This window comes from Lethenteron reissneri, chromosome 34, assembly GCF_015708825.2.
Source record: "Lethenteron reissneri isolate LAM-NWPU_2019-01 chromosome 34, ASM1570882v1, whole genome shotgun sequence".
In the NCBI taxonomy this organism is placed as follows: domain Eukaryota; kingdom Metazoa; phylum Chordata; class Hyperoartia; order Petromyzontiformes; family Petromyzontidae; genus Lethenteron; species Lethenteron reissneri.
Window position 1 is genome coordinate 10,125,289 of NC_083812.1, and position 288,358 is coordinate 10,413,646.

The 288,358-nt window shown below is 40.9% G+C and overlaps 1 protein-coding gene across 2 annotated transcripts; it reads right to left on the bottom strand.

Annotated features, from left to right (window-relative positions):
- Positions 1–20,819: 20,819 nt before the first annotated feature.
- On the bottom strand, positions 20,820–166,182 carry LOC133350657 (netrin receptor UNC5C-like). Of its 2 annotated transcripts, none has more exons than XM_061565257.1 (16): positions 165,404–166,182; positions 103,997–104,227; positions 98,954–99,097; positions 95,019–95,122; positions 91,531–91,711; positions 81,492–81,659; positions 76,204–76,368; positions 69,373–69,567; positions 67,643–68,206; positions 66,458–66,545; positions 64,472–64,640; positions 62,935–63,171; positions 59,068–59,217; positions 56,950–57,114; positions 47,568–47,746; positions 20,820–24,138 (listed from the first exon to the last, which is right to left on the bottom strand). In XM_061565257.1, the coding sequence occupies exons 1-16, from the start codon at positions 165,528–165,530 to the stop codon at positions 23,979–23,981; spliced, it is 3,027 nt and encodes a 1,008-aa protein (XP_061421241.1). In that variant the 5' UTR covers positions 165,531–166,182; the 3' UTR covers positions 20,820–23,978. The 2 variants fall into 2 exon arrangements, with proteins under 2 accessions (XP_061421241.1, XP_061421242.1); XM_061565258.1 differs by lacking the exon at positions 165,404–166,182 and adding an exon at positions 140,746–140,863.
- Positions 166,183–288,358: the final 122,176 nt, after the last annotated feature.

The following is a 288,358-nucleotide window of genomic DNA, read 5'->3' on the forward strand; positions in this document are numbered from 1 at the left end:
TTGTTCGTTGTTAAAATTTGACAAAGTGTATTTATGAAATGTGCCTCTTTGTAAGGTACAGCATACAGTATTGGAGCTGTGATTATTATATTCATGACGACGATGATGTTTATTTGATTGCATGTACAAAAAAGTTGAAGCCATATTTTAGAAACTCACAGTTGCAGAGTTATTTTGCCTTTTGAAATAAAATATACTTTTTTTAAATGTATGCACACATGTATTATATTATTACTATTGCATGATTGCACGAAGTTTTACTTATATGTATTGTTTTACTGAATTGTATATTAAACATTTTAAATGCTGTTTTAATGCTAAGTAAAAGTTTAAGTCATGTAAGGTTGGGTGGCAGGCTGGTGCAGTGGGAATACTTGTGGCTCACAACAAGGACCTGGGTTCGATTTGCAACTCGGTTTGTTTGTTCTCGCCCTGCTCTGCATGGGTTTCCTCTGGGTCCTCTGGTTTCCTGCCTAACAAAAAAACATACAATTTATTGGTCAAACATTCGAATGCTGAACATCTACCGACAAGACTGAGTTGGGATTACACGTAGCAGCAACATCGCCCTCTACAGGGAAATATTGGCAGGTTCCTCCTTGAAAAGTCGATCACAAGCGTAACAATAATAAAAGCATCTGCATATTCAATGTGACGGTATTGATTTATATTCGAACCCAGAGCCACTGGTAAAAAAAAAAAAATCCACATTCCCATGTCCAGCCAGTCTCTCCATAGGATGTGTTGACTCCCACAAAGTAGTGCCTATTTTATTGACCCTAGAGGGGTGATAGGAAAAGCGAATTCTTCACCAGCTATTTCTGTTACTCAATTGTAAATGAGGTACATAACCAGGGCGCCAAATATATTTTAAAAATATACATTTAATGTCACCCTTTGTCGATGGAAATGAGAAGCTACGACTAAACTGTGGGTGGTACCGGGGACAGGTTGTTACGCCAGCTGGCGGACGTGAGCACAAGAGATTTGTCGCTGTGTTTGCAGAGGTAGCTTTTTCCAAAAATGAATTATCCTCACAAGAACACCCATTTCCCAAGGCTCCCACTGCTGAGCACTTCAGTTGCTCACAGTGTATCCCCACAGTAAGCATTTGAACTCATTACGATGATGATGTGTGCTGATTCAAATAGCACGCATGATCATTCCAATTTATTTCTTGATGAAACCAAAAAATACCTTATATTCAATATTCCTTCAATAAATAGAATTTCTAAATTAATAAGCCAATTTTATTTCCGTACAGTATTGCGAAATTTTGCCTATGCTACCAATGGTGTATCGGATACAGTTGCACACTTGGCTTGTGGTACAGAGCTGACCGCTTCGATCTCCCGGTGCGGCAATCGAATCAATGAACTCTTGAATTTTTGAATCCTCCTCCCGCACTCTCCAGCAGCAGCAGGGCGGGCTGGTGTCCGCTGGGGCGCACACCGCCCGGGTCGTGACGGTAGTTGAGAGAGGCACGCGGGGGGGTGGAGGGGCGGGGGTGTAGCGAGGGGGGGGGGGTGTAGCGGGAGGGAGGGGGGCGTAGCGGGGGGGGGTGATTCGTCATATATTTGGAGTCGGAATCACTTTGCAATCGACTCAACCCATTCAGAGGACCTCTTCTAAATTGATTTCCGCGTCGAAATTAGGTTTTAATTAGGGGCATCAGCCCATGCCACCACTGTAGCAATGTTTGGTGGGCAGTTTGGCATAAATTGAGTGGGAGGGTTGGTTCAAAACGGGTATTGCAATCAATTCAAACCCACCCCAGCAGAGCTGTTACTTTGGAAGTAATCTGGGAAACTTGCAGTGATTATACAGTATACTAGCTGTACTACCCGGCTTCGCCCGGGACTTGTATCCACCACGGCCGGCCGCCTTTGTCTCCCCAGTGGCGATGTTAATACGCTACAGCAGTTACTCGTTTGAGGCAGAGTCGACCTAGGGGAGGTTCAAATAATCGTCACCGGTGGTGGCCGTGAGCGGGAATGGAACTGGGTTCGCCAGGTTGGTAGCGCAGCGTAGCGTTAAGCACTACACCCACCGCTCCTCACACACCACACACGCACAGACACACACACAGACACACACACAGACACACGCAGACACACACAGACAGAGACACACACACAGACAGCACGCTAACCACTACACTACCGCTCCCCACACACCACACACACACGCACACACACAGACACACACACAGACACACACACAGACACAGACACACAGACACACACACAGACACAGGCAGCACGCTAAGCACTACACTACCGTTTCCCCTACACAACACACGCGCGCGCGTCCATAGGTACACATACACGCGCTTGCTGCAGACACACACGACTTTCAGGGTGCGTACGGCAGTAAACGACTGAAATAATAAAGCGGCAATGCTGCGCAAGGGACGCCTTAGACCTGCAACACATTTGTGTAATGCGAGCGTAAAGACACAAACTCATACAAACACATACACAATATACACACACACATACATGCAGACAAACAGACAGACACATAACACACATACATACACACACATACATACACAGAAACACATACACACACATACATAGACACACACATACATACACCCAAGCACATGCACACACGTACATACACACATACATACAGACACGCAGACATACACATAAAGACATACAAAAAAACCCACATACATACACACACACATACATACACACAAACACATGCACACACATACATACACACATGCATACAGACACACAGACATACACATAAACACATACACACATACACATGACCCGGCTTCGCCCGGGACTTGGATCCACCACGCCCGGCCGCCTTTGTCTCCCCAGTGCCGATGTTAATACGCAACACCAGTTACTCGTTTGAGGCTGAGTGGACCTAGGGGAGGTTCAAATAATCGTCACTGGTGGTGGCCGTGAGCGGGAATCGAACTCGGTTCGCCGGGTTGGTAGCGCAGCGTAGCGTTAAGCACTACACCCACCGCTCCTCACACACCACACACGCACAGACACACACACAGACACACACACAGACACACGCAGACACACACAGACAGACACAGACAGACACACACACACACAGACACACAGACAGCACGCTAAGCACTACACTACCGCTCCCCACACACCACACACGCACATACACAGACACACACACAGACACAGACAGCACGCTAAGCACTACACTACCGTTCCCCCTACACAACACACGCGCGCGCGTCCATAGGTACACATACACGCGCTTGCTGCAGACACACACGACTTTCAGGGTGCGTAAGGCAGTAAACGACTGAAATAATAAAGCGGCAATGCTGTGCGAGGAACGCCTTAGACCAGCAACACATTTGTGTAATGCGAGCGTAAACACACAAACACATACAAACACATACACACACATACATACACACACATACACACAAACACATACACACACATACACACACATACAAACACACAGACATACACATACACACAAACACACACATACATGCACACAAACACATACACAATACACACACACATACATGCAGACACACAGACACGTAACACACATACATACACACACATACATACACAGAAACACATACACACACATACATAGACACACACATACATACACACAAACACATGCACACACGTACATACACACATACATAGAGACACGCAGACATACACATAAAGACATAAAAAAAAACCCACATACATACACACACACATACACACAAACACATACATACACATACATACACACATACATAGAGACACACAGACATACACATAAACACAAACACACATACACATGACCCGGCTTCGCCCGGGACTTGGATCCACGATGCCCCGCCGCCTTTGTCTCCCCAGTGACGATGTTCACACACGACAGCAGTTACGCTTTTGAGGCTGAGTGGACCTAGGGGAGGGCCAGGTCCGTTTCAAATAATCGTCAGCGGTGGTGGGCGTGAGTTGGAATCGAACTGGGGTCGCTCAAGCAGCTTAATGACTGTTTGTACAAAGAACATATAAAGAATCGATTATAATAACCAGGCAAGAGTCCACATTATAGACTGCCAGTACACGCACTCAGCTTCATAAGCAGGCTAGAGTGTACATGATAGAGTGGCAGTACGCTCACCGAGCTTAATAAGCAGGCTACAGTGTACATGATAGACTGGCAGTACGCTCACCCAGCTTAATGAGTATTTGTACAGTGAACATTAAAGTAATCGATTGTTGGCGCGTTGGGTTTAAAAGTAATATGAATAGCACACATTGTGGTGGGGGTGTAGTGAAGAGTAGGAAAAACTTTGATGAATTTACCTCAGAGTGGCGTGGTGGGTGTCGAGGCCTAGTAGCGTGCAAAGCCTGCGGCCTCGCCTAAAATTGTCGGCTTGGAAAAGGCAGGGTACGGGTGGCGTTCCTTCCCCCCCCCCCCTAGCGCTCCAACAATACTGTGTAATGGCTATTATTTAATTAAATACGGAGCTTATGAAAGTGGCGAAGGCGTGGCTAGCCGTTGGCAGGGGCAACCGCCGTCCAATGAAACTGCAGCCCTTGGCGAAGGCGTGGCTAGCCGTTGCCAGGTCCAATGAAAGCGGCGAAGGCGTGGCTAGCCGTTGCCAGGGGCAACCGCCGTCCAATGAAAGTGCGTATGGGCCAAAGTCCACACACACACACACAGACAGACAGACATGAACGATTTTATATATATAGATTATTCAAATCTGTGGTGGACCCCACCTCCAGAAGGCAGGCCTGCTAGGCGGCAGGGATTTCTCAGCCACACGTTCTACTTGTGTTAGAGATATTATTTGCCAGTACCTGTAGCTTCGTTTGAGAGGTGCTTTTTATATTATTCAGAGTAAACCGATCAAAGTGCCATTTAGCCAGTTACCCAGTTAGTTTGCAAGAGATATCTGTGGTCCATCAGCTCTGAATAAAGAACATTATCAAAGTGTTTTGTTCCCCTTTTGACGTCCTCTGGTCTCAACACTGTTTGAGACTAGGCTCTAAAGTAAGCTGACTGGTGTGGACCAATCAGTTTCAAAGACAATGCAAAGACTGTCAGAGCATGTTTTTTTGTTTGCATGTTCACCACATGTATATGTGGTAAATGCAGACATGATTCCTTGCAAAGGTTTCAGTTTGGTGTTTTAACACCGTAACACCTGTTTTATTGCCATAAAGGGGGAAACACTATTATCATCATCAAAGTGATCCATACAAAGGAACAGACAACAACAGAACGTGTCAGAGGCGCAGGAAAAAAAATAATCCTTAAAGAAAAACCACAACAAAAACTTAACAACATAAACAGGCATACTGCACCAAAAATAGGCATATTAGATCAAACACAAGGATGAGGCAATGAATGGTTGGAGAGAAGATGTGCGAAGTGAACATGAGCGAATGAATATACAGTAACAACATACCATCATAGGGAATACGTGAAAAGTAACAGCAAACGGGTGAAGTATAGGTACAGCCCAACTGTGCATTCTGAGCTCGGAGTGATTTAAAACAGTGGAGGGAGGGGAGCCGAGCCTCAGCTGAGGGGAAATGGCAATCCAGTAATGTTAAGCTGCAGCGTGGAAGACCGTATCGAAAAACCTCGTTTCAACAGCTGGTATTTTTTTTTTGTAAAAACAAGGGAAGCACTTCTGAGGTTGTGGTTGGGAGGTCCTTTAGATATTTGGCAGATGTGTTTAAAATACATTTCTATTGAAAGTTTTCGTGACTGTAGGGATTCATGTTCTTGGTTCTTTCGGTAAAGTCACGTAAAAGGGTAATAATAAAATAATAAAAATTAAACATATAATGAAATTTTCTCGACGTTTCGGCCACAACGCAAGCAGCCATCCTCAGGTGTTTAAAATAACTTTTAGAACGAAGACAGCCCAGTGCTGGTCTCGTCAGATGCCAAGGGGGGACAAGTTTAAGGCGATGTCGATGTTGCTATATTGTATTTTAATACGGGGTGTCTTAGGCAAAGCGGAGGACTTAGTGACATGACATGATAATAAGTTACGCAGTGGATTAGGAGGCTAGGTGGAAGATGATGTCGCAATAGTCAAAGATGAGGAGGATGGTGGCTTGGACAATATCAAGATGAAGTCGAAGTGGAATACTGCGTTTATTTCTGGAGAGAAATCCATATTGGACATATGATCAATAGTAGGCTTTGAGTCCAAGATAACATCTAGATACTTAAATACATCAACTTGTTCAATGGATGTGAGTCCAGGGACACAATGCGCAGGGAAGACAAACGATTTGGAGGAGTCGGAGAACAACATTGCTTTGATCTTTTTCGCATTCAGCATTAACTTGAAGGCATTAAGCTGGAGTTGTAAATGATCACGTACATGTAGAACAGGACAGGGCCAAACACGGAGCCTTACGGAACCCCCGTAGTAATGGAGGTCTTTTCAGGAGACATTATGAATGGAAACCAGTTGGAACTAGTCAGACAAGTAGTTGTAGATCCAGTTGATTGCACACTTTAATTATTATTTTTATAGACATTTAAACCTTTTTTCAAAAATAAATGTTCTATCTACGTGGCTTTACCGAAAGACCCAAAGAGTATTTTAACCTTTGTAGAATAATTCATGGTCGACAGCATAAAATACTTTGGACAGATCAAGGCACGTGATGGCGCAATGGCGACGAGATTAAAAACTGGTGATTATGAAGTCCATATTAACGAGTAAAAAACAACAGGGTGCTGCGCTGCATTTGTCTCAAAATTCAGAGTGCGTGGGATGGAATAGGCCAGGGGCAGTTTCTTCATTAGGGCGATTGGGCGACGCACCACCAATGTCATTCAACCACAGAGTTTCGCGAGCCGTTACTGTGCCTCTGGATATAGTCCAATCAGCGTCATGTCACGTTCTGTGGAGTACCGCCTCTTTTTGGGCGATTTCACTCCGGCTGAGAATCACCCAGAGTGTTCCCATAGACTTACATTCAAAGATTGTTTTTTTCGAACGGCGGCGCTGCAATGCATTCTCTATGGCTTCCGGGAGGGCTCGCACTAACGTGCTTACGTCATCATACGTAAGCACGTTTCATCCAACAATATTATTTGTCGCCACCTAGTGGAATATTTAATTAAAGAAACTGAGTGGATTGTAATAATAGTGAGTATAGAAACAAACAAGATGTATTGTAAGAGTCACTTTATTTTTCATTAATATTAAAGAAGTGAAGTTGCCTTTACATGCTTAAGCTGTTAATTTATCCATTGCATGGGTGGACCTTATCAATCATCCAGACATTTGCCCCCCCCAGAGAGATTTTGCAGGAGCCGCCACTGGAAAAGTCCATTGTTCTTAATTAAGTGGGTGATTGGAAATTTTAAAATCATTTCAAATATCTTCATGAGAGGAGAGAGGATTTAGATGGGGCTGTAGTTATTTGGTTTATCCACAGGACAAACGGATGCCTCAGGAATTAAAACGTTAAATATACAGGCGAGGGGTTTTACAGAGTAGCCAAGTTATTGTCGTCTCCAACAGGAAGTTACCGAATACATACTTTTGTAGGAGAAGACATACGACTGAAAGTGCATCCGTTTGCGCCACGTTACCCAATGCCATGCTTCATGCATCCACCAGTTTGTCACTAGCAAGATGGACAAGAATCAGTGTCATTACACATGCAGATTGAGTAAGCGGCTGTTATGAACGGCAAACTTACTCATCATGTATTGTTGCTTTACGTCACTGTCTCAATCTAAACACGATGATTTCCTGTTCATTTATATATATTTTACCATCAGGGATTGAATGTTCTTTCATCTATATGCTCAAAGTACATTTGAGATGAGAAAACGTCGACGATCCAAACCCAAACAGCTTTCAAGCTTGCTAAATTTTAATTGGTAGAGGGCAAATTTTTAAATATTTTTTTGTATTTCAAACGTAAAAGAAGTCATGAAACTTTGCCTCCAGAAATAATAACCCCAACACGAGAGACTACGGGTATCATGCAAGACATTTGGTAATAGCATGAGGTCCATTTTACACATTCCTGCGGAGGGAGCTGGTAGTAACGTTGGGTTGCTCGGTCAATGGCCAGGGTCAATGGTGGTGTGGTGTATGCCGCAAATATGCCCGACTGTGAGGGCGGGCACAAGCCGGTGTGAGTAGGTTACACGTTCCTTCGGAGTGGGCAGGTAGGAACTTGGTTGGACAACGCGGCGTTCAGGTGGGGGGCAGTTGGATGAGTGGGCGTGTTTACCCTTCCCCCCCACCCTCCCCGACATCGTCAACCAATCGCGGCGTAGCTCGGTGTTCGGTGGGGAGGTGCATGGGTGGGCGGAATTCCGGATATGCACGACAGACAGACAAATAATCCCTGGTGGGCAGTGTGGAACCTGTTGTTCCTACCTGTATAACACTCTAGGTAACTAAAACTCACACACACATACACTCACTCTCACACTCTCAGACTCACACACACACACTCACCTTCACACTGTCAGACACACACACACTCACTCTCATACTCTCAGACTCACACTCTCAGACTCACACACACAGTCACTCTCAGACTCACACACACACTCACTCTCAGACTTACACACATAGACACTCACTCTCACACTCTCAGACTCACACACTCATTCTCACACTCAGACTCACACACACTCACTCTCACACTCTCAGACTCACACACACTCACACACGCTGAGTTTTATAAGGGCACCACGGGGTGACCAGCCACTCCTCACCCAGCCCCACCCCTTCCACCCCCACCCAGCCCCACCCTCCCCACCCAGCCCCTCCCCACCCTCCCCACCTAGCCCCTCCCCACCCTCCCCTCCTCACGCAGCCCCACCCTCCCCACCACTGGCCCCTACCCTCCCAACCAAGCCCCCCCCTCCCCACCTTCCCCTCTCCACCCACCCAGCCCCACCCACCCCTCCCATATTTGGAATGCACGACGGACAGAATAATCCCCCGTGGGCTGATGTAACCAGGAGGTTACTACCAGTATCAAATTATATTACACGTTTTAACTTTATTTCAACAAATGCCAAAATGCAATACATTTATAAGATGTATTGTTGTGTACACTGTTTCGTATAAGGGGCCGTCCATAAATGACGTCACGCGATTTTAGATGATTTTGACCCAACCCCCCATCATCACACGGCGTCACAAAAAGTCAGACCCCCCCCCCCTCAAATATGACGTCACAAAGCTCTGCCTCCCCCCCCCAAAATAAAACATGCTTCAAATCGCTTTAAACTATTGTCATTGTAGTGCGTATTTAATGTGGCGCTGCACTCTTATGTTGCAGGAGACAACATTTATTAAAAAGTCTATTTAATTAAGTAGAACGTGTTGTCTATATTTATTTAAAGTCGCGCATTTTGATGTGACGTCACATTTCTCAACCCCCTCCTCCCTCGTCACACATCGTCACAAATGTCTGACCCCCCCCCCCCCCCAGGTGCGTGACGTCATTTATGGACGGCCCCTAATGCAAGTACAGGTGCATTCTTTGTAGCCAAGTCGTTGCAACGAAACAGAAAGAGGAGAGCGAGGGAAAGCAACAAGCAGTGGGAGATATGATGAGGGAGAGGCAATGAAGATTGAGTCAGGAAACAGAGAAGTGGCAATAAGGAGAGAGAGAGAGAGGGTGCGGAATAGAAACAGGGGAAGAAAGTGGGTGATATGCAGTGAAGGAAGAAGGGGAATTTGGAGGGAGGCAAAGATAAAAGAGAGGACAACACATTTAAAACAGACAGAAACGGAGACAAAACGAGAAATTGAGATATATTGGAATATACAGCACAGAAATTTAAGAGAAACGTGGAGAGAGACAGGGCTCTATGTAAGATTACAAGTTTTGCTGGCTGGCTTGATGGCTGTGGAGGGACGGATGGATGAACGATCATATCCTAAGGACGTTCAGGTTGCTAGTATTTTCAATATGTTTATCACGTGGTAAGTCTATTATCTTTATTATGTTAAATACTATTTACACTAATATAAAAATGTACTGGGCAGATTGAATTTATTATGTTTCATGAAACAATTAACATCCAATGAAAATGACAGTCCACTTATACGCAATGCATTCCAAATTTCAAATCTGCATTAGTATCTACCACCCCTTGACATACCTTCACCAGCAGGGATTTCGTAGACCTCCTTCTCTTCGATCTCTGCAAGGTCACGCGCACAGCATCCTGGCTCTCCTCTGGGCCCCCAACCCATAGCGCAAAGACAAAAATAGACCCATTCAAGCACAGATGATCCAAGCGGCATACCGTGATTTCATGACCTGAGCCGATGTCAAGGTCTGCCGTGGATCGAAGCGGTGTTGTCTGAATTGCATTCTCGATCAAGCTGAGTCACATTGCGAGTTGAACACAAGCATTTGATATTGAAGATGTCAATGAATTTCATCAGAATATCTGGCACTGTGCATGTCTCAGTTCCACGAAGGCGATAAGATTACACTGCTGTGTATAACATTTAATACCCAAAGAGTGGCACTTTGGCCACAGACGATCAGACGAGGGAATAGCGGTACTTATAAATAACATTTTGGCCGTCTTTGAAATTGAACATACTTGTAGCTTGCATTGTGTTACGCAAATATTCGTACGTAAAATGTCATACTAATTTTAATGGTATTAATATTGGCCTTAATGGTCTTGTGAATTATATTATTATATACACATTGGTGAAACTAATGTCATTAAATAAACCTTTCTTATCATAATATTATATTGCATTAACCTCTGCCTTCAGCAATATGTTAAATGCTTGGGAACAAACTGGAACATATAATCTTTGTTTATTAGCAACACAAAGAAAAGAAATTCATATTGAAGACATGAATAACTTTGATAGTATATTTAATTTCACGTGATTATATATTTTTTTATGTCTACAAGCCACACATAATTACGTGCTAAATGTGTACACTCTGTTCAATTATTGCACGAAAAATCCTAAGTTTAAATCCAACATTTCAAGATTAATGGGCATGGCTGTGATCACAATCCAAAGAAGATGACACTGCTAACATGTTCATAATCAACGTTTTTGGGTTTAGATCGCGTTTATTTATAAATGTGTCGTAACCCTCCACCACCCGACACGGCCAATCAGTAAAAAAGTGTCACGTTGACAAAGACAAATAGTTCACTGCTTTAGCCCACCGGTGTGTTGAAGCCACAACATTTACAATTTGAGTACGACGTTTCGCTGGTAATTGCAACCAGCATCATCGGGCAATTCGCCAGAATGGTGAGGTTCTCCTGTGTCTCCCGTTCTTATATAGAGCAGCAGCAGGGCGACGTCATCATTAACTCATTAACTCATCAGGTGCCAAGATTCAAGGGGGGAGTGATTGTAATTATATACTAGATTAGTAATCAGGCTATTGTTACGATGCGAGTTGTAGATTAGTAATCATTTGGAATGTGTTTTATTGTGATTATGCTACCTTAGTAATCAGTTAGTGGTTGTTTCCCTTATAAGTAATTGTAATGTATCTTATTTAATTATACGCTTCCAGGCCGCACTAAGCCTGTAGCTGTCTGAGCGATTAAAGTTATTTCTGTTTCTCTCAATTTCAATCGATTCTCTAATTGTCTTTGTCAACGTGACACTTTTTTACTGATTGGCCGTGTCGGGTGGTGGAGGGTTACGACACATTTATAAATAAACGCGATCTAAACCCAAAAACGTTGATTTTGAATAACATTGGTCGCGAAAGCCTACGTGTTAAACTGACTGCTAACATGAGCAAAATTGAAAGCTGCATTTAATATTCACCAATTGTCTGATACCACTGTTTAATCCACACAGTAAAATGTCTAAAGAGACACCAAACCTCAATGATTAAACCACTTTACCTAGTATCAGTGTTTGAGCAAACAGTTTTTTTTTACAGCATGTACTTAAAAATTTGCGTAGCCAATGCAGCATTGTTAATGAAATGTGCTTGAAAATATATGTCATGAATAATTAAGTTTGAGTCTGAGAAGCTGTGAAGCTAAAGATGTTCCTAAACTACCAAAATTACTCCATGGAAAGTACAAAACCAGCTTCCGCTGACTTTACTTGCAGATGAAGCAAAAGCAAAAAAATGCATACACTTTTATAAATAACCAAACCTCACCCTTAAGTGATATAGTGAAAGTTATTCGTTGTAATTGATCCCACTGGGTGCCATTTAGCTTATGGAATGTTATGATTGTAGTGCACACACTGGCGCATGCCACATGGCACTAAGTCAAACGAGGAAGTGCTACTGAATACGAAATTATGTTTCCGACATTGTTTTCAGATTGAACAAAAATACACACTTTGCATACAAAGCAACAGTGGAAAAGAAAATATAACGGCACAACATAATTCGTGGCAAGTGCTTAATCATATTGCTGGGTAGCACCAACCATGTAAGAATGTATTGACTTCGAAATGCGATATTAAATTGTGTGCTCGCACTTTCCGAGTTGAACATCCAATAATATACAATATATTTATACATGCACATCGAATCATTGTTTTAGTAGGGTGGGTAGGGTATTTAGGGGAAAAAAACAGAAAATCATTCTTTGAATTAGAGTGTTTTTTTCAGATTTACATCTATATTACAAACTGGATACAAATGTATGAGAATTTTGCCAAGCCAGCACGTGAATCCTTCAACCAGCCCATCCTTTGCATATGGGCTGCAATGAAGATTACATACACCCACACAAAGCTGCACACAACACATATATACACACACACGTGGGTGCACACACCCACACATGCGAAGGCAAATCCCCCATTTAGATTTATGGAAAATGCACTATTAGGATCGTCTTATTGAACCTGGCATTTGCTGTACATACCACAATGGATGCAAATTTGAGGGTGAGTCAAGTTGCAGTAAAGTCCAATTACCAGGCCAATATATTAAAATATATTTTGATTCATAATAGATTTTTTGGGTTGAGACACCACTCAACATAGCCAAATAAATTAAAAACATCAATTGTTACAATCGTTTAGTGCACCAATTATGATTGTTTCAGCTCACAGGCAATTTTAAGAATACGTTTCACAAGCAGATTCAGAAATAACTCGATGTCTCACTCGTAACTATGTCAAGCGTCTTCAGGAAAGTCAAGGAAGCCAGAATGTTTGGCGATGTAGGGTGGTGGGGAGTCGATGAATAATATTGGCTCGGTATTAAGTAAAATCGGAATTGTGTGTTTATATTGAGATACATAACTGAAGGTGTTTCAATGTATTACCTATTGACAATCTCTTTCAAAAAAATAAAAAAACAGACTAATTGGTAATTTTTAATGTTGGTTAACTTTTGTCAAATAAACAAAAATAAATATCTCAATAAAAGGATACGGCCATAGTGTAATGCTCAGCCCACGAAACTTGAAATTCAGAGATTGGAACTCCTGGGCATTTGAAACAATGGGGCATGGTTATTAAATCCCCCCACCTCTGTCCACCCAGTAGTATAAATGAAGGAACTGCAGTCGATCGGCTGGTTTGTGGTGAGGTAAATAGTGAGTACTTCCTCGCCTTCAAAGTTGTCTTCACCAGTGTGAAAGAGTAAGTCAAAATACCCTCTGGGGACAGTTGTATGAGCATGCTATTTCAGGGTTGCACCTTTACCTTGTCTACTTCAGTAAAAAGGCTGCTCTTCCGTTAACCACCTCTCCATTAAATATCATTGTGCTGCACAATACACCCGAAGTCACAAAATACAGATTCATAATTCATTCAGAAAACATAATTATGTCAGGCACCATTTGAAATAAAGGGCAATTTATGAATGTGAGGAATTATCTCTAGTTCAAATGTGAATATCTGATTCTCAATTGAAAGACACGTTTCGGTTTAACAAGGACATTGGATGATGTGGAGTGAAGAGCCTGAATGGAACACTTTGACAATACTTAATACATTTTGTAGTAAGTTGTGGGTTAAAGCAGTGGACAGTTAAAACAAAAACATGAACGGAAAACTCAGAATGCTTACAAATATTTATAAACAGCTGATTATAACTTTATCGAAACAAAACATTTCGTGATAAAAACGCACAACAATGGCCATTCTAGCCAAAGGAATACGATTTTAAGAAAATCATATTGCAACAGATGAAAAAAAAATATTCTAAATACTGTAAATTCAAAATCACTTTCATTCCTAAATTAGTTTTAATGTAATGTAATACGTGCTTACATGCGATTACATATTTTAATTAACAACAAAGATTACTCTTCACATATGATAATGGCGCGTCTTGCGTAGACATGTAATATTCATGTGGTGAAAATTTTATAAATGATGGATTCCGTTTGCCAGTGCACTGTTTTCATGCCACAGTGAACAGGAAAATGGAGGCAGCGCCAGTCACGTTGCCTTATGATTCTACGCGAAAGTCAGTGGGCCTGTATTTATCCCCCTACTCAACTCATTTAACCTAGAATAAATGTGAAAGATGTTTGCCAAATGTGTAGCGTTGAGCTACATTTCAACTGGTCCTGACTAGCCTGGTGATCTATAGTTTAAAAAATCCTTATACATCAGTCGACTGAACAAACAGGCTGTAAATATACAGCTTGTTTTACACGGTGACGATCACAATTAATGATTTAGTTTGTTTCATAAGGAGTTTATTTTGTTTGTAAGTAGGTTATAAATTCTAGATTTGAAGCTTTCGTGACTGCAAGGATTCATATTCTTAGGTTTTTTTTTTCGGTAAAGTCACGTAGGTAAATAAATAGGTTATAAATTTTCCCCATTATTTTTTTTATAACGATATTGGTATAGTTGCTTTTTTTTTATTACATGCCAGATACAGTTAAATGCATTTTGTAATTCTACAATAAGGTTAGGATTCACCCAATCTTGAGACTTTGCCCCCTGGGAAGGTGCACCTCAGTGGACAGGGCCATGGTGCGTTCTTGTAAGCACTTACGTGTTTCTCCAAGTTTTGAGAAATTGTAATACATTTGGTGGGATTTCAATAAGGGTAATTAAGGCATGTCCCTAGAAGGGGTGATCACCGATGGCCGAGGCTAATTCCAAAGTGGAAGCGACGGGGTGAGTATGCTCAAAAAGATGTCAACTGCAAAGGTGGACCTATTAAATCAGTGCATGCATGGGGACGTCATTTCCTTGGCTAAAAAAGGCTTTTATATTTTGTACTGTTTTTATTACCGAGTTTTTATCAATTTTGGCCAACTTTCAGTTGACTTAATAACAGTAAGACTATCACGAGAAGGCATGACGGCTAAATGGGTGAAGACTGGAGAGACTAAGATAGTAGCCCAGATGGTGACCACTGCTGTGAAGAGTAACGAGTTCGTGGGCAGGTGCTAGACGGAATTGAGGTAACACAGGAACCTGAGGGATGACGAGGACTTGGCAAGACGTTTGTCCAAGAGAGAATAATGGCTGATGGATACTACTGCATAGATTTGCTGTATTTTTGGTTGCATCGTGTGCCGTTCGGGACAATGTCCAATATTTTGTTTCCCGTGCTGGGAGCTTAATCAGGAAATTTATTCAGTTCTTGAACAGCCTCCCAAGCATTACAATTTGAAAACATAGCCAATGGCAGATGATGAAAAGTATTTGTTATACAAGGTAAAATGATGGACCATTTCGACTTAATTTCAGCTTGTTTCAAGTATGCTACTGAATAACCAAATGTAGTGGTCAGGATTCATCCACAAAATGCACGACAAAAAATATTTATCATTACATGCAGCCCTAGGTGGGTTTTGGGTGAATAACAAAATACAAACAACATGCATTTTATTACATACTGAATATATGTTAAGTTTCAGAGCGTGGGCTGGGTTATTTCAGGGTACGAGCCCATTGAGACACACCGGTGGTGTGGAATTGACACGGTCACTGTTTGAAAACGGAATCATTCAAAATGAAGCATTCCAATTAAAACATAAAGCATAGTTTAGAATAGTACAGCACGATGCTATACTTATTATCACGTTTCCCACTTAGAAAATCACTGTCAAAACATGCATTCATATTTAATTACTTCCAGACCTGTCATGGTTTCGTCTATCGCCATGATGGGAAATGGGTTTACTTCTGAAAATCTACTTCAATTTCCTTCTTTATACATCTTGTGTTCGCAGTGAGCTAATAAAAATGGCACAATTGAAATGAAAACTTATTACACGTATTAGTAAAAAAAGATATTTAAATGCTGATTTAAAAAATAATGTGTGGCAGTAATTTAGCATTTCTGAAATGTGGTGGTAAGCAAAATTCAAATTATAAATTATGATCTTTCATTATTTTTGTAGGCTGGCTAGTAATAGCAGATGCATGATTGTCACACAACGTACACTGCACGTGTTGCTTACTGAAAATGTTATTTTAATTAATTTATATAAAACGTACTTTTTTAATATGATGAAAACACATTATCCTTCGCTGGGAACATATATGTATATCTCGCAGTTAAGCCCAGATGACAGTGGCTGGTGAAGGTTGAAAAATGTCTGTAACTAATGTTAAAATCCATTAAGAAACATATTAAATGTCCCATAAACACAATTAGAGTATCTGCCTGGGAAAACAAATTGGTGACGTAGATGTCATCACTTTAAATAATTAAATAACCGCCATAGCAAATATCGAAACAAAAAAATTTGTGAAGAAAATATGTGATATGTTATGAAGAGATATGATGAGGGACCATGATGATGGACAAAAGATGCAATGTACAGAACTGTGTAACAAGACATAGAAACAACTGGAAAATAAATGAAGAGAACAGGACGATATTGAAATATAAAAACGTAAAATTACAGCATGAAAGTAGAACAAAAGGAGGTTGATGGTCAGTTGTTCACAAAATGGTAGCCTTTCGGGAAAAACTTGGAACCATCACGCAAGAAACTGAACAATTACAATAGTAGAGGAGATGTAAAATTTCGATTTAAAGCTTTCGTGACTGCAGGGATTCATCTTCTTGGTTCTTTCGGTAAAGTCACGTAGAAGGGAAATAATAAAATAATAAAAATAAAACATAATAAAATACAATTCTCACGACGTTTCGGCCACAACGCAAGCAGCCGTCCTCAGGTGAAGAACAGGTCTGTCGGAAAGACGCTGTCATAGTTTAGAATAGTACAGCACGATGCTATACTTATTATCACGTTTCCAACGTATAAAACAGACAGACCTGTGTACAGAAGACTATAGCAAAACATATCCCAGAAAATCTAACGAGTTTTCAGAATAAAATGGAAAAGGACACCTTCGAAGAACACTGTCTTTAGTAGGATAAGAAATAAAAAAGTTTATACATCACATTTTTTTCCAAATGTAGAAATCAGTCAAAACATGAATTTATGTTAGTACTTACATAGCCTATCATAACAAATTTGATCATCATGGGAAATGTATTTATGTTAGGAACTGTGGACATAAACAAGTGGAACTAGATTTTAGCTGACTGTCTGAGTTGCATTATTATGTCTTTGTATTGACGGGCTGGATGTCCTTCTCGCTCAGTTTACCGATGCTGTGACATACTAGGCAAGTCACCGATGCTGCGACATACTAAGCTCGTGCATTGACATGCTAATCTCTCAATACAATAGCCACTTCCACAGCCTCAGGGAGACCATCTCTAGCCCAGCCCTCTTACCCTGAGGCTGCCCCCATCTCAGGCCTATATAAGACCTTGTTTCAGTAGCTTTCTCTCTTTCACCTGAAGACGGTCGCTTGTGTTGCGATCGAAACGTCGTGATCTATTAATTTTCTATCTACGCGACTTTACCGAAAGAACCAAAGGGTATGGATTAATGCAGTCACGAAAGCTTCAAATCAAGAATGGGACCAGTTGTTGGAACAACATTAGAAAACATTCACCAAAAGGTTTTTTTTTTATATCATTTTCGCAGTTGCCGAATGAAGGCCTCTTCAAGCTGTCGCCATATTTCAGTCTTTCGTCAAAAGTCAATCCATCCAGCACCTGCACTGCAAACTAATTTGATTGCTTCTCCGTTTCCCTTTCTCTGTTCTTCCTTTGGCTTCCATTCTGTCGTTAGTCTCGACAACTTAATTATAACGGATTACATTGAATTTAAATGGGCCCAAGCCTTAGCCCACCTAATTTTATTAACTTGTCTGTTCTCAAACCTACGAGAATGACCCCCATGGACATGCAATGCGATTATATTATTTCGAAAGAACTACAATGATTTTTGGATGAGGCATTAAACCAGCAGTGGATAGAGCATGGATGATGATGATCACACATGTTACTCAAAAAGCATTATTTAATGCAATGAGGCAATTAGTAAATCCTACTAGCTTATAAATGTCAATTCTATTTTAATTGAATATTCATTTTACAAACCTCATGAAAAAGTGATGCCATGTTTTAGTGATGCCATTATTACTGTATGCAAAAATGTGATGAACTTGGAATCACGTGAAAGGCAATATCTACCAGCATTTTATAGACTAAATAACATTGGCTTTATTTAGCCAATAATCAGCGACAAGGTGGTTTTCTAAGACACAAATTTAGGCCATTTACCAGAATAACAGGTTGTGCTAATATTTCACAGTCTGTTTAGCTACAGGAAGCATTTATTTGTGATGCCGAAAACGGTATTGTCACAAAAACATTGCAGAAAGCATTTACAACTACTTAAAACCCTATGAGAAAGAAAAAACTATTTAAAAACAAGTACTGTAGTCTGTAGGACGTTTTAAAAGTCTATTTTGTAAATATTGATTACACTTATGCAAATTTCTTCCTGAAGGTCATCCGGACAAAATATACAGAATTCTTGTGCAAGAAAATATATTTTTTACCCCGAAATATGCATTAATTTAACCAACAACAAAACACGTAATCAAACTTAATCAATGACTAAAATCTTGGAGTCAAGACTATGATATACATTATATAATCTAATCTGGAAGCAGTGTGCCATAGGAGCAGATGGCAGCAGCAGCAGCAGCACCGGTGGGTGATCGAGTCCAACTTGTACTGCTGCCTGCTATCAACCGCGTCGGGAAACCACACGACAATTGGACAGAGATTTGGAGGACCAGTTGATTTTTTTAGGCTTGGGGAATCGCATGTATAACCCTTTAACTTTGACGGAAGGTCCAATTAGCTGCCTGCCCTTTGGGATGGTTGGCAACATTCGGTCAATACATGCACAAAACCCAAGAATGCAAACCCAAGATGTGTGGACTGCAAATAACAATGCATTGCAAACACCTATGTATTACCAATTGAGCTTGTTTTTTTTTCACTGCCCTTAATACTTTTTCAGAAATTTCTTCCAGCAACATATTAAGTACTTTTAATGGAAACAGTGGGAATGAAGGATAGTAATGCGTCCCACAGGGAATAAATGCGCTGTTACAAAAATGTGCTGTTATGAAAATGTACCATGCTGAAATAATACTACATTATGGCAATAATTTAGTCTTTAAAGGTCTCGTGCAAGTTGCAAAAGCTTATCTATAAAAGGCAAAGTTGATGAGTAATGACTTAATGATGGTGCAGAGAATAACTCATTTTCTGGGAAATATAATGGCCATTACAGAAATATGGATGGTACGGTTTTTAGTGGCTCTATTATTTAGTTCACATGAAAGAGATTCCAATATCTTCGAAAAAATGTTTAAAATTGTTTGCACGATAAAAAAAGAATTCGACAGCCACAGCAACCACAAATCCAGAGATTAAACAATTATTTTATCAAAACAGGATCAGAAGTTTATTTATGTGTATATATAATAGTGCTGGATAATTCCTGCATTAATCATAATGCGTCTATGGCTATGACCCACCTTAAAGTCGTTTCATTTAAATGGGAATCTCATTATTAAAACCATTGACCCCCCCAAAAAGATATACATGCAAAATGTTTAGACGATTTTCACTCGTTATGTACCTTAATTTTTGTTTCAGTATGCATTAATTAAAAGCTGCTGTTCAGCTTTATAAATCACGTGAGCTATGTGGCAAGCACTCTTAGAGATCAAGTCGATGTTTAACATACCCACCTGCCATTCATGTAATATGGCCAGGAATCAGACTTAGGTCACGAAGATTTTAGTGCAGTGTGCAAATTACTACATCATCACACCACAATACTGATTTGCAAAGACAAAGTGTGCAGTTGTTTTCTCACAGGCTATATTAAAGTGTAGAATGAGAAGGTGTTACCAACAGTCTTTTCTAGTCTTTGGTTCTTTCGGTAAAGTCACGTAGATAAAAAATAATGAAGTGAATAATAAAAAAAATACGACGTTTCGATCGCAACACAAGCGGTCGTCATCAGGAAAGGCAAACTGTTTATAAAGATTTGAAATGGGCGTAACCCAAGTGTCAACAGCATGGTAGGGGCAGCTAATGTTAAAGTAAGTGATGGTAGTCGCGGGCGACGATGGCGCTGGTGGTGGCTTTCCACCAATCAAAGGGCTGCCAGGTAATAATTGCACCTCGCTTTACACAATCACACTGTTGACGGTGGAGGTTGCTACTGGAGGTGATGGTAGTCGTGGGTAATGATGGTGGTGGGCTTCCACCAATAAAGGGCGATCTAAAATGGAAAAAAAAAATAACTTTTTTCTATATACGTGACTTTACCGCATGAAACAAAGAATATGAATTCCTGCAGTCACGAAAGTTTTAAGTCTAAGTATTTTCTGCCATTACTCATCTAACTTTTGGCATACTTACATGAAAATGAAAAATGACATACATTTTATATAATTTAAGTAAATATTAATAGCATAAGATCAAAAACAGAATCTTAAAGCAGACAGTTTATTTAGGAAAAACAAAATGCTGTTCAAATCACAAGGTACAATTATGACTGAAAATCAATAGATTAGCTCTGCAAATTTAATTTGATGTTGTTTTTGTTCTCTATAAAATATGCTATAGTCCATTTTTTTATCATATGTAAATATTTGAAATTGTAAATTATATGTATATATTTTAGCATTTTTTTACAATCAATTTTACACTTGTAGTTTTTATGCAAAGTCAATGAAGAAACATTGGTGTATTCTCAATAATGTACCAACATACACTATGGTTGAATCATTGTAATTTTTAACATCATCATATCAAAATGTCTAAAAGTAATTCCAAAAACAAGGGCAAATAATATATATTTTTAATACCATTAAGATTAAAGTAACAACTAGGCTAACAAGACAATGTTCAAGGCCAGTTCAAACAACCTAATTCTAAAACACCAACAAACAAATTATAACATCAATAACATCAAAACAAGACCTTATCGTATCTACAATGCCCTATGTCACCCATATTTAACCTAAATAAATGTAACAAAATCGTTAACTTTAAAAGCATGTTTAATAATTAAATGTAACATCATTTATATTGTAAAAATCACTCGTTTTTGTTGGTACATTCTTTACAGGCTATATATAATTTTCATGGGAGTGCAACGCTGGCAAGAGCCAGATATATGAGATGGAAACAAATTAACTATCTTAAATCACAATTGTGAGCAATTGTTAATGTAAAATAAAGCACAATATTTCATGGTGCTTGGTTGTAACGAGTTAAAACTCGTGAATTTAACGGACATCTCAACATACCTTTACATGATATCGAGGGTGAAAAGACCCACATGTACTGAAATAAACATTGTGGTATAAATATAAATAGATGGGTTAGAGCTAACCTATTGTGGTGGCATATTATTTTCAATCAAGAGTCATCATTTGTTCTGTCTCTGCATAATTGACATACAGACTTGCTCTGTTCAATTATTGTTAAACATTCTGCGACTACATGAGGCACGTAAGAAGAATATTCAGCATTCAAATCACTGGGTCATCCCCTTCACACGTTTGTTGTCAGACTGCTCTGTTAATTTATTCCACTACTCCGTCACTCTATTAGAAATTGAGCTACTGAATAAAAGTCTGTCGTGCTCAAGCTTTAGTACCATTTAGGTTTTCCTATTCACTGCTCAAAGCCAAGCCATTGATTTTGCCAAGAAAAATAGGCGAAAAAACAGGTAGGAAAGCACATGTTTTATCTCCACCAAAGAGAGCGAGCAGAGAAAGCGATAGCAAGTCCATGTAGCCAGCAAGCGTGAAGGCCAGCACAGAAGGTGTGCAAGCAGAATACATTACCATATTTTTCAATTAAGACGACTTCTTAACCGTGCATCAATTCAATGCAAACACTTATTTGAAACTTGACAGTAATTAAAACCACAGGCTTAATTTTTTTCTGAATAAAACATTGGCAGTTTTCCCCCTACAAGATTAAGTCATACTTATGTCATGGAACCATATGTGAATGCACAAACGATAGTTTAATTATTAGTCTGCAGAAGGTAATTCATAGCAACATCAAGTTCCCACAGGCAAATAATTAACATGAGCTTCGACACTGCCATATACAATAGGTGACACCACACACAGGACATATATTACTGCACCGTACCGCAGCTTGATTTAGTGGTCTTCTGATACACAGCGTTACAATTGTTGAATAAAAACAGCAATAATTTAACATTTTATAGTTTACAAAGCTATACTCTTTATCTCACCAGTCCAGACATACACATGGTTGTTTCAATGGTGCATTCAGTGGACCAAAAACACATGTCCTTTGTTTAAGTTGGCTATGAGTAACCTGCAGCATGTGCACAGAAACTGCAGTTCGATTTTGAGAATACATTGGTGTGAACGGCAAGAGGAGGCTTGGGTCCTCTGTGTTACCCTTGCACAAAATGTAAATGCTCCATAGGAATTGCCCAAGAGCTGCAATAGAAAAGAGAGTTTTATTTTGTTCTGAGGTTACACTAAACCAAGGCGTCCCCTTGTTGCAGGCTGGATGGACACACAATGTTTTCCTTGCAAAAGTCACAGGGACTTGTCCCCATGACACCTTAGCATCACTCTCAATGCAGTAAAGACACTGTTCACTTGAAAGGCAGTCACCTCTAAGTTACTAAAGGCAAGACACCAAGAGGAGGCCTATGAACGTGAGAGCGGCAACAAGGGATACGTTTATTCAACCCAATTTGCCATTCTCACATTCAAGATGTAGATGTATTCGATTTCAAAGCTCTAAACCAAACGGAGAGAGGATCGACTTAGCTCTAAGTAAATTTTACACGTCAAATTTGGCAATGTCTCCTACCCTGTAAAAAAAACCTCTTGCCCCACTTTCATAATCTCTCTTTCAAATGTTCCTATTGGCATTGCCTTCATGCCCCCTCCCATTAAATGGATATCCTCACTTCACCAACTCCGAGTCTCCTACTCCTTTTCCACTCTCCCCTGATTGATTTTGGCCATTGTTAGTGCTCTTCACACAAGTGATAAAAAAACAAGGCTCTCAGGAAACCCTAACTGCCCTGAGTAAAAAAAAAATGGGACTTTGTGTCTTACATCTCTGGTACCTGAACGAAAAAACAGGATTCGTGATTTCAAAATGAGGGCATCCCCTGCTGAAACCCAAAAGATGTAGCAAGACAACTTAGAGTATTTGATAGTTCCAGGCACTGGTGCAGACAATTTAAAAGATCAACAAAATGCCCCAATTAAATAAAGACCCACATTTCAGGTCTTTAAAATGCCAATGTCTAAAAAATATTGGATTTCATGATCAAAACGAATTTTTTCATATGGGTATGAAATGCAAAACATATTCTAATAATATTTAGTGGAATTCAAATGCAAAAACACGAACACAAAAAGCACCAGGATTTTCTGATGTTTTTTGTGAATTATGTTAACAGCTTAAGAGCAACACCATCTTATTTGCCTTTAAAAGGATTTGAGCAGGGCACTGTCGAGCACCAATGCAATGGGACCACATGAGCAGATTCTCAAATCTTTTGAGGAACGAATACTGCTGCTGACGATGGACTTCCTAACTCCAATGGATGGGACGAAACAGATTTTGCGCTCAGGCGTGGGCCAGGGCAGGGTGTGGGGCCTCCCGGCGGCCCATCTCCTCCAGCACGCTGGCCAGCGAGTCCAGATCCCCATCCTCCTCGTGCTGGGCCTCCCACAGGTCCAGCACCACACCCGTGGGGCTCCCTCTCGTCTCGAAATACTCCAGGCACCTGCTCCACATGCACAGTGAACGCGCGTTTAGAACTACAACTCACATCCGCAATGGGAGGTGCAGTGCCAGAAGAACAGAGCACTTTTTGAGATACCTACTTTTGTTTTCACTTTTTTTCACAACGTGACAAAAAAGCATGCCAAATTTGCTCTCATCCACCTTTTAATTCCATCATTTTGACTTCGGTTCACCTTTAATAGTTGTCCTAGGTACACACATTCGGTTGTGTTTTTCAGCTGTTCTTCCAGCAAATAAAATAATTGAAAGTTACCATCCATGGGACTTTCAGGCACACTGCCATAGCATGCTCTAGTTAGGTCACAGGGCTCGCTGGAGTTTTTTTCACGACGAGAATTCCACAACGTGGGACACCAGTGGCCGCGTCTACGTCACTACACACAGCGCAAGGTGCAAGCCACTCCACACGAGTCTGTGGCCACCTGTGTATGGAGGGCAATTTTAAGTTGCATTAGTTGCTGTAGGACGAAGGGCCAGCATTTGAGGCGAATGAGCCAATTTGTTTAGTTGTACAAATACATTTTTTTTCGATTTAAAGCTTTCGTGACTGCAGGGATTCATCTTCTTGGTTTTTTCGGTAAAGTCACGTATAAGGGAAGTAATAAAATAATAAAAATAAAATGAAAAAATAAAATCGTGAGAATTATATTATTTTATTATGTTTTTATTATTTTATTACTTCCCTTCTACATGACTTTACCGAAAAAACCAAGAAGATGTACAAATACATTTCAACTACCCACATTCCGTGGATAGATATTGTACAACCCCCCACCCTCCCACCTAATATATGCACTCATTGCTAAGAGAATGCAATAGGGATATGATAGAAGTGCTACATCTGAAACATTACACATTTCCTTCGATTAGGTCACACAGAGAATTAACAGAAGCTTTGTCTGTGATCTTTATATCCCCCCAAGCACGGAAACACTTAACAATGTCTGCAAATATTGCAATCCGCTGAGAGTTAAACGAGCCAGAATTTCAACTCATATCAGTGAGAATTACTTTCGGAAACCGTTGTTTAATATTTATATCTGAAACTTTATTGTAAACATCCATACTTGCAGCAATGCGGACTGTATCAACAATGTAATATTTTTTGTTAATCGAATACTCGTTAAAAAAAATTTATATGAAACCATATTCTTCATTTTTTACAGGTGATTTCGTGCCAATATTTCACATGTTCACTGCATTTCTGTCTATCTCTAAAATGGTTATGAAACGAGCCTGGATTCACCCACTTGGTGAAACAGTCTAAACGTTACTGACGAATCACGAGTGGCCTCCACATAGGAATAATTGGGCCAGCTAGGGCAGACACCACTACAAACCATTCCTTAGTAACAGCTTCAAACGTGCAGCCACTCACCCGTGTGTCCTCTTGCCGATGTCTTCTGATACTGACTTCCAATTGACCTATCCCCAAACCTCCTCCTACTTGCATCACTGGGTCTAAAAAGGAAATAGTTCAAAACTGGCCAAGACTGATTTTCTCAATGTACTTAATTATCCAACATTTCCCCAGCAGCTATTCACTTGGGAATTGCATGCATACAGTCTTGCACTCATTGACAGGAATAATTCATCTTAAGATGATGCACCATAAAAGCACACAATTTCATTCTGTACCACTGGGTGTTTTCTGCAGGATAGTATATGCAAATAGGTCATACTGTATTGTCAGGCAAGGCTGCTCCCAAGAGATTTCTAAATTGGCAGGCTGATCCGACGAAATGTATACAAACGAACGAGAACTTTCACAGTCCAATATATTTTCAAAGCGATATGAAGTTTTTGGACGATTGCTATTTTAAGAATCCACGGCTGGTATATTGTTTTAATGAATGCATACAAAACTGACAATGGAATGCTACAGGCGTCACAAGTTGTCAGGATGTTTTGTTTCAATATTGTTTTCTCACTGTCCTTCCACTGGTCTGCACCACAATTAGTCAATCACAACATGTCTCCCAATACATCTTGTCGCTGATATTTTGAATTAATATGACAAATTATTAATCTCACAAGCAGGACACTCGGCAAATATTTTAAAACCAAGGATTAATGATGAAGACATTCAATAAAGATGATACATTTAAAGCTTGAAAGATTACACGATTGGAGATGGATGTTGATGTCTAGGTACTGACCCATCTCCTTCGAGATCCTTGGTTTGATCCAGGATCAAAGAGGGTAGATCAGTAGCCTCGTGATCAATGTGCTCAACGCTGAAACACTCTGAACAAGATTGGCAGCTCAAGTCATTCAGTGACGCCATAGAGCTTTACTAAAGAGTAGCATCTGCAAAGTGGTCATTCAACGCTCATGTAAGATATTTGTTCCATTGCCATATTTCAAATTAAAACATGCAAATATATTTCAAGGAGCTAAAGGGCAGGAACTATTTTAAGATGTTTATGCCTTCCTCACTAAACAGTTACTTACTCAGCAATATGGAAAAATATATATCAATTTACAATGATTTAGTGTCCAGAAGATATGATAAGGTACCTGATCAAGGACAAGAGCATCACTTCACACTTGCATGAACAAGACAAAAACGTTGACATTATTTGACAGTTATAACATTGATAGAGATGATAGAGATAAAGAAAACATGTATTTCAAAAATGTATGAATCACGCTGTTGGTAATGAGATAACAACATTTATGGAAAAGGAAAACAGAGCTACGTCTAAAATAACAAGCATACATTAAAAGTCAAAGCATGAGGTCTCAATAAATGAAAGCAGGAAATGAAAGAAAATACTACCTTAAATCATGAACGTAAAACAGGATAAAGTAACAAAATCAAATATAGATCGACCCAGACTTAAGCTGATCACTCAAGTGTCCTGGACTCCTAAATGGCAACGAGGAAAACACAACATCCAGCTGCATTCAGAGAAGATGAGATTCGTCCCAGACTTCATTTTTCAGCCCTGACAGTTGAAAAAAGCTCTTGTTCTCTTCCCAACAAATTGAAGGAAAATGCAATCGAGACCAAACTGCTTTACTCTGCGAAGTCCACACTCCGTCTTTAACGAACGAAAGTTGGCCTCTCTATCACCAGTAATGTACTTATGTTATTATGACATAAGATGTAAAGAATAAACTGAAATTACTGAAACCACCCGTAGAAAATATGTGTTTCATGTAAATGTACGGCTGTGTTTACCGTTATCTTACTATAAACAGCAGCCAATGCAAGGCACGTTATAAACCCTTAATTTAATTAAACATAACCATCTTTCAATGTATGCTGTGTCCTATAGAATGGTTGTACAACAAAAGCTGCATAATACATTTGTAAAACGTGAATCTGTGGGAAAAAGCTTCCAGGCCAACAGAAAAATATCGAAGCCTGTTCACATTCCATCCAGAATGACCATGAGAAGGTTATTTTATGGTTGACCCTCATACTTTCGAAGACAATTTATTTTTCTATGATAATGAATGTAGGTTAGCCAACTTCAAAGATTGGAAACAAGCCATTGTGACCCATTGCTTATAAATGTTGTTAATCAGTGGATCAATACATCTTCTCAATTAACTAGTTTTTTTTCCATTATAGGATAATTTTCGTATAGTTTTAGATACTTCTTGCTAATTACACTGTGTAACAAAACACTTTATTCTTCCTGGGTAGTGTTATTTCCTAATTGCTTATGCCTCAAAAGTACAGAAAATGGCTATTATTCCCAATAAACTTTACTTTTGTGATCAGGACAGTGATATTTTTTAATTGACCTATTTTCCAAAAAATCCCAGATAGATTCAGTGCTGAGTAAACTTGGAGTAACTTCTAGAGCATTCTAGAACTTTCCAGTAATATAAACAGTTCAATTTAGTTCCAGCTGCCGAAGTGGATACATATCTGCATTTTTATGAGATGGCATTAAGAGGCTGCAAGCATCCGGCAGACACATTTTGCTATGTCTGTGGCCAATTTATCAAGACAAGAGCGAAAACGTCCTCTTTGGAAGCATCTGCTAAGATGTGTGAGGCCTACAATGCATATTTCGGCATGCCTGTCAGGGATCAAGACACTTTTTTTTAATTGTAAACGTTTTTAATTAAAAAATGTTTTACAATTTTCAATGTGATTGAAAATAAATATCATGTATGAAAAATGTTGCGAGAATCTCTTACACATTAGTAATGGGTGAAATAAATTTATTTTTGTAGGATGGTACAGAGGGGAAAAGAGAGCCATGAAGTTCACTATCCCAAGAGTTTGGCGGGAACCCACTGACCACTCAAGCAACTGCTACTTCTGCATGTTGGACCCTTACAAACGTCGGACTGGCAAGAATGCACCTGCTATCACGTATCCGGACCTTCCTTTATCCATCGCCCCGGTGCCACACTGCCATGAACTCACCACCATACCCACTCCTCCGGATTGAGAGCGGCAAGTCAGATAGCGAAGAAGACGTAGATGCAGATGTCAATTTCAGAAGTGGAGCTGAGGAGAGAAACCCATACTACCCCACCCAAAAAGACCTCAACGACTTGATCAGAGATCTTGGTCTCACACCAAGTCCAATGCCGAGCTTTTGACGTCTAGGCTCAAGCAGTGGAACTTTTTGCAGATCAGAGGAAGCGTCACCAACCTTTTTGCAGCTTCTTCACCCGTCAAGATGGGCTCTGCTTTTGCCACAATGAGACCAGTCTGTTCGAGGCAATCGGAATCGCCTGTAACCAGAATAAGTGGCGCCTCTTCATTGACAGCTCATCCAGGAGCCTCAAAGCCATGCTGCTCCATAATGGTAACAAGTAACCGTCTCTTCCCCTGGCTCACTCAATGCACCTCAAAGAGGATTACAACGTCTTCAAGACCTTGCTGGATGCCTTGAAGTATGATGAGTACGGCTGAGAGGTCATCAGAGACTTCAAATTGGTGGCATTCCTGATGGGTCTCCAAGGCGGTTTTACCAAGTTTCCTTGCTATCTTTGTCTTTGGGACAGCAGGGACACCAAGGCGCGCTACCACAGGTGGGACTGGCCACAGTGGACTAAGTTCTATGTGGTGAGGAACAACGTCAAGTGGGAGCCACTAGTGGACCCCCAGAAGGTGCCGATGCCACAACTACACATCAAATTGGGCCTTATAAAACAATTTGTCAGAGCTGTAGCTAAGAAGTCGGTAGCCTTCAAGTACCTTCAAGACTTCTTTCCTAAGCTGTCTGAGGCAAAGGTCAAAGCCGGTGTCTTCGTCGCACCACAGATAAAGAAGATCCTGGAGAGCAATGAATTCCCCAAGAAGCTCACTATTAAGGAGAAAGCGGCTTGGAACAAATTTGTCGCAGTGGTTCGTGGCTTCCTGGGCAATCACAAGGTCGAAAACTACGTGGAGTTGGTTGAGAATCTGGTGAAGAACTACGGCACAATGGGCAGCAGGATGTCCCTCAAAGTCCATATTCTTGATGCTCATCTTGATAAATTTAAGGAGAACATGGGAGCATACTTGGAGGAGCAAGGCGAGCGCTTCCACCAGGATATACTGGACTTTGAACGCCGCTACCAAGGACAATATGACAAGAACATGATGGGATACTACATTTGGGGGCTGATTCATGAAAGTGATTTACAGTATAATCGTAAATCTCGAAAAATTACTCACTTCTCTATCTTTTGTAGTAATTGTTGTATTACTTTAGTATAAATACTTCTTTACAGTTTTTATATTGATGACTTTATGTGAACGAAAATACACAAATTCGCCCGTTTTCTCATTGAAAAGAGTTTAATTTTTCATTATTGAATTGTTTGTGCGAGGTCACACAATATTGTTATTTAAAATGCGTATGTTTGTACTTGATAGCAGAGTGTAAACAAAGCAACTCTAAACAGGGAAGGGAAGAGTCAGACCTGAGATCGAAAAAGGGGAAAAGGTAAACGGATAAGACAATGGTCCAGCTCTTCTTAAAAGTGAAGTGGCCATAGCAATCAAAAGGTATGAAGACCAGGAACGGAGAAGAAATTAATGGAATGGCTTCAGAATTTATAAAAGTCTTAGGTGAAAAAGGGATACGTGATTTGACTACACTTTGCAAATCGATGTGTGGTAGAGGAGAATTACCGACAGAGTTTCTGAACTGAAAAGTTATACCAATGTCAACGAAACCAAACACAACTGACTTTTCACACTTCACAGCAATTAGTTTGTTGCCATGCATGGTGAAAGTTATGCAATAAATAATCCGATCCGGGATGAAAAGCAAAGCAGATGCCTACATTGCAAAGGACAAATTTGGGTTTTGGGAAAAGATGTAAAACAACATTTTTAATTCAAATAAATAATAAAAAGACCAAAGAAATAAGTATATCAAAAAAGGAGGAAGATGAATGCATATTACGTCTGTAAGCAGCAAGCTAGAAGATGTAAAAGAGTATCACTACTTGGGTAGCCTTATCATATCGAGTTCGAGATCAATCAGAACCAGGAGGCCTTCAGAGAGAAGAAGCTTCTAAACAAAACATGCTGATGGTAAATTGAAAATAATTATACAGAGCTACGTCTGGAGTGTGGCAAGATGTGTGCCATGCAAAGGAAGACATTAAAAATCTAGATTTGGAAATAATTATGAAAATAAGCTCTCTCTCAAATTTCACACTTAACTTCTAATTTAGCAATCTTTGGAAGAACGTAATCAACCAAGATATGCGTTAATTGTGTGTTGACCGACTCTCTGTGTTGCATTGCATTAAATTTCCAAATGTTACTAAGTTTGTTTAATTAAGCTGATTTTCTCTCTCTCTGTGTGTCTCTGTGTTGTCTCTCTAGTAATTCCGACAGTCGCGAAAGCTCCAAATCTCTCATTGACATGCTAATTTATCTACCCCCCCCCCCTCTCTCTCTGCCCCCCTCTCTTTCTAGTTAAGGCCTCGACACAGAGGCGTTGTTTCTCTGTGTGCCTATGTGTGTCTCTCTCTCTGTGTGTCTTTGTGTTGTATCTCTCTGCTTATGTGTCTGTCTATGTGTCTCCGTGTCTGTGTTTTGTCTCTCTCTCAAATTTAGCACTTTTTGGAAGAACGTAATCAACCAGGTAGGGTGTTGACTGTCCTGTTAGCCAACTCTCTGTGTTATATTGCATTATATTTCTAAGTTTACTAGGTTTGTTTTCTCATTCATTCATACCTGATGATGATTGCTTGTGTTGCAATCGAAACGTCGTATTCTATTATTTAACTTATTTCTTTCTACCTGACTTTCCCGAAAGAACCAAGAAGTAAGATGTTATAAAGTTACTCTTAGTCTGTTGGGATTATTTTAAGGACAGCACTGTATAATTATGCATTGCTGCATTTTCACAATTGCGAACAGTTATGTTTCGGCACGAGCGATATGGTATAGACGTGTTTTCCACAATGCTAGGTGCAATAGTCATACTGGGATGAAAAATGGATCAGGACCACTGTCCAACCAAGATCTATAATCTGGGATTGAAGTGGCAATATGGTTGTGGGGTGCACACAAATGCCTTGGGCTATTCCAGTATTGACACCCGGATTAAGCAGTGGTATATGTAGGTAGTATGTGCATGGGGGGGGGGGGAGTTCGAGAATATGTAGCACGTTGGTCTTAACTTTTCAGTGTATAAATCGGCTACTTGCCAGCGAGGGCTACAGAAAGGAATTTTGACTGGGTAGTATTCCGATGTAGCAAATCTGGTTTAACGGTTAAGATTGGTGTGAAAGCCAGAATATAAAAGGTCACGCTACACTTTGCTCTTTTTATATTCTTTGGGTCTTTCTGTAAAGTCACGTAGATCGGTTCAAAGAAAAGTAACAAAAAACTGCGGCGTTTCGATCGCAACACAAGCGGTCGTCTTTAGGAAAAGGAGACGACCGCTTGTGTTGCGATCGAAACGTCGTAGTTTTTGTTATTTTTCTTTGAACCTATCTACGTGACTTTACCGAAAAACCCAAAGAATATGAATTCCTGCAGTCACGAAAGCTTTGTCACTATGCTCTTTGGCAATGGTTCGAGGGCTTTAGCCTATTGTGCAATTTATTTGTTTATTTTGAAATCTGTTGGTAGCTTTGCTTACCCTATTTCTCTGCTTGTTATAGTTTTGACTCTCAAGGGAGTAAGGGCAATTGTAGGAATATGAAATACTTGAGAGGGCACAGGAAATATCAGATAGGTTATGGGAATGCACACCTCTGTGGGCCATCCACTTCTAAAACAACACAATTTAATGATATAATTTGACATTTTAAGGAGTTATTGTATGCAATCCATACTGACTTCTGTTTCTGAAGCACAGTCAAATACAGATGCATTCATTGTTCAAGAAGTTTACCTAAGCCACACTAAAGACACGACTTAGCTAGTCTCCAATCAGAATAAACAACACAGTATAGGGGGCTTAGTTCACTGCTCGTTAAAGGTTGCTGGATTGAAAATGTGTGTTAAAAATATCAATTGCACCTTTTCAATCACATGGAAATATATTTCCTGAAACATATACTCTACGTAACATTATAATAATTTTGTTACATTTGGTACCCGAGGCATTCTTATAGCACGAGGCTATCATGAACGTGTTGTGTTTCACAGACACGGTTTGTGGCAGCTTCACAGTAGGGGGCAATGTTACTGTATTTAATCCCAATTGAGTGAATTTGTGGGTAACTTTTAGAATTTGGAAAATGTGAACCATGACGCTAGCACACAACGGCCCTACTTATTTAAAATTATGTTACAAGATCGGTAATGTGCACTGTGAAGCAGATGGTGCGTGTTTCATGATGAATACACCCACTGAGTCATAACCAGGATGGCCTTCTGGATTCAAAGCACGAACCTCTGCAACAAGCGAAGAAATGGGCTACTGCTGGGCTATGTCACCGCAAAATGTTGTCATTGATACCATTCCACTTTCCCAACACGATCATTTTTATTTATAATATTAGAGCCAACCCTGCCTAGGCTGAAAAATACATATTTTATTTTTGGAGCAGACTAGAATATAGTGCTATCACTAGATATTTAGAGTATATAGCGTCCACTACAGCACAGCTCTCCTAGAGCTTCTCATATGGTTGGTTGAGATAGCCTTCTATGATTTTGTATTCTAATACAAAAAAATACATTGTGCCTACATGAATATGTGTGTGTTTAAGCACATCAAACCAGTCGTGCATATATCATGTACTACTGCAGTGAATTCATAAATTCAAATTACCCTTGTAAACATCAAATGAATAACTTGACATTCTGCAACAATGTTAAAAGTATAAATACAAATAAAATACAAAAGCTGAGAACCTTATTAGCATAGTTTTTGATCATCATCTACCTCCATGATTGCCATATCATTTCATACTCAATATAATGCAAATGATTATCATTATCTATGGCAATTCCACTTGCATAGATACATCCCAGGCTTCCAAAATTCTATCTCTAGGCCACAGTTTGAATTCTGCATTGCACACATGCATAGCATCATTCTTCACCACCGTTATGTCCCTCTGATGTCACAGAACAAACATCAGCGCCATAGGGAATTCTCAGGAATAGCGAAGAAACCATAGCAATCTGGTTCACATAAATGAAATTACTTCTAATTTTCCAGACAGCATGGTTTCCCTTTGGGAATATTTCCTCTGTCAGGAACATGAATCCAGCACGATTGCCAAACACCTCGACATAACCAGACTCCATGAGTCCACATACAATTGTATTCTCTGGCACATTTTTTGTTTGGAAAAAAACATTTTTTTGGAAAAAATGTTAATGGAATCAACAACAGTGGCTATCTGAAACGAGTTTCAAAGTTTTAATGTGTACACTAACAAACCAAAAGAGTACTTTCAATGACTCACCTGTTTAACTTGCAGCCCTATCAACATATTCAATTATATTCAAATGTCCTATATTTAATCAAGTGATAGCTTCATAGTTTGCAATGCAGGTGGCCTTGAACAAAGCAATGTACTTGAAAGTTAAATTGGCTTACATATTGGTGAATATTATTCATTTGATGAAATTCAGTTATAGATCATTTCCTTATTTATAATTTAGGCAGTAACACTGTTATGATACAAATAAAAGATCCTGAATTTGTGAATTATGCCCCAAGGTCTTTAGCATGTTCTTTACCGGTTTACGCACACTGGTAATTTCCTGAAGATATTACTAAGTGGCTGCTAGAACCAGACTGCCTCAGTAGTGAGTGTGCTAGGCACTAAGCTGTCCAGCCACTTAATCTTAATTGCTATTGGGTCATTAGTACAAGTATGGAAAATTGCCTCTGGTGTATTTTTCCACTACTTAACTTTTGAGAGCATTTACCACGTTCAATCAATATTGATCCGCATTGAAATGCATTAGAAAAATAATAAAACAAGTAATGAAATGTCACTAAACCTCACCTTAGAATATACAAATGTGTTTGAATCAAATAAAAAATGCATTAAAGGCCAACGTGGAAACGCTTGGCCATTCTCTTGTAATATAATTGGTTGTGTACTAAATCAAGCCCGCATTTAGTGGTGTTACAGTTTGCGCACTTCACTTCAAGCTCAGTGACCTGAATTTGATTTACTGACTTAAAGGCTAACATCAGTGATAAGTGGTATCAGAATCCGTCCTGGGCCTCCCCTAGATTGCCTCAGTGCAGTGTGTACACAGCAGTGGGAGACAATAGGACCTGGGCATAGTGGTAGCTATACCAGTACCTCTTAAAAGGCGCTCACTAACAGCACTTGCGTCAATAATCTGCATTTTAAATGGTGAATATTTGTTTTAGTATGGGTAGTTGTGCGTATGCATTTCCGTGTGTATGAAAATAATGCTACTTAGAACCTGTCTTGGACAAACAATAAATTCAATGCTAAATTGGTGAGCCATTACCTGCAGCAACTAAAATGGGCTGACTGTTGAAGAACAATTACATTTTCATGATCAATTTTGAATTATGCGTGTTGGAATAGCTGACAGAACCCTTACTAAACCACTGCATACAGCTTGAAAGGCAATCAAAGCCAAACAACTCAACTGACAAAACAGAATGCAGCACTTCGCCATAACCTCCTGGAAGCGGATCTGCGATAAGATACACTGCATTTTCCAGTTCCCTCCATTGTCCTTGCGTTTGTGAAGACGAAGTAGTTCTGTGATGTTCCCAATTGACTGGGAGAACCAGAGCAGGCCATTACATTTTTGGACCCAAAGCAAAAACACGTGGGGGCTGGGGAGCCGGCAAATGGAGTTTCCCCCCCCCCTTCCCCGAGTCTACTAACACCCACCGCTTTCTTCCCCATCAGCAGAGGAAGCAGCCACCACTCATTACCCGAGCCACCTGCACACCTGCCAGCGTGGTACAATACGGCGGTGATAAAACAGATAATCGTGGGAAGTCGAACTCAGCGGTAAGCGGTACAAAGGGCTATCAGCAGGACACGTTTTTACCTCTTTTGTGCGCACGTCCGACAACAAGCGGTGTTTTAGACGGACGTGGCCTCCGCCTGGGCACTTTACCGACCTATTTTCACATTGCGCTGCAGCAGCAGCAGCTGCAACATGAAACAACAAAGAAAATGACAGCAGAGACCTGTACATTATTGTTTGCCGTGTATGTGGCTTTGCTCCTTGGTGGAAGAGATCTATTGAAGAATTACTTCAAACGATTAGCCAAATACAGTAATTGAAACAAATGTCTACACACCCTGGGGCTTTTCCTGCCAAGTAAAAGGAGGGGAATATGAAAACACCTTTTGTTGGCTTCTTCATAGCCTTGCGCAAAAAAACGTGAAGTTTAGATTGATTGTGCAAGAATGTATTATTCTGCAATGTTAAAGAAACTACAAAGTAACATTCCAGAAAAGTATCTTCACGTTTCACATTTTAACACCCATTGCTCTGTCAAGGAATGCACAAATACAAACATGCTCTTTTCCAGACAGTTTCACTATAGCATCGGCACAACAGTCTATTTAGCTCTTCCCAAAGCCAACGTCCCACAGAGACGCTTTCCGTTCTAATCCTAAAGAAACACCATTACCAGAGCTTAAGGTCCATTTATTGCAAATACACAGGCTTGCATTCTGTGTATCTCACACGTACATTGGTTGTATAGAATCCAAAGTTCATTCTGTTTTGGTAGCTATTGATGGATTTGAAAAAAAAATATCCTTAAAATGATATTTGTTTGGTGCGTTAATGTAAACGGGTTTCTAATTATTTATTGATGCAACTGTATCCCTCGTACACTGGACCCAGTTTTTTTTTTGTTATAACGTAGACAGCTGCTAGCAATTAATAACAGTCACTGATAGTGTTGCAGCAACATGGCTGTCCGTAGCATGTTCCCCGTACTTTGAAGTGCAATCCATGTCGGTATGAACATGGGGACTGCTGCTACCGTGACATGTTTTAACAACAGACAACGGTGTAGCAACATTGCGTTGTACAAAAGCCTTCAGCTTCATTTCACACCACTGGCTCCAAAGAACTGCACGTGTGGCCATTTTGCAGTTTGGGGCCACCAAAAAAAAACAACTGAGAACATTTGGGCCAACATTATCAATGTGGCAAATATTGATGACTGATAGATACTCTGCTCGTGAGTCCGAATAAGTCCGAAACTAGTCTACATCCGTTGTGTTTGTGTGTCACTGCGATGGCCACATTTTCTAGAGTTTGTTTAGTTTGTTTGGTCGAAAGCGACAAAATTGCCACACGTGCAGTAAGGCTGTGAGCTTCTATGAGTGCAATGCACATCTTAGTGTCTCGTTAAATCTTTTTGTTTTCCAGCCTGCATTAATTTTTTTCTGTTGCGATGAGTTTTCTCGTCATTTATTGACTGAATTTGTGGTTTAATGCCGAAACCATTAGCAAGTTTACCCAGATGTATAAAATGGGTATACCACAGTTAGTCGATCCTCCAATTTGCACGGTTGGCTATGTACGATACGAAAGAAGTTAAACATACACATGTACAAGACATCTGGCCAGCTCCCTCGAGTCGTGGCTCTCCCACAAGCAATTGGTTTGTACCTTCAGCTTTCAGTTTTTACTGTATAATCAACCCCCGCGTAGTAAGGCCACCCATTCATCATGTAACGCCAGTAAAGTATACCTTGGTGTGGTAATTATTCCCTAATCTCCAAATTGCTATGGAATACAATGTTGCTATTCGGATTCCTTAATTAAACACAGCCAGAGGAGCGACCGACTCCAGTGAATTCACAATTACCTGCCTATTCCTCAACTAAATAGACTGGTCACACGGCCTTGAGATTCCACTCACCCCTCTGATGTAATTTCCACTTTTAATGTGTTCACTCATGATGTCTTAATCCTCCAATCTCAATCTACAATCATTGTCTTCTAAATTGGAGGTCGCTGCTTCTCCAGTGCTGCTTCTGGCATGCATTTTTTCCACACACCCACCTCTGTATCTTTTGTTCTTCATACTTGGTTTGTCGAGTTTCAAATGTATCGCTCGCCAAGTGTGCATATGCCCAATTTTGGTCGATGTCTGTGTATATCTTAAAATGTCTTTCCTCGTCTCCCTCAAATATTTCCCTGTTATGAATGTGCAATATCCAGATTCCAGAACCATCATGCCAACTAGATGCTAGTTTGTCCGAGTGCAAATCGTGGGTAACAATTTTATGGAAATAAAGAAAGAACTAGACAAATTCCCTATTTCTACATTTTGACACACTATACAATTTAATTGTGATGTATTGTTAAGGAATGCTCTATGTGTATACATTTCCAGCCTAAAGTCATGCCAACCATCTGGTCTTCTACGACAGTATCTTATATGAAAATTATGTAACTTATTTGCTACTATGGTACAGAAATGTATCTGCCAACTCGACTGGTTCCCAGTCAATTTGTTACCAAATACACGAGTATACAGGAAAAAAAACACTTTGGCGGTTGTGTATGGACAGTGTAGATAAGCACTATATTTGCAAATGCATAAAATATATAGTAATTGGCTAAACCGTATGTTGGACTAGAAAATGTGTGTTTGCAGAGTGCATGACTCCGTATGGTTAACTATGTTCTCACTGTAGCTGCTGTGACATAATCAATAGGTATAATGAAATATGAAGACAACGCCACTCCATGTTTAGCTAATATTGTGCAAAAGGGCACGCTATTTAAAAAAGCCCAGCTACACGACTTGCACATGTTTCAAAAGCGTATCCCGCTACGACATGTGATGTGTCATGGCCATATTAGCTACCTGCAGTCAGATAAATTATCCCAATTACTGGAGAGAGGTGAACTTCAAACCAGTTTAATATTCCATTCCCGAGAATTCCAGTCTTTCCGTGAACAAAGCTGACAAATAAAATGGTTTAATTTAGAAGCGCTGCAACGATGTCTCCAGAGGATACCCGGATGCTGTGATGAAATAAAATTATTGCGAGTGTCCACTTGATTTTCCTGACAGCACCATGTTATACTGTACATGTACTGCCGAAAGGTAAGAAATGTATACTGTTAAAGGGGTGACTTTATGAAGGGTGACTTTATGAAGGAAGACTGTGTTCATGATGTCTCCCTGCTTAAATCGGCACGACAGCATTCATTCAATTGAAAGCCTTCATCCGTGATTACAAAATTGCCAAAATAATATTTGAAATTGTAACACACACAGTATTCATTAATTCTGGAAGAGATGAGACTCAGATACGCAGAAAGGCACCAACAATTCCCCAATATCTCTGTCCATTATATATTCAGGTGTTAAAATAAAAGACAAAAGAGCAAGGGGGAAGCACTCTATCCCATGCAGATGGAACAGGTGGAGTCCACATATTTGCTGCACTGCCTTCTCCTGGCGAGCCAGAGTAAAGCACCTCGATGCACATGGGAAGGGAGTTACACAACCTTTTACAATCCACCAACCCTCGCCTCCTTAGAGCCGGATTGCTGGTGCACGCCACCCGGCTAAAAAGTGTTCGTTGCCTTCAAAATATCTGTTCAAATGCTAAACTAAAACAAATAGAAACTGTTGCAGTAACAAGAATATAGATGCTAGGAAAATTATTACCGATGAGTATAGAACATGGATGAAAATGTCATGTCTCTTAGGTAAAGTTAAATTTTTAAATAAATTATGAAGTCCTCCAGTGCTTCTATCGTTGTTGTCTTCTATAATTTACAGATTATCTTTTCACACAAGATTGTGTTGATTAACTTTGCGCACTATGTATTTATCTCAAATCCACCCACTGAATTCAATTATATGTCTCCAGTTAAAGTAAGAATAAAAACAGCACAAACATGTTCCTTAACACCAAAATAACAATAAAAATCGTAACGCACATCATTGCGATGTTGTTGATTTTATTAAATGTGTAGTGGGTTCAACTGAGTCGCAGACGTAGACTTTGGAGGCAGCGCATTTATTTAGTTCCAACACACGGGGTAACTTCCCCTTAACAGAATAACAACCTCGGGTGGTGACGACCCGGCTAACTACACTAGTTACTACACTAGTTACCACGTAACTGTTACTACGGACCCGGGACCAACAGCATCTGCCCGGATCCACGTGCTGGAAGACTTGTAGAACGAAGATCGTAGACGAAGGGTTCTATTCCCAGGATGAACAACCCCGGTCCCTTCTTCTTGGTTCTTTCGGTAAAGTCACGTAGAAGGGAAATAATAAAATAATAAAAATAAAACATAATAAAATAATTCTCACGACGTTTCGGAGGCAACACAAGCTTCCGTCTTGATACAGCTATCGTGCTGTGACGGTTCCACCTGAAGACGGAAGCTTGTGTTGCCTCCGAAACGTCGTGATAATTATTTTATTATGTTTTATTTTTATTATTTTATTATTTCCCTTCTACGTGACTTTACCGAAAGAACCAAGAAGATGAATCCCTGCAGTCACGAAAGCTTTAATCGAAATTTAACCCCGGTCCCTCTTGGGACTCGGCTTCTATTCTCTGCGGCGTGGCTGGCTCCGCCCTTGGCCACGTCCACCTTCCAGAACCATCGGGAAGGACCTCGGTCCCTATCATGTGACCCCCCCCAGCCCTAGCCCCCTCTTGGGGCCCCCTCTGTCATCTTAGCCAGTCATGGCCTCACACGACCTTCCCCTTTGGTCGGCACCCACACACTGTGTCCTGGAGGGCCGACACTGCACTTACAGCATGGTGCCATCCAGCGATGTCACTACAAATGCGTACATCTGGTTAAAATATTACATTACTTTCGTACAAGATGTTCTGATTTGAAGTTACACTGAGTAGCATGTATGCTAATTTCAAACTTAACAATGCAATTCAAACTCATCTTCTGAATTCACCAAAATATGTAATTATATTTGAAGTCACCATGCAATGATATATTCTTACAAGAACGATTTTGAGGAAAAGACTCGTGGGATAAATGTTACTGTGCATTTTCTCCCAATTTATTTGTGCCCATTGTCATTGTTGTCCTGTTCTTTGTGTTTTGACTTGACTTCTCAACTTGCTTGTGCATAATTGTATTTACCACTGAGATGTTTTGCTTGGAGTACTTTTCTCCGATCGAAATGTTGCAGTATTTTTTATTTTGAAGTAATTTGTTTGTGGCTTGATGCCTCGGTCTTCATGGTGCGTAGTGGTTTGCGGTGTTGTTTGCATGAATAATGCTATATCAGAGTATACCATTATTATAGCTCATTTAGTAGCTCTATTATATTCCTGTATTGATTTGTTTGACTATTTTTAGTATTGCAGCTTCTGATGTGTTCATGTATAATGCATTTTCTCTTTACTCACATCATTGGATAAAAGTGCCAGCATCTACAAATGCAGTTTTTGAATTTGTATACTGAATCCATTTTCAGACTTTTGCATTGTACAAAAACAAGATTATGATGGTGATGCTATTTGTAGAACAATGTTGTGATGGACATTCTGCCATGAAAATGAAAGCGAAAAGGCAACATTGATGAAGCTAATGTTAAGGTCCAATCTATCTACATGTGATTAGAGCAATTTGAATTGAGATGGCTCTGAAGTTAAATGATGGTTGTGGTCAATACAATGCAGAATTCCCATTACTTGTCAAGGGTACACTTGTTTGAGCAGGGAAATAGATGGACTTTAATCTATGCATATTATTAACATGCATACTTTTAGGATGTATTTTATCAAACGAATATTTTGAAGTGCAAAATTATAACTTTGGTTTGCAATCAGAATATTGCTCCAATCACACAAACAAGAGGGGTGGAGTGGTGGCCCAGTGGTTATCGCATTGTGCTATGAACCATTCAGCCTGAATTTGATTCTGGGCTAGAGGTATTCGTGGCAATTGATAGCTGAACAACACGTGGTCCCCCAAATTCACCCACCTGTAGTGAACAAACAACCCCCATGGACAGGATTTAATTCCTTGCCATGCCATCAGTTGCATTGACACATGTCGGATTATTACGAAATAGAATTAAAAGGAATTATGTTTTCTAAATAAACTATATTGCAAAGGTTTGTTTCATACCTGCAAACTGTATTTTTGTGAAAAAGCTGGGTAATGTAATGCAATGCAAATGAGTCATTAACTGATGTGACTTAATAAAGGTAATGCGGTCTGGGATACAAATAATTCTGAATATTCTAATGAAAAATAAAATCATAACTTCGGCAACCAATATTTATAGTGCCCTGTGGAATCAAAAGACACACAAAAAGCAAATATGATGATTGGGTACCTTTTCAGAACTTCTAAGTACACGTACCCCCACTGTCTAACCCCAAATAAAGCACTTACAGAGTTTTGGGCAACTCTTTAATCAATAAGGAAGATTTTCAATAGGGTAATTCCATAAGAGTAACGCAATTTTAACTACAGTTACATTTATATTAAATCATCTTTACGAGAGTTATCATGAACCTGCGTCACAGACAGACAGCACTAAAACATGGACGCTTTTAACTTTAGTTGGAAAGCCTAACAAATATATGAATCCATGCTTTTCAAAATGTAATTTTAAAACAAAGTATTGTACGTGAAATAAAATGTTCTTAAACACACGAACACACGCAGTGAATAATTGATCACCCATAGTTAATTCGACAAAATCTGGCTGGAGCACACTGGCACGAGCATGACAGTGCGGACTATGTTCTGAACAGGTAATGGGCGCTAGCTGTGACCTCGCATTCTGCATGGGTAAACAACATAATGATAGGCCACCGCACAGGCTCCCCGTGCCAAGGGGAAAATCTGCTTTATTTTGCCGCTAATGGTCTGGAAAGTACAAGCAGAGAGGGACGGTGTTCTTTTCTAGCACAGTTGGAGACAAAGCAAGGTTGGTTAGAACATGGAAGTGGTTTTTCGATAAGATAATTGTTCCCATCACAACCATCTGCTTTCTGGAATCTAGAGTTATTTACAACTGCCCTGGAATTATTTCAGGAAAACACAATTACTCTACTGGGAAAGTAAACAAGCCAGTAGGGTCCCACTGATAAACAGACGTCTAACCAAGGCTCCCAATTATGTTTGAGTGGCTCACACACTAATATCGTATTCAATTTGTTTTCATAAATTGCTTGCCTAAACGTAGAATTACGTCTCGACACATATATATACTTTATTGTCATTTGACTTGCATAGACACATATGGATACATAGTGTTGCCTGAGGCATAAATTGCATTTTCTTTCAATGTATATATGCACACCTTTGTGTAAATTTACTGCATAACCTCGTCACATTTATCTTAGAATGAGGTTTTAAAAGGTTTCTTGGTTTAAATCCCCAACCTGCTCAGTAAATATTGAGGATGCTCAGCGAGCATGCTATCAGTTCTAAAGTAGGAGGTAAAGAATCATTGAAATTATGCAACATTATTGCTACTATCGTGACCCAAAGTATTGAGCTATCTGCAACTGAAGATTACGAATATTGGGTCAGCACTCATCTCCATTAGCAGTCCTGAACAATCCACATTTGCATAGTGGGTACCAGTCTCTCTCTAGCATGACTATTGTTGACTTTTCACAAAGTGGTACGAGTTGTATCCACCCCAGAGGAAATGTTAGGCTAACCATAACACAGTAATGGATTGTTTTGTTTATTTATAACTAACGCTTGTGTATGTTCTGCATCATGAATGTATGCCTCCCCACACCTTTTGAATTAATGCCTCCCCACACCTTTTGGACACTGGGATTGTTTGACCATAATTCACAGTGCTGGTTCTTCAGAATACATTTAGCAAAATTAACACACCTGGCACAGTATTAACAACACCACCGTCGTCGAAAGTTTATAGGTATATATCCAAAAATAAATGTATGCATCCTACGCTGATCACAAGATCATCACTTGTGTATACATTTTCCACAAATTATACATACATAGAATAAACAATAAGATACAAAGAAATTGCATAATGGTTGGATAAAAGTGTGATGCTAATGCAATTACTATATGCGATGGCAAAAATACATTGTAAATCTTCAAGCGTGCCTTAAATTTGACATGCTACTTGTGGAACTCATTTTTCATGACAATACGTCAAGTATCATTCTCAAACACCGGATATTAAAGTATCCTATGCAAGGGCATTGCATGAAGAAACGCCCAAAGTTATGCAATAAGGAGAGAAGGTGAACTATGATCAGTTAATGTCCTATGTGTGGTGTGATATTGATTGCTGGAGTAAAAGTATCAATATTTATTAGATACCACACCCCTTTATGGAAATGCTTGCAATTCTCAGTATCTCGATATCAAGGGAATCCGACATGTTTTATCCAGATATTGTCTCATATTCTGACTCCACCCCACTGTTCACACATTGGCTGGATGTTGTGGCACATTAACATATTTTAATTATCACAAGGGCTGTTATGGTTAAACTTAATTGTTTGAATCTCATAAGTACCTCCTATTAGCACAGTTGGCTACGTACGGTGCGAACGAAGTTCAACATACATACAAGTCGGCGTGCATGTTTTGGTATTATGAATTGCCCGGGCTACAGATGTATGCTTGAAATTCAACAGCAGCCTTGTTATTATAGAAAGGGTAGAGAATACAGGTCACCTTTTGATTCCTGGTGAAAAGCATTACATCTGCATAATTATATCAACGACAGACTAACACCAATACATGGGGATAAGCATTATGATGTTATTGATGGGGTTAATTGCGAAATGATAAAAAAAAATCCCAGAACAGTCCATTTTGATGTGTAAATACTCAGTGGATAAATAATATTTATGAATAATGTTATATTGAAAACATCCATTCTCACTAAATAAGTCACTAATGATCAGTTAGATATATTTAATTGGAGCAATTCACAACGACATGAAAGATTAAAATGAAAGCCAATATTAATCCCCTCGTGTGTAGACTTTCAGGAAGATTAGATCTGTTAAAAATAAAACAAATTCGTTCCTTATTTTCAAACATAACACTGTTTACATTCAACATCCATTCTATAGGGGCCTTTCTACCCAAGGGTCACCCCATTGCAAACATCCGTAAGCTGCTACTATCACGTGATTATCATGGTTGCATAGTATAATGCTCATCTCTCACCAATGCACACAGAGCAATTCTATATTTTCCCGATAATTTCTGCAGGGAATTGTCAAAGTAAACAACCTGCTGCGTGGTATACATTCAGGCCCCTGACCGTTATGCACAAGAGGCTAATGTGTACCACTGCCAAATTATAAATACCAGATCTTAAAATGAACCATAAACAGACCATAACACTGTCAACAAATGTCCCCATATAATCAGTGCCCCTCGTTGCTCTTAAAAGTTAGATGGTTATTCTGCAAGGGCTCCTGCCTGATTAAATAAAGGACTTTGAATGGATGTTATCATAGTCTAAATATATTCATAAATATATCAGAAAGCACAGTATATTGTATGGGTATAGGCAATGCAGAGATTTGTTTTACACTGGACGTTGATCATAAACATCCTATATATTGAGGTTAAGTGGTAAACACGCTTTCACTATTTCACAAAAGAAACCATTGACAGTCGTACTGTTCATATATTACCCTTAACGTACCTTGTACATTCAAATATATATTGAACCTGCTCACACTGCACCCTCAGGAGCTCGTGCAAACGCTAGGCATTTCACATGAAAAACAGACTTCTTAGAATATTCCATTTTCCCTGGTGACCCATAGCCTGAAAATGTGCTGCGTGCGTAGAGTGAAGCTATGACATGTGCAAATATATCTGCCGGCACTGTGCATGTGTTGATAGAGCATCTCGGATGTTTTCTTTAAAGGGTGCTTTGAGTGCACCGACAATCCTTCATTCGCCAAACAATTGCACCGGGAGCTTTGTGCATGCAGGTGGTTGTCAGGCGTTCAAAAAAGCACGCACTTTGTCAACATGTGGACACCTACACATGCTGAGCTTACCAGCTCTGCTTCGTCAATGTGTAAAGCACGTTTGTAGCAAGTGGCTACGCACGTGTGTATGTTGAACTTCTTTCGCGCCGTGCATAGCCGACCGTGCTAAGTGGAGGTGTAGTAGGAAGTGGCAATCTTTTCAATAGTACTGGATATGTTTGACTGTTTCACCACGGGCACTCACTGTAAGCTCTCTTGTCATATATGCCTGCCAACAACGTGCCAGTGTGTGTATGTGGGTTAGATCCCCATAGTAATTGGTATTGGGGAGGCTTTAATAAGTGAAAATAAACACCTATCAGCACTGCACAACCACCCAAAATATGTACGTACGACTATTTATGAGAGAAAAAAAAATCACAACGTGTTAATTTGGCTGCGTACATTCCCAAAGATGATTAATTCAATGGGGATTTGCAACTGATTATTCATAAATCGTACAAAGTGCATCTACAGATTAAAAAAAAATTACAATGTAAGACTTGAAACTACAGTGGTACGATGGGGCAGACATGGTAATTTATGGGCTAAGCCAGCACCATTGAAATCCCAGGTTCAGATCCCAACCAGGTAGAAGAGATAAAGAGATAAAAACACGTTTTCAAGTGCAGCGAGTTGATGATTATGACGTAAACTTTGATTTTTTTCTATTACATTGCCTAGGTTACTTTACTTCGTTAATATTCTAAATTAAATGTCTTGAATTTTACATATTCCTAAGTGTTGGGACTTCATATACATTTATTTTAAATTCACTGAGCAGAGCCACAACATTTAACATTGTAACATTGTAAATGTTGTGGCTTAGCTCAGTGCATTTTAAATAAAATGTGTATGAATGCCCAACACTTTTAACATTGTAAATGTTGTGGCTTTGGTCTAACACACCAGTGTGCTGTACTAGTAACGAATTGCCATATTCTGCTTACGTGACAAACCAGTACTAAATTGGCTGTGTCGAGTGGTGGCAGGGTTTAACAACGCATTTTTATATTTACGCGATCTAACCCCTAAAAATCTGTATTATGGATGATATTGGTCGCGAAAGCCTACGTATTAAACTGTATAAATACAGGTTAATCAATTCATTGATATTCACAGCCCTTTGACCACTGCTTACACAATCATAATTTAAACATTCTTGTCAAGTCTGCGTCTTAGATTTGCATCGAATGGTTTTGACACCAAAACCCACTTACATAGAAGAGAAACTGCGACATTGAGATTGCATGCAGAGAACAGTAAACCACAAATGAAAAAGGAGTCAGGCAAGGAAATTAACTTGCTCACCAAAGGTAATATACAATGATGTTATGAGATAGTCGACAAATTAGATTGGAGAAATAAAATGTTTAAACATAAAGGGACAAATCTTGATTTGAAGTTTTCGTGACTGCAGGAAAAGTCACGTAAGTAGAAAAAGAAATAATAAATCACGACGTTTCGATCGCAACACAAGCGAGCGTCATCAGGTATAAAGATACAGCAGTAGAAATGCTGAACAATGAAGGGCTGTATCTTTCTACCTGACGACGATTGCTTGTGTTGCGATCGAAACGTCGTGATTTATTATTTATTTTTCTACCTACGTGACTTTACCGAAAAAAAACAAAGAGTATAAAGGGACAAAGTTTTCGCCATCTCAGATTTGCCGACGAGAAAGTGTATTTCACAAGCAAAGAAAATGTATTACAACAAACGGTTGAAGAAGTTCGCAAATAAGGCTGCAAAGTTGAACTCGCAATAAATATGAGCAAAACTAATGTAATGTTCAACATGTTTCCTAAACACCATATTAACAAGCAACAGTTAAAGGGACATAACTCATGAGCACAAAAGGGATGCAAGCATTAAAAAAACTATCTCCTGTCATGCCAGTTGTCAGGATGAAAGACAAACAACTGATATCATTATCTAAACCTTCGGCAGACATCTGAGCCTGTTAAATCTTGCTATGACTGCAAGTCACCTTGGAAACTATCTGAGATTAGCAGTGGTGGGGGGGGCACTGACCTCTGGACCCCCAGCCTGTGCGCCAGGAGCCTCCAGTCGTTGCCACGGGGGTTGGGGGAGTCCAGGCTGCTGCACAGCTTCTGGCGGATGGAGTAGGGCAGCTTGAAAGCCTGGGGACCCACGAGGGCCGAGCCGGCAGAGATGATCTCGGGAGATGATCGGTCTCCATCTAAGGGTTCCTGTAAGTAGAAATGTTTATCAATTGGTTTACATTCATAATAGTATAACAATTTGTTTTTTGGTATAATGCCCTTTAAGCCTGGGTATTTCAGGGCACTTTATACGTGATAACATTTACATTTAAGTAAAATAAAGCAACAAATAAAATACAGTATGACACCATTTGTTTAATTCGACATGATTAAAAAAAAAAGCATTTTAACTTTTATAATAAAATGGTGAATTATTTGATGGACAGAATGTAAAAGTCTAGTGTCTTTTAAACTCCCCCTCATGGTCTTTTCTCAATGGAATATCTTCAATTGCACCTTTCTACACCATCTTCTAACCTGCAGACTTCAACGGCTCAAACTCCAAAACCCATTAAACATATTTTTCACTGCTGGTTTCCTTGATGCACTCAGCCCCTCTGTTTTACACATAGCATTGAGATGAAGTCGTATTTAGACATTCTGTAAATTCAAACTGTAATTGCACTGCAGAAAGCTGAAGATGAGAAGGCTTGATATACGTGTCCGTTTTCCCACCTTGGTCCATTCCCTTGGAATTTTAAGAATAATAATTTTTTAACAATTCTAAGAAATTTGAGCAATTTTCAGTCCGATACTTGATATATATACAATGTAATTAAAAAACAATGCAATTAGCATTAATCTTTGTCTGGACGTGTTTTCCATTTGAAAGCCACTCGTCATTTTCGCACCTCTCTGATGAAAACTATTTTTTGCTACAGGCTATCTTCCAATTTCCCCAGATTTATTTAGTCACTATCACCTATTACATGATCTCACATTTACATGTCTATCAAGACCAATTACCATACAAATGCCAAAACAGCAAACAAATACATTTGAGCATGCACGTTTAAGTAACAAAAATACAACGTAAGGCAATCCCCAAAGCCCAAAACAAATTAGTCATGTAACTACTGTATACAATAATGCATGGTGCCAAAAACCTTCAAAACAACAATTTTAATTTATAAAGTGCATAACTGCAATTTCACATCAAGAGGCTTTACATATTTTTAAACAATTTTGGTTACAACAATACGCCTATTAAGTGCTGTGTCCATAACCTGTGATTGCACTCCCCACAATGCTGATTTTTTTAGGCAGCCATCAGCATTTTCCATAACATAAGGAAGGTGATTCCATGATCAGTCGCACAAGAAGTCCTCTTTACAATATAACATCCTACCCTGTGGGCATAAACACCGGGCACCACTACTGATTCCCTGTGCCCATTGCAGATGCAAACATGGACTCAATGAGGTGACCAGATCACTCGAAGTAAGCGGATCCTCGAGACTAAAAGCCACCAAATATCAGTGAAAGAAAATCTCACAATACTGAAAGAGGGGATGAACTACATGGAGATGCATTGTCTTGAGCGGTAAATGATTACGCAATTGACAAAACCCATGACTTTAAATGCCATGGAACTCACAGATTTCGCAGGGCATCTACCTCAACAAGAGGGTGATCTTGATAAAACCAGGACAACGTCAGAATTTCACCTGGGCTGATCGGATGAGCTGAGTGTACTGCAGGGGGCATCATGGCCCAGTGGGGCACGAAGGCAGTTCTGATTGCTCACACTCTCATGCCTCCTCTAAGTAGACCATCAGTGAGATATACACCTCGTGAAGATGGTCACCACTGTGCCGCTGGCACAAATAATAAAAAAAACTTTCAATAGATATCCATAGAAGACCTTCAGTGTGGAGTCTGTGATTAATCTGATATGCTAGGCCCCAGCTGTGAAAGCACTCGGGGCATCTGGTGTGGAACGTCACGTGAGCTTTAATCTGGTATGCGAGAAGTGGTACGTGTCTATGTACCCAGGGCAAATGGGTTGTTAAAATAGCACTTGAGGTATGGCTGGGCACAGTGTCACGTTCATGACATGATGGAACATGCCAATGGCTGTCGATAATAAATGCACAGTCACAAAATATATTGTCAGCTTAAAAATGTAAACGATCAAATATAGAGTACACTGCATGAGACATTTAAAAAAATGGATATCAAGGTCAAAGCCAAGACACCACCTTGGCCAATAATAATGATGCCACCATAATTAGGCTACTATTTGTATGCAAATGTAGAGTGCTGTATATTGTATACTGCATTTGGATGTCAATTAAAAGTGAAAATTAACATGCTCATTTATCCGTGAGATGTTTTGTTGAGAAATGGTGACCTTGCCTTAAAAATATGAAATCACACACGCAAATCTTAACAGAGCTTTACTGTGCTCTGTGATAAATGCCAGTTGTTAATTTTGCATGGAAGTCTATGTATGTATGTATGTTAAACTTATTTCGCACCGTACACAGCCAACCATGCTAATCGGAGGTGCGGGGGAATGGCAACAAACTAAACACAAAAAAACATGGAAATCCATGCAAAATGAAACTGATATTACTATGACTTACATTTCTGATATCAAGACATCAACAGCTTTGGCAACATGAAAATAGCACAAGAGTGGATTAATTGCACAAGAGGCTTGTATTACACAGACAATTAACAAATATATATATACACAGGATAAAAAAGGAATTAAACATTTAACATTAATTAGTTAATAAAGCTAATCACATCAATTGTAAATGTCATTACAGAAAGTAAAATCCGTAGCTTTCTCCCTGTGAGTATTGTTTGTAAACAAAGAAAGGTAAACACTTGAAGACTGATTCTAAAGTGACTGAAAGAACAACAGCTGTTCTTTGTATGGCATAAGCCAAGGTAAACCTCATGACCTACGTGCCAACAGCAGCCAATCGATATTGCAAAACCTTTCAAGCACTCAAGTGTCACAAGCTGCCCAGCCTGAACACCGCCACTTGCAATTACTAGCCACAAGGCTCAAAAGTAAGTTCGGTTAACTCCACACTTTTTAGAATGCCCAAAAAAGCTGCTTTTCAGTGAGACTTGGAAGATAATAAAGTTGATAAAGGAGCAAAGCTAACTGACCAGGCTGCCTTAAACTGCAATTTTATTCACCAAGTGTCATGCCTTTTGACTAAGGCTTGGAGAGGGCAGCACATGTATGCCCCACATCTGCTCCTAAAGAAAAAGTACATTCTACAAACCTGAGCAGCATTGTTCCATTCCCTGTAACGCTGGAAGCCTTTGTGGTTATATAGATTGAGGTAGATATTAAACACCAAAGTGAACTATCTCAAGTAAGAAAACATAAAGGACCTTGACAGTCAATTTCCTTTGCATCGTGCTGGAAAAGGTCCTAAAGGAATTTGAAACTCAAGGCCACTGTGTCCCCTTTAACCATTGATTTATCCAAATCTTTTGACCACATCGACCATTTCCTTTCTACAAAACAAAATCCCACAAGAGCGTACAATATTAAGGTCCTTGATAGCACAAGTGAATAGCTTCCTTCTAGAATAAAGGAACATATCAACACCATGCCCAAGCGTAGCATTGACACGAACTCACTCACACAAGCACACAGAAACCCAAACTATTGTTATGTTCTGAATATGAAACATGAGGCTTTGGAATAATGATCATTGTGACGAAAAGTTCAGTTGATGCATTATTTGCTATCAATCAATACTGTAAATTATAATATAAGGCTGCTAAAGAAAGAATGCATGACAGCAAATGTTAAAGCTTGTGAACCACATAGTGCCATTTTAACGACAGTCAATTGTTTAAGTTGGTCTAAGACGACAACACTTGATTGGTCCTATAGATATTTATGGGCTGTCACGGAGTTTATAGACGAATTCATGTGAATATCTAAGCCCATATCTGAAGTAATCTAGACAATACATGCCCAGTGCCATATTTCACAATATTAGACCATTGTATTGCTGTGGAATAATCCAAATGATATGTTTGAAAAAAATAACAATACTTGTCAATATAGAATGTTATTATGATTCATTATTGATATATCTCGATAACAATTACTGCTTCCCATAAAAAAAACTGTGTACATATACATTTACTCATGCATTTAAACAAAGAACATGCATTCATATGAGAATATAAGGCTGCGCTGAAAACAAATGGTCAAAACTATTGTAGTAAATATAATGAAGTTCTTCTATGCTGGGTAAATTCCCTTAGGCCACAATCCAGTTTGTATTACTGCCTCAGGTAACTGTAATGGTGATGTCTATTAAAAATGTATGTCCCACACATGTATATATCAGTATTTCATGAGTGATAAATATTTTTACAAAAATCAATTAAAGTGAAAATGAACCGTATAGAGTTGCCAGTCTAAATTGAAATAATTACTCCTGTTTGAACTACTGCCTATTCTGGTGAAATACCTAGGGCATTGGCTATAGTAACGATATAATAGTGCTTAATTTTCTGATATTTGGTATATACTGCATGTACATATATTCTCATATGGGATGGAAAGGAATTGATTATCCAATCAAAGACACATTTTCATGTGGCAATCATCCAGTGTCTTTCTGCCACTATCAATCATCAGCTCATCTGCACATTATTGTGACTTGTTTTCTTCAATTACTTGTAGATATCAATAACCAATAATACAACAAAATACATATGTAATTTATATTATATAGTACCTCCGATTAGTGCAGTTGGCTAACGTACGGTGTGAAAGAAGTTGAACATATCTGTATGTAAAATTTGTGAATATGTGTCTGTTCGAAATGTTGAGCATACTTCCCGACATGTAACAAACTTGAAATTTGACATGTGGGTAGCTTCCAGACTGTACACAATGCAAAACGTATAAAAATATACTTTTGTATTTTTTTTTGGGGGGGGGGGGCGCAATGGATATATTTTGCACGGTAAGTGAGCGGTGACGTCGCATCTGTGATTGTCACCCGCATGCGGCAGCGTTACGCAGTGTGCCTGCTGACGTCCCCCCCCACCCTCTGTGTAGACCGTGTCTCCCGCACAAATGCGCGGCGTGGCTGTTTGGATTTTCTAAGTCAACGCGACTATGTTAAGCTCGCTCTTAAATATAACGCAGAAAATACATCTGTTTGTGTAAAGCAGCAAAAACTCTCGAACGCTGAGCTCTGACGTCATGCAATTTGCACAGCTGATGTCTGGCATTTCTAAAGGAACGCGACTATTTTCAGCTCGCCACGTTATTCCCTTCCCAAGTTGCCTGCGTAAGGTTAAATTTCCTTGAGTGAAAAACATCCGATTTAGTTAAATGTATTTGTTTCGGTTTTTTTCTTTCTTGCAAGCATCAATTTTTTTCAGGGTTTTCCACTCAAATATAAGGGAATATGAAATTAATCCAAGGCAAGAATCCAAGTCCCGGGCGAAGCCCGGTAGTAAAGCTAGTACATTATAATTGGGTATTGGCCTGTGTAGCGGTGCCACAGTGATTAGCCACAGTGATGAGCCACTGCGCTACAAACTGGCAACCTCAGCGCACTTCCTAGACATGGGCAAGATAATTAGCGAATACTTTCAGAACCTGTCCCGGACCTCCCTGAATTTAGTTCGCCAAAAAATTAACATCTAGCGTGGTGTGTGAACAACATTATTTGGGAGACAATAGCGACCAGGCGTGGAGCAGGTTGAACAATCCCCTCGTGAATTGTGAAATAATTAATCAGTGCTTGCTATCAGCACTTGCAACACGCTAATATTGATCTGTGATGGATCCTTGTATGTGCATTTTCTATACGGTATACATTCATATGAATGTACAGTCCTGTGTGGCTTGCAGCAGGACTGGGGTGGGGATTGGGGGGCAAAGCGGTTCAGATATCATTCGCCACTCATGTGAGATATTGCAGTGCGCAGCGAAATGTGTCAGGGCTAAATATGTCAGACATTTTTGCACCAGGCACACCACATCCAGTATGCCTCTCGCTATGGCCGTGGATATTAGTCATGTCCAACTCCAGTCTTATCGTGGCCATAAAAAAATATTCAGTGAGAGATTAAGCCCTGCAGTGCAATTTGAAATGGAAAATGACATACATTTGGAAACTCATGTGATGAAACGTTAAATTGTCTCATCATAACTTGCCATGGTGCCTTAGACATCCAGCTGCTTACAATTGCAATTACAATTTGTTTTATATATAGTGTGAAAAAATACCAAGTGTCTATACTTTACAGAATAATATCAGGGCAATACAAACAAATTGTGCAATTAGGAATAAAAAAAAGTGTAACACGAAATACACAATTACATCGCACGTAATATTTAAAGACTATTACAGAATATTACGGAATTAAAGAAGAATATTACGGAATAAAAGAATCTTTTTTTCTATCTACGTGGCTTTACCAAAAGACTCAATAAATATTTAAATAATATAAGTTTAAACAATGTGGGAGAGTTTGAAGTATTTCCAGCACGTGGAATGTCATTTCAGACTGTAGCTGCACAGGAGGAAAAGGGGAGACCATCCCATTGTGCAGGGGTTGTAGTTGGGAGATGATGAGGGAAGAAAGTAGGAAAGATTCCATGAATCATTTTGGATCTGAAATTTAGCAAAAGATGCACACGTGAATGAAGAGCTGGTGCAGAGTTCCAGGATCGGGGGAATATAGTTCTAGTTTAGGGAGGCTAATAGTGCATCATATCATATAAAGGTGTTGCACACTGCCATAATACACATGAATGTGCAGTTGTGGCATTCTGACTACCATGCACTCCTTGGCATTCCTCAGTATTAATGTGTGTAAATGTTTTAAGAGATAATCATGCAATCAAACTATTACAGCTATTTCAAGGATCTTGTTCACTTCATCATCAGCCATGATCAATCCACAGCTGGATGGAGTCCTTCCACGACCCATTGCCATCTTGCACGGTCGTGCAATGTAGAAACTTTTTCACCGACGTGACATTATTACACTTGTGGCAAATTTATAATTGTGACATGTTCAATTGAAAATGTCATACTATACTTTTCACATTTGACATTTGTGCATACCGTAGTTGACACTGTATTTACATGTATGGGTTATTCTGTGGAATTAGTTTTCATGTTAAACATTTGAACATGTGTTCTGTTTTACGCACCCTGCATTTTGATCATAGCCATAATATAGGTTTTTGGGTTAGATCGCAAATATATAAATGCGTCGTTAAATCCGCCACCACCTGACACAGCCAATTAGAAAGGTGTGTCATGTAAACAGAACATGCCAATTCATCACGAGCACAGCACACCAGTGCTTTGGAGCGTCAACCCACAACATATACAATTCGAGCACGATATTTCGCCAGTAATTACAAATAGCATCATCAGGCAACAGCCAGAGTTGTGACATCCTCCTGGTTCGCCCTGAAATAGAGGGATAAATGTGATGTAGTCACTTGTGAGCCAATCAATATTGTTCATAGGTTTCCCTTGCAAAATAGACATTGTCTAAACGATTTCTTACCCAATTAAAAATACGCAGCTAGATGTTACTATTGCTCTTTAATCACTGCCACATCAGACACCGTAAAAAACAGAAAGCAAAGCTAACTTTGGACCACACAGTGCAATTTGTCCCGCTGAATGCATATGTAGTGACATCGCGGGATGTCACTGGGTAATGCTGGCCCTAGAGAGGCACGGCGTGCAGTGTATTGACATCGCAGACACCTCTAGGATGTGGGTGTAGTACCGGCCCTGGAGGAGCTCGGTCAGCGCTGAGTGATAGCGCTGGATGGCATCACGCTTGACGTGCAGTGCCAGCCCAACAGGATAGTGTGTGGAAGTACCGGCCATAGGAACGGGGTTACTATAGGACATGGCACTTCGGTTGACCCGAAAAGACACGTGACCGGTTAAGTCTACAAAGGGCCCCAGGTAGGGGCTAGGGGTGGTCACGTGGTCTGGATAAAGATCCTGCTAGAGGGTTCTGGAAGGTGGTCGTGGCCAGGGGTGGAGCTGGCCACGCCGCAGAGAATATAAGCCGGGTCCCCCAGAGGGACCGGCGCGGTTGTTCATCCTGAAGAAACTTCCGTCTACGTTCTACGTCCTACAGAGTCTCCAACACGTGGGCCATGACCCAAGCTGGGGTCCGGTCCGTTCTAGATAGTTATGGTGTAATTAGCGTAGTTAGCCTGGTGGTCACCACCATAGGTTGTTATTCTGTTAAGGGGTAGTTACCCCGTGTGTTGGTGTTAATAAATGTGTTGCCTCCAAGAAGTACGTCTGCGTCTCAGTTGAACCCACTACACATATATATAGGAAGCGAAGCCATGATATATAATGTAGAGGGCTCAGAATCATGAGCAGAGAACCGGTAAAGCTGCATGTTCCAATCTTAGGCCAGGAAGCGCGGCAATTGAGATGAAGACTTTGACAAAAAACAAGCGTTCGGTGTGCGAGCCATAACCTGGCTATCAAAGTGTGAAAATCTCGACTGATGAGCAAAGTGCCACCCCATGACTTTATCCCCACTTACTTCCAGAGGCACGAGACACCATGGAAACCAGACACCAACACTCACTTTGGACCGCACAGTGCAATTTGTCACGCCATGAACAATGCATTTTGCTCAAACTCGACGGCGCACATACGTACGAACAACGCGGTGGCGATTTTCGCACTTGAATAAATATAGGCCAATCGATCATGCTGCCAGGCCGAACACGTCTCAAAGAAATTCTGAATTTCAGTTAATAATGGATACGTTCATCACGTGCAATTATTATAATCACATTCTTTATTCCTTATATATAATGATGAAAATGTATGCAGCCCCTGAGTTACTGTCTCGCAACACTGCTGGTCGAAGGGGATCCACGATCCCGTAGAGAGAGCTCTGGAGAGCTCTAGAGAGCCCATCTACTGGGTGTTTTAGCCTCCTCTTTCACACTCACCAGACGTCTTTAAAGAGGTGGGAGTCCCAACACTTTACCCCACCATGTGTGGCCTGCAAATCGACCAACTGTGCTTTACGCATTTAATTAATTGCACAGAAATATACTGAAAGTATGGACAGAATTTTAACCCACGACCTTACGATTGTGAGTCAAGCACCCTAACAACAATGCCAGCTGGCCGAGTTTGAGACAGAGGGATACATAGAGAAAGACTTGACACGAAGAGACAGAGAAAGAGAGTTTGAGCGAGAGAGACAGAGGGACAGACACAAGGTGCTAACGAGTCCACTCATGGTATTCCATGAGAGTTTAAGTGCCTTGCTCAGGTGCGATGTGTGGAGAAGGCGAGGTCCCTGGAGATGCAGAGGGGGTGACTTACGTTGAGCAGGGTGGTGCGCAGCTGCAGCACCTGGCCCTCGCCCTCCAGCTGCTGCACACAGAGCTTGCAGGAGAACTCGGTGCTGCTCGGGCCGGCCCTCTCCAGGGTGAAGGTGCAGTGCAGCAGCCGCTGGCAGCCCGGCCACACGTGCCAGAAGGGGATCTCCTGCACGGCGGCACACCACAGACAGGGTTGCGATTTCCGCACCAATTTCCGCAAACATGCTGTTTTCGACCGCATTTCGCGGTAGTTTCTGTGACCCTCTTCCGCACAAATTTCCGCAATTTGCGGTGATTCCTGTGAAGACTTCCGCAAATCGTGACTTCGATTCCCGCCTTTCTCGGTGCCGTACTCGCGCGGTTGGCGCACATATCTTGCGTATGCCCATTTGGCTCTGCTGACTTCTGGAAAAAACGATATGTATATATGAACTATGGATTCCTGCATTCAGACAGCGTTGTTGGTGCGCACGAACTGTGAAAAAATCAATGAGAGCCGCGAGCTCTTGTGCGTCGAAGTACTTGTCGATGCCGTCGATGAAGCACACTTGCCACAAGTACACGACGCCACCGTTGACATGTTTGTCGCCGATAGGAATCCCTACGGTTGCATTTTTCCGGATCGACGCAACCCCCGGCGCTGTGCTCAGGCCCTTTTGCCCAGCCCCATGATGTCTCCTAGCGTCTGCCATTCGGAGCCCTCGCAGTACTCGTAGCGACAAAGGAAAAACAAAAAACTGTAGCATTTTCTTTATTCATATTCTGTCGATATGCAAAACTATTCATCGTCGCTCAGATTGCAGCGCGTTGGGAAATCCACTGGTAATGTTGGCCAAGCGCTCAGATACCCACGCTGTTTTCGATACGCTCAGATACACACGCGTTTCCGCTCAGGTAATATCCTCGTCCAGCGTACGCTCATTTGCCTCTATCGTAGCTACTTTATACCTCCTGCGAATATATACACTTTACTGCTAACGATTAAAACTTTGGCGCACAGGTCGGTCGGCTGTGAGAGGGCTTTCTCTCTGCAAAACAACATCAAGCCCGAGGAGTGGTTGCTCCTCTCGTGCAAGCAGTTGAACGCGCTTATAGTTTGCGCCCGCGACAAGCCAAAACTCAGCATCTTTCACGCCGAAGACGACATGAAGCGCTGGAAGAATGCGAAGAAGTGAAAGTACATGTGCGCGTAATCACGGCTCCACATTGAATAAAGTATGTGGTTCTGGTGCGGAAATGCGGAAATCATATATTCATTCCAATCAGTAACTCAAAGCCCTACGTGATGCTGGGCCTTGCATGTATCCTTTCCAATAGAACGCATTAACGTGTTGTTAAAAGCGCACGGTCATAGGAGTAGTCTTTCCACCGTTTGCGGTTGACTTTAGCAAAAATGCGGGAAAATTTGAACCCTCCTTCCGCATTTTCCATGCGGAAATCGCAACCCTGACCACAGATTCGGCATCGGCAAATCTGTTCACTTGTGTTGCTATAGACTTGAGACTAACGGATGGTTTGACAACAGCACACATTAGTTTCTTTGTGGTGGAATCTTCGATTTGTAAACATTGTGGAGGTATAAAATATTGTATATACCGGTTTCAAGTCCAATGCTGAATGCATTTCATACAAATTTACAATATGTTTTAAGATGAATGTTTATTTTCAGGGTAGAACAATATATTCTTTCTTAAGCAATTTAATACTTGAGAAAACTACTAAAATAACTCGGCTCATCATTAAAATTCCGGGGGTCTATAAAATAGATAACACTTTTTGAGGAGTCTGTAACACTCCGTAGGAACATAGAATGTTCACCACTGGCTCAGGGTTGCCAACAAAAATGAGTAGAGCCTGACGTCACGTTTTGATTACGACCACAACTTCACAACTTAGGTTGCCACCTCAGGGGTACAACAAAGTGAACATATCATGGAAAAAATATCTCACAAATCCTTCAGTGGTGTATTTAATACGCAACTGACAAAGTGCAGGGACTTTAAACGTTTCGAGCAGACTTACATATCTCTCAAGACAACTACCTCAAAAAGAGGACATCCTGGGAAAGCCAGGACAGGTGTCAACCTTAACCAAAACTGGCACTAATCCTCTTGTGTACCTGCAACTTGCTGTGTGCATTGTTCGTCCAAAGAGTGTCTGGGACGGCATGCATTGAAAGCTGAAGGTGGCCCGAGTTGGCTTTGAAGTGCAGTGTTGATGGCTCTCCAACCATGTGGCCTCCCAGTCGCTTCTCCAGCTCTACCACTTCCTGAAAGGAAAGATAAGGGTCCCAATCCATCAGGGTGACACGTGTCAATACTTGTGGCAACATATTAAGTGGGATTTATGGAAGTGGAGTCAACATCCCAGGCTGCCTAGAACAGCAATACTGGGTAAGCCACGTCAGCAATATCGCACATATTGACTTGTTTTTTTCCCAAAATAGAGCAAGTTGTTAAGAAAGAAGTAACCCCACACTTTTGTAGAAACCCATGCAGTGATGAGTACATGGCTACAATTCGCCTGCAAAAAATTAGGAATTGAGGTCATCACACAGAGGACATGAACAGCAATATCAGCAACTATTGTCTATCCACTGGTTCTGTAATGCCACAATACATCTCATTCCTTCTGATCTCGTCACTCCATCTCTGCACTTTTTCTGTTAATGTGGGTGTTTATTATCACTTACAGATTTGATCCACGCGTCTTTGCACAAATTTGATCTTTTTCTGCATTTTAATATATATGCATACACACGCAGAATGAATAGATAGTACAACATTTTCAGTACTAACAAGCGGCAGCACCTGTGTAAGGCTTAGTTCATAGCAATATTTTGTAATGTAGGGAAGGCGCCTTAAAAGTGCCCATGGAAGAAACTCAACAGATGAACAGAAAAGGCCAGAAATATGTGCTGATTACAGCCATTTGCTATCCGGTGCTCTAATCACTGTCACTTTTTATATATGTGCACGTTTTTTGTAGACAGCTTCTGAATATAGCTTTGTGGTTAAAAATAAGTAAATAAAAGCAATACAAAGTTACAAACTGTCTTAACTTTTTATTCTGCCAAAGGGTCATTAAAATAATTTGTGATTCCATCCAGCTTTATATATATTTTTTGTACTTTGGCGGTGCTGTGAGACCATAACCGGACAGTTTGCACACTTGTCAGCACAACAACAAGCCCGAAGACTCATCGACCAGGAGAACAGTATGTGACCAGCAATACGTCATCATATCTGGCCATTCTCACTTCGCTGAAAGAAACAAACATGTATCGTGTGCCAACATGCGTGTGTGTGTGTGCAGTCTACATTTTTATAATGAGGTGTAAAAAGCTCACAGGATCCGTTGACAGAAGCACATCAGCAAATTAAATTTCATTGACACTCATGATGTAGGTAATTTGCCAAAATTGCTCGTGATGTATTGCTTTCTATACGTTTTCACTAATCCACATTTAAACGATCGATGTTTTTTCTCAAGTGTTGCATTCCTGTCACTTTCACATCAGGATACATCATTAACACACATCTCATACCCTAGCAAGTGTACAAAATAGGATACTGCAATCATGTAAAATATGTAAGACATGACTGAAATTATTTTACTTTTGGCCACAGCGCCATCAACTCATTAACTATTATTGCAAACAATGCAATTTGATAGTTCATTTCCATGGGATATTCATTAGTTAGTGCTGGTGGTCTTTCAGTGATACAGACAGTGAGTATTGATGGGGGTTAAAACTTGGGCTTTAAACAAAAAGCACCTCAAAGCCCAATACACAAATTTATTTTCCAAGATCATAGTGATATGTTATAAGCACAATGCCACATCTTACCACACATTACACATAAGACAACATTTATTTTCGATATATAATGGTAGTTGCATATATGTGTTTAAATAAACAATTGCAAGTAATATTCACACAATCTATATTCAATCCTTGACAGTATAGTTTTGTTTTAGATATCAACAGACTTATATATAAAAAAACACGTGTCAAAGTAACTCAAGAATTATAGTGTGGGTTTATGTGTCCAATCTAGTTGCATTAAGTGTGACTTTACACCCAGCGAAAATGAGGTCGCTGTGGTTGAGTTAACCAAATTGATTTATTTATGTATTACAATATCTTATTACAGAATTGCTTACTTAAGGTCCAGTCAGTTTGATTACAAGCGTTGCGTTTACGCAAACATGGCAGGTGTGCAGTAGCATTACGTAATAAGGGTCAAGTCTTCTCCATGGCAAGATTTTCAGAAACAACGCTCATGAGGGCGGTCACTGTAGCAGCACTCCAGCCTCGTTTATACACAATTTTAGCCTTCACATTGCACAGAGCATAATCATTTATTGCACCTGGACAAAGCAACATTGTGCTCGAGGTAATATCATTTATTCAAAGTCAATTATTGCATTTTCTTGCTTTTTTTCCATTGAAATGGTGACACTTTCATCGAATAAACCTTCCAAAATAACTTTCTTCTTTTGGCCAATCGTCAAGTAAAAATAAATAAATGCCAAAGTAATATCAAGACCTGTCTTCTTTCATCATTTATTTCAAGGAACAACTGTGTAGTTATGAACTGTCAGGCAACACAGAACACAGTGTGTACTTTGTGTCACATAAGCCTATTGGGTATAGGTGTCTAGGTGGCCCAGAAGGCTGAAACATATGTCAGGGAATAATCCAGCACCAAATGAGATCTGCCGTTTGAACCTCAGCCACCCAACCCAAAGTAACACAGTCAGCTCATGCGTGGATAGCTTGAAATCCATCATAAATCATGGTAATTGCACTTAAGTTCAGACCAATTAGCACATCAATTAGCATATATTTGTGTGGTACAGGACGGAGCGTCTGTAGCGCGTTCTTGCGGTCTGAGATTATTTTTAACATCATACTCGAAGCAAATTTTTTTTGGGAGGATTCCTATGAAGTTTCTTCCAGGATTACATTTTGTATAACAATTTAATGGTTTGCTTAATTTGAAGTGAACTAAAAAAAGGTTAAAATAAGAATAGGCCTTACCCTTTCTTGGTAAAGATGATTCTTTTTTATTACTCTGATTGCACAGAAAGGGTGAAGCCTATTCTTTTTATTTCATCATTTTGATACTGGAAAAAAAAGGTCCCGTAACTAATCAGATGATCGTGAATTGAAATTCAAATTGTCAGTTGACCCCGTTTGTCGACTTTCCAAGCTTGATAAAAAGAGTACCACATTGTCGATAGTCAACAGTTGGAGAGATCAACTGACACCATCACAATGTGCAATCTTCCGAACTGGCTGAGGGCCACCAATAGATATGAGCAGTACCTCACGCTTGTTTGAACAGCGAGCAGTTCGACACTTAAATTTTGCCTATCTATATAAGTGGTGAGAAATCTCTCTGTCCCTTCAATGGGTAAAGATACAGCCCTGGAATGTCTTGCTCATGCCAATGCTGACAGAATAGCCTCCACTAGAGGGACCTCCAGAGGAAACATTTCTATGGTATTTTAGCCTCCTCTTCCACGCTGGTCAGGTATTTTAGAAGAGGTGGAAGTACATACAATTTAGCCCACCATATACAATCTGCTGATTGACCAATTGTGGTGTTCACATTTAGACCGCGTGTGGAAAGACGAGGGAAGGTTTTGAGAAAATTGCCCGTGAAAGAACTGACGACCTTCGGAATGCACGTCTAGTGCTGCTAACACTTACCCTATGGTCGCATCCTCACCCCTTGAATATGACAGAAAAGGAGATGCATTATTCTGGCCAATTCCGTGTATCTGCTCAGACGATTTGAGTTGGGTTCTATGAGCACTTTTAAGCTATCTTTCCCCAGCTTATAAAGTCTTTGGATGAACTAAGCCTTATACAGGTGCTATCATGAATACGCCACTATTTAGCGATAAAATGTCATCGTATTTCTATTTGTATTGCACTTGGGAGCGTGATCCTCGGGAGGGAGCCAGCTCTCACCGTGAGGGACTCGGTGTCGTCGTTGAGGCAGTAGAGGCGCAGGCTGTACTCCAGGGAGGGGCACACGCTGGGCGCGAACGCCGCCAGCCTCAGCCGCTTGACGGCCGCCGGGCCGAGCGCCTCCCCCAGCACGGCGTACGTGCCCGGTGTCTCTGTGAGCACGTGGCACACCCGCTCCTCCAGCTGCCAGTGGCAGCACGGCGGCCGTGCAGGCTCCTCGCCCAGCCTCAGCACCTCCTGCAATGCCCATGCACGTGGCTGGGTGAGTGGGTGGATGGATGAAGGTTGGTAGGGTGGGTAGCGTGGGTGGATGAAGGTGAGTGGGTGGATGGATGAAGGTTGGTAGGGTGGGTAGCGTGGGTGGATGAAGGTGAGTGGGTGGATGAAGGCGAGTGGGTGGATGAAGGTGAGTGTGTGGGTAGGTCTGGGAGATGGGTTGGGTGAATGAGAGAGTAAGCGGATGGGTGGGTGAATGAATAAAGGAGTGAGTGGGTTAGTGATTGAGTGGGTGAGTGAGAAAAATAATAAGGTGAATTAATGAGGGTGTGGGTGAGTGAGTGAGTGGGTGCATGAGTAAGGGTGTGAATGAGTTTGTGAATAAGTGAGCAAATGCGCATCAGATTTAGTGAGAGGGAAAGGATTCTGGTAGTAGAACTCCAGTCCAGCACAAGGTTTTCCAACATTCAATTTGTTTTAAATGGTGTTAAATACTTCCATTTTATAAATTCCTGGGTTACTATTGTTTAAGGTTTTTAGGAGTCTGGGGCAGTGCTCAACTCAGCTGCCAGCCTTGAGCCAGTAATGCAATTTACACATACTCATTATGAGGATGGATTTATTATAGAACTGTCCAAACATGCATCGCACGACCTTCCTGAAAAATAATAATTAACCTTAGTGAGACTTAACTCGAATTAATAATGAAGTAATTCATACAGAGCGCTAAGTCTAGTCGCTGGAGCTCATGAGAGAATTGATGGGCTCTTCAGGCTACCATATGCCACCGGATCCATCAGTCACTGTCCCTGATACAATTTTCCACTGGCACATCTGAACCGAGTCCACACACGGTATGGAAGGTTTCCATTGGCTGTTTTTCGTGCTGAATAAAAACCAAATAACAATAATACTCTGGCTCGAGGCCAACCAAGGACAGCGGCGAGGCTGATTCATTGCTTGTAAAGTCATTCTGTACACTATCAGGACACAATGTCACCACATCATCTATAGGCGTCTTGACTCGTTTGTTGCATGCGACCTCATTGGCATGGCTTGGCTGCTGCAGTTCGAGAACAGCATGGCGCCCCCTGAGTTGCACCAGGCTAGCTCGGGACAGCCCCAGCATGCTTCGTTTGTGCAGTAATAAAGAGGTATTTCTTTAGAACTGCTTTTTGTGTTTAGTTTGTTGTCCTTTCCCCGCACCTCCGATTTGCTAAGTACGGTGCGAAAGAAGTTCAACAAACATACATACGTATGAGACCCACGCATATCGAGGAAATGAGGAGGCTTGAGGACCTTGGAGTGCAAGAGCCCTCACCTCCCAGTGCCCAGAGCTGAGCTGTCGCTTGAGGCTGAGGGCCCAGTCCTCCGGGCTGAGCTCGGCGCAGTGGCGGAGGGAGAGGATGACGGGGGAGAGGAGGGGGATGCTGGGGGGCCCGCATGACACCACGGGGCTCAGCAGGGTCTGGCTACCCTCCAGCACTGGCCTGAAAACACCGTTGACAATGCTAGAACATTTTTTGTCACGAAAATGTTTTATATATGTAAAAAAAGTTTTTGAGAAAAGTAGAAACATTAATGGTGACACATGTTAAATACATCAGCGGCACTTTAGTGCAAAGGCATCAACAATTATAGAAGCAAGTAGTATGATGCTGTTTCCTGCATTTCTTTGCTCAAATTAATAGGAGAGGGTGCTTCCTGATTTCAATTAATCTGAGACCACTAATTCACATGAATATGATTTGTGTTGTATCGGGATTTGTATCTGATGTAAACAGTGGAGGAAATTGCCTTATAGGACTGAGAGGAACAGTTTTCTGCTGGTTATAAAAAACAGATAACAGATATTTACAACAAGGTTTGAACGTCTGGGCATATCCACGAAGCTTGATGCGGGGTTCAGGTAAATAATGTTAATTTTAAAGACATTTATTTATTACTATTGACAGTCAAAGTGTTGGCTTTCTCATGAATTTTGGGGCTGTGCACATCTCCATTGACAGTCCTCAGCCAGTGGTGGAAATTCCACATTGCCCGGGAGATTGCCAGTCTCTCCAAAAACACAATTCCTGTTGACGTTCCACAGCAAAGTACCTATTTTATCGACCTTGAAGGAATGGATGGCTGAAATGCACCTCTTATTGCATTTTGAAATTGCAATTTGACGACTGAGTCAAACACTCTACACACGTGCCACATGGCTGCCTAATTTATCGAACAGAAGGAAGCTAATATTAATCGTTGAAAATAATGTGGTAATTTGTTTTATAAAAAAAGATTGTATTATACAATTCACAGCCAACTACCAACTCTGCGTTTGCTAAAACAACCGGTCATTGAACATTTTATGTTGGCCTTAAGGTAGGAAAACAGTCATTTATATTTACATATTAATCAAGAGCAGTACACTGCAATTTGCAATGTAATTTTAAGCATTATTTACGTAATAGGAATTTCATATCAGCAAAAAATTATCAGCAAAATTCAGGCCACAAACGAAATTTGTGAGGAGCATTTAGAAACAAGACAATCCAATTCATTTCGCACAAAATCAAAACACTTTCAATGCAGCATCTGCTCATTTAGGCAGAGCTTAGAGAATGTTTTTTTTTATTATGCATGCATCATTAAGTTGCATTGTGGCCCTCTGTGTAAAAATCACCTACCATGCAGGTTTTTGTATGCAGGCGTCAGTTTACATACGGTGGCAACAACTCGCTCAAGGCATTGTGATCATATTTTTTGGGATGAGCAGAGGAAGAACAAACATGCTGGACAAATAGGCTGCAGAGGTCAGTAATCAAAGGCTTACTTGTCAATCACGTATGCTTAGGAATGCAAGCCCTCTGGTTAACCCTTTCATGTCAAACTACCTGTGTACTTACTGAGATGAAAACATAAATGACAATTACATAATCTTTCACTGTGTTTCCAATTCATCTTGTTTTTAGTTCTCAAAGAACATCCCTCCATGCAAATTAAAGGCTGTTTTGTTAAATGTGCATATATACGTTGCAGTATAACAATCGTCCACCATTAAACAGAAAGATAGCACAATGATGCCTGCCCCAGAATTTGTGTCCGTATGTAACACACAAAAACACTGCAGTACACATAAAATTTCGAATGAAACAAAGTACTGTGTAAATATTTGTCGTGAGCTAATGCACAAAATGCGAGGCATTTGCAGCGATTAATGTTCAAATTGCTTCCTTGTGCACAAAACAGCTGGCATAAAACACGGAATGAGGACGACTGTAAAGACACAAGAGGTGTGCGACACAAATGGGTTAAGCCTCACCCGCTGTCTTCTCCCCTGTGGACCGTGAGGTACATCTGGTAGAAATGACCATGGGGTATTGCCCCTGGTGGCACCAGTAAGCCCACTCCTTTCAATGCGGCCCGGCAGAGATGGAGGGAAAATGAGACAAGATCTCATAAACATACACCTCGGCAAGCGGCCTTCACTTAATATCTGCAGGCTGAAAACCCCACGCAGTCAGACTCTGGTCTTCCCCTTTGCTGACTACACAATGGTTCCCTTTGCAAAGTCAACACAATATTATTCCACCATCCATATTAGAGGTTTTTTTTGGGTTAGATCGTGTAAATATATAAATGTGTCGTTAAAACCCGACACCACCCGACACAGCCAACTAGTAAGGGTTGTTACGTAAACAGAACGTGGCCAATTCGTCACTAGTACAGCACAATAATGTGTTGGAGAGCCAAGCCACAACATTTACAATCTGAGTACGACGTTTTGCCAGTAATTTCAACTAGCTTCATCAACTAGATTCATCAGGCTGTCGTCTGTTCTGTTTACGTGACAACCCTTACGAGTTGGCTGTGTCGGGTGGTGGCGGGTTTTAACAACACATTTATATATTTACGCGATCTAACCCAAAAAAAAGCTCTATTATGGATGATATTGGTCGGGAAAGCCTACGTATTATTCGACCAATTTCCAGAATATGTGCATTGTATATATTAAAACAACTGTTATTTAACAGCGATGATTTTTCAAAACATGAACCTAAAGTATAGTAATCTATGCAAGCCTTTACATTAATGTTCAAGATTTCTTTTTTGTTATGCTTGGTAAGACAACATTAAATGTGTTGTCCAGAAATAGTCTTGCACGTTTCACCAAATGTTTATTTATAAACAAGGGTCATTCAAAGTTAAGTCTTGTTTCATCACTAGCACGCCATCAACATTACTTTAACTTAAACGAATTACAGTGTCCTTAGTCAAACGAAGCACTTTTACAATTTGTGTGGCAATGATCTAAGCCAGTATTATGCATCATCACAGAATGTTCAACCTTTTCAATGTGCAACTTGTCATGCATTCAGGTTTGAATGGCAGCACTCCCAATGATACATTATACGGAGTACCAAATAAATTAATGTGGCTACAGCAATAATTAATAATTCATAGGCAATCATAAATGCGTAACATCTGTTGGCGAGTTTACAGTTACCTGAGCTCGGAATAAGAAGCCGCCCTCCCAGACATCCAAACGTGGCATAGACACTCGTTCCCTTGTCTTGGGACAGAGGAGCACAATTCTGAGACCTCCTTCTCTCCGACACACAGGAGTCAGATGTGTCCGTTTCCAATTCTAGTTTGATGTTATTCTCTGTGGACAGTCTCGTCGTTTGGTTAGCTGCACCTGCTTCAATACCCAACCTCTTGTACGACAGCACAGATCTGTAGTCTCCTGTCGCACTGTCTAAGTTTACATCCATGTCTGACTTCCTTGGTGACAACATGCTCCCATAAAATCCGATCAGGCTCGCCGAGTCTCCGTCGAGGGCCAAACTTCTCGATGACAACCTGGCCCCGTTTTCTCTGGACACGTCAGCAGATGACACAGTGGGAGAGCTGCAGACCTTGATCTTTAAACCAGGCAGCGGCTCCAGCAGCTGGAAATGCGTCATGGATATCTTCTGCGTCATGTCACATTGTGGGTAAACTGGCCCATTGAATGAGCTGCTTCTAGCTGTCAGATCAGAATGCATAGCCATCCTCTGCATTGTGTTATCTGCAGGCAAGATCACACGGTGAGAGTTTGGCTTGTAAATAAAAATCATAGAAAAATGTGGGGGCATTATGAGTTAAAGAAAATATTAGCAACACTGTCAGCCAATGAGATTTTTAGACCGATGCTATGAAGCAGCATTTGATTATGCAAGCAAACTGTGGATCGTTGTTGACCTATGTCTCATCAACAGTCATGCTTGTTAAAAAAATTATGCTGAATTACCCGATTTGCTAACAAGCCTGACTCTGATAATCAGATCCACAAAGTCACAACCGGCCCATATTGTGCGTCCTGAATTACAAATTCTGCTTGATAATATTGGTCATAAAACAAAAGAGAATATCAACTTGTGATAATAGGGTTTTCCCCTTTTTTTCTAGCAACAAAACAGGTGTTAAGATGTTAAAACACCAAACTAAAACCGTTTACAAGGAATCATGTCAGCATTAACCACAATGCTTGTGGTCAGAATGCAAACAAAAGACATACTCTGATAATATATGCATTGTCCTTGAAACTGATTGGTCCACACCAGAAACAGCTTTCTTCTGACCCTCGTCTCAAACGGTGTTAGACCAGAGGTTTAACGCCATTTGAGATATCTTAACACCTGTTTTGTTGCCAGAAAAAGGAGGAAAACCCTATTATCATATTTGGTACTGGCAAAAGGAGGTCCCATGATGTAAATATTAACTTAGTGATGTATCTAGTACAGTCTATTCCTTTTGTATCATGTCTGCACGGAAATGTGCATCCAAAGTATGTAAGCATATATTATTTATTTGCTCATGGTAAATAAACTGTAAACATATATAACGAATTGTTAAGGTACAAAGGAATAATTGCATTTGAATACAGTAAAGGGTTAAAAGAAGCACAATATATAAATTACTTGCCAGCTAATAGTTTTCAATGAATATAACGATTATAATAATTAGAAAAAGTATTCCATTTATCATGTCTATGAAATATATTTACTTTCAATTACACTTCACCAACTGTTTGAAACATTGGAATAGTTACTTGACCGCACATAATTAACTATTAAAATTCAAATGCTCCTTTACAATGCCGAAATAAATGGTCTTCACAATCAACTAACTGTTCACATTTGGCTCACTATATATGTACAATTACTGCAGTGCACTTCATTGCAAAGTACTCACCGTGTCGCACGGCCTTTTGACCAGCAGGCGCAAAGCCCCCGTACAAATCCGAGTTGGAGTTGATGATATCGGCCTCGTAGTTTTGTCGCCGTCGACGATAAAGCGCGACTGAGGCAGCCAGAACAATGCCCACTGATACGACCAGGGCGACAGCCACACCACCATACAGGGCCAGCTCATCTCCAGTCTCTGACGCTGTATCACAACAAAGGCAAATGAAACCCGCTCCATTCTTATAACGAAAGCAACAAGATCGGGCTGTTTCACCACCTGCTCATTTGAAAAGTCGCTGTCCGAGAGAAGAAAATTGCCCGAGCTTATCGCGTAAAGGTGTAACTTAGCAAATGGGCTTGCTCGTCCACGCTTGCCAGACATCTCCCAGCACTCTGGAGACTTTGATGGAAAATTTTAACTGGTTTTAAATTATTTTTAGCAAACGGTTAATCGGAACCAAACCATTCAAAACAACCATAATACAGGTTTTATGTGTTAGATCGCGTAAATAAATGAATGTGTCGTTAAACCTGCCACTACCCGACACAGCCAATTAGTAAGGTTTGTCACGTAAACAGAACATGCCAATTTGTTACTAGTACAGCACACCGGTGTGGTGAGCAAAGCCACAACATTTACAATCTGAGTACGACGTTTTGCCAGTAATTACTACTAGCTTAATCAGGCGACAGCCAGATTTAAAACAACGTTGAAGTATAACTGGTTCAATTGGTTTTCGCTAAACCCAAACACAGCCGAAAAACCAATCGGTTCGACTCTCTGTCAGCACTGCACGCTCATTTCATACAAACATTCAACCACCCCAATGAAGCCCTTTCCAGAGATACCACAATGCAGTCAGATACAGGGCTGGGAATTGAAACTTGGGTCACTGCCATTGTATACCCCACCACCACAGACATATGCACACACACAGACATACTTGCTCATTAGACAGTACTTCTTATACCCTCAGCGGCAAAGAACAACAAACAGAATTCCCCAAATTGTCCTTTAGCACTGCATTGTACGACTGTTGACGTTTGTTTACAGTGTTTGTTCTTCTTTTCCTTTCTACTGTGTTGATATACAACACACTGCAGGAAGCCTTTAATTCCTTGTTTGTGCAAAGTGACCTGTAAGGGGACAGCTATTTACCAATTACGCTGCTTTATGTTCAGGAATGCTGCTGAGATGATCCCAGTTAGAGTGTGATTGCAGATTAAAGCCAGAGCAATCTGCAGCAGGCAACTTAATCAAGGGTAAGAGAATGCTGCCTTCCTCAATGCCACTGCCATTAATAATTGATTCGACATCACTGATATAAATTCACTCAAGTCAACAAGGCATTATTATTGCAATCTAAAACTAACACAATTTATAACAGTAGTAATGTTTATTTACAATTATCATTAACGGGAAAGTTATTAACACTGAACAACTATATTTCAATCAGAGTCTGTTATTTAACCAGGTGAAATGTACTGAAATTACTTTTAAGAATAATTGCTTCCATAACCGTGGTTCTGTAAATCCATGGAGGATTTCTCTTAAATGATGCTCAATTTTTTTAATTCAAGTCACAACCATTAACATAACAATATTGTAAAATGTACACAATTAAACATGGCGATTATCATGCTGAGACTGCAAAAGTACGACAATCAGCTGCTATTAAATTAATTTTCACTAATTAGGCACCGTGCCAAGAATCAATGTGTTTATTGTTAAATGTAGGCAAATCTCATCAATCAATGTTTCAATAATTGTTCTTCGTTGACTTGAATAGAATACATGTTAAACAACTTGTGCTCATTTTGATTTAAAGCTTTCGTGACTGCAGGGATTCATCTTCTTGGTTCTTTTGGTAAAGTCACGTAGAAGGGAAGTAATAAAATAATAAAAATAAAACATAATAAAATTATTCTCACGACGTTTCGGCCACAACGCAAGCAGCCGTCCTCAGGTGAAAACCAGGTCTGTCGAGGCGACAGAGTCTGAATGAAACAGCACACGAGCTTGGAGCATATATATAAGCTGGGCGCCTTGACAAAGGAATTTGCATATCAAGAGGAATTTAGCATATTTATGGGAAATGCAGGAATGTGATTAGTACTACATATGCATGTGCATTATGCAGGATTAACAGTATCAAAGGGAGCTGCAGTTGCTGCTGCTGCTGCAGTTGCTGCTGCAGTTGCAGCCGCTGCCGCATTTGCTGCTGCTGCTGCAGTTGCTGCTGCTGCTGCAGTTGCTGCCTTATCCATTTTAATATAACACTATGTATTATTCTACCCACCCTAATGTGTATCACACTGCTATATATTTACTATATATTTACTATACAATTACGACACCATACATTACTCTGCACACTGCACCATGTCGTGAGAATAATTTTATTATGTTTTTATTATTTTATTACTTCCCTTCTACGTGACTTTACCGAAAGAACCAAGAAGAACTGGTGCTCAGTTTATATATATATGTAGTGACATCAGGGATGTCACTGTATGGTGCCGGCCCGGAAGGGCCGTGCCGTTCGATGTTCCTACATCGTGAACAGCACCGTGTGGGTGATTGTGTGTAATACCTGCCCTAGCAGGGCTTGGTGAGCACTGGGATAGTGCGGGCACCACGCACAGCGTGTGGTGGGGGCTCCCACGCGGGGAAGTGGGTGAGTGTCAGCTCAGGGGCAGGGTTGCCCCGGGCCATGGCACTCTGGTTAACCCAGTAGACACGTGATCCGGAGTGTCCACACAGGGGGCCCCAGGTGGGGGGGGCTAGTAGGTGATCACGTGTCCGGGGAGAGCTCTGGAGAAGGATCGAGAGGGAATGAGAATGCTCGAGAAGGTGGGCGGGGCCGAGGGCAGAGCGGCCGGGACCGTAGGGGGATATAAGACGGGTCCCAGAGAGGGCCCGGGGACTCTTTGTTCTACAAGCTGGAAGCTCAACACCGACAAGCGGGAAGTTCTACGTCTCAAGCCGGAAGCTCTTCGTCTTACGAGGCAACCACGTGGTCAGAGACCCGAGTGAGGATCCGACCCTTCGTCGCAGTAACCCCTCTGTATAGCGTAGTTATTTGGGTGGTCACCACCCTAGGCTGTATCGGGTGAAGGGGCCGTTACCCCTTTGTGTTACGGTGTTACAAATAAATGTGTTGTCTCTAAAAGGAACAACGTCTGCGACTCAGTTGGACTCACTACATTTTTATTAAGAAACTATATTTTATCAGATATTTAGTTAACATCCTTGCATATGCTTAATGGCGTCCCAACAAAGTAATGTACAGGTGTGCACGGTGTATCGGAAGAGCAATTTAAATGCAAGCAAATATTTCATGCCACATTCTGTATTTTTCGATGCACATTTAAATGAATAAAATGTGTTTAACGTGTGAGTAAAACACACACACGCAAATAATGAAATAACTGCTGACAACATTCTGAGTGCAGTCGCGCGCTAGTGTAACACAGCGCTTTGGAATCAAGGTGCGTGGATCAAGCAGATACAGTATCGTATGACAAAACTCGCATCTCAAATGGATTATTGGCACCTGCGTGCACATTTAAGTGTTATCCCTGTGAATTGTACTGGAGTGTAATGGTTAACACACTGGATGTTGCAATACAGAGGTTGCTGTTTCTTTCTCCCAGTGCAGCAGCTGAAACGATGGTGCAAGGCCGCCTCTGTCCACCCAGCAGTATAAACGGGTACACAACATTTGGTCGATTGGGATATCGTTCATGGTGCGGTAAAGTTTTGGAATTACAATTTTCTTCAAATACATTCGGCCAGCGTAGAAGAGTAGGAAAAATAGCCTATAAAGCGCCTCTCACAGAGCTCCCTTGAAAGTAGTCGCCCTTCTACCAGCAGTGGAAAGAGCAAGCCATTGGATGGCTGCAGCTTTAGCCTTTAGCACTTTGAATGAATGTGTTTTCTCAAAGCATCCTGTTTTTTCGCATTTGCCACAATGCTCGGTAAGTAATTTTACAAATCCTGAACATGACCCTCTTCACTTGATGGTTTTCTGAATAATCATGATTGTTGCTAAATGTAACAAGAGAATGTGCACTGCCATCTTGATCAGCTCAACACGAACACTATTTAAATATATTCAAAGCCGACAAACATATGCAATACACAAAGAAGACGTCCATCCTTTAAGTGTGCATACATTTGAAATACATTCATGAATGAACACCCTGCAATTATGTTGATTATTTATTAGTTCTAATCAACACTGCACAAAACCCACACCACTTGATAAATAAATTAGTGATGCCTTGTTAACTTTAGCTTGACAACACCTTTAAGCTTAAAGTAGCAGATAATTGCTGTCTGTTTTTTTTATAGTAACATTGCATGAATAAGGGAATTAAAAAATAGATTTTTACATTAACGCTTTTCAAGGTGTGATTATATTAGTTTGCGTAAATTGCCGCATTAAACCTTCAGTAAAGTTGCTTGAAAATAATTTCAAACAAGCCACACTTTTATTGTTAAGAGAGACGTACACAACAGTTGACACTACCCAGTATCAACAGAACTAAATTGATGACTCTTTGAAATGTGTTTTGTTTGATTCCACCTTGCTGGGCCATCAATAATAGGCTTGTGGGCTGGCTGGCAGATGACAGAATCCCCAAGACCACATGTCAGCATGCATTACTGTTAGACAGCTCATTAAAAGCTACTACAACACCACAGGAGGGGTGTCTCCAGTAGGACTGACAAAAATCTGAATTATTGCATCTGCCGGGACCTGTTTGTGCATTCAATACCCATGACAATTGTGAAGGGAGGTGTTATTTAAAGCTAGAAGTTGCTAAGGCAAATATGTATGAGATATGGTGCAGGTCAATTGCCGAACAAAGAGAAATCCATCGAATACTGCCGGCAAAGAAGACAATTTATTTTTTGAGAACGCACTGCTCATGCATGTGTGCAACCGCATGTGTACATGCATGCGCTTCATATAGAAACCTAATCAACTATTTTTTAGAATTCATGAATAAGATTAAGGTCTTGAAAAACAAGTGAAAATAAAATCAACAGCAATATGGTCTTAAACTGTCAGTGAAACTAGTATAACTGTCCTCTCTCACCGCTGTAAGAAAAGGTAATTTGCAAAACACGTGAATTTGCTGAACATATAGTCGTCATACGTGGATAACAACGATAGCAGTGAGGTGTTTTAATTTCGTGAGATAGCTGCATAGCCCAACATTTAGCACATTCGTTTAAAGAGCCAATTGCTCAGTGTCTGAAAGGTGATTTTCACTAGTGCCCCAAACATACACTCAGATGTACGATCTGTTGTGTATTAGATAGTTAAGGTTCTGTGATATCATTCTAAAAGTAAGCGTTGTGTACCAGCATCACAGTATACGTTTGAAAGTTTGAAAATTACTGACTCGAACGGTTTGCCTTTTAGTTCTGCCCGAAGTTTCAAACCCTGTGTGTCGAGATATCAACCATTACCTCAATGACTTATTTGCGACATCGGTGCGACCGCTATTCATGCGTGCCTCATGGGCATTTGTTGAGCAGCGATTGACCATCCCTGGCGTATGATTGAGAACGGCCTTGTTCCGCCTCATTGGCACGCTAACAATTGAGCCACTGAGAAGATCACCGTCTGCCCACTTTGAACGCTGGCCGGAAGTCCGATGCATGAGATGCCGTACCCGGGAAACCTTGCTGCTCTCTCGCAGGGCTCGCTGCCTTCTCTATCTGCAGCACGTTGCTCTGCTCATGTTGGCCTAGCTCTGGTTTGATCATCTTACCCCATTGTGAACCCCTCTGCCTGTCACTCTTCTCTTCTTTCTTCCCTCCTCTCTGTCCTTTTTCTATTTACTGCTTTTCATCACATTTATGGGCGTTTCTTGAGGTGTCTTTAGGTCCATTTATCCGTACATTTATACCGTGTACGGCAACCCTTTGTGTAGTCAGTCTGTTTTTCAGCGTTTGCTTTTGCCGAAAATAAATATATAAATGCATTTTTAAAAAAGTGCTATGCATATCTAGGTTTATTTTGAAATGTAGATAACTGACATTGTTTTATTGAAATAGCAATCATGTACATATGCGTAAAAGGCAAACCAGTCGATACGAGCAAGAGGGAGATCAAGATACATCACGTGCGAACGCATCACTGTGTTTCTACTGAGGCAGTGTTGTATGGCATAGGAATGAGAGAGAATAAATGCATCAGAATGATGCCCAAAGAGAAGAGAGTGGCAGACAATATGCGTTTGGGCAGCAAACCCTTATCAGTGATGATACAAACTTGTCCTGACTCTTACAGAGTGGTTAGTGATGACTCTCCCACGCTTGCCATCGAATAATAATATAAATGTTGGAGACTCGGGGAGACACTTGACCAGTTAATGATAACCTGGGACAAAAGCCCTGGACAATGTGTGACTGGCAAAGAATGAGGACACTAGGGCACCTGGCCAGTTAATCAGATATTAGTATTAGACTCAGAAAAAAAAAACTATGGATCCTTGCAGTCACGAAAATTTCAAATCTAGAAAGACTCAGACATGTTTGGTCAGTGAGTCATCTTCGGGTACAAAGCCACAGGCAATAATTGACTGGCAAGAAATGTGGACCAGGGGATTAAAAGGGGGGAGCCAGAGAAGAGAAGAGAGTTCTGGAGGGGGGGTGATGAAACCCTGGTGTTGTTACCTGCCGTATGACGGAGACGTTACCGGTGTGGGTCATCAAATAAAGAGACCTTTACTGAACATGGTGTCAGCTGAATCCTTTCACATATACAGTATACACTGTGCATTTTATTTTGGAACCATGCACTGGTGAAGTACTCACTCTGTATGCAGAGAGCGTCGGAGCAGTTCTGGGACTGCAGTGGAGAGCCGTGGCAATCCTTGCCTCCGTTGACGGGGGCCGGATTGGAGCACTCCCGGCTCCTCCAGTGGGTGCAGTCGGGACCACAGGTCGACCACTTGCTCCACTCCACCCAGCCGCCATCCACTGCCACGGCACGCAGCACAGCAGACGGGACGACGACACGGCACGCGGAACACAGCACAGAATGGCGTTATGACTTGTGCAAATGGGTGCATAGAGGAACATTCATTTTCTATACAGCACGGGGTCACTGCGCCAACATTGATAACATGGAATGAGCGGCGAGAAACCAGCTTCAGCACAGCACATGGTGACTGTGTCACCAATCGCACGGGAATATAAAACCCAGCTCCAACCCAGGAAGTCACTATACTATGATCCACAACACGGCATACTACCCACAGAAAGCCGTGCCTCAGCAAAGTACACGATCACTGCGCAAACATTCAAGACACCACATCAACAAAGCAAAACACAACTACTCTTCACTCACATGCATTGCCCTAGTCACAACATGTGGCATACGATATATATAATTTTAACTTAACATTCTCTCTGGGAAATTACATTTGAAGAGCAAAAAATTCTAACTGTATGTTGAGTTGGTAATCCATTCGATAGCATCAATAAATTGCTCAATGTTTAGCATCTATAATGCTATGTACGCATATAATGGGCAATGGACAGATTGCGCTTCACACAATCAGAATACAGAGACTTTCATTCTCCCAGTGTGAATAAAATGGTCTAACATGATCAAGTGAAGCCCGTTGTTGTCTATGCAGGCTTGAGCCTGGTAATGCATGTAAAGGCATTCTAATCCTCCATGACATTTAATTCTTTCATCTGCAGAATATCTCCAATATCCCCCACATCCACTATTTCCTTAACCCAGCTACCACTGAGACCAGCATCCCATGCCTTCATCATTTCTCCACTCGACTATTTCCCTCTACTTTTTGCCCCCCCCCCCCACCGCACAAATCTCTCGTCTCTAAAACTTCAGGCGATGCACAAAATGCTGCTGCCAGACTTCTCGTTCACACCCATGAACAAGACCACATCACCCCAATACTTAACTCCTTCCATTGGCGCCCAATACAATTCTGGATACATTTAAAGATCATTCTCGCCATCTTCAAGATCCTCCATGCCTCTGCCTACCTCTCATCCCACAATACTCCCCCCACACTCTCCTTATTCTGCCGACCAAGCCGTTCTGTTCAAGCTCCCAGCCAACCTCTACTCAGTGGGAAGAGGGGAGTTGCTGTTTCTCCTATGCTTCCCTTGGCGGTCTGGAACTTCCATTCCCCCAGCCATCCATGCTGTGGAGTCTGTGGCCATCGCTCGCATACAGTCAGTCTTCATGTAGTTCTCTGTCTACGACTTCCTCTCTCTATAAAATAAATATTCCCACTGTTTCCATACAGCTTCTTGAGGTGTATTCACATGTGTATGCTATATTAATTTAAATTGTATTTTATTATTTAGTTCATCTTCTAGTTAGCATTTTAGGTGTAATATCCTGCTTACACTCAATGAGAGATACTTATTCATGAAAGGATGCTCATAATAACGGCTAGTACTTGTTACTCAAATGTTTATTTCGCGATCCTGTGATGAAAGGAAAGTAATCAAATGCGTTAACGAGTATAAAGAAATTATCAGCGGCTGTCTCTCCGAGCCAACATTAACATGCATCCAAATTGTGCTGGCAGCACTGCAGTTGATTAAATCATTTTCCCAAAGGAAAATTCATATTAAAAAATCGCAATGAGTAAGCAGATAAATAAATAATTTACAATATAAAACTAATCAACAAACAATGATGTATAGCTTGTAATATATCAGTATTGATATTATGTAAATGTTACCATGAAAATGACCTAAATTTCGCTGTCACTTTGAAGTTTGAAAGGAGAGTTGTGTTAAAGCAATTATGCTACTTTTAATAGCATTAACCTTCCTACATTTTTATTTAATTTGGAAATTTGTTAAAAATCTAACTGTAATTGAAGGCAAAGCGTTCAACTATCGCAAGCAAACATGTATCCCTGCTCAAACGACCACTGTGTGGTCGGCTCATCTGTTGGCGACCTTGAATGAGTGGTGTCACATGGGTGACACCTCCATTTTATGAGTGCGGGCTACCTGACTTCACGGGGTGGTAGTGTCGGGGTACAGAGGGAAAAGGGTGAAAGGGGGAGTTATGGGAATGGGAGGGTAATGGAGGGGGGGAGAGGACATTTGGACTGAATAGTACATTGCGATAGATTGACACAGTCATAGGCTGAGAGAAATAGGAAGGTTTTTAGCCTGGACTTTAAAGCAGGCTAGAGATAGCTATGTAGATGGTGAGAACGTAGAGGATTCCATAGAGTAGGATTAACAGCACCAGAGAAGCTGACTTGGTGTTTTTATAGTAGGCCTTGATTGTTGGAATAGAGGACATGTAGAGTTGAGTAGAATGATGTGCGAGGGGAGAGACATGCAGGGATAAGTCCATGAACGTGTCGCTTATGTGGAATTAGTTTGAGGGCCAGTGAATTCATGTGAGGGCGAGGATGACGAGGTTTAGTTTACAAGTGGGGTTGAGGAAGCTTGTGAGATATTTTCCAATAATCTGATGTTTGGGGTTGAGGGATTTATCTAGTTGCAATACTCAAGACAAAAGAAGATGATGCTATGGATGAATATATTAGCCACGAAGTCAAACATGCAAATTATGTGTATGGGATAGAGGAATTAATGTTGATTGGAGGGGCAAACAGATATCGGCAATCCAGCAGAACATCTAAAGCCACATGATCGGATACCGGAAGCGAAAACCTTGCTCACAATGTGAGATGTGGCAGAGGCAAGAAAGCAATGGCATAGTGTGGTACTATTAGTGGCACAGGCAATGATGACTTTTAGACCTTGACCAAAGTGCCATTGGAAAATGGGTCGTTTAACAGTGACGCAGAATTTGTGTTCTATGATTTTGTTGAGAAACTATGTTAGCTGATGTGCATTTGTTAAAAAGCACTCCCAATAATTATTTATGAGACAAAAAAAACAAATAAGACAACACCGACAGGAGTGTGCACTCTGCACACAACACATGAGTACAGAACATACAGAGATATGATCGTCCCCAAATGATAGGAGAGATGTGTGCTATCTTTTCAACCCCGCATTTGATTTGCTTGGTCAGCGACTTTAATGAATTGTTCAACACGATGTGGCAGGCTCACATGATTAATTCGACCTGATGTTTTTGCTCCATCAACATTTTTTTTATTATAGTTAGTAAAAATATTAATTAAATCGAGGTTGGTACAGAAAAAATTAGTTCGTCAATGAATCAACCAAGAGCAGCAGGATGAGAATTATATCCAAATTTTTCACCAACTGCAATTTGTTCTGCTTCAACATCAATAATTTTAGTCTTGTCAAAATCATAATTTGACACAGGGCAATACAATACAACATAACATCACAAACTATTTAATGCAATATGACTTAATTAGCCACAATACTCTCTTCAATTTTTACACAATGTTTCTTCAAAATAGACGTGCGTTTAAACTCAATTAAAGCACAGCAAAGGCCTCTTGACCACTGCTCGCTATATTTATCTCATTCTTTACAACCCCATGGGGGATGGTTGAGATCTTATAGCACACAGTTTTGCATTCCTGCTGACAATGCCACTGTGGCTATGACATGTTAATCATATCGTGAGATCATCTGCGGGCCTTTTACCCTGGGTTCATTTAAACGTGGCTCGTGCTGAAATTTACATTGTGTGCCATAAATATAGCATTATGTATAAATTGATGCATTCGAAAAGAGATGATGAGGGCTGGTGCAAAACGGATATATAATGCACAATTGTTTGCAGTTCATGTGTGTTCATTTCTCAGGGGGTTTCATCTGCAGAAGCCATTGGCAATTCACTGCCGGTTGATTGCCTCATCTCGCTGACGCGAATGTGCACGCTCATCTGCAGCTGAAATATGATGTCAATCTTGCGTAGCCCTAATGTCATTGTGCCACTGTTCCCTTTGGTCATTCCCTCGTGTACTTTGCTCATCACAACTGCCGTACATTTACTTGTTCAGTTCATTTGTTGATGTCCCTTGATGTGCCCAAGGGCGAGATGCTGAAGATGTGCGATTATTAATAGTATTGGTTCAATTATTTATATTAAAATATTAATATTGTTATCATAATTAACACATGAGCTAGTCAGGATGGCTTGGGACGTTCCTTCTGCTACTCTTAAGATCTTTGACAAGTGGCTTAAGTTGGGCTGTTGGTACCCCCGGCACTTTGCACCAAATTGTAAGACTCCTTAAAACATTGTCAGGTGTGAGTTACATAAGTTTCAGCAACGCTTAGTTCCTAAATGCACTGGGTTGTAGAGATATTGAATTTTTTTGTATCTTAACATAAATGTTATTAAAATCAACGTATTCATTCACGTGCTTGACGAGTATCATGCTGATCACTTCGATTGGGCCACCAGAATGTGCTGCTGATGCACATTAGAATCTCCCCTTTTCGCTATTTTATAAAGTGGGAATTTTTCAATAGCGATTTTGTACAAACTACATTGGCTATTGATGTTAATTTGACATTTTACAACGAGAGTTAAACACCTTTAATTTAATATTGTATTTGGAATGTGTGAACGCATACGATTGAGATAGACATTTTCCTGTGAAATAAACCAAAAAATGTAATAATTGTGTTGAAAATACCACCCAGATTAAGCAATGTTACATATGGGCATATGCAGATATTTGTTCATCTGCCTATATAATACGTTCATAAAATGTGATACTGTATGTGTGAAAAGTTGTAACATTTGAAAAAACCACAACATGAATTCATATTTTAAAAAGTATCAGAGAGAGTATTTAACATCCACCATAACAGTCCAACATTCCTTCATGGTTGACAAAATGAGCACAGCTTCGTCATAACTCAACAGTGGTTGTAATATGGATGTAAAGTCCCTGTCAAACGAATGTGAAATATTCACCAATGAAGCTGAGCAGCGCCCTTCACTCGTTTTGACAGGGAGACACTTTGACTTTAGATTTTTGACTATATAGCAAATAGCACATTCTAGCAATTCACCACAAAATATATTTGCATATACGGCCATCAAACAATTAGTTAAATGGGGAGCACGATGTCCCACCAGCCGACTAAACTGTTTTACTTAATCATCATAGCAACTGCCCATATTTTACCAGGACACGCTGATGTGCAGGGCGTGTTCTCTGATGACTGCCCATCACAGAAGGGCCCTCCGTTGAGAGGGGCCGGGTTGGTGCAGGTTCGGATTCTCTTCTGGATGCCGCGGCCACACTTGCTGTTACAGGGCGCCCACTCATTCCACAGGGACCACCCCCCTTCCACTGGCGAGGAAAGTCAAACATGCAGGTTCAATTAACACCATCGACAACTGATGACATTCTAAACGTGCTACGCTTACCGATTGTGTTGAAGGTGTGTTTACAACAACCCTAACTTTTTTCTGTATTTTATTCTTATACTTGTTTAACCAGGACAACCTGACTGAGTCTCAAGACTTTTTTTCAAGAGAGTCCTGCCAAATGTGTTATTGTTGCAGTATGGGACGATATTATTAGGTGTAATCCCAATTGAGCAATTTACACGTAATTTTTCAGTGTTGGGACGTTTTCCGCGTATTGGTTGGCTAGGTATGGTGCAAGAGGAAGTTCTAAATACATACATATACCATTTTACATGTTTTTTAGGAAGGAAACCAGAAAACTTGGAGAAAACCATTCAGAAAAGGTGGAGAACATACAACATATACTTCACATAGATAACTGTCATTTATCTTCACAATTTTTCAGGCTCATTTGTAAAAATTGTTTAATCATTTTCTTTTGTTCGTTTCCATCGGTTATCTTTACTATGTCAGCAGAAAATTTGAAATAATTTATATTTTCTTCATTAACCATGAAATAAATGCTGCATGCTTCAAAGTGGACGTTAAAAATCCCGTCACGTTATTTGAAAATTAGTAGGCCACGAAGAGGGTATCTTCTTTCCAAACTATTATATCTTTCCAATTATATTGTGTTGCTTAGTTTAATGAGCAGGTTGGGGTGCTTTTGAAAAATCAGATTTTATAAGGAAGAGCATTATTCAATCAGTGCATATTCCATGCTACGACATATGAATCATAAACTTGGACAATGACAAATAAAATGGAACAGATTAAAGGTTTTACAAAGAAGCATGTTTATCATCTTCACCAACCAGTACTAGCCAGTTGTATGAAGATTGGTCAAATAACCTCCATGGTGTGTAGAGGCCCTTCTCTGGCCGTGGATTGGCATTGGGCTTCACGTCGGGGAAATTCTGGCTACGGCAAGGAGAGTATAGATGTGTCGTTAAACCTGCCACCACCCGACACAGCCAAAGAGTAAGGTTTGTGAAGTAAACAGAACGTTTACGTGACAAACCTGGCTGTGTCGGGTGGTGGCGAGTTTAATGACACATTTATATATTTACGCAATCTAACACAAAAAAACCTGTATTATGAATATTGGTCACGAAAGCTTACGTGTTAAACTGAGCAAGGAGTGTGTTGGCACGTTGGTGAGCACACTGCGTTTCAACCCAGTGACCTGAGTTCAATTCCCAACCATGGCCAACATCAGTGGGCAGTGATATGTCAACTCGTTCTGGGTACTCCCCATCACCGACCCATGCTAACTAGCGTGGCAACATATGATCATAAAGCCATCGTAACTGACATGGAATAGGGAGGATTTCATCCCGCAGTGCATTTAAAAGAGGCTGTAAATTATTCGTATTATTTGCTGTAGATAGTAAACGTAGCAATGGTGATGTCAACCTATCCCATCAGTATAGAGGGGAATATAGCACCATAACTCAACACAGGCACCCGGTGCAATGAACTGAACATAAACATACGGCATATGCCGACCTTCATTAAGGGCGATAAAAATATAACCTTCGTTTAACAGAAGTTGCCCACGTGTGTGGAATTTTGTGGCATGGATCAATTTTATTGGCGGCTCTGTTTTAAAAAAGAGCCTGCTTTTGCAGGTTGTGTTGTTTTTATTTTCAGGATATAGAGCTACATGGATGGTGGATATGGTAGGTTAAATGGGAGGAGCTTCCTACGTGTGGATGTGATTCATTAAACTTTGTTATAGCCTATACATACCAGGGTCATGCCCAAAACCAGAATATTGAATTATGCAGAATTACAAATGTAAGACGATATTCTTTCTTTCTGATAGCTTGCCAGTGCAACTCATATCTATATTGAGCTGTAAAGGAGTCCAAATGAAAATGCCTAATGGCAATTATAGGTAAATAAAATGGAGTGTTGGTGTAATGCTTAATTATGTAAATGTTTACATGTTCAATGAACTTCATTACATTGACAAAATGTGAATTAAATCAAATAATACCACAAATGAATCAAAATAAGTTGTTAAAAAAGTTATAACAATTTCCGGACGAATCCATACACAGATATTAATTTACTATTTTATTGATATCCATGTAGTCGAACCCTGGTTCAATTTAGGAGCATACAGCTTTGTGAGGCTGGTGTGAATGTAATAGTTACACCTTCTGCCTCGTTGTGACATGCTATATGACTAGCTGTCAAACAAACAGAAAATTAACTCTTTCAAATGTTCACTGTCCTCAAATTAAAGCCTCTTTTTTTGCACAGGATCCACTGAGAAATGTGAACATTGCCTCGATTACCAATGGAAATGCGCAAGTTTTTCTTTCAATGCCATAAAAATATGTTTTTTCATGGGTCATTTTAATGTTATCATTGCAAATTTCAGACAATTCCATTCATCTTCACGCCATTCTCATCTGACAGATACAATCTAAAGTGTGGCACGAATATAAATAACTGCATACACCATTTAGAGCCCTTGTGTACTCACTGTTTCGAGTTTATATGAAAACGACTGATCATAATTGTTGTAGGATGACCTGCGGAAGAGTCCTCATCTACATCGTACGAACGCCACTTGCCATAGTGTCACAGCACACTTCATTATCCAACATCTACCTCCATTACCATTTTTTAAATCGCATTTGATTCACAATGTGACACGTGATGCAATGCATTTGCTGAAGCATTGCAGCATCTCACTCGATGGCAAAAGTCTATTCCTCCTTTGCAATCTGACCCATTTTATCTCTCTTGGAACGCATGTTAAATGGAGATTAAGTAAAACATAAGTAAGAAACCAACCAGAAAATCTACATGTCTGCAAATGGATGCCGCATGGTGTATACCAATTAAACTCATGATCTTAATCAAACACAAATCCCAAGCCTTGTACCAAGGCCCAGTTACATTAACAGAACGCTTAATGTTTCCAGAAAAAAAACTTTGCAGAATGCCTCCATTATCAGTTACACATAACTTTAGAGAACAAGACATTGGTAAAGAATGGTGGAAGGCATTTGAAAGCACCTGTCATGAAATAACCACATTGCCATATGCCTGCTGTAAAATATTGCTGACACGTTTCTTTTCCCAGTTATTTATGATCTTCAGGCTTCGTTGGTGACTGCAGAAAATCTCTGAAAAAGTGAGGAAAGGCCTATCCATCATTCATTAAATAAAGTCCTTGCGAGAGGGGACCAATTGTTCTGAATCCGTGGCTTTAAACTGAGTTCCATGAGCCTAGCATCCTCGATGAAAAGCCACTCATGTGGTTGAAAAGAAGTTACATTTTGAGCAAAGGCACACGACCAGGTTGTTTTGCCAATTATGTTTCAGGATGTAATCGCACGTCTGTCTTGGTGCAATGTAAAATTGATACTGCCACCTCACACGGCTTTAATAAAATACAGATATAACTTGACTTGGCAGATTGGAGAAATATATATAATTTGTATTTCTCTCTTACACCATATAACACATGGTTTCGTTCGTAACATATGATATACTTTGTTAATAATAATGATGCCTGACTATAATAACATTACTATTTTGTTAAAAGGAGCTATGGAAAGTATAACGCTGCTAAGGCACACTAGATTAGATATGTCAAATGCTAAAGAAATAATATGATGGGACTCAGGCCTTTGGTTTGCATAGGAGAGAGGCATAATACTTGTGTTCAAATTTGGATTTTGTCACATTGGTTTATAAAAGAAACAAGCATCCTTAGTGTTTGATGCCTGCATAAACGTTATATTTCAATTCACTTCAACTTCATTTTATGAAGCAGCTTATCATAGGAATTGCCACCTAAAATTACTTTATAAGGTTTTAATAATCCAAGGGTAAGGTTGCAGTACAAAAAAACAATCTATAAACGCACCTACAAGTATCTATAAACGAGTGTAATTTACGGAAGAAAAATGATCAACTCGACAATACAGGTTACAAAATAAACTAGAGCGGAACAGAGATCGTGGATCTGTAATAAATATGACATGGGTAGTCATGCTACAAAAGGAAGGCTAGAGCGAACAGAGGCATCTCAAATTTATACTTCAAAAACATAGAAGTGCCCTCTCTAACAGTTACTGGTAGCAAGTCTCAGAGAAGGGGTGCATTATACCTGAAAGATATTTAAGCATAAGACGAACAAGCAAACCAGAATCAGAGAATATCAGGTGCTGCATTGGAGCATACGGAGTTAGTAGATCGCTGTGGTATGCAGGACCAATGCTGTTAAGGGAAGCAGATTTTGTATGCTACTCTTGACTGGATAGGCAGCCAATGGAGACTAGTTGGGTGTGGTGTGATGCGATCACAGTGCTTACTTCTCATAAGGTTCCTGGCCGCTTTGCTTGGTATCAGCTAACACGCAGAGCTTCACGTGTGAGTGCCTTGAAATGGTTCAAAAGTCTCAAAGGAGTTGAATAAGCCCTCTGATATGGGCCGTATCCCTTAAAGCCAACCAGCCATCTCCAGGAACAGGTATTTCTTATAAATCTCACACATCATAGTAATCCAAAGGCAAATACTCAATACTACATTCCTATGTAAATGGGTAAATCGGCAAAATATTCCGCCTTATGTGAGGGGTTGGTCTCTTCATAAGTAACCAATGTTGACTTGCCCCAACGTGATACTACTTCATGAACCCCAGAAGGATAATGGGTTCAGTCATCCCCTGAATTTTTTTTAAACTTACAAACGTCTTATTCGGAGTAATTTGCTCCACCAACAGTGCCCATACCTGTCAACCGATATGGTTTACCCGTATTTTTGTGAAGGGAAATTGAGTTTTCAGGTCCGTACGGCATACAGCCGTTTCAATAGGGTAAACATAATGTGTTTTGTCTATTTGTTTATGTTTTTCCCTTGTGATGGGACTTTGTAGAATGAACGTTGATATTTATAAGGGCACGGGGTGACCAATACGGTCTCAATTGGTCTGTAATAAGGTAGGCAATTTCGATTTAAAGCTTTCGTGACTGCAGGGATTCATCTTCTTGGTTCTTTCAGTAAAGTCACGTAGAAGGGAAGTAATAAAATAATAAAAATAAAACATAATAAAATAATTCTCACGACGTTTCGGCCACAACGCAAGCAGCCATCCTCAAGTGAAAACCAGGTCTGTCGAGGCGACAGCATCTGAATGAAACAGCACACGAGCTTGGAGCATATATATAAGCTGGGTTGGAAGGGGGGGAAAGAGCGCATTGACAACATAAATTTGCATATCAAGAGGAATTTAGCATATTTATGGGAAATGCAGGTATGTGATTAGTACTACGTATGTCCGTGCATTATGCAGGATTAGCAGCATCAAAGGGAGGGGATATGGGAAATGCAGGTATGTGAATAGTACTACTTATGCCCGTGCATTATGCAGGAATCGCAGCATCAAAGGGAGGGGATAGGGGTAGCATTAATAAAGGGAAGGAGTGTTAATAGTATGTAGCTGCAATAACTAAAACCACCACGCTCTTTCCCCCCCTTCCAACCCAGCTTATATATATGCTCCAAGCTCGTGTGCTGTTTCATCTTGATGCAATGGATTGCCATTTATGGAATGGTGGTGACAATATTTGCGCTGCAACCGCACCTTCAGATGGAACCCATCCATATTTTACCAGGATGGAGTAGGTTGTTTCATTTATATCAGCGCTGCCTTGCATATTATCATCTCGCATCTCGCTGTCTCGCATGCCTGCCACTTTGCATCATGCCAATGGCATGTTCACTGGTGTATAAAGTCGCTATTCGATGCTGCTTAAAAAGCATAACACTTCAAGCGACGCAACTCTAGTTTTACCCAAAACATCTTGGGAAGAATCTCAGCATTAGGTGATTGCATGAAACCTTCCTTCCATTTCTGATCAGAGTGTCGGTTGCTCAACGTGACCCATACAGACTGAACGTTAAAGCCTCCACCAACCTTAGTGCGAGTCTCCACAGGGAGCTGATGCAATGCATTAACGCTGTTGCTGTACAGCAGCATTAGCACTATTTATCCGTTTCGCTGCTAAACAGCCTCAGCATATTTGAGTAGCTCCTCTAACCCACACATACACCTTCCAGATTATCACTAAATGCAAATGTAATCCTCTCATTGGAAAATAAGTAAACACTGTAATTGTGAAAATACAAGTTAAACGGTCTGACCTGACAAATATTGCAATTATGATCATTTCAATTATAGTCGTGTGATTCGTCTAAATTATTCATACAACCAAATAGAAAGCTGTTATTAGAGGAAGTAAGGATGTTATTTTCTTAACACGTTTATTTCACCATCGCAATTACAATTACATCTGCGTATTTGCATGTTTGCATAGATCTAAGCATATGGTGACATATATTTACTCTTGATTATCAATGTTATCTGCAAGATTAAATAATAAAGAGGACAAATTATTATACATTATTGTGCATGGCGATGTGGAAGCAAGAAATTCTTGAGACATTCTAACCTCTGTTTCCTTGATCAAGTTTCACATATATATAGCAGGGCTTAATATTTATCACGTATACATTGCACAGGGTTGATAAATAATCAGCCTAGGGAAGCATTTTAAACAATGAGTTATCCAGACACATTGCAAAAAACTCTGCTATCTCATGCCAAACACCTGTAAAAAAATGCACAAACAATGCACTATTTCACAAGATAGGAGTCTACACATTATACCCAAGCCACGATGCAAATTGAAGTCCCAAGATAACTTGCTTCACGAGTTTTTCCCTACACTGGCATTAGTCATACTCCCACGGAGACGGGTGATGAGAAGTCAAGGAAAGATTGAGCGATGGAACAGGATACAATGCAGGCAATGGAGATAGATGGTGCATTCTGCAGCCATCACGTTCAAATTGGTGGAAAGACATCTACACAGCAAAATCTCTAAAATCAGAAGTTGGTGCTTCAGAATAGGAGTTGAATACTTAATGTAGAAATAGTACCAGAGGGGGGTTATAGCTGTCGAGTTAAAAAAAACGTGAGTAAACTTAATCGTTTTAATCGTTCGTAACGTATCACAAATAATCGGAAAATAATGTGTAAAACAGCCAGCATTATGAGCAACATAGAATAGCACCAAGTATCATAATTAACCCGTTCAGCCACTGTTTGTGGCTGAATTGTCGCTGAACAGGTTAATAGTATAGCCACCACTGCCCGGCTATGGCCTATTCTTGTTAATCATATTTGAGGATAGTCGATGCCTACTGTGAAGCTAACAGCGCGTAGCATTATTATGATTATTATATACTGCAGTATGTATGTATGTTGAACTTCTTTAGCACAATACGGAGGAGCATGATATTAATTCGGGACCATCACTGGATTCAAACAGTGAACCTTTGCAATAAGCGTCGAACACGACAGCTGGGTCGTGTCATTGCAAGGGTGAGAGTTCGAGCAGGATGCAAGGGAAACAAAAGCAGATCATATTGATATGCATTTTGTTTGGCATTTGACATTTAATTAGTTTGTTTAACACTGCCTTTGTCCGTGCTCTGAGTTGTAGGGCTGCTTCAGCCCTACAACTCACAGTGCCGCTAGGCCTTGTGTATCAAAGTAAACAAATTAATGTGGTGTATCTCTGCTCAAACAAACAATAGTGTGCATCCATCTTTGTTAGTGGCCATGAGTGGTAGAAATTCTACATTTACATGGCAGGATTTAATCTCTCGGCATCACGGATTAAATTAAAATCCACTGCTTGGTGAAGGCCATTGTGTAGGTCATGCGGATTATTGGCAATACTGCACGACGTTGGTCAATCTAGGTTCATGAAGTGGGAGACTCAGACCCGTTAACATATCACCTGCCATAGCGCCGCTACTCAAACATTCCTGTGATTGGCAAAATGTAAATACGATTACACATGCATGAGTGGGTGTATTTCCCACGTGAAATTGTATGTATCCATTCAAAAATAAATAATCACTTAAAGCTTTATTTCTGTTGTAATTCTTCATTCTGAATGCACATTGTAAAATATATTAAAAACTAGTTTTGCACTTGTAAGAAATTACAAATAATCTCACTCAACAACTTAGCTTACCAGAGCCCCGAGTTCAGCATTTCCCAAGCTGTTTTAAAAGGAATAAACCGCCAGAATCTTACTGTGTTTATCTTAATTAAATGTTTAGGTGAGTGTAATGCGAGGCCTCTGTTTGTGATTCCTGCCAGGACCCCTTCCTTAACCCCATTTAGGGTGCTCTGCTCGGGACTGCACTCTCATCGGTTGTGCAGATGACTGAGTTATCCACTCTCTGCCTATCTGCTGAATAAGCCTTCAGGGTTGGGCAAAGCTAAATTAAATTCAAAACCAAATTTATGCAATGGATTTTTATATATATATATATAGAGTTACAAGTGATGAGAATCCAGTTTTATCTCAGGTGGAGGCTCGTGAATCAAACCTCGGGATCTCGGCAGTGCTGGCTCACTGCCCTGAAAGATATTAGTCCCCCGAGCCACCTGACTGCTTTGTTTCATGCGATTTTATATCCGACATCGCCAAACAGAAATCCACATGTAAAGCAACAGATAGGCAATGCGGTACACAGTTGTAATCAAATGAGTACCGGCATGTTCACGAGGCACCTACGTTCAGGGTTAATAGGCAGTCAGTAGATGACAGCACAGAGGGTAGGCTGCTTGCTTGTCTGTTTCGATAACTTTAAAAGCGTCAGTGCTACTCTCTTAGGTGTTGTTTGTGGGTAGCATGATTTCCTTCGCGAAGGAATAGCGGTAACATCTGAAAGCAGGACTATCATAAGTCTGGAGGCTCTGCACTAATGATCGTGATGTCCCTTGACCATGAAGGCTCATCTTGTTTTCAAGCCTCTCGATCAGAAAGGCCTTACGTGGGATTAGTTGGCCAATTGTTTAAGGATAATGTTTTCAGAAAACCAGAGTAAACGGAGAAGATCTACAAATACAAGCAGATAACATGACTTATGAACCTACTTGCTCTCCTGCCACATAATAGCACTGCAGATCAGGAGTCTCGTGCCTTATTTCCATGACAGTTTAAATATAGACCTGAGTCATGCTGGGCTGTTCATGGAATGTGTGGTTCCATGGGTTCAGCCTCTTCCTTCAGTCATACATGCCTCCTCCTCCTTCCCCTACACGGCTGGAGGGTAGCAATTGTAGCTTTTTTCAAACAGGATATGACACATGGTACGGTTTGTATTCACTATCTAAAACAGGGCCATATTCTTAGTTAAAAAAAAATGGTGCTCATATTAACCTATGTGAGAGACGCAATTTACAGCGTGTGTCTCTTCCACAATGACCCCATGACATCAGAACCGCTTCCAAAGGCTGCCCAGATAAAAGCGGGTGGTCCCCTTGGCAGAGTAAATTAAATGGCAGAGCACATGGCCCCCGTTAGATCTCACTTGGCTGGGTGAGGCCCGCCTTGGGAATTCAGGCTTGGCCCAGCTGGCCCAGTTTGTGAACCAGACCGGACCTACTATTAAATGGTCATAGATACACCGAGTGCTACGGTCGGCAACCAAAATAACAAGAACAGCCTTTTTTTTTCAAATTCGGTAAAAAAAAAAACACCTCAACATTTCAAGAGCCGCACAATGCATGTGAATACAAGGCAGTGGTGGTCCTTAGTGAACAACATCACAAAGCAGTCCCTTAAACAGCCACATGTGGCTCCGGAGCCCCAGGTTGCTGACCCCGTGACCTAGCGTGACCTTTCTAGAAAAAAAAAAAGAGAGGTTCTTAAATGTCGCGTTAGCGAGGCACGTGCTATGCGTGCGGCACCACCACTTACCGTACACGGTGACAGTAGCGGTGGAGCTCCGGCGCTTGGCCACGAGGTTCTTGGCCACGCACGTGTAGTTGGCGCTGTCTGACAGCCGCGCCTGCTTAATGATCAGATTGTGGTCCGCCGTGATGTGGAAGTTCGAGTCCTCCTCCGGGTCGATGAGCATCTCATTCTTAAGCCATTCAACCTGTGCATAGATCATACAACTCCTTACAGCATCGCATTTCTAAAGTAATTTGGGATCGGTTACGTTTTTCCCTCTGGAAATGTATCATTTCATGTTAAATGGAAACTGCATTCGAAATGCACTTTTCCTTGTCTTAAGATGATCCACTAGAAATAAATTAGGTTTACAAGACTGATAATGGAATACAATGAAGTCATAGTCCATTGTACAAAACAAATAACATTAACAACCTCTTTAGCCACTGCAAGCTGATACGGATCTTTGTGTGTGGCCATTATGACTAATATACGGGGAATGAGGACGCGGTTAGGATATCCGTCATTGGGTTGGAACCTGAGCCCAATGATGTTCATTTTCCTTTATTCTGCAAGAAAAGTAACTCCCCTGCTGAAAATGTTGATTATCTTTGAACAATTCAAAGTGTTATATTTGATCGTCTTTTGAAAAACTGCATGTCGCTGCTGTGGGATTTGAGGTATAATGCACTCGTTGCCTGCAAACCAATTTTTTTTTATTGCGAATCCACAGTAAATGTCCTTTCCACACCTACGCAAAGGGTAGGCAATTCGATCTGCTGCCCATTATTTAACCAGGTGACAGCCCATTTAGATTCATTATCATTTTTGCTAAGCAGACCCAATAAACCAGAAAGCTATCATATTTTTTGTATAATTTAGTTATAATATATATGGATTTGGAACATACTACTGTCAAGAAAAGGCCCACTCTTTCGAGTTTTGCCACAGGGCCTTAAATGCACACTTTACAAAAGGCAGTACTGTACAATCAGGTTAGTCTTTGGAGTAATGATCAGACAGAGCAGGAATTGAATGAAAAACTGTGAGCTCACTCATTGGCAGACATGCTAACCAAAGGGATACCCGGTCATCCAAATCTAATCTAACTATTTGAAATGCCTGATCCATGTACAGAGCTTAGGAAAGCCATATGCGGATAAGGACAAGGATTTAACTGTTTATTTAATGTAGAAAGATTTTGCATAAACTGGCTTTGGCGTGTCCGCTCCACAGCAATCCTTTTATTTATGAAATAATATTTATTACTGTGACCAAATTAATAACTGGAGATATCGCCAGAAAACCTTGGTCTCCAGTACGCTTTCAATTTGACAAAGACAGGGCAATATTACAGAACTCTATGTAGAAAATGAACCCACAATACGAAGATGGTATATCCACCATTTCCCTACAGACATCAAATAAAATTAATTCCACGAATCACTAATTGACTTAAATATGTGAATTTTAGACATATATATGGGAACATAAAACTAATTAGGTTGCAGTGAGGAATAAACAAACAAGGCATTTAAAATATTTGGGCCATATACTGTACAGTATTTATTGTTTTATTTTTAGGGTCAATTTAAATATCCTGTGAAGTGAAAGAATATCTATTTAAAAATCCTAAAAATGTTTTTTTTAATTATGTGCACAAGAGAGAGTCTAGAATTTGTGATAATGTAATCTTGGGAAAAAACATCTCCTACACGTAATAATATTGACACAAACACTCCGTATGTGAATAAACAAAATTCACTACATAGTAAATGCATGAAAGATTAGCTTAAATTGCCTTTAAAATAAGCCCAATGTTAGGTTTCTGTGATAGTTTTATATTATCTGATTCTCAAATAACCTTAATGGGAGTCGAGATTTGTTGAAAAGCAAGTAGAAATGTTTAGCCAACAAGTACTATTATATGTGGGTCACCTATGCCAATGCGTACCACTGTCAGTAGAGGTGTTAAAAGTCAAGGCTTCGTGTCAAAGACAGTGTGCTTCGTTGGCATTTTCAAAGCGGCGCTATGTATTGCAAATAACAAATGCCTTCATCTTCCGAATATGGCCTATGTAGTGTTTTCTCATCAATTTTTAATCAAGAGCCCCCCCCCCTCTATCTATAGTCGTGCAACTCAAGTGTGAAGTACGGCTGCATGATTTACAACGTGCATAGAGCTTTTAATGTGCATTATCTGTGAGAATATGGGGATGGCGATAATTTATTTTAAAGAGTGAATTTACGAGTGAGCAAAGCATGCTGTTTATCATAATTGGATGCAGCATAAAAAAAACGTTACGACTGTAGAAATATTTGGATGGTCATTTTAGTAATAATGTTTACTTATTATTGTTAATTTAGCAAATATGTTCGGTTGCTAAAAGAGATGCTGTAAAATATAAAGCATCCCATGACAAAGCCACACGCACAAGGGCTGAAATGGTAACAACTATAATGTATTGAACTAAACGTCGACATGTAAATGCAATATATGTTGAAAAATATAGCAATATTAATTTACATTTAGGTTTGTTGGAAAATTCCATACCATTTGCATAGTAATATCAAATATGCAATCATTTCCATCCAAAATTAATTAAAATTTCCATGCATCACGTACAATCATGCACTACCGTACTGGCTTGTATTTTAAGGACATTTTTGATGGCATGCACCACCAAAAACTCAATTAATAATTTACAAACAAATATGAACCAATACACGCATTAGCACAAACTATAAACACATATCTGCAGACACACAGACACAGAGAGAAATTATAAAGTACAATTCCACTATAAAACACACAATTCTACAGGGCAAATCACATTTTGCGAGTTGTGTGGAATTTCTTGCAGGCCTTGGAAATGACTGTCTGTTCCGTGTGTGCACAGTGCTTGAAATAGAGGATGCTATAAGTCAGAGTTACCTTCTAATTTCCCACTACAGTCACGGTAACCTGGCGGTCAATGAGTCCCCCTTCTCCACAGATCGCTCTCAGGAAAGCCATATGCTGACGTGAATTAGCAGAACGAATGTGACAGGAATATGAAACCGAGATGCATTTCCTGCTAATGCTAATTCAGTCCAATTTAATCTGGCACTTCAGATAAGTGAAACTAATTACTTGTAGACAGTGCAATGATTTTTTTTTCCTCTGCCATGACCCTGCAATGTGTCAGATTGGAAAAAAAAGTATTGTTTTAAATCTTTAACTGTATTTAAGCACATTGCACATTCACACAGAGTAGCGGAGAGCTTGTCATGTTTGCACAGTTATTAAATTTGAAGATGGCTCGTTCGCATGCATAAGGCAGAGGATATTGCACGTTAACGGTTGTTCGTAATTATTTTACACTAAGCAATAGGCCATATTACAGTAAGCGCTGTGCTTACAGAATCTTTACAATCACCACCAAACCTACGGGAATCTGCCAGCACAATTATGCTGCAATCTGCTCATGGGTGGGTGCAATGCTTAACCCCGAAAGCAAGTGTGTCGTCACCTCGGCAGGAGGGACCGCATCAGGAGGACGACAATGCAGTTGAATCTTTTGCCCTTGGGGCTCTTCCTTCCCCTGCGGCTCCATCTCAAAGTTCTTGTGCAGATCTACGTCGCACAGCAATGCACAACATTGAAAACAAGTGTTGACGCTCTATTTCAGTTGCGCTTTAGCGCTATTCGCCTCCAGTTATCTGAATGTGGAGAAGTAACGAAATTTAAGATTATGTGGCTGTGTGTCTGATTTGTTTTCTTCTTCTTCATATAAATGGTTCACGTAGTGAGACCTAGTGGAAGATTATATTTGTCTAACAATAATGTTGCTATGGAATATTTGAGTTCACTAAAAATGTTTGATTCATATTGGAAAAATTCGGATAATTAATTATACATTACATTTGCATGACAAGCAATGAGGTTACAGAGGCCCTAGAATAGTAATGTGCATTTCCATAACTAGCTCAGTACCAACACCACATTGTGGTGCTGCTCTTTTGAGCATGAACACACTTAACACCTTTTTACTTAGTTGCCTTTAATAAAAAAAAAACATTAACACAACAACTTAGGTGATTTAGAACACTACCAGTTGAATCAACGAATGCGGTCGTCAACTATTTTATATGTAAATGAATCTACTGAATAAAATAAATACAAAAAAATCTGTGCAATGGATGTTAAACAGATATTCTTGAGGGTATTTAGTCGGCATTTGATGTCGTTTTTCTGGGATGTCGTAAGTTTACCTTACATTTGTCCTCGAATGTATGTTGAATTTTATTCAAAGATACATAAGAAACATACGTTTATATATGGTAATTTGGAGAGCATCAGTGATTGTACAATGCAACTATATTTATAAACACTGAGGAATTTAATTCAGTTATTGTTGTAAGGTATGTGTGTGTAAGTTTTCTATAACATTTAGACTGAGCTGTTTGGCTATATTTGCTTTTGGGGATAAAGTAAACAAATAATAATTGTGGGATCTGTTTACAAATGCAAAATTCTTGCAAACATTTTCATATCCTAAATGTATATACATTGTAGATCCTTATTTTTAAACAATGAAACATATATAATTGCTTAGTTAGGTTTGCAACTAACTGTTGTTATTGAGGATGTTCTCGACATCTGTAATAATCAATGGATTCAAATTCACACACTTTTGACTCAATTAGCTGTTCTTGATGAATTAATAAATATAAAAATGTATGGAGCTTAACAAGCGTTTCCCTTGACCACACTGGTCAAAGTTAGAACAATATCCTGGTCAGCAGGCCATCACAAGGCACCATTTGTTGCAAAGAGGGAGAAGACTAAGACTTGACGGGTCCAGTCTTCTCATATCGGGGTGGTGACACGGCCGAGAGGCCGTGGGTTTTCCGTTTGTTGCATATGTTCACGGTTCAAACCTCACGGCTGCCCTGGTTAGTACTGCGTGTGGTTTTAACCGTCCAAATTTTCACCATCTGTTTCAAATATCCGTGACATTATTCTAAAAAGAGTAGGCCATGTGTGCCGGCATCATGATTCAAATTTGGAAACATTTATTGGAAATGAATCGAATGGGAAAATACATCACATCATCGCTCCATACTGGAAATCCTAGCAGGACCCTCCTGAAAAAGGCATGAGACTAAGTAAGGCCTGTATGGACACATAAATAATGATTATTACATATTGTTATGCCAGTCTTAAACTGAAAAGAGATATTCGTTTGATTTGGTATGTAAATATTTCTAGCACAGGTAAATCTTTTGCACATATTTAGGCCAGAATGGTGTGGTCCGCACTACTATGTGTTGATTTTTGTTTACCGGATGCTGATCTTGACATATTGCACTGGGTATTAATTGAAGATTGAGTCAACCTAGGGATAGTGTTGTGCAGAATCAGATACCAATTACCACTGGTGTGTGTGGCCAGGGATCATTGGACAGTGTGCTAACCACCACAGCACCATTATTCACATCAATACAGAGTAAAGGTACACATTTATCAATTTGGGAATGTCAATAAAGATTATGTGTAATTTGAATTAGACTGCTCTTCTTTGCATATGAGACTCTGGCAATGTTTTATCAGATGTGGCTGCTGTGGCTGCACCACAATGGCACGTCCCACCTTGGGCCACTGCAAGGCAGCCCTTTCTATGCCTGAGGTCATCTAGGTGTTAACACCCGTCAGTTAGAGGGCCTGCGTCGTGTTTGCAAAGTATTCCCATTTCTAGCAGTTAAATCACAGCCGTTTGGTGCATTGTTTGGGAAGTGAGGCACGTGTTATAAAATATAGAGTGGTACCCCCCACGATATGCTGTTTGGATATAAAAAATGCATGACAAAGCATGCGGATAATATTAAGCACGTTTAAGCCGACGTGGTCACACACAGAGATGCCGCATTTTACGTGACAAAAAATGCATTTAAAACAACTAAATTGCTTGGTAGTTAGAAATTACAATAATCTATTATATAAGTGATTTTACAAGTCAGTATATTAATTCTAAAACCAAATTATTCCACGAAAGAGTACTGCATATTCATGGTACATTTGCATTTCTCTGCAGAATCTATGAATGCATAATTGGCAAATATTTTCCATGTGCTTTATTATGATTAGTTTTAAGAACTCAACCAAGTTATGTTTATTTTGCACTGGAACAATTAAAATCAGATGCAAACTGTAGGTGTGATGATATATTCGCATTCAAGTGCAGTTTCTTAAAAGTAACATTTTAAAGAAAATGAAATATACATGCAATCAATAATACAGAAGGTATGACATTTTAAATGTCAAATAACCTACTTGAAATGAAGCATGCTATGTATTCACTATGTGCATATGACGTGCTTGTATTACATTCCTAAATATTCATTTATGTTGTGTATAGTATATTTGCATGTATTCAAAGTAAACACCTGCAATTTATAAAACACAATTACTGACAAAAATATGAATAGCCAATTATCATATTTAAATGATAATGAATTCTTGTTGACACTAATGAAATGAATCCAAGCCTTTAAAGGTAATATACCCTATGGAGAAATTTCTTGCGTAATTGTGAATATGCATTCCTTGATGAAAATGACCCATTTCAAATAAAGCACAATTTTCTTTAATGGTTATTTTTGCTTAATTGGTTTAATTCAGTATAGTTAGGATGTTTATCATATATATATTAAATTGTGCACATTTCATGAATGCTCTTTAAACACCCTTAATTTAAATATGGATAGTGTTCATCTGAAATTAATGTATTAAACTGCATTCTAATATGGGTTTTATGCCCCAATATACTGTATTTGGTTAGCTCATGAGGTCAATGCCATTCATAGCACGAAGCCAGAAATGTGTTGAAAGGTTCAATTCCCAGACGTTATCAGTGGCAAAACTATTTTAAAGGGCAGTTATGCCAATCTCCCGCATATTTTGATATTTGTTTGTGCTCTTAATAATAATTTTTACAGCTTGGCTGCAGCTAAAACAAAGTCAAGGTGCTTCCCTGCTCAAATGAACATTGGATTATGCTCATCTCCATTGGTGGCCCGAAGCCAGGGGTACAGCAATTCACATTCATAAGGCATGGCAGGCGGTTTATTCATAAGATCACCATGTGAAACTTCCCACAAAACGGTGCTTAATTTATAGACCTGGAGCATTGTTGGGCCGTGTCAACCCCCTGACTGGGATGTGAAGTCTTGCTTCAGGGTTAGGAGCCAGATTCTATACAGTGAGGCAAACAAGTATGTTGTTTGAAGTAAAATAGACAAACATAACATCACTTTGGAGTGTTCCTCTGTGTGACCGTTGATCAATAAGGATTTTCAGAGGGGGAAATACTGAATGTACTTGTGGATTCTGATGCCATAACTGAGAAAAAACGTAGAAATAAATGTAAACACGAGAATGGGCAAAAGAGGGGTTTTCACGAACATGCTATGCGGACGTAAGCCTTGCGGCTCTTGCTAGTGCCGGCAGCGCTCCAGGCGACGCACTGACACCAATAAGGCTCCGGCCCGTAGTACACCTCCACCTGCTGCCGGGACACGTCCGTCTGAACCTCCCGCACCGATCGTCCTGCGCACACACACACACATGCACACATATCTTACATGCTTCACCTGCCAATACAGTTTGCACAGATTATGCAATCTTCTGCTGCTGTTACGTAACTTCTTGGACCAGGGGGACCCTGCCATTGCTGTGTCGCACTCTCCCAGTAACTTGCTGGGGCTGTATCGTGGTGCTGCGAGTTGGTGTTTTGTGCAGATGGGTGATGATGATCGGTTGGTGGAGATGGGTGGTATCAGCACAGTGGAAAGCGGTAGCAGAGCGGATAGCTCACTGCGCTACCAACCTGACCACCCGAGTTCGATTTCCGCTCATGGACAACACCAGTGACGATTATTTGAACCGGTCCTGGGCCTCCCCTACGTCGACTCAGCCTCAATTGAGTACCGAGTGCGATGTGTAAAAAATTAACCCGTAAAAACAAAGTTTTTCACTATAAATCCTTTACATGCGTGGCGGCTAGAGTCCTCTCGTCCTCTGGCTTGAGATGGCTGCCACCTATGGGTCAGATGATTGCCTGCCACCATTAAGCAATTGGTAATTAAATATAATGTATTTTTTTCCTAAAAAGTGTTGTCACGCACAACGAGTCTGTGTGCAAAATGTCAGCTCGATTGGATCACGGGAAGTGGGTTAAAAAACTATCGAAAGATTTGCACGGTCATAAGCGCGCAAGCAAGCAAGTGAACTTAATATAAAGGATTAAAAAACATTTCCACGAGGTAGGCAAAGGCAGCCTGAGGTGGTGCTGGCCACGCACCCCCCTCATGTGCTGTACTGGCCTTCATAGGTGCTGCTCTATAACAGCACTTACCTCCAACAGTCTTCTTCTTGGTTCTTTCGGTAAAGTCACGTAGAAGGGAAGTAATAAAATAATAAAAATAAAACATTATAAAATAATTAAAATAAAATAATTCTCACGACGTTTCGGCTACAACGCAAGCAGCCGTCTTCACCTTCTACGTGACTTTACCGAAAGAACCAAGAAGATGAATCCCTGCAGTCACGAAAGCTTTAAATCAAAACCCCAACAGTCTGTTAGGCTATACTGGGGAATCTTTGTCTTTGGAGGAGTGGGGGGGGGGGGGGTGATATCTCCTAGCTTATAAGTACTAATTACATTTCTATACAATGCAAATGTAATCCATTAGCTAAGTTCCCAAGTGCTGGACAATGGAAGGTTCATAGTTTGAGCATATGGATCACCACTTTGAATAATAATAATTATTTCCATAATATAATCTTTATGTTTCTTGCCATGGCAATTGTTAAAAATGGTCAATGATTCATCAGTTGAAACTGGTGTACCACTGTCAGTTCAGTTGCTTCATTTTTATTTGAGTAGGAAAATATATTGAGATGTCAGAATGGCTCAGGAGAATAATGATATACTCGTGTAACAGTGTTTATCCTTACATTGTAAGGATTTTGAGCTTAAAGTCTGGAATGAAGTGAGGCTCTCGTGGTTAGTGAGTTTTATGGTCCAAGTACAGCCATCGGTGATAAAAAAAAAGTCCATAATTTGATTTTCTATTTAATTTGGTGAAGCTCAGTTCCGAAGGATGTGTCTGCGCAATTGAAAGAGTGCAGTGCAGTGGTTGTGGTGAAGAACATTAGTCAAAGGCCACTAATGTCAGTTCTGGGGTCAATCTCCCAAAAACGTGTGGCTTCGCTCTCTGTAGAGGAGGTCGGAAAGGATTAATGAAACACCCTTCCTTCTTTGCCTAACTCCAGGAAGCACGGTTGGGTATAATTCGTAAAATATGCAAGAATAATAATACAAAAAAATGGAATACAGTTAAGGCACGGTCATTCAAACTAATTGGGATGGGACTCTCATGCTCGCAATACGCCCCCAAAATTATGGTGATGCAATATTTGAATAAATATAAGGAACCTGTGGTATTGGAGTAGAATGCCCACAACATGCATATGTATTTTGGAGCACTTGGAACCTAAAGGTCTAAAGTGACTTAAAGCCCATTGCATAGCCAACACCTGCCACTTGAGATCTGAATTAGCAGCGCTGTCATTTCTTAATTGAGTATTTCACAAACATGATACCTTGTTGTGCTAATTGACAGTGGAAGTGCCTCTGTGTTCGGGTTTCCATTTCAAATTCGACTTGAGCACTAGGACATTAACTAGCTGGTGGTAAATTAAGTGTGAGTACAGACTGCGTATTTACATGCAAATAAACATTGCTTATTGTTCAAATCATAAACACTCTTATCTACCCTGGTCGTGCTGTTGGTAAAGAACTCAGCTCACAATTGGAAGGTCATAAGTTCAAATCCAATGCAGGGGCTGGCTCGGCCCATCCGTTGGGGGTGAATTAAACGGGGTATTCCTTTGTTGAAAGCTACGAATGAGCACCCTGTGCAGAGTGTCTAGGTCCACAATGGAAACAAATTTTTACCAGATTGCTTGTTTGAGCATCGACAATTTGACTTTTGAAATACTGATAAAAAGGATTTTTCGGTCTGTGTGTTAGCACCATATCCATTCTGCATAATTGCACATACAATTGTTAACGTTTAGTGTCCTAAATGCTTGGATAGTTAAATGGTTTTCATCTGATGGAATAAGTCAGGGCCTAACTTCAGCAGAGCAGTTGACAACGACCATGGCATTAAACACACCTGGTGCATTATATAAAGGAAAATATTGTGGATACTCACGCTCACAGCTTTGATTTATCAGAATGGGAAAGAAAAGGGAATTGTAATGTACATCCTGCCAAAAATGTACGTGCAAGTGCTAATTATTTACTACGTAAATTATATGTCAGGGGCAATGACCTGAAAGTATTTACAGCCGAGCATTTACACCATAAAATACAACTGAGAAGCCTTTAGAACATAAAGTGTTGATTACTTCACGCAATATCACATTACAATACTCCATGTCACACACTTATTTTTTGCATTATCATTACAGGTGATATGGTGAGCTCAAACATGCAATTATGAGTACGATGTGTGCCCAGCAAATATAAGATCAATCCTTGTGTATGGTCCATGAGATTCTGATTGCTCCAGTGTAGTGAGATGGCTCAGAAAGTTTAAGAGGAGACATAAATTGATCGATGATGACGCCATGGTTTGGGTAAACCTCCGAGGCAGTGAATTTGAAACAACTGCTCAGATCGATGGGATTGTTTTGAAAGATCAGTGAATCAAGTTAGCAGAGATGTACATGAAGGTTGTAATTTCGTATGGAAGTGTTTTGATGAAATATAAGGTCCTTCCCAAATATTTGCATAATGGATGTTCAAAGTATCATCTGTCATTGTCACTATTATCAGCTGCCAGGAAAGAAATATACCACAAAGATAAAATATTAACTATCATTATGCACATGCAAATGATTGATTGTACAATTTGTAAAAGATGTGTGGCACACATATCAACATTTCTCAATGTTTAAATATGCAAAGACTATTGGTGATCTCTGTTAGAAGCTCTGAATCATTGTTGAAAATTCTCGATTCCTATCGTGGATCCAATCTCTCCCGAGTCTGATCATACTAAAATGCAAACTATACACAAATACAATATAGCAATTCATTTAAAACCTCTGTCATCCAGTTATAAAACATTTGATAACCCTGATAGAATATGCAATTCCATGAAGTGCTTAGATTCAATTCATTCAACCTATGTTACATATTCACTACACCAATATATTATTAATAAGCACATTATTTAATCAATGACTTAAAGAATTCGTCCGGAAGCCAGAATTTTACATCGCTTCCAATTACCATTTGCTGCGGAATATTTTAGACTGCATTACACATTCTGATGTAGAGAGATGATAATTTGAAGGATTAACTATTTCATATGTACCCCGAAACGAATACTTTCATTTACATGCACTTGCACCGCAAATGACGAAAAAAAGTAAAAGTGTCTCTCAGTTAATATGCGGTGGTACTCAGCTCTGTTGACGACCTTTAGTCAGCGGTGAGAATCTCACATTCCTATGAAAGAGGCTCCCCACAACACAACCTCTCCTGGCTTCTCAGTGAGTGTTACTAATGTCATCAAATCCAGAAAGAAGATGCGCTGAGTTGACTCCCATCCAAAATTTGAAATTGCAATCTTCTGATTGTGAGTTAAGTGCTTTGCAAACACGCATATGGCCAACAATGCCTCTCTTCATAATACAGGTTTTTTTGGGTTAGATCACGTAAATATATAAATGTGTCGTTAAAACCCGCCACCACCCGACACAGCCAACTAGTAAGGTTTGTCACGTAAACAGAACGTGCCAATTCGTCACTGGTACAGCACACCGGTGTGTTGGAGAGCCAAGCCACAACATTTACAATCTGAGTACGACGTTTCGCCAGTAATTACAAATAGCTTCATCAGGCGACAGCCAGATTTGTGGAGAAGTCCTCCTGTTTCTTTCCTTATATAGAGGCGTAGATGTCGTGACTACGCTTCTGCGCTCTTGCACAAAGTGGGGGGGGGGGGGGGGGGGGGGGGGCGCAGAACTGTGGTCACCACATATCCGCCTATTATGGATGATATTGGCCGTGAAAGCCTACGTGTTAAAATGCCTCTCTCGTACAAAAATACCCATTTGAGCCACAACCACATCTGACATTGCTCAGGTGATGTCTGCAGCTTGTTTTCTCTACTTCCCCTCAATTTACACTGGAGCACTGAACATTTTGATTCTACCAAAAAAAGATATGAACTTTTGATTTGTGCCATTCTCCCCACATTCATGAGTCAGTTAAATTGATTCAGAAACGGCCCCAAAGCAATCTATACCAGCACACGCATGTGGTCAAATCAACTTCTACATTTCACCTCGGCTATCTTTACAAGAAAGATATCGTTCAGCTTCATAAAGTGACTGAGAAGAGATAGTCCACAAATGGAGTCCTACCTGTCCCTTGATCCGTGCGCTGTTGAACGTGATGTGCCTGCTGGGACACCCACTCAGCGTTGCACTTGAAGTAGATCTGGGTGGCGGGCGAGGCGGCACAGCTCATGGTGACCGGCTTGTTGCGCACGATGTAGGCGTCCTCCAACTCCTGGAGGAAGTGGGGCAGGGGCTCCGCCAGAGCCGAGGGCCGAGAGGCATCCGATGCCGGACCAGTCCCTCCTGCAGCACCCTCTGGACACAGACGTGCAGACAAGACAACCCACCATGGAAAATGTTCAGACTGTTGGAGCGAGTGCCGTGAACATGTGAATATGACGGCCGACATAGCACACGACAAGGTTGTTTGGCAAGCACTATTCTAGGCCACCTTTGTCTCCCAAGTGCGATGTTTACACACACACACGCACACACATGCACACACACCAGGTACTTAATTGAGGCTGAAACAAGCTTGGAAAGGCCCAGACTGGTTCCAATATATTCGCAACTATTATTGGCCGTGACCTGGAATCGAACATGGGTCACCAGGTTCGTAGCACAGTGTGCAAACCACATAATTACTGCTCCCCATATACGCAGCCAGATACACACACATGAGAGTGTAAACACACACGTGTGCTATGTACGTTGAACTTTTTTCGCACCGTACGTCGTCAACCGTGCTAATTGGAGGTACGGGGGGGGGGGATGGACAACAAAGTAACCTCAAAAACAATTCTAAAGAAACGAGTTTTCAATCTAGATTATTTAAAAGTGCATAGCTCCGGTGGCTTGCAAATATCGGAAGGAAGAGCGTTCCAGACGCCCTCAGAAGTGCATCTGAAAGTGTGCAATGCAGTGACCATCTTCGTTCGATGGCCAGCCAAAAGCTGCTGCGTGATGCTTTTATGCTCGTTGCCAATCCCCAACAAAACTTCCCCCATAGCAACAACGGCTGTTAGTAAGAACTTTACGGCTAGAATAGCACATCAGGAGGTGGTGTAGGTGGTTAAGCACAATTTTACACCTTTGCAATATAGTACATCACGCAATTTACTAGACATGTAACCATTAAACTATTCAGCAATTAAAATCTATTCTTATGCATGTGTTGCGTGCATTTTTATCGCGTGTATAAGAAGTGAATATTATTAATTATGTAAATGTTATGTCAATCTTAGTATAATACTATTGGACAAAAAGGAGATAACACAAACAAGCAGAACATATGAACATGACGATACCAACCAGACAGTACAAGCCACACAAACAATATATAAGTTTGAATTGTGATCACACATCATGATAATTCCCAAAATTGCATTGGAATAGAGCTGTGTAATACATCTATCAGGTACTCGTTGAAAGTGGAGTTAACCTACGCGAGAGACAATAAAAAGTGTCGAGTTTTTGATTTGCAGGTGCTCTGGTTTGGTGCAGCTGATGGTAAGGGCACTCCTTTTATTGGCAAATGCCATGTTCAGCAGAATAATAAACATCTCAGAATGAGCAGCAATTGCCAGGACATAACCATACATATTATAGTTGACCCGAGTTCGATTCTCGCTCAGGGCCAACATCAGTGACGATTATCTGAAACGATTCTGGGCATCCCCTAGGTTGACTCAGCCTCAAATGAGTACCTGGTGCGATGTGTAAACATCACCACTAGGAAGACAAAGGCTACCGGGCGAGGTAGTTGGCCACTCAACCCCTCTTAGGTGCTCACTAACAGCACTTGCCCCAACAGTCTGTTAAGGCTATACAGGGGATCTTTGTCTTTCTATATGCCTCTCCATATAAACAGGAAACCTTAATGCCAACAATGATGGAAAGGTTCCTTGGTAGCTCAGGGGGCTAATGACTATGTCAAAGTACTGATCCAACACAACTGATCTTCAATGTCTCAATCCCAGTCTCCCCACTGTGATTAAAACAGTTGTTCAAGTGAAACAAATTGAATGATCTTAGCCCAGTCACCAATGTAACAATGAATAAACTAAAATGCAATTATATGAGCTATTCACTTAATTCAGCCCGAGCCAACTTTGAAGACTGTGTTTGAAATGAATTTGTATAATTATGATATCACTATGTAACTCAATTTTTGTTCCTGGGTAGTAAGTGTTATGTCGTAATTGGTTATGCCTAAAAAGTATCGAAAATGGCTATTATTACACACAAACTTTGCTTTTGTGACGAGGACAGTGATATTCTCAAATTTACCTATTTTAAATGAGAAAACGGGCGAATTTGTGTCTTTTTCGTTCACATAAAGTCCAAAAAAAACATGAATCAAAATGAACATGTATTTATACTAAAGTAATACTAAAATGAATACAAAAGATTTAGAAGTGAGTAGTTTATCGAGATTTACGAGTATACTGTAAATCACTTTCACGAATCAGCCCCCAAATGTAGTCTCCCATCATGTTATCATTATATTGTCATTGGTAGCGGCATTTAAAGTCCAGTATATCCTAGTGGAAGCGCTCGCCTTGCTCCTCCAAGTACGCTCCCATGTTCTCCTTGAATTTATCAAGATGAGCATCAAGGATATGGACTTTCAGGGACATCCTACAGCCCATTGTGCCGTAGTTCTTCACCAGAGTCCCAACCAGCTCCACATAGTTTTCGACCTTGTGATTGCCCAGGAAGCCATGAACCACTGCGACAAAGCTGTTCCAAGACGCTTTCTCCTTACTAGTGAGCTTCTTGGGGAATTCATTGCACTCCAGGATCTTCTTTATCTGTGGTCCGACGAAGACACCGGCTTTGACCTTTGCCTCAGACCGCTTAGGGAAGAAGTCTTGAAGGTACTTGAAGGCTGCCGACTCCTTATCTACAGCTCTGACAAATTGTTTCATAAGGCCCAATTTGATGTGCAATGGTGGCATCGGCACCTTCCGGAGGTCTACCAGTGTCTCCCACTTGACGTTGTTCCTCCTCACAGAGAACTTGGTCTGCTGTGGCCAGTCCCGCCTGTGGTAGTGCGCCTTGGTGTCTAAATCTTTTGTAGTCATTTTTTGTATTACTTTAGTATAATTACATGTTCATTTTGATTCATATGTTGTTGTTTTCTGACTTTGTGAACTAAAAGACACAAATTCGCCCGTTTTCTCATTGAAAATTGGTAAACTTTCTAAATATCACTGTCCTGGTCACAAAAGCAAAGTTTGTGGGGAATAATAGCCATTTTCTGTACTTTTGAGGCATAAGCAATTAGGAAATAATACTTGCTACCCAGGAACAATTTTACTTTGTTACACAGTGTATTCAATTGGTGAACTGTTCTATACACAGCACGAAGGACACCAATGTAGCAAAATCTATTGTTGTATTGTACTGCAATACATCCACATCTATGATCCCTGCTTTCCCCAACCTGCACTAATCAGCGTGGTGAAATATGGCGACACAGTCCCAAAAAACCTGCAAGGTTTAGGATGGCTCTCATCGAGCAGCAGACTATTTTCTTAATACGTTTAGCCGAATTTGTCAAATAAATTGCTGGATCAACCAACATTTTTTTCGAAGGAGCATCTTACTGTAATCTGTCACCACACCGAAATGTAATTTTAAGTGCGCTGGAATGATATTTGTCAGTTACCAAAACAGATCTATACTCGTTTCATGATGACAGGGAAGTAGCAACAAACTGTAGCAGTTGTCGAGATGGTTATTCTTGATCTTGCCGGTTATAATTAAATAAATAAATATAACACATCCATTAATATCATTTTGTATTTTTCGAGCCCAATAACAATGCTTGTGAAAGCACCGTAAATGTATGCTGCAGGAATGCACATCGTACGTGAATTCAAAATGTGAAATGCCGCTGCTGAAGAACAAAGCACGTGACAGGATGGTCTCGTATTCTTGCACATTGTGCACCACTTCTGTAATTTCTTACTCTCCACAGATATACCATTGATTATGCATTATATACATTGTATGATGTTATGCTCGTTGGCTCACAATTAATTTGAACAACGTGCTTACACAATTTAAATTCAAATTCTGTCAAAAAGTGCAAAGACGACATCTGAACTGAAGCCCTATTTGTTTGCAGGAGAGCCATTGTGTACTGATGTTACAGACAAAATTGTCGATACTTTTTTTTCCATCTATGCCAAAGAAGGTGGGGTTTAGCTGACTACAAAATAATCTGTATTGTACGTAATGATGCAACCATGAATACAAATGTTTCATAACAAAATATATAATTTGTCTGAAGCAGGATTGTGAAAAGCATATAAAGCACTAAGGAGATTGGTCACATTGTAATATGCATATTGCAATTAGGAAGGAGCAAACTAAAAACAATTGATGTGGAATATAATTTAACTATTTTATGTACAAAAGTCAGCATCAGAGACACATAGCTGCGAGCTAAATTGACATACACATAACAAGCTTGCAAGTGGATCAAATAGATTCAGCAAAAGATAAAAAAAATTCTTAATTGTTTCATTCCAAATGTTTTTAGTTGTCAGTAAAAACAACGGAAAGTTTGAACCTATACAGCCCATGGCTCAAGCCTCGCACTTATCAGAAAGATTGGAGCACAAATCCTGTAAATGAGTCAAATGCAGGAACAGCACAAAGTGACAAGAACATGAATAATATTATTTGGAACTGTGAAGCACGGCGCTCTGAAGAATGTTAGCTCTCTGTTTTTTTATTACATTTAAATTTATATTAAATTTTAGCCTTCTTCTTGCAGATTACCAACACTCACGTTTATTCGGTTGACTCATCAAAAAATCAAACTGTCTCCTCCGATCAAATAACAATGGGTGGTACTTATGGGATATTATTATTTGGTTCTTTCGGTTAAGTCACGTCTAAAGATAAAATAATAAATTAAATTAAATAATAGCATACGACGTTTCGATTGCAACACAAGCAATCATCATCAGGTATAATGAAATGTCATTATTTAATTTAATTTATTATTTTATCTTTAGACGTGACTTAACCGAAAGAACCAAATAATAATTCCTGCAGTCACGAAAGTTTCTAAAATTAAGACTTATGGGATATGTTTTGGATTCTGAGCCGGCATAAAAAAATGGAACATTCCCATTGCAAGAACCGATTTATCCAAAGAACAACCAACTGTGATTTATACATCTATGAGAGATATATATAAAAGTATAAAGGTGCAAATCCACAATTTCACATGCCAATATAGGCAAAGGGCATTCACTCGAGGAAGTTTTCTCGAGACCCTCTTAATGGGTATTTTGGTTAACTCTTTCACTTTGGCCAGTTGCCTTGTAAGAGGTGGGAATACTCATACTTTACCCCATCACATGCATGCAACTTGCCCATGGAATAACCATGGTGTACCCATGTACGCTTCCATTGTTTCAACTGCTGCGCCGGGAGAACGAACCTGTGACCTCTGGATTGCAAATCCAGTGTGCTAGAAATTACACCACGGCTGCATCATTATACATGTAAAATGACATCTCACTCCATATTTACCCCAATTATGAGTAACGCTAGATTCTTATCTTTTCTGTTAATTCAATTGCAATGCTCCGAACATATTATTTATATAATATTATTTATCCAAAATGGTCCATCATGACGCAATAGCATATACATAAAACACATGACTTATACTGCCAACACCCTAGGATACTTATTGACATATACCTAGCAAAATATTTGTTCCCTTTGGAGACTTTGTAAACATACAGGCTAACCTCATCTCGGATCAGCAGTGGGACTCTGATTTACTCATCTGGGGTTCGTCTGAAACAAATGCCTAAAAAAAAAACGCAACGACCCTCTGTTGCCCCAACAAAGGGCAAAGGGAATGCATTAGGCGATCTCTTGTCACTCAAGACAAGCTCCACAACACTCTTGGGCAGCTGTCAAAGAATAAAAACAGCCGACCCAGATGAATGCCCTGTCGAGTTTGCTTTAAAGGTTTCACGTCTCTTGGCATATGACAACTTCGCAATTACAGGACTGCACCATTTCTATAACTACAACCCTAAATTTAAGCACACATTTTAAGAATACTGCCACTCTGTTGACTAATTATTGCAAGCCGCTTACAAAAAAATCCCTCCAAAAAACACCTTCTCACCCTGAACACCTTCTTGTGTAGATTAAGTAACTGTGTGACACTAAGCACGCATACATACACACACCAACATCTATTGTGTACAAAAGTCACTGATGGCTTACACATCGAGTTATCTTCATGAAAGGACAAATCAATATGTTTCTGCAAATGGAATGGTAACTGCAAATGGCAGCAGACAAGGCAAGGTGAGTAACAGTGCACTTATAAGGGAACATCTCTTTAAATTGCTTAAATTGCCCATTATCTAACTAGCAAGACCGATTACCTCCATATATAAAAGGGGCCAGACCTCCTGACTGCATACACATTGCTGAGACATGACTATGTCGTACTGACGCTCTTTCCAATATCAGGGATGCCAATAATTGATTGAAATTTTGATTAAATGTATTTCAACTTTACAAAGCCTTAACCCCTGCAGTCAAACCACTTGTACTATGAACTCAAGACCAGAGGGGGCCAATGTGTAGCAGAAATTTGTTTACTGAAAAAGAGGAAAAGGAAATGACAAAGCCACACCTGACTGACAATACATTTATGGCGTGTCACAGTGCTGGCACGTCAGTGGGAGAGGCGAATGGCTATCGAAGTAACTATCAGTCTCGTGATATGTCTATGATGTCGGTCACGATGTCATTAATAATGCATTAGGTTTAAGGCAAGGCAGATGTCATGTAACCCTGTGACGTTATAGAAAAAAAATTTCAATAGAGATATAATCGTGGATTTTGACAAGGGTGTGACATTAGCAAACTAAGCTCGTGATACATATACATTTAAGTCACTATACATAGGACATTCTTAGTGAATTCATGCAGTGGTCTTCAGCTGGCAAGGGAAGAACAACAAATGTGTCAATGAGTTTAATATTGGAATGTGTATTCTCAGCGAGAGACAAACATCGTCGTCATTACGATGTAAACTATATTCACGACGCGAATTCCCAATGCAGTTTCCAAGTGCTGCAAATCAACATTCGTAACTGAAGGACCACAATGCATTAAAAACATTGACAACAACCACAAAAGGTAATTGTATATAGCAATTGCTTACACAAACCAGCAGCAGCAACCCCACTCGGAATTCCATTTCAACAGATTTGATAATGCCATGAAAGCTGCACTATTTAGTTCAAGTATTCTACTCGAAAAAGTCTATGAAGAGATTAAATATCTCTAGCAAGTATTGTGCCATAAAGTAAAATGTCGGCCAGCCGATTAGAACCTATAATGGTATCACACCTGTGAATACAAAGCATACAGTAACAATATGAAGCAGCTGAACTCGCATTGATGATAGGATGCCAGTATCATCCCCCAGAAATAATCTCTTTGCAACTTCTCTATTTTCAATGCTGTTTGTGGGTGCATATTTTACCAATACACATCGTGAGGAATGATAGACATGAATAGCATCATCCTATTGAGGCAGAATTAAATCCCGTGCATTGCTCGCTTCCAGCATGTAATTTGAGTGTTAAGGGTGTTTGTTCCCTTTGTTTGTTAAGCCCGTGCAATTAAGAAAACATAAAAAATATCAACAAAAATAGGATGCATCATGAACCCTCAAATTTATTTTAAAAGTCCAACAAAGGTCAAGTGCAATTGCGCACAGAATGGCAATTACGAACACAATGTCCTCCAGGGAAATTCTGGCCTCAGTAATGAATGTGCCGAGGAGTCATTTTTGCTGCAATTCCAATGGAAGTGCCCTGACGAGTCACATTAACGCAGTGGGGCACCTTCAGAGGCATGTGTTAATGGAAATAAGTAGCTTTCACAATGTCATATTCTCCTAACAAAGCTCACAAACAGAAATAAAGAATCACATTTTACATACATCTGTAGGTGCATCTGTACAGTTAAGTTCGTGTCAGAATGGATGTGAACATTAAAACGTGCTTAATTGTTGTGAAAATATCCTTCTTTAAAGTAAATCAGTGTTTTGTAATGGACACCTTTCAGTGATATTATCATCATCATCCATATGACTGTATTATTTGTAAAGAAAGAAAACGAAATCATTAATCATTTCTGTTCGGGGGCCAATCACACGCAGAGTTTGTAAATCTTTGTACATTGGCGAGATAAAAAAAAATGCAAACTGCTATTTTGCAGTGCTCCCACGTCAAACAAGAAGGTTGTTGCTTGGGCTGCCTTTGAATTGCTATGACTAGCTTTCACAATATGCCTTTCAGGCAATACAGTTTTACAGTGAAAATTAATACTTTATGATTGGCTCAGACTAGCTTTCTAGAGCAGCTTCATGTATCTACAATATATATGTACACACACCCAGGGCTGCAAACAATATATGATTTTAATTTTTATCAAGGTCACATATTTTCCCCAGAATGGACAAGAAGACTGAACTATAGCCTTCAGTCACCAGGCGCTCTGGTTTCATCAACATGGTGTCAGCAGGGTGGGCGGAGGAGTAGGGGTGCTAAGATGCACTGGATATGGACAGAATGACTTCCTGATTCGACCACTGCTCTATACAACACACGCAGACTAAATAAATGACGAGGAAAGGAGTGAACTCCCTACTTTAAAAAAGGGCAACCTTTTCTACCATCAAGGGAGAATGTGAAGTAATTACAGAAGAGTGTGGTTCGTTAGTCTCTCTGAGAATCAGTTGTATGGTTCAAGTGGATATCAGACAGCGTTGGCCATCGTATACTTAGGCTCGCGTAACGCAGTTAAGATGATTCAAATATATGCTCCAACAAACCTTGAAGACAGCAGCTAACAGAGGTGGGACAAAGTCATTGTTATGCAAGTCCAAGTCGAGTCTGAAGTCATCAAATTCATGACTCGAGTCTGACTCGAGTCCAAGTCACATGACTCGAGTCCACACCTCAGAGGTGGGACAAAGTCATTGTTATGCAAGTCCAAGTCGAGTCTGAAGTCATCAAATTCATGACTCGAGTCTGACTCGAGTCCAAGTCACATGACTCGAGTCCACAAAGTTAGCTGCCAGCTAACTTATAAATTAGGGCAACACACATGACAACACTCATGCAAAGGTAGGATAGAGGAACAAGGACATGAATAGTATTCTAAAGTTTGGCATCTCAGTGAAGAGTGAGAGAGACGAGATAGTCAATGAATGTGTGTAGCCAAAAGGGACATGAAGATAAAAAGTGGATATAGGGAATGGACAACTGTATCCAAATGTAGAAATTACAACTCAAACTGTCTTACTGGAAACAACTCGTGAGAAGGAGCTGCAAGGTTTATTGCATCGCAAGATTGGGAGAGATGGAGAAAGCTTGGAGAGGCCTTCACCCAGCAGTAGATCGATCATGGCTGAAAATTATGACGTTTGGAAACCAACTAATCTTGTATTTTCTTTATTATTCAAGAAAATAAACATCAGAGGTACGTCTATGACTTCCTTTCAACCTAGAGAGACAATACATGTTCACTGAGTCCTCAAGGAAAACCTACACATACAAAAAACTAAAACTCGAAAAGAGCATGAAAGAACATTGTATTGGATTAAGGAATTCCATTTGCAGTATTTAAAAACCAACAGTTGAATTGTTAATACGAATACTATTCTCATCCAAGTCAAATATAACTCGATATGTTTATTTTCTAAATTTAAAAAAGGCATTGCTGTAAATTTGTACTAAAACTGAAGCTGTATTGATGCTGTAACATTGCTGCTAATTGGTATGGCTGCGGCGTTAACTTTCCCTTTTGCATAAATTTTAAATGTCTTTTGTTTTGAAAATAAAATGTTCTAATTTTGCATTGTTGTCGAGAATATAAATCACAAATTAGGTAAGCAAATAATACGGCTGAAGGAGTGGTATTTTTGTATTATTAATAATATTTTTAGAATATCAATTGTGGCTGGCCAATGTATGGGCACGATCACCCATCTGACTCCAGCATGCAGAGTCTTTGGTAATACGTGGAAGGAATACATTTATCCTTCTATACTAAACATGAAACATCATGAACGGGAATCACATAAACACTGCATGTTGGTGTACACATGTACGTTGGTTGATCACACTGAGATAAAACCATTATGTGTGCCATACAGGGGAACTAAGAGTTTGATGTAGGAAGCAGTATTTGCAAGTAAGTGTCTGACATATCTGTGCAAGTGTTACTTCTCCATACGTGTGTTTTATCTTCTTGGTTCTTTCGGTAAAGTCACGTAGAAGGGTTTTCACCTGAGGACGGCTGCTTGCGTTGTGGCCGAAACGTCGTGAGAATTATTTTATTGTGTTTTATTTGTATTATTTTATTACTTCCCTTCTACGTGACTTTACCGAAAGAACCAAGAAGATGAAACCCTGCAGTCACGAAAGCTTTAAATCGAAACGTGTGTTTTACTCCTATTGTAACTTGCATTGCCAGGTGCCTGGTAGCAAGCATGTCTTAGCGATGCTACGAAACAAAAAAAGACATTGCATCTGTTCAGACTCAGTAAAACAAAAACAAATAAATAATTTCCTACTGCGTTTTGTCGCCCACTCCATGGGAGGTCGATCTTTTTTCTGTAGCGGCTCCTAGGGGTCTGGAATTCCCTGCCTCGTGACCTTCGCAATTGTAGTTTCTTGACTGGGATTTCAGTCTGGTCTGGAGACTCGCACGTCTTTCCCGTGCATTCAATTGATTCGACACTGCTTACACTGCTGTCCCCTCATTTCATTTGTCCAATTAGGCTGTTGAATTTACTATTACTGTATGTTAGTCTTTAGCAAGGTTTGGTGAAGCGTCTTGTATTGGGGAAGCTCTTCCTAAGGTATATTACAAGTTGAAACTGTGTTGTGTGTTCTATAGATTGCAAGACACACTTTTATTTTCAATGACATTTTATTTAAGAGTTTGCACTGATTCTTATAATTCTACGTGTGGCCTTCTGCCGAACGCACCTCCGCAAGCGAATGGAGAGAAAAGATTTTACAATTTAAAAAAACACATTCTTTTGTTTTTATTTCTTTAGACAGTATGTGGAGACACCGAGCAGTAGTTATGCCTTTTCCAATACTGTCACAGTTTTTAGACTCAAGACTAGTGTTGTGCACTATTTGTCAGACAGTTAAATGTTAGCACTTATTTTGTACTGGGTACAGTAATTCTCATAGCCTCTGCAATGTTAATTTACATTTACCGTGTCATATTCGCAAGCATAAATGCTGTGTTTCCAACATGGCCCAGTGGTTTATGACGCATCCGGAGAATACGATTTACAAAAATGGTGCAGAGCCCCACAGAACTCAACACCAATGCAAAAAAAAATTAAAATATTCTCATGTCAGCAGATCTCCTTAAATATCCATAAATAAAAGCAACTATTGTGCAAATATTTAGCATGTGTACATTACTTGCCTTTTTAGAGCATACACATCTTTAGAAATGTTTTATGAATGTGATGAATGAGAGGAAACAGCACTTGGAGGCTCTATTTTTGCAGGAGCCACGAGCCACAGAACGTAAATTACCTGTCACAGGAGCTGCATGCGGCTACTATTTTCCCAGGGTAAGACATCATTGGGCATTGTCGGACTCGCACAAACAGGGTGCTAAAGGCCACCTTCTATTACTGCTGGTCAAGACGGAACACCACATATTAGCTTCTAGAACATCAAGGTTATAGTGACCTGTTACTTTTGCTTTGGGCAATTCCACAATAATGGCATTACAAGCACAATCCAGGTGTAGAAAATGGCATTTATGTATCATCCCAACCAGCTGTGGATGCAAATTTTGACTCAATAAAATACCAAATTTGAGTGATGTTAACACATTTTCTATTAGGTTTTATGTTCGGTGATGTCATTCTTTTTGTATGGAATTGAACGCATCCTGCTTATACGATGAAATAAATATACATTCCTCCTCTGCACAAATGGTAAAACTGAATCCTGGACCACAATCATAGTTAAGATAAATTTTGAACAGAAGTAGATCACAACATGCAGTTAAAAACCGTGATCGTGTTATCAACTATAGTCATATTTTAAGCACTATCCATACACTATTTATTTATCCTGTTCTGTTGGAGAAGCTTTTTATTTGTATTTATATTGGTTTGGATTCTGCATCAAGTTTGTGAGCATTTGTTAGTTCGTTTAGGTGCCCATTTCAAGGTACAACTACAGTTATTGGTTGGGTACATTTGATACTCAGCTGGCATGGAGGAGGTTGTGGGTTTGATCTCAAACCTGACGCCTGTATATTTGTAGTTTGCATATTCTCCCCCTGGTCGCGTGGATTTTTTTCCGGGTTCTCCAATTTTTTCCCTCCACATTTAGAAACATGCGATTCGAGTATTTGGCGACAATACATTTCCACATGATAAAGCCATTTCGTTGAGCTATCATTTGTGGCCAGGTCGCTCTGAAAATAAGTTATATAGATCAGTGGGCGTTTCCTCTCCACTCTCCCCTGTGAACTCCTACAGCCAAACTCCTTCCCCCCCCTCCCCTCCCGTGCCTATATAAAGCCACAACAGCAGATAATTTTTCTCACCTGAAGACGGACGCTTGTGTTGCGACTGAAACGTCGTGTTTTCTTTTATAATTGTTTCTATCTACGTGACTTTCCCGAAAGAACCAGAGAGTATAAAAAACATAGTTCATCGTTTTAGTTGATATATTTGTGCTTTCGCAAAAATAAAGTAAACTTGACTAGACTAAATAATTCATTTGTTGTTTATTGTTTTATTGTTTTTAGTGTTTTTCACCCCAATTTATATCAATTGTGCTATTAGCATCATGTTATGAGATGACCAATCTAGGTAGACATTTGACAGAGAAATGCGTGCCACGTTTCAGAGAATAATTCGTGGAAATAAATGTGTAACATAATTGTGAAACATTCCTCAAGTGGCATTTAAATTGTGTTCACATTATTTCTCACAAGCTCAGCTATGGCATTGTCGAATAATGGTCACACATTTTTACTCTTATAATGGGAAATTAGACAGATCAAGTGAAAATGTAATGATATTTTTTCGTGTGTACGTGGCCACTTGTGACTAGGCGAAAACCATCAACTTGCCGAACATGAAACAAAGTTTTAATTGTCGAGGTGAATGACCAGATTCAACTGTACCAACTCGGCGCTTGGACCTCTGAGCTCAGCCACCTTTAAACATTACCATTAGAATGTTCATTTTTGCATCATTTTATTTACAAACTTTACAAAAAAAACATGCAGAGAACATACGTTTATATATATTCTATTCTCTTCTTTGAAAGTATTAATAAGGTACTCATAATATTTTGCCCTACAACTTTAAGCCAAACTCAACCAAAATTGTTGATTGTATGCGGGGCCTGCTGAAAATCACAATGCACAAATACTTTTCTGAGATGTTCTCAGAAGTGGAGAGTTACAGAAGGTTAAATGAGAATTGATCTGTCACCGAAGTATATGCTTGCAGATATAAAAAGGTCATGCCTTGTGTTACCTTTTTCACAAGATCATGCATTGTATGTGCTCTTGAAGACACACACATTTTGAATGACATTAGGTCGAGGATAATGAAGAGACTGACAATAACGTGTGTTTTGTATTGGCTACAATGCATCCATTCGCGTTTTTTATAGACAAGAGATGAGATCCCGTGGAATCTTCCTATATAATTAATGTTTATCTCATTCTTGCTTAAGCCTTAAATAAAACATTGTCGTTCAAGGGAGATTCTAGGAAGGAAAATCAATGCTTTAAAAGGTCACCTGGGATAGGCTCCAGCAAGTGCACAGCAAAACTCCAATAATGGAAGTGCAATTTTCTGGTAAACAAACAGGACATGGATCACAAAATGCTGCCCCAGCTAAAAAAATACACTTACCTTGCCAGGCTACAATCAAGTGCACGATAACATGCTATCCACAAATACTTTCCCAGAGCAAATCCAGAGTAACTAATATACGTGACTTTGCCATATACACCGTGACCCCGGGGATGTCTGGCCACAAACATGTCCTAATGGCAGCATCTCCCAAGGTGCATAACGCATTGCACCACAGAGCTACACTTATGCCCAGAGTGAGAAAAATAAATGCACTGGTCACCATGAATACTCCAAGTTTGTAAACCACAAACAGGTTTAGCTCTACTAATAAGGTTTTTCCCATTTTTTCTGGCAACAAAATTGACACCTTTTGCAAGGAATCATGCTTACATTAAACACAATACTTGCAGTCAAATGCAAACAAAAAACAGTACTCTGATAATTTATGCATTGTCTTTGAAACTGATTGGTCCACACCAGAGACAGCTTTCTTTAGAGCCTAGTCTCATATGGTGTTCGAGCAGATGATGCCAAAAGGCGCACAGTTCAAAGACAACGCACTACCAGAGTAATGAGAGCCCGGGGTGAGCAGCTACATCATGGGACCTCCTTTGCCAGTACCAAAATATACTACTTGTTGCCAGAAAAAAGGGGAAAAAAAACTATTAGTATATTTTGGTACTGGCAAAGGAGGTCCCATGAGGTTTAGCTCTACTTTACTTAACCTAGTAATCATGTTTATATGCAAACACACGATGTGGTCTTCTCTTTCACCTTTGGAATGATGCAAATGGCTCTCACGTTTAAGCGCATTTATTTCACCGTCTAAAATGGTTTTATTCAGAAGAGACTGGCAGCACTTTTTAAGTGAGATTTATTTCACTGAGCAGAAATATCCGGTTGGTTGTTCCTAAATGCAGAGAACAGTGTGTACTGATACATCTCAACATCCAGCTCTGACTGATATAACATACGCTAGCACTGGAAACGTGCGATGTTAAGCCATTTGGTATTTTATGACACCTATCAGGCTGGGCGGCGATGTGGTTAGAGTGCTTAATTTGCAATCGGAAAGCTGTGAGCTCAAAACCTGGTTGGGGATGAACTCGTCTGAGTATTGATCTTCAGTCAATAACGTAGTGCCACTTTGAATAAAATTAAGCGTTTGCACTATTGAGACTGGCTCCTACCATCACAGCTTGTGGAATTTCCACCACTGCTTCAGTATCACCAGCTGAGATAAGCAATCTTCCATGCTCATTTCTCCATCTTAAGATACAATTGCATTTAGATCCAATTTATATTGTACTATTGTTTGGTGTAGAATTAACGGCATGAAGGGGATTGAAAACGATTATGAATTATAAATCAACGTAAATGGGATTTAGGGGTGATAGATGAGAGGAAATGGGATGACTAAATATGGAATTGGACGAATGATTGGACAAACGAAGGGAAGATTTTACTGTCTCTTCATGCAGATTCAAAATGTATGTGTTGGAAATGTTAGTAATAGTTAAATGCGTGGTATGAGTATATCCATCCATATTCTATATGTGCACACCTTTCAAAAACTTAAATTATCTTAAATAAACTATCCATTTGCATAATGGCTTGTAAAGTCTAGTGTCTGTGCAAGACACCACTGAAGGTACAGAAGACAAGTTTAAGTGTATTTATTTAACCTTGTGAGAACTCAAAAGATCAGGATAAGTCTAATTTTCAAGAAAATACGAACCGGAAATACAATGTCACGTTCCTTCAAAATGTACAGTGTTATATATATATATACATACATGTTCTCAACAGTGTTAAAAGCGAGGCACAATGCGAAACATTTGGATTTAATTGTAGAATTAGCACCAATGGTAGAGCCCACATTGGATTGTGTTACAACCTGGTAACCTTCATGGGTCTATGATACACAACCACTCGACTGCACCATCTTCAGCTTTGAATACGAATGAGTACCTCGGTTATATATCCATCAAAAATCCCTGAAAGCTGACCTTGGCCGAATTAAAAAAAGAGCAAACCCAAACATTTGTTTTGTTTTTGCACAGGCAGTGGTGACTAGGCTTAGTCTGCCCAGTCTGGTACACTTGAGAGCCTTACTTAATGGGTGCCAAATAATTTCAGCCCGAATTCTTAGCTGTGCATGACCAGACCTCTGGGCACAGCACTAACCCATATATCCACCTGCTTATGAAAGGATTCCCTTTTATTTAGTTGTAAACATATTTGCAAATGTACTTGTAATGGGTTTATAGTATGAAGAATAAAGAATGTTCATACTCAAAATGAAGAGTTTGGTTGCAATCTTATCTACTGCAGCCCCTATGTCAACAGTGAACTTTCATATTATGATGTCAGCAAGCCATTCTATCCATAACTAAACCATTGTCAACTACCCACAAAGCAGCATAATTTTACCAACCCCAAAGGGATGATGGCCCGAGTGGGATGTTGGGAGTCATGTATTTTGCCGCAGTGCCACCCAGTCTGATATAATAATTACTGCTATACAGTCATACTCATCATCATGGTTTGTTTCTGCATATGGATATGTATAGCTGTGATATTTTGTGCTTTGCATTGTATATGTTGTTGCAGCTATAAATAGTGCACAAGGCAATCATTCCCTGGCAGAGCCACCTTCTGAAAGAGTCATGAGGTTAAACTTCACTGAAGTAGTGACATCATCTAAGTGCACAATAAAAAAACATCTTCATGCTTAGCCAGTTAAAGGGGAAGGTGAGGAACACTTCCCTTAGAGCATTGCTCCAAAGCTGTTGGAGGTGTGAGGCAAAAAAACACACACAGCAAGTACCGGGACCATCAGCATACAGCTGGTATATTTTGGTACAAGTTGCTATTTAGTCTAAAAATAATTGTGCTTTGTGCTGTGTACACCTTTTTATCGAATAATTTAAAAGATCTATAAAAAAAACAGTGGCAAAGCATCTGGCTTTGAACCACAAGAGCCTATTACACCGTATGAAAGTGCTGAGTTAGAGCCACTGCAGCCCTGGGTTCAAGTCTTGCAATGGGAGATGGAATTATGAGAGCGCATGGTGGAGTGAGATGGATTACCTCTACAGAGGACCATAGGGAGTGGTGGCAAAATGGAAGGCCCTTCATCCACCAAAGGATTGAACATGTCTCTTGATTATTTATGCATATACACACATAAAAACAATGCACACCAGTACATGCCTATATTTTAATTCAGTACATTTCACCAAAGCAATGCAATGTAACTTCCCAAAAAATCCTATTTTCGAGCAGACATATACTAAATTGAAACATAAGACAGCCACTTTATTGATTGACCATTCCTTTTAAATTTCATGAAAGATCTCCGTTCTCTATGAAATATGCTCCAAATGAAAGAGAGTAATAAATGGCAATGAGAAGAAAGGCGAAGCCACATGAACATTAAGCATCCAACAAGCCTTCACCACTCTGCTATTGAAAGGTCTCTTATTTCATGGACTAAGAACAATTTTCTTTCGCAATTCATCCGGGAAAATATACAGTGCTGCAAACACTTGCCTGATATTTTATATTGCTCTCCGAGGGGGGTTCTTTTGGGTCACTTTTTAAAAATGTTTCGTACATGTACGATTTGCAGCAACAACAAAAAAAAATTCTGAACATACTGCAACCTTTTGACTTTTAAGGACTAATCTGAGCCCTTCTATGTACTATCATATAATGCAACGAAACGCTAATGAACATAGATTTCAAGAGGAATAAGAACTAATACATACTGCGCATTATAACATCATCTACACAACTGATTGTGATATTTTATTACATGAAATACATAATAAATTTTTAAATAAAAAAGCTCCTCTCCAAATTTGCGATGAACAGCGCTAATCTCCATTGATGCCTTCAATAAGTGGTGGAAATTTCACTAAAATCCCCTGTTGATTTCCCATGCTCATTTTATCAACCCGAGGGAGCTGCACTGACCCCCAATGGATTTGTACTCAAGCCTATATATTTTTCAGTGAAGCTCCCTGCAGCAGCACCACCCAGACACACGTATTAATAAATGCAAGCGCGCAGAAATTAGTATATGCAACGCAACGCATGTGCACTCTGATTTCAATAACGAGGAACACAACTGCAATGAAAGGAATTCGCGCAGCCAGCTCTGTCAGCATGAGGCGCTATGGGAGCTCACACGTTGATATTTCACTGAAGGTGGGGGATGTGAGACATTTTTTCAGTGATACTGGAAAAATGTGACAAAGGCACAGCAGTGTTCCTCTCGCCGTGTGTGATGCATTGGTCAGGCTGCGGCAGTTTAAACGGCATGTGGTCACGATGGGGTGAACCTCGTGGGGACTGTCATTGCAGCATCAGGCACAGAGGTTAATAAAGAGACTGTTCTCCAGGAGAGAGGCCGAAAAGGAAGAAGATCCGCCTGGGTGTGGAGCCACAGGGAAGACAGTCACTTGGACACAGCATTCTGGACAGGAGGCAGAGGTCGCAAACGGGTTTTGATTCCTTACCCGTACCCGGCCGCACCAGGGTCGCAATCGGGTACCCGTACCCTACCCGATACCCGGCTACCCATACCCACCTGTGTATCGGGTAGGGTACGGGTACGGGTACCCGATTGCGACCTCTGGGATGAAGCCATGTTGCAGGCGCGGGTGGGTTGATTCTAGGAACTTGAATTGTGAGAAGAGACAAGACGTTGGGAAATGAGTGACAAACGGTTACTCACCAGTGACTCACGGCCTACCCGTACCCGTACCCGGCCGCACCAGGGTCGCAAATGGGTACCCGTACCCGGCCGGGTACGGGTAGCCGGGTATCGGGTAGGGTACGGGTTTCGGGTATCCGGTTGCGACCTCTGACAGGAAGGCAATTTACTCCAGTGGCCAAGACAAGCAGCCCATATTCTGGACATCACCTGCTTCTGCATCTGTAAAGAGTTGGGGATAAAGCTGTGTCCTGCATATGGTACTTACGCAACTGTCATTCTTCTATCGCGAGTACCATAGTTACTATTTTCATGGAATCCATTAATCGATTCCTCCATGAGAGTCGAGGACTCAGTCTCTACCAGACTAACTGCTTCGTCTCATCCACACGACCACAAAGCAGGTAACATCACTTACCCGTTCTGCTCTTCCCCCTCACTGCTTGACTTTGGAATTTGCTTCCCGTCATCTATTTTCCAAAGCTCTTATAACCTTAATCTAGATTTGAAGTTTTCGTGACTGCAGGGATCCATATTCTTTGGTTCTTTCGGTAAAGTCATTTAGGTATAAAATAAAATAAATAAAATCACGACGTTCCGGGCGCAACACATGCGTCCGTCATCAGGTGGGACAACCACAGCAAGAAACAATTGCTGAAGTGGGCAAAAGGGGCTGCTGCAACAAGAGGCCTTGGGCCTGTACTCAGAAACCATGATATCAAGGGCTGTCTCTTTAAACACATTTTGTCTCATCATTCATGCTGGTCAGTATAATTGAAAAAAAACGATGCGTAAACATTACTGCAACAGACATGAACTGTGGGAGAGTAACGCCGTGCTTTCTCAACCTTTTTCGTTCCATGGACACTTTCGAGCTTGTTCGAACATCGCGGCACGCAGAACCAAAAACTCACTGTGGACCTGACTGGGTTGGGTGGGTGGGAATACATTGTAGCCGAGAGAGAATTCACAATCCCTTGTTTAAACTAATCTTTTTGAGAACAGGGAAATCAAGTGGGACCAATATCCGTGTCAAGAATGTGCCAAACTTGCTGAGTGTGTTTGTGTCTGTGTCTCTGTGTGTGTGTCTTTTCGTGTCTCCGTGTCTCCAATTAGGAAAAAAAATTCCTGTGAATTTAAATAAATGAAAATCAAACATATCTTGCCATTAAATACAACTATTTTCATCTAGAATACGGTGGCTAGACAGCACCAGAACATGTCTTCACACAGCATTATACAATTGAGAAATGTTTTCCTGTTATTGAAATTGTTAATCATTCAGTGGTTCAGCAGGGTTAAAACACTGCGCAATCTCTTCCAAAAACCCTGGGACACATCAACCCTGAGGACAACGACCCCCTCTCCTTGCTCTTTAAATGTTTTCGTGTGCACTAAGTTTAACAGCTGTAGCTCTGTCACAGATTATTTTGAAGAAAAAAAAACACCTCTCAAACAGTGGTGTTTGCGCTTAATTCGAAAACAACTCAGCCCTCGGCAAGGTTCAGATGGACAACACCAATTTCTGGCAGGTCTGATATAGGAAACTCTAGACAGCCGGGTTAAGGAAATGGCTCATCAATATTGTTGACAGAGAGGTTTGGAATGTCCCTATTAAGCTTGACCGAGGTTAAAGATTTTGTGGCTGCAGTCGAGCAGGAGTTCAGGAAATGAAATTCAGTTCCACTCCTTCACCTTTTATTCTCGTTGATTGGCACAAATTGGGAATCCAAGCTTCAAAATAAAAAATAATAAATAAATAAACGTTGCTGCAACACCTTGCTTCACCGCGTTGTGGATCCATCTTTAGCCAACGCCATCTCACACAAGACGATTCTCACACCACTGCGTGACGTATACAATGAACTGTGCAGAAGATATTATATTAATGGGATTTGCTCTGTATTTTTTCAACCAAGTTGTTGCCTCATTATGTTGAATCTCCAAGCTCAAGGGACAGTCCTCGGAGAATATGTCCAAAAAATTAGGCCCTTTTTTCACTCATGTTTATGCATGCACGTGTATGTTAAATGAAGAGATTTCAGATGTCAAATGTGATGCTAACATTTTCTGACTGTTCCATAAATTGTTTGATTGCTTACACTTACAATAAATATGACAAAGGGGGCTTTGAGTATTGTTATCTCATTCAATGAAGGTCTCTCCCTAACCACAGACAGAATAATGGTCTAATGGATGACAGGCTTATGGGAATTCTCAATATGAGTTACTAATTAGCTTTAAGACTGAAATGAAAACACAGTAAAACCAAAAGCAAACACATATTCTAATGAACAACTCCACAGACACCAAATAAATTAATAGCCATGGGTAAACAAAGCAATAATCATAAAATTCTAAGATATTTGCAAATTTTAAGGAATTATAAACTTCCACTATGCAAATATGGATTTCAAGGTCTCCGTTGCAAATGAGATAACACCTCTCAACGGCTTTTGCATGCATAAATTAAGTGTAATTAATGTATAATCTATTCCTCTTTGCATACTTCTCTGATGCGTTTTCGGGTTGTACCAAATACGGGGAGGATTCTTCAGTAACCAAATTGGCTCCGGCATGTGAAAGAAAAAACGTCGGACATCGTGCCAAACCACATGCGGTACGACCTGAACACACATCGCAGGGCTTTGTGCGGCATGGCTCTGCAAAGGCCAGACAAGTGGCATTGCTCTTAGCAGTTAAGTCGGAGATTCTGAAAAATAATGCTACACACATTGACGAACCACATGTATGCAGAAGTGAATGCGGTGTCATGAATGAAATGTCTGAAAGAAAAAAAGTTCATTCGTATTTTGAAAGACAACGTTGTTTTACATGCTGACTAGGATTGCAACATTAATAGTCAATGTTGTTACCGACTAGAACCCGAGGAGATAAATACAGGACCGTGCATGTGTGAGTTTAATGTCTATCGGTGATTTGCAGGATGGTTAAGACAGCGTGCACATATACATATATATTGCACATTGAGGCTGATAACAGAGTACCCTATTAATGATTTCGCTGTGTTTGAGTAATAAGTAAATTTTATGAGAAACTGGATGGATTAGTTTGAGGTGTATGTTTGTATGCATACAGTATATACATGTGAAAATGTCAAACAAGTGTGCATGTGTGTATGTGCATACTTGCGTGTGTGTTTTTTGTTATAATTATATGGCCTTAACGTGCACATGGAACAGGCACCGTGGTGACATCACCGCCACTTCGTGGCGAATGGCGGTTGTTGTTGTTGTATATGTTACATTCCATATGTGTCTGCAGCATATAGAATATTGAAATTAGGTGGAAGTTGACCTGGGTTCAATACCGGGTCATTGTACCCGCGTGACGAATGATATAATGCTGCAACCAGGGCTTCCCATAAATAGAATCCAGGACAAATGAAATCCCCGCTGCTGCGTGGTCAACGGGGACAACTGAGAAGACAAAGGGCAGCTGGGTGTGCGTAATGGTGACCCCAACTACCACATTATCCGCTTTATTGCCCTTGAAAGGCGCTCACATCAGGCAGTTTCCGCCGGCGAATTTCCACGCCAAAAATGGGACCTGCGTGTTTTGTTCTGAGCGCGACGTACAACTGCACACATTAACAGACACGCGTGTGTGTGTGTGTAGCTTTAAACATGTACGGGTACACGTGGGCTTACCTGTATTCACCGGCTCACAAACCGTGAATGTGCATGCGCTTGGGCACGTGTTTTATGGCCACGCGCACAATGGGGTTAATGGGCGGTGCATTGCAACCCACATTTTTCTTCCCCAATGCAGCTCCAGGTGGGGCGAATGAATCCTGTGGAGGTCTTCATCGGAACAGAGGCCAATTCATTTGTCAGGAATTTGCACTGGAGAATCTGCAATGAATCCTAGAACACTGGGATGCAAGCACTACAGCATGAGAGATAGCATCAAGCGGCTGCACTGTGCAACCTAACAAGGCCTTTCCTCGAATGATGGTGCCACTTGGCATGCTTAAATGCACATTATTAGTCTTCCCTATTTCAGAAGGCACACTTTGATAATTTCCCACAGATAATACCGTTTGGGAGAGGAAACTGCACTGTCGACCCTATGCTAAATGGACCAGTGACCATTATCCTCTACAACAACCCTTTGTGGTCTACACTGCACAAGAAAGCCCACTGTATTATTTCATACAGGGGATAACCATATAATACATGTCCTTTCATATCTATATACTGTGTAATGTCCCAGTATTTGTTGATATAGACATAAATCTATGTACTGTGTCAAAGAGCACAATATCTAGTTTAAAATAATGGAATAAAAATGCAATATAAGCTCTCTATTCACGGCACACTATATTCTGGTTTGCGCAATTTTTACAATCTTATGAAGTTGATTTTATTTTACCAAAACAAATCTCAAACGACCAGGTGAGCCTTATTTACAAGAGTGACCTGGAGCATTAGTCTGCCAGGAGGAGGCAATTATTGCTGTGTACAATTCCAATTGAGTAAATTGTGGGGGTATAATTTTAATTTTGACAAATTATAACCCTGATGATAGGGGATATTTGCAGGGAATATTTCACGTCTACTGCGAAGCACACGGCACGTATTTTCATGGTTTAATACACGGGCAGTAATAACCGGGGCAGCCGTTGGATTCTGACCTTCAAACTCTGCAACAAGATGCAAATGCTCTACGGCTAGGCCACGTCACTGCCTCATATGTGGCAGCATTGGCACACGTGAGGCGGTATGTGGGTTGGCATAGTCGTGAACTGAAAATGTGAGAATTATAGTCACACACATAAAACAATGATTAACTACAGCACGTACATAAATCCTCTAACTACAGCACATACATAAAATACATCTAGAGACAAGTGAATGTTAAGAGCAGTGCCTACTGGGGCGTAATGTCTGTGGCTCTGGCCACGCCTAAGCGGTTCCTCTAAATTCATTTTGATAGTTTTGCCCCATTTTTAGACTTAAGTCAATTTTGATATTTTATGACATTTCCCACGGACAGGGTTACCTGACCCCAACCAAAATGTAATCACTCGCTGCAATAGCCATGGCCAGCAGGCACCATAGTTTCATTGTAATAACTCAAGCCACTCCTGAGTTATCGTGCAGATGAGCAAACAATAAAATGTAAAAAATAATAAAGTGGTCGAGAGAAAATTATATTTACTACGGACAAGAAATTTGATAAAAAGGAGATACATTATTTGAATGGATGAAACCTAAGCGACTTCGTGTTGGCTGTGGCGAACAAACACAGGCCACAAAGACCTCATCACCATTGTCACCGGCATTGAATAATTACTTAAATAATATACAATAGGTTAATGTGTCAGGAAATGGTCATTCCTCCTGTAGATAGAAAGACAGATAAATATATAGAATGGGGAAACGGAAATAAATTATTGTATCACTCATAAAACATAGTGTAGTGGTAATGTCGGTCTGCAGGGATGGAACTTTGCTATTGAAGTCACGTCATTGAGAATTAGCATTAACTTACGCACAAAGGACATTTTCACCTTCTCTGTGAAATATTACAGCTTGCACGTCAAAAGGTTAACACAGGGATGGCCATGATGGCTTTTTTCATGTTGTAATTTCCAAGCACAATAGATGAAGTAAATGTATGGCATATATTAAAAAAAAAACCTCTTTAGAGTTTAAATTTATCCAAAAATGTGTACTGTGTCCACGATAATTTCATAAAAGCAGACACAAACACGCACCTAAGTTTACACATATAAATGAGCACAATTACACGTACTATTTAGCAGCTTTCATCGTTCAAACGTGCTGGAGTGACAGAGGGAAGATCAAAAGACAGAATTGCACTTAGCTGTTAAAAAAAGCAATTGTGGGGCAGGGCGGTGAGGCATGTCACTCATCAACGTGGCCTTGAACTCGTGGTGTAAAGTCCAACAATCGCTAGTCACTGTTCACAAAGTTGCACAATTAAACAGAGGTTTTCATCTTCTTGGTTCTTTCGGTAAAGTCACGTAGAAGGGAAGTAATAAAATAATAAAAATAAAACATAATAAAACAATTCTCACGACGTTTCGGCCACAACGCAAGCAGCCGTCCTCAGGTGAAAACCAGGTCCGTCGAGGCGACAGAGTCTGAATGAAACAGCACACGAGCTTGGAGCATATATATAAGCTGGGCTGTCTACGGCATATCGGGCTGTGTTCGAGCCCCCCTACAAAACGTGCAAACACATTTCAAGTTTAATTCGGAGTAAAATGTTGCATCAAAACTTAATTCCCCATCATATTGTCCTGAATAAAAGGGATGCAAAATGCAATAATAAATTCGGGTAACATTCACAACAAAACGCTATTTAAGAATGTTCAATGTTTAAGCAATGTGTGAGAATGCAAGATATCTTACTTTGGCAGCTTGCGGTATGTGGAATGAAGTGCTGCCTGCTTTACACCTGGGGAGCCCCACGACGTGATTTGTTCTTGACTTCATTTTTGACATCTTACTCCATCTAGGCAGGCCCGGGCCTCAAACCATGTGAACTAAATGGATCCCATGAGATATACCCAGAGGGGAGCTGAATTTTATCTCTAGGGCTAGAAGCACATAGCCAGCCAGAGAAGCAAATGGTATGACCTTGTGCCAAGTAACACAGTTGCCTAGCCTGTAGAATCTTTGCGCGTAATGAGATTCATGACCACGCGTATAGAGAGCTACTGCATATCTTCAGAAACACCAGTTGTGCTGGGTGATGATGGTGGTGCTGATGGTGATATGTAGGTAACTGTGATAGATGTGATGAATGTTGTATATTTGATGATGATGATTTTGATGATAATGGCGTCTTTGATGATAAAGATTATATCGATTCTAAATGACACCAATAAATAATACCAATGACATAATGTTTCAATAAACTTGAAATGATAAAAATGAAGGTAAAATACGTTGGCAATTTTCTGAATACAACCTTATTTTGGTGAAAATGCATTGGTTTGGTGATACCACGTTGGCAGTATCGCCAAGCACAAATAACAACAACAACCTCAAAACGTTCTACAATAACACTACCTCAAAGGGAAAATAAAAAAATTATGTTTCAGGTAATGGCTCTTCTTCATAGCACATAAATAGAGAGGCAGAGATGAGGAGTGGATACACGTTGGAGACTTTCCTTTACACAATGGGGTATCCTTAATAGAGGTTTTTGGTGTTAACTCTCATAAATCGCGTAAATATAATGGGGTATGATGAGAAATATATGTTTAAATGTTTTGTGATGGACAATTTTAAATTGGCATATACGTATGTCAGTTACCGCACCTATGACCAGTATTAAGTAACAAACCGTTGAACAATGAGACATGTTTAATTAAATAGACTAACTTGTATTTAAAGAAAAAATAACTGTGCTGGTACATTGCATTGTGGATAGAGCTGCTGTATGGAGGACCAGTGAAACCACAGTTAGGATGATCTGCTTTGTGATGGATTCCTGGGACCATTGCTCATTTCAATATGGTTAGATAGAGCAGCTCTCAAAAAACGAAAGGATCAAAGGTATCAAAGGGACCTGTTTTAAATGTTTTAAATTCCTGAACATTTTAAGCAAGGTGGAGGAAGCAAATGTTCGTTTTATATGAGCGTCTTTTCAGTCCTTGCTGTCCAATTTTGCAGAGGAATTAAATGTGCAATCGAATGTGCTTTCCAATATGTGGCACACAGTTGTACAATTACGTTTTAAGTGACGATGAGGTGTAAACAAATTGAAAATAATGGATATTTCACATTTGCAAATATGCATTAATAAAAAGCTGCATAAAACAGATTTGATGCGCGGTAATGCATTATGTAATTGATGTACACGTACTGTAAAATGGATTACAAATCCAGCATGAATAGAACATTGACTTAAAGCTTTCGTGACTGCAAGAATTCATATACTTTGGGTCTTTCGGTAAAGTCACGTAAGATAGGTTCAAAGAAAATGACAAAAAACTACGACGTTTTGATCGCAACAAAGGCGGTCGTCATCATTTTTTTTCCTGATGACGACCGATTGTGTTGCGATCGAAACGTCGTAGTTTTTTGTTATTTTCTTTGAACCTATCTACGTGACTTAACTGAAAGACCCAAAGAATATTAATAGAACACACACATTTATTAAGGTACAAGAAATATAACTGGATCACTTTAGAAAAACTGTCATGAAAAAAGATATTTCTAAATTTTATAGTATCACACGGAAGATGTGAGGGGTGTCTTCAAAGTGAGCTGAGAACAATTTATGTGACATGAATATAACTGCACACAAAACACAAAAAACGGACACAAAAATTTGCTTTAACAGTAATAGAACAGGATACAGCCATCCGTGCCATCCATTAAAAAATTCAATATCTAAGGACCCACAATTTTGAAAGGATCTCAGGTGTTACAATTCATGTTAAGTTTACATTCTTTGTCCCTAAAATAAGCAGAAATCTAAATCATCTAGACAAAACTTGCAGTCTATATAAAGAAAAAATACTCATAAAAAGGTTGTATAAATAGTTTTTAAATCAAAGCAGAAGCAGATACACTGGAACCTCCAGTGGCCTCTTATAAAATGAACATAAATTTTGCATTATAATATTGGAACAACATTTTACTTTATTACTGTGCTATTTTCAGATGACCTTTGAGATAATACATTTATTTAGATTCCATACATATTTAATCGAGTAGTAATTTCTAAGACATTTATATTTCTAGTATTAATATGAAATATCGAATTCTTCCCATATGTTTGATATCAGTTCAAACAACATTACAATTCAACACAAAAACAATAGTGAATTAGTTGCCATTGCATAATTACATTTAAATATATCAATCCTTCATTCTTTGCACAGCTGAGAAACCAGCCCAACATTATTTACAGATAATGTGGAATCACAAATAACAATCATACATCATGCCTACCTCTGCCCCATTGCTGTTGTGAGCCCATAAAGGCCTCTGACCAGCAAGAAAAATATTCTTGAAACTGACATACATATATTATTTATGAGTGCAAAAGAACATTATATATACACTGAGGTTTTATACGTATTATTCTGAGAGTAATATGTGTCTTTCAGATTTAAGCTTACATTTGAAGGCAAATCAACTTCAAAAACAAATCAAGGAACCATTATTAAACCATTGCACCGAACGATATCATTGTGATAATATCCAATACGACTTATTTCCAGAAAAAAAACTGTTAATCTCATCACCAAAGTGAAATATTAATCATTCTGCTCTTTACGGTTCCTTCCATTACACCATCTACCACCATGAGCAAACTGTTGCCTCAGCAATCTTCTCCCAACTAAAATCAACCAATCTAACCTTCAGAATCTACATGGGCAGATTCTCGTGGGTGCTGCTGAGAAGCACCCACATTGCGTTTGGTTACAGACAGTCAAACTAAGCATAGTATTGTACAGTCAAACTTTTCAGCAACCACCACAGAGGAATGTGTATAAACGCTGTACTCCTCTTTGGGCCACGTTTGAAACAAAAATTGTAGTCGTGGCATCTCAGGGCCCCAACATCAGGGCTTGGGTCCACTGAGCCATCTACCTGACACATGAAATATATGTTTTAAGTGAGTACACACTGCCTTGGTGCTGCCATAAGCAAACTCATTATAATGCAGCTCCGCGCTTTGAAGAACAAACACAAAGGCCACTGAACAATTGTATGATTTTGACAACATGCCTGCTGAAGGCATTTCATTTTTCACCATATGTTAACTGCTGTAAATGGATTAATAAAAGGTTTAATTATACATCTTGCATGAAAAGACAAAATGCAAATAGGTCTGCAGTGTACAAGGATACATGATACGATTTTGTAAGTCCCTTTTACAGAATCATAAATGTAACATGGCAGGGTGTCCCTGGGATTCCACATGCAGGCTTGGCAGGGCTTTTGCGCAAAGGGTTAATCACTCGGGACATGTTTAACCACGTGCTGGAGCAGGATTGGAGATGACAGCAAAGATTTATAGTCGATGAGAGCAACTTAAAACTGGGCTGCAGATACAAAGAGTGATTCAAAGAGGTCTTTCAATTTAACACACATTACGGCCTTCATGGAATAAAAAATGTGGCCTTTTTTGAGATCCAAGTTGACCAATTGTATTTCACATACCCTGGTTTCTGCATCTTTAAATGCGCAATCTTTCCCTGCTTAAAGGCAAGATATTTTCACCACCATAATCCCTTTGACTCCCAACCGTCATATAAAGCATTATGCTAAAATCTCACAAATAGTCAGTTTTATTACTGAATGGTCATCCTTTTCTTGCCACTAAAAATCTAAGGAATGGAGTTAAAATCCACATTAATTAAGAAGTCACAAATTAAAACTATCGCTGTGCACATGTTGTGCTGTCAAGTTCATATAAAACTAACATAGAATGCACACTATGAGGGCTCACTAAGGGTATCTTTAAGGCTACACATTCATTTTCTGTGGTTCTTTCGGTAAAGTCAAGTGGATTTAAAAAAATTTACCCGTAAAAACAAAGTTTTTCACTATAAATCCTTTATATGCGTGGCATCGGTTTTATTTTATTATTCATTTCTGTTATTCTTGAGTAAGAGTTTCATTTTTATCACATTGGTATTTTAAATAAAATATGAATTTTTTTTTTCCCTAAACAGTGTAAAATTTTGGAGAAAAAAAATTTCACGAAAATTAATTGTCACGCACAACGAGTCTGTGTGCAAAATGTCAGCTCGATTGGATCACGGGAAGTGGGTTAAAAAACGACCGAAATATTTGCACGGTCGTAAGCAAGCAAGCAAGCGCGCAAGCACGCAAGCAAGCAAGCAAGTGAACTAAATATAAAGGATTTAAAAAGTTATTAAAAATATAACGACGTTTCGATCGCAACACAAGCGTTGCTGATGACAACCGTTTGTGTTGCGATCGAAACGTCGTCATATTTTTATTCACGTTACTTTATTATTAATATTATTTATAACTATGTGACTTTACTGAAAGAACCATATAATATGAATTCCTGCAGTCACGAAAATTTAAGTCAAAATTTACACATTCATTTTCAATCTATATAACATTAACGTTTGTACAAGTAAAAATGTAACATCCATGCTATGTTCAAAAATACAAAAGTAAATTAACAATAGGTTTAAATAAGGATTTATATTGCAAATTACAGTAAAAATAAGTATAAAATGCTTTAGATATTTATAATTGTAATGCCTATTTAGACACTTAAATGTTTTTTTTAAGTGCAATGAACTACGTTATCATTAGTGTATATCAAATTATGAAAGTAATAATCAGATGCATTCCAACTAACCCTTAATTTCTATAATCATAAATAGCCCACGTCCTCAACTATATTCACTGCTTGAAGCAGGCAGTCACAATACAAATGTCCCTTTCTTAGATCAACAACATCCTTTACCCTAACTATATTATTTCCTCTAAATAACTGCTTGCACAGAAAAAACAGACTCAGCACAGGCTAAATTGAATCTCATTGCAATGTATGTGAGAAAAGAGTAAAATGCCAAAACAAATATTAAAAATATCAAAGACCAAAAATCACACTTCACTATGCCAACTAAAAATATATAATAAAGCAATATAAATAATCGGTATGTATAAATAAGGCATTGCCACTGAATTTTAATATTGTCTACACGTGGAAGTGAGCTCTTCCAGTTTGATGAAAACATCATGTTGTGGAAACCAGCCACACAATTGCATGAATCTGTGGTGGACAACAACTCACATCTTTTTAAGTGTTGTAACGTCCTTATTTTACAAATGTGTTCACTTGAGTTTGATAATGCATGCACGTTATAAGTAATACAACTTTTTTTGTTTACGGAATTAATGCATATTGTTCAGCAGAGATGACACGTTGAAGTCATTGGTCATTTCAAATGTGTGCACAATTGCATGGCTACCCATTCATTTGTATTCATTCATAAGTGCATGTTAGGTATGCAAGCCAGGTGTGCGGACAATGTGTGCTAAAATTAATCTGGGCACATCCACAATGCCGTGATGGCTTAATGCTCAACTCTAAGTAACTATAACACTATGTAACACAATTTTTGTTCCTGGGTAGTCAGTGTTATTTTGGAATTGCTTATGCCTAAAAAGTATAGAAAATTTATATTATTCCCCACAAACTTTGCTTTTGTGACCAGGATAGTGATATTTTTAAATTTACCTCTTTTCAATGAGAAAACAGGCGAATTTGTGTTTTTTTGTTCACATAAAGTTAGAAAAAAACAGCATATGAATCAAATTAAAATTTGTTTATACTAAAGTGATACAAAAATTACTACAAAAGATTTAGAAGTAATTTTTGTTTCGAGATTTACGATTATACAGTAAATCACTTTCACGAATCAGCTCCCAAATGTAGTATCCCATTATGTTCTCGTTATACTGTCCTTGGTAGCCGCGTTCAAAGTCCAGTATATCCTGGTGAAAGCGCTCACCTTGCTCCTCCGAGTATGCTCCCATGTTCTCCTTGAATTTATCAAGATGAGCATCAAGGGTATGGACTTTCAGAGACATCCTACAGCCCATTGTGCTGTGGTTCTTCACCAGAGTCTCAACCAGCTCCACATAGTTTTCGACCTTGTGATTGCCCAAGAAGCCATGAACCACTGCGACAAAGCTGTTCCGAGCAGCTTTCAGTGGGCTTCTTGGGGAATTCATTGCACTCCAGGATCTTCTTTATTTGTGGTCCGACGCTGTGGCCAGTCCCACCTGTTGTAGTGCACCTTGGTGTCCCTGGTTTCCCAAAGGCAAAGATAGCAGGGAAACTTGGTAAAACTGCCTTGGAGACCCATCAGGAATGCCACCATTTTGAAGTCTGCGATGACCTCCCAGCCATACTCATCATACTTCAAGGCGTCCAGCAAGGTCTTGATGCTGTTGTGATCCTCTTTGAGGTGCACTGAGTGAGCGAAGGGAAGAAACGGGTACTTGTTACCATTATGGAGCAGCACGGCTTTGAGGCTCCTGGATGAGCTGTCAATGAAGAGGCGCCACTCATTCTGGTTACAGGCAATTCCGATTTCCTCGAACAGACTGGTCGCATAGTGGCAGAAGCAGCGTCCATATTGATGGGTGAAGAAGCTGCAATAATGTTGGTGACGCTATCTCTGATCTGCAACTTGCACACTTTTATCCAACAAGTTCCACTGCTTGAGCCTAGACATCAAAAGCTCGGCATTAGACTTGGTGAGACCAAGATCTCTGATCAAGTCATTGAGGTCTTTTTGATTGGGGTAGTATGGGTTTCTCTCATCAGCTCTACCTCTGAAATTGTCATCTGGATCTACGTCGTCCTCGCTCTCTGACTTGCTGCTCTCTTCTAAAGACGGCTGCTCACTCTCCAGAGGAGTGGGTACGGGGAGCTCATGGCAGTGTGGTACCGGGCCGATAAATGAAGGAAGGTCCGGATACGTGATAGTAGGTGCATTCTTGCCAGTCCGACGTGTGGAAGGGTCCACCATGCAGAAGTAGCAGTTGCTTGAGTGGTCAGTGGGTTCCCGCCAAAGTCTTGGGATAGCGAACGTCATGGCTCTCTGTTCCCCTCTGTACCATCCTACAAAAAACAAATTATTTCACCCATGCCTAATATGTAAGAGATTCTCGCAACATTTTTCATATATGATATATTTTTTCATTAACATTGAAAATTGTAAAACATTAAAAAAATTAAAAACTTTTACAATTTTCAAAATATTAACAAATCTTATAACATAATATTCCGAGTAACAATTGTTCATCTTACCTTCCAGAGTTTTTTTGCATTGCTCGCAGATGAAATGAGGTGCCCATGGTTTGTCTTGATCCCCGACAGGCATGCCGACATATTCCTTGTAGGCTTCACACATCTTAGCAGATGCTTCCACAGAGTACCTTTTTGCTCTTGTTTTGATAAATTGGCCACAGACATAGCAAAATGCATCTGCCGGATGCTTGCAGCCTCTCGATGCCATCTCAGAAAAATGCAGATGTGTATCCACTTAGGCAGCTGGAACTAAACTGAACTGGTGGGCTTAACGCCCCTATATTTTTACTACTATTTATATTACTGGAAAGTTCTAGAATCTTCTGGAAGTTACTCCAAGTTAACTCAGCACTGACTCTATCTAGAATGTTCTGGAAAATAGGTAAATTTAAAAATATCACTGTCCTGATCACAAAAGCAAAATTTGTGGGGAATAATAGTCATTTTCTGGACTTTTGAGGCATACGCAATTAGGAAATAACACTTACTACCAAGGAAAAAAAAATTTGTTACACAGTGTAATCATTGAATTGTGCTATTTCTAAAGGGCTCATATATATTACATTACCCAAGGACGTAATTATATTTAAAGGCACCAAGGATGACAGTTTTTCAAAATTATCACAAATGTCTGCCTCTTGCATTGTTCATAATTAACCACAGTTCAAATGCAGCAATGGCCAATGTGTTTATTTGTTGATATGTTCGTTCTCTTTGTCAGCTTGCTTTCTAAATTATAAAATAAAATAAAATTCCGTGCAATTAATTGCAATGCTGCGTGCATAATTACAGCTTTGCACGCCACTTTCAAAGGTGCGCTGCGCAATTATTTACAATTAGTTCCAAGCGCTGCATGGCAACCTCCACATGCCCGCTCGTGACCGGACATCGGGCAAGGTAAGACACGCAAGTTCCCATGTGTACCATTTACGTCAATGGCCGAGCAAGTTGCAGGCAGCATGTGTGCACAGACCACCGCATGTACAAAAAGCAGCCTGTCATCTATTTTTGTTAATGGTGCCCTTAGGTAAGACACAGCATTGTGGACCCTTAACCTTCACACAAGATTAACACAGCTTATGGGACATATTGATTTCAGTATCAAGCTGCTAATGGGTATATTCCTGGACAAGTGAATGCGATTTTCAACCCATACTTAGTTGGCCCTGGTTCTCGATTTGTTTAGGCTTTACTGCTGCTCAATGTTGATAATTGATCACTTTCAAATATGGCAATTTGCTGCATTTCCAGTAGGTGATAGACCTTGGCACATTTTAATGCTTTGAGTCTCCAAGGAAAAATAATCTGCAGAGTAAAAATTGTAAACCACAATAAAAGTAATATCTTACGTGTGCATCCATACTATGATGGGCATGCACACTGATGCTAAACCATTTTATATGATTGACATCTTTAAAATATATAGTAGTGGAATGTATTAAGTAGATACAATGTAACGTGAACCTAGTTTTATTACAATGTAAACGAATTTAAAACGATTCTGATATTCAGGAATGGAAATAACCACCGAATATAGAGTATATAAACAAATAGTAAATATTTACACCTTTTAATGTCCTAATGTTTCCATTCTCACAATTTTGCCAATAATATTGGCTATAGGTTAAAACATGAATAAACTCAATTATCTTAAAGTGGCACGAATTCACAGTGCTGAGTATGTATTCAAATAAAGGTAAAGCCAAATTTAGGTAATTTCTGCCGAGCCAATAAACCAGATATAAAGGCAGCAGCTCTATTGGACCAGTCAGTCAATGTTGCCCCTATAAAGATAATCCCAGACACTCAGCTAAACCACTACACATTTACAATATTTCAATTTGTTTTACTTTGCCTCGTGTGAAAAATGGGTTTGCTCTGGCCTTTTTTCAGCCAATGCCTCTCGCTTCTGGAATGATTTGGCCTCCCAACTGCATCTACATTTAATCCGGACCATAACTAACTTTGAAGAAGAATTGTTTAATAATTGACATAAAGCTTTGTAAATGTTTTGGTCGATTATTTAGTTTGTTTCCCAACTGCTTGAGCCATTTTTTACACGTCATAATATTGTGCACATTTCGAAATTATCTCAACCTGCCTAATTTAGTCACTTTCATTTCTAAATGTGTAGTCTTATTAACATAGTCCTACATACATTTATTTTAAAATTTTGTCCACATTTCTTACATTTTAATTATTTAAAAAAATATTGTGTTTTAAAATGTGTTCTTCATGTAACACAGGTCACCCTTGCAAAACAGGGGTTGATGTTTCATGTGTCTTAATGGGTTTATATCACCTGCTGGTTAATGAAAGGATACAAAGCAATGTTGTTGTCCACTAACCAAAATGATGTGGTCGAGGTTATTAATGTGGGAATACACAAGAGACGATGCAGAGTATGTCCACGCACTGTTGAGCCGACATATCAGAGGCTTTGGCTCATTATTCTGTCATGCCCATTTAGCTCACTAACAAGCAATCTGCATGGGCCAGTGAGGTTGAATAAGTCAACGTATCATCTGACAAAGCACCCGTGCTCCACGTTAAAGAATACTTGACTACTATCATGCAAAGGGAATTGATTCTGATTTCTGTCTAAACACGTTGCTGTGGACAATGCTCTTTCATTAGCTTTAATAAACAGTTAGTGAATCCTCCTAAGCACCACATATGTGAAAAAATAATCGTGATATTCAGTGAGCCTTCTTGAAAGTAACATTCTTAGAATATTTAAATATACGAACGTGTACGTGACAGCAATCTATTCACTGATAAATATCAATGACAAGAAACTTAACAATTTCAGAGTTTTCTCCAGTAGCATTTTAAAATAAACATGTTTACAGCATCTACCACTGGATGCAGGCCTCTCCACACATTGCTGGTCATGTTTTTTTATACCATACTTCACTATGATAATCGGATTCGGTTGAAGGAGGCGGGGGGGGGGGGGCCCAGGACCTGCTCAGATATATATCTAACCACTGATATTAGCCATGGTCAGGAGTAAAACTCAGGTTGCCAGGTTCAGAGTGCAGTGCACAAACCCATTGTGCCACTATTCCTTATCGAGAATACTCAAGTCAGATTAAGGTAAAGCGCACAAATTATTTAGTGACAGTGGCTCATGTTAAAATATACATTTGATGCAGCTAAGTCTTATGGTTTTGTGCATGGGCTTCTCAAGTGACAGTATAGTGTTTGGTAGTTCAAATCTGTCCTCTGCTGACTAATGCTTTGGCTAATAATTATCAATTATCTAAAACAAACATTAACAATACGAAGAGATAATTCACCAGCGTACATCAGTGTGTAGATGTGAAGACCAAACTTTGAAATTGTAATATTAATTAGGATTACTGAAATTATTAAGTATTAATTCACATCGTTCTTCCCTTGAAAACTTGCCAGTGTTAGAATACAGGTGCTGTGAAATACAATACTAATTGGCATATAGATGTTTTGTGAATGTATAAAGGTTCTCATCTATTATTTTTTATATACCCAGTCCATTCATTTTCAGCAGTCTGATTAAGAACACATGTAACTTTTTTTTAATACAAGCACATTTTTAACTTTGGCTGTCTATACAAGTAGGTGCACAATTACAAAAACAGCTTTCCACAACTAATCACAGGCTTTGGTTATCTGGCAAATTTGAACCATGGAATGCAGCCCAACTTCAGAAGAATGTAGAACTTTATAATACACTGCAGTGTCTTATTAAATGTTTTTTAAAATATATATAAGAATCTTGACAGAAATGTAGTGACATACGACGTCACTACTGTGTCGGAACTGTACGAGCAAAGGGACATATGACATCACTACTGTGTTGGCTCGGTATGGGTGCTGTAGGCGGGTCTCATGGAGGTCATGTCAGGCCGTGACACTCTGCATGAACCCAACAGGACACGTGACCGGACAAAGGGGGGCTAGGGGTCCCAGGGGTGAGCTTGGGGGTCACGTGGTTGGGAGCCCGGACCTTCCCGAAGGATGGCAGTTATAAGCGGGGTGTGAACAGAGAGCTGGGCTGTTCAACCCTGGGGTGAAGTCGCCATCAACGGTCCTCGAGTCTCCGATTGTCGTTCGTGACCAGGCAGCCCGTCACCTGCCTTGGTCACACTGTGTAGTATTCCCCAAGTGTAAGTGAAGTTAGGAATGGTGGTCACCACCTTATGTATATTGTTCACGTTGGTTGTTACGTGTTAATAAATAGTTTTGCCTCCAAGCTGAGTGTGCACCTCAATTGAATCCACTACATTTGGTGTCAGAAGTTGCGGAAATGAATTGCTAGGTGTTATCCTAGTGTAGTAAAATGCGCACACGAAGTGAACAACTCACCTGGACACCTTCGTACGATGGGGACAGTCGGACAATCATCCTCCAGACAGCCCCGGGGATTGCAGCCCCGGTGAGAGAGAGATATGGCGCTGCAGGTGGGGTGGCGGGACGGACATCACGCTGCTGCTTTGCCGCCGTCGGAGAGAGAGTGCCGTAGCCACGGGCGCCCCGGACGGGAAAACTCGTATGTGCAGCCCACGCGCGCGGCCGCCATTTTGGCAGCCGGTCGGAACATGGTTCCCACCAAAACGCCATTCCCGTCAATATCAACGCCTGCAGAGGGGGATTTTCGGCCGTCTTGGTGGCGCCCCCATCTTCTGCTCGAGTGCGGGAGGCCGGATTGGCTCGCAAGAGAATGCCGCGTTCGCCATCCAAGATTCTTCAGGTCTTCTCAAGCCTCCACCCTGCCGTCCTCCGCTCTTCACAGCTTTTTAGGCGAGTCGTGACATGACACACACCCGGCCCTTGTAGTCACTTCATCCATCTTGCGTGCGCCGGGTTGGGGTTGCGTGTTTTTTTTATACTCGCCCGGTTGCGGAGCGTGATAATTGCTTTCTGTGAGTGGCGGAAGGACGCAGCATCCGTACAGGTGTCCACGTTGTAACGTGGTTTTTTGTTGTTGTTGTTGTTACGGCGTCGTCTATCTATGAGGGGACTGCTTAATGAATTTTTCTTGTCATGTTCGAGTGCCCTGAGCCCCGTTAATATCCCGTGTTTTGTCGTGAAAGTGGTCCGCGTTGTGACATCGTTTTTTGTTGTTGTTACGGAGTCGAGGTTGTTGACGATGTACGGACTGCATGGTGCTTTGCTCGACATTGTTGACGATGTGTAGACTGTATGGAGCATTGCTAGAGATTTCTGACGATGTACGGACTGTATGGTGTTTTGCTCGAGATGGTTGACGATGTGCGGACTGCATATACTGTATTGCTCGATGTTGTCGATTATTGGGGGCATTATGTATGGTGCTTTGCTCTTGAGTTCGGGTGCCCTGAGCCCCGTGGAAATCCCGTGGTTGATGTTGAGGGGGATTTTGGAATGACAGGTTCGGTGTGTTTCGAACTCACTGGTTGTATCCTGTCTATTGTTGCACAAAAAATAGTTTTTCTTGTGCGAGAATGTCCCTTATGTTCTAAATAGATCGAGGGTGCGTTGGGCTTTTAATTGCTGCCAAATAGCGTCACTCTCTCCGCTAGATTGCTACAACTGAATGCTGCAATGCGAGCCGGGGGAGAGAGACGGTTTAAAATTCCCCACCATACGGCCGACACGTGCAACTGGTTGTGGCGCCATGTCGGAAAGGCAGTGGGGTGGTAACGCTAGTTGCTGAGGTGCCGGGGTGGAAGTGTACAGCTCACACAAGGGTGGCATCGATTATTGAATATAACCCCCCCGATACGGCCGACGCGTGCGATTTTATGATTAAGACGCTGCGTTGGAAAGGCGGGGGGTGCTAACGGGTTACATGAGATGTCCGTAGTGGTCCTCAAGGGAGGGCTGCTGAGGTTGTGAGCATGGGAAACCGCATAGATGCGGTTCGCATGGGCGGCCGCTATTTTGTGCGAGCGCGGGAAACCGCGGAGATGTGTTTCGCACGTGCAGCTGCCATTTTTGTGCAAGAGCAAGCCGAATTTCACACCAAACTCTTTGCTTCACCTAAAATGCAGATACTGGGGCGACCTTGAAGTGCGACTTCCTTGCCCCAGTACATGGGTCGACCCTGAAGCATGACTTCTCGACCCGGGATGTCAGAAGACGTCCAAAATGTAAATTGGTGTGTAAGTGGGTGGGCGCTCGACAGTTCAGTCTTCGCCCTATCACCACCTGGTAGATGGGATGGTAGCAGGGGGGCGTGAGACCCTGCAATCTATGTTGTGTCGATGGATGTGTGCAGATTCGGTTCGATCGCCGGTGTTGGTTGTGCATCCAACATGTCGGAATCCGTTTATTTTTTTCTCCCGCCAGGCGGAATCCCTTCATCTCCACTACCCAGGGGCCGGGTGGCTGTCATGTCCGACGAGCTGAGGCCCGTGTTCACGGAGTTGTGCCTCAGGAGGTTTTGGGTTTTTCTCGTCACAGGATCCCAGCACCTGACACCCTTGGAGTCACCGGTTGTGCCGACTGGATGTGAACTGGGGGGGGGGGGGGGGGGGGAGTGGAGCACCCGCCAACCACTCCTGCTCCTGTTGTTCGACTCCTGGGGATGGGCCACGCCCTTTGGGCCTTTTTCAAGTTTCCCCCAGGACCTCCAGGGAGAGCGTGCTCACCTCCCCGGGGGACCCGGCCACGCGAACTCATTCAAAGACTGGCCGCTTTACATGACTCTCACACACCTGTTGATTGCCTACACCGTCATTCAAAGTCACACTCACATGGCTGTGCATGCGAGATTCTCACACGAATAGGCTGTGCTGGGGGGTAAGTGGGCTAGCCAGTTTCATGTACATTTCTTGCTGTTAATTCCCCTTTTTCCATGCGTTCTCCCCTCCTTTCCCCACTCTCGGAATGTGTATATATTTTATATGCTGCATTTATTATTGGTCGCTGGTTATATTTTGATGTTGCTTGTTGGGAGGCACACCTTTCAATTTTTCCCCAGTTGCATTACAGCCGGGATAGCTGTGTGTTATAGGGGGGGGGGGGGGGGGTGATGTAGTGACATACGACGTCACTACTGTGTCAGGACTGTACGAGCGTAGGGACATATGACGTCACTACTGTGTTGGCTCAGTGTGGGTGCTTTAGGCGGGTGTCACGGAGGTCATGTCAGGCCGTGACACGCTGCGTGAACCCAACAGGACACGTGACCAGACAAAGGGGGGCTAGGGGCCCCAGCGGGGAGCTTGGGGGTCACGTGGTTGGGGGCCCGGACCTTTTAAGGGGGGCGTGGCCTCGGGGGGAGCCGGCCACGCCACGGCAGTTATAAGCGGGGTGTGAACAGAGAGCTGGGCTGTTCAACCCTGGGATGAAGACGCCATCAACGGTCCTCGAGTCTCCGATCGTCATTCGTGACACAGGCAGCCCGTCACCTGCCTTGGTCACACTGTGTAGTATTCCCCGAGTTTTAGTGAAGTTAGGAACGGTGGTCACCACCTTATGCATATTGTTCACGTTGGTTGTTACGTGTTAACAAATAATGTTGCCTCCAAGCTGAGTGTGTGCCTCAATTGAACCCAATACATATATATAGTGTATAGATATTATGGTTTGACATTTATGATTTAAATATGATTCTAAACCAATCTGGATTTTCTTGAATTAAATCACTCGGATGCAAAATCCATCTCAATCATTTCATCAGGTTGGAATTTTAATAATTGTGCAAAAATATAATCTTTAACACTGGATGCTAGTTAACTTCGCAGCTTGGGTATCAATTTAGGGGCTATTTTTACAGTTTTAATAACTTTCATTTTATAATTCACGCTTATTAACATTAATGAGATATACCTGGTTGATTGTGATTTGTTGATATGTTACTATATTATCATGCACATATTGTATACAATGTATTGAATGTTTTTTTGCACAAGGATGCTGTGGTTGGATGGTTACAAAAAATAAGCCAACATTTTCCATGAACAGTATAAAACAGCAATTATCTGCAAAGAAAATCTATTAATTGAGCAAACACCAACTAAAAAAAGAAATAATTGTATTGTCAAGTGATGATAAAAAATAGCAGTTGCTCCCATCTACAATTATAATTATCGAGCATTAATATCTTCTACCTTGTTATATGTTGCACGTTCAAATTTAAGACACGAGGCACTCTACACCAATGGCAACCCATTTCTTTCGAAATACCTGAAAAATGAAACAATGTGTTTTACACTAATTAGGCCTGTAACAGGCCTCCACTATAGCCATGTTGCTGGTGTGCTGATCAGGTTACTCAAGAACCCCCCCACACCCCGCCGCCACCTACTGGCCATTATCGACATTGTCCGCCCAAGTATATGCATGTACTATTGAAACTGATAGCAAACATACCCTTAAAAACACACACACACACATTACTCTATTGCTGCAAAAAGAAATAATTGGGAGCGGGGGGGGTGTCAATTTCTATTGCGCCACATACATACTGTAATAAAGCAAAATTGGAAAAGAGGAATACGCTATAAAATGAATACATAATAGAATTGTATTTTTGTTCTAGCTTTTAAAAATATTAATACACACTGGTTCAAGTTCTAAAGAGCAATTGAGGAAATTCAATGGGTAATTGTGCATTTCATAATTTCACTGTAGACTTTTTAATCAGCTATCTCTTGCAGATAAAACGGAAGGCATATCATTAGAAAGTCTTATTATTTTCCAGTTGCCAAACACATTGCACGGAGGTTGCATTATGACAATCCGATACTCCCTTCAAGAAAGTACACTTGTTTAGAGCAACCCGTATTCTTCATATAATTTAGTAGTTTAATTTTAGGTTATTCAATTTCACACAAAAAAACTCGAAATGCCAAAAGACCTAAATTAATTTGTAATCAACAAATGTGCTTGGACCAGATACCTATTGGTGTGGCTGATCCATAGCTTGCAGCAAAGCCTTTTGAAATTGAAACCATCATTTCTTGTATCGTTTTTATTAAAATCTGACTTTGATCTTGCATTATAACACTCACCACTGCTGATAACAGCATTGCATTTAAGGATTTTTTTTTTTACTGTAACTACCTTGGATTACATTGAAAGAACCGAAATCAACATTCATAAACACTTTTTCTAGCCTTAACTTCTGTAAAAACATTATCATGAGAGAAACATAAAAGAGCTGCAACAATTCACCATTTAATTAACATTATTATTTGAATCACAAACTTTCAATGCAATTTATAAATTAGGGTTCTCTTCCACACAAATAAATGCTGACAGGATATAATTTGCTCAGGCAGCATATGGAGACCAGATCCATGGTTAACACCTACAGCAATTTCATACTTGAGCTTCTCAGTCTGACAACTCAATGACGATGTTACAGCGGACTCAAAAGGTATATTTTCTATTCTCACATTCTACGGCAAACCAAGTTAACCTTGGGATTCATTTCCCAAATAAGCTAAAGATGTATGCATACATTATCTAACATTAATCTATGAAAATATCTGAAGCCCAATATTTTGGTAACATAAGCATCCCAATGACTCTGGATTACTGGTTTACTGGCTTGACTTTGGCCTCAATGCCAAAATGTTGTACAGTAGCATTGTGTCATGGCTAGATTTGGAAAATAACATGCAATTACTAAATTATCTCCTCTTGAATGCCTCCCAGGACTAAGAACTCTCATGTCCAAATTGCACGAGAAATTACCAATTACGACGATGTTCATTGGTTCAGGCCATTGTCAAAACGTTTACCCTTGGCCTACTATATTAAGTGGTTTTCCTACATGGTTCCTTCCATCCGAACATGTAATCTTCACCACTGGCTCAGCACTGCCGATTGGTTTGGACAATGCTTGTTTCAGTATGGAGAGACTTTGACTTGACTTGTTCTTAACATATTTTGGATGGTTTAATCTGCCATAGCCGAACAATATCAGCTCATGTCTCTGCAACCTTTCATTCCCATGCTTCTTTTTATGCCTCCATTTCAGATAATGTTTCGACATTGCTTGCATGAATCCAGAAAAATAATAGCCAATAGCTTACTCATATGCACTATTTCAAACGAATCTACTTGCAATGACTCGTCTCTCCAATTCTCTATTTGTTAACACTTTTTATATCATATAGATATAAAATGACAAGCCGGTGATGTAGATGTTAATGCGTAATTTATTACTGTGGTCGTTAGTGTCCATTTGGGCCTTAGATAAGGCATATGCGTCAACTCAAAACAGGGTGCTATTATGTGGTTGGAATTGAGACATTTAAAATGTATTGCCAAGATGTCTGACGAGATGAAAAACCTCTCTTTCATTGCGATGGTGGTAATGCTATACTTTCTCAATCGCCGATCGAGTCCATTGCGGGCAGGTATTAAGTCTACAGCAGCTTATATTTTATCCATCCAACTCAACCAATTTGTAAACAAACAATGTCTTACAGGATCATAATGTACACGTTTTAAGCATTTCCTTAATTAAAACGATACATTAATAATGTTATAGAGTGTATCAGACGGGGTGGTCAGGTGCCCTTGTGATGACATTCTTTGACAAAGCCAGAGACTTAAAAAAATCCTCTAGCCATTTGACAAATTCAGCAGATACTGTTGAAGGTATGCTGCCTGATGTAATTGTTTAAAATTATGTTACATCTCAATTTTCAAGATTAGATATTTTTCCACTGCCATAGCCCACATCTGAATTCAAACATGACCTACATGATAAAATTGTAAAAGTTAATACAATAGCTTTTCCGGTGTAATTATAAATCATCCAAGTCTTCCTTGTAAATATATCATGGATTTCCGTGGATTCTCAACTGGTTGAATAAAGGATATAAAATGGGCATATTTCATCTTAATTTCCATTATTACACACCATATATAAATAATGGTATTTCAATCTAACGCTGAAACGTGTTTAATCAACTTTCATGGCTAATTTAGAAGTTCAACTTAGCAAGGTAATTATATTACCATCTTTAAAACTGGAGGAAGGTCACAACACCCAAGAATTGGACTGCAGTTATTTTTGTTGTCCCAAACGATAAACTTACCAGCAATTGGCAAAGGCCATGGGTGGAAGGTTAAAGTGTGCCACTTCAGCCTCACGCTGCTGTACACTCTTAGTAGCACAGGCTCATGCATGTCTCCTTCATTGCATCCTTACGCCTCTGGGTATCAACCTTACCACTGCTATTGATTTAAGTGTGTCTAACTTTATACGTGGGTTTGCTGCCATGGTGTAATGGTTAGCGCACTTGGTCAGTTCGCATCTCCCGTCACGGCAGTGAAACTATGGGCATAGTTATTCAATACCTCCACACCACTTCTGTCAACAAAGCTCTATAAAAGAAAAAGGTACACCACAATTTGTTAATTGGCAGGTGGTATGTGGTTGGGTGATCTGTGGATACTGCCACCTCTTTCCTCCAAGATGGAGGTCAATGTGGAAGTCAAGACAAAATACTCTCTCGAGGGTCACACAGGAGCTTGCTGTAAGCGGAGGCCTTTCCACCAGCGGTAGTGTGAAAACACAATTTAAGGATTGCACCTAGACTTTTTACTATTCGACATGTATCATGGGCATATAATTTACATATTGTCATCTCGGAGTCGCCCAGATAGATATGGATGATCGATCGAGCCATCACTACGAGTAGCGTAGCCTGGAACAGAAGGCACTGGAGAGCTGAGTCTTCAAACGGTGACTTCCCATTACATGGGCACTACCTTCAACTAACAAAACAATACGCTTCAACACCTTAGTTCTTACCTCGTTAAACAAATAAACCTGACTTGACGTTTTATAAGCCCTTAAGGGCAATTATGTTACATGACAAATCAAAATAATTAATTCACACAAATCCTGAATAAATGTATTAACCAATCCAAATGCTTATCATCACTCCTGTGTTCCCCCTGACCCTCGAGCTAAGTCTTGCTTAGCTCGAGGCTGCCACCAGAGAAACAAATCCCGAGCACTGTCAGTATTCCTGTTATGTAGGCCTCCAAGCACGAAGTCGTTCTGGATACTCAAATTTGTTCTCTGATTCCCGCCACTCGTTCTCACCCACCTGATTGGTTGCCCTGCAATCGTGGTCGCCACAGCAGACTTGCCCCGATTGGCCAACATTCCGATCCTACTTTCCAAAAATCTATACTCAATTCAGTTGTACACCGCGGCTGCGTGTGCCTCAACCCCTCGCCTCTCACCCTTCACCTGCACTACTGCTCGCAATGCAGCTTTCTCTGCTCCGCCGCAGTCCATCTTACCAGAGACTGGTCAGGGGGAATCGTGGCCCACTACATCACTGTTACATTCCTATCCCAGGACCCACATTTAAGTGACAAAAAATGAGTGGGCTACGGGACCCCATGCCACCTCTCCCTGGATCCCAGAGGCGACGTGAAAGGCAGCCGAACATTTCACCTGTACCTCTTTTTGTTTGGCTTGGCTTGTGTGGGTCATGGCCTGCAACACAACCTCCATTAACCGCATGGTTGTCAGCCCCATCCCACTGTGACTCTCTTACCACCAGCCAAGTGACCATTGCTCGTCCACACGTCACCCCATGTCACGTTTCACACATGCATGTCAGACGGAGTAGCAGCCATCCCCCTTGGTGTGGCATTGAGATGCCACGGACACGGTGGCCCCAAGCACATTGGCCCAAAACAAATCACGGCCATGGCAATTCATGGTGCACCCGACCGAACAACTCAAATCAAAACAATTCACCACAAAAAAAAAACCACAGCAAGATTTTGAGCACGCAATTTTCAAAACAATGCTCTTACTCAAGGGTATAAACCTCCCATATCTTACACCAAGCACCGGCATCCCAAACGCTACGACCCATGATGGAGAGGAGTGCACCCCTACATGTGCCATAGTGTCCTATGCAATATTCTGTGGGTCCGAAAGGTGTTAGTCAGACACAATGGTATTGGGCATCACATCATTGTGTGCAGAGTCCTCCTATATTCTTGTGGTGTAGTGATGTGATGAAAGGAGTCGGTGAGTGTGGTGTAACCATGCATGCGACTCGTCCTTCGTGGTAGTCTTTTGACTTCCCTCTTTTTACTGCTTGCTGTGTTCCACCTCCACACAGTCCACTGCTTAGAAACGTATCTTTGCCTCAGCAAGAGCAACTCCCAAGGTCACCGTCTCATCATTACTTTGAAGCTCCTCCACATCACGTACCCCTCCACCAAGGTAACAATTTCCATTTTGCTCACCTCAGCACTTCTGTGCTGGGTGTGAAATTCTGCTCCACTCTCTTCGGTACGCAGATAATCGTCGTCGTTGTCATCATCATTGTTGTCATGGGCAGTGCCCACTACACAACCCTGCTAGAGAGACGTTGAAGATCGTCGACCTTGCTTGGCGTTCCCTTTCCTGGTAGAACTCGTGCCTTGGCCAGAGTCGCTCTACTCGCTTACGCCGCCCGGCAGCCGATATTCTCATAGTGGTAACGCGCGTGGGTGATGAGCCATGTCCCGCAGCGTCGACAACGTTGGAGGCTGTGGGACGTGGAGCCTCATTATCAACTCGGTGGAGGAGCAGCCCGGTTCGCTGTGCATGTGTCCGCCAGCCTCGCTTGAATGTCGAGGCACTTGCGAAAAAGCTTTCGGACAGGGAGTTCACACGACATGCACGTGGCTCGGCCTGCTGCTGCTGCCGCCTTGGCCCCACCGCTACACCTCCCGTTGGCCACACGATCTTGATGTTGTCTTCAGCCGCGTGGTTGGTAGTTTGTGACAGTTGCCAACAAATGTAGTGTCGGGCCACCAAGACGTACCTCAATCGAGCCGTTACCACGAGAAACATAGCCAGGAATGGAAGATACTGGTGAACTGGGAGTCTTCAAGCAACAGAAGTTATTTATTCGGTAACTCTAACCTGCTAATAAACTTGACTTGCCTTACATAACAGAATAAATCTAAAGAAAACCTAAATAAATGTATTAAACAAACCTAATGCCTATCTCTAGCTAAGCCTAGATAGGTCTTGCTCCAGTCACATCTTCAGACTGGGGGAGCTCGTCAGACTTGCCCCGAATGGCCGTATGTCCGATCACACCCTCCCAAAATCTATACTCAATCTCAGTCGCACGCCACGACCTCCCGTTGCCTCTCACCCTTCACCGGCATGGCCACTCGCGGTGCACCCCTCTCACAGAGCATTGTTACAGGGAAATCATGCCCCCCCCCCTCCGCCTGCACGTGAAGTGCGAAGAATCGCATTTCACACACACGACACGATGCATGTGTAGTGACTGACTCAGAGACACTAAGAGTAGGAGGCTCTCTGTTTATTAAACGGCCTTAACAGTTCACACTGAGTAACTACGGTTCCCAGTCAGGACAGCTGGTAGACTGCCTGACTGGCGACGCCGAGACGGTGAAGACTCCAGCAGCATGAAGGGATCCCACTCCCGGGGCCCCTCTTATACTGTCAGTGTGCCATGGCTCCGCTCCCGGCCATGCCCCCTTCTGGAACCCACTGGCAGGTTCTCGATGTGCCCTTTCTGTAACCTTTCCCCTACATCCCTCTCCGGTTTATCATGTGACCTGCTGTCAGTCAGGGCTGCTGTAGCTGCAGATCCCCTTCACTGCCAGCAGCCAGCGCTACGCTGAGAAGTGACCGATTCTATGTCACTACACATGTATCGTGAGTGGAAGAATAACTTTTGTATTCAATGTATGGATGCTTTGGAGGAGTTTGCGGAGGGGGGGGCACGGGGGGGGGGGCAATGTCCCACCCAAACTGGACACCCTTATACAAACATTCATTAGTTTACAATTAAGATAAAAACAATTTATTGTATGCACCCGCTACTCCTAATGTGAGGGACAAAGCGAACCACTGCCCCCCCCCCCCCCCCCCCAAATATAGAAGTCAAACTCCGCCTATGCATGGATGGATTCATAATTATATCGTACCTTATGCATATGTGAAAATGTATGATTGTAAGATACACAATATGTAGACACAGAGAAAGATAAAACCCAGACGTTATTTTAATGTGGGAATGGAGTATCACACAGTACTGATACTGCATGCCCGCACTATATATTTAAATTCATTGCATTGTTGGTAAAGCTTGGATGGGATGTTTCGAAACATCCGGGATATAACCCCGACCTAGCCCCTGTGGAGTTCTTTTTGGAAAGCAATTCAAGTGACAAGGCTATGAAAGCTGAGGTGTAGTCATGGCTTAAGGACCTATCAAAATTATTTTATGCTGCTGGCATTCTAAAGAATCGTGGGCTATTGGGAAAAATGTATTTAAGTCGAGAGTGACTATACGGAGAAACAGTCTGTCAAGTGGATGCTAACAAATGTATTAAAATAACGTTGGCCGCTTTATTTATTATGCCATTATACGCCATCGTATATGTTGACTCCTTGTTTACAGGCAGCCAACAAAGACAAAGAATTCCCATTTAACCTAAGAGCCATATAGACTCTGGTGTGGTTAGCTTCATGCCCCAGCCACCTTTGTCTCCACAACGTTGATGTTTTCACACTGCACCAGGTAATCATTGAAGGTTGAGTACATCGAGGGGAGGCCCTCCACTGTCATTATTCATGGTCACGAATGGAACCAATGTTTTTTTATGGAATTGCAGTGCAATACGTAAACCATTTGCCCACTGCTCCCCACTCACTCACATTCACATAAACACGTTTCTGCTTTTAGAACCTTTAAATGTTTCACATTTTGATTTAATATCCTCATGGATGTCTGTACAGATTTTTATTTTGACTCTTGTTTTGCATATGTTTTATATGGCTATTACATTGTTATATGTCTAAATATCTTCAACCAACTACCACATGAAATCGTTTACCAAAACGTGCACTATGCTCTGCTTTAAAACTGTTAAAGTTTCATGATTTTGCTTTAGGCTATGACAAACAAACTGTAAAGGCAAGCAAACATAACAACATAATAGGGCGTTGCTGTTACCCAAAAGGTGTGCAATAACAAGAGGTTGTAAGAAATACCTTCAGTAAATACATAAATAGTCGGTGGACATCAAAAACATAGAGAGCAGTTGTCATATGTAAAAATGTATCTACTGGTGGATGAAGGTCTTCACATGCCATGCCAGCCATGGCAGTTGTGGACTCATACCATGCTAGCCAATACGGGTTGTGAGGGGGTGGGGGAGCAGGACCAGTTCACTTTGTACTCGCCACTGATGTTAGCTGTGGCCACGAACCGACTTGGGTCACCAAGTTCATAGCCCAGTGTCAAAACTTCTACCCCACTGCTCCATGCCCTAGCACAATGAGTTGCCACTGATTCACAGATTGTTGAAGGGATTTCCATCCACATTTTTTTGACAGCATGGGAGGGGTCAAAAATAATGATGGAGTGGCAGCCAAGAAATGGGACGCGTCCACCGAGTTGGTGAAGCGATGAAATCAGCTCGTGTTCAGGTGCTATGTGGATTGTTACATCGCAGCCACCTTCATAGATGAATGACAGTGTGGAGAGGTCTTCATCTAACAGTGCATTGACCATGGCTGATGATGAATAATATCTACCTACAGTCGTTATTTATTTCAGTCCTGCAAATAAACACGCATAATAGGAGAAATTTGTCATTACTTATAGGTGACTTCCTGGGTGAGAAATGGCCATGGATACCAGTAGCAATCTATCCTAATGGCAACAGAAGTTTCCGTGGACAGATTCAAGCCATGGTAAACATGAGTCACCAGAAGAAATACAGACAAGAGCTTCAACGTACTCTGGATGATAGTGGAAAGTGATGTTAGCAATGTTAGCAATCATCTACGATCATGTCAGCATGACTAAGAACCGGGGTGGTGGAGCTAACACCACACCCATCCACTTATGTATAAACCCAAGTGCAGGTTTTACATTTTTAATTTAATTTAAGGCTGAGTCAACCCAGGTGAGGCCGAGGCCAGGTACTAAGACAGTATGCTAACCATTATGTTACCCTTCCGCACATTTAGCACATAAAAAGACAAAGATCCCCTCTATAGTCTTAACAGACTGTTGAGATAAGTGCTGTAAGCAAGCAGCACCTCTGTGGCCAGCACCACGCCCGACCACTTTTGTCTCACTAGTGCCAATATTTACTGCACATCACACCAGGTACTCATTTGAGTCGACCTCGGGGAGGCCCAGGACACATTCAGATAATCGTCACGAACGGTGTTGGTCGTGAATGGGAATCAAACCCGGGTCGTCGGGTAGGTAGTGCAGCGCACTAACCTCTCCACTACCGCTCGTGTGCAAATACACGTACACGAGCACACACAGGGGCACACGTACACACTGTATTAATAGAGTAAATAGCAGCGGCTATACCAATGCTATGCACATAAAAAATGTATGCCGCTTTGCTTAGAATTTTCCAATTTGACCAGTAATGCTAAATTGTAATGCAATGGCCAAATTCTGTTAAGTAATGCAATTTGAATAAATAAAGTGCAACGTAATTTAAATAATATATTACTTGACTTACACATTATATACTGTATATAAAAATGTGCAAATCACATAATTGCTAATATGGTTTCAGAGGATTTTATTTTACACCACAGAATCAGAACCTGAATTGTAATAGAAATCATCACCTGCTGAATGTAGCAGTCTAAATGTCGTCACATAAACTCACACGCTATGCTCACAGAGCTCCTGTTCTTTCTCTGTCTATTCTACAATGATTTACTTTTCATTTAATCTTGCTTTAATCCACCTGTATGAAGGACAGAAATTTCAGAGGGCCAATATATGGAAATTTAATGAATTGTGGGATTTGCAGCAAACACCACGCTTCTCCACGGGAGATGCATTGGGGAAAGTCCATCTTTAATGCACGCACACATACAACTCTGTCTCTTACCCACCCAAAGCGTTTAATCAGGATCAAAATCTCTCTAAAGCAGTCTCCCCTCAATATCAAGAAAAACACATTCACATGATTCTGACTCATTTTCTGTTAATGCCCCAGACGCCTGAAATCCATCCCTTCAAAAACGTCCTCGGTTACTCGATCCTCAAATCACAATTCGATGCTCAGCTGTCGATTCTTTACGATAATTTCACTTGCAAATGCTTTTTGCATCGTATATCCGTGTCTGTTTACATGTTAGTACAGTGATCACCTTACATTTGTTTGATATTTACGTAACTTAATTAATTTGTCAATGTAGTGCGATATCAGTGCCAGATTATCCTCGTAGCAAAAGTAGCATATGCTACTGGCCACGCACTTTCAAGGGCCACGCGCTAAATGCTTTCAAGCTATCAATTCCGGTTCAGTAATTCTGCACTTGCTCTATTACTATAGTACTATACTGCCTTCAACTTTTATGAACGACTGTGTGTTTAAGGTCAACGATTATCTGGCTGTATAGTAAATGAAAAAATACAATTACTTTACTATGCAAGTAAAACATGTACGTGCAGTATTTTCGATTTCTCACGTGACTCGATTGTTTCCGTTTTGATTTGTTTGCTTTATTGCTGTTTGTTTTGCCTTTGCCATTTTGGTGACTCGGGTCACTGTTACCAATGAGGCTGTCCCAGTCTCTTGAATTCTCAACTGGATGAACAAATAAACTTTGAAACTTTACCCTTGATAATTATTCACAATGGCATTTTATAAGTCCATTTCTGGCAAGAACAGTTGTGTAATAGCTTTCCTCATTTCCTTTACATTCCCTTGCAAAGTGGGTAATATCCGATACGTGAACTAGACTGCAGAAACATATCCCGGCAATATTTTGCATGCTTCGGTTAACATCAATAAATTAAGAGATGTGGATAATTGAAGTGTCCATGGGCTACAAATAATGGAATTTATTGCATTAGATGAATCAGCCAATGCACTAATAAATTAGCTGTTCCTAAAAAAATACAGGAATTCCAGGTTTCTATTGCAGGATATTACAATCAGTGTAACCTGGCTACAATCGGTAAGCAAAACATCTGGAGATTTTTCGTTCGTTGCCTTGTATTGCTTTGACAGCAGATGAACAAAGAGTGCTACAGCAGAGGACAGTTTTTTTTTGGAAATCCATGACTGCAATTGACTTTATCTTCCATTCTACCTGATATAAAAATATGAATTCTGTACCAGTTGTAAGCATAGCACCCTGTGGAAAGTCAACCTGACAAAGACAAATCAGTGGAAGATCATGTAGCCATATTGATTTTCTACACCTGCACGCTAAGGTTTTAACCTTATCGTCCAGGTGTATTAGAGGCAGCTCTAATAGGTGTGAGATTGGGGTTGGCCTATTGTGCAACGTCTATCAAGATCAAATGGTATATTGCAATGTAGTGCAATGTAGGGTTGTGCAGATGTGGTATCGCTGTGAAGGAAATTAAATTCCTGGAAGCAAAAAGTAGCAGCCCTCTGTAGCAATGGCGGAAGGGTCAGCCCCCCTCTTGAAATCTTACAGGCAAGTCTAAAAATCCATAATACAGGGTTTTTTGGGTTAGATCGCCACTAATCTGGCTGTCGCCTGATGAAGCTAGTTGTAATTACTGGCGCAACGTCATACTCAGATTGTAAATATTGTGGCTTTTTCTCTCCAACACACTGGAGTGCTGTACTCATAACAAATTGGCATGTTCTGTTTACGTGACGAACCTTACTAATTGGATGTGTCAGGTAGTGGCGGGTTTAACGACACAGTTATACATATTTATGCAATCTAACCCTAAAAACCTCTATTAAGGATGATATTGGTCGTGAAAGCCTAAGCGTTAAAGTCCAAAAATGTTGATGCAGTATTTACAAACCAGCAGCAGTTTTTCCTCATGTACATGGAGGATGACAGCAATAGCAAATCAAACCTCTCCTCATTTGGCGAGTGTTTAACATTTGCACCTATGATTGTACCCAGTCCTTCTACAAGGCAATCACTGTTGCCTTCCAGTAAAGTGGCACTAAGACCCCTTGCCAAGATGTAAATTTGCAACCGTCTGATTGTGAATTTCACAATCACCCACATAAGACGACCTCTAGCACCCCGGCTGGATACATGTGCACGTATATACAGTATGATCGAATGCACACAAAATTTAATCCACAGGTAGAATGAAATGCATCATTTTAAAATGTAGCTTCAATGAATATACCATCCCCTATTCTGGTGTTGTGCGATATTCTACTTCATGCCTCAGGTGACAATCCTATGCTGGATGCCTCGGTTACAATCCAGAGTTTCCTCTTGCGTTCCATTACCAGCAGGTGGTTGAAACAATGGCTTAATTTCTCCATTTACTTGCCACTACTCCCCAGGGGTACAGGTGCAGTGCTGTATGCCACTTGGTGAGTGACTCGTGGCTAGATGAAGTGTGGTACATGTCAGAACAAATAAAATCAAAATATAATCTCAAACAAATGTTGGGTAGTGATAACGTCCATTGGTTGTCCTGAAGAGTGGTACAAGCTCCACTTTTCTGCAGTGGGTGCAACTCTCTTCGTAGAACAATTATGGTTGATTTCCTGCAATGTAGTACTTCTTTAATTTGCTCCTGGGGGATTATAGGCTGAGTCAACCGTCAAGCGGTATTCAAACTCATGATCTTCAGATTTCTAATTGTGAGTTAATAATTCTTGCCACTCAGTGAGATTTAAATCTTAGTATAGTCGCAGCTAAAATCTAACTCTTATCGATCCACATTCATGACCTGAATCCTTCTGCATCCAAGCTTTGGAACCCAATGCTAAAGAAAATGGTCTGCCGTTTTGAGGGCTTTACATGCAAGTGTAATTCTGATAATAAACTACGTTTTGCCTAGATATGAATTTTACGGTCCGCATCCAGTGGTGGATTCAACGGGGGCCATTGGGGGCACCTCCCTCCCCACTTTCAGACCCCAAAATTGTCAATGTATTGATATTTTATTATTTTTGCTGATCAATATATTTATTGATAAAACCTATACTTTTCTATTAAGTGAATAATTAATCATGTTAATAAAATCATATTACCAGAGATATATTTTTTAAATGTATTCCTTACGGCACGAAACATCAATTTGGGTACCCCCGCCTCCTCCACTGTCCCCCCCCCAGAAAGTTGCTAGATCCGCCTCTCTCCACATCATCGATGCAGTAGTCTTAAGCTATCGACACTCTCTACCATCTACATCAGCGTACTCAGCATTACATTCTAAGCAATGCTGGAACTGGAGGATTTTGAGTCTGCTATCCTAAGTTATGCTAAGTGACTGTGTGTTTTGAATGTGGATGAGGAATCGCTGCTCAGCCAAGCAGTGGATGAAATGTCTTGGGGAAAAGCCTAAAAGGAATTGTGCTGTTGCTGTGCCAATCTGCGTGTCGGGCCGTGCGGTGTGAGCTGGTCCCGCGAGTCATTACCCACCTTGTGTCATCCTCACCTGCAACGGAGCCACTAAGGATCAGAGTGGGCACCATGTTATCCTGTTCTGTAAGCTTGCAAAATGTGTGTGTGTGTGCTCTTGCGTGCTGCCCTGACAGCTCAGCAGTGCGTTTTGCTATGCGGAATTGCTGTGGCTATGCAGCGTGGCATCCAAAACCCTCGTCTCTTTTTCGTAAACTCTATGACTTCGTTGAGGCTTCGTGCCAGTTATTTTGCAAACCAGGTTTCTCTCTAGTGCAGCTGATAATCAACATTTTTTTATGATTTTCACTGACATACAACTACAGAAAAAAATTCAATTTTTCTCATTCTACTCAATATTCAGCATTAGACCCACCGAGTTGTTTTCCCTGGAAATATAGAATTTTCAACATGGGCTCAGGCTTGTAAATGATGAATAGCACTACCGCTGTGGTCATTTGATGAGATAACACTTAATTTTGAAGCTGTCCCTTATCTGTTGTTGCGCCTACCATCTGAAAAGACATTCCATTTCCTGTGTAAATACTGTATTGTATATCTAGATGAAAACTTTTTTTCAACTTACAGGCCAACTTCAATATACGTGGATTCATCAGCCAAAATTATTGACTCATGTAGAGTAGTTTACTAGACATTACATAAGTGTATTATTTTTTTTAAAACAAATCTATATATAACAAGAAATATTATCTCGAAAATGTTACGATTTTCCTCGGACCAAATTGTCAGATTCTATTGTAAATACGGAATTTTGAATTTTGTTTACGAGTTGAACTATTTATAAAATACAGGGTTATCCATTTTCGATAGACTGTTAAAAATAGCGAAGAAATTGAGAGAAAAACATGTTTATTTCAAAGCCTTCGTGTCTCCTCCCAATCTCGATACACGTTCAATATCCTTTTTTGGCTCGCCATAAAACAAAGATGGTCACTGCATCTACGGCCCTCCAGAACATTCTTTCCTTCCGATATTAGGACGCCCACTCGAGCTATGCCCTTTTACATCTAGATTGAAAACTCGTTTCTTTAGAACTGCTTTTTGTGTTTGGTTTGTTATATGCATATATACATGATACTCTCCTCTGTAAAATACAGAGCCATCGCTTTCGCAATATTCAATCACCTGTCCCTAATAAAGAGTGACATTACAAATCAGTGGGGTATCTATATTTGGATCTCCCTCTGCTACGAACAGAAATAAATGACAGAAATTGCAAGCAATGTTGTTACCTCAGCTCTTTTCTCTGGATTATTACTCGCAAAGAATATGATGCAATTAGACAATTTGTCAGTTATTACCCCACTGAATATCACTCTGTTTGTGCTCAGCGGTGTATAAACAAACACGGCGCACTGTATGCACAAATGTTTGTTTTGCGGCTCGCGATGTGCAAGGGGACATTGTCTGCTGGGAGAGACAGTGTCCAGTTGGTGCATGGAGAAGTGGTGGGGCATTAACAGCCACACACAGCCTTGGCTACACATCGACAACAACACCAACGCATGGCCGCCGCTAAACTGCTGCACACTGTAGCTGCAAGCATCGCACGCAAAGTATGTATACTTTATAGATATAAACGCAAAGCCCACCTTTTCCCCACCGGTTGCTTATACTTAATACGTGATGCATATCAATGTACATTTCAAATGTTCATTCGACATATATTAAAATGCTTCAAAATAAGAAATTCACTCAATTTATATATCCTCTGATGTGACCCCTCAATCCTACTTACAAACGCACCTGACCCTTGGTGAACAGTGTTTGGAAGGTATTCAGTCAGTCATGCACTTATAGGCAATATTAACTAAAAATTATAATTGTGCATTGCATATTTGCTCATGGAAAATCGTACAAAGCTTTCCAATAAATACATTCATAAATAACTAAATAAACCAATGTTGACTTACAGGCGAGCTTAAATTAAACAAATCACTTATTCCATTCCAGTTTATTTTAAAAAATGCCTCTGGTTGTGCTCATCACACATATAATGAAATGTACATAAACTAAAGCATCCGTTTCATGCAAATTTCTCAATGATAAATATATATTCTTGTGGTAATTTTACCGTCAAAAGTCAACCACTCGGACCATTGTGTTAAAATTTCAACTGATCTGTATGTGAGATAAAAGGCAAGCTCACATCGCCATTTACCTTAAAGCTTAAAGTACACTCTCAGAATGAACACTGTACTCAAACTTGCAAGTGTCGTCACGCAATAGTTTGCATTGCAAGATAATCTCAATAAATCAGCAAAATAACAGTGCTGGCAGGCATCTGACCAAGTAAATGTCTGCCCCAGCAGACATCTCGCCTTTGCTAAGGTGAAGTGAAAGTCACGTGGCACCATCAAAAGCTGAAAGGTGCCCCAGTCGTGGCTATATTTGTTTAATTTAAGCCAAGGCTAAAATTACCATTTCTTTATTTATTTTGCTGTATATAATTGGTATGTGTTCTGTGAGGCAACGTCATGCCCAGTTTGACTAAAGCCGAAAGTGAACCAGCAGATTGTTGTTTTATACCCAGCGCTGGTTGAAGCCAAAGGTAGAATTGTTTCATGCTCAAACAAGCGATGGGTCATCTTAATCGTTGACCTAGCTGTGAAAATTTAGCATTTTCGTGGCAGGAACCGTTTATTTCCCACAAAGTGGAACTTCGTTTATTACCCAGAGGGAAGGCAAAATGAGTTAGTGATCATAGAAGAATGAAATTCAACTCACATACATCTGATTGTGAGTTGAGTAGTCTACCCACAGCTTCGAAGCACCCAGATTGACAAAGGTTGCCTGGGTATAGTATTGACAGATGGCTTTTATATGTGTGTTGATGCAGAACATTTTATTTCTTGTCTTTGTACGTCCCTAAGTGAATACACAATGCTGTATTTTCATTTGAAGAGAGAACAGGTGGCTTAGCTTACTGGGGCTCTCCACTCACTGCTTTGTGTTTTTGGCACGGAAATAAAATCCTTCATTGAAAGCACTTGCTGTACACACAAGATGGAACACAGGCATAAGCCCATACAAGGCACATATATTAACATATAATAGGGCCAAAGGGTGCCTACAGGAGGTGATGCAGCAAACAGGTCCCTCGATAGATGTTTGAATGCCTGTGTAGATTTTTAGTGTTTCCACCAAATTATATTTAAGGGTTTTTTTCCCAAAAGTGAAGAAATTTTTGTTCAGTAAAAAATATATAAAAAATACTTTGCTAACATATCCTGGCATGACCCACCTTAAGCAAGGTTCTGAGACTCATTGGTAGTTCCATGGGTAAACAAAATCTACACAGTAATGCATAGCCAACCACACACTACTACACACCGAGCTCTGGAAATGATTACATGAACATGCGAGCATTGAAATGCCGTACATGGTGATCATGCTTCCAAGTGGGTTTAATGCCACACATCTACGTGCAATTACACGCTCTCTCAACAGCAGTGAGAATGTGCAATATATACTAGTGAGAGCTTTATAATGACTTTTTCCCTCCTCTGCTTCCCTCAGGCATAGAAACTGGGGGTCAATGCCCCCTTTCTCCAATGCCCTTCAGCCACTACACCTATGCTCTCTGCCTTAAGCGGTTATACAGCGGTAATCATTATTTTATGTTCAGGTTTAATTCTCACAGAACCCACATTGCGTGCAGCATGAACGTGCATCAGTCGCCAGAATGATCTCCTGAGTAAACTGATATATGATGTATAATGATATACAAGAGCACTAAACTGGCGGCATAAAATTAATAATGGGTGCTACAAAACGTGTGTAATAGGCAGCAATTATGCGTGTTAATGGCTAATTGCGGCATTGTTACATTGTTACATGTTCATACCTATTGTGTGTGTGTATATGCACACACAAGCACGCCTATATTGTGGCAAGTTTACCTGCAAATCAGGCGGCATATAAATGTTTGGTGAACAGTTCTTGCTTGTATGAAACGCTATTGTGAGGAATCAAATTACACCATATATTGTAAAGTGGACATTTTAATGACTCTAAGATTACCTTTGTGGGCGTCGGTCATAGACTATAGGAGACACATGTTCCACTAGAAAACAGAAACTTTGAGTTAAGTGTAGATAGCTGTATATATGTTTGTGTAGTTACAACTCCTTAAAGGTACGATTGCCTGGATAAGAATCGTGATACGAAATTCCCCTTCAGCCAAACTGCTACACGGCAATGACTGACAGATGATGAATGTACGTGTCATGGTGGCACCGTAATGAGTTTAAATTCTGGTCGGTGTTGACTCGGCCCATTATTGTCCCTCTGTTGTCAGTCACGTGAGCAGCACCACATGAGGTTGGACCATGCAATGTCTATCACACAGACTGACTGGTCCCAGTTTAACACGTAGGCTTTCGCGACCAATGTTATTCATAATCAACGTTTTTGGGTTTAGATCGCGTTATTTATAAATGTGTCGTAACCCTCCACCACCCGACACGGCCAACGTGACACTTTTTTACTGATTGGCCGTGTCGGGTGGTGGAGGGTTACGAAACATTTATAAATAACGCGATCTAAACCCAAAAACGTTGATTATGAATGGATAGGACCAGCAACGGAGATGAGCACTTTTCACTGCTTAATTGAGCAGGGCAGCACTTTGACTTGATACTGGTTATAATGTCACGATAAGCAGAACTTCTTCTCAAGATTTGCCTATTTTATCTCTTTAATCGACAATGTTGGCGAGATGTTACCACTTCGCCTGGTATACATGAGGTCGTGAGATCTATCCCAACCCTGAGGCTTGTATATTTGGAGTTTGTATGTTCTCCCCATGGTCGCGTGGATTTTTCTCTGGGTCCTCCGGTTTTTATCTCCACACTTAGAAGCATGCGTTTAGAGTTTGTGGCTGCTATAAATTTCTACATGATAAGCCACTTCGGTAAGCTATCATTTGTAGCCAGGTCGCTTCTGCAAAAAATGTATATAGCTCAGTGGACCTTACCTGGTCAAATAAAAACTAGTTAATAGTCTATTACCAATAAAAAAAATCAACACAAATATGAATAACACTGCCTTAAAATGAAAAGTAAATAATAGGCAAAGTTTCAGACAATTGCCCTTCTCTAGAATACACGTACAGAGAGGCCAGAGAGATCAAATAGATGAGTAGTAGACTGCACTTTACAACATGGGGCTTGATGAGAATTAAATGTTAAAGATGTGTTTAGTTGTTTTGTTATTTTTGCACCATTGCAAATGCAGTATCCCCAAATAATTTGTGTAATTATTACTCGGATGCTATAATTTAGTATGAACAGTCTTTTTATGAACGATTATTCGTAGCAGTTAAACAGCTGCACGTACAATATTTACAGTATTTTGGATAACACATAGTTCAACTATATCTATAATATACAGCCCGGATTCAACATTCTGCAAACAACTTCATTATCATTTTAATTAAGGGATTAAATTGACAGCCAAGCAATGCTGAAAAGCACTTCCAGGCATTCAAACAGCTCAGGGGCAAAGCTTCAAGTATGGCAGGGCACAGTTGTTCGCGCAGATTTACAGCTCTAATTAGCAAGGAGAAGAAAAATACAACAGTCCCCATACGCAGTCTGTTATTTATTGTTAAACTGACACATGCATCAGATGAAGTTATTCTTGCAGTCATTAAAGGACATTTTTTAACTTGACCTGGCTTAGTTGCTCGGCTGAAAATAGCCAGATGATGGTCGTTTGGTATTTGCGCTTTGTCTGAATCTAATTCATGAATGCCTCTCAGAAGTCTGCATTTTAGCACGTTGTTACCAGAGTTTAAAGTCAATTGTATTGGTAGTATATGCAAGTGCTCAACACATTCACACACTGTAGAGGTATAAAACATAATTAGTAAATTAATATTTTGTTTTGTATTTGTTTTACATAAAGTATCCCTATGCTATTTTGGGTGTTGGCTGGTGCTCATCTCTGTTGTCAGAAAGAACCCAGTGGTGGAAAGTACATTGAGCAACGGCAGGTTTTTTATGAAAAAGGAAAAACACACGGACTTCCAACCATGCAATGATCATGAGCTGGCACTCATTGCACCAGTTGCATGGTAAAGACGATTCGAGTTTATTGACACGGACTAGACATTCAACCCACGGGTCGGGTGACTCTCTGCATGTCAGAGTACATTGCACACCTAAATGTTATATAGCATTCCACATATATGCACATATACTATTTATTGTAAAACTATGTACAACGTATAATGTACAAATGAAAACGTGCATTATGAAACATTTGTATTGGCCAATGCTCATTTTTTTTAAACTGTGCAGCACCCAACCGTGACCATGAAATATGCCAGTTTTGGACGGCATTATTCAACACACACTTGTATTACTTTCGAGATGTTAATTGCGTCAAAACACACGGTACAGGGTTGAAACAACAAGAGATGTGGGATTTCCCTTCTGAGGTCTGGGGCAATCGATCACAAGCACTCGAAAAAACAAAGCAGAGAAAGGGAAAAAAACAAGCACAAGTGAAGACCAGCCTCGAGGAAGACTTTAAACTGGCACAGAGCAACGAAAGGCTATGTTCTGCTGCCACATAATTCTTACTAACACAATGTCAGTGATTTCACGAGACCAAAGAATGCACATCAAACTCCTGAGATTTGTAATTATTGTTCCTCCTGAGATTTGAAATAACGGAATCTGTTAGTTGTCTAAATTCAAGGTAGAATGGTGAGTGTGGAAATATAGGCAGTGACAAGGTAGGAAACAATACTAATTCTAAACTGTGACTATGGTATTACTGTAGCTTAAACCTACACAGCAACTTTTAGAATTGCAATGCAAGCGTGAAATAAAATGGCATCACAACACACATCACGCATGTGTGTGCATACATTGAGCCTTAGAGACTTTGAGGGACACATGGTGTGCCGACCAGACTGCTCACACATGTGTAGCGCTGGCTTATAATAGGTGCTCACTAACCTAACACTGCTTGCACTTACATTTGCACGAGAAGACAAAGGTCCCCCGTATAGCCTTCAACAGACTGTTGGGGCAAGTGCGGTCAGCAAGAACCTATGAAGACTGGCACGGCACACGAGGAGGTGGGTGGCCAACACTATGCCCGACCGCCTTTGTCTCGCCAGTGCTGATTTTTATCACACGGTACCAAGTACTTCGCGCGTGCTTGTTATACCTTTGACATAAACATTAACTTTGAAAATGTCGTTCAACACGTGTAATTAAATGGCAATGAGATGAAATAACAGATGCCCTTTATTTATCCCAGCAAGGCTAATTAGTGAGCATGCACGCGTATTCATTCATTAGCACTCGCATGCACGTAATGACACCATCAACCTACACTCAAACTTTTTTAGAATTAGAATTGTGCAAAAGATGTAATTTAATCTTTCACTCTCAAACTCACAAGGCGCGCGCACCAACACTTAGCATTCACCAGAACTACAACTTTTTAAATCACAATGAGAAGCCACACGTGCACGTGAACACACACACACACATGTTCATGGAGTAACCTCACTCACACTTGCACGAACGTGACACCCTAACTTTCCGAACATCACGCAATGACCGCAACGGGCGCATTCATTCATTTGCACATTCATCTGTGCAAAGCAGTGCGCGTGTTTACCTGCAGCTTGGGCGATGTGGCTGACACACAGTGAGCACACCACCAGTACCAGCAGCAGCAGCCGCACGGAGCAATGCAGACACCTGCCCGCAACACCGCCACAGCATCGAGTCCGAAGGTGAGCCATCACTACAGCGGCGCTCAGAGCAGCCACATTCCTCTTCCCTCTGAGCTCTCCTCCTCAATGTCCCCTTTCTATTTATCTGCGTTTCTGTTCCCTGCGTAGCTTAGGCTCCGTGCGGCGTGGTTGGACACCAACCTCGCAACAGCGTGCGACCGCAACTGGCAGTCTCAACGCTGAACGTACGCTCGGATGCATCTAACATTTGTTATAACGATTTTATTGATGCAGACGGCAATAATGACTGTGGTCAATTAACGTATTGACGATGATGATGGTGGTGGGTTGGTGGTCGTTGAATGATATTTGCCTCGAATGATAATGATACTTTCAGGTTTTGAGGTTTTAAAGAAGCCACGCCCGTTAAAACAAATGCCTATTTATTTTTCAAGCCCACGCCATCTGATGCTGCTTGCTGCTGTTGCCACCATCAGTTGGCACTAAGCAAGCACCAGCTGCCTGTATGCCCTCCGTGCCTGCCTCTCTCGTCTGTGCTACTTTCCGGCCACTGTCAACACAGGGGTCAAGGAAAGAGCGGACCCGACGCCCGGCACGCACGCCGCCCGGCACGCGTGCCGAGAGTGAGGAGCGCAGCGAGAGCGAAGTATAAACGATGATGCCAGAGAGCGAGAGAGGGTGGCGCGTGTGTGCGTGCGCTCGTTCGCGCGCGTGTGTGCGTTCGCGTGCGCGCTCGGCTCCATGCACTGCTCCAGTGGAAAAGCACAAAACCAGGAGGGCTGCACTCCTGCGGAGCCGGATTGCTATCATTGCTGTGCAGCTGTGAGCATTAATTTACAACACTGTATGTATCGGAAGAGGAGGGGGAAAAAAACTGAGGAAGACGGCGTGATGAGAGGGAGGGCATTCTTTGTCAATGCATTTATTTCCCTTGCCATTTAATTATAGTGATAGTTTTACTGCAATAAGGGAGTTATTATTATTTTCGGCGTAGTTATTTATTTCCATGTTTGCACGCTTGTTTAATTGCTGTTCTCTTTAATCATTGCATTTCGGTGCCGTTCTCAGGCTCGTGCTACCATCTGCAGGGCATTTCTTTCCCGCAGCCCGGCTCCGAGTTGCGTTCAATGAACAGCATCAAATATAGAGCGGCATCAAATCCAAAAGCTGAATCGGCTTAATCCATTTTTTTTTGTTTGAACGGCCATTTGTGAGCCAGAATTAAAGAGGTTAATTACATGTGAATAGCAGGCTTATTGGACTGGACTCACAAAAAAATCAATATCCAGCCCTCAACTATATAATTTGTAGTAAAATGATACCTTAAATCTTGACTATTTCAGCAATATAAAGACAAGTTACCCATGGAAAGCTACTCCTGTTACAACTACATAATGCATATTTAATGTGTTTCCATTAACTGGCTTACCTCTTCATCATTTACGCCTTCTGATTTCCGTAGATTGATTTTGACATTTCCATGATACAATTTTGCAATGCCAAAGTATAAAAAAAATTTTTATGTGAACGAGCTCAATGAAAAGGTGACCAAGTACACACATTCCCAGGGCAACATGTGCATTGCGGAGCTTTGGGACACGCAGTCTGTTCATAAGCAACACTTAACAGTGCTAAAAGGGTGAGTAGCATAAGGGCACAAGGCAAAAGTCAACCATTAATACACACTTTAACATGGATATATTGATTTTACTTCATATTAATTTACCAATGTCATCATATGCTATGTACGTTAGCCTGAAATGCAATTATCTTCTCGTTACATAATTGCTTCATTGATCCCAGGAATAAACGTTGCTACCAAATTATATTCCTCTTCCACCCTTTACCCTTTTGCAGGGTGGAGGCGTGAATTACGCCAGACACTGATTGACGACTCAAAATGAAAAAGGGACCTTTTGAGCTGTCTGCAGTAATATGTTATTCAATTCTGGCAATGCTAAGCAGCTCAGCCTCTCTGAACTTTTTTTTCTCCTCAAACAGCATTCTGATCAATGGAGTCGGTACAATCACCTGTGAACTTGACGAAACAAAACAAATGATGGACATCCCAAAGATCTGATAAATTATTTTCCCTTTTCAAAGGAAAACCATTCAATCAGAACAACTATTCTTTTAATACGTACCTCAGGATTGTAGTTAAAAATAATTGTCAATGTGCTTCACTTAAATCACAAACATATTGATGAAAAAAACATAAAAACCTTATAAATACACAATACGTTTCTCTACATACACCTTCCAAATAAATGCTGAATATGTATATATTAATAAATTAGTGGGTTTTTTTGGGGATAGACATGAAGGTCTCTATTGCAAAATACTGCTCAGACTAATGTGGGAAAGTCTTCATCTCCATTGATGTGATGATCCTGAGCCAGTGGTGAAACTCCACATTCCTACGCTGTGGGCCATTCTCTCTCCATTACGCAACCACGTTGGCTTTCCCCACAGTGGTAATTATTTCATTGAGCCCAAAACACGATGGGAATATGTAAATATAATCATATTGTTATCAATAATTTATAGATGTCCATGTACAGCCGCTTTGTAAATCCACTGCTGGACGAAGAGCTCCTGATGCCGTGGGGGTTAATAGACAATACTTCATCATGCCGGGTCCAATTTGGGTCGGTGAAGATGTGGAGCATAGATGCTGTAGCATATATAATATAGAACAATTGATTTTGCTGTACTGCCCTCTATTGACAATGTAATCAAGGCGTTTGGGTTATTTAAAAACAACTTCGAAACAGAAACCATTAACAATTCCTATCAAATATGTATCAGTTTGGAAAGCTTTGAAGATATTTATGATATATAGGGCAAAAGATCTGCATGCTGTAAGAAGGTATAATGAATGAATGTAACATAGAGCAATGGAATAATGCATTCTCATACATATTCAGGAGGTAATGTAATCAGATGTGATGTCAAGGAGCAGTGGAGAAAATGCACATCATGTTGTTGATTATAAATGAGTGTGCAAGGTGTTATCTCCGCATCCTCCATTGACACACGTGACGGCGGTCGTAATGTCCACGGGTGACAGACGCAAGCCGAGCAAGAGTGCAACCTGTGCGAGTGGCAGGGCAACGGGGCAACCTCTCCCACCCCGTGCGCCAGGGCTCGGCCACGCGAGTTGTTCACACGCCACCCGAGCACTGATCGTCCGCGCTGGGCAGCTTAGGACAGTGGCACTGGAGCCCAAAGATAAGAGGATTTTCGGAAAGGGGAGAGTCCGATGGAGAATCACACAGAGATCCACGAGCAATCTCTGCAGGGCGGCAAGGCGGAACGGACAGCGATGACAGGCGGCATCAGTGCTGCCGTGCCCAGTGTCTGCCAGGCCCATCGCCTGCACGGGCAGTTCGTTGGGCGCATGATCGGTTAGTTGCTGGAGCATGTAGGTAATGTCCAATGGGGAGCATTGGGGAGTAGTGCCAGGGGAGCAATGAGGGGAACGATGAGGGGACCGTCTGGGCTGAGAGAAAAGTACCCTATAATCACTTCATCCATACAGCTCTACAGATGAGGAACGTCCGTGTGTATGTGTGTGCATAAAATGGGGCATATAGAATGAAAGACTGCACGAGACAACTTTGTAGTATGGGATGTTAAATAGTTTATGCCTTCTGCAGTGTTGTGTCAAATTCTTCAAATGTAATTTTCCACTGGATTTCTCAGTGTTGTTATAAACTTTATTATTTCACGAAAAATAAGTTTTCAGTATCATTCAAATTTTGGGATGTAATATGCATTGAGTTGTCTGAAAGCAACTATTATCTTGGTAACTTAAATCATTCGAGTTGGGCTTCACTTACATCAAGATTGTGTCATGTCAGTTTAAACACAATTTCTAAATCTCTGTTGTGTTTTGCTATTTGACCATGTGTGAGCTATATGCTTAACGATGGATTGCATTTAAATAATTTGAAGTGTACAACCATTTTTTTAAAGGGCAATTTTGACAATAATCTTCCAGGATATAGCGTCTGTGTGGAGGCTAATATTGATGAGTGAAATGGCAAGGTATCATAGGGTACGTTAAAATTATACAAAATTACCATGAGTATCACATTTAATTAAAATCACCTTTGTGCACCATTTGAATCTGGTTCAATGCGAGAAAGCTGCACAATTGAAAACGTGGGCAGTATTCTCAAGTACATTGAATACTAAAGTAAATAGTCAATCGGACACAACAGAAACGTATTAACAGACATATATCTAACCAAAGGATGAGAGAAGAGCCAAGATCCGGTCGACCTATCTGGCTGATTCGTCTCATCCATACTAGGCTCAACCACCACACTTCACCTTGCAATGGTTTACTTTTCTTACACTCTTTGAATAACCTTGCTCAATTCAATAAATGTGTTGACTATTATCTTTAACAGCTTTAATTGTGCCGGTTGTTGCTGGTCGCTAAACATGTGTCTGCCTTTTGGGCCTGTGCTAAAGCTACTGTGTTAAAAAGAGGCAATGTTTGTTGAGCAGCAAAAGATAACTATATTCTTGCTATGGTGCACTAACTGATCTAATGTTGATAGAAAAGGCATTGTTAATTTCAACAGAGTGATGAGCCAGGAGCATGCATTATAGAAACTGAGTTTACAATCACAAACTTCGAAGACACTAAAATAGACTTCAAAGTGCATAAGTTTATCTCAAAGTGCCCTTCATATGGCTAAGCAGTGCTGTTCTGCCCCACGGCAGATATGGGGGTGTGCTTACGCAGGAACTTCCTGATATGATGGTGTTGAGTTTGGTCACGTGACCAGGAAGTTATGAGTCAAGGGTCTCTAAGTCACGAGGCCAGGCAGGGGTGTCAGCCATTACATACAGTACAAAATGGAGGCACAATTAGAATCTCAGTGAAGACGGGTGCATCTGTTCATTGTGGGACTTTAAGAAGCATTAACTGTACGTTCGTTTATGTTCTTACTAGCTGTACTACCCGGCTTCGACCGGGACTTGTATTCACCAGGCCCGGCCGCCTTTGTCTCCCCAGTGGCGATGTCCACACACCACACCAGTTACTCGTTTGAGGCTGAGGCGACCTCGGGGAGGCCCAGGACCGGTTAAAATAATTGTCACCGGTGGTGGCCGTGAGCGGGAATCGAACTCGGGTTGCCGGGTTCGTAGCGCAGCGCGCTAACCGCTACACTACAACGCGTTACGCTTCCACGTGCGCGGGTCACGTGACATATTTGACGTCACAGCTCATTTGCTGTGCAATTTTTTTAGCATTATTGAGCCCCCCCCCCCCCCCCCCAATAAAAAAAAACCCAAAAGTGTACTCTTATAATTTTTGCCTGGTGTACAGTCTGGAAAGTACCCACATGGCAAATTTCCAGTTTGTTGCATGTCGGGAAGTACGCTAAACATTTTGAACAGACACATACTCACAACTTTGTCCTTGTATATAGATGGAGATGATACTGGGAATGCTGTTATGTTAGGATTAGCCGTTATAATGCTGTAAATCCCTTTATAATGCAGTTAAATTGTGATGATGAATATGAGGCCTAGTTACCAACGAAGCCTACCACTTGCATTATTGTGAATGTTATTTGTAGTTGGATAAGTCGAGCCAGACTTGTGCTCATGTAATTTTCATGCGATCTTGAGAGCAAGGATGAAGAAGTGTCTCATCCACAGTTCAGTGTTATGTGCAGCGCTGTACATTGGGGCTACATTATGGTGATTACACAAAGTGACTTTATCTAACACAGTAACCTATGCTCTTGTAGTATAACTATGCAGTGCCAATGTGGGTGCCTGGTCCATCCAGGACATATTGTTGAGATTCATGTTATCTAAGACAATGTTATAATGCTGCAGTGTTCATTCGTTGTATTGATATTGCAAGTATTAACAGATGCTGTATTTTGTGCTGTGTTTTTTCCATCAGTTTTACCTCGTTTCATTAATTAAATATGTTGGCGTTGGATATTCACCCTGGCTCTAAAAGTTTATTGAATGCGAGGTTAACTACTCAAATAGTGGTGCAATACAGCGCACAACGAGGCCGATAATATAATCTGTTCAATGTGAAATGAACAATGCTGGTGATAGTAATTGATATGTCGTTGGATTATAATAAAGAACCAACGAGATCACTTTACTTACCCACAAGCAATGTGACAAACAATATATCCAACGCAATGAATTGCATAAATGAATAGATAAATTAATTCACAAATGCAACTTAGAGCTATAAACTTTATGTTTTGGGAATTGCTGAGCAAAGCAATATGAGTTAAACACTGCAGCCAGTATAAAGAAATACCGATCCATAATTGTCAGCTAAATTCAATTGTGAGACATTGACTGCACGAGACCTGCATATGGATTTCTGAGAGTGGCTTCAATGCGAGAATTACCTAACGGCGAGTGGTGCGTCGGGGGGCAGTGCTCATAAAAAACCCAACTTGAGGTGAATGAGTGCACAGCAGTAATGCAGCTGCCAAGTGGCCCTTCCAGACTTGCCTCCTCCCACAAGCTTACAACATCCTTTGCATGGCCCCTAAATGTCCACGGGTGATTGAGCAGAAACCATCGAACTTACCACAGGGAGGGTCATTTAACAGCCATCAGACCATAATCAATTAGCTGTTTCTCCCTGGGCCTGAATTAAACTCAGGGCTCAGAGGTGCTGACACATGCATTATGCTTATGCAGGGGTTTATAGGGATTGTTCCCAATAAGAAACCCAGCCAGAAGTCAAATTGGGCTTAAGGCAGACCTGTGTTTTATATTTATTTCAGAGAAAAACATGCCAACAGAGGGAACAAATCCAAAAATAACTTCTCTCGGTTGCCAATAAAATAAATTGGCATTGAAAATGCGTAGCTTTTTTTTTACTTGCAAAAGAGATTAACTGTGCTTACGTATAAATAAATACATAAGGCAGCATTTTGCGTTTCTGCCGTCGACATGAATTCCCTCCACCCCTTTTGATCCTTTGCTGCCTCCTCATTGGGCCAGGTCTCTGCCTCCTTGTATTCGCATCTGCTCCCAGTTCTTCCTCTCTTCCGTCTTCCATATGATAGCTTCCATCGCATACATTTTCGTGGAAACATCTTTGTGACATCCATTCTTATTCATTGTCCGAGCCATGATAGTGCAGCTATTTAAACTGTTGTAACGTTCTTGGAAGGAGACGGAGTCTTCTTAGAGGCAACACGTTTTATTCACCAACAGTTATACTAATCCCTTATCACAAAGGGGTAATGGCCCCTTTCACCCACAACCTGGGGAGGTACAGCCTCCGGGCTATCTTACCCACTCTTTATTTTAATTGAGCCCTCCGGCTATCTAACCCTATGGGAGGCTGACCCACCGCTGGCACCGGTGGGTCCCCGACCACTGGCCCGTCCGGACCTGGTCCTTACAAGGGTATCAGACCGAGGGGACCACAGGGTCCTAGCCCCACGACCACTGGCACCGCACTGAGCCCCGGCCCTTAGAAGGACATCGGCGGCTTGGGGTCCAGGGTCTTATTGATCTCTAGGCGGCTTCTGGCTTCGGCTTGAGACGGACTAACTCGCGCTCTCAGGGAGCCGCCTTATATACTCTTTCTCCCTGAGGGGCGGGGCTCTGGGGGATCGTAGCTCCTGCCAGCCCCCTCCCCTCAGAGGGGTTCCAACCGCTGTTGGCCCGACCGGTTCGGACCGGTTCCTACCCCTCCCCCTGATTGTGGCGCGTGCGTCAAACCTGACCACCACACTGTTATCGTGTATTATGATCATGCTTACACAACCTATTCGCATGCCAAATTATTCGCAGGATAGCCTGGTAACTGGAATGCTATATGCTGAACCAGTTGTCACCAGTTTGTTCATTCAAGTTAAATCATCATAAATTAAACCTGTGGGATGTTACCAAAATAATAGGCGTGTGCTGCTGTAAAGTGAACATTGAGAAAAGTGGAATGTGTGACGGTAATCATTAAAGCAAGATGTGCATATGTTATCGTATAAATACAAAATCGGAACACGATATGCCACTAAGTTGCAAACATTATTTATTGTGTAGACATATTTAGCTCATTGGCCTTCATCAGATTTTACCACAAGTCAAACTGTCTCCTTGCTCAACTTTGCAATTGGCATCTTTGTCGCAAAATGTTAAAACATAAATGCACTCTTCATAACATGATTTAGATGTAAATAAATATTTCATGCTATTTTAGAATTCATTTCATTACAAATGCAATATTTGCATCTTTGCTGGAATGTAATTCATGCATGTATCTTTCATGTAATGTAAGGTATACACTTTCACGACCAATGTTATATTACAGGATGACCAAATATTACGAACATCTTTCACATATTTACGTGATCCTGCATTCATATTGCTTGAAATTACAATTTCTATTTTCTGAGACTTACGCCAATGATATACTTCACTTGGGTATGGTACAACACTATTTGTCTGCTGTGCATTATAATTGGATTCCATGTGGATAGGAGAGGACTATGGTTAAGGATTATGGTCAATATTTGTCAAAATTAATGGCATATTTTGTGGAAAAAGACAACTGATCTACAGTTTCTAAACTTATGAAATGCTGATTATTTATAACATCCACATCCTATGTAGTAATATAATTTCTATTATTCTAAAGTAGTTTTAGTTCCTGTTTACAAATAAAAAATATATGTTTAACACATAAGGCAAAATAGGTACGAAACCAAAACATAGATCAGGTTTCTTGCAAAATGTATTCAATTCCCATTTATAACATGGCAAGTTTGAACTAGAATGAATGTTTGCTTTATCTTAAAGTCATGTAAAATGTTGCAAAATAGGCTACCAAAATGATCAAATATACATAAAATCAATATACACCTGATTATAATTAACATGTAGATTATAAACACAGGCACTTTAACTACTCAATTTCCTCCAATGTATTATTACAATGATCAGCTCCTTTGTTAATCCACTGCAAGATGTTGTGTCAGCCAAAGCGGTTCTTTAACCATACCTCACCATGCTGGTCAGTGTGAGCTTTGGAACAGGAGCCCAACATCGTGTAAGATATCACTTGCCACTGGCGATAGCTATTGCCGAGAATTGAACTCAGGTCTCCGTGTTCATTGCGCGAACCATTGGTACTTACTACTTGACCATAATCATCTATGCAAAGGTTCATTTAAAATAGCATGTGTGCAGTGTATATGTTAAATGTAATTATATAGGTCAAGTTAAGATTTCAACATGGTAATTGTATTATGTATTCACACGTAATAAATTATTGGTTATTGCAGTCATACTTTTGTTAATATTAGTCACTTTTACACTAAGGTCACAAATCATTTAACGGATTTTATATTCATTTGTTATGGTACAACAATACCACTGATGCCGGTTTTATTTTTTACCAAAGTACATTTTATTTTCTATCCAGCACGCTGAATTCTGTTCAGGCTGCTGTAATACCACCGGGCTTGTGTCCTGTTAATTACTTCCCCCCCCCCCCCCATTACATTACAGTGCCTTAGTTGGGCTCACTGAGCCTTAGGCATTTTTCGAGAATACTAATAATCATACAAGGCTCCCCAACAGCCCCACGGTAAAACATACAAACGTTCATATAATTTGTCTTATATATACATTAGTCAGGTGGTGTATAAAAATGCACAATTTTTTTAATGCTGTTCCATCCCTCTTGCAACAATTACATTTCACTGGCACAGTCATGCAAAAATTTGAACAAATAGAACCGTATTTGGAGTAAAAGTAACAGTTTAGTTCACATACCAATTGCTATGCAATCTTACATTCAATACTCATGCGTTGGTTCATGTTTTCATTACTAAAATGTAATATTAATATTAATTACTTACCAACACCCCTTTTGATACACCCATACATGCACACATACACGATGTCATATGGAATTGTATATTCTGAAATTACAAATGTTTACCTGCTGTCGTAATGAAGCTGCGGTGACATTAAATTAATAATGTGAACACAAGTCAGTGTCTCTCTATGCACAGACTATGGCGGGGTGGTTGCTTATTTTTGTGGACAGCCATGAGACACAGATGACCAATCTCTCTTGGACAACCACTTATTAAATACAGTGTAGTAAAATCGTAATTAAATCTTTATCCAGCAAAGCCTTATTGAGTCGTCAAGATGATTATTTTTTAATCGGAAGGTTCTACTGGAGATGTAAGGTCAATTCCCTCTTGCACACACAAATATTGTGTGTGCACGCATGATTTGCGGGGAGCGGTAGTGTAGTGGTTAGCATGTTGCGCTATGAACCTGGCAACCCCAGTTCGATTCTTGCTCATGGCTACACAAGTGACGATTATTGGAACCGGTCATGGGCCTCCCCTAGGTTGGCTCAGCCTTAATTGAGTACCTGGTGTGGTGTAAAAACATCACCACTGGGGAGACAAACACAGCGAGGAATGGTGTTGGTCACCCAGCTCCTTGTATGCCGTGCTGACCTTCATAGGTGCTCACTAACAGCACTTGCCTCAACAATATGCTAAGGCTATATGGGAGGTCTTTGTCTTTACCTTTTGTACGCATGATTCACAGGAACCGGAGTGCCTGGAGAAAACCCACACACACGAGAGACGAGCAGTAAGATTCAATGCAGTTGGTTCAGAAACTGTCAGGCCGTAGTGCCCTCTACAAGTGCCACCTTGATGCCCAGCAGGTGGCTGTCTCACACCCACTCAGACCAGCAATTGAGCATTCACATCCACGTGTAAATTTCTATCCTGACATTTTAGCCGCTGACATAATGACATGCATTTTGTAACCTGGTCACTTCTCATTATTCATTCTTTGTGACACCCTAAACAGCCAAACTAAAATCCCTCAAAATTCGAACTATATTCTTGGTTCTTTCGGTAAAGTCACGTAGAAGGGAAACAATAAAATGAAAAAAATATTATTTAAAAATGAGAAAAATATTATTTTATTATTTCCCTTCTACGCGACTTTACCGAAAGAACCACTAATATGAATCCCTGCAGTCACGAAAGCTTTAAATCTAAATTCGAACTATAGTCACCTCAATTCAAAGGTAATTCCTGAGTATCTCTTTTCAAACTTACGTGGAGTGGTGCTCTATGAGTAGCCATATGCTCATGGTGTATATTTATGAAATTTATCGAAAGGGATCTGTCTATCCAGAGGGCAATCACCTTTCAGGTAAAAATCAAAGCACATTCTTTTGAATGGTATATTTAGATGTGAGCACTCTGAACAGCTGCATTGGAGAAACGAAACGTCATGTTTCTGATCGTGTCCGCGAGCACAAGTCAGATCTGAAACACGGCAGAACTGATTCATCGGCCGTTGCCGATCATTGCTACAACTCGGTGGGCTCTCATGAAATTGTCTTTTCCGAGACCAAGGTTCTCTGCAAACCTCCTGGCTACCATCAAAGGTTTGTACACGTAGCCATACAAATATACAAACACAGACATAATTTCAACCGTGATGATGGTTACAAGCTGAGTAATCATTGGAAAGATGTGATTAACCATGCAAAAAAGATTTAACTACACTTATTTGGCCAATCTTATTTGACAGACAACTATTACAGGTTATTGATAGACAGCCAGGCTCGTTTTACCATGTTTAGTCACAAACCGTACCTCTCCATAACAAAGGCTCACCCTCTTAAGCCTCACCTTACCATATGAATAAAAAGTGTGCCGTACTTGGCCCTTCCCCTCTCTCCAACCATTATATATACGGAGTGGTAGCTCTTGCAATCTCTCATTTACTTGATACAGCTGTCGTGGCTGTGACGGTTCCACCTGAAGACGGAAGCTTGTGTTGCCTCCGAACTGTCGTGATTTTTATTTTATTTTACTTTTATTAATTTTAATGTTTTACCTACGTGACTTTACCGAAAAAACCTAAGAATATGAATCCTTGCAGTCACGAAAGCTTCAAATCTATAACTTAAAAAAACACTATCAACGACATGTATGTGGAGCAATTTCAAAGTACATGAAACAAACTATGACAGAGAGTACACATCCCTTAGCCTGCTCTGCTGCCCTGTCTGTCGTAAGGGATTTGTCACAATTAGTACATTTTAATTGGGGAGAGTGAAGCATGCGAGCACTCGTGAAACCACAGCCTCACAATATTTTAAGCAAAATCCCTGAAGCGCAACTGTTGAGCCACTGCCGTGCGACCGCCTGCAATATGCAGATGCTTTGCTACCTGTGGCGATCCCACATGGAGCGAGCTGGCTGATGCTACATTAAAAACGCCGGTCTGTGCCCTGGGACGAATCACTGCCAGACGAGCACACTCATTCACTGCACTGTCCCTGCGTGCATGCAGCACACGCAATCATAAATCGGTTCGCCGCTTTCAGTTGTAGGTTCACCACTTTTAGATTTAAAGGGGGCACAAAATCATGCTAAAATTCCATTACAATATTTCCAATGCCTGGTGGTCATCCACCAATGTCAAGAGTACATTTCAATATCGCCTTCAACCAAATAATTCCAAAGTAAACACAATGGTGCTGTTTATATTTCTGTTCTATGCTTCAAATTGTTTTTGTTACGAGCCCAATGGAAACTGATGAGCCACTTAAAATATGTTCATCATTGCTTCAGCAGAACACACCAGTTTCCACTTTTGTATGCGAATATTTATTGCACTAGATTTGCTAAATTTCAATTGCAGACCTGGTATTGAACCGAGCGTTAATAGTACATACAAGTGGTACTCAAAGTATAACAATTTGGACAGTTAAAATGTCAAACCACTCGCATATAGAAGGGATCGAATATGAATATATTGTACTAACTTCACTGATGTTAGGGGTTACCACAGCGTATTCGGAGGAAGGCCTTGTGTGACCATGTGCACATTTAATATCACATTCTGAAACGTTTCAACATTTTTGTAAAAAATAAAGGCCATATATTTGCTTCTGTGATGCAAAAATAACGAGTTAGCATTGGTTATGAAAATCACTGGAAATAATTGATGTAATTAACAGGTGCAAAATATATGTGGGTCAAAACATTGTTTCATTTTGGAAAGAAATTATATTTCTTGGCATCTCAAGTGAAACATTATTTTAACACATAGGCTTTCGCAACCAATATCATCCATAATAATAATAAGTAAGGTTTGTCACGTAAACAGAACATGCCAATTCGTGACTAGTGTAATGAGCGACTTCCGCGATACGTCGTGTAGAGGGTACTTCTTTATTACTCACATTGGGAACAACACAGGCCAACACTTGTTCTTCCTCACACTGAGTATAACTCGAAATATTAACATCTCAACTGGCTACAAACACAGCTGATCACTCAGCATGGTCTCATCGCCCTCATTCGGCCACACCACTGGCTGGCAGCGTGACGATGACTGCGATAGAAACCACGCAGTAGATCTACCACGTGGCCAGATGACGGAGAGAGAAGTCGGCGAGCAGAGACACAGCCAGGAGCCAGGACCCCACACACGTGCCCCGGGTCCGCTCCCCCTTATATCCCCCCAGGCGTGGCTAGGCCCCGCCTCTGGCCCCGCCTCTGGCCACGCCCTCTCGTGGAATCTTCGAGCAGATTCCTGGAGTATCTCGGCTAACCCCACCTGTTACCTTTGCCCCAGATACACCTCCTTCTTTGATTGGTACTTAACCGTGCCCGTACCCGTGATTCCCTTTCTTGTCAGCAAGTGTCACCCTGTCATTACATTACCCCTCCCCCTCATTAAAAAAGATAGCCATCCCGGCTAATACCAACAAAATTCCAGGTAAGGAACACCCCTGTAGAATATGAAAGTAAAGCAATAAAAGAGACAACCAAGCAATGACTCCGGTTTCTCTTACGTAAGGCAGAACAATCTGCAGGAATAATCAAGAAGCACTTAATAAGGCAAGGGATAATGAGAAAATGGTGAGAGGGAACAAAATGGAGGGAAGAGAAAAAATTACAACTCAAGCAACCAACCACACCCCCCCCCCCCTCCCTTATACAACACACAGGGACATTTATATTAACGGAATCTTAAGCATTCAGACCAAGTTCGCGATGCTGGTCCGTCGATGGGGATGGTCTTCATCTCCTGCACAGAAGGTGGGCACACCGCTGGAACCCCCAGAGAAGTAAGTGGTAACATCGGCTTCATAGGTGCTGCAGGCTCGGCGGCAGCAGGCAACTCCTCACGTTCGGGGAGGCTTTGAAGTCCAACCACTGTCAATGGCTCGGACGCTGTGGGCGGCATGACACAATCCTTCTGATGTATGACCTCAGCCCGCACTACCCCCAGCTTGTCAGACACAACAGACACCGGCCATCTAATTTTTGGAGATGAAGAGTCAGACCGAGGAAGAACAAACGGTTTCAACCGAGACAGATGGATAAACCAACGTTGACGGCCCACCCTTAGACCAAGTGGTACACATACCCGGCCAATAATAATCACACTGCAGCATAAGCAAAATCTTTCAGACCCCGAGATGCAACAATTTATCCTCGTTCACCACTTGAATCAATTTACCTCGAAGACGAGTGGGGACGACAACACGACAACACTATATCATATCTTCTCTCAACATCAACAGGTCATCTTGAAGGACCATTCACGGCCTGTCAGCAGGCGCAGGAGCTTTCTTTTTCCGCGTGACACCGCAAGGCCGTCAGGGAATTGTCATCCAATTGTTCTCGAACCCATTCAGAGCGCGTAAGGTGCAAAACGTTATCCACAGGTGCAACCACCTTGGCGGGCTCAGCGCCCTCGAACGCTGCCATGACAGTAGCTGAACTCGCCGTCGGAGGTTTACAACGGCCCGCACCACACGAACATGCACAACTAGACAATTGAGGTCACTGGGACAAGGCATCAGTATTGCAATACCAAACCCCTTTTCGATATATCATACGGAACGAGTATTCCTGCAGAATTTCAAGCCAATGTGAAAGTTGTCCAGAAGGTTGATCAACCTTCAAGGAGTACTGAAGGGTCGTGTGATCCGTGCGAACAATTAATTCTCTGCCATAGAGGTAAGGCTTGTACTGTTGTACGAAATAAACCATGGCCAACAGTTCTCTACAAGTAACACAATAATGACATTCTGCATGGAACAAGACGCGGCTACAATACGCGACTACTTTTTCCACTCCGTTCTTAACTTTGGACAGGATGGCGCCTATGCCCTTATTGTTAGCGTCTGTGTCAAGAATAAATGGCAGGGAGAAATCAGGGTACTCGAGTGTGGGTGGATCGGACAACCGCTCACGAAGGGCTAAAAAGCAGGCTCTTCTGCCTCTCCGCCACTGGAACCTCTGATTTTTTTTTCCATCAAGACGTGCAAGGGCTTAGCAATCATGGCAAATTGCGGCACCAACCTGCAGTAGTATGACGCAAACCCGACGAAGCTGCACACATCTCCCTTGGACTTGGGGGTCGGCCAATCACGCACACAAGCCGTTTTCTCAGGATCCGTGGCTATGCCGATCGCGCACAATGTGGCCCAAATAGCGCACAGAATTCTGCAGCAAATGACATTTCACTGGTTTAAAATTCAAATTGGCTGATCGCATTCGAACAAAAACAGATCGCAGCCGCTGGAAATGTTCGTCAAAAGTGCGGCTGAACACAATGATATCATCCAAATAAATGAGACACGAGTCCCACTGCAGGCCAGTCAAAACGATTTCCATAAGCCGTTGAAAGGTGGCCGGAGCCGAATTCAAGCCCATCGGAAGACAATTAAATTGGAAGAGTCTCTGAGGTGTGCAGAACAAGGTTTTCGGCTTCGACGACAAGCGGAAGCTGCCAAAACCCCGATGAAAAGTCGAGCATAGAAAAAAAACACGCGCCGGACAAACCATCCAGAAAGCCATCCATGCGCGGGAGCGGGTATGCGTCAGCTACAGAAACCTTATTCAACTTACGGAAGTCAAAGCAAAACCTAAGACTTCCGTCATTTTTCTTAAAAAGCACGACGGGCGCTCCCCATGGTCTGATAGATGGAAAAATAATATCGGCGGCCGACATCTCATTGACCGTCTATTGCACACGTTCCTTTTCTAGTGGACTCAATTTATACGCGTTCTGACGAATAGGGCCGGCCTCCCCCATGTCGATACGATGTTGAAGTAAGGAGTTACGGACAATATCAAATTCACTTCAGCTAAATACGTCAGAGAATTCACACAGCAGCTTTCGCAATTCCCCTTGTTGCACTGAAGACAACTGTGAATTTTGCTGACATAGCGCTTCTGTCCACATCCCGTTCACAAATCCAGTCTGTTCCACTGCACCAATCACACCACCAGTCAAATCAGCATTATTCTCACAAAATGTAGTCGTGGCGTGAGCCAATACTGCACCCGCCTGGACCGAAACCATTCCCAGACCTACATTAAGCATGTGTTAGAACGGCTCTTGGTTGAGGCAAAGGACCATCTGTGCACCTACTAGCATCAATCCACGGGTTGCCGTATTCGACAGAGTCAGAAGGACGCGCGCCTTCGGATCAACCTTTCCCAACTGCTTGCAATAGGGTAATGGAACAAGCATCTAAGAGCCCTGTAGAAGCTCTACCGAGTCCCTAGCAAGGGCTTGGACCGTGATACACGCTGCCATACTCATATGCGGAGACGCCAAAACAAATTTGCGACCCGATGGCATTTCCACACAACCCTTATCGACCAAGATCTTAACAGGCATTTTTCTTAGAAAATCGGTACCCAAAAGGCAAGGCACCGCCAGCGTCCTCAAAATTATCACGGGCCCAACCACAGCGACCTCGCCAATTTCGATGCGGGCCTCTACTTGCCCAATGATACCCATGCTCCCACCGTTTGCCATGACACAAGAATTTACAACAGGTTGCGCTCGTCATTCAGACATCAGCAACAATTGAAAAATGACATCGAAAATAATGGTGGCTGAGGCTCCCGTGTCCACCAAGACACGAACCTTAATTTCCTGAATAGAGCCAGATACCGTCGAGGAACCTGCAGCTGCCGCGATCACTCGACGCACCAATTTCCTCCACTGCGTCCCTGAGCTAGGCCACCCATGCGTAACTAAATTTCACTGCTCGGTGTCAATGTGTGTTTCATGCTGGGTGGAGATGACCCTCGAACCCTTAGATGTCTGAGATTGCAATATGGGCCGGGTGTCTGATGTGTCTCGACTCGCCTGTTGGGGTTGAGATGTAGCCGTTGGTGGAGCTGTGGGCAATGGAGTCGTGGTCGCGGTCCGAGGACGGTTTTGACATCTTCGTGCGAAGTGCCCCAGCTGGCCGCAGCGGAAGTAGGTAAGCAAGGGCCTCCGCCGCATCCAATATTCTTTCTCATGCAGTCTCCAGCTCCTCCGACTCCACACCGGGAGCGCAGCAACGATGTCCTCCTCCGAAGTCACATCCTCAGCCGGCTGAAACCACGACGTTCCTTGGCGACCACCCCTTCGGCTCCTTGTCTCGGGTGGGGTCCCCTGTCCACGTTGCCATTTGAGCTCATCGATGCAAGTTCTCTTGAGCCTGAAGACACCTGGCAGCCCATTGGGACGCCTGTTCATCCTCGTCACACACAGGTAAGACAACTCTCATCTTTCGTGCCAGTCCCAACATCCTTTCCATGACGAGCAAGTCAAGGGCTTTCGGATCCACCCTGAGGTAAGTTGCTCCCGCCAGCGCCAACAGCGCGCTGCGGTATGTGAGAGGCGTCTCAGCTTCCCCTCATCTACTGTACGCCGAAGAAACTTCCTGCGTGTATCGGAAGGCAGCTCGTACATTCCGCCATCTCAGCATAAGCACCTTGAAGTGTAGCCTTCTTTGTAGTGGAAATAGCCCTGAAAACAGCAAGAGCGTCATCGTCCAAAACTGTCGGCAGAGCCATCAGTGCCTCATCTTCTGTCCAATGTAATGATCTGAAAGCCGCTTCAAATCGCCAAGTGAAGGCGCTCCAGTCGCCTTCTGCCGCGTTGAATTATTTAACCCGAGGTAATCTTTGACGACGTTCGGTTCCTCTTTCCTTGTTTCTAGCGGCGGATGCCGCATCTTGCGTATGACGCTTGTTTTGTAAAACGGTGGATACCATCCGCACCTCCCCCATGCTGCCTGTAATGGCGGCCTCTGGCTGTGCATCCTCCCAGCCAAGTGTAATGGCGTACGTCGCCCTTGCGGACGTTCCCGCCAGAACGTCAACTCCCGGCTCTTGGTCGCTCCTTCCCGGCGATGTCAGTGCAGCGCGACCCGCTATCGTAGTCTGTCACGAGCATCACCAACTATACGACAACTGCCCGCAACAGGTCCAGCTGTACTGACACCTATCCGCCAGCTGTCTTCGGGCTGCTGGTGTGGAGTAGCTGCTCCCGGTTCCACCGTCTCTGGTGCAGCAAACTCACTCACCGGGGCTTCAATAACTGGGGGGCTGGTAGGAGGTTTTGGGCCGCATTTTCATCATCATTGGAAGACGCTACAGATGGATTCCGTTTTTTCTGATGCTTAGACATACATCCTTCTTCACTGCCTAGCACTAAATTATGTTTTTAACCACTTCTGACTGCAATGTAATGAGCGTCTTCCACGAAACTTCATGTAGTGGGTGCTTCTTCTTTATCACACTAGGCACAACACAGGCCAACACTTGTTCTTCCTCAAACTGAGTATAACTCTAGGTATTAACATATCTACTGGCTTCACACACAGCCGATCACTCAGCATGGTCCCATCATCCTCACTCGGCCACACCACTGGCTGGCGGCATGACTGATGACGGTGATGGAAACCACGCAAGAGATCTTCCACGTGGCCGGACGATGGAGAGAAATGTCGGCAAGCAGCTACACAGCCAGTACCCAGGACCCCACACACGAGCCCCAAGCCCCGGGTTCGCTCCCCCTTATATCCCCCCAGGCATGGCTAGACCCCGCCTCCGGCCATGCCCTCTCGTGGAACCTTCGAGCAGGTTCCTGGAGTATCTCGGCTAACCCGACCTGTTACCTTTGCCCCAGATACACCTCCCTCTCTGATTAGTTGGTACTTTACCGTACCGGTACCCGTGAGTCCCTTTCCGGCCAGCAGGTGTCACCCTGTCATTACACTAGTACGGCACACCAGTGTGTTGGAGAGTAAAGCCACAACATTTACAATCTACGTACGTTTCGCCAGTAATTACAACTAGCTTCATCAGAAAAAATCCAGATATGTGGAGAAATCCTCTTGTTTCATTCCTTATTAGAGGGATGTCATCACATCTACCCCCTCTATGTAATCCCCATTCCTGCATCGACCAAGCTAACCTCTATTGAAACTCAAAGTCAAAATGTTCCAAAAAAAAGTTAATGTACCTGCAACTTTGTCACTACAATTTATTCAGTATGACCAATGGGTTTTTATTACAGTCTGATTAACGTGACGTTTAGAGTTGACAGCCACGCAGTGATCTCGTAATAGCCTCTGCAGGGAAAAATACTTTTCATAAAGTGGAATACCACTGCTATTGAGCGTTTCGTCAGGTTTTTCTCTGAAATGCTTCAATATATTTTACAAATGACTGAGTGGGCGGATGTTCGATGATGGCAGTGTAATAACTGCATCTGAAACTTGATCGGTCCAACTTGGCTGCCCATTTTAATCGATGATGTTACACACCACATCACAGCTATTGCTATTATAACATAAATATTTATACGTGTCTGCCTGCTTTCAGTGACTGTGGATGCAGTGCTAGTTCATCATCCTGGAGATTTTGAGCCATTGGTGAAAAATTCTACATTTTTATGACGAGGGCCAGTCTCTCCATGACAGCCACGTTTGGCTTCCCACAAAACGATGCGAATACATCAGCCCTGGAAAAAGTGAAATGCCGATTCGACCATCCACCGTGATTTTTACTGGTGTTTAACTGGTGACTTTATGATTGTAAGACAAGGACTGTCACCACAATGTCACTGGGCCAGATTAGGTAGAATATAGACATTTCTTACATTGGGAGATTTTTGGAGGATTATTTACCCTTTATTTAATTACGTTTATCTATGTTTTTGATATGATTCCAGTGTTTATGCATTCATACTAGAAAAAAAAATTCAGGTCACAGAACATAAAAATCAAGTTGCAATTGTTACCAATTTGTTCATCCGTTGAAATATGCTGATGGTATTTAGTTGCCTGTAAAATTTAATTTTATTTTTGCCACCAAACACAAAACAACTAGCTGAATCTTTTGCCAAAAAAACACAACACATTTAAGTCATGTCAAAAACATTGTACCCTTAATTTTAATAATTTCATTCAAATATAGACTGCAGAAGTTTTATCTGCTCTTAAATTGCTTGGCAGGTTTGGCTCATGGGCTTCTCCATATAAATTAACTATCCTTTTGCCCGTCCAAGGACGGGTCAGTTGCAGTAAATCTGAAACTTGCAAGTGAAATGCAGACCACGACGTGATATTTATTGCATCCATTCGTGTGGAATTTGTAAGGCAGCGATGACACAGACTTATTTCATTTAAAGGACATCATCCCTTGTTCATCATGACGTCCTTTTTACTTAAATGTCTCAGAAGCGTTACGGAGATCGCATGACGTGAGGGTTCTGCCCAGTGGCGGCTCCTACAAAATCTCTCAGGGGGGGCAAATGTCTGGATGATTGATAAGGATAAGGTCCACCCATGCAATGGATAAATTAACAGCTTAAGCATGTAAAGGCAACTTCACTTCTTAATATTAATGAAAAATAAAGTGACTCTTACAATACATCTTGTTTGTTTATATACTCACTATTAAAACAAACCACTCAAGTTTATTTTATTAAAGATTCCACTAGGTGGCCACAAATTATATTGTTGGATGAAACGTGCTTACGTATGATGACGTAAGCACGTATGATGACGTAAGCACGTATGATGACGTAGGCACGCTAGGGCGAGCCCTCCCGGAAGCCATAGAGAATGCATTGCAGTGCCCCCATTCGAAAAAAAAACATCTTTGAATGTAAGTCTATGGGGCCACTCGGGGCGATTCTCAGCCGGAGTGAAATCGCCCAAAAAGAGACGGTACTCCACAGAACGTGACATGATGCTGATTGGACTATATCCAGAGGCTGCAGTGACGGCTAGCGTGACTCTGTGGTTGAATGACATTGGTGGTGCGTCGCCCAATCGCCCTAATGAAGAAACCGCCCCTGGTTCTCCACATGAGGAGGCGCCTCGCCCCCCCATGTGGAGTGACGTCACCCGCTAATTATTATTAATGGAGAGGGGGTGTCCATGTGGAGGATGTAACCTGTTCATGATTATTAATGAGTGGGGCTGGTCGACGTGGAGTGACGTCACAAGCGTTACACACTGACATTATTGGGTAAAAATAGTGGTAAATGGGGGAATTGGCGTTACAAAAGCAGCAATAGTCGCTCCAACTTCCTCAGGCATTAGTAATTAAATGCAGCGATACATTAACATTTATGAGGGGAGGGGCCACATGTGGAGTGACGTGATGCACGTTGCATTAGGTGACGTGTAGATTACTTTATAATAGTGGCAAAGTGCAAGAAATTGTGCCTAAACAAATTTAAGTTTCCGCTCCACCTTTCTGCTTGTGGAATGACGTCATCCGTTAACGATTACTGAGGGGGGGGGGGGGGTATTCAATATGGAGTGACGTCAGCCGTTCATGATTATTAATGAGGAGGGGTGGGGGTGTCCATTTTGAGGACAGCACCTGCTAATGAATATTAATTAGGGGGGCTGGTCAATGTGAAGTGACGTCACGAGCATTAAAGACAGACATTCCTGGGTGATTATAGTAGGTATGCCACAACTTACATATGAACAGGATCCTCTTGAGAAAGAGCATTGAGACTCAGTGAGGCTTTTCCTGGGTAAACTAGTATAATGGTAATACTAAATAAAGAGCTATTCCAAGGCAAAATATTGCACTCAAACCATGATACACCACATAGAATAGACAACAGGAGATGTTTTGATCTCTTTGAAGCACTTTAATTGGCCATGCTGCTGAAGCTGCTTTCTACATTTCTGTCTCCCCTATTTTGAAATATAGCACGTAAAAGTTTTGGTGTACAAATGTCTACATGCGGGAAACTTGGAACATATTTAATGAATCTCTGTGAATCAGTGAATCTCTCTGAAATACTAACTTCCTATGAAACAGTAATCCGTCAAGGCAAATACATATTCTTCCATCTTACATCCCACACTGAGATCCTTCTCATCGGCCATGATCAATCCACTGCTACATGATGTCATCCCAAAGGCATTGGCATCTCTCATCATGCTGCGATGTAACTATCCATCTGGTCCCTGCACATAAGCTCACGGTGGGTATCCTCTGCGATGTGCACCATTTTTTAGCGACTACTCCATCATTATCCTCGACCACCAGCCCTCATCATTAACCCTTCTGGCCGTGACGTGTTCTGCCCAAGCCAGTGGTTGTCCATCCCAGAAGCACCACGTGCCACTGCACTCGCACTTGGCTATCCTACGGCCGAATACGCATGTCCCAAACGGGGGACATTTGCTTCCGCAAAGAAGCTGGACCCATTGCTGAACGAATAAATTAGCAAACATCTAAAACCAACAAATGTGATCAGCCTGTACATGCTCAATGGAATTGCTCCACAAGACATCATAAGAGTGGTAGCTAGCAAAATGGAATTATCACGACAGGTGGAGTAGACTAGACATCACGGAAAAGCTTTCTAGTCGCAACGTAACTGCTTAAACAAAATCACCAACGGCTACACCACGGCTCAACACAATAACAAAGGAAGACAAAATGGAAATCGACATTGCCAACACTTCACCGCTGGTGCAGAGAAAGAGCGGTCGAACCTGGATATGTTTAAATTGCCGGCAAATGGGATTGGGCAGCTCAAAAGTTAACATGCGCAAGTTGGGCTTCTCTAACGACACTGGTGCACGTGATGCGAACGGTGAGATGCGCACCAAGGAGCGTCCCTTGGTGTGTTGGCTCCTGGAGGAGCCGAGCACTGTAGAGGATCTCGCCAGGGCTTCAGAGTGGCCACATCATCATCACGAGCCCGATATTGGGTAAATATGTCACTGGTGGCAAGACACGAGGAGAATAACAGTGCTTGTTTCGTGAAAAAAAGTTCTGACAATTGCAACGTGGAATTTCCTCTACTAGCTGAGCACCACCCATTGATCAATGGAGTAGGGAGACACTTTGTCTATTAAACAATAAATTCCAATCTTGAATAGTACATAATATATTACGGTAATACAACATTTTTCTCAAAGCTTAAATTAATCAGGATTCAATTAATATCTAGGACAATAAGACAAAATGCAATCATTGCCCTATGCAATAAACAAATAGGAAACAAATAGGAAACATTGGAAAGTGAAACTGAAACCTTTTACAAGGAATCATTTCTGATTAACCACAATGATTGTGGTCAGAATGCAAACAAAAAACACTGATAATATATGCATTGTCCTTGAAACTGATTGGTCCACACCAGAGACAGGTTCATTTTGAGCCTCGTCTCAAACGATGTTAGACCAGAGGACGCTAAAAGGCGTATAGCCCTTGTAAAAGGTGTTTTGACATCTTAACGCCTGTTTTGTTGCCAGAAAAAAGGGGGAACCCCTATTGTCATATTTTGGTACTGGCAAAGGAGGTCCCATGATTAAATTTAAATTGTTATAAAAAGACAACACCAATATACTCTTGCAAAGGAAATACTTTAAAATGTATCATTTAAGATAATCTGATTGGAAATGTGGGTATAGGAAAAAATACATGAAAGCTTAAACCTGCTTATATAGACACTGAAAGATGTCTACTTGTAAAACACCAATGGAAAAACCTCACTTAAAATAAAGCAATCACGAATAAAAATGCAACATTTCCATTACTTATTTTTGTTACAGAATTACACCCAAAAATAGATTTTTTTTATATTTTATGCTATTGCTGCAACAACATTTTAAAATAGTTATCAAGAATAGGCAATCAATAGAGGCTGAAATAGGAAAAGAGAAGAGTGTATTTCGGCGCACAGGACAGATGAATGTCTATTGGACACCTGCCAAACTTGTAGCTTGTATTTTGCCGGCTGCTAAGATATATTTTTTTGCTAAAATTGTCTCTGTTGTTTGGTATGAACAGAAACTCTCTCCCCTCGGCGGCATAATGGCAAACGCTTTACATTTTTTACTGCATTTATTTTTGCTTGAAATTGGAACCTTTTTGATTGAAAGCTTTTTTTACACGTGATATTGTAAGAGAAATGGCACGTTTATTCACGTTCACTAATAAAACAGTATCGAGAAGTCACCATCATCTCATGACATGAGTACATGTATAATAAACTTGACAAAACACTGCATTCAGTCAGGTACAACTGTTTAACATGTAGGCTTTCGCGACCAATATAATCCATAAGAGGTTTTTTTTTGGGTTAGATCGCATAAATATATAAATGTGTCGTTAAAACCCGCCACCACCCGACACAGCCAACTAGTAAGTGTTGTCACGAAAACAGAAAATGCAAATTCGTCAGTAGTACAGCACACCGGTGTCACAACATTTACGAGCATTGAAACTGCGCAAGTAATTAAAACGATCAAAATACCGTACATTGCGGGAGTAACTGATAAACTAGCCAGATGTTTGGAAAAACAAAACATCCGAGTCAGATTTGGGATGTACGTAAAATACAGAAATTAATATCTGGTGCAAAAGATGTATTACCGAAGCTATCAACAGAAGGTGTGTACAGGATTAACTGCACGTGTGGCAAAATGTTATTTTGGGCAAACAGGAACATCAGAGAAATATTAAATACTCCCAAATACAACTGTCAACAGTAGCAGAACACGCGTGCCAACAAAGGATACTCAATGGATTTTGATATTGTTGAAGTTGTGTGCAAAACTAGCTACTACTGGCCAAGACTAATTCGAGAAACTGTCGAAATTGAAAGAAATACAAATAATTTTAACCATTCAGAAAGCTACCGCTTTAGTGCTGCGTGGAAGGGAATCATCAAATAATACATTGTTTAAATGCATGCCTATGAAGGACACCATACTTCAATAGGGATTACCATTGGTACGGCTATTTTACTTAATAGCGTTGACTCATTAATCCCCCCCCCCCACACACTTTGCGCAAGAGTGCAGAAGTGTGATCACCACATCAACGCATCTATATAAGGAACGAAACAGGTGGACTTCTCCACAAATCTGGCTGTCGTCTGATGAAGCTAGTTGTAATTACTGGCATAACGTCATACTCACATTGTAAATGTTGTGGCTTGGCTCTCCAACACACACTAGTGCTGTACTAGTGACGAATTGGCATGTTCTGTTTACGTGACAACTCTTGCTATTTGGCTGTGTCGGGTGGTGGCGGGTTTTAACAACACATTTATATATTTATGCAATCTAACCCAAAACAACCTCTATTAAAGGTGCAATTGTGTTTAGAGCACTAGAATCAAAATATCGCGAGAATGCGAGTTCAGGGTTAATGGTACATGCAAATGGCCATAAACCCTCCGGCTTTTCTAAAATTAGCACATCCATGTTGAAAGTCAACAGTGTAAGATTTCGATTTAAAGCTGTCGTGACTGCAGGGATTCATCTTCTTGGTTCTTTCGGTAAAGTCACGTAGAAGGGAAATAATAAAATAATATTTTATTTTATGATGTTTTATTTTTATTATTTTATTACTTCCCTTCTACGTGACTTTACCGAAAGAACCAAGAAGTCAACAGTGTCTTGAAAATAAACTGCTCTCTACCATATGAATGTGGAATTACACCTATTGGGCAAGGTCATCAATTGGTATGAGCATTAACCCAATGCTCATTTGAACACACATGTGGCACATTAGGAATTTCCCACTCTTTTAATTGTTTCCTTGTGAAGCAATGGAGAAAAGTGTGTGTTTTTTTAAGGTCCGTATGTGCTGTGCAGTACATCAATGTACGTGAACACCAGCATGCGATACTGAGTCGGGCCTGTAAGTGGCTGTTAGGGTTATTGAGTAACCTGACCTGTACACCAGTAACGTGATTAATGGCGACTCGGTTGTAAACTGCTGTGTAATACACGTGCTGTTGCATATTACAGTTAAAGGACCCAAATGTTGTTTTTGATAGTTATAGAAATGTTCTAGTCTTTAAGCTTGGCTTTGAATTGGTAGTTTGTGATATATTCAATAGGAGGGGGTTTAGCACTTTACACTGTAAAGGATACCGTACTATAGTGAATTCTGGTAATTCTAGACCATCCCTAATACTGTTTATTCTATAACCATTCCCATGCACCCAGAGTATGACTACTTGTAATGCTATTAAGAATAGAACATATACATTAGTAAGTTGTAGCATGGTGACAAGTACAGTACGTATACAGTACAGATAATGGGTGTAAGATATAAATCTTAAGTGGATAGTATAGATAGACATACAGCTTAGGATTAAAGTAATATTTGAATAGTGAAGTGTAAAGGTTATTCTTAAAGAGAAAGATGGTTAAAGCAAACTGTTATTGAGTAACCTGAACAGGACACCAGTCACGTGGTTAATGGGGACTTGGTTGAGGATTGCTATGTGTGACACACGTAACTGTTGCATTTTACAGATTGCCACAAATGTGTTTGCCCTCGATTTGGAGCACCTGCCCACGTACTTCATTTAAAGAGTGCAACACACATGTTCCCTTTTTGATAAAAAAGTAGTATTAAGTTCAGCTTAAATATATGTGGTAATATGAAGTAAAACATGTCATGAGATAAATTATCCTTTCATAACCGTTTCTGAGCAGCAACCTCGTGTGTTAGAGAGCAGCCTGCAAAATGATATATCAACGACGTGATTCTTTCATGTCATTTATAAATAGTAAAGTTCACGTCCTTTGTAGAATTCTGCTTTTTCAAGACGCTATCTCATGAAATCTATTTTAAATATATATAAATACATCTTTCCTGTGGTCCTGATAAATAGGAGCCTTGCATGTCTTCTTATAGATCAGAATGTATTTTTACATCAAACGTCTGCGATCAATGATGGTAAATAAAGCAAGCACACACTATTTTGGTCGTCATACTACTGTATTTCACTGCATTTGGCAACAAACAACCATTTTGTCTCGGTGGATAATATAATCTAAGTCTCATGAAAATGACAAAAACACTGAGGGAAATGCTAAATATACATCTATAAATATGTTGTCATATGATGTGTTTCTTCTTCTGTAAATATACAGAATACCACAGAAGAGCTATCTTGGAACATATATCCACACATTACGTTAGTAAGTGAACTCAGACATTTCATCACGCTTGAAGCATGCCAGCAGATGTTAGGTCATGTGGATGAAACGGGTACTTCAAGGCGAGCGGAGTTTGGTGGCTCTGTAAATTAGATAGCTGATGCCTGTGTCAGAGGACTGATCCAACACCATCGTCATCCTGGGTTCAAATCCTAATTAGTGTCAGTTACCAGAGATGAAACTGTGTTTGTAAGTGTTGTGTGTTTGATGGTCTTAACCCAGTCACAGTGGTTCAACACATAGAGTCAACATATCAAAAACAGCATAAAAGCAAGCATTAGGGCCACACTCAACTTTTCTAGGGGTTGTGACTTAAGTGAATGAAATGGAGAAGCCGTTCGTAGCAGGAGATTTTTTTTATTCTTAAAAAGATTAGCTCTTTTTACTTCCCAAAAAGTGGTATTATAACAGTTTTATTTTTGCTTAAAAACGTGGCACCTTTTTGACACAAATCTGCGACACAAAACGCCATTTTGAAATGTTAATTTTACACTTAAGTTCTTAAAGATACATTCTGAGCAGATATTGGGGGTAGAAAAGACACATTAGACGATTGGAACAGCACAATCTACATGTTTGCAAGAATGACATTTGTAGATTATCGTTTCTAGTCCCGTTTGAGTAATTCCACAATACTATCTGTTTGAGTAGGGCATTTCAGTGTATGTATATGGTGAAATTGTAATGTTAAAGGTGACAAATTCAAAATCAGAAATGTAATAATAGACTCATAATAGACTTCTGCAGTAGAATCAATACATGCCTTAGGACCCATATAGCTTTCCTCATCAGTCACAGTATAAATAAAAACTGGTATTCTTGATAATCTGCTTCATTAACACTCGAATTACTGTGTTGCATTAACCAGGTAGATTATGAATTCTGCACTGGCACTGGATCAGCAGAGTCTTTTTATGCAACGAGGCTCCGTGTGGGATTAAGAAGTACTTTACGGCACGGGCAACCAATCTCGATCAATGGGTTCTCTCTGACATGGGAATGTATGTGCTATAAATAATTACTACACACATAATGGATGCGAATGCCTGCGTTGTGTTTCTGAAACTCAGTGCCTTAAGATTTAAATCAGGAATTCAATTCCAACATTGTAAATTAAACACCGATAATATGAAAAACACTTGGCAATTTGATGGCCAATAACAAGTAATTAGGACAATTGGGACCACCACAACAAAATTACTCCTTTTGGCCTCTGGTTACTATAACTAATATTCAAGCGCAGAGCAATAGTTCACTATATATCGATTAGCATTTAATAATTTTTATTCATTTTAATTCAAACAAATGTACATTTCTACACAAGTACACAAGATGGAAATTGGTTGTAATTAGTTGTGCAATACAATATAAACTTAGTTTTATATCTATACTAGCAGGTGTACCCGTTCTTGGCACGAAATGAATAAATTTCGATTTAAAGCTTTCGTGACTGCAGGGATTCATCTTCTTGGTTCTTTCGGTAAAGTCACGTAGAAGGGAAGTAATAAAATAATAAAAAAATAAAACATAATAAAACAATTCTCACGACGTTTCGGCCACAACGCAAGCAGCCGTCCTCAGGTGAAAACCAGGTCTGTCGAGGCGACAGCGTCAGAATGAAACAGCACACGTGCTGGGGTCACAAAAAAAAAACATCTCCAAAATGCTGATAAAACACAAGATCCAGGTCCGATTCAACACAGTACATAAAATCCGTGATCTGGTCCCGTCTGTAAAGATGTGGCTCCAGACATACAGTACCCTGGCGTCTACAAACTAAGTTACCTCTGTGGTAGCAGTTACATTGGAGAAACCAAACGACATGTCTCGGACCGCATCCGTGAACATAAAGCAGACTTAACACACGGTAGGACAAACACCTCAGCCGTGGCAGATCACTGTTACAATTCAGTGGGCTCACATGATATTGACTTCTCCAAGACAGAGGTTCTCTGCAAGCCATCTGGCTACCATGAGAGATTCGTTCATGAGGCGATCCACATATACAAACACAGAGACAATTTCAACCGAGAAGATGGATTCTGGCTTAGCAATCATTGGAAGGACGTAATAAACCATTTCGGATCTTAACTGATTGTGTTCACGTTTACGGTGACTTTCAGACCGCGTTCCACTCACTGGCATTGTATTCCTTGCAGGGAATGGATTCTTTGCTCCGCTGCAAGTTTCCTTTCACTACTCACCCATTGACATATTTCGTTGCTTCCTCTTAGTATCTTTCACACGACGGTCAATGGTACAGTGTATAATAACAAATAGTATAACATTTATATGCTTAATACAATGTACAAAGTAATATATAGTATCGTAATTGCATAATCAATATACAGCAGTGTGATATACATTAGGGTGGGTAGAATAATACATAGTGTAATATTACAATGTATAAGGTTTAGGGTGGTTTATAGCAATACAGTATACAATTTAATGTTGGGTTTGTCTTTGGCAGTATATAGTACGGTGTAGACTCGTGTGATGTAAGAGAATAAAGTTTAGATAGAAGCATATTATATATTTTTTTACGACGTAGAATTGTAATGTATTACTTATTGTTAGTAACTCAGCTTATTGTAGAGTATATTTAGTATAGATGATACTATGTAGTTTATACTTTAGTTGTTTACGTGGTGGTTTTAGTTACTGCAGCTACATACTATTAACACTCCTTCCCTTTATTAATGCTACCCCTATCCCCTCTCTTTGATGCTGCTAATCCTGCATAATGCACGGGCATAAATAGTCCTATTCACATACCTGCATTTCCCATATCCCTTTCCTTTGATGCTGCTAATCCTGCATAATGCACGGGCATGAGTAGTACTAATCACATACCTGCATTTCTCATAAATATGCTAAATGCCTCTTGATATGCATATTCTTTTGTCAAGGCGCTCTTTTCCTCCCTTCCAACCCAGCTTATATATATGCTCCAAGCACGTGTGCTGTTTTATTCAGACGCTGTCGCCTCGACAGACCTGGTTTTCACTTGAGGACGGCTGCTTGCGTTGTGGCCGAAACGTCGTGAGAATTGTATAATTATGTTTAATTTTTTTATTATTTTATTACTTCCCTTCTACATGACTTTACCGAAAGAACCAAGAAGACGAAATGAATAGTTTAGTCCTAGTATATTAAATCCATCATTCCCCCCCCCCCCCCCCCCAAGCTGGGCATTTGTGCGGGATATACGGCCTACGCGGAGGGTTGGGGGTGATGCGTGACGTCAGCAGGCACACTGCGTAACGCTGCCGCATGCAGGTGATATGACAGATATGACGTCACCGCTCACTTGCCATGCAATATATTATATCCATTATTGCGCCCCCCCCCCAAATGCAAAAGTATTTTTTTTAATACTTTTTGCATTGTGTACAGTCTGGAAACTACCCACATGTCAAATTTAAAGTTTGTTGCTTGTTGGGATGTTGGGAAGTATGCGAAACATTCGAACAGACACGCATATTCACAAATTTCCCTTTTATTTTTATATCTATACTAGCTTTACTACCCAGCTTCACCCGGCACTTGGATTCACCAATGATCGGGCGCAGTGTGCCTGTCTCGTGACCACTTTAGAAAATTTGTCACAATCACTGATACATATCCTGAATGGCTAGCCAGCACTGGACAACCCATAGCTGAGATGAGGTCAGGGCAGGTAGTGAATCATATTGGCCAACATAACATGTTTGTGTGCAGTTGATGATGCTGCTGCTAAGGCGGTATCTGTCTTTGCTGATGATGACGTATATATAAATTGCTTATTATGCCACGCAGATAAAGGTCCGCAATGCACGCAATTTAAGGGGCTCTTAAATCTTCACTGCTCCTTGGCTCCCTGTACAAGCGGCGAATACAAAGTCACCAGGTATTCGTCGCGAGACCCGCAACTCTCCTGGATCTAAAGTGTGGACTCTTTCCCAAAGCTTCCCATTCGTGAAGAACTTAACAATGCCCCCCTACCAACCACCTGCGATCTCACAAATAATTGTTTTGGTCACGCACAAACTTTTTGCGAGGCCAATTTCAGCGGCGATGCGGCATGGCGACCCCAACCATTCTCTGCCCTCCGTCCCCCCCCCCCCCCGGAAATCAATCAGCATCCACAACAAACACCTGATATGCGATCCCACGAAAAGACAATCTGGAGTCAGCCTCCCACGACTGAAGCAATGGAACATACTAAAGCGTATCTGTACAGGCCACGGGAGATGTGGACACCTCACGCACAGATGAAAAAGCAAAGGTCATCCTGCCTACAAATGTGCTCACTCAATTGAGATAATGTAACACGTAACAATGCAGTGCCCCTGAACACAAGTTGGAAGGTGGCTCGCCAGTACTGGGTTACCTAGCTTTACGCGGGTTTCGTTTTGCGCGATTTCGCATATATGCGGCTAACCTATTTCTACCAAAAATCTGCTGTGTGCGGTATGAATTCACTAAAAATGCAGCTGTGTGGTCAGACGTGGGACGATATTTTGTGTGTACCGTATGCGCGACTCGGCAGGCAGCTGTTTAGTGTGGTTTCGCTTTGTGTGCCCATTTTTTGGACTCTATCTACGACCGCATAAAGCAAGGGAGTCCTGTACTCCATAAGGCTCCGGGTGATGTAGTTCAGTGGTTAACTAACCTCAAATTTTCAAATTGAAAATCTAATCGTTGCTCTATATCAGCTATACGAAGAATACAAAATCGACGTTATCATGAGTTTGGCCATCCAGGCTACTACTGCTATGATTGCTTATGATGCAGCTTACATATGATGATGAAGATGACGAACGTGATGATAATGATGACGGAAATATTTTATTCCTGTTTTGCAAAAGGCTCAGCCTTACTCTGATACATTTTCCTCTTGCCATGAGCAAGATCGTCAGCATACTAATTCTCTTGGGCAACCAGGGTAAAACTTTGCAGGTGCACTGCCATGAAGGAGTGTCAAAAAATGGTACATTGCCAGGACAAAGGGATGCCTTTGCCAACTCGGCGTGCTGCACTGTGGATGGCATGCTCCGGACATACAGCTAGGGCACTTATGCCCGAACCCGCAATGCGAAAGGGGTACTGTGCGTGGGCCCAGGAGCTCGCAGACTGTAGCAAACAAGAACAACATCGCCTTCACAATGTGACCTTTGAGGATGGTGCAGGGCATGTAAACATTGTCACTATTGACAAATACATGCACGCACATGGCGCCAATATATAAAAAAAAATCGTCTTCAGGTTAAATATCCCACATGTGGTTTTACACATAGCAGCACACTTGAAAAGACAACATTTCCGCAGCAGGTCTCCAAGGTGAACAGCCTCTGGCATGTTGGAGCAATGTAGGTAAGGGAAGTCGGCAAGCCGGATCCGTAACTTCGGGACAAGGATTGGCTCTAAGGGCTGGGTCGGTCGGGCTAGGGCGCGAAGCGGGGTCTGGGCGCGTGCTGCGGCTAGGCGAGGCTCCCGCCGTCGTCTCGGGCGGCTGGGGGACGAGTTTGGACGTGTGCTGGGCCCTTCCTGCGGAGCGCCTCAGCTGCGGCGGTTCGTTGGCTGCGGCCGTACGGCCCCGGTGCCCCTCCCCGGGGTGCCAGGACCCCGCGCGGTGTCGGGCTGGCGCAACGCCTCGGCCGGCGTCTGTATGCTATTATTTCATTTATTATTTTAACTTTATACGTGACTTTACCGAAAGAACCAAAGAATAATTCCTGCAGTCACGAAAGCTCCAAAATTAAAAAAGACAACATTTACTACTAAGTGACGGTGACATCAACATGGCACTCATGCCAGGCTATGTGCACTTTCAGGCCACATGAATTGCTCAAGGCTCACTGGCAGCAGGTCATGGGACAGGCTTACGTAGTATGGGTAAACTGATTGAGGTGATGGGCACATGCACCACCTGCATTCCTCAATCTGCCACCTTTCTGCATTTTAGCTGCCTGGCGCTCTGCTCATTTTTGAGTGTTGTTCCTCTGACCTTTTTTGCTGGAGGGAGGCTGCCTCCAACTGCTCAGTGGTCTATTTTGTGAGCCACCTGTAACAGATCAGCATGCATAATCTCTAGCCAGAGCTGTACATGTTTAGGCCCCCATAGCCATATAAACCAGCTGTTTTGATATGAGGTGGCTGGGCACGCAGGCTACGTGGCCCAGCCAATGCATACTCGCCTGCTGATAGAGCTCACTGATGGGACTCTGTCCAGATCCTTCATATATCTGTGAGCTCTTCATACAATGTAATCTGAATAAAGGATGGGTCATAGGCATACATTCAATGTTTGGCCACTAAATACATCCAGGAGATGTTCTTGCTTAGACCCAGCATGCATCCACGATGATGTGTGAATGTGCCAATGATTGAACAGCATGTTGGTAATTACAAGCACAAAAATCTAGTAGCCTCCTCCTGTGATGATTAAGCTAATCTGGCCCATGCCTTGGAATACTTCTTTCCTAAGTGCTAATGTAATGACCCACTAGGGAATTAAAGTCACCTAAGATTATGATTCTGTCCCAAAGGGACATTTTAGTCAACACTTGCACAAGGAGGTCCTCGAAGGCTTATAAGCCTTACCTACATCGCTGCAGATGTTCATCTTTGTTGGTGGCAAAAATAACCACAATTTCAATTCTTTCCTCCTGTTGATTGGGTAAATAGTCCATGTAATGTAATGTTATCTTGCCAAAAGTAGAGGAATACCCACCCTTTGTGATGATGGAAACCAGAATTAGTCCACCAGATCTCTTGTATTTCACATGGGTCCAGTCAGTACCAGTCCAACTTTTGAAAGGGAAATGGTATTCCACGTGGCCAGCTGTGGCACAAGCCTTTTGTTTCTGAAAACTCCCTAGTGAGGATTTTCAATCCCCTGGCTCTGCCAAAGGGAGTTGGTCAGGGGTTATAAATGTCACGTAACCTCTTGGAGCCTCTGGCACATGCTTATTTTCATTTTATTTGTATTGTTTTCTTATAATGGGATTTAAGGTCGAGATGTTACCATCCAATTGCTTTGGCCAGAGCTCCCACTTGCCACTGTGGTGGTTGTAAGCACACCATGGGGGCAATCAGCTGATTGATGTCAGCCTTTTCCCCAATGGCATTGCTTACAACAAACAGTCTGTAACCGTGTGGCACCATAAGGAGATGGATTGTTTTTACTAAGGACATATACAAACGAAGAAATGCTTAGCCTGATATGCCAAAGGGGGAAATTATGTTCATGATCATCTATTAAGGTCAGAAAAGTATAACAATGGGTGGTTTGTTGAGCAGCATGACTAGCCACATCTGTTTCTCTGGTTTGGATTTTGACACTCATACCTCATACTTATTTAAGGCTGAGTTAATCTAGCAGAGGCTTGAGACATTCATATACCAGTAAGCTCATATATATATACATACAGATGCAGGTTATTTTCCCCTGGCTGACTTTACTTTGAAATGTTTCTTTGTCACTCTACAGAAAATGAACATTGCATATGAACTTGAAAATATGACGGATATTCAATTCTATTCAGCTTCAGTGGGCTGCTGTTTCAAATAAACGCAAAGTAACTTGTGGAATACAAAATCAGACGGTGCAACATACATAAAACATATATCAATACTGAGAAAGTGATGAATATATAATATGCATATAAGCATATAGGTAGGACTGAATGCATGCCATAAACAGCGAACTGGCACATACATATCACATGCATAAACTATTTTTCCCATTCACAAACACCCACTCTCATATGACATCAAGTCAAAAGCCAAAAAGTGATCACGCTCAAATATCATTTTTGTAACGTCCTTGAGGTGACTCGTGGAAATTCCACATTTATATGGTAGGGACAAGTTTAAAGAGAGAACAACTACTGTTCATCTCCTTTGGAAGGATGATTGGTCAAGTGAATTCCTGAATGGCATTTTAAATAAGAATTGAGAAGTGCATGTTGGGAATTATACTGAGAGATAGGAAAATAAACACATGGATCACAAAACAAAAGCAAATTGCAGACATATTGACTGTTAAGGAATGTAATTGGCCTTTTAGGCAGGCTCAGATTCTGACAAACAGACAAGAACGGTGATGGAATGGCAGCCTAAGGAGAGAACAAACCAAAGAGTACAACAACTGTGGAGATGGAGTGAAAAGATCTGCACATGTGCACGAGTGAGATAGATTTTGGCACTGCCTTTCGGAAATCTTAATCTAACAGCAGCTAAATCATGGCTCTTGATTATCAAAGATTATTGCAGAGTAACATAAAAGTTGCATCTAATTACTAAAACCGTCTTAATATAATTGTTATGACATGTTGCGAATAATCATCAACAGCTCTGTAACAAGATGTCCCAGACACAGTGTTACACATTTGTATGTGTTCATCAGGAATATGGATAAATTGGGCCCCGAAGCCCTTGCCAAGTGCCATAAAAAAAGACTCAGAGGATTTCATTGTTTGCAATGCAGGCATTTCACAGGAATGTGTGGTTATTAACATCTTAAGAACACCCTGTACCTTTCCATTCTTTTGAACAATTTTTGCTCCACTATTGATGTTGCATCGAGTGAGGTTCTTTGAGAATAAATCATCTAAATGCCACACAAGGATATGACCCAGAGAGAAGCAATCTTTTGTATGCCCTTATAATCTTATTTGACTTTGTTTCGGTTATTTTTCTTTCTTGTTCCTTGAAATATCAAAAACTGAACCTTTTCACTGTTGGAATTTTGTTGTAAATGTGGAGATTGCTATGCAATACATAGCTAGAATGCAGCAGCTGTTAAAACACACCTTGAATATGTGCCAGTATATATGTTGCATGCGAACATGTTCGTGCTTATGGCAGTGTACAGTCAAACGCCTCTTATCCGCCACACATTTACCCTCTTTTCCTATAATCCATGCCCCCAAAACGACCTGCAGAATATTGTATTATCCGTACATACCTATTATCCACACCTATCTGTGCATAAGAGAAGTAGCTCGAATATGACAGCAAATTCTTCTGATTAACCATGCTTAGCCACAGATGATTCACTCTGAGCACTCCTAAAAGACTAAATTAATCATGTTATATGTGGCTTTACATGGAAAAAGCAATAACCTACAAATGGCTGCAAATTCAACCGAATATCCACGTTAATCTGCTTATCCGTGGATAGCAACGCAGACAACGGGATTCATTTCTGTGAATGAACACAGATTATAGCATTTACCTAGCACAAATGGAAGAATAACAGCTTAAGGTTTTACATATTGATCAATTAATATATAAATATCACTACATATATAATTATTGAAGGAAGCTAGTGGTTATTACAATTAAAACGTATTATTCAAAATGAACATGATTTTATTCATTTGTAAAACCACTGTCGTATGCACGTATGTTGAAATTCCACTCTGTCATCACACTGTCAAGAGAGTGCGTGAAACGTGGGTTTGTCATTGATGTCTTTGATCCAGAGCCTCTCGTTCTCATCCCACAGATCTCACCTCTGCAGGACCTCACACCTCCGTGTGTGCAACATCCCCCCCACATCCGCCATCTCCTAACTGCAGGCTTCTGTCGAGACTCTCATTGGATCGTTCATCCGAACCAGGCAATTGCAAAGCTTCCCTCTGTGGCCTCCCCTAACCCCTCATCTTCAAACTCCAAATGATTCAAATTGCCACTTGCCTGACTTCTCAAGCTCACTCGTAAATGCGACCATATCACCCCAATACTTTAATCCCTCTACTGGCTCACAATCCAGTCCCAAATCAATTTCGAGATGGAACTCACTATTATCAAGATCCTCCATGGACTCGCCCCTGCCCGTCTTCCCTGCTAACCTCACTCTACTCCTTGTCCACCTACTTGCCACTCCGGAAACCAAGGCTCTCCGTAGAAAGTCCCGGTCAACCTTTGCTCAGTGAAGGCCGCACAGTCTCCTCTGCTACTTACTTTGTCTGGAACTCCCAGTCATCCATTGATGTTGACTCCCTGCAACTATTCATGTTCAAGCTCCAGCCTTCCTTTTTTCCTCTGTCTATGAATTACTTCTAGATTTGAAGCTTTCGTGACTGCAATGATTCATATTCTTTGGTTTTATCGGTAAAGTCACGTAGGTAAAAACATTAAAAAGTAAAATAAAATAAAAATCACGACGTTTCGGAGGCAACACAAGCTTCCGTCTTCAGGTGGTACCGTCACAGCCACGACAGCTGTATCAAGTAAATGAGAGATTGTAGGAGCTACCACTCCGTTTATATAATGGTTGGAGAAGGTGGTGGGGCAAGGGCCGCATACTTTTTTTTATTAATATGGTAAGGTGAGGCTTAAGACTAATCTTTCCAACTGAGTAATCATTGGAAAGATGTGATTAACCATGCAAAAAAGATTTAACTACACTTATTTGCCAATCTTATTTGACAGACAACCATCACAGTTTTACCATGTTTAGTGGTGGTCTCCCTGTTACAGGTTGAGTCACAAACCGCGCCTCTCCATAACAAAGGCTCAGCCTTTGTAACAAAGGCTCAGCCTTTGTTATGCAGTCTATTCTTAGTCTTAAGCCTCACCTTACCATATTAATAAAAAATATGCGGCCCTTGCCCCACCACCTTCTCCAACCGTTATATAAACGGAGTGGTAGTAGCTCCTACAATCTCTCATTCACATGATACAGCTGTCGTGGCTGTGACGGTACCACCTGAAGACGGAAGCTTGTGTTGCCTCCGAAACGTCGTGATTTTTATTTTATTTTACTTTTTAATGTTTTTACCTACGTGACTTTACCGATAAAACCTAAGACTATGAATTACTGTTTCTATAAAATAAACATTTCCACTGTGCTGTACAGCAGTCAGACTATATGAATCTGAATTGTATTGCTTTGTATGGTGAACATGATAAAGACTCATCTGATAAGAATACAGTTCAGATTTTTTTTAAGTGCACGGAAATATATGAAAGGTCTTGTACCCACTGTTTGATGAGTGGCCAAGCCAGAGTCTCTTTAAAGCTTCGTTAAACAATTATTCAGATCTACTCTCACTTGTTTTTCACAACAGTTTAAAGAGTCCACAAACGTCTCTCTTAAAAACAAATCTAAAAGCATTATATGTTCTCACCAGAGCTACAAGCCACACGTATATATACAACTATATTTACTTTTGTGTTGTTTTGGCTTAACTATTCCCAGCTGTATGCCTTAAAACATACAGATATATACACACAAATAAATTGATTGATATTGATTCAAACATGCACGTAAGAAAACACGTTTTGAAGGATGCATGTGGAGACGTACGTAGTGAAATGAACGTAAATAATGCTCATGCTGCTGTTTATTATTCCTCACTTTCTTTTCTTCAAGCATATGGCAATTATGATTATACCTCACTCAGTTGAGAATATAAATAGTTAAGTACACTTCACTTTTTCCCCCCGTGCAGTTACTCTACTGCAATAACTGCATAATTGATTCGGCCACCGGTAATATGCCCAGAAATACATTCCATAAAATGTCTCTTGTGTTCAGCCATGCAGCAGTGACAGTGAGACTTATTACGGGAGCTGGCTTTAACGCTACTGGCAGCACGGCTGGATGGTGCTTCTGCTCCTGCCCTGTGTGAGGAACAGTTGCCTAGCAACGGCAACATGCAGAAAATCAGCCCACAGGAGGCTGCCTGGCATGTCAGCGTTTAACCCTCCCCCTCCATGTGCCGTGAACAAGCATCGGTACAATAAAGAGGGCAATTCCACACTTTCATATATATTTGAATTGTTTTTTTTTTCAAAAGTTATCAGCTTATCTGCACTGCAGGCTGGCAACCCTATTTGTTTTTTTTTTTCATTCATGGCATGATGGCATAATGTCTGGAAGAGTGAAATACTTTTTTTTTTGTCAGGAATCGCCAGGATGTGAATGTTCTAAAAGTGACTAATCAAGCCGTTGGTGAAAGGGTTTATTTAACTAATCAGCCAAAACCTGCCACCTGGGTTTGGTAAGAGCCGTTAAACTGATGGCATTTGGAACGGCTGCATACTGCGTGGGCTTTTATGTGCTTTGCAGTAAAGCAAGGATGAAAAATTTACGTGACTCATTTGCATCATAAGTTAAGCTGATTGCTTCATGATGAATATGGAACAGAAAATTAATCAAGGGTTTTTAAGTCTCTTCTTTTCCCTCCCATTTAAAACCGTTTAGTGTGCCGGTCCCATTCTATATGAAAGTTATCCTTGAAAATTAAAATACCATATTCTTTGGGTCTTTCGGTAAAGTCACATAGATAGGTTGAAGGAAAAAAATTACGACGTTTCGATCACAACACAAGCGATCGTCATCTCCTCCTGATCGCTTGTGTTGGGATCGAAACGTCGTAGTTTTTTGTTATTTTATTTCAACCTATCTACGTGACTTTACCAAAAGACCCAAAGCATATGAATTCCTGCAGTCACGAAAGCTTTAAGTCAAGAATTAAAATACCATTCAATTGAGATTACAATTTCAGTCACAAAGAAGAATAAAATGATCCAGCTGTGCTTGATCCAAAAACAGAGCATCCCTGTGCCACCCTACCCTCATCTTCATGTCGCTTGTCAATGCATATTATAATCGATTCATTATTTAATTTCGAGAGTCAGATCGCATGCATAAAACGTGCGTCGTGATGCTGGTTGTAACTATGAGCCTCGGCAAGATTTACTTATGAACTGACCTCATCGCTCCATCCTCTCGGATGCATTCCATTTCTTGGCCGCCAATCTGTTATTGCTCTTGACCGCCATCCATCATCCATCCCTTCTGGTTATGTATCCTGCCCAAGCCCACTTGCATTTCCCTTAAATGAGCATGTGCATGGTTCAATGCGAAAACATCATTCTCAGGAGTAAAAACGTGGCCGTTGTGGTGCTGACAACATGACCACCTCCTGTGCGATTTTAGTCTGAGCAGGTGCACGTCCGCGGCGTGTGTGCTCTTATGGTGTGCAAGACTAAGACAAGTATTGCTGTCTCAGATCATGTCTTTATCAGTATACTTGTGGGAAAATATATTTGTATCCAAGAAAGATGTAATCTCGGACTATAGTACAACATCTAATGTATCTCTCATTCACCAGTAGATTCATTGTCTCATTCAAAGTATCTTAGATTATCGAATAACTAAAAAAAAATCACATTGATTTAACATCTACACTGTACTAAAACCTACGTGAACAAACCCTGCCGTTTCAAAGCACGCCCTTCTCATCGTGTTGCCAAATCACAATCGCAACTATTAAAGTTTGTGTTCTCTCATAATATGGGTAATTACATCTGAACAATAACTAACCACCCTTTGGCACCACGTGGCTTTATCATACCAACTAGGGACGACAACCTATTTCAAAAACTAAGCCGTAAACAAATAACATGCAAAAGCAATGCGAAATTCTCCATTTTACACCATGAAGGACTGAATTACTGGACAAACATAATAATTCCCCCACCCCCTGTAATTTATTTAATCATTTAACGTACGTGTGCTTGGGCTTACCCCTGTCATGGGCTTCAGAGATGGGGTATTAAAGTGTCAACTGACATTTAATCCCATCTTTTCGCTCTCCTCACTCGTCTTGATAAGTCACGCCGTGTCTTTTCTTCCGAATGTTATTAAAATGTGAGCAATTTGTTATTGGCAAGCTGCGAGGACTATTTTGGAGCTGTCGTGAAGCCTGACCGTTGCCTTGTTGCCTGCTTTCTTTTAAATTCTGCAATCAGAAAGAATCCCTTGATCCCCAATAAATGTGTGGGAACTTCTATTCAAAATCCAGCACTCAGTGGCATGCACAAATGGGGGGTAGTATTAAACAAGGTGTGAGGCATGGGGCAATGCGTCAATGTTAGACAATCATTTATTAGGTACACATTTTGCCTCATTTCTGAGAAGTCCAAAATAAATGTAACTGCAGGTCACTGTTATTAACGTATACTGTATTCTTACCTCGTTAGAGATATATATTTCAACAGGTTACAATTCCTTTGTCAAGGCGCTCTTCCTCCCCTAACCCAGCTTAAATATACGCTGCCAAGCTTGGTGGTGTTCATTCAGACGCTGTCTTACCGACAGACCTGTTCTTCACCTGAGGACGGCTGCTTGCGTTGTGGTCGAAACGTCGTGAGAATTGTATTATTTGATTTTGTTTTATTTTATTATTTTATTATCTCCCTTCTACGTGACTTTACCGAAAGAACCAAGAAGAGGTTACAGTCCATTGAGACAACTTCCCGATTTAACATGGGCACTGGGATAATGGAAGTAAAATACATTTCAGATGCCAAAAAAAATTAGACTGAAAAATATACGCAAAAAATACAAGGCCTGTATTGTATATTTTTAAAAAATGCGAGTCAATAAATATTTTATAATGCAATAAAACTAAAATAATTGGTGGTAATACCTATGAAGTTGAATGAAAATTCTAAATAAAGTTTCAGAGAATTCAGTTGTGTAAAAGTTGAGGCTAAAAAGCCCATACATTTGCAGCAGTTAGAAAACAACTTTTAACGTACATTGTAAAACTTAAAATGATTCGGAAACATATATATATAAACTATTGTAACGTATTTCCAACAGTGTAAAAACATCTGAAACTAAATAAAATTGCCATCATTGCCATCGCCACATGAAATAAATAAAAAATATATATACATTGCACTGTAACATTAAGTCAGTCGATTGTCAGGTTGCAGGTGGTAGTGTAAAGTGTGAGTACTCTCACCCCTCTCCCAAGAAATCTGGCCATTGTGGTAAAGTAGGCCAAATACTGGACCAAGTGGAGAGGCTCTTTAGGGCTCCCTCTAGTGGAGGTCCTCAAAACGAGAAGTGCATTCGCAAATAATTTTAGGACGGCTATAGTATTACCTAACATTAAAGAAATGGCCACTCTTTAGGGTGCTTAGATTGTATTGCACTTGTTTTATTGGTCCTGAGCACACGATGGCTTTCGTGATTACATTTTAGTTAATTCCAGACCACTTCAGAGCATTGAATCGATCGAAATCTGCTTTAAAATCCACACACTTCTGCATAACTGAAAACAAACCCTTGGTAGACATTTCTTGAACGAGTAGGTGCATTAAAAAGACATCCAACATAGTTGTGTTCTATATCATTCTGCAAAGTGCTGTGAGACTCCACTGTCTATCAGGAGATCCAACATTAAAATACATTAGACTTCCTTCTAAACTTAATTGCCAATACCACGACAATTGCTTCGAAACAATATTCTTCGTAAAGAGGTGGAGGGATGGGGGAAAAAAGCATATTGACACCGTTAGGGCCAACAAACACTTTCAGGAGAATTCAACAAACGGAAAATGTTATATTAAGTGCAATTGGCCAAAAGCATGCCAATGTCTCCATTAGCAATGCTAACCAATGTCACCAAGGTTATGTTACCGTTGTTTTGTCAACATACGAACCTATCACACTGTTCATTGGTTGCATTTGTATCTTTGTCTGCTTGAAAACCAGCCAACACATATCGGGGGTCAATGATTCGATCACAGAAGCATCCTCCAGTGAAGCATCGGCATTCACGCAGGGATAAATGATCTGCCCCGCAGGGAAACCTCTCACACCATGCGTCTCATCCTCTGAGTACCAAGCAACATCAATTGGCAAGGAAGAGAGCCACTTTCCAAGGATAACATAAATGCTCCTTGGTTTGATGAAATTTTCACTTTAAATCAGTGGTTCTCAACCTTTTTGGTCTGGCAGGCCCCCTAATCAAGACCACTGGTCCCTGTGCACGCAGCCACCCCCACCCTCCCCCACATACCCAAAAAACACAAGGAAGACTACCAAGGCCAGATCACATGTCCATGCATCGAGTCATCGTGGTGTCGTGTATGACTGAGGTGCGTTTTATCGCTCCAACGTGGTGCCGACACATTTGTTTCCTGCACAATTAACCATTTAAGATTTGCCGATTACATCGTCATTACAATTTTCAATGGGAATAAATTACAGGAAATGTAGGAAGAATTTAACAAAGATCATTGCAAAGTTAAGTTCGGGATACATTTTAGCAAAACAAAGGACATGCACAAGACTTTTGCGAAACAGACAGAACTGGAACACACGGAACAATATATATCCCTAGAATATATATTTTTAAGCAGACTGGGATCTAAATGATGAACTAGAGAGGTGGACGAGTTCAGACTGGAGTGTTTGGAAAGCTTGACTTGATAATGAAAAGCAATAGCAATGTTTCTAAAGTGAAAATGTTTAATGTGTGTGTACTATATGCTTAGACATTTGTATCAGAAAAATGGACATTGACTTCTCGGACCTTGGCCAGATAGCCATTCCGATCGTGGTCATTCAGTTGTAATAATCGCATCAATGAAACCCACGACATGCTGCTCCCTTGACCTCTCCCTCAGGTGGAATCTGGCAATGCGTGACTGGGAGAGATGGCGACAGTTTGGGTAGGCCATCGTCAAGTCGTCGAATCATCATGTCTGATTATAATTTTTTTAAAAAAACAGGCTTTTTGCTTAATTTCTTTAACTTTCTATTACACAAAAAGTAATAGTTTCCAAATATGTATTGAAGAAAAAAAGAAATATTAAAACGCAGAATTTAACCTTTATTTACATTTTACACTAACATATAAAATCAGTTGCAAGTAGTGATAATTGAAATTTAAAGTATAACCAGTTTGAGCACAGGGTATTAGTGCAATGCATGACCTAGAATGGACTGCATACAAAACACATGTTTAATATTAATTAAAAACATCATAATCAGATTAGCTGCTACCTTCAAGTGCCCAACCTAGGGTTTCTCAACAGCAACCTATGGCCCTTCAAGGGGATTCAAGCATCCTTAGGGGGGTTGGTAAATACCAAAGGGGGTCACCAATTCCCTGGGGATTCGCTATTGTAAGAGGATAGGCTTCATGTCTGCCTTTCTCTCCAGCACCCCCACCTCACTGATCTGGATTCAACAGTGATACTGTAATACATGTGTACTGTTAACTCCACGTTTATAACCACGCAATACAGTTCGGTATGAACATGGCTTGCAATGTGTGAAGGCAAAGGAAGGGATATAACAATTATTCATAAAAAAAATCTTGGTAAGAAAAAATATCTTCTAATGTGTATAAATTATTGTTTTTTCATGTTTACTGGTACATTAAATTTCATTTGATAGAGCATATGTTACGTGTCTATACCCTGAGATCGGTGGAGCAGTGGTGCAAGTATGTATGTATGATTAACTTCTTTCCCACCGTATGTAGCCAAACATACTAATCGGAGGTGCAGTGGTTTGCACACAGCACTATGATCTCTGTGACATAAGTTAAATTCCTTGCTTGGGCTAACATCAATGGCAAGTGATATCCGAACTGGTCAAGGCCACCCCATACGCCCACTTCTCCAACCCACACTGACCAACGTGGTAAAGTATGGTCAAAAAATCCCCATGATCAACATGGCATAGCAAGACCTTCATCGAGCAGTGGTTTGACAAAGGACTAAAATATATACAAATAAATGGAACATTGTCGAATGTAGTTATATTAACATAAAGCACTGCATTGATTGTTATAACCATTGAGGCTAAAAGAAGCATAGATGGTACAAGACAGCATGAGTGCAAAGCCTTTGCCAATCATTATCATGGCTAAATACTGCACTAAATGCGATAATGTAAACACATTTATTGAAGGTCACTGCTTGCCTCCCAACCTAGGTTTTCTCCAATTCTGCAATGCTACACTAAACCCGAAGCAACCATTGGTATCGTGTGCACATCCAGTCTGCATTCCAAATCTTAACTCGATTGCTTGCAGTGTTCTCGAGATACTGTGTTGACAGACAGACACATACACGAACAGATAAAGGTAATAACTCTGGTTTCCACAGAGGATCCAGGAAATGAAAATGTGAAAGCATGCCTCAGCACTTGTTTTTTTCCTGTAACATCTTGTAATATAAAGATAGGGTACCTTGAGCTTGACTTTGCTATTAACTGATCACAAACAGACTCGGAGTTAATACATGTATCGTAAAATAACAATTATTCCCATTGTTTTGTCAACGATATAATAACGGACAACAGTTGCAAAGATTACATGAATGGTCTGATGCATCACTGCTCCTTTAGCAATGCCAGTTATTTGTACAAGCAATAAACCTGTTCAAAAATAAACCATACATTATTGGACTCGGACCCATTTATCATCTGTTTGGACACTGAAGGGAACACCTGTGTGGCACTCACTGCCTGCAGTGCGAGGCAAGATTGCATGAAGTGCCTCCCTTAGACAATCGTACTTTCTTTGCCGGAGCAATTTGTTAGTGTACAGAATCATTGCTATGCACGTAGTCACTGACCGTGCTTTTTTTTACGTCTCTTACGGAATCTATACGTAAACATACCATCTCCGACATTGCCGTCAGAGTCAGAGGTTGAGATGCAGTCATTGAGTTATGAGTGGCATGGTCCCCCCCTCCCCCAGAAGAATATATTTTTTGTTACTATAAACAGTTAATGTAAACACCACGAATTTCTGCAATCGAGATGTGAAACCATCACATACACAATTAGAATCACATTGATTCTTACACACACACAATTTAATTAATAAATTTGAATTTTAGGAAGCGATATTAAATCTATATATAGATGCATCGGTCCACGCCCCTCTCGTAGTAGTAGAATAACTTTACTTAAGAACAGGTTAGTACCCACTGATATCAACGTCTCATTTTCAAGTGAAATCTGATGAAATAATATGGCTCAGAGGTCAGAGCACTGAGCTGGCACCACTAAGATTCTGCTACTGCTTGTGATTAAACTGGGTTTTACAGCGCAGCGAGTGTGTGGTCTGGTCACCACTGACTGTAAACAAAAACCTCATCGCATTAAATCACGTTCTGCACTTAGTTTGGCTAAATTCCAGCTTTGTGAATGAGAAAATCGGTTGAAAATCACATGACGAACATCACTCGAATGTAGGGCAGCGAGTGGGAAAGCGTTGCCCTCTAGAGTTTGGACCAAATCACGTGATGATATCCCAGAGGTAGTGCTGTGAAATCCGCTTCTGTGGTCCGTTCTCTATAGCACGAGGGCTGCAGAGCTGTGTGAGATAATGAGACACGATGCCCGATATCACCATTGTGTGTTGAACATTGGGAGGGATTTAGGAAATAAATAAATGAATATATTCAGGAACTGGAAAAAAACTTAGAAGAAATACAATAAAATATAATAATATTTGATTGTATTAACAAAGCCACTAAAGAATAGGTTGACATTTTACAACGAAGTTCAGAAAGGATTGAAAAGTTTGAGTGTTGAAAGCACAATTACAAGATAAACATTCATCATTTTCAAACAACACATAAGGAATCCAATAGTTTGCTCTTAACTAATAGGGCCTCAATAGCATTTAACAATTTAAGTTGAATGCAAATACAATTATTGCAATACCATTCCATGTTTTTGAGGTACTGTAGATTAAATAGGATTTACTGAAATAAGTACTGACTTTGGAACATTGCTAGAAAATCTATAAATGCATTTGAAATGTTGAGGGTGCGTCTGTAGGGCAAACATATTTGCTTGTTTTGGTGGAACAACATTAACAAAACCGGTAAAAACACATCGTGACCTATACTTTATTATTTTTCTTGTTCGTACAAGATGGAATTTGGTTGTGTTATAGAGAACACATACGTGGACATAATCACGCTTATCAATAATAAAGCTGAGGGGCACATGAAAGTCTTGGTCTGGGCTGTTTAAAGTTGTGGTTTGTACTAATTTGTACACCCCCTGTTCTATTCATTCACTGCAGAACTAAGTCTTGTGTCTCTTCAGTAGACATGTTTCACAACCAATCCGCAATGAAAATGGTTCATCATGGGTATATCACTCTTTATATGTGGTGTACACCTTTATATGGTGGTGTACACCTTTAATTCGAAATTTTGGAGGCAGAGTTGGTAGATTACAAATACGGTATGCCCTTGTCTTTGCGAGATTCACAGCCTGCAGTACTAACCGGTGGCTGTTAGATAGAGGTACATTAAGTCATACTTAATTTGTACAGATTTTGAGCGATATTCCCTTGTGTGCATGGGTTTTCTCTGGGTACTCAAGTTTCCTCCCACATGCAAAATACCTATAATGGAATTGGCCTCGCATCGCAACGTTGGACCCTCATGCATTCACACTCAGCGAGGCTTCCTTGGATACATTAAGGATTACTATTCTACCATAAGATGACCACCATGGAAATGTAAAACCAGGGCTGCCAATAAAAGAGAGCACTGCTCAATGGCTCATAGAGCAAGGGTAAAGCCAAATTTAAGCAGAGCTTGGTTATTTTGCATCCAAATATAAATGAAACGTTTTTTAGTCAATCGACCGATTGGATTTCAAGACCAATATTGTCCAGCGGCATTTATTTAAGCGAGCATACTCTCTGCACTGTTTTAATCCTTATGGGTCTCATCAGCATAATCAGGCTTGTTAAACGATTGCTGCTGGGTTATGAGATGCTATTAGCAAGAACACTCCCCACGTAAACTATGGAGCGCTGTTCACCGTAAACATTAATTTGAGTTTGTATACAAAGAGCTAGCAGACGCTTTGATATATTTTTTTACTCTTGATACTATAACAGTGTCAGCACTTTGGTCTTCCAGCAAATGCCTGCGCATTTCAGTGGAAGACACTTGTTCCACAAGCACAGCACACAGCATCTAACATATTCTCTGTACTCCAATCGAGCAAGGCTGTCTGGTTTGGCAAATCTTCCATCACAAAAGATCAGACTGAGAGGCTTAAACCTATGTAGGGGGATGCCGTGGTAGAAATGACCTGCACAATCGTGCAGCAACCGCATGTAATGCATGCATTCCCTTGGATTACACATCCTTGACAAGCAATGCAGCCCTTTTATATGTGGGACTGACCCCACACCAACTGGCTGCACTGCTGTCCGCCCACCAATACCCTCTCACGCATTGCCCAACGCCTGCTCAAGAATACATGGAGCAATTGATAATCCACAATATAATAATTCCACCACTAATATAATGAATAACGGTCCCAGAACCCCTACAAACATAGCAGCAATTTGCATCTCATGCGTAAATAATTCTATAGCTTTTCACAAATGCAAACCAATTATGCACAATGTGCAATATTACATATTTTCTAAACGTAAACATGCATTGGCAATGTGTCACAACAAGATGTAATGCAAGAGACAAGTGCAAAAAATGTGTGTGCTTTACTTTTTTGTTTAACAAGATACATATTGTGCCGTACTATCTCATTTTTAAGTCATCCTCGGTAGGATTATGCTGGTTGAATTCATTTTGTATGCGTGTGTGGGCGTGCATACGTACATCTGTATGAGAGAGGGTGCGTTTCAATTGAATTGATAAAACAAATGGGCCTAATGTTATGGTAAACGCTCCGCTGTAAGGAACGGCATTGTCTTCACATTAACTCTGCTATTGGCATGACTTGAAGTGCTGATGATTTATTATTATTTAATGTGTGGTTGTGATAAAAATGCAAACTTAAGTAACTCACAAGTAGGGGATGCAACCTGTCACGATGATATCGGGGGTTACTTAAATATGAACACGTGGTCTTTGAGCGGATAATTCAGTCATACAACAATGGTGCACCAGATTGTTGGCATGGCATTTTTTGGCACGAGATGGTGACTATTTTCATGGGCAAAGACTCTGGTCTGGTGTGGTTTCTGTGATGGTTTGCATTGTGCCTTTGTTAAATTACAATATTATTGTTAGATTGTTTTGCTCCTGAACAATGAATGTTGCTGGCACTATTATTGCCAAATTTTAATTTAGCAGTTGCCAATCAACACCTGTCACTACCATTATTGAGATTCTGAGCAAATGACTTAAACTGGTGGCCAAACTGTCATAATTTTTACGTCTAAAACTGTAAATGCTGCAGGCATACAAACAAAATCACGTCAATTGTTATAAGTCAATAATCCACGTGCATCTTCATACTAAATCACTGTGTGCTATTTGTCTACTTTGGCATCCTCGAGGCACTAGTAGAAAGTGTGCATTCCTATGTCAGTGACTGTATGTCATTAGGACAGCTGTTTATTTCCCACAAAGTGGAACTTATATTATCAACAATAGATTAATGATGAGTTGGGAACTCATCCCACACTGGTTCAGGCCCAGCAACAGCTGTGATGGTTGTCCCATTACTATTTTAAGTAGGGAGATACTATTATTTTAATTTTGAAACATCGATTGCAGGAAGTATCTCTCCAGTGACTAACATGGTTTACACATTTTAAACACTGTGACATTTAGAATTATAATATTACTCATTGGATAATTTTCTGGATATTGACCAACACTGATTAAGCAATTAACAATATCTGTACTTCATTTACAGCAGAGAGATATAATTAAATAGTTAATGTTAACATGACGTATGAAATGTGTAGGTGCTGGATGTATTCGTGTGGAGGTGCTTTGTTTCGAGGGAGCATTTCAGTCCAGCGTATTACCTACCCATTCATCACCAAGACATCAGCCATACTGAGCCATTCAAGTTTTAATAAGCCTAACTCTAACTGACAATTATAATCCACCTTGATGTATTCCTGCATGTGGCTATGATACAGAAGAAAAAAGCCTCGTCACTTTGTGCCACAAAAGCACCATTATAGCAGTGGACAGAAGTTTTAATTTCATTGCACATCAAAGTTTATGTTACATTGCGATAGCTTTTATTTACTTAATTTATTCCACAATATTTGCTATCAATTTCAGGACAGGTTTAGGACCCGATTCACGTAGAATTTTATCGCATGCAAATATAGTCGATGGGAGAAATTCCACAAAAGCGATTGCGCAAAATCATTTCGTAGTTTTGGGCCCAATTCTCTGTACAAAATAGGTGGAGCGCAATTCTGCACAAAATCTTCAATCAGTATCTGGGAGAGTGTTAAGTGGAATCTGAGTCCCGATGATGTCATCATGCTTGATTCAGCACGAGGTCAAAGATGGAGATATATATACATGCATGCATATACATATATAAAACATTGAAGATATCTGTCCAAGGGACACAACTGTAAAACATAGCATAATATGTTTACTCTGGTCATTATTGAAGGTACAATTGTATCAACGGATAAATAAAACATTTACCCGTAAAAACAAAGTTTTTCACTATAAATCCTTTATATGCGTGGCGGCTAGAGTCCTCTCGTCCTCTGGCTTGAGATGGCTGCCACCTATGGGTCAGATTATTGCCTGCCACCATTAAGCAATTGGTAATTAAATATAATTAATTTTTTCCTAAAAAGTGTCAAATTTTGGAATAAAAATTTCACGAAACGAATTGGCATGTTCTGTTTACTTGACTGACCTAACTAATTGGCTGTGGCGGATGGTAGCGGGTTCAACGACGCATTTATATTTACGCGATCTAACCCAAAAAACCTTTGTTATGGATAATATTAGTCGCGAAAGCCTCCTCCGTGTTCAACTAAATTCAATTTCCCAAAAGCACGCTGATCTACTCTTGTCCCCTTTTTAAATCCTTTATATTAGGTTCACTTGCTTGCTTGCTTGCACGCTTAAGACCGTGCAAATCTTTCGGTCGTTTTTTAACTCACTTCCCGTGATCCAATCGAGCTGACATTTTCCACACAGACTCGTTGTGCGTGACAATTAATGTTCGTGAAATTTTTTTTTCCAAAATTTTACACTTTTTAGGACAAAAATATTATATTTAATTACCAATTGCTTAATGGTGCAATGCAATCATCTGACCCATAGTTAGCAGCCATCTCAAGCCAGAGGACGAGAGGACTCTAGCCGCCATGCATATAAAGGATTTATAGTGAAAAACTTTGTTTTTACGGGTTATACTTATTACTGACTCACCTCCGACTGGAAATTGTGCCGGGAGAGTCATGGGAAATCGCAGCGCAATTGCAGCTTATCGCAGCATGTCAAATGTGTTTGATATTCCCAACAAGCTGTGAGCCGAGTCGTGAACTGCAGTCAATCCGGTTGTAGTACAGCAGCGTTATACGTTGCGTGGAATGCGATGTCACTGTACCACAGGGTTCCCATGTTTTCAGTTTAACTGAGTACTTTTCAGTATTTTCTGATAACACATCTACATGTAGGTATGTTCTGCATCATAATAATGGGGCATGGAGCAGTGAAGCAGCGCTTTTCATTGTGCACTATGAAACCAATGATCTAAGTTCAATTTCCATTGATGCACTGGATAACAGAGATTTATTTCCAACTTAAAATTCTGAATTTGTTATTCCGTAAAATGAAGTGACCCAAAGATCAGCGTGATATAACAATATTTAGCAAAATGGACAATACGATTATCTTCTACTAAAGTCATAAATTGTACATAAGTGGTGAAAATGGAGCTGCTGACATTTTAATGCAAAATCTGATGAAAATGATACTCTTACACGTTATAAATCTGTGCCGAAATTGGTACCAAAAAACAAAAACGTGATACATTTATAACAACACTTTTGTGATTTAACATAGTTACGGGTAATGGGGGAAGCATTTCACATACAGTGTGACAATATCAAATGCCTTGGTAGTTTGTTTTAATAATACATGTTGTTTATACCAACAAAACTACTTCATAATGTTTACATGTTGACTACGAGTCATGGTCCGAGACACATAGCAATGGAATTAATTAAAGGAAACACAGTAAAAAAAACTGACTGTATAGACCTCCTTTATCAAAACAGACAGTATTGAGGTTTGATTTGCCGTATAATTAAAGTGTATGTTAAGATACATTTTTTTCAAATGGGATGTATTACAGAACTCTAAAGCATAGCCGAGTGCGTATCTCGCGCATGCAGTGCACAGCTCGGGAAGAGTTGGTGCCTCAACACTTAAATGACGACTAGCGAGTGTTCGTCTTCATTTGTAGGCAACAGCCTCTCCATAGCACGATCATACCTCTTTTCTACTGTACAACCGAGCCACGCCGGGGCTGTGCTGTGCCAGCATGATTCGGCTCAGGAAGAGGCCGGGTTGTTTCATTTTCCCACTGCATAAGCCGAGGCGTGCCTCTGATGTCAAATGAGAATGAACGGGTCGAGACGCGTGCAGGTGATGCGGTGGATGCTGCGTTTGAGTTATGTACTGACTGACGTTACTAAAACTCAACAAAACTATTTTTTTTACCAGGTAAGGCACACTGAGCTATATAGCTCTTTTTAAGAAGCAACCTGGCTACAATGATATCTCGACGAAGTGGCTTATCGTGTGGAAATTTTATAGCAGCCAAATGCTCTAAACCCATGTTTCTAAATGTAGAGGGTAAAGCCGGAGGACCCGGAGAAAAATCCACGTGACCACAGGAAGAACATGCAAACTCCAAATATACAGGTGTCAGGGTCTGGATCGAACCTATGACTTCCTCCATACCAGGTTAGAAGTCAACATCTCGCCACCGTGTCGTTCATCCCTCATTCGTCCCGCAGGGTCGGGATGGAACCCATGACCTCCTACACACCAGGTGAGGTAGTTAACATCTCACCACCATGGCGCTCATGCCTCACTAGATTTGCTTGTCCCCGAGCCAGATTCAGATGTCTAGTTGTGACCATCTATCATAGTATGGTCCCAGCTTTAGTATTGAAAATAGCCAGTGGAAACCACCCATACCGTGAGGGCCCCATGCTGGCTTCGCTCAGATGGGCTAGTGGAAAAGTGATATCGCTTCTAGATTTAAAGCTTTCGTGACTGCAAGGATTCATATTCTTAGGGTTTTTTTCGGTAAAGTCACTTTACCGAAGAAAAAACCTAAGAATATAGTGATATCGCTGTTAACTTCCAATCTTACTTGAGCCTGAACAACACATTTTGAGAAGATTATAGCAGTAAAATTTTTAAACTGCGATTCAATAATCCATAAATGTCCATGATTAATGATTATTGGCGGTCCATGACTACTCCCGTGATGCGCGATACACCGTGGTGGATTTTTAAAACACTTCGAAGACCGCAAAGCACGATCCATAGCGGTGGGTGGGGTGAACGGAGAGCAGTAGAGCAGAGCTGCTGGGAAACGCAGATGATTTTTTCGTAACAATTAATTTTTTTTGGTTTGACATCTGCACAGACGTGCATTGCTAACATCATTTGTTTAGTATAAAATAAGGTTTGAATGTTTTAGATTCGGATATCAAATCTCAAGATGGGAATAAATACTGTAACATCGACCCACATGGCAGATTTGGATCTTATAACGAAAAATCATAAATTTGGAATCTGTTAATTTATTGTGGATTAATTAGCCACTGGTCACATTCCACGCCTCCCTTATAATCCACATTTTATTTTTGTCGATAAATGGAATGGTATGGCTCTTTCCTCCCGTAATCCGCGGCACTCCGTGCCAGCGCAACGGTTTTCAGATTATTTGGTTCAACCTCGGTGGTGCGCTGTGCATGACAGGATCCACATGATGGTCCCACCATATCAATGCAGATTAATGGATTTTTTTTTGTGGCACTAAACGCACATTAAGAGGAAAACCAGACCAGGTATTGAAGTTACAGTTTCATTATTTGTGATCCCTGCTGCTGAACCAATTGAGCTACAGCATATCCCAGCCAATAGAAATTGAAACCAAGTTTAGGTATTTTCTGGCTCCAATGAGGAAAGGAATAATACCCACCTCCATTGATGGTCCTCATACCAATGATGGAACCTACACATTCCTATGGTTGAGGGCAGCCTCCCTATAGATTGTCAGCTTCCCACAAGGTGGTTCTCACTTCATCGGCCCCATGCAAACCATGCAAATTGTATGCCGAGTCAATTCCAACCAGGTTTTAAATTCACACTTTTTTTTATATCACGTACTGTCACGAATACATGACAAGTAAGCTCTGAAGGCAATAATTTTTTTTTCTAATTTAAAAATGTGTAGGCTAGAGCAAGATAAAAATAGCACAAAGATAAAGGATTACTCACAGCAAGAATTATGTAAGACTTTACTTCAGCATAATATAAACTTGCAACCTGTTCACACGTAACAGTTAAGTCCTCACGTAACAGTTAGACAATGAAAGAACCAGTTTCACCCTTGTTAAGGATCATTATTATAATACAGCGTGATCACTGACCTTCACATCGCATTGCAATTGGACATCCCAAAACGGAAGTTTCGCACCGCCCAAGGACTTGTCATACATACATACGTACATACATACATACAAACTAACCATTCCACGCAAATCAATGAGAAATATCCCCTTAGCTGTAACATAGGCGTTTCATCACTGCCATTTCCTATACATATTGATGTGCATTATTTTTCGAGGTGATTTTTGCCATTGCTCAGCACCAACACAGTACCCAAACAGCTCCGTGTGCAGCAGAGCTGTTCACTGCCCAGAGATGAGTCATGTTCCCATTCCCTGAGTCTGACCATCCGTAACCCCCTTTGAATTTGTGCTACCCAATTAGTTTTGTGCAGTGGACATGTTTCTGCAGGGGGTTAGATTGACACCGCCAAAACTAATTTCACTCATGACCCACACAGATAAGGGGTTTTTACCACCATCGCATCAGTGCATGATAGATTGGAAAGCAGGGGTCCGAAAGTTGAATGGCTTATTCACCCATTAACCATGCCATCCAGCACTTTTGGAATATAATAATTTAAATTTACTTTGGCTTAAAATGCATTATTAAAATGTTCTATTCCACACCCTTCAACAGAGCATCCATTGACAAATTCAGGTATGCAAAAATGTCACAGCAGCTCCTGATGCTAATATATGATCATTTGCATTTCCTTATGGTTGTATTTGTTTACGTGAGTGCTTTTTATATTCTCTTGCTAACAAACTGTGCATAAATGTTGCATTATACTGTTGTCGATGCATTTTTTATAAAGTAAAATTTCCCTGTGTAAATACATCTGTGTTAGCCCTTCTAGACATTCAAATGAGAAGCAGTAAATGGGCTCCATCTGTTTTATATCTTTTAAAAGTGTGTTTATTTCAAGAAAACTTGACGGAATATGTAATTTATTTAACACAAAAGCCACTATTTAATTATATTCAATGAATCCTAATATACAGAATGTTTGGATACTTGCGTGACAGGTATCTTTATAATAATAGTTTGCATGTGGATTTCCACAAGGACTGACCAAAGTCTGAGAAGGCAGTCAAATGGACAGATGTTAGCATTTGGTTTATGTATGTATGTGGGTGGGCATTTCTATCATTCTCATCAGCAGTAGTGGGGCGGGTGTTCTGCAAGGCTGCCTTCAGGCACTGTCTCATTCCAAAGCTTTGCACACATCAAATAATCATGGCACAACATAACACAATAAAGTCTCATCTGAAACCTAATTACATAAGGCAACATGAAATGTTCTTCCAGATATAACAAATCCCATTCTGACACAAATCTTTACACAAACAAGCATTTCAATGCAAAAGTGTATATATAATTATAAATGCACTGTCTTTTATCAGGACTCAGTATTTCTACAAAATGTTACTTGCCTGGAGGATAATATATTTCTCATTTCCTTTTTGAACTAAATATAAAATGCACATATTCTATTAAATATTATCTTCTTTAGAGATAAAAATAGGTTATCATCACAGAAATATTTCGTTTTAATCTACTTTATGCATATGGACTAGGCATTAATACATTATTTAGCTTAAAGTTTTATTTCAAAGATTAAATTAAACTGACATAGCCATATCACAATGAGACCGTCCCTTCACCACCACTCTATCTTACCAAAACGTCAACTTAAGGCTAAGACAAAGGGTATTCTTTAAGGCATATAAAAATGAATCACACATGGTGGCAATGGTTTTATTTTAACCTCATTAGAATTCAAGGTACATGCACCATGCCACTTTGACGAATATGTTGAAAAGATTGAGGACTTACTGTTGCCCAGTTCTCTGCACACTGTAAGCAAGTTTAGCACGATGGTGGCACGTTGTCGTTTACCACTCAGCTTGGAATCTCCTTGATTATATGACAAGCATGTTAGGTAAAATCAGACTTTGATAATACCTGTCGACATGATCCAGTCAAGTGGCACTGCGGTTGGAGAATGCAATGTACATTTGGGAAGGTCACAAGCTCAATTCTCAGGTCAATTTAGCCCATCGTGATTCTGAGGTTAATAAAATGATGAGCGACTTTGCGGGGAGTTAAAGTAGTCAACCTAGAGATATAACGTTCACTTTCATAAAAATCTGAAATTTCCACTGCCTTACTTACAAAGGTTAGAATATTGGACTTGCAATCCAGAGGTTTCTTGTTAGATTTCCTGACATAGCAGCTGAAACAATGAGGAAAGTCTCTTAAACCCCCCCCCCCCCCCCACATATGGCTAACCCAGAGGTATAAATGTGCATGCCATAGTTAGCTGATCGGCAGGTCGTGTCGTGGTGGTGTAAAGCGTGGGTACTCCAACCTCTTCAAAGATGTCCGGCCAGTGTGGAAAAATAGGCTAAAATACCCTTCAGCCAGCAAAGGCATGCATATTAAATTGCACGGCTGCATCTTTACCTTTAACCTTTACTCAGCCCACCAATTCAGTGACACGCCAATGTTTATTTGATCACTGGTGGACTTGCATTGCACAGGTCTCTGCTAGACCAACAAAGAACTCAAGGGACAATTTATTCTTAAGATGTATCCCCGCAGCTAACCTCTGGAAACCTCCAAACACTTGCTTTGGATACACAGCTACAACATCCCTACACAGAAACGGGCCACTGCCACGGTAATCCCAAACACGAGCACTGCTGAAATACTATTGTCATAGGCTTTTGCGGTTGTGCCGTAGAGCTCTCCGATGTTTTATTAGCTTTTTCAGGTTGCACCACCCGTTGCGTGGCACGATGTCCAACATTTTTCTCCACGTGTTGGGGAGCTTCTTCACAACTGCATTCAGTTCCGCTCCACGTCGCTTATATCATGCTGAACACACAGTGCAACTCAAAAACACATCGGAGAGCAAAGGTGAAGAACGTTGGACCTCAGTAAGTATTTGTGTGCCCATAATGTCGAACTCAGGAAGTTCAATGCTTCTTCATGACAGCAAATTGTATACCTATTTAGTACGCAGTTTGTGTGGGAGTTAAATGCAAGCAATATCTAAGTCTATTTTTCCATTATGTTCTTGCACAAGCACAATGTACCATTGGAACCTCATTTGCCAGTAAAAATATGATAATTGGTTTTTTACCCTTTTATCTGGCAACAAAACTGACACCTTTTTTTTACAAGGAGTCATGTTTGCATAGACCACAATACCTGCAGTCATAATGCAAAAAAAAAACATAATTCTGATAATGTATGCACTGTCCTTGAAGTTGATTGGTCCACACCAGAGACAGCTTTCCTTAGAGCCTAGTCTCACATGGTGTTGGACCAGATGACGCCAAAAGCAAAGCTGTCTCGAGTGTGGACCCTATCAGCTTCAAGGACAGTGCATACATTATCAGAGTTATGTTTTTGTTTGCATTATGACTGCAGGTATTGTGGTCTATGCAAACATGACTCCTTGTAAAAAAAAAGTGTCAGTTTTGTTGCCAGATAAAAGGGTAAAAAAACAATTATTAAGCACAATGTACATGCATTTATTTGGAGGTCCAATATTTAAGGTCATTATAGTTGCACATTTCTAAATCTCTCAAGAAGTAAATGTGTTTTCAAGCTCAAACTTTGTAAGTGCCACTCGATGGATACAGCAATAATGAAGTATACCAATCGCAGATGATGTAAGAATATTTCCCTGAGCACCTTCAATTACACAGCATAGATTATATAAATTCAACACCCTTTCACTGATGTGATACACTGCTGAAAGTAGAGCAGCCATTCAAAATGTTGAAATGTGTTTGATTTCAAGACCCCTGTCACAAATATCAAGCAGATTTTCTCCGCTAATAAATAGTTATTTTTTTTGACAAATTCTCAAATGGAATCAATAGGCATCCATATGCCACCAAAATATATTGTCTAAAGTGCATTGAGAATGAACCACATGCATCCTAGTGATGTGTTCAGTGTGCTATGGTATGGAGGCTAGTTGCACAAAACAAATGGCTATGCAGTTCACTACAAACTTAAAGTAATATTTTCCTCGATCGCTAGAGATGGCTCTGTAACTCAGGGGCCTAATGTCCATTTCAGGGTAATGAGCCAGCATCCCTGAGGCTTGGATTAGAATCCCAGGCTACCATCCAAGTTAAAATAAAACTCATGTGTATGTGGTGAGTTTATGGTCTTAGCACGACTAGCAATAACTCACAAAAGAAATGCCATAAATTGTATTTTGCCCTTAATTTTCTAAAGCACAGTTCAGACAGCTAGTACTGTATACATAAATCATGTAACAAACCAAATCACTTATCTTCACAGAAAAAAAGTTACACTTTAAAAAAGAGGCCTATTGAAGCATCTATGGAAGTAGAATACTGTTGTGTCTATTCTGAGATCATTCCCAGTTTGCTGTTATAAGGATTTCTAAAATACAGTTTTAAAGCTTTGCTCCTTGATGCTGTTATCACAATTTGAATATCTTTCAATTGGTGATGCAATCATTTTTTTTGCATACGCAAAGATATTGGCTCCCAAACCTCTAAAATTAGTCTGCTCCCGCAGGTGCCCCTTGTAAATGAGAATCTCTGGACATACTATTTTTAAATTCTAATTTGCATCCCATTACCAACATTAAGGAAAATGGAGTGTTCAAAACGGGAGAAACTAGCATGCATGCGAGCCACAAGGAAGCTGCTGATACACAACTCAGCATCCTTGATTTAACCTGGTGAGATCCCTTGGGGTTATTTATCTCTTTTTGTTCAAAGGAAAGCTAAAAAGAGCATAATTGATAGCTCAGTGTCAGAGATCAGTTTTGGTCAAATTAGTGTTACCATTCTTAGTTTTATTCAGCTGTATTTGTGAATAATTTGATAAGGGTTGGTTTGTCTTCTGTAACGCGCTGAGAGGCCTTGTCTGAATGGCACTGTATAAAATAGAGTTTTAGACAGTCTGTACCATGACGATGAATGCCTATACCTACATTAAGGGGTTAACGAATGTGTCTTGCTTTTCAAAGTTCTGCCTTAGATCACGATAGCTAATTCTCACCAAGGTGCTGAAAATAAATGAGCGTTAACTTTTTTTCTCTGGCTTGGCACCTGTGGTAAGGAGAATACGTTTTTACCAAGCTTGATCGAAAAATAAAACCCTTCAATTGAGACGAATGAGTTTTTAAAAGTGAGATATACCTGCTTAAAGGCATGATTCTTTAAAATCACATTTTGAATATATCCCTGGCCATTTTCTACACTTTTTAGTAGTCACTTCAGAGACACTAATAGGAGGCACACACGTTTATTCTCCACCTCCACAGTACAGGGGAAAATGGGGACGAAGACTTGCGTAGACGACGGGTTCCATTCCAAACCACAGCCCCGACCTCGCGTCCAGACCTCCCTTTTATCTTCCCCAGTGTGGCCTGGCTCCACCCTCAGCTACGCCCCCTTCTGGAACCTACCAGAAGGTTCTGGAATTCGCCCCATGTGTCCCCTCTGTCACATTTACCCTACACCCCTTTCCCCAGCCTATCACATGCCCTGCTGGCAGACCGGCTGTTGTGTCCTCAGATCCCCCCTTTCTGCCAGCAACCGTCGCTACGTGCTCCAGTGGCACGCTTCACCTGCCCTGCTAGTAGACCGGTCGACTACACCACCGATCCCGCTCTCTACCAGTAACCAGCGCTACGTGCCCTCGTGACCCATTCTATGTCACTACACTTGTATGGAACCACTCTCATGAATAGTTTGCATACATTATCAGTAAGCAAGTTGAAGAAAGATAATTACATCGTTGATGGGCAAGAGACGTTATTAAAGGAAATAGTTCTAATGTATGTGTGTTAAACTTCTTGCATAGTCGTTTAGGCATTTCCAAAAAGAGCCAAAATAATATTTCATAATGTAAGTAGCACAATATTAATAGAAATAAATGTCATTGGTACAGAAAGTGCATAGGCTGATGGACTCAATATTGATTTAATGAACAGAGATTATCTTATCCTCATTCATTTAACTTTTACCTATAATTCTCATTGGGATTTTGTACAGTTTTACTCAAAAAGAATAATGACAATATGATAATGACATAAGCCGCTGTAAGTCAATTAGCAGCTGCATGCATTAAAAATCAAACCACATGCCACTAGGCAAATTATCAACTTGCACCGCCAGTCCTCGTGGTACTACTATACGAATGTGTGATCCTTAATAATGCTGCAAAGAATAGGGGAATTTAGAAATGCAATATAGGATATTAGAAATCTACCCACCTATATACAGTGTGAATGCATAATGGAACTCTTACAGCACGTGGAGGTACAACTCAGTGAATGCTACGGTTTCTAAGTCAGCACAATACCTATGTGATTTGCAATGTGAATGCAAACATAGTTTTTTTTACAATGTGAATTTATGCTGGATAAAAATATCTGTGACCTGTAGCCTTTGATTTGCAGTGTCACTATGAGCAACACAATGCCATGCACTTTTTTTTATCACACCTTTAAGCGTCTTCCAACGTCACCTCAGCAACAAGTGTTTCGTAAAGTTCTTGAATGTCTTTAACATTCATCAATGCGCAAATTAAATGAACAAACCAGAACTCCAATGGCTTGCGGTATGAATACAGATTAATAGCGTTGTCCTTTTTTGTATTAATTTACAGAATATGTATTTTTGCTAGTAAGCATTGTTTTAAAAAAGCTACTCTAGATGTATTTAAAGGTCTGAGCAGTAATTAAAACACACACAGGCGACACAAATGCATGTATGCATACCCACGCATATACGTGCGCAATAGTAGCAAGTATATCCCTTAGTTATTTACATTACCAACCCATAAGAACTTTTAATAAGGTTGAGATTGCTAAGATTGTATCTTCCTCATCAACTAATTCTACATCCGTATCCTTAAAGCCCAAGCATCGCGAACACGGTTAATTACTTTAATATAAACTGAAGTATAAATCAAAGCCACTCACTGCATGCATTAGTACATTTTTCATTGAACATTGGTGGTATCAAACGTGTGCATGTGGACAAATCACAAAAACATCGGTTGCACAGCTCAAGCTACCTGTTATAATTATGTTACACTCAGTTGGCATGCATGCCGGAGGTTCACATTGGACCCTTTTCCACAATGAAGTGAACATATGCTGGGTTTAATATCTGGTCCTCTGGGCCCACGCGATATTTCTGTGCTGCCTTGTGGGCCAATCTATTTGTAGCTCTGTGCATCCTAATTTTATGTTTAGTTCCGCAGAAACTAAAGGCAATGTGACAAGGCAGAATCGTGTCCAGCATCAACTCCCACCAGGAGAATGTGGAATGTACACCAATGCCTCACAGCCACCGTCAGAGATGAGTGCCACTGCACTGCACGGCTTCATGCAGTTTATTTTAAGAATGCTGAATTCCTGCATTATGTAGAATTTCCTCAACACATGAGTGCAGCCCCATTGCACAACAAAAATCCGACAGCCAATCATCTGTCGGGTGAGTTCTGATCGGAATCCGCCCATACGTGCTGACATCCGCACGCTCGCCCCACAGAAATACTCAGTGACCAATCAGGCACCGTCAGTGGCCCCTCAGGGTAGCGTTATATTAGTTGGTGATTTTAATGCCCAAGTGGGTCATGACACAGGCATCTGGGCTGGAGTGATTTGAAGATCAGCCCAATAACGATGGTAGAATGCTGCTAAACTTATGTGCAATCCATGGGATTGTAATCACCAACAGGCTTTTCTGGCAAGCCGAGTCCAAGCAAGAACATCTTCTGGACTACATAGTGATGGAACAGTGATCTCCTTTGGCCCCTACTCTCTTTTACATCTTCTTTGACCACATAATTCTAGAAGCTTTCCATTGAGATACCGGAGGAATTTTCAGCTAGTACGGATACAAGGAGACGGTCATCGATGCTCGAGTGTAGTCAAGGGGTGGCTCTCGCATAGCTTGTCAACCGTGTTGCATATGCAAATGATCTGGTAATTTCTGCCCACTGAGGAGTTTCAGAAGCTGCTGCTGAACCTGGGGCTTGCTACTAAGAGATTAGGCCTTACCATCAGCCCCACAAAAACAAAGCACCTGCCTGGGTATTTTATGTAATCGAATGCTACCCTCCCTCCACTCCCCATCTTTGTCATTGTCATCATTAGCAGCAACAGAGGGAATATCAGCAACCACATGCATGTTGGCCTGCATTCCAGTGCTTTCCAAAAAATGTACAGCAGCAAAAAACACCCGCTCTAAGCTTTGTGTAGAAATGCAGAAAAATGTACGCAAATGAGGCAACAAACGTGCACGTGTGGAAAGGGTTGCGATGCCCTCTCTATGCACCCTGCACACACCATGCCCCCAAGACACGATGGATGCGTCTCCAACATCTTTGGCTCTACCCTCACTACAACCACATTTGCCCAATGCACGATTGTGTTACGACAAGTGGGGGAATGGGTACATTTGTTCAACGTTATCGGCCATGTATGAATTTCATATCGCCATATTTTTCAGTACGGCTGTCAGTTCACAAAAAAAGAGTTGCATGTTTCATTTATTGCTAAAACAGTCACACGAATTGAGCCATTTGACCCGATTTGGAATTTTGGTATATATCACGGAAAGTTAAAACAGTATCTCGATGATTGAATACTGTTGTTTTCTGCTTCCTTTCAATTAGATATTCTCAAAAAGAGTATTGTTAAGGAAGCTCACCGATTTCAGTCACATCATTGTGGCTTATGAAGTTGCTCAGCAGAATGAACCAAAGCAGCCGTAACAATAATGGCTTTGTGTGCGCACCAGATAGGACAATCTTAGCTATGTGCTGCTATTATTACCGCATTTTCTTTATTTTCAAAGGTGCCAATGTATTTTTCACAAATTATAATTACTGTAATGACAATATGCTTATGCTTTGGCTCCCCCTCCTCTCCGGGGTGTGTGTGTGTGTGCAGTGCCGGGTGTGTGCACTCCCCATTCCATTATGGTGGATGGGAGATGATGTTGATGGTGATGGTTGTGATGGTGATAACGGTGATGGTGAGGGTAGCTGTTAGCACACTGCGCTACAAACCCCGTGACCTGAGTTCAATTCCCGCTCAAGACCAATATCAGTAATGATTATGCTGTGTAACAATAACAAGTTTTGTCCCTGGGTAGTAAGTGTTATTTTCTAATTGTTTATGCCTCAAAAGTACAGAAAATGGCTATTATGCCCCACAAACTTTGCCTTTGTGACCGGGACACAAAAGCAAAGTTAATAATCCACTCCATTAATAACAGTGCAACAAATTTATTTTGTTTTTGTTCCTGGGTAGGAAGTGTTATTTCCTAATTTCTTCTACCTCAAAAGTACAGAAAATGGGTATTATTCACCACAAACCTCGCTTTTGTGACCAGGGCAGTGATATTTAGAAATTTACATATTTTCAATGAGAAAACGTGTGCATTTGTGTCATTCCTTCACGTAAAGTCCTGGTCACAAAAGCAAGGTTTGTGGGGAATAAAATACATTTTCTATACTTTTTAGGCATAAGCAATTAAAAAATAACACTTACTATCCAGGGACAAAAATCGTGTTACATAATGTAATTTTCACCAGTTCTGGGCCCCCCTCTAGGTAGACTCAGCCTCAAATGAGTACAGTATATGGGGTGGTGTTTAAACATCGCCAGTGGGGATACAAAGGCGGACGGGGGTGGTGCTGGCCAACCACCCCCTCGTGTGCCGTGCCAGCCTTAATAGGTTCTTGCTAACAGAACTTGCCCTGACAGTCTGTTAAATGATCTGTATCTTTCTATTTACCTGTGCAGCAGTGAAAGTGTTTGGAGAAGAGGGGCATATTGAAAACACAAAGGCTTATCATATTAAAACGTAGCATTTAGTCTATTAGCACAATTTGCACGAGTAAACTAGTAATAGATACAGACTATATCTCCTAATGCACGTATGCGCACACATCAAAATGTATATAAATGCATTTAAGGAGCTTGTTAAATGGATATATGACTATGCTCTGCTATCCTCCAGCAAGTGTTTTTCTTTACAAGCAAGAGCAGGGAGTCATGGTTTGTGTGCCGAGTTCGTGTCACATGAACTACGTATTCCTGTACTGCAAATCCAAAATTAGATTGAATTTGATGTGAAGGCTCGTGGGTACTAAACAGGAGCTTTGACATTGAAAATACCCAGCCATAATGCCATGCAGTTTGGTGGCCCTTGCCTGTATTCCAATGACATAGGAGTCAGATTGGTGGACTACACTGAGATCATGTGCACAAGCCAACCGCCTGAGGTACTCGTATGAGGCATTCCAGAAATTACTGTAGGTTGCAGTCTTATCTGCAGAGATTGCGTTGGCTTTCTCTGGTTTCCTTGAGCAATAAAAAAATACACAGAAAGTTAATCTGGCCATACATCACAAACAAAACCCTCATTAAAAGCAATACAAAACATGTTTGAGCAAACAAAGGGATACTCATGATTGCGTTATATATGACATGAGCCTTAACAAGTAACACTATTTTCTATTTTTTGGAAATTCATTTTTCTTAATCTGCACACAATTGCTTGCAAGGTGAGATAGAGTGTCTGCATGTTTACCAATACATGATGGAATAACTTGAATAACTTGAATAACTTGGACTTTACACTAATCGAGACTTATGCATTGGCCATAGCAGCGGAGATATCAGGTTTTGTTAAATTAAGTGAAATACTGGCTTCATTAATTGCTTCCTGTAGTGGCTACAATGCGTTCAGCACAAAATTACAGCATTTAGTGGAGAAATAAATAAACAAACAGAAGGAAGTAAACACACTAAAGACTAATTAGCAGGAATGTGATGAAGGTTAATTCATTGAAACGATTAAAAAGCTATTAATTTTAAAGGACAAAGCATCCTAAACCGAGTAGGGCAAGAATATTAATTGCATTATTAATGCTATTTGTATACAAATGCCATAATAGTAATAATACCACTTGAATTGACTGTTGCTCCAGTTATCTTCCTATTGTTTTATAGCAAACACCAAAATAAACCCACACCAATATCCAACTGAAGAATTCGGTAAATAAAATATAAACAAAATCACTGCAAACCCAATAGAACTAAGTACTTTAAAAGGACATTAAACGTGATTAACGACAGGACTATGGTCATTTATTCCCACTTAACGGATCCTAGTCATTCAATGGAGAGACTGGATCCTGCCACCAGAATATGGGGACACATTTACGCTTACATGTGCTCTGAGAAAATGTCTTCAGCATGGTGTCACATCCCCTGGAGGGCTGCCTTCTTATGATTCCTTTACTTCAGCTATCAAAACTGTATTCTTTTGTCCTCAAGCCTGAGAATCGTTGTGGCAAAGCCCTGGCTTTCGTTTTGATGCCCTGTTGGTTGTGAGCTGTCAATTCTATTTTCAGCGGGCACGGAGTGTCTGCATCGTGCGACAACATAGGACCACCCTGCTTATTGCTTGTGTCTCAAGATGCACGGTTGTGACTTTTTCACATTGTGCGTAGCAATCCTGGTGCTACTAAGGCTGAGCCATCACTGTTCCATGGTGCCTCACCAAGCTCTATATTTTTTTTCTCTTCACCATTCGGTACACATGAATGATTACAATGTGAAGCACCTCTGATTTGGAAACTACCTGTGATAACTGATGGCACAACCCTCAGTAATGTTGGCGAATAGACTGTGGTCAGGTGAGTAAAACATCCTCAGTATATTTTTCCCTGAACCGCACTGCTTTCAATTCTACACAACGGCCTCTTTTCCACTGCACAACTGGGCCACACCAAGATTTTGTCAAGCTGGCCTGATGTAGGTCAGCAGGTGCCAGGTAGTTTTTTTTCTTTCCACTGCAGAAGCAGAGCCGTGCTGCTGAAGTCACACACATAGAACCTACGACTTCAGCATCACATGTTAAAATGTAGTCCTACTAACTGACGCAATTTATGACGAACGTGATTAAATCTTGAATTTGGAGCTTTCGTAACTGCAGGAATTACTCTTTGGTTCTTTCGGTAAAGTCACGTATAAAAATAAAATAATAAATTAAATAATAACATACAACGTTTCGATTGCAACACAATCAATCATCATCAGGTATAAATGAAATAGCAACAAAAAAATCTAACCAGAAAACTATAGACAGACATATAAGCAGACAGATATCACCAAGATACATAGAGAGAGAGTAACACAGACACAGAGAGGGAGATTGTCTCTGTGGCGAGGCCTTAAATAGACAGAGGGGGGCGGAGGCAGAGAAAGTTGGAGGGGTTAGAGAAAAAATTTACATGTCAATGAATACGAAGAACACCTGGTAAAGTACGCAAGCTTGAACATTAGGAGAGAGGGAGAAAGAACACACTAAATTAAATAACCTAGCAAAATATCGAAATGTTATGTAATATAACACAGAGAGTCGGTCAACACACAATTAACGCATAGCCTGGTCGATTTCAAAGATTGCTAAGTTAGAATTTAAGTGTGAAAATTCCAAAGAAAGACAAAACATAAAACAAGAGGAACGGAGACACACAGACAGAGCAGAACATAAGAACGACAAAAAACGAGTGGAGACAGAAAAAATACACTAAATACACAGGCAGAGAGAGAAAACACAAAATCCAGAGAGAGAGAAAAAGATAAACTTGGAACTTCCCCGTAGAAGTGGTTCAATCTTGAATTTGGAGCTTTCGTGACTGCAGGAATTACTCTTTGGTTCTTTCGGTAAAGTCACGTATAAAGATTGCTTGTGTTGCAATCGAAACGTCGTATGTTATTATTATTTTATGAAGCCATCTTGAAAAGCTGGCTTGGCACCCGGACCACGAGGACCTTCGCTGCCCTGGCATGGATGTATCAGCGGAAACGGGGTATAAAGAAAATGTACAATCAAAGCGTTTAATTCAACTGGCAATAGAATGGATCTCTTGGTTATGTGGTCTCTAATTTTTCAATGGTCTATGTTGCTTGCTGCCATAAAACTGTCTTATTCAGCTGTACATACTACTCTACGGGACGTCTGGCAAAAAAACATTACCAAGCTGCAGCGTGTACAACATTATTTGGCACGTGTCGTGATCCGCCCATGTCTCTCCAGTGCTCGCCGAGCTGTATTGGCTTCCGGTTGGCGAACGAATACATCACGAGGTCGTACTCATTGTACACAAAATGCATGCAACAAATGAGCCACAATCCCTTGCTGATGTCGTCAAGGAGCACAAACCATCACCTAAACTCGTAGCAGCTTTTGGCTGGCCATGGGACAAAGACGTACACTGCATTGTGCAATATCTGAAATGCACTTCTGCGGCCGTCTGGAACTCTCTTCCTTCTGATATTAGGAAGCTACTGGAGCCATGCACTTTTTTAAATCTAAATTGAAAACTCATTTAATAAAAACTGATTTTGGTTTTTAGTTTGTTGTCTTTCCCCCGATGAGCAGGGTTGGCTACGTACGGTGCGAAAGAACTTCAAAATACGTGAGTGGTTAACACAGTGTCCATATGTCAAATAAGTCTTCAAAGCTTGCCTCAACCAATTGAAGTGGAAAACTAATTGTTATGATGGATTGTTTCCTGTTGGGAATTGAACTGATTGGTGTTTGGGTGCGGTTCGAGGTCACCGAAAACCACTTGAACCGGTTACGGTTCAAAATGATGAGTTAATTAGTGGGTGAGTGAGTGGTTGAATCAGAGTGTGGGATTGAGTGAGTGATCGAGTGGGTGTGTGTGCGACGTGTGTGTGATTGTGCGAGCGTATAAATCAGTGTGTGCACGAGTCAATGAGTGTGTGCACGAGTCAATGAGTGTGCGTATATGAGTGGGTGTTGTGTTATTTGCCTGTAACACGCGCGTCCAAAATTAGCAACAGTGACTGAGAGACAACGGTTGACTGTGTTCCTCTAGCGTCATTGGTTATATCTGTGAAATTGACTGAAAGATCCCAGCCATTTTTACTATTAACACCTCAGCTGCAGAGTGCAATATTTCTGTATTTGTTGAACAAGTATGAACCGGTTTAAACCGGTAACCACATCTCTTTTTGGACGGGGGGGGGTGCACCAAAAGTAATTGGTTCGGTTTCGATAAAAAAAAATATCGGTTATAAATGGTTTTTGGGTTCCGGTTTTCAGTTGAGCAAATTGTGCTGGATAATTAAACCCATTCGGCAGGGGAGCTCGATTTCATCTCACGAAATAAACAGCAATTTATCAGAATGAATTGAATGTTGGCTCGTTAACAGCAATAATTTGCGTGCGCATTAACTATAATACGTATTAGGACAAACCAACCCCATTTGAAAGCCTACAAACATGCGCCGTTATTTTTGTGCACATTCCCTCGTTAAGAAACCCAATCCTTCACACCCCAAGCAATAGGTGCGAAGGTTGCTGGAGGAGACAGCTAGGTTATACAGTTCGGATTGTGCTGTTTTTTCTCAATGCCGTTGGGACCTTCAGCCTAATTTGTATTGTAATATCCTCAGCCCTATGACCCTCACGTGCAAAGAATGTGTAATTAGTTTGAACAATTTGTAGGGTCAGGGTCTGTAGGACCAGAGTTTGCATGAGGTAGACAGAGCTGCAAGTTGGGACATGCTGTCAATCACATGTGTAAAAACACATCCACGCTTGTATGGTTTTTTTCATTTTCTTCTCAAAATTTCTTCAGAATAAAATTGTATTCAGCATAAAACCCGCCTGGATTTGGCATGTGTATTTTAAACTTTTCCTTTCAGAAACAGGACAAAACATTTTCAAAAAGTCAAAATTCTAACTTTGTCCTTGCTCTGTCGAGCATATATAAATTTTGAAGTCAATTGTGGAGATTTTCAGCTGAGGTATTGGGGGAAATTTCACATTCCTATTGCTGTGGCCAGTTTCTCCATATAGGGCGACCACAATATTAACTTTCTGCAAGTCTCTAGGATATTTTATCGTATTTGCAGTTATATATTGGTTCATAAAATATGGATAGCCCCTAATATATGCGATTGTTAAATCAAATTGGTATTTTGATAGCCTTTCTTTAGTCTAATTAATAATATTCAGCATTTTTTGCATTTGTGGTTATCCATTTTAAAAGTGATTAGTTTACAATGCACATTCCTGGAAATTCTTGAATACACACTTTGAATTGTGCATTACAGCACACCATAATTAATACATTTTCAACTGATTCTCAAAACTCTGTAAATGGGGGAAAGACATTGAAAAGAGGTGAATGGAATAGCAGGGGCCTTTTGAGTATGTGGCAAAAGAGAGGGTTGAAGTACAGTATATACAGCATAGAAGACAATGAGTGGGGCAAGGTATCAGCAGAGGACAAGGTCTTGACAGTCAGCAATGTGGACAAAAAATGTCATTACCAGACCCACATGTGGCCGGGGAAAAAGGGGCACCTCTCATGGACTTGTTGACAAAACGTCTTCACTTTTTACACCAATAAAATAATAACAGTTCTAGCATATAGCATTATATGTATTATACAGACATGTGCATAGAGTCATTCTATTCGAGTTATATGCAAGACCTAGGAAAAAAAATTGGTAAAATATGCATCCACTTTATTTTCATAAAATATTTTAAATGTAACCACTGAAAGGCGGAGCTAATATATCCATCAGTGTATAGGCCTAGGTAATACACTATAAATGTGTAGTGAGTCCAACTGAGTCGCAGACGTTATCTTGGGAGCAACACTATTTATTCCGCATTAACACGTAACACAGCACAATCAACACTCGGGTCTCGAATGCCCATCTAGCCACGCTACGGCAGAACTAGACACGGTTCGCTATCCCGGTCTGGACCACAAATTGGGTCCCGGACCACGTGGCTAGAGGCTTCTTCGCCCCGACGTGGATCTTCATAACACCAGCACACGAAGAACCCCGAGCTCCTCACAGGGCCCTCGTTATATGCTCCCGGGCTGGGGCTGGCTCCGCCCTTCGCCCCGCCCACCTTCCAGGTCTCTCGAGCTCCTTCTCGAAGGTTCCCGAGAGCTCCTTTAGACCACGTGACTGCCCCACGGCCCCCATCCACTGGTGCCCCCCCTCCATTATCGTCCGGTCACGTGACAGCAGGTCAACCAGCGTATCATGTCCCAAGGTAACCCTGGCTGGCTGACGCTCCCTATCGCTCCCTCACCGGGAGCCTGCACCGCACACTGCTCGCGGTGCCTCCGCGCTAACCAGCACTCACCCAAGCCCCGCTAGGGTTGGTACTACATCCCGTAACCCGGGCTGCCCGTAATGACAACACATTACTGGCCGTGGCTTCGCAAGCCCCGGCACCATGCAGTGACAAGCACAGTCACTACAAATGTATACACAATACCCATTTACTAACACAGGAATGTGGAATTTCCTTGACCATACTTCTTCAGGGGCTACTGTCAATGTGACTACTGCTGCACACCCCGCATTCGCTTGAGCAGGGAGACATGTCTACTTTTGACGTTGACAATAGAATTCAGAAAAATAAACTTGGTCATATATTATTTGCACACTATGTGGCATCAGTGAATTGAATTGCAGCGTTAAAGCAGTTTGCTGGACCCATCACAATATTAAATCAGATACACATTTGCTGGTCTGGGACCATAAAGTGTAGAAATGCATTTCGTTTACAAAATAAATGACAACATAGATTCAGTCATGGGAATGTAGGCTCCGGTTCGAAAGCTTCAATGCTTGTGCACGCCGGTATAATGGCTGTGTGTGCTAGTCAGGCCACTTGTACAGGATTCCCAATAACGATGCTCGGTGCCTGTGGCTTAGCAGCAGCAGCAACCATTTGTCAAACAAGCCTTGTTTTTTGTTTCTCTCATCTAACCATGTACCTGGCTGTTCAAGAAACGCCTCCAGCGGCACCTGGCCAGAGGACAAGAACCTTGACAAATTGTTTCTAATCCTCGAGTTGGATCCTTAAAAGATTCATCTCGGTGCATTATTCATGATATCAGACGGCTTGTTAAGAGCTATGCTTTTTTTTTTCTTCGTGCTATAGAAGTGACTTGCCTAGTGCCTTGCAACATCTAACGTGAAATTCAGAAAAAGGTCAAGTGGTATCCATGATGTGGTATTCCACTCATACAATCGCTTATGACCACTTGCTCCTGTCAGTTCAGCAAGAATGCTCTTCATATAGCACCTGAGCTTTCAGGGCTGGACACAAGTCTACCTTTCTTATATCTCACAAGGAAACCACTTACCTTTAACTTGCCGATTCTCTAAGGTCCCTTCAGTACTATGATTAACTCAACAACATTTGACATGAAAGCAAAAAATTGACGACTGGAGGACAAGATATAATTTTCTTTGGTTTTCTCAGAGTGAAATTTTAGCCCTTGCCTTGTTCCTTGTTGAATCCATTTCCAGCTCCAGCGAGCTTCCTCAGGTGTGGACTGTAGAGCTCAGCTGGGGAGAGCAACTCCCCCGCTGGGCCGCTGTCTGATGCCCTGCCTGCTTGTCCTTGCAAGATGTGCGTTGACAATGAGGTGCGGCCACCTTTCACAAGCCTCGCCACAGGCTAATGAGCTGCGGCAACAATTAACGATGTAAAAAAAGTATAATCGTCGCACACCAAATTCACTACTGCTGCGTAGAGATTGCCTGCAGGTGCTAATTATTCAAAACACAATCTAATCACTTTAATTCAGCTGATGTTAAATTGATAGGGTGTTATATGGGCTCTCACCACATTTGTATGCAATATTTATGAATCTGTTCTCTCTCGAGTGGTATTTATCCAATCCCTCCGCTCTATCTTTACACGCGTATGCACATACATACACAAACACAAAAAAGACTAACAGCCCCCATATAGCAGCCATAAATATACGTTCGAAATAATTGCTGTTATAGAGCACCTATTGAAGCCAGAAAAGCACCACGCCCGGCCGTCTTTGTCTCCCCAGTACTGATGCTTTACACACTGCACTAACTATCCATTTTGGGATGAGTTGACCTAGGGGAGGCCCAGGACAGGTTCTGGCAGCATTTTTCACTAATGCTTTTGTAATGTCATGAATCAAACCGAGTTTCGCGGAGATTGTAGCAGTGTGCTAACCATTACGCCACTGTCATTCTACACACATAAAACACTCACCGTACATATTTGTTGAGTATTAAAAATACTGAGCCTTGCTTCATCAACGTTCAGCATGTTTAATATATATTGTATATAGAAAGAAATAACAATTGTAAGTTTCTCATGTGTCATGCTTCATCTAATATATGTTTAATGCATCACCACAGGGCACATGCAGCTACTAGATGACAAAATGTTGACTAAAAAAAATACTAGACTGGAGGAGAATCTAAGTCTTCCAGACTCTGGCAATGAGAAATGTGAAACCTATTTGTCACATACTGTATACACATGCATAGAAACAACTTTGTCAGCAGAAAGAAATCATATTATTCATCAAGGGTATGAAGTTAATGAACAATTGCAATCTTAAAATAAAGTATGCATTGATGTAGAAATGGGTTAAATCATTAATATAAACATTCTTTGGTTTTTTCGGTAAAGTCACGTATAAAAATAAAATAATAAATTAAATAATAGCATACGACGTTTCGATTGCAACACAAGCAATCATCATCAGGTATAATGAAATAGCGACATAGAATATAACCAGAAAACTATAGACAGACATATAAGCAGACAGATATCACCAAGATACATAGAGAGAGCAACCCAGGTACAGAGAGAGGTGATCGTCTCTGTGGGGTGGCCTTAAATAGACAGAGGGGGGCGGAGGCAGAGAGAGGGATGGGGGTAGGGAAAACATTTACATGTCAATGAGTACGAAGGGAGGGGAGTAAGGTAAGCAGGCTTAGAGGGAGACAGAACACACTAAATTAAATAACCTAGCAAAGTATCGAAATGTTATGTAAAACGACACAGAGTCGGTCAACACACAATTAACGCATTGCCTGGTCGATTACGTATTTCAAAGATTGCTAAGTTAGAATTTAAGTGTGAAAATTCCAAAGAAAGACAAAACATAAAAAAAAAGAGGAACGGAGACACACAGACAGAGCAGAACCTAATAACGATACAAAACGAGTGTAGACAGAGAAAATTACACTAAATATACAGGCAGAGAGAGAGAACAAGAAACCCAGAGAGAGAAAAAGGTAAACTTGGAACTTCCCCGTAGAAGTGGTTCAATCTTAATTTTGGAGCTTTCGTGACTGCAGGAATTATTCTTTGGTTTTTTCGGTAAAGTCACGTATAAAAATAAAATAATAAATTAAATAATAGCATACGACGTTTCGATTGCAACACAAGCAATCATCATCAGGTATAATGAAATAGCGACATAGAATATAACCAGAAAACTATAGACAGACATATAAGCAGACAGATATCACCAAGATACATAGAGAGAGCAACCCAGGTACAGAGAGAGGTGATCGTCTCTGTGGGGTGGCCTTAAATAGACAGAGGGGGGCGGAGGCAGAGAGAGGGATGGGGGTAGGGAAAACATTTACATGTCAATGAGTACGAAGGGAGGGGAGTAAGGTAAGCAGGCTTAGAGGGAGACAGAACACACTAAATTAAATAACCTAGCAAAGTATCGAAATGTTATGTAAAACGACACAGAGTCGGTCAACACACAATTAACGCATTGCCTGGTCGATTACGTATTTCAAAGATTGCTAAGTTAGAATTTAAGTGTGAAAATTCCAAAGAAAGACAAAACATAAAAAAAAAAGAGGAACGGAGACACACAGACAGAGCAGAACCTAATAACGATACAAAACGAGTGTAGACAGAGAAAATTACACTAAATATACAGGCAGAGAGAGAGAACAAGAAACCCAGAGAGAGAAAAAGGTAAACTTGGAACTTCCCCGTAGAAGTGGTTCAATCTTAATTTTGGAGCTTTCGTGACTGCAGGAATTATTCACACTTAAATTCTAACTTAGCAATCTTTGAAATACGTAATCGACCAGGCAATGCGTTAATTGTGTGTTGACCGACTCTGTGTCGTTTTACATAACATTTCGATACTTTGCTAGGTTATTTAATTTAGTGTGTTCTGTCTCCCTCTAAGCCTGCTTACCTTACTCCCCTCCCTTCGTACTCATTGACATGTAAATGTTTTCCCTACCCCCATCCCTCTCTCTGCCTCCGCCCCCCTCTGTCTATTTAAGGCCACCCCACAGAGACGATCACCTCTCTCTGTACCTGGGTTGCTCTCTCTATGTATCTTGGTGATATCTGTCTGCTTATATGTCTGTCTATAGTTTTCTGGTTATATTCTATGTCGCTATTTCATTATACCTGATGATGATTGCTTGTGTTGCAATCGAAACGTCGTATGCTATTATTTAATTTATTATTTTATTTTTATACGTGACTTTACCGAAAAAACCAAAGAATAATTCCTGCAGTCACGAAAGCTCCAAAATTAAGATTAATATAAACAGTTAACACAATTGTTGTATAGTTTTGTTTGTGTGCATTATTTTTGTACATTCGAATGCCTTGTATACAACATCTTGAGATGGGCTCCTTTATAAAAGAATAATGGATGCAAATTATAGCAGTAGTAGTGCGGTGGTTTATGCGCTGCAGTCCGAACACACGGACCTCAGTTCGATTCCATGCTTAAATGGTTTTAGGAACAGGCCAAACATTTCAATGAAAAAAAAGTATTTTGCGAATCAATGAGAATTTCCTAGACAAAGGGCATTCATATAATGTCCTTGGGGAAAATGTGTATTCTCAAACAATATCCTTACACAGGAAAACCTTGCCCAACGTGGCTTTATCGAACGCTTGTTTCGGCTCTCCACGCTTTACCTAATGAGGTCTGTTTTGCGGAACAAGGGGGTGGGTGATGTCTCGGCTCTACGCGGTTTGACGCTGCTAAGATTGTCATCTCCGCGTCGAAAAGTAGCGGTCGTGAGAGTGCTGCATCGTTTTGAAGGTGTAAATGACTCGACTGTGGACGATTTAGTCATCATGTATGTTTTGTGTGTAAAGGCATGGTTTTTTTCGTGTGACAACGTAACCCCTAGATGGCGAATCGTCAAGACGCTCACGGACAACAGCACAAGAGCACAACGCAAACGTAGCACACATTGCCGCACGCGTCTCGCAATCCAGTCGTTGAGGACGTCAGTTCATACGTACGCCAAGATGGTGAATCAATAACGCTCAAGTGACAGTGGCGAGCGCCGGAGTGCCAATTCAGTGTCGGGGGCGAGCATTGAGCGCAAGTGCCGCGGTGCGGGAAGAATAATGGGGACGGGGGTTTTGTGTTGAGGTGAAATTGAAAAAGAGTGTACACACACACGCACGCGAAAATGAGAGCGATTCCGCATCCTTGAGTGCATTAATAATTGGGGGGAAATCATGTAAAATTAGTTCAACAAAGAGTTCGGGGTGATAATTTCGGACCCAGGAACGCAACTACATTTTTCCCGTGAGGTTTATTATTTGTAGAACGTGGATTTTGCCCAACAACATTTTCCAGGAACATCACCCCTGCGTTCGGCGCGGTTTGTCTAACGATGAGTATCACTATTCTATTTCAAAAAGGCAGCTCAAATAAAAAAAACTTGTGAATAATACATTTGGAAAATAACAGGAAAATATATATCATATAACATTAAATATATATTTTTTATTCATAAGGGGCCGTTCATAAATGACGTCACGCACCTGGGGGGGGGGGTCAGACATTTGTGACGATATGTGACGAGGGGGGGTAATATGAGAAATGTGACGTCACATCAAAATGCGCAACTTTAAATAAATATAGACAACACGTTCGACTTAATTAAATAGCCTTTTTAATAAATTTTTTATCCTACAACATCAGAGTGCAGCGCCACATTAAATACGCACTACAATGACAATAGTTTAAAGCGATTTGAAGCATGTTTATTTTTTTGGGGGGGGGGGGGGCAGAGCTTTGTGACGTCATATTTCAGGCGGGTATGCCTTTTTGTGACGCCGTGTGACGAGGGGGGGGGGGGGTCAAAAATCGTCCAAAATCGCGTGACGTCATTTATGGACGGCCCCTAAACAACTTTTCCACATGTTGTCTAGGTGAACAATTAGCACTTATAATAATCTACTTCATCAAAAGCATTAAGCTGTCATTCATTGTGTGACTTGTAAAAGTATTACACTTTATTACCAAAACTGTTTGACCCCTTACAATTACATTCAATGTTGCTAATTCAATATTCAGCCACTCACAATGTCCTGAATTTACTTCAAACATGCATGTTTAGCAGTCTGGGACATTAAGTAGTGCACTTTTAATGGCTCATGACAGCAGGACCATGCGAGTCACCAGAAGGGGCTTGTTTACGAGGCGTCTAAAAGAAAAAAACTAAATTAGGGATGACAAGCCGCCAGAAAGTGCAATAATGTAACCAGAGTCATGAGGTGGCCCCTTTAAGATAATGAGCTGCAAACATTGGCAATCAACAAGCTATTTATACGGAAATGTCTCCACTAAGTCCTCTACATTAACACACTAGACTATGAAGGATTAACCTTGCTATGGAGAATAACTATAGATGTACAATGCACAGCTGTGGACACGTTAAGCAGAAAACGTCTCTCCTGCTTCTACCAATCAAGTCAAGGACCTTTAATAAAACAAATTATTTTATATGTCAATCATGCAAATTACATTGCGAACCACATTGCCATCAAAGGAAGGGATGAGAATACCACAGAGACACAAACGGAACCAAGGGTACAGAGGTATACATAACATGAACCAGGTATGGAGACAACAAACACGAGAGCACCCGATATCAAAGAAAAACGCCAAGAAATGCACACAAAGTTGACCACACACACAACAACAACCGCCATTCGCCACTAAGTGGCGGTGACGTCACCACGACGCTTGTGCCAGGCTATGTGCACGTTGAGGCCACGTCAAGTGTCGAACGCCCGCTGGCAGGAGGTCACAGGGCAGACCCAGGTGCCACGGGTCGACTGACTGTCCACACACACACACACACGTGTCCAAAGTACCAACCCTGGGGTATCCTACAGCTCATCACAGGAGGCACATGAAGCCAGCCACCATCACAGTGCCACCAGAGCAGCAGCAGACAGATCCACCAGGCACCACACACCTGCTGTGAGTAACCTCCCCAGGTGGACAGCCATCGGCAGATATGCACACATATTACATATGGTGTAGAATATTTTTATTTATCTGTAACTATCGGGAAGTACCCGGCGTTGCCCGGGTCTTAAAAATATTTAAAAAACTACTCTTAAAAATCGAACAGCAGTGCATACTATGGTGGTACCTGCTATGATTACTGAAGTGCATTCTGTGGTGGTACCTGCTTTTACTGCAGCAATGCATACTGTGGTGGTACTTGCTATGATTACAGCAATGCATACTGACTATGGTGGTACCTGCTATGATTACAGCAGTACATACCGACTGTGGTGGTACCTGCTATCACTACAATAGTACATGCTGACTCTACAGCAGTATTTATCGACTCTATAGCACAAAGTACTCACCTGACAGAGTGGCATGGTGAGGCCTAGTCCTGTGCAGTGGTACCTGCTATGATTACAGCAGCGCATACTGACTGTGGTGGTACCTGCTATGATTACAGCAGTGCAAACTGACTGTAGTGGTACCTGCTTTCACTATAGTAGTACAATCTGACTCTATATTAGTATTTATCGACTGTATAGCACAAAGTATTTACCTGACAGAGTGGCGTGGTGAGGCATAGTCCCGTGCAGAGCCTCCGGCCTCGCCTAGATTGTCCAGCCAGCCAAGGTGGCACCGTGGCAGGCTGGGGCTGGGCTGCTACCCCTGACACCCCCCACCCCCCAGTCACGATCTCCCTGGCCGCTCTGCAGTAATATGTATGGCCTATAGTGGTAGCATCTAGCGACTATATAGTAGTAATAACTGCACGCATTGGGGTAGGGGGGACATCACACAGTGAAGAATTTACCTGAGCGTTTAGTGTATTTTTATAGCATTTTTAACGCAAAATAAATTGTCTCCCTCACTCCCACTAAAGGCGCGTGAGTTGGTATGGTCGTGCGTGCGTGATAAATAAATATATAAAAAGACTACTACCTATAGTGCTAGCATCTAGCGACTGTTTTTCTAGACCCGATATCTTCAACAGTGATTGTGCGAAAAAATTGCACGAAGCTTCCCTGTATGTTTGACAGACAACTATTTTCACTGTTTAGAGGTCTTGGAAATATTAGTGCCCTTTGGCAACATGGAGAATCATTGGGAGAAAGTAGCACTGCTGATTGTTGGGATGAACTGTGTTGACTCGTCCTAAGGCATCAGATTCACCGTCAGCAGCACGTCGCTTCCAATTTTGGTTAGCAGTTCTGGTATAGTAGGAGGGAACTTAATGGTAGAGCAGGTCGGCAGCAAATGGGTCACTTCGACACGAAACAAAGAACGCCATAAGGGTGGTATCTTGTGGAGCCAGGGCCTGTTGTTGGGCATTTCCTTTAGTGACGTAGATGCATTGACCATTTTGGAGGTGAAGTGCCAAATGGACGACTGTGGGGGAACGGTCATGGATGGGGAAGCCAAGAATTCAACAAATGACCTCAAAGTTGTTGATGTATGTTCCTTGGAAAAAAAGTTTGAGCTCATGCACACTTTGCCCCTCTGTTTTGTAAGCCAAAGACAGCTATGTCAGAGCCTGTGTTGATGTATTGGCCAACATATTTGATGGCTTTTTTTAGAATAGCAGAATTTCAAGTTGAAGTGGGCCTGGAAGATATTGCACAGAAGAGGGCAGTAGGGAACGATCCACCGGTTGTGAACCTTAATTAGCGAGTTAGTGGCAGGTCTGAGTGTTGTTTGAAATCCACCATGCTCAGTATTTCTGTGACGATATAGATAGCCATCATGGGCCGACTGAATGTCTTGGTACACCTGTGGTCTTGCATACATGGCGCATTTGGATAGAACTGGTCACATGGGCCATGGACCATTTGGTTGCAGACCACATAGAAAAAGGGCAGGGTCTTGTTGGGGGTGAGGTAGCTCAGCACTGATAAAGGTGTCAATGTGACTTGCATGAATCGTTTGCCTCATCCATAGTGAAATGTGAGCATGAGGAAGAGGACGTTTTTGCCACCCAAAGGTGTGCAAGTTATTGCTTGTCTATCCAAAGACGCTGCCTTCGTTAGTCGTAATAAGCATAATGAGGTCATAAACTTTGAGTTTTAAGACCTTCGCTAAGATGTCATGTATGTCTGGTGGCTTTTGGTTTGGATAAAGGTAAACCTGGATCTCATTTCATTTGGGATTGCAAGTGAAGGTGATGAAGAGATGGGGCGTGACCAAACTGGCTGATGTACATCATGGCATCCTGAGTCTTCTCATGTGTGTATTTTGGTGGAGCTGTGAAGGATGAAGGCAAAATGACTAATCAGCCCACATTGTGACCGTTTTCATCTCCTTCCACATTGATGGTGTCTCAGAGATGAGCGTACTGTTCACACGCAGGCGGTTTTGAGTCAGTTGAATGTAAAGAAGGCGCTCACTCTCAATGTTGGCATACTCATCGACAACATACTGGTGAAAGAGGTTGGCGCACCGTAATATGTGGTTTCCTCCTCTGTCCATGAGCACAAAGGAGCAGAAGTTTTTTTAGAGGAGTCAGTTTCGTGAGGATGCCTTTGTTCTGCAGCTTTGTAATTGGAATAATCGTGATGTGGTATCCATCTTGGCCTTGCGATAGGAAAATGTATTATTTAAGGGCATCGTATGCTCTGTTAGTGTCAGGAAAGTGTGCGATGGTGTTTTTTTGGTATGGAAGAACAATGTCTCTCTCACAATGTTCCTCACCTGCCGTAAGAAAGCAAGGTCAACAATATTTGGGGCATTGAACCTCCCTGCGTGCTCCCCGCTTTGGTTGAAAGTAAAGGTGTGGTACGGCAAAATTAAAATGGGCGATTTTCCCACGAATGTAACAAAACGATAGACGAAATGCAATGGGCTGTAGCTAAGAAAGTCCAATGTATTCAGCAGTATAACATGTTAATCAGCATCGCAGTACTACGTATCAGTAAATAGCGTGACGTGAGCAATCGAAACAATATAAATGCATTGAAGAAATAAGCTGAAATAAGTGTGCATTAAAGAGCAGCAGTATGCACAGGTAAGTTGAGAAGCAGGCTAAAGTCTAGATTATAGACTGCCAGTACGCCGACTCAATGACATAAGCATTGCTACAGTCGACATCAAAAGCTGGCAATACGGGCAGCAGCTGGAAAAGCAGGATACAGTCGACATAAAAAGGCTGGCAGTACACTAAGTGAGGTAAAGAAGCAGGCAAGATTATAGACTGTCATACACTCATAATGGCCAAAAGCAAAACTAGCAGTGTAGATAATAGAGTGCCAGTGCACTGGTGTTAATTAATGAGCAGGCAGCAGGCCACAGCACAGACTGTCAGTACACCTTCTTGGTTCTTTCGGTAAAGTCACGTAGAAGGGAAGTAATAAAATAATAAAAATAAAACATAATAAAACAATTCTCACGACGTTTCGGCCACAACGCAAGCAGCCGTCCTCAGGTGAAAACCAGGTCCGTCGAGGCGACAGAGTCTGAATGAAACAGCACACGGGCTTAGAGCATATATATAAGCTGGGCGCATTGACAAAGGAATTTGCATATCAACAGGAATTTAGCATATTTATGGGAAATGCAGGAATGTAATTAGTACTGCATATGCATGTGCATTATGCAGGATTAACAGCATCAAAGGGAGCTGCAGTTACTGCTGCTGCAGCAGTCGCTGCTGCTGCTGCAGTTTCTGCTGCTGCTGCAGTTGCTGCTGCTGCTGCAGTTGCTGCTGCTGCTGCACTTGCTGCTGCTGCTGCACTTGCTGCTGCTGCTGCAGTTGCTGCCTTATCCATTTTAATATAACACTATGTATTATTCTACCCACCCTAATGTGTATCATACTGCTATATGTTTACTGTAGCAGTATGATACACATTAGGGTGGGTAGAATAATAGAATAATACATAGTGTTATATTAAAATGGATAAGGCAGCAACTGCAGCAGCAGCAGCAGCAAGTGCAGCAGCAGCAGCAAGTGCAGCAGCAGCAAGTGCAGCAGCAGCAAGTGCAGCAGCAGCAAGTGCAGCAGCAGCAGCAACTGCAGCAGCAGCAGAAACTGCAGCAGCAGCAGCGACTGCTGCAGCAGCAGTAACTGCAGCTCCCTTTGATGCTGTTAATCCTGCATAATGCACATGCATATGCAGTACTAATTACATTCCTGCATTTCCCATAAATATGCTAAATTCCTGTTGATATGCAAATTCCTTTGTCAATGCGCCCAGCTTATATATATGCTCTAAGCCCGTGTGCTGTTTCATTCAGACTCTGTCGCCTCGACGGACCTGGTTTTCACCTGAGGACGGCTGCTTGCGTTGTGGCCGAAACGTCGTGAGAATTGTTTTATTATGTTTTATTTTTATTATTTTATTACTTCCCTTCTACGTGACTTTACCGAAAGAACCAAGAAGATGAATCCCTGCAGTCACGAAAGCTTTAAATCGAAATTTGTCAGTACACCGTCGCAGCATCAAAAAAAGACAGCAAAAAAAGGAAATATTTAGCAACCTAATAATTAAATATTAGTTTTCTGCACACAAACATTATTATTGTAATATTTGCCAACTTATTTGTTTCATAATAGTAAACAATGAACCTGAGTTTTTATCTGCACAAACATTATTATTGTAATATCTGCCAACTTATTTTTTCGGAATAGTAAACAATGAACCTGAGTTGTCAGAAAAAGATTAAATAAAATTGTACTTTACATTTCCGTGGTGAGGTCTACTCCCAATCTTGTCCCTGACATCCTTGGAGAGCTCTTTGGTCTTGGCCATGGTGGAGAGTTTGGGATCTGATTGATTGATTTCTTCTGTGAACAGGTGTCTTTTATACAGGTAACAATCTGAGATTAGGAGCACTCCCTTTAAGAATATGCTCCTAATCTCAGCTCGTTACCTGTATAAAATACACCTGGGAGCCGGAAATCTTTCTGATTGAGAGGGGGTCAAATACTTATTTCCCTCATTAAAATGCAAATCAATTCATAACATTTTTGACATGTGTTTTTCTGGATTTTTTTGTTGTTATTCTGTTTCTCACTGGTCAAATAAACCTACCATTAAAATTATAGACTGATCATTTCTTTGTCAGTGGGCAAACATACAAAATCAGCAGGGGATCAAATACGTTTTTTCCCTCACTGTATATGCCCACTGTTTTTTTACATTTTCTTGAAATGTGATGGCAATTGTAAGTTACATAAATGTATTGCTTTTACAAGCCTGAAAATTGTTGTTGATTATAAATTTCCCAGATTAAAGAGACATATGAATCTAATCCCACGTGTGGTTCCCTTGTAAATTTGAAAATTCTCCTTGATCACACAACAGTGCAAAATTTATGAGATAATATTATCTTGTGTATATGTTGAATATAGGTTAATTGCAAACATATTGGCTTAAATATCGATTCATTCGTAATTTTATTCCACAGCTTTAATGTCACATAGTTTTACTTCTTAATATCAATATGTACAAATTAACAAATACAACAGTGTAAAAAAATCCAATATTTTTTTAAAGTAAAAACTACCAATAAAGATCAAAAATACATAATTTATTTATCACTCAATAACCGTAGCTTGTAAAGCCTTGTTAAATAATGTAATCTGCTGCGATAATGTATCAAACAGCTCTAAATTATGTGGGGTTCAAGTTAATTTGATCTAAAACTCACAAAAATACATCAACAATGGGGATCTGCTTTGTCGTGTTCATATTAGTAGGTCAATTTACTGTGCTGAATTTAAAATGTACATTCTCAGCAGTGGGGAAGACTACAATATCATCATTATGATCATGATCATCAAAAGCCATGATAAATCCATTGCTGAATGAAGGCCAAAGCTATTGCCATCTTTCACTCTCTTGAATTGCAGCAATCCATTTAGTACCTGCGTTCAAGCAGATTTTTCTGCTCCATCTCCACGGTGGACGTATTCTCCCGGGTATGTTCTTTCCTTTAGCATCCACTTCGTTATTTAAGCTCGACTACCAGGCATCATCCTTCATAGTGACATGTCCCGCCTTACCCCCCTTACCTTTCTTTACGGTCAATATGAAGTCCATACCTATTCCATGCAATCCTTTTTCTCAGTGAAATTCCAAGCATGCACTTCCACACGCTTCTATGTGCATTATTCAGCTTTGTGCCTATTTTGTTTCCAATAATCCATATTTCTGATCCGTGTGATCGGAAGTAATATATGATTTAAAAAACTTTCTTACTTAGGAAAATTTGATTTTTTCATGATTAAGTTCAGTTTTCCAAAAGCACTCTGACCTGTTTTTGCCTACCTCTTCAATTGACCATTTTGTTCCTAGTGTGACTTCAATAATTGCTCGAGGTATTCAGACACTGATATGTTCCCATTTGTGTCCCTCAGACAGATTAAATTAAGCAACCTTGTTTTACATTACTTGAGTTTTTCTCATATTTATCATCAGCCCCATTTTACAACCATATTAAGTTATTCTGAAGCTTTCTGTAGTTAATTGATTGTTATGACTATTCCTAACATACATAATATAATCAAGTCTGAGATGATTAATGGTTAATATTTTCCCCATTTATTTATGTGTTTTTATTTCTGAAATTTTTGAAAAACGTGTTCTGTTGCTGTGTAGAACTTTAGCAAGTGTGTCTTCTTTTGTCTGACATTCCTGCTAATTATTATTTTTTATCCAAAAGAGGGCTTTTGGGGTTAAACCGCGTAAATATAAATATGGCTGTCGTTTGATAAGGCTGGTTGTAATTACTGGCGAAACGTCGTACTCGAATTAAAATGTGAGTTTACTCTCCAATACAATGTGCCAAACTAGTAACTAGTTGGCATGTTTTGACAAACTTTACTGATTGGTTGTGTCGGGTGGTGGTGGGTTTAACGACACATTGATATTTATGCGGTCTAACCTAAAAAAACCTCTATCATTGGCATTTCGATCATGTTTTATATTTTATTATATTCAGGCATTGGTATGTAAGAGCTGTGCTCATTGCATCAATTTCCACCGAGTGAAATGCCTTTCCATAGTCTAAAAGGCCAACATTACATTGTATGGACTGATAATTTCAATTCTTATTTTCATATAAATCTATAGGATGGTTTGTGTTTTTTACATGTGAAATTCCAGTTTTTCCATTGATATAAATATATGTATCCTCACAACAGCACCAATGTGTAAGTTATTATTAGAATATTTAATTTTCTCTAAAGTTACAATTACCAGTGTATTATAAAAGAAAAGGTTACATTATAATTTGTGAGTAGTAAACAGTTTGCGATCGCTTGTTGCTTCTACATATTTTCACGAGTCGTTGTCCTACACACAATTGGTATAAATATACTGTATATGGCTACTTTATAAAATTAATACTTATTTTGCCTCCCTTGACAAAAAATATATACCTTTTACACACCATTGCTTTTCAAATACACTGCATACGATAGTTCCTGTCAGAGCTCTCGGTTGCAGAACACAGCACAATTCTTCATCATGTCAAGATTAATCCCGAAAGCTGCATGCATGCTTAATTTAATTCGTTATTTTAACATTTAACCAACATTTCTAAACTGTTCAAGCCTCGTTAAAGCATAAATAATGTACAATTTTAACTTACTGATGCTTTCAAAAAAATTGTGATGACAATTATCCATTTTGTCTCCAGCTACCTACATTTTCATTCAACCAAATTCACATGAGCTCAAGCCACAGCTCCATATGTAAACATCCTCAGCCTGGCATGTATGTTCACGTGTTCACATCGAGACTTCAACTCAACATCTATTCACCATGACATACACACATGGAAAATAACTAAACACCATAGGTACCTGGCCAAATAGCACTGATTTCTCAGCAATATCATGGGGTTTAAATCCCAGTTTGGGCTCAATGAAGTCTCATCATCTTGCTGGGTTGATGAAATGGTAATACTTGCCAATGAATTAACAGTGAGGATGTATCTGCAGACTGGCTCCTGCTAAAAAAGTATAGATTTTCCCACACTGGAACAAGACTGCCAATGGATTTGGTATGGACTGGTTGAATATGGAAACACACGTGTTCACCATAAACAGGTGCCATGTCTGGTTTGTATAAATGTAGTGCATGTTTTTTTTGTGACATGTAAATGATACTGTTTTTTTTATTTGCTCATGCAGGTGCATTTCTAATTTTCAGTAGCCTCATGTGCCTCCAATACGTGCCCCTTTTCCAGTTGTTAAATGCGCTGTAATGATAATTATGAGAGCACCTGCATATGCCATCACATTAGCTCAATAAACAGGAAATCATTTGCAAGTCAACTCATTCCCAGCACAGATTTTAAAAGTTCTGAAGCTCCAGGCTGTGCTTGTACAATTAATGTAAATGCTTTGGTACGTGGCCAATGATGAAATGCCTTCCTTTGCTGAGGCCTGGCACAAATCAAACCTGAGGCCCAAGTATACAACGACCTGTGCAATTATATTACTTGTCTTCTTGGTTCTTTCGGTAAAGTCACGTAGAAGGGAAGTAATAAAATAATAAAAATAAAACATAATAAAATAATTCTCACGACGTTTCGGCCACAACGCAAGCAGCCGTCCTCAGGTGAAGAATGAAACACCACCAAGCTTGGAGCGTATATTTAAGCTATGCTCATATAGTGCGTAACTGTGATTCGCTAAGGGATTTGGATATTTGCCATTGCTCAAGTTAGGAGAGAAGTAACAGGTGGTCAGGAACAACTTTACGTCCATTATCAAAGTAAAAGCAGTCAACTGATAATTAATACATGACAATTGCAAAATTTAAGTTAATAATATTAACAAATGTAATCTCAGTCTCCAAAAAGATTTGTTTTGTTCTATTCTTTGGTTCTTTCGGTAAAGTCATGTAGATAGAAAAAATACTAAAAATTAAAAACCACGACGTTTCGATCACAACATAAGCGGTTGTCATCAGGACAGGTTCGCCTCTCAAGGCAAGCTGTTTATAAAGGTTTCAAATGGGCGTGGCCTAAGTGTCAGCAGCATGGGCGGGGTAGCTAATGTTAATGTAAGGGATTCAAAACGGTGTCCCCCCAGTAGCATGTAGGGCAGTGCTGTCGGGAAAATTACACACTCACTGGTGGCAGTGGAGGTTGCTGCTAGAGGTGATGGTAGTGATGGTTGTACGTTGGCACCCCGTGCCGTCTTTGAGCCCCGCCCCCCCTCCCTCCCGATACGTTCCATTCATTGGCTACCACATTCTGATTAGCCCCCCCCCCTCTCCTCCCCCTCAACTTGCTTTTTAAGGGATTACATCTTGAATCATTGCCTCACTTGATGCAGCTAATCCGGCTGTGACGGTCCCACCTGATGACAGAGACTTGTGTTGCCTCCGAAACGTCATGATTTTTGTTTTATTTTATTTATTTTTATTAATTTTCATGTTTTACCTACGTGACTTTACCGAAAAAAACCTAAGAATATGAATCCTTGCAGTCACGAAAGCTTCAAATCTAGAATTAGTGATGGTGCTGCTAGTGGGCTTCCACCAATAACGGGCTGCCAGGTCTCAAATGGAAACATTGCAGCCAGTTATGACTTAAACTGGTTGATAACGTCCTTCCAGTGATTGCTAAGTTTGTACCCATCTTCTTGGTTGAAATTGTGTCTGTCTGTTTTTTGGATGGCTTCATGAACAAATCTTTGTTGATATCCAGTGGGTTAGTGAAGTACCTTCGTCTTAGAGAAATACATTTCCTGTGTGCCCACCGCATTAAAACAATGATCAACCACGGCCCAGGTATTGGTCCTACCGTGTTTCAGATCTGCATTATGTTCACAAACCCGGTCCGAGACATGTAGCATAGTTTCCCCAATGTAATTACTGCTGCAGACACAGCTTAGTTTGCAAACGCCGGGTTATTGCATGTCAGGGATCTTGTCTTTCATAGATGGGATCAGATCACGAATTTTATGTACTGTGTTAAATCGGACCTGGATCTTGTGTAAATATTTTTGGTTACCCCTGCTATGTATGGCAAGGTGATGGTATTTATTGCATCCTCAGATGGCGCCTTCCTTACGGTTGGGGTGTTGGCTTTGCGGATTGTGTAGTCAGAATAACCATTCACCTTGAGAGCTTGGTGGAAGTGTTTGAGTTCACTGGTTAATCCCTTACATTAACATTAGCTACCTCGCCCATGCTACTGCCCTACATGCTATTGGGGGCTATGGATTGCCTCTCAAGGCAAGCTGTTTATTAAGGTTTAAAATGGGCGTGGCCTAAGTGTCAGCAACATGGGCGGGGTAGCTAATGTTAATGTAAGGGATTAAAAACGGTGTCCCCCATCAGCATGTAGGGCAGTACTGCTGGGAAAATTACACACTCATACTGGTGGTGGTGCAGGTTGCTGCGAGAGGTGAGGGTAGTGGTGAGTAGTGATGGTGCTGGTAGTGGACTTACACCAATGAAAGTGCTGCCAAGTCTAAAATGGAAACATTACAGCCAGTTATGACTTAAACTGGTTGATAACGTCCTTCCAGTGATTGCTGAGTTTGCACCCATCTTCTTGGTTGAAATTATGTCTATGTCTGTATATATGGATGGCTTCATGTACGAATCTTTGTTGATATCCAGTGGGTTTGCAAAGTACCTTCATTTTCGAGAAATCAATTTCGTGTGAGCCCACCGCATTAAAACAATGATCAGCCACGACCGAGGTATTGGTCCTACCGTGGTTCAGATCTGCCTTATGTTCACGAACCTGGTCCGAGACATGTCGCTTAGTTTCCCCAATGTAACTACTGCCGCAGACAAAGCTTAGTTTGTAGATGCTGGGGTATTGCATGTCAGGGATCTTGCCCTTTACAAATGGGATCAGATCACGAATTTCATGTACCGTGTTAAATCGGACCTGGATCTTTTGTTTGTTCATGATTTAGCAAAAAGGGCTGGCTTGGCCCTGATCTCAGAGAGAATTAGACTGCTCCGTAATGAACTAGACCATGTTGACAAGACACTCTAGTAATCACACTTAACATTGACAGAAAAAAATTCAACATCTTATTGTGAACATGTAGATTACATGACTGCTTCATCAGCCGCAACAATGTCAGCTAAATGTTAAGATAACCTGATTTCCAAGTTCAACCTTTCCAAGAAGAAACCAGATCCACACATTACAAAGTTAGGCGTTGACAAGGTTGTTATTAATCTGAGTACCGTATTTTCCCGCATATAGCCCGCATACGTATATAACCCACAGACGCATATACCCCGCAAAAATAGCATTTTGTGTAAAACACACCCGCATGTATTCATATCTTTAACGTCGTTACCGCAGTTTAATTCCATCATTCTCCGGATGACGACCGCTTGTGTTGTGATAGAAACGTCGTGGTTTTTTTTTATGATTCCTTTTTCTATCTACGTAACTTTACCGAAAGAACCAAAGAATATGAATTCCTGCAGTCACGAAAGTTAACTCAAAATTGTTTTCTTTTTTGATCCTGAAACCAAACAAAAGCTACAACCGTAGGGATTTCTCAACATTTTTAATGGGGTTAGTTTTTGTAACCCCTGCAGTCATCGCTATGTGCATGGTGAGGAAAATAATGAGGTACCACAAGAATATCATAGACAAAATTAACCCTACTCAGCCAGTGAGTTGGCAAATTGGCCAATGGAGCAGGTGTGAATTATCACAGGCTCTGAATATTCTAGTTCACCATCCTTGCTGCTTTGCAATTACTCATTCACAGCAATATTCTCAGCGCAGCACCACACAATTTATTACAGCATATCGTGTTCTATAGAAAATAGGAACACAAGAAATTCTGGTACAGAATTCTAGACTACATTGCCCATGGGGCATGTTCACTGTTACCAAACTCTCACTTGAGTCCGAGTTTTTTTTTGTTTAAAACTTAATCTCCTACGAAGTAAGATACCTTGGCCCCCAGGTATAATACCTGAGGGCAGCATAAGGAAAATATGTTATGCTTGCTGTTTGAAGAGAACTCCTTTCCGATATTGCATGCAAGACCAAAGGGACACCTGGGGCACAGGAGGCGTGGGTGTATGCGGCGAGAGTAGTTGGTGGAGTGGAACAGGGCAGTTGCCCCCATTTTATTGATGGCAGTTGTATTTTTCATAGACCATTTTTTTACATGTTTCAAAAATGTAATGTTGTAAATAATTAATCGTCCCTGATATATATTTTATACATGTAATGTTATAAAATTAAAACTGAATTTATATGCGATCAATTTTTATTCCAAAAATAAAAATAGTTGAAACGAAATGTTTAGCTGGGTGCACCGTTCCACCAGACAGCGAGACGGCAAGGCTTGCAGCCACGCTGCTGAGACACACTGCGCTAATATTCCAAGCAAGGCAGTGCAGTAGATATGCAATTGACGTGGGTATTGCCGAATTAATAAGCCTCTCCTTTTAAAATCGATGGCATGATATACAACATGTGCCCATTTTTGAAAGTCACCATTCACAAATGAGCAATGATTTTAATAGGTACCTAAGCATAGCAGTCTTCAATACCTGCTGGTGTTACAATTAAATACTTACTTTTAACTTGGCTAGTATCAATTTAGATGTGTGATCCTTTTTCTGAAGAGGCCATTATGTTTCTGTGCCAGGCAGTTATCGGTTTAATTTTTTCATGGGCAGGTTCATTTTCATTAGTTGGTATAATGACGAAGTCATCTGAAACTCTGATATGGCAAATGTTTCTCCATTTATATCTATTCCTTTAATTCTCTAATACAATTTTTGAACACACCAATGGATGTCATCAGGTTCAAAATAAATATGAGCAAACCAAAAGTCATGGACAATACGTTTCATTAGCCAGTGAATATATCTGTTGCAGGGGCACAAATGGAAACACAAATTAGTACAGAGCAGTAATTGCAGTAAATAAAGAGGTGATTAAAACTGCTTTTAGAAAATGTAACATAATTGATGAAAAGCAACATCCCTCTGTGCTTGAAGAATAACGTCTTTAATCAGTGTATATTTTATAAATCACAAAAGTGAAAGTAAATGACTTGGGCAGGACACTTCACTAGATGGAATGATGGCTGGTGGGTGATACTAACAATGGAGTTACAGCGAGAGAAGGGAACATGCCTAAGATGACATCCACAGTGAAGATGGAATGATCAGCTTGTGTGCAGGAGCTAGATGCACCGTTGCATTGTCTGATTATGAGGAATGACGACTCGTGGAAGTGTTCATCCAGAAGTTTATGGATCGTGGATGATGGTGACGATGGCAGGTAGGTTTATGGCGGTTAATATCAATTTGAACAAATATATTTTTTAAAATTTACATTTGCAATGTAACACTGGTTCATAATGGTCTATTCTTGTAAATTGTGTTCAAAGTTCACAATGTACCAGGTGCTGCTATGTGGTAATTTTGTATAATGTTTGCCAGTCAGATTGCAAATTAAGTCAATCGACAAACTCTGTGCAAAATGAACCACAGTGAGCTTGATCATCAAAAAGCCATTCATTTTAATGCAGTACACCTTACTACCCATACTCTGTGAATATGGCTTATACATGTTTAAAACAAATGTATTATTACAATTTTCATTCAAGAAATACTTTTGTGGACATACTGAAATGCAAAAGCTCATATTGCTTCACGGCTGTTATGATGAATTACTTTGAGAATAAAGTAGTTCCACCATAATTCAACAAAGCATTATGGCCAAAGAAGGATATGTGAGTCTAATGATGTATTCATTGTAACTGATCGGTGTTATTGTAGGCTTGGTTGTCATCGTGACATCAAAATAAATAATCGTTGCAAATGTATTTAAAAACGCCTTTAATATGGTGTGCCATAGCGCCACAATGTTCACATTACAAATGTGCAAACTTAATTATTCATTCAATCGCCTAAAAACATGTCAGTGGCTTCTAGAAAAAACTCACATTTTTGACAAAGGAAATAGGAATTGGGTTTTGTGGGATTTTTTTTCCCCTCACCATTACCGAGTAAAACAGTTGTGAATAACGGTGAATGTTTGCTTTCGCACACTATCTTTGCAAAACAACACCAAATGCAGTAAGAAAGGCTGTGCAATGAAGGATACATTTTAAGAATGTCCATGATTCTGCAGTTTGTTTGTAAATACATATTATAAATCACTAATGCGGTTGCATCAAGTGTACTATAAACAATATACAAAGAGACCCTGTGTAGCCACCGTACAGCTCAAGTCCTGGTAATTTTATTTGAAAGCTTTTAGAAATACTGCTCCATCGAGCTTTATAGACTTAATTTACAAGAGGGTGTCCTTTGCTTTGCTGAATAATGTATTGAGCAATCTCTTCGGCAAGTATATATAGGTGCTCCTATCTATTCAGCTGGGTATCTTCATACAGGGCCACTGCGATATGGAAAGTTAATGTGCTATTGATGCGCCACTATGCATCTTCAGTGGTGAAAGTGCATGTACAATTGTACATGTATCTATGTGCCTGAGTAAGACACAAATCCATGGTCTATCACTGAAGTAGCTCAGTGTTGCCATCAATTACGTGCCACAGGATGCTTTTTATCGTGGGCAAAACTGCACGAAAAACACGGTGTTAAGCATGCACAACGAATAAAAATGTCGATGGATTGGCTGACACATAGCAGCGTGTGCCGCATTGGTTATTTACGGTTTAAGAGTCGGTGGTGCACCGATGAATACTATGAATGTGCTTACAATCACTTACACTTAATTACACTTACCAACTGGAAGATGAAAGTACTCTTATGATACGAGGAAAGTTGTGTTTAATGCCATCCTCATAGAATATAATTAGTTAGAAGTGAAACGACATTATGAGTCGACGCGCATATCATTGGATTGGTGCATTCCAGGAATGTAATTTGTCTGATGTGGAAAAGCACAACCCCCAAAGATAACACTGTATTATAACAAAACAAACATATATTGTCCAATAATATTGTGGGAAATTACTCTTCTGAGCTTAGATGAATGTTACATCTTTGCTTATGTTTCTGTGAAGAAGCAGTGATAACAAGAATCAAGTATGCTTTTGGCACACGTACTGTATGGGCTGTATTTAAATACGCTACAAAGTGTTTCAATGATGAATTGAGCATTGTGTGGTGTAAATTTATATTGGCAACTCTGACACGGTTGTAGAATACGCACACTCTTTTGGCAATGGGCCAGTTAATCCACGTAACTTATTAACCTTCAATACATTTGTATTTGTTTTATCGACCCCGTTGGGATGATGACGGACGAGGTAAAACCCCGAATAAATGTTGAAGACTTGACCTTCCTATTGTACATTGCATGTTCTAATAAGAGTGCCAATGCAGTCCCTTATGCTATATTTATTGGTGAAACTGTATAGCGTACGCATACCAATGTGAACAACATTCCATAGATTGCTATTCATAAAAATGGAAATAACTTCAGTTGACAAATAGAGTAAACAATACGGTATTGTTGTATATATATATTGTTTTTACATAATGCCAGTACGTGTAAAGGCAGCTAGTTTTAGAACGACACTTGAAATACGGTGATATGTCAGTACTGTTCACATACTGTGATCCATAGGGAAATCAATGCCTGTAAAATGTCTGCTCTGGGACTTGTTCGGAAGGAGCCACTGTTCTCCCCACGTGGGGCCATTCTATTGCTGAGAACCTGCTCTCATGAATATACGTGTAGGACTCATCTCCTCAATCCACTCTTCTCAGCACGTACGATTAGGCTAAAGTGACATTTCCCCTGTAGTAGCGTGCACAGTGTGCACACACCTCTATGATAGCCTTTTAGGCAGAAATCCACCTTGGCGGCACTGCGGTTAGAGCGTTCAGCTAAATAGACTAAACCCGCATCATCATTCTGCTCTTCTATTTGCCCTCGATGTACCATACAGGAACTATTATTGTGACCTCTACTTAAAATGCAATCTCACATTACTTGATACAAGAATACATCTACATTAGGTCCTGTTTATCTATAAAATCCTTATTGTTTAATCTGCACCATAATCAGCATTAACTTCATTGTCAACCCCAAAGAAACCGAAAACGTCCATCTAATTGCCTTTGAACTATCGCAAGAACAAGAATTTAAATAGGTGACAAAGCCTTTGCCGTTGCAGCACCAACGTTTTGGAACAACCTTATTCCTCCCTGTATATCATACACCTTCCTTCAAAATATATTCTGAAGCAGAAAATTAGTGTTGGATACAACCACATTTGCAAATGTGATTTGTAGCTTGGCAGCAGTGGTTATGCTATGAAAATACTGGCTCCTGCCATAGAAACGTGGAGATGAGTACCATTCTAAATATGAATTGAAATCATTGCTTTACACCGAGACACATTGACAAAATATATCGCCTTAAAATTCGTAAACGAATTCCTATTTGTATGATTGAACAATGCTCATGCATGACACTCATCTTCACATTCATTTCTTAAAAAATTGGTAATGTGCATATTTTGCACAATCAATGTATGCTTTTGTAGACATGCATACTTGTATAAATTCTGCCCTGGGCAGGATTAGTCAGCAGTAAAGGAAACAGATTTTTTTTAAATTAAGGGGACATTCAAAACTATTGATTCCATTAAAATTATGTTGCTCGGGACAAAACTACTGCACACGCACGTGTCAAGTCTCTACCAATTTGCAATGCATCTATCATTTCAGTCGCTGCGTATGTTTGCGCGGTGTTTCTGCGCTGCTCGCTGATGTGCTTTCGGGTTGTGCTGCGCGTCCGTCGGCGCGGTGTCCGAAGCATCGATGCACGTGCCAGGCAGGAGCTTGTTCGTGAATTGAATCTTTCGTGGCCCCCGTCAGCTATCGCGTCGCAGCGAGGTGACTCCCCACTGAGCTCTGCTGCGCTTTCATCGTTGCGTGGGCAGGGACAATGCCGGGGTTATGCCGCTTTCTACACCGCGGCGAAGGGATGCTACCAAGACCTCGCGCCTCTACTGCATCACAGTGTGGGGTCAGTGTTGGGGGGGGGGGGTTGTCTCTGTCACTGCACCTTGGTGGGATTGGTGGTTGGTGGGGATTGGTAGCCATGGTGGTTTGGTGTGTTTACCGGGATGGTCGTGTTGCTGGATTTTCACTTGAATTCTGCTCATTATTAAGAACCTCAGTCGCTGTCTGTTGCCCAAGCGTGTGTCTGCGTGCATGGGTCATTTTTTTATCCCAGGCTTTGTGATGTCCTTCACTCGGTATTCTTTTACGTCTCACTGTTTGATTTGAATCCCCTCTATCGGTTTCCTTTTTACCTCCTGGCGACTTTGTATTTTCTGAGGCGTTTTGAGCTCGCGTAAAATTGAAAGGCCGAATAGATACAAATACTTATCTTACTAAATCTGTTTTTGCAATAATATCGTAAGTTTAAGTTTATACCAACAGATTAACAAAGTATACAATACCTGTTTGGAATCATCACCTTCTGAGCTGCACAGCATCATCTATTATACCCTTATTACATTTTGTCTTTGAAAGTTGGATTTTGACGTCATTTAACCCCTATTGAGCACACAAAAGCATAAATATATCATAACCTATGTGTTCAATGAGCAGGTATTTGTAATGAGTCAAAGTGTGGGTACTCCCACTTCTTCCAATAGATCAGGTCAGTGTGAAAGAGTAGGCCAAATACTCTGAGAGGCTCTCGAATTGAATAGCACGATCAAGAAATTGCAAGGCTGCACCATCACCACCTCTACCAATATGTAACTTTTATTACCATATTTATACAGTGTTGCGTTATCGTTATAACACTACCATTGTAATTACTCTTTGGTTTTTTCGGTAAAGTCACGTAGTTAGAAATAAACTAAAATTCCATTGTCATTGCTTAATTGCGTAGTTTCAGTAAAACACAAAAAAAATAAACTATCAAATCACTGTGGGGGTGAGTGTAGTATATATCTATACCACTAGCATGTTAATACAGCCTCGAATGTGATGTTGGCTTGCATCTTCCCGAAACAATGTTTAGCCTAAAAGAAAAGTTGAGAAAATATACATTTCGGCACTACATGGGACTTCTGCGGAAAGTGCACTCCTGATAGTGTGCGAACTGCCAAAATCTGAGCCCACGATGTAGCAAAAAGCCAAAGTGTACGCAACAATGTATGGACATGTTCTTTGGGTCTTTTGGTAAAGTCACGTAGAACAAAATTTTGTTGTTGTTTTTCTGTATTTTGTAATACGTGACTTTAACGAAGGACCCAAAAAATATTAATTCCTAAATGGACAATATTGCTGCAATTATAATAGAATGCGTAAGCCTCCGAATCACTTGAGATAATCCATGGCTGGAGACCTGGGTCTTTTATACAGAGTGATGTATGCATATATGTGGGTGTCATTCGTGAATTTGAATGTTCCCAAAACAATGTAGGCATCCACACGACAAGCCTACACGCAGATAGTGAAACGAATCACACCCCCCCCCCCCCACTAACATAGCAGTACAAAAGGAAAAGCCGGCAGCACTTAAATGACGCACATCTTCAATATATGCAATTATCATTCCTGTGATTCCAAGGAGTACATGCAGTGTAAATAAAACTGCTGTAAAGATCAAGAAACGGCCACATGATTCTGTGGTGTACTATTTATAATCAGCTTTCAACAACACACAGCTGCCCAGACATGGCATCATCTCTTGAGACCTTATCAGTGGGAAAGCAAAAAACAACAAAGGCCAGGCCATCCCTACCCCCATTCCCAACTGCCCCACATCAAAACCAACCTATACGATATCCCATGCAGGTTTCATGATTCGATATATATTTTTTTATAGGTTACCTCTACCCTATTGGGATAGAGCCAAAATATACTGTATGCACATTGTATGACATTATAATAACATTAACAATAAAAATTCACAGCCCTTTGTCAATCCACTGATGGAAGAAGACCTATGCATACTGTGTCAGTGAAGGGGATTGTTTGAGGGGATGGGCAGGACCGGTTCAGATATCACTCGCCACTGATATGTTAGATATGGCGAGTAATTGAGCTGAGCTCTCTGGGTTCATAGTGAAGTGTTACTCATCAGTGTGCTAATCACTGTACCACTGCTCCCCTCGGTATAACGTATTATACTGGTAGGAACCTCCTGGTTACACCAGCCCACAGGGGATTATTGTGTCTGTCCGTCGTGCATCCAAAAATGGGAGGGGTGGGTCTGGGTGGAGAGGGCAGGGTGTAGAGGGGCTGGGTGGGGAGGGGCTAGGTGGGGAGGGTGGGGCTGGGTGGGGGGTGGGAGGGGTGGGGCTGGGTGGGGAGGGGCTGGTTACCCCGTGGTGCCCTTATAAAACTCAACGTTTAACCTACTCACGCCGGCTTGTGCCCGCCCTCACAGTCGGCCATATTTGCGGAATACACCACGCCGCCGTTGCCCCTTGCCATTGACCGAGCAACCCAACTTTCCTACCAGCTCCCTCCGCAGGAATGTATTTACAGGGTGGCCCGGTGGTAACAATTGCGTCTCCCAGAAAGAAGGGGCCTGGATTCCATTCCTGACTGTGTGCCTGTCTGTGTGTGCTGAAGCGGGGGGAGGGGGAACAACGAGAAAAACATACTAAAAAAATACCAACAAATTACTCGCATAGCAATCATCGCCCCCTACTGTAAGACAAATGCCCATCACCAAGGCAGGTGCCGAGTTCACCCTGTGCCGCACAGGGACAGCTGCCAACAGGGGGTCTGCGCTCTCAGATGTTTAATCACATGATATAAAGCATAATATAAATTAACGTTCATTCAATCATTCATCATACACAAGATATGTATTCATAAGTATTCAAGTTAATTCATGTCTTTTCCCATTTATCTGCCATCAGTATACAGTGAGGGGAAAAAAGTATTTGATCCCCTGCTGATTTTGTACGTTTGCCCACTGACAAAGAAATGATTAGTCTATCATTTTAATGGTAGGGTTATTTGAACAGTGAGAGACAGAATAACAACAACAAAATCCAGAAAAACGCATGTCAAATTTTTTATAAATTGATTTGCATTTTAATGAGGGAAATAAGTATTTGACCCCTCTGCAAAACATGACTTAGTACTTGGTGGCAAAACCCTTGTTGCCAATCACAGAGGTCAGACATGTCTTGTAGTTGGCCACCAGGTTTGCACAAATCTCAGGAGGGATTTTGTCCCACTCCTCTTTGCAGATCTTCTTCAAGTCATTAAGGTTTCGAGGCTGACGTTTGGCAACTCGAACCTTCAGCTCCCTCCACAGATTTTCTATGGAATTAAGGTCTGGAGACTGGCTAGGCCACTCCAGGACCTTAATGTGCTTCTTCTTGAGCCACTCCTTTGTTGCCTTGGTCGTGTGTTTTGGGTCATTGTCATGCTGGAATACCCATCCACGACCCATTTTCAATGCCCTGGCTGAGGGAAGGAGGTTCTCACCCAAGATTTGACGGTACATGGCCCCGTCCATTGTCCCTTTGATGCAGTGAAGTTGTCCTGTCCCCTTAGCAGAAAAACACCCCCAAAGCATAATGTTTCCACCTCCATGTTTGACGGTGGGGATGGTGTTATTGGGGTCATAGGCAGCATTCCTCCACCTCCAAACACGGCAAGTTGAGTTGATGCCAAAGAGCTCCATTTTGGTCTCATCTGACCACAACACTTTCACCCAGTTGTCCTCTGAATCATTGAGATGTTCATTGGCAAACTTCAGACGGGCATGTATATGTGCTTTATTGAGCAGGGGGACCTTGCGGGCGCTGCAGTATTTCAGTCCTTCACGGCGTAGTGTGTTACCAACTGTTTTCTTGGTGACTATGGTCCCAGCTGCATTGAGATCATTGACAAGATCCTCCCATGTAGTTCTGGGCTGATTTCTCACCGTTCTCACGATCATTGCAACTCCACGAGGTGAGATCTTGCATGGAGCCCCAGCCCGAGGGAGATTGAGTTCTTTTGTGTTTCTTCCATTTGCGAATAATCACACCAACTGTTGTCACCTTCTCACCAAGCTGCTTGGCGATGGTCTTGTAGCCCATTCCAGCCTTGTGTAGGTCTACAAACTTGTCCCTGACATCCTTGGAGAGCTATTTGGTCTTGGCCATGGTGGAGAGTTTGGAATCTGATTGATTGATTGCTTCTGTGAACAGGTGTCTTTTATACAGGTAACAAGCTGAGATTAGGAGTAATCCCTTTAAGAGTGTGCTCCTAATCTCAGCTCGTTACCTGTATAAAAGACACCTGGGAGCCAGAAATCTTTCTGATTGAGAGGGGGTCAAATACTTATTTCCCTCATTAAAATGCAAATCAATTTTAGAACATTTTTGACGTGCGTTTTTCTGGATGTTGTTGTTATTCTGTCTCTCACTGTTCAAATAAGCCTACCATTAAAATTATAGACTGATCATTTCTTTGTCAGTGGGCAAACGTACAAAAGCAGCAGGGGATCAAATACTTTTTTCCCTCACTGTATGTTGCCGAAATGGTGGATAGGCAGCTGATAAGCACGCTTACCACCAGTTTATGAGGTGCCAGTGATTACATTCCCTCAGCTACCTGGTGATTTCTGGAGAGAATCACGTAAATAACTGTCTGCTATCATGAGAATATTAAAGGAATTGGAATTTTTGTTAAATAACTGCTCTTGTGCTTCATTATAAAAAATATATCAATGCAGCAGTTGAAATCTAGTAACTATAAAACTGCTGAATAAATTATCAAATCTGGTCTCCTGGCTACAGATCCTATCAGTGGCATAGCAAAGCAGTACGAATTTAATATTCCCCTCCATGTGCTGGGCTCCATGGCCTAACATTGAGTGGCTGCCATCGTGCACCATGCATCGCGAAGTGGCTGGGGTACCTAAGGCTCTCACTTTGTAAAAGTTAAAGTAATCTAGTATGGATATTTTATGTATCTATTTATGTTATGTGTATTTACCCAGCCAATCCTCACCGAGTCTCAGGGTTATTTTTCAGGAGGGTCCGGCCAAGTTTTTGCAGTAGGGGATGGGCGATGTTGCAATGTGTAATCCCAAAGGAGACATTTGCAGGTAATTTTTCAGCATTTTGGGATGTTTGTTTGGGCAATACCGGTTAGATTGTACGTTTATTTTAGCTTTGAGAGAAAATCAGGAAGCCTAGATAAAATTCATGCAGAACAAGGGAAGAGAACATACAACGTTCATGCAGAAAGGTGCCCGAGTCGGGAATCAAATCCAGCTCTTCTTGCTGTGAGGCAGAAGTGTGACCCCTGCCCTACCCATGTGACTGGCGATATCGTTGAGGGATGCTCAGGTGGTGTTTATTTTATCTCCTTCTGTCTCCATCATGTATTATGGTTCTATATTTTGTATTGTACACACAAAACAACATTTGTATATTTCAGTAGCGTCTTCATTTACAACCTGGAAATATTCACAGTAATTGGCCATGAATGTGTGTTAATAGAAGGGTGCTAATTTGAACATGACATACACGCACAATTTTGCAATTACCCAGGCTCCCCCACGCCGTGTCAGTCATGGGCTTGTTTTGTCACAGCAGATTCGTAAAGAGGGAGGGTAGGACAGGTTCAGATATCACTCACCATGGATGTTAGCACAAACGACTGGGCCACCATTTCCACAATGTTACCTGACATTTATAATAACCGAGATGCACCTCTAATGAAATAAAAGCATCAGTGGGATTTAAGGACTGAGAATAAGGTTAAATAAAGTTCATACATATGTTTTTGTCTTTTGAAGATATACAATGTTTTTATGTTGTACACATAGAGAATTGTCCTAATGCATTCACAGATGTGCTCATCTCGTAAGTCCACACGTTTTTTTTTAATACGTAACCATTTTGAAGGAAAGCTAAAATTTAGTACATGTATATATGAACCATGTTCTTAAGTGTAATGTAATACACACAAATCAGAAAATACATAATGATACAAACACAATACATCTAAAATCATGAATATATAAATAAATATGCTAATTTCTATTTTTACTGAAATATGTTTGCATATTTGGACTAAGTGAGAGTAACAGTCTTACTTTTATAATGACACTAGCGGAAAGTACCTGGCGTTGCCCGGGGGGAAAATATATTTCAAAACTTATCTTAAAAACATAACATATACATACACAAGTACTAAACTATTGTGAAAGTCCGGTATTCTGTTTGTCTGTCCATTTGTCCATCAACAAAATTATAAGAGGCTTGAAGAAGTCCTGAATCAAAAAGTTATAGAAAGTGGTGGGTAAATAGTTGATCTAAAAGGTTTCCGAAAATTGTCCACCCCCCCCCCACCCCGTCAAAAAATATTTTACCCCCCCGTAGGCATGTATACCTACACACCCTACATACACAGTGAGTAGTATCTAGTGACTCTATAGTAGTATCTGGCTCTACAGTAGTATCTGTCTCTACAGTAGTATCTATTCACTGTATAGTAGTATATATTGATCCTACAGTAGTATCTGCTGACTCTATAGTAGTATCTGCTCACTCAATAGTAGTATCTGCCGACTCTAGAGCAGTATCTACTATCACTACAGTAGTATGTACTGGCTGTAGTAGTATCTACTATCGCTACAGTAGTATGTACTGGCTGTAGTAGTAGCTATACAACTCTACATCAGTGTGTACTGGCTGTAGTAGTAGCTATACTAACTCTATAACAGTGTGCGCCAGGGACGTGCGGTCAGGGGATGCAGGGAAGGCACAGCTTTACCTGCCATACGCCAATGAAAATAGATGTAAATAAAAAAAGATGTTTCCACTGATCTGTGTTATAAATGTCATTTCTGTACGATTCCAATCATTTTTATAGTCAAAATCGCCAAATTTGCGGAAATTACAGGAAGAGACGAGAGGCGAGGCAGCGATGCGCTCATCCTTAAGCGCGTGCCTGTTACTATCTCAGTATGTCACCAATGTAATGTTTGTAGACCGCTTATTTCACGTATGGGTATAAAAATATTTAGGCTCGCTGGTCTCGTCATGAAACTGCGATGAAAAAGCACCAGGGGAGGCAGCTATCACATCTGCCTCACTGAGGGGGACATGTCTAACACGCCCCCCTCCATGAGGCCACGCCCCCCTCTGTGTGTGAATCTGGCTCTTACACTAGCCAGTACCTCTCCAGCCATTGACCTCACCGCACGTCACTGGTGTGCAATGGCTGTAGTAGTAGCTATACTAACTCTATAACAGTAATTGTTCTGCACAGAACTGTGGAGAAGGCTTCAAAGGAAAGTCTTGCTCAAAGATATGCCTTGTCCGAGTGTATCCCAAAGGACATCCTGAAAGGGCAGTAAGGATGTACGCCATAATTGATGACCAGAGCAACAAGTCTTTGGCAAGGTCAGAGTTCTTTGATCAGCTAAGCGTATGTGGGAATTCCTTTCCATACACGCTCAGAACATGCTCAGAACTGATGGAGACAGCGGAAGAAGAGCAAGCAGCCTCGTGGTGGAAACCATGGATAGCACCATGAAGCTAGCCCTTCCTACGGTGATAGAGTGCAATGAGATACCAGACGACAGGAGTAAGATTCCCACGCCCGAAGTCGCACATCACCACCCACACCTGAAACCCATTGCAGAGTTCATCCCGCCATTGGATCACGGGGCACAGATTTTACTTCTGCTTGGCAGGGACATGCTGAGAGTCCACAAGGTTTGCGATCAATGCAACGGACCTCACGACGCTCCCTATGCCCAGAGACTCGACCGAGGATGGATCATTGTAGGTGATGTCTGTCTCGATGGAACACACAAACCAGACCGCATTAGCACATTCAGAACAAGTGTGCTCACAAATAGACGCACGTCGCTCTTCAAACTGTGCCCCCACCACTTCACGCTGAAAGAGAAACTCGAAGAGAGAAGTCAAGGTTGTACCATGCAGACTTACGACGAAACCACCACGCTGACCACGACTTCGCTTGCACATCCACCGGCTTCGCTGGATTTTGTTCCTCCACGTTTCTCTAAGCCAGTCCTGACTGACAAGAATAAGACAAAGATGAAGCTGCTACTCATCGCTCTGCTGGTGCTCGTGGCGGTGGTTGCTGTGGCCGTGGCCTCTCCATTCCTCGACCCGGAGCTGTCGTCCGAGTGGGAATTCTGGAAGGAGTTCCACGGCAAGACCCCACAACCAAAACATACAATCCCAATGCACGATCTGTGTGGAGCCTTTCGAGCTACAGAAATGGCGGAACTGATCTTAGACGAATTGGAGATTAAACTGAATGCGGTCAAGTTCTACATGGACAGTAAGGTCGTACTAGGCTACATAAACAACCAAACCAGAAGGTTCTACACCTACATCAGCAACAGGGTGGAACGCATCAGGAGATCGACGCAGCCAGAGCAATGGAGTTACGTTCCAACTGAACAGAATCCAGCAGATCGTGCAACTAGGTCCATCCCTGCATCTGTGCTGAAGCAAACCATCTGGCTGATGGGTCCAGCGTTCCTCTTACGACGTGACGGTAGCCCATGTACTACCAAAGAGACTTTTGGACTCGTAGAGCCCGAGTCAGACAAGGGGATTCCTCCTCAAGTGGCAACTTTGGTCACAAATGTGCGACCAAGAAGTCCACCGAGTCCACACCATTTTGAACATTGTTAGAAATGGACGACGCTCTTACGAGCGATAGCACATCTAATGCATATCACAGACTGCTTCCATCGCCCGATGAGAGGCACCACTGGTAGCTGCAATGGGTGGCATCACTGCACAGTGCCACGCACTGAAGATGAGCTTTCCAGAACAAGGAAATGAATCTTCCGCTGTGTGCAACATGCAGCTTATGCAAGTGAGATCCAGTCCATCAACAAGGAAGAAGACCTTCCTAGGGTCAGCTCCCTCAGGAAGTTAAACCCCAAGATGGACAAAGACGGCTTGCTCAGGATCGGTGGTCATAATCCCAAGCCAGAGCCACATCGCAATTTTACTTGTGCGCTATTACCACGAGAAGGTCAAGCACCAAGGTCGGCACTTCACAGATAGAGCAATCCGATCTCTGTAGGGATCGACGTGTTCGGACCGTGGACAGTCATCTCCCGCCGCACCAGAGGAGGGCTCGCGATCAGCAACCGTTGGGCAGTGCTGTTCACTTGTTTTAGTACACGAGCAGTGCACATCGAAGTCATCGAGTTCATGGACTCTTCAAGCTTTATAAATGCACTCTGGAGATTCTTCGCAATCAGAGGGCCAGTCAAGCAACTCTGTTCTGATTGTTGAACCAATTTCACTGGCGCATATAAAGAGCTTAAGATCAATACGGAAAATGTTGAAGATTATTCTGTAGGTAAATACCTTAGTGACCAAGGCTGCACATGGATCTTCAATCCTCCTCACTCTTTGCATATGGGTGGAGCCTGGGAACGCATAATCGGGATTGCTCGACGCATTCTCGACTCCATGCCGTGTGATGTCGGATCCACACGGCTCTCTCACAAGGTCTTGACCACTCTCATGGCCGAAGTCTCGGCTATCATTAACTCAAGACCCCTGATCCCCATCTCAACCGACCCGGAGTCACCATTCATCTTGACTCCTGCTACACTTCCTACCCAGAAGGCAGACGTGCCCACAGCACCCACTGAGGAGGTCAGCACTGCAGACCTCTATGGAGACAAGTGCAGAGCTTCGCCAACACGTTCTGGCGTCGCTGGAAAAATGAGTGCCTCACGACACTTCAAGTGCGCAGCAAGTGGCAGTCGAACAGACCAGAAATCCAAGAAAGTGACCTCGTCCTACTGAAGGACAACCAAGTCAAACGAAATGAGTGGCCAATGGGCCGCATCCTCAAGACGATTCCCAGTGCCGATGGAAAAGTTCAAAAGGTCGAGGTTATGATTGCGAAGCAAGGTGTCGCAAGAACTTTTGTCAGGTCCATAGTTGAAACAGTACTACTTCTCTCTCAAAAAGATATCGACAAATAAGTTAACCCGTTGTAGTTTTAATACATTTGTTTATGAGATAGAAAATAAATGGTGGTATCTCCTAGATATCAGACATGGAGTGTTCTGCCCCACGGCAGGTGTTTTGCTCCACAGCAGGAGTGGGGGTGCGTGTAAACAGGAATTTCCTGTTTTGAGGTTGAGTTTGGTCACGTGACCAGGAAGTTATGATTTGACAGCCTCTCAGCCATGCGACAGAGTTTCAGCCATGACACAGAGTACAAAATGGAGGCACAGATAACGTCTCAGTGAAGGCAGCTGCATCTGTTCATTGTGGGACTTTAAGAAGCACTGTCTGTAAGTTCGTTTATGTTCTTATATTGGGAATGCTGTTATAATGTTAGAATGACCGTTATAATGCTGTAAATGCCTTTATAATGCTGTTAAATTGTTATGATAAATATGAGGACTAGTTAACAACAAAGCCTGCAACTTGACTTATTGTGAATGTTACTTGTAATTGAATAAGTCGATTTAGACTTGTACCCATGTAACCTCATTGCGATCTTGAGAGCAAGGATGCCGAAATGTTTCATCCACAGTTCAGAGTTATATGTAGTGCTGTACATTTGGGCTGCAGTGTGATGATTACACGATATGCCTTTATTTAACACAGTAGCTTATTCTCTTGTGTAGCTGTTCAGTACTAATGTAAGTGCCTGGTCCATCCAGGACTTACTGTTGAGTTTCAGGTTATCTAAGACAATGTTATGATGCTATAGTGTTCATTCATTGTATTGATATTTCCAAGTATTAACAGATGCTGTATTTGTGCTGTGTTTTTCCATCAGTTTTACCTCATTCAATTCATTAAATATGTTTGGAGTCGGATGTTCACCCTGGCTCGGAAGGTTTATTGAATGCGAGGATATCTACTCGGATAGTGGTGCAACGCAGCGCACAGCGAGGCCGAGACAGTAATCTTTGGTTCTTTTGGTAAAGTAACGTAGATCAAAAAATAATAATGAAAATAAAGTGATTACAAAAATGCTAATAAAATAGAAATAATAAAAAACAAATAACCATTAATGTAGACTGTAGCCTGGTTTTTAATTGGAGTGTACTGGCAGTCTATAATGTAGATTGTAGCCTGGTTATTACGTTTGTTGAGTGTACTGGCAGTTTATAATGTAGACTGTAGCAATGGTTATAAAGAACCAAGAATAAGTCTACATTATAGAATGCCAGTACACTCACTCCGATTAAGACACAGGCTACAGTCTACATTAATGGTTTTTTCATATTTTTATTTTATTGTTTTTTTATTCACTTTATTTGTATTATTATTTCTTATATCTATGTACCTTTAATGAAAGAATCAAAAGAATATGAATTCCTGCAGTCACGAAAGTTTTAAGTCAAAATCTATAATAGTATTCACTTGACAGAGTGTAGTGGTGAGGTCTAGTCCTGTGCAGAGCCCCCGGCCTCGCCTCGCTTGCCCAGCCGGCTGAGATGGCACCTTGGTAGGCTGGGGCTCGGCTGCTTCCCCGCACCCCCGCTACCCACGATCCCCCCGCCCGCTGGGCAGGAGTATCTACGTGCATACCGACTGCGGTAGTACCTGCTATCACTACAGCATAGCATACCGACTGTGGTGGAACCTGCTGTCACTACAGCAGTGCATACCGACTGTGGTGGTACCTGCTATGACTACAGCATTGCATACCGACTTTGGTGGTACCTGCTATCACTACAGTAGTACATTCTGACTAGCAATATATATGGACTCTATAGCACAAACTACTAACTTGACAGAGTGCCGTCGTGAAGCCTCGTCCCGTGCAGAGCCCCCGTCCTCGCCTAGATTGCCCAGCCGGCCGAGGTGGCACCTTGGCAGGCTGGGGCGTGGGCCACTACCCCCTCCCACCATCCCCCCACCCGCTCTACAATAATAGTATCTAAGTGCTATACTATTAGTTTCTACCGACCCGATAGTAGTAAGTGCACACATAGGAGTGGGGGGGGGGAGAAGAAGATATGACACTTTGAAGAATTTACCTTAGTGTTGTGTGTATTTATATTTCTTTTTAACGAGAATGGAGATTTTTTCCCCAACTCCACTGATCGCTCGTGTGCGTTGCTAGGGGTAACCACAGCTTTATCGCGCATGCGCAAATGTGTGCTTTGGCAAGCACTGAGCGGAGTAAATAAATAAATAAAAATACATTGCACTAAATTGTTAATTTAACTACTTTTAAGTTGAGGATGCGAAAATGTGATAGCACTGGCTCACCACGGGGCTTATTGCATGGCACCTGGGTACTTTTTTTTAAAACGTTAATCCCACGGATTGCGAGCCAAATCCTTCGCAAGTTTCGTACACAGACATACACACAGACAGACACAGAGACAGACAGACGGACAGGCAGACAAAAAATGCCTCATAGGTAAGATTAAATTGCACATATACTATAGCCTCTTCACCACACACTGCATTCAATTCAGCACTCAAACATTATTAAAGCATACTTAAAGACATCAGTTTGCAAATATGACACACCAATACTGAAAGGTATGAACTTCAGCTATTCGTGATTATGCAAGCCAGACCAGAAATAATAGACATAAAAACCACCAAGAGTTTGCACAGATAATAGAGGCTACCCAAAATGTGAAATTCAATTGAAATACCTAGCGATTTTAGTTCGAGTTCAATAAGCAACTTCCAATATTTAAATTGAATCAAGATCTGCAATGAACTCAACAGCGAAGTTGAGAGAATATTGAAGTTATGATTGCACAGTCCTTGTTCATCAACACACTCTTTATATTCCCTCTGGCCAATGGGCGTTGTTTTAAATTCTGGTGGAACAGCATCATGAATCGTTCCAAAAGTTAAGTGCACTTTTACAACTTATAAATTCACGTGCTGCCAGGAGCACTAAGCTGCCAGCTTAAATGTGGCTTCTTTGGAGCGGTGACGTAAAAGCGTAGTGATTACTGTGCCTTTAACTCGAGTATCATCCAAGCAGGCTTATGCACATCGATCGACTCGACAAACATTCTAAACAAAATAATTCTCCATGGAGCTGCACGCAAAATCCATTATAAATGGAAGATTTTTTTAGGATGTCCTTGATCAGAGCAAACTCACCAAATAGGTTGAAATGGCCTCTGTCAGGCTTGCTGTAAGGTGGGAAGGACCAAACAGCAATGATTAGATCTTTAAATCAAACAGCAGATGGTGCACAGCACTGTGTTTTGTAAAGATCAGCCATTGGGAGTGTTGTGTAATCCCTATACGGATTACCATGGTATCGCTAAAGCTTTGTCTTGTACTGACGGCGGAATGTTCAATTGGCAGTTGGTGCACATTTGGGAGGATGGGGAAAAAAAAAGAATATAAAAACAATGTCACAGCAAGTTAACGTTTTGTAATACATATAAATAATGTCCAGGCTATTTGATATATTTAATAAGACAGAAGGGAAGTGGAGCTTTTGTAAAATTAACCCTTTCACAAAAAGATAAATTGTCTGCTCATTCATTTCAGCAATGAAAACAACAGCAACAACAATGCATCTGCTTAAATCTGGATTGAGCAAACTGTGACCTTTTCATGAATACAATTTATTTTGCTTAAGATACTGGCATCTACAATTATAATTAAAATAAATGATTAATGATGTTGCCATTGCTAAAAGTCTACTGGTGCGACTGGATAGCATAATGAATGCCGCACTGGATACTGGAACTGGGTAAATCATATTCAATTCTCACGATTCCACTCAATTATTCCTGCAAGAATCATGATTCCTAGACGGGACAATGGGAATTACACAAGAGTTTGTCATGGACAATCTGTGCAATAAAATGAGATTCCATTGCAACTCTATTGCAAATCTAGCTTGGCTAAATTTCAGCCATGTTCAGCTCAGATAGGCATCACCAATTTTAGGAAATCAGAATGCCAATTCTGACCAATTCCACTGGGCTAGAATTCCCACTGAAATGTATTACATAGGCATTGGCCATTTGTTTCAATTGTCATTCAACTAGGCAGGCCAGGCTTCACGGGCCCTGCCCTGTTGCCTCAATGCAAGTGGATGAGGGCATTGCCAAATAACACATTTCTACAAGTAAGTGTCTCCCTGCTCAAACATTCGATTGTGCTCATCTCAATTGGTGGTCATGAGCCAGAGGGTCTGTATTACCATTGGATGACTACTTTCTGCTGGAAAGTGGACAATAATAACCTGGGTTACCATCCATAGGTTTATAAGCTCTGCTGGTGGTATTTCCTAGTCCAGATTTATCAAATTTTAAACCTTCAATTAGTTTAGGAAAATCGCTGTGGTGGTACTTCTGCTTAACAATGTAATTGGCCAGGATAACAAATTAGCTCGACTCAAATAAAATCGGGGTAGGGGCCCTTTTTGTCAAGTTCAAACAAAGCAATAATTGGCATACTGAGATTGAGATTGGGTCAGAAATACTTTACTATAACAGTATATTTTTCAAGAACAAAGTTTAAATGAAACTGCTAATTAAATATAATCTGTTGGAGTTTTATTAAAAATGTGATATAACGTTCAGTAAATGTGTAGTATACTAATTCACAGACACTAGTAGGAGGTACTCTCTCTCTCTTTTATTCCGGGCCTCACAGCCATAGGGGATAACTACATGCCGGGTCTGGACAGCCAACATGTTTTCAGACCCACAGCTTTCAGACCCACAGCTTGAAGAGGGTGAAGATCATGACGACAGCAGCATAACGAGTTCCATTTCGATGGCAGCAGGCCCCGACTGGGAGTCGGAGCTCGCCTTTTATTCTCCCCAGCGTGGCCAGGCTCCGCCCTCGGCCACGCACCCTTCTGGATCCCCCAGAAGGGTCCGGGTTTGGCCGACGGGTCCAACTGGAAGAATGGGCTGCTACCCCTAATCACATTGTCTACCAATCTCCCAGCACCATGCGCTACAGCGACTCATTCAATGTCACTACAAATGTATTGCTTCATCGATACAAATATTTGCATCAAGAAGAACATAATATTCTGTCCATCTTCTTTCCTCTCCCTTACCTATACGTCCACCCTAAAAATTAGGTGAGCATACATTCTGAACTTTACCTTCTTGTTAATGATACTATCTATCTTTTTACTACAATTTACAAATAATTTGTTTTCTCAATGAGTGTGAAAAATTGTTTCTGCAATCTGGATAAAAAAAACAATTATGCACAACCCTAAAAATATGGCTCAAGTCAAGATGTCACTATGGTCATTTCTGTTGATGTTTCCAAACCTCATCATTGCAACCTTTCTTCTGCTAGATCCCTCAGTGGTTGCATATTTGACATTTAACCTCCAAGGTTTGCTCTTACTGTCCCATCCCCACCACCTGCCATCAAGTCTCTCCCTTGGTCTCTGACCTCTGGGTGCCACGCCAATACATTTCTTGATAGCCTGTCTTCTTCAATCCTGCACACGTGCCCCACCCATCAAATATCTCTCTCTTTGATATTTATAACAATTTCATGCCATGTTCTATTCGAAACTTGTAAGTTGCTTACCCTCTCCTGTTATGACATTGCTACAGTCCTCCGCATACACCTACCATAATAATAATTTACACTTATAGAGCCTGATTCACCAAGAGGCTGTAAAGAGTTAAAGCCAAGCAAGTAAATAACTCACGCTATTATAAAACCTAATATAAGCACGCATATTCAAATGCAAAAAGTTGATGGTCTAGTTGTTTTGCTAAAGTCCGGTTTTCTGACTTTTATAGTAAGAACATAAGCATTATCCCTGCCTCAAACACCCAGGTCTTAAGGCTAAACATGTGGACGATTCTTTAAAGACAGGAGCTGTCACTTAACAATAGACCAAGGATATGGATCGTTTTAAATCTGCACAGCAATCTTTTATCACGTGTAACTGCAGTTCCAGGGAGAATGGCTAATCCAGTAGGTCACAGCCATTTATGAAGGTCAAATATGGGATGCTGGGCACAATAAACGAAAATTGCTAGCCTTACAATAAATTAAAGCAAAAATTGTTGTCATGTAACGTGTGATAACAGCGTGCAACTAATAATTACTAAGCTGAATTAAATAAAAGTATGATACTGTTGCCTAATTCTTACATAATCCTAACTGTGAGTGCAACCTACTATATAGTCAACATGTGTGCACACTACAGGCGCAATATCCCGAAATATGTTGCTTTTTATGAACAATGTGAGCAATTCGATATAAGCTCTGAGTGTCGATGAACATGTCCAGTAACTATTTTGGTTGCTTATAGTGTGATACAAGATACAAACTAAAATGTGTCTCATTGTTATTCACTCAACACTCCACACTGTATACATTTAACATCTCAGATTGATTTTAAAAGAGTGTAACAATAAGTAGAGTTGACAGAAAATAAAACTAAAGCCTCTTGGTGGACATTCCTAAATGTCAGATATATTTGCGACTGTAAATTGATGGAATTCATCTGCGACATTCAGAGTATTTCACGGGATGTCAATGTACAACAGATAGCAAGCGTTAGGAAATTTGGCTTGGCTTATAAGTGCATTAGAAGCCAGATGTCATATCAAAGGTCAAGCAATGCAATATGAATTGAGACCGCCTGTCCTGACTATATGCGATATCCATAGAAGAAAGGATTATTTTGGAGAAAGCTTATACAGATAAACCATGTGGCTTCAAGGCTGGAGCACATAGACGTGGAGAAGAATGAATCCAGCAAGAAAGGGATGCCCTGATTAATGCAACATCCAGTACTCTACTGAGACTTTGTTAAGAACAGCAAGATTTGGACCTTTCGTGAACACCATGTCCAATAGGCTTAATTAGTCAAGGCACAAGCCCATTATATTGAAACAGTTTCCGAGTTCAAAAGGAAGCACCTTTTTTTCTTTGTACTGCCAACTACATTATGAAATATCAGACAAAAGAAGCATCAGAAAATCGCTTTTCTAATTTGCATGCTATTGTATGCCATTTTTCTACAATGTGTACTTTGAATAGAGTTTGTAAAATAAAATATTGCATTATTGAGATGTTAGAACCGTAGTGTAAATAGCCAGCCTAAATGCAACCTCAAAATGGCACTTCCAATGGACAACTTGCAGTGAAAGACAGTTCAAAAGACTTACGGTTCCCAAAATCATTTTCGAAGTGTAATTCACTGTAGTGATTTGAAGCTTTCATAACTGCAGGAATCAATACTCTTTGGTTCTTTCGGTATAGTCACATAGGTATAAAATAAAATAAATCACGACGTTTCGGGCGCAACACAAGCGTCCGTCATCAGGTGGGAAAGCATGGTCTGCTGCTGAGGCAGACTGTTTTAAAAGGTTTGAAATGGCTGTAGCCCAAGGGTCATAAAGTGGCCGAGGCTAGTGATGTTAATGTGAGAATTTAGTATGTAACTGTAAGATAGGAAAGCAGCCTCCTCGACGAGGGCACGGAAGTGGCTATGTTAATGTGAGAGATTAGCATGATGTTAATGTGAGTAATTAGAGGGCATGGAAGTGGCTATGTTAGTATGAGAGATTAACATGATGTTAATGTGAGAAATTAGCATGTAACTGTAGAAAAGGAGGAGAGTGGCCTCCTCGATGAGGGAGTGCAACCCAACGGGTGCAATCCAAAGGGCATGTGAGTATGAGTGCAATCCAAAGGACATGAGAGCATGAGAGTGCAATCCAAAGGCATGAGAGTGCAATGCAAAGGACATGTGAGCATGAGAAATCTAAGAGAGAGGCATAGAGAGAGAGACACACAGAGAGTCGAAAATAACAGCTAACATAGGCAGGTAGGATGGAAACATCACAGTCAGTTAAGACTTTACCTGGTTCATAACGTCCTTCCAATGATTGCTCAGTTTGTACCCATCTTCTCGGTTGAAGTTGTGTCTGTGTTTATATATCTGGATGGCTTCATGAACAAATCTCTGAAGGTAGCCGGTAGGTTTGCAGAGTACCTCTGTCTTGGAAAAATCTATTTCGTTTGAGCCCACAGCGTTAAAACAATGATCAACAACGGCAGAGGTATTGGTCCTACCGTGTTTCAGATCCGCCTTGTGTTCACGAACGCGGTCCGAGACATTTCCCCAATGTAACTTCTGCCACAACCAGATGGATACAAACTGAGCAATCATTGGAAGGACGCTATTAACCAGGTAAAGTCTTAACTGACTGTGGTGTTTCCATCCTACCTGCCTATGTCAGCTGTTATTTACGACTCTCTGTCTCTCTCTCTATGCCTCTCTCTTAGATCTCTCATGCTCACATGTATTTTGCATTGCACTCTCATGCCTTTGGTTTGCATTCTCATGCTATCATGTCCTTCGGATTGCACCCGTTGGGTTGCACTCCCTCGTCGAGGAGACCGCTCTCCTCCTTTTCTACAGTTACATGTTAATCTCTCACATTAACATCATGCTAGTCTCTCACATTAACATAGCCACTTCCATGCCCTCTAATTTCTCACATTAACATCATGCTAATCTCTCACATTAACATAGCCACTTCCGTGCCCTCGTCGAGGAGGCCGCTTTCCTCACATGCTTATTTCTCACATTAACATCACTAGCCCCGGCCACTTCTTTATGACCCTTGGGCTACACCCATTTCAAACCTTTTAAAACAGTCTGCCTCAGCAGCAGACCATGCTTTCCCACCTGATGACGGACGCTTGTGTTGCGCCCGAAACGTCGTGATTTATTTTACTTTTATACCTACGTGACTTTACCGAAAGAACCAAAGAGTATAATTTACTGTACTTTAGATGTCTTTAGAATTTTATATGCACTTTTGCTGAATATGTTACTGTTGCATTTAAACCAACACATTTAAATGTGTTTTTGCTTTCTTAACTAATACGATTTCCACAGCTGGGAAAAGGTCTCTCCAATGTTAAAGGCCTATCCCAATGTGCATTTTAATCAAGTCACGTCAAATTGTCTCTGTGCTTAAAACAAGAAATAAGTCAGCACTTATATCTCATCATGGCCCTAAGGCATTGGTGAAAATTGCACATTCCTGCGTTGTCATTACAGCAAGCAATGGAAATCAACTACAGGAAATTATTGAAGAACTGCACTAGCAAGGCAGCAAAGTGGAGCTCAAGATACATGAGCAAAACAAAGTATCGTGCATTAAGTTTGTTAAACAGGTGAATGTGTCTTCTGCAGGGAAATAAAACTGGGATTCATGTGGTGCAATACAGAAGTGAGTGGGAGTATGTTGACATTATATTTAAAACTAATAAGTATAACCCGTAAAAACAAGGTTTTTCACTATAAATCCTTTATATGCATGGCGGCTAGAGTCCTCTCGTCCTCTGGCTTGAGATGGCTGCCACCTATGGGTCAAATGATTGTCTGCCAATATTAAGCAATTGGTAATTAAATATTTAATTTGTTTTCCCTAAACAGTGTAAAATTTTGAAAAAAAAAATTCACGAACATTAATTGTCTCGCACAACGAGTCTGTGTGCAAAATGTCAGCTCGATTGGATCACGGGAAGTGGGTTTAAAAACGACCGAAAGATTTGCACGGTCGTAAGCAAGCAAGCAAGCAAGCACGCAAGCACGCAAGCAAGCAAGCGAACTTAATATAAAGGATTTAAAAAACACACTGCGTCTCCAAGTTTTTTTTTCAATAAAATAGATATTTTTAATACGGAGATATGCATTCATGTAGGATGTAAATAAACACTGAAATATCCCACACATTTGCACACATTCTAATTAAGTGTGAACAATTGAAAACGTTAAAAATGTCATATTATGATGTGTTTCCACAGGATAAGTTGCAAATATGAATGGTAGACATTGAGATAACTTTCCATTAAAACAATTATGACTAAACCAACACATTTGTGATCTCAGAGAAAAAAAACACATATGCATATGAAATCACTTAATTATAATTCACTGTAAAAGTGTAACTGGATTAAGGCTGATGAATGCACCCATTGAAGAGGACAATTATAAGCCTCTTCAATGGGTGCATTGATGTTGAGGAAGACTGAGAAAGCCAGAATTCTATATATATTTCCACATGAATGAAGTAGTTATAACATACTATTTTATATTAAATAACTCACTAGAAGTGTAAATGTACTTTTCAACAATGATATTACCACTTCAACTTTCCCCAAAAAACAGAGCACATTTTAAATGCTTGCATAAGGTCATACATGTTTTGAAATTAAATAAAGCTCAACGTAACCAAAATGCTTAATTAATATTGACCATCACCTCGTTCCTGTAGGTGTTCTGATTTCACGGACCCATCTTTTCTTAATTAAAAGCAAGTCAGCAAGTGTCCTATATTGGCAGTCCTGAACCATTGGTGAAAATTCCACATTCCTATGACATGGGAAAATGCTTCTTGTTGAAAATCTACCAAAATGGTCCTTAATTATAAATTCCCAAGGGGTAATGAAACGTCTGACAAGGATTTCAAACAGCAACCTTCCACTTTTAGTGAATGATCTAACCACAGTACACCTGGCTATTACTTAGAGTACTCTTTGGTTCTTTCGGTAAAGTCACGTAGGTATAAAATAAATCACGACGTTTCGGGCGCAACACAAGCGTCCGTCATCAGTTGTGAAAGCATAGTCTGCTGTGAGGCAGACTGTTTTAAAAGGTTTGAAATGGCTGTAGCCCAAGGGTCATAAAGAAGTGGGCGGGGCTAGTGATGTTAATGTGAGAAATTAGCATGTAACTGTAAGATCGGAGAGCGGCCTCCTCGATGAGGGCACGGAAGTGGCTATGTTAATGCTTCAGGAACAATATGTCATCCTTCATGATAAAGCTATACAACTGGCCAGACTCGTCTTATTAGACACGTGAATTTAACATGAATGATCATGTCATCACAAATAAAGTGTATAGCCATGTTCTCCCCATGGTTCGCATGAATTTTTCTCTGGGTCCTCCAGTGTTTTCCTCCACGTTTAGAAACATGTATTTAGAGTACACTAAGTCCACGGGTTGCAGAAGAGCTGACTTTAAAAAATCAATATGCGGAAATGTTTGCGTTAGTTACGTATGCGCAAGTAATGCAGCATGGTGAGGTTGCAGATGAACTCCACGGAGCGAGCCCTTATGCCTTGCTCAACCAAAACGCTGCCTTCACCGAGCCCGAGCTTCACTAGTGTGAAGAACTCTTTGACGCACTTGTCTTTAGATTTTTTTTTATTAAGGAGCCACTGCAACAACCCCGAATCTCCCATGCATCTCCCTTATATACGGTCCGAGGCCATGCCCGCATTCCCGAACCTTCTCGCTGGTTCTAGACCACTCGCTCTACCAGCAGACTCCACTGTCCTTTTCCATCACCTGGCCACGCTCCTATTCTCGATGATTCCCGTAGCTACCAGTCCATTCGTACTGCAGGCTGACTCTCCTGTCATTACCTCCCGTGGCCACTAGTCCACTCACACCGTAGTTTGACTCTACTGTCATTACATGAGGATAAAGGTCAATGGAATATTTTGTAGTGTTATGTAATGTGCTTCCTTTTGTAGCATTACATAATTGTTTGCTTTCTATGCTTAGAACTCTTTCTGAGAGAAAACGAACTAGTGATCGGGTACAGGAGACAACTATTTCTGGTTATGGGATTTTATCTTGATTTTGGAGTAAAAATTGTTCAGTTTCCGACATATGGAAAAAATTCGGATGGATCATTCTCGGCAAGTTAACCCTTCCATAACCCAGGAATTGCCTGTATTTGTCTGCTTTCAATTTTCATGTGATTAGCGACTTCGTAGAGCTATCATTTGTGGCCACATCGCTTAGTAAAATTAGCAACATGGCTTAGTGGGCCTCATGTGGTAAAATAAACAATTGTTGAGTTAGAGTTTATATTCTTCTCTATTGTGTATATATTTCACTCACTGAAATATCTACAAAAATACAGAATTCCTCATTGGAGTATCTAAAATAGTGGTGTATACAAATGTATAAAGCACAATGTAAATCATGAAGAAATAAAAACGAAATAATATACTAACTTTTTGCCCGTCCAAGGACGGGTGTATTGCAATAAATCTGAAACTTGCAAGCGAAAAGTAGACCACGATGTGACATTCATTGCACTCATTCATGTGCAATTTGTAAGGCCACGGTGACACAGACTTATTTCATTTAAAGGTTATAATCCCTTGTTCATCATGACGTCCTTTTTACTTCTATGCCTCAATAGCGTTACGGAGATCGCGTGACGTGAGGGTTCTGCCTTTGTAGTGAGGGTTGTGAGTTGATGCTGAGGAGGGAGGAGGAGGCGCCTCGCCTCCCCATGTGGAGTGACGTCACCCTCTAATTATTATTAATGGAGAGGGGGTGTCCATTTGGAGGACGTCACCTGTTCATGATTATTAATGCAGGGGGCCGTTCGATGTGGAGTGACGTCACGAGCGTTACACACTGACATTATTATATTTTTATTCACTGCCCCACCCACCCAATTTCCCCCACCCGTCTCCCTCCCCTACTTTCGTTAATATCCTGAGTAGGGAATAGAATCCCGGTCAACTCGAACTGCCGAGCGCGAATTTGTATAAGCTCTGTGGCGTTTGTGTTGCAGGTTCAACAATACGTTACATATATATCCACTGCCACTTCCAGTCCCGTAACTGATTATACTTTTTTTGGCTACATTAGCGTCATACAATTACGCAACTAAAAGTACAGAATGTGATAACAATAAGCCTGATTGATGCATTACTGTGCCGTGTCTCAATTAATCAATCAGGCACCATTGTCCCCACACCAAGTTGCGTAATTGCGCGATGTTCAGAGCACGCCCCACACAGTGAAGACGTACCACCCTCTACATTTTAAGCAAAGAGAGAGGTTGCCACTTGCCACCGCCACCAATAGCAACCTTTCAATTGATACGTGCCGTTTCATGTAAAATCACTTCAAGCATCGGAACACTAAAATCACATCCGCTGCGAATGTCTCGCCTAAACGCTGGATTTCCACCCCCAACTGTGGCCACTCTTGATCTATCCTGCTCTGCGTCAGTGTGCCCATGGAAACAGTCAGTAAATGGGCACCAGAATTTAAATGTAAGGCTAAAATCACTTTGGCAGGACGCTGATAGAAAGCAGAGTGGGCTCTTGGAAGCTCTCTCTCTCTCTCTGCATCTAATGCTGCATGATGAACAAGTAGTGTTTTTTTTTTTTCATGAACACGATTTTTTCATTCGTGATTTATACAGATGGACTGAACTGCGAACAAAGATGCATACGAGTGCATTATTTACCTTAATATCTAGAATACTAAGTAATTTCTATTAATCTATGTCAGATGTAAATGATGAAAAAGAAAATTCCCTCTCGAATGTTTCATGTCAATACACAACTATTAAACGTATATACGTGAAATATGTTTCTTTAAACATGCATTGGAATATATAGGATAACAATAATGGTTTACATGCTACCCTCCTCATGTCAATGCAAGAAATGAAATGATTGTGCTAAATTAGTGGTGGAAACCACTAATTCCCAATAGCTTGAAAATGTCTCTTTAGGACAACCGCTGGTATATGCTTTGTATAAATGTTTTTGCTACCTTGTACTGCACCGTTATTAGCTTATATTGTAGTATTCTGGTGAAGGTGCAGTCATGCAATTATTTGCTTACAGCACTGCTGGAAGAAGGGCCTTCACGACAGGGCAAGCTCTAGAAAGCCACTTATGCGTCCTGTTCCACACTTACCAGATGTTATTGGAAGAGGCGGAAGTACCCACAATTTACCCCACCACCACCATCACATATGACCTGCCGATCGACTGACTGTGCTAGACAGCGGCAGTGGTAGGCATTTAAGTAACTTTGCCCCACGTTTTGACGGCTGCGTCAGAAGGTGAAATCGCACGGTGACCTCAAGATTGCAAGTCCAGTGGGCTGACCATGACACCACGGCATAACCCCTTTATTTTGTTGCTGACATAAAATGTTATTATTAGATGTTCACAACTTTGCTTAAATTGTAATAATAAGTGCAGCAAACATGTTATCAAATCTTCATATATAACGCAACGATGTTAATTATTAAAAGCATTCTGCAGCATGCAGTTCATAAAACTATATACCAATAATATTCTAATTATAGAGATGTTTTAGTTTTTTTCATAATGTAATGTTCACTAATGTTTGTATAACTGTAATTTCTATTAATAGTGAACACGGTGTGCTGCATGTGTGGGTTTTACTCAAGGAGTAGACACTCAAGCAACAACAAACATATGGTTTAGATTCATTTATGGTGAGTTTTATTGATTGGTATAGACTAAGTAATGACAGGTTTTAGTCATTTAAAGTGGGAAATGTCGTTTATCATTTTTCACTGGCGAATTTGAGGTGCATGATTAATGTTGTACGTCTAATAATGATACTCTAGACGAAACAGGCGAGCACTCTACATACCAAACAAACACAGCTGCCCCTGTGTTCACAGAAAACAAACAATAGCAACCTGCCTTTTACTTACAAAGGCAACAATAACGGGGTTTGTTGGAACGTATAATTCAATAAGCATTGCATAATGCAGAGTATTTCATTACGGTAAAGTTATATTGTCTAAAGAATGCCACAGCAGCATGTGCTAAAGTACTGAATGAATACTAATTGCACGCATAAATCATCACTTAATTGATACGGTTTTGTGGGCCATGATTAATTTCTGGCACAATTCTGCAAGTGTTTTTCCTTATGCAAATATTACGTCGCCTACGTGCGACAAAAAATATTGTTTTGTGCAAAAAATGTTGCAAAAACCCCGGTCCGTGCATGCATCTGCAATCTGTTCCATAGTGTAATGCACTCATAAGTGAAGGTGGCAACGGCAATGTTAATGGGGACCTGCCAAGGAATGTTTATAACCAAACACTTTCCTTCATTAGGAGTCATCTCGAGAAGTGTTCTGTTGAAGCCATACACGTGCTATGACAGGCCATTTAGGCCATGAAAAATATGGTTAGCGGGTACAACGATGATGGCAACATTCCTCTAATTTCTGACCTTGTACATTTGTATACCACCAGCATCCTCCACTGTTGATTGTGCGTTTTATGTACATAACAGGCATTTACAGCCAATTGAACACGTAGATTTCGCGACCAATATTATTCATAATAAAGGTTTTTGGGTGAGATCGCATTATTATAAATGTGTTGCAACCCTCTACCACCCGACACGGCCAATCAGTAAAAAATGTGTCATGTTAGCAAAACGCCAATTAGTTACTTCTTCAGCCCACCGGTGTGGTTGAAGAGTGAATCCACAACATTTAGAATTTGAGTACGACGTTTTGCTGTAATTATATCCAGCATCTTCAGGCGATTTGCCAGAATAGTGAAGCAACCCACCTACGGTCTTAAATAGTGCAGGATGACGTCATCATAGTTGAACCCCATCAGGTCTCGAGATCAGAGGCGGAGGTGGGGGGGTATTGTAATTATATAATAGACTAGCTGTACTACCCGGCTTCGCCCGGGACTTGTATCTACCACGGCCGGCCGCCTTTGTCTCCCCAGTGGCGATGTTAATACGCTACAGTAGTTAAGTTACTCGTTTGAGGCAGAGTCGACCTAGGGGAGGTTCAAATAATCGTCACCGGTGGTGGCCGTGAGCGGGAATCGAACTGGGTTTGCCGGGTTGGTAGCGCAGCGTAGCGTTAAGCACTACACCCACCGCTCCTCACACACCACACACGCACAGACACACACACAGACACACACACAGACACACGCAGACACACACAGACAGAAACACACACACAGACAGCACGCTAACCACTACACTACCGCTCCCCACACACCACACACGCACACACACAGACACACACAGACACACACACAGACACACACACACAGACACACACACACAGACACAGGCAGCACGCTAAGCACTACACTACCGTTCCCCCTACACAACACACGCGCGCGCGTCCATAGGTACACATACACGCGCTTGCTGCAGACACACACGACTTTCAGGGTGCATACGGCAGTAAACGACTGAAATAATAAAGCGGCAATGCTGTGTAAGGAACGCCTTAGACCCGCATTATACATTTGTGTAATGCGAGCGTAAACACACAAACACACACAAACACATACACAATACACACACACATACATGCAGACACACAGACAGACACATAACACACATACATACACACACATACAAACACAGAAACACATACACACACATACATAAACACACACATACATACACACAAACACATCCACAGACGTACATACACACATACATACAGGCACGCAGACATACACATAAACACATACAAAAAACCCACATACATACACACACACATACATACACACAAACACATGCACACACATACATACACACATGCATACAGACACACAGACATACACATAAACACATACACACATACACATGAGCCGGCTTCGCCCGGGACTTGGATCCACCACGGCGGCAAAACCGACATACATACACACACAGACATACACACAAACACATACACACACATACATACACACATGCATACAGACACACAGACATACACATAAACACATACACATGACCCGGCTTCGCCCGGGACTTGGATCCACCACGGCGGCAAAACCGACATACATACACACACAGACATACACACAAACACATACACACACATACATACACACATGCATACAGACACACAGACATACACATAAACACATACACATGACCCGGCTTCGCCCGGGACTTGGATCTACCACGCCCAGCCGCCTTTGTCTCCCAAGTGCCGATGTTAATACGCCACACCAGTTACTCGTTTGAGGCTGAGTGGACCTAGGGGAGGTTCAAATAATCGTCACCGGTGGTGGCCGTGAGCGGGAATGGAACTGGGTTCGCCGGGTTGGTAGCGCAGCGTAGCGTTAAGCACTACACCCACCGCTCCTCACACACCACACACGCACAGACACACACACAGACACACGCAGACACACACAGACAGACACAGACAGACACACACACACACAGACACACAGACAGCACGCTAAGCACTACACTACCGCTCCCCACACACCACACACGCACACACACAGACACACACACAGACACACGCAGACACACACAGACAGACACAGACAGACACACACACACACAGACACAGACAGCACGCTAAGCACTACACTACCGTTCCCCCTACACAACACACGCGCGCGCGTCCATAGGTACACATACACGCGCTTGCTGCAGACACACACGACTTTCAGGGTGCGTAAGGCAGTAAACGACTGAAATAATAAAGCGGCAATGCTGTGCGAGGAACGCCTTAGACCAGCAACACATTTGTGTAATGCGAGCGTAAACACACAAACACATACAAACACATACACACACATACATACACACAAACACATACACACAGACATACACATACACACAAACACACACATACATGCACACAAACACATACACAATACACACACACATACATGCAGACACAGACAGACACATAACACACATACATACACACACATACACACACATACATAGACACACACATACATAGACACACACATACATACACACAAACACATGCACACACGTACATACACACATACATAGAGACACGCAGACATACACATAAAGACATAAAAAGAAAACCCACATACATACACACACATACACACAAACACATACATACACATACATACACACATACATAGAGACACACAGACATACACATAAACACAAACACACATACACATGACCCGGCTTCGCCCGGGACTTGGATCCACGATGCCCCGCCGCCTTTGTCTCCCCAGTGACGATGTTCACACACGACAGCAGTTACGCTTTTGAGGCTGAGTGGACCTAGGGGAGGGCCAGGTCCGTTTCAAATAATCGTCAGCGGTGGTGGGCGTGAGTTGGAATCGAACTGGGGTCGCTCAAGCAGCTTAATGACTGTTTGTACAAAGAACATATAAAGAATCGATTATAATAACCAGGCAAGAGTCCACATTATAGACTGCCAGTACACGCACTCAGCTTCATAAGCAGGCTAGAGTGTACATGATAGAGTGGCAGTACGCTCACCGAGCTTAATAAGCAGGCTACAGTGTACATGATAGACTGGCAGTACGCTCACCCAGCTTAATGAGTATTTGTACAGTGAACATTAAAGTAATCGATTGTTGGCGCGTTGGGTTTAAAAGTAATATTAATAGCACACATTGTGGTGGGGGTGTAGTGAA

What these genes read in the sequence shown, in the direction of transcription:
- LOC133350657 (XM_061565257.1), bottom strand. Translation starts at nt 165,530, where the DNA reads ATGGCTCACCTTCGGACTCGATGCTGTGGCGGTGTTGCGGGCAGGTGT. An exon ending in ACGACACCGAGTCCCTCACG is followed by an intron (nt 59,218 to 62,934) that starts GTGAGAGCTGGC and finishes CTTTCCTTTCAG; the next exon opens with GAAGTGGTAGAGCTGGAGAA. An exon ending in TGCGCACCACCCTGCTCAAC is followed by an intron (nt 47,747 to 56,949) that starts GTAAGTCACCCC and finishes TTCTACTTACAG; the next exon opens with GAACCCTTAGATGGAGACCG.